Raw genomic sequence first — 241,551 nt, 5'->3', positions numbered from 1 at the left:
ACTCAATGATTATTTTTTGGCCTGTGTCTTATGCTATTTCTCATTTGCTTGCTTAACTTGAGTAAATATATTCTATCAATATGGAGGGAGAGATAATACCGATTTGTAAATAAATTTACAAGTAAAATGACTTTTAACATCTCACCAGAATCATACAAATACGAAATGTAAAAATGATTTAATAGAACATGGTTATTGGCTTTAGATAAAGAGTTAGATTTAATAAAAATTTTATGTAATATTTCATGTACATCAAATTTAAGTTACGATTATTTCAAAATAAACAGACTTCATCTTTAATTAGCGAAAAAGAAAAAAGATAATAGGTGTATAAACTTATTATTAATTAGTAGGGATCAAACGAGCCACTCTTAATTTGTGAAATAGACTGATGGAAGTGTACAAGCTGTAGTTTTCATAGAATCTTACCAGGGAGATTGGTGCTATGGAACCTCTTGAGAAACAGCTGGAAGAAGAAGATGACGACCACGAAGATGAAGGAAACATCATAAAGATTCTAAAATACAACGTCTCTGTCGATTCAGAAAGTTACCAAAATAATCTTGGTTGCTTAACATGTCTCTTGAGTGAGTCTCCTTTTAATTTTTATCACTATGCCTTTACACTAGATTTGGATTGCATTATGATTGATTGAAGCAAAAATTGAGAAAAAGAAAGAGAAAGTTCTGATCTTTCACATCAATCTTTAGTTGTTTAAGTTAAGCCATGAACTTGACCCGAAAAATCATATGGGTAACGTTATTAATATTGTGGTTCAATTAGGTTGGCGGTGAATTAATTTATATTTATGTTGGAGAAATATACAAAAATCAGATGTATTGATGTTCTTAGTAGTACTATGCTTAAGTTTCTGACTGAATTCTGTAATGTTACTGTAGTAACTGTGGATAACTTTTTCTGAGAGATATATATCTCTCCATTTCTTGTACTTCTTGATTTCTCTTTTCGATAGAAGAAGGAAGCTTTCGACAAGGACTGTACTGTTCTCATGGAGCTCCTACAAAATGGCTTGCTTAAACAGGTAGAGGCCGGTTATGTGATCACGATTGGAACGGTGCTGTCATCTTCTTACTGCTGGAGAAGAGGAGAAGAAGACTATATAATACACTGGTGGTATAGATTCCAAAGCTATTCGGGTAGTGGGTCCAGAAGATTGCTGTTACCCACAGAGTACTGTTTGGAAATGGGCTCCTGCTTTAGATGACTTTATGTGGGAAGGCTTTAGGGACATTGCACAGATTGATTGCATAAGAAGAACAGTTGGGTATAGAGAGTCAGCAAAAATCTCAAAGTTACTGCTTCACGGTAACAGTTTCAGCAAAGAATTCCTTGATACATTCTTTAGACAGCTAAAGGATCTTCATATTCTCGGGATCTTCAGGCCCATTCTCAAATATCTAACGGCATCCCCATCACAAATAGAAAAACTTACAGTTCTTGTCCTTGGAGGCTGTGAGTTTCTGGAGAACATGAGTTTATGGATAATATTGATCACATTAGGGAACTCAAATCATTAGTTTTTCTTGATATATCAGGCGGTACATCATTGACTGCAATACCAAATGATCTATCTGAGCAAATATTTCACCAAAGCCTCAACTTATCTGAGGCATAACTTATCTGATATTAGGAAACTGTAGGCACCTATGCAGACATCCTGAACTTGTTGGATAATATAATCTTCAAATTCTTGATCTTTCAGGTGCCATCTCTTTAAAGGCAATCCCTTCTAAAATTTTTGAGACTGATGGCCTTAAAGTTCTCGATTTATTAGAAAGTTTGGTCATCTGCCTTACTTTTCAACCTTTCTCATATCATCTTACGATGTTCTTATCGGATCGAACAAACACCAAGTACAGTAGATTGTAAAGATCTTTTTTTCCTTAATATTTCAGGTTATGCTGATTTAGCCAATATTGAAGATGAATCCTTTAGTCACTTGGGATGGCATCATCATCTTATCTCCAAAACACCAGTATCTGGTCCTTACCATCTGTATCCAAGCTTGTTAACCTTCACAATCTATTTCTAAGAGATTGCAGATTACTTGAAACTCTACTGGCCATGGAAGGACATAAAAATCTTGAGGTACTTGACCTAAAAAATGCAATTTCTTTGAGGGACTTCGGCGAATAGTACTTTTTTCATGCCCAAATTTCGTCTCTAACCGAACCTGCCATCACTCAATTGATGTCTAACAGCCCATAAGCTGTAGTTCAAAGCTTATAAACTACAGGATACCAAAGTAGAACATGGTTGCAGTTCTCTTCTGCCATCTTATAAAGATAACAAGTATTAACCAAAATCTTATCTCATCTCTTCAAATTGTCTATAGTCAGATTGACTCCGCTAATGACCACGGACTGCTCCCCCTACTTCATGCTGTTTTCTCCTCAGCGCAACTAACAATTACCCTTGAGATCCTTCAAAGTAGTTATTGTGATAATCTCAAGAGTCTATTTGAGTTTGATGGAACAGCAGCATGTTTAATGCCAATGCTGCATAAACTACATTTCTTTGAACTACCGGAGTTGAAGAGCTTTGGAGCTGCAGTGCCATCTACGCAAAGGTTAGTGGGTGGAGAATATCCAAAACTTAATACCTTATTTGCATTCTTCTTTCTTTTTGCCTGGACAATAAAAGCTGGAGAGTAAGCAGAAGCTCTGAAATTGAGGAACAATGTAACAGTGTGTTTGTAATCCCTGGTTACCATGTCCAGGCCTGCCTTGGCTTGCCAAGCCTCCCTTGCTGCATGGAAAACATGGCCTCCCAGGCATCAACACTTGAAATTGTACAGGCCTGAAGATTTCCAAGACACTGAGAACTTAGTTCCGGTTTCTTATGATTGCTGTTTTATGCCATTTCATATATTTATTCCATTTCTGTAGTCAACTTTCGGCTTTAAAAAGTTAAGGTGTTTTTCTATGGGATTCCCCCAAAATAAATATTGGCTTGCATGCTTTCTTTTTCTGGGCATTTAACTGCAACAGAGTATGCTGTTATTCCTTTTGGAAATTGATTAAGGTACTCATCAATTTTGAAAATGAATCATTCCTCTTTCAGCCCGTGCTCCCATTCTGTTTTCCTCTAGACTTTGTGTTGTAGTAATGTAGATCTGAGCCCGTAATCTCTTGGCTATGAATGCAAAAACACATGAAATATTTCATAGGAAAAAGTTCCCAAGGATGCTCTCTGGGTCAAGTAGTTATGAGACATTTTCAGACGTCTAAAACCAATATCTTCCGCTATTTTGCTTCCTCCTGCTCGGAGACTTTGCTGTCATTTCTGCAGAGAAATATGAAGTAAGCGCCGGTAAATGCCATTTCTTCATTTTTAAATGCTTCTTGTTGTAACTCGCGTTATTATGGTGTGTTTGTTTTGACATGTGGATTATAAAGATTGCGTTTATCAAGCTTGTCCATCCTGATCACTGGCAGGAAACCTTTTCTTGCTAATTTGAACCTTAGTGCGCGCTATCGAGTTATTCATACTGCAGAGGAAGCTATATTTAGCAATGAAGTAAATATCTCATCCGGGTTTCGTTTAGAAATGGCATTTATACAGTAATTAAAATCATAAATTTCATATAATGAGGTACAGTAGGTTTAACTTTAAGATTGTTTTCTTCATAATCAAGTTACTTGAATTACAGATTCATCACAGATAAATCTATAAAACATAAGCTCAAAAAACTAGCATTCGCAAAATCGAACAATAATTTTTTTTTTCTTTTAATTCTTGGAGGAACTAGACAAAACCAGTATCAAGTCTCAATAACTTGGAATCTGCCCTGTACTATCCCTTCGATCCTTGAAAAATAAGACGTGGTTTCTGATTCGAACAAAAATAGATATTTGATGAAATTTATTTTCCCCCTTAAGCTCATGATGCTCGTGAAAAATGGCATGGTGTTAACTCTCTCTTCCATTATCTTTCTATTTGGGTGCCAATAAGATTCATCTGTGAATCATTATGCAGCAAGAGGAATTATTTTGTATAACAGCTATATATTGATCTGATATCATATATATTTTTATTGGCAGCTTGATTAAAAAACTTATTAACCAACTCGGATTTTTTCTAGTGATTACTGAAAATGTAATATTTCATCAGCACGTACGTGTTGCATAAAATTACTTATCGTGCAACCCGGGGGGGGGGGGTGTTGATTTAAAGTAACCCGTGCAGGAAGTACGATTCTTAATCAATTCTCTTATTTTTCGTTTGTTAACTTGGCTGGGACAAGAACTCTGAGGATCTTCGGATGGGGATCAAATCTGGTTCTGAAGACTATAATATTAACATATATCTTCAGTTGACCAAGATCTTGTTTTTAAATTCTTGGGGTTTTGTACTTTAGCAGATTAGGTGAATATTACATCAGGGAAGCCATCAGAAGCACTTGAAGAAAATCAAGAAACTGCCTAACTTGCTACATCAATAGCTAGTTTGGCCTCTCAAATGATGTAAATTTGGAGAAAGAAAACAGATACTTACCATCTTAAACAAATAGATATAATCACTATTTTTTTAGCCTTTAGTTACTTGAAGATATTTGATATTATATCAGCAGTTCAACCAAACTTGTTTATATATGATTATTATATAATGTGCAACTGTATGAAGATTGCAGGGGGGATAAGGAAAAAGAAACACCAGGAAACAGGAAGAAATAGTTTATTTGCTTGTTTGCTTCTAACAAAATCCTCATTGTCTGTGCTTATATGTTGACATTCTGCCACCCAGTTGACTTCGTTTGCTTTTGGGTCAAATTGAACTGAAGCATCAGCTCCGCTTTTATCTATACATTCACTGTAACGCATCTTCTTAATAAGGAAGTACAGAAATACACAGTTCAACTCGAATCTACAAATTCTTATAAAAATGAGAAAAATATTAAGCATCGAGTTAAAAAATATTTTCACGTTTAAGTTACCTACTTTCGGGTTTGTGTATAGTTTTGACTTTCAATTTAATTCCATAAGTTCTGCAACTTGGTTTGTTTATTTTAAGTTGATGGTTTCTAACCTGTAACACTATCCAAGTTCTAAGATTTTAGATATATATAATTGTATAGGATGGTGGTTATTGGCCTGAACTAAAGTTAAGCTGGGACAATGGCCTACTGGTTTGGTTTTCTTTGGAACCAAATCTTGGCAATTAGAGCAGTTTGATTTGTAATTTAGGCAACTTACACTGTTTATAAAGGTTAGGTTATGTAAGTAGAAGAAAGTTTGACTATTAAACTAATGGCTCATTGACTTTTTGCACCCACTAAAATTTTTTAAGCTTTTGACCTTAAATTTTGGATATTAACATTGTGATTGGTGGAAAGATATTGTTAAACACTAAATTATAAGTTAATGCTTATAATTAATGTTAATTAATAATTAATATTATGGGTGGTTTGATTTTATAATGAAACAAAAATTTAGTTAGAATGGGATTAGTATGTTATAAAAGTATGATTACACTATATATATATATATATATATATATATGTAGATACATGTATGTATAGACGGTGGTGTTTAGTTTGTAATAATCCAGATTGTTGATACCAAACTCATATTATGAGAGCAGTTTAACCTTCTTCAAGGCCTTATTTTGGAACATTGTTGTTGGATGGAATCAAGTATATACAGTCAGAAGGTAAATTATATTTATGTATTGTTTGACTTAAGATGCTACTTAATCAACCTCACCACATACTATCTAATCCTTTTTACCATGCTTAATTATTGTCTTACATCTATATCCACACCAATATATATATATATATATATATATATAATAACTAAATAAATTTGAAAAAGAAAAGAGGAAGAAAAAGCTGTTCTATAGGATTCTACTTTGATGATTATCCTAAGCTTGTTTCTATTATATATATATATATATATATATATATATATATATATAAATAACTTTACATAATTAATGTAATAATTGTTTATAAGATAACAAAATCATTTTTAACATCCCACTTTAACATTCTACATTATTAATTTAAGAGTAAGAAATTAAAGAACAAAACATATTTTCTCTGAATAATATGGGTTGTACTGTATATCTCTCATATTCTTCTTAAAAGATTATATTATGAATAGTATATATCTAATCACCTTAACAACGACAATAATGTCCAATCTTGTGATCCCAATTTCGAACTATTCTTCTCATCCTATTTCACCTATAAAAAACATGACCCACGTACCAAAATCTTTTGTGAATCATGTGCAATTAGTTATGTATTAATGATATCGATTTCTCAACATGAAACATGTTTTTGTTTTCTCATAATTATAGCATATAATAAGGTTTCATTATCAATATAGTTCCCTATGATTACGAATCATGCATGACTTTAAAACAAAACAAAGCAAGATGTAGTTTATTTTTAGGGTTTTTTTTTTTTTTTTTTTTTGCATAGTACGTAGTAAAATTGTTCGAGAGTAAATTTTTTTTTGAAATAACGTATTAAAACGATACTTAACTATTCTAATTTTTACTATTAGAATAGACTTGGAAAAGGGTTAGACGATGTGAATATATGTATAAACAACAAAAGAAAGTGAAGAAGAGCATTATGTGACAAGGATGACCCATGTTCTCAAATCAATTTCCCAAGACCTATACATACACACTTTATATTTAAAACCCAGAATTTAATATTTCTACTATTCTATTGAAGAATTTTTGAGGTGGGGTCAGAACTATGAGTAAAGAGAATGTCTTGATGAACACGGGGTCAATCATCCATGTCCAAAGGGATTAGAAGATTATAATTCAATTTCTTTGATCTTCTTTTTTTCTTCTGAAAATATATATATATATATATATATATATATATATATATATATGTATGAATAAAGTCAATAAATCCAATGATTGTTGACTTTGTCTTTTTCTCTTTCCAAAATTCAAAACTTATTTAAAAATTTTCAAACCCTAGACAAGGATTGGCCTTGAGGGGTACCAAAATAAACCCTAAATCAAGCAAATTAAAAAAGATCAAACCCATCTACAACTCTTCTTACCCTCTATGACACAAAAAAAAAAAAAAAAAAAAAAGGAGGATTAAAAATTTCTAGGGTCGGTGAATTTTTTTTGTTCCTTTGATTTTATAAATTAGGAAGGATTAATAGAAGAAATAATGACGCCTAAATTATAGAATAAAAAAGTTGGACGGCTAGAAACTAAAAAAGGCAAGTTTTTTAAATATATATTTCAAGCTTGGTTTCCTCTTTAATCATTTTTTTCCCAAGGAGCATGCTATGTTCCCCATGTTAATAATTAGAAATTTTGCATGATAATGATAACACACATACATATATATATATATATATGTATGTGTATGTGCACATAGTTATAGTGTTTGTTTTATAAGTTTTTTTTTTTTTTTAATGGAGATAATGGTTTGAATTTAATAATATTGTTACTTATAATGTAATTTTAAATAATTTCAAATAATTTAATAGTTAAAAATGAATATTTGATATATATTTTAATTAATTTTACTCATATAATTTTACTATAATTAAATCACTTTAGAATATTTATATAATAATAAAAATAATAATAATTCTAGTGGGCGGCTCGATCTTATGGTGGGTAAATTGAGTTTTAGGTTGACTAATGAAGTCAAGGGCAATACGAGTCGTATAATACTAACAAAAAATATGGACCACACGAATTTAGACTAAAAAAATCATCGACACCACTTGGTCAATCAATGGCCACGAGACCCTTTTCTTTTCTTTCAAATTTTTTTTTTTTAATTATTTTTTCCGAATTCATTTCATTCCGTTCGTGATAATCCAATCTCATTTATTAATAACTCGAAGTGATTTGAGTATAAAAGATTATTAGATTAATAGTGCTTAAACGCAAAACTTATAAATAATACTACAATACGTATTAATTTAAAAAATTTTGGCTGATATAATTTTAGATTTTATAAGTTTCTGAATTGTAATATGTAATTTATGACGTAAAATTTTAATAAAGATATTAAAGATTTGAGTAGAAAAAATTGTAATAACTCAATTTCATATTAAAAAAATTTATCAGTAAGTGAAAGCTAAACTTTTAAACATCAGTAATTTAAGTTTGAAATATTTTATTTCTCATTTCTCGTATTTATTTCAGAGAACTTATTCCGTGATGTTGTTTAATACTTTTAAGTTATTGTGTAAAAGATGTTAAACTAAATCTTTTATTTCGCTTCCTCACTTAGATTATTATATACATTTTTTTTAAAATTTTCAGGGCCATTACAGCCAAATATTTGAACATCAGTAATTTAAGTTCGAAATATTTTATTTCTCATTTTTCGTATTTCTTTCAGAGAACTTATTTCGTGATGTTGTTTAGTACTTTTAACTTATTGTGTAAAAGATGTTAACCTAAATCTTTTATTCCGCTTTCTCACTCAGATTATTATATGTATTTCTTTTTAAATTTTCGGGACCGTTACAGCCAAACTTTTGAACATCAGTAATTTAAGTTCGAAATATTGGTTAGGTTTAAACATCAGTAAACTTTTAAGTATCAGTAATACTTACGCATAAAGTGTTACAGTGTTTCTCCCAGTAAATTTTATGACAGGGATATTTGTATATTAATGTTAAAATCGTACAATGTTAAACACCAAAAAAGCATCATTGAGCATTACTTCAATTTTTAGAAACTTCATTGATTTTTCATAATGAAATTGACCAACCGTTTCATGATTAATTGTTAATCAAGCTTCACCTAACACTAATGTAATAACTAAAGTACAAATAATTCTTAATTAGCACAATTAATCACATGATAATTAGCTCTTCTCCTTTCAGAAATTTATATGTATATTTATTTTTTTTTCTCGATATTAATTTATTTGGGTCACTTTGCTATTCCTCTTGTAAAGGTTCCCTACATTGCCTTTGCATGTGTCCTCTATTTGTCATCTTTTACACCTCACTATTACATCAGCATATACGTATATATACATGCAGATATATATATATCTATATATATATATATATGTATAGTGCGAGTGAGTGTCTTATTCAGGTATTTATACTTATGTCTTTATTGTCTAATGGGTATTAATTACTAATCAATTTAACTCGATAACTCAAGTGCATTTGCTCATTATTAATTTGTAATTTATTATTTTATGATAATAATTTTTTTGGCCCTTAAGAATTTTATATTAATTAACCATATCTACGAGTGACCAAAACTAATCATATACAATTTATACATCCCTTAATTAAACAACTTAGCATATATTTATTACAGATCAACATATATATATACACTTATCTTGTATGTGCAAATTGACCCTCATTACATGGCATAACATATTTGTGATTGTAATAATTAACCTTTATATTTGTATATATATATATATATAACTTCATTAATTACAAGAAATACTAGGTATTGTTTTTACCCTATTATATGAAGAATATAATTTTAACTTTTACCTTCTTAAAAATGGCATAACGAAAAAAAAAAAAAACACCATTTGAATATAAATAATAGATATGTTTAATTTAATATTATATAATATATTTAACTAACGAGAATTACGTACTGAACTCTCTATCGTGGATTTTATTATCATTAAAAAAAATAAAAAAGAATTGCAAAAACATAATTAAAAGGTAAAAATAGTTTTACAATCCTTACCTCAAAACATGATTATAAGTTAATTAAAACAATTAAAAAATTGATGGACAACTTCTTTTGGGTATGGTAAAGGAGTCATAAATCATGACATTTGCATATTATATTATATGTGTGTATATAAATATAAGGGCAAAATGGTAATTTTAGACAGAAAGAAGCAAGAACATTTAGGAAGCAAAAGAAGACAAGTAGAAACTCCCAAGTCTTTGATGCGAGCAATTTAGTTTGAGTTCAATTCTGTCTTATTGAAAATTAGACCAAATAAAACCCACTCCCATCAAACAAAGTCCAAAATCAAATCTTTAGAAACAAAAATATATAATTTCATTATGGAAGAAAATAATTTTATTTGGGTCACCCTATAAATTTTTCTACGATTAATTAATAATTATTATAAAAATTTTAATAATTTATTACTAGTTGATATGTCAAAATAACTAAAAATGTAAAATTTGTATTCTTGTGTTTCAAATAAATTATGAAATTTTAAGAAATTTTATAAAATTTAATGTTTTTTTTTACACCATTGTGGGGTGATATTCGAATCCAGAGTTATCAAAATAAATAATATTATTATATAATTTTAGTATATGAATTTACAAACTCGAATTTAATGTATTTTGATATTGTATAATCTGTCTAATGATATTCTAGTAATTCTATTTATCTTTTAAAAAAATATGTTATACTTTAAATAATTATATTGTATCTTAAAATTCTACAAACTTTCATAAAAAAAAATTGATATGTATTTTCTTAATTCTACTTAAAAATTTATTTAATATTAAATAATTATATAACGAAAATTATTATTTTTATAAATTGGTCAATAATTTTATTATTATATAATAATAAAATTGAAAAAGAAATTAAAAGAGAAAAAACAAAAAAAAAGGAGAGACTGAGAGATGTGTACGCGTATTTTGGTGAGATACAAACCACAATGATTTGGAGGAAGAAGGTGTCAGCTTATGAGTCCTTTTGACTCTTGCGGCGCTAGGTAGGCCCCACGTGTCTGCAGCACGCGCCTGTGCCGCGTGGGTCCACCTTATTTTTTTTTTAATTTTTTATTTTTTCACATTTTGGTCATAAGCATGACGTCAAAATTTTCTTTCTCTTCACCCCCTTTTTAACTTATTATTATTATTTATTTGATAACATTTAGTTTAATACATATTAGTAACTTAACTATTCAAATTAAAATCATATTTACTTTAGGTTAGTGATATTATTAGTGGGTTAATTTAAGGGAAGTTTGGAATAATAAATAATGTTAATGGATTGGGATACTTTGTTTAATTAATTAGAGCAAAGTGGCTTTGGATTAATTAATTAATTATTTTATTATTTATTGCCTAATTGTTGATTAATAATCTTATATTTTACTAGATATTGAGATGTACTCTTTTTAGGGTTAGAATTAACAAGCTACATTTTGGGATTTGTTTCTCCACCAAATTATAGTTGTTTATGACTACTATATATATACAAATCTATAATTTATTTTCTACAAATTTTAATTAACCTAGTCTCTTTTTTCTACAAATAATAACACTAATTTGTATAAGTTTTGTCAATAAAATAATATACAGATAGCAATAATAATACATGTAATTAACATTCAAATGAAAATATATATAAAAAAGATGCAACGATGAAAAATTGGACGTATTAATTATTAGATTAAATGATAATTAGTAATTAATCTTAACGAAAAGAAAAAAAATAATTATAAAAAAATAAAATTTCATTTTCTTATTTTTCTTGACCGATATTATATCCTCACATAACTTGATTTTAAGAAATTAACTATTTATATACCCTCTAAGAAAATATTTATCTAAAATTTAAACCTAATTTTGTGGTTGACTTTTCATCATGAAGTTTAATTTAATTAATTACCATCTAATTCACATTTTATGTATATGCAATAAAGCCAACATTAGTAGTTGATGGTCCTCAATAAAATAATATTGAATCAATTAGTAAAATACCTCAATGCTAGTGATACATAATACATACATATGTATATGTTACATTTATTATTATATACATATATATGTGTGTGTGTGTGTATGTATATAAATTATTGCACACGTGGGTCAATGACAAAGATCTGAATTCTTATGACTTGTTCTGGTTAATAAGTGGCAATGTGGGTAAGTGTTGAAATTCTAAAGAGTCGTAGTCTTTCTTCCTTTATATTTATTAATTTCTTAAACACAAATTATTCTTCAATGGATCTCACCTAACTTGCCTTCTAATCAACTCTTCGTTTTGTTTCTAGCCTAATTAATTAAGTCAACTCATACATATATACTTTAAATACCCACACACTCACAAACATATACATATATATATATATATAATAATTACCAACATATAGAAGTAACCACATGTATATTAATCTCATATGTCCATCTTATTTCTTAATTTGGGTAATAATATGAAATTATTTGCATCTTCAAGATTAATTTGGCACGTATAAAGTAAGAAATTATAAATTAGTTAAGTACTCAAATTAGCATTCGTTATTAACATTATCATGCATAAAATTATTTTTTATTCAATGATTAAAAGTATAATACAAAATTTATAATAATATATAATATAATAGTGTAATATAATATTTATTGATTTTACTTATTTTGTACAAATATTCGTACCTACTGATATTGAAGTTCGAGTCCTTACGTATAAAATTTTAATTTTTTGATCCAACAGATTAAATTTCGGCCACGTTTCATAATTATTGATATAATTATTTTTCATTTAGAGTAATTTTTTTAATTAAGTTTTGTTTTGAGATCAAATTATAATTAATTTCCTTTATTTTTAGGATATTTCTCTCATAAATTTTATTTTATTTGAATGCATATTATATATATTGATACCTACAATATATACAAATATATAACACTTATTTTGATTAGAATTCGATATTTCTCTTAATTTAATTATATTTGGACAATATAAATTTATTTGGATTATAATATAATTTCTCTAAATATTTAAATACATAAAATATAAAAGATCATGGAGAAAAGAAAACTATTCTGCCTGCCCATAGAATATAACTACTCTTGAAGTTGTCATTACATATATATATATATATATATACATACACACACATATCTTGTTGGGACCATAGAAAATTCCCAAATGGTCCAAAATTTTCAGGTTTATCCCACAAGCTTTTTCATTATATATAGTAATTAATCGGCCAATGAATATCAACCGTTTGATTCAACAAATCACAACCACACAATTGACCCAATGCCGTGACGTGGCAGTCAGATCTAACGCCATCATCATCACACCATATCCCTTTATTTACAAGGAACAGGAATTATTGTTATTTATTTTTTTAAAATTGTTGGGGTAATTAATTAATTATAAATAATAAAATAATTATTTTCGAGAAAAGCTACGCACATAAATACAAATCTTTTACATTAAATAATAAATAAAAAAATAAAAGATGAAAGATGAAGGTAACAAACATATATACGCATATTATATAGTCATAAATAATTATATTATATTTATAAAGTGAAGAAATTTAATTAATCAAAATTAAAAAGAAAAATTCTCCCTATTCAAAATGTTCTCCCTCTCATTTGTCCAATCAATTCCCTAATGAAGTGTCAACCGAAATTAAATTCTGGTGATGTATCTATATTTCTATATATATATATATATATAATCCGTACCCATCAAACCCTTCCACACATATTATATATATATATATATATATATATATACATTACATACCCATCTTAACATATGTTTATTATATCACACTTTCATGTTAGATATATAGAACACAGCTATTATATCAACAAAGCTTTTATATCTCTCAACTTCTCAGAAACAAAAACAAGGTTGTATATACATATATACACACAGTAGTAGTCCTATATAGTTTGCCATGGGGGAAGAGTTTCATGCCGGGGTTTGCGGTGAGACATGGTGGAATTCCTCGAAAAACGTGTTCGCCTCTCCGTGTTCCGTTGGAATTGGTGGTGATTTGATGGGTGGAAGTACTAATTTTTTCTGGTCAAGTTTTGACGTCTTGGACATGAAAGCCAAATCGTCTTACGAAGAAGAAGATGTGGCTAATATTACTACTGCTGTCACTGATACTTCCACTAATACGAAAAATAGTAGTTCAGTGTCAGCTGATGGTGTTTTCCATGTTCAAAAGCTTCAAGAAGCTGCTGCAGATTCAGATTCCACCCTGCAAATGATGGGTTTTGGAATTTCTTCATCTTCACCTTCAACATCAGATTGGAACCAATCCATACTGTAAGCTGATTACAATCAATTCAATTCTCTCTTGTTATATTCATTTATCTATACGTATGTATTATATATCATGTTTCTTGATTATAAATCAATTTATGGGTGAAGCAATACTACTAGAAAACTTTTATGGTATGTAGTCCAAAAAAGCTTCAACTTCACAAAAGAATCAATACTTAAATCAACTTTTTTTTTTTTGTTTTTCTTTCATTTGGTAAAGGCAGGTCAATTTAAGGCTCTTCTAACTATAATTATTATTATAAATTGTTTTTCTTTTTTTAATTTGATGTTTTGTTTTGATAGTGGGAGATTATCATCATCTGAAAGTAATTACAGTTCCATGATGCCAGAAGACATGAATAGTATTTCAAGGTTGCAGCAGAGTTACAGTGAATCCTCCATTAACGAAAACATCTTCAAGCCAGTATATCTTCATCAAGACTTTTCTTCTTCGTCATCGTCTTCTTCATCAGCCTCTTATGGGTTCCCTAATTCGACATTGTTGCAAACCTTATTTGAGTCTGCACCAACTCATGATGACCCTCCACCTCCTCCTCCTCCTCATCATCATCATCATCATCAGCTACTAAATAACCGGTCAATGAACTATATGTCAACCTATACAAACTGTAATTCGCAAGATCAGTTGTCTCCTTCTAATTGGTCAAAAACTGTATCTCCATTGTTGAAACCTTCACTACCAAAGCAGCAGTTCTGGAACTCATCATCATCATCTTTCCCGGCGCCTTTAAACGACATAATCAGACCCAGGCTTTCTCCCTCGTCTCAGTCTCAGTTTCTTGTTCCTTGTTTCCAAGAAAAGTCAAACTGCTCCAAACTTACCCCCAAGGTATTATTTATATATGCAAACTTACACCTATATACTTTACTTCCCCATTCTTTGGTTTAACAAGAATTTGGCTATAACCAACCACTACTTACTCAAATAGTTGCTATTTTACTTCTTTTATAAGAGGTTGTGAGTTAGATTTGAACCATACTTTAGTTTGTTTCTATTATAGTTAGTGTCTTTATATTAACTAAATAATTAATATATGAATTTCTACTTAGAAAAAGATAAGTAGATTTGAATCTTAGTTGGGATTTTTGGGTCTAAAACCTTTTATATGTTGAGTTTCAGTTGAGCACTGGGGAAATCCGTGATTCAGGGTCAGCGATGAAGAAAGCAAGCAGTGAATTACCTGTGTCAAAAAGGCCTAGAATTGAAACACCATCGCCATTGCCAACTTTTAAGGTGTGTTTGATAATATTCCATCAATCTTTTTAACATTATATAATATTACACACCCATGTATATGAGAGCTTCAAGCTTTTTTCTTTAAATAATTTTTCTTTCTTATTCTTTCCATTCTTCCATGTTTATAAAGAAATTGACATGAGAATCTGTGTATATATTTATATCTAGATTTATATATACGGCATTTTTAATTATGTGCAGGTTCGGAAAGAGAAGTTAGGGGACCGAATCACTGCTCTTCAGCAATTGGTTTCGCCTTTTGGAAAGGTGGATTTTTGGAATTTACTCATCTGAAATTAATTAGTAAAATTTCTTGTTTGTATGATATTAAAAGCTCATAATATTAATCTTGGCTGGTAAATAAATTTTTCATGTCTTTATATAATTACCTTTTCTTTTTGCAGACTGATACTGCTTCTGTTCTCCATGAAGCTATTGAGTACATCAAGTTTCTCCATGATCAAGTCAGTGTACGTCCCACTTTAAATCTTCTTTCCATTATATATATATATTTTCTTCAACACAGATACAGTACTATATATATTTCTTTTTTGGACGTTTACTTCAGGTTTTAAGCAATCCATACATGAAACAAGGAGCTCCCACTCAACTACACCAACAGGTATATTATATATATATATATATATATATATATATACATACATTACCAAGGAGCAAAAAGAAAAAGATTCCTTGAATGTCTCATAAATGATATAATTTAAGTTGTTAAATAGAGAATAATATGCATATATATATATATGGTTTACTTTATGTTAGGAATCTTATTCTCTCGATATATCTATATATATATATAATTGTAAATTGAAGCTAAGTAAAATATAAAATAATTTGCAGGGTTGTCATGAAAAATTGAAGGAGGCAGAAGGGTCAATTAAACAAGACCTAAGAAGCAGAGGACTTTGTTTAGTGCCCATTTCAAGTACATTCCCGGTTGCCAATGAAACCACTGCTGATTTTTGGACACCAACTTTTGGTGGAACTTTCAGGTAGAAGAAGATATATATATATATATATATATATATATATATAAAAGCTAAAGAAAACAAAGGAAAAAAGAGAGAGAAAGAGAGAGAAAGAGATAAGGGAAAAGGAAGGTGACCCTTCAAAGATGGACAGACATCAGCTTTGGCCAGCTAATGTAGGCAAGTAAATGATTAGGGAAAGCCACTATATATATATATATATATAGTAGGTGTTAATTAAGGAAATGGGTTAATTGAAGGACAGGAACATGTGCTAAATTTAGCCGAAAATCATGAACATTTAGACAATGTTGTCTTTGGTTGATGTTGCTAGAGCTGAATTTAGCAGATGGAGATAAACAACCTTTTGTTCCTGTCTGGTGTGTGTATTTGTAATATCTCAGTGTTAGGACTGATGATGATGATGAAGTAAAAAAAGTTCAAAAAACCAAAAAAAAAAAAAAAGAAAATAAAGAGATTTTATTTATATATATATGTATGTATGTACGTATGCATGTATGTATGCATGTATTTGAATTCTTGTATTTTAAGGGATATATGGAGAAATGAGTGGAGGTTATTTGATTGTTTCTTTTTCCTTAACTTTTTCATTTGTTTACATTATATATGTGCTAGTGGAAGTCAGAAGTGCGGCCCACTTTTCCTGCTTTTAGGGTTTCTGATCATAATCATTCCTTCTTATAATAATCTAATTTATATGCATATAACATTATATATATATATATATGTGTCTGTGTAATACATATATATATATATATATATATAGAGAGAGAGAGAGAGAAGGGAAAAAGAAAAGCTGAAATGAGCTTCCATTATAATTATATAACGCCAAAGCCTGCAAATTTGCAATCAACTCTAAACCTCGGATTCTTGTGTGTGTGCCATATGTATGTATATACAAATGTATATGTGTGTGTGTGTGTATATATCTATATATATATATATATATGGATATAGATGTAAACACAAATTTTTTTCTGAGAGAAAGGATGGGAAAACAAATTAAACGAAGAATTTGTTTTGACCTCCAATGTATGCGTTGACCCAGCTGATGACAAAAACCTAATAATATGATTAACAAAGTCTTCTAAAAAAATAAAATGTAACATCATTTTTCATCGTGTCTTTACTCGTTATTATCGTCTCGTTATAAAAATTTAATAAATCATTATAAAACAAAAATTAATTTGATTATCGTAATTTTATCTACATCTTAATAGTTGAACTGTGTGTTCTTTTGAATTAAATATAACGAGTTATATTTAAATATTTTAAAAAATAACTTATTAATGATATGATTACATTATAAATTTAGTTCAATTTCATAAATTTATTCAATTGGAATAGAAAATTTCATAAAATACACTAATTCAAACTAGAATGTGTCGGAATTCGTTATGTGACAATTGATTGTAGTACTAAGAAACAAATTCCGAGAGTTCTATTGTACAAATTTGTAGAGAGTTTTATAAAATAATTTGCATATTGTTATTATATATGAGCCTAGTGTTTGATGCATTATGTATCCTGTAACTCCTATACATATATTTTTAGTATGAGTTTTTTCTAAATTGAAAGGATTTGGCTCTATAGAATATATAGTGGTGATTTATTATTATTATATTAATAAATTCATGTATTATTTTTTAGAAAAAAAAATATTATTTCTATTTAAACAATTATTCTTTTCCCTCACCTAATTATCTTTTCTCTTTTTTTTTGCTCTTTTTTTTTTATTTAGAGTGTATCAATTCCTTTGCTTGAGGATTTTGAGTTTTAAGTACTTATTAAGGGACGAACTCTTTTTCTTATTAGTTTTTTTAAAGAAAAAAATAAGTTCATACCACTTAGAAATAGAAAGAGTGAAAAAATTAAATCATCTTACATAACTTAACATAAAGAAATATTTTTCTCCTAGCACTAATTTGGATGTTCATCTCTATAGTTGGTACATTTGGCACCAACCTCCTCGCGATCCTTCTTTAGGGAATAAGATAGATGCTCACAAGTCTCTGACTTCCCTCCATCCCTTCACTAATACATTAAATGAACAAAAATTATTTCCGATATGTAAGGTTAAACTTATGATCACTGTAAGATATTTACACGATATTTTTTGAATTAAAAGATCATGTAAACAACTCTCTACACCTTGATAAGATAATAATAATTGGCTATTATCAGTTGATACTATACTTGAATATGTTTCGTATCAACTGACAAATTTAATGGTTTACTTAGTTTTGATTGTTCTCACTTAACATTCAGATCCTTGGTCACCACTTCTCCTCGGTACATCAAGCAACAATATGTGTGCATATCGTGGCAAGTATCATATTTGACCATCATAAAAGAAAGTTTTTTGAAGGCTCTAATAGTGAACTCTGCAACTGAAAATTACTTGTAATATACTTTTTATATCGAGATAATAGAACATAGAATGAGTTGTTAAATAAAAAAATAATTTTTATTTTCTCTTTTCTTGACCTTTTTTTTTCACGTCACTTTTATTCTAATTTTTTATGACATGGTAGTCATCTGATAGTTACACATAAAAATAAGTATATGTCAATTAAAAAAAATTAACAAAATAGCTAAAATTAAAAACATAGTGAAATCTAGAGAATTGTTTTATAATTAAGCGAATTGGATTTATACCCATTTGAATATAGGTTCACGTACGAACAAATTTAATTTAATATTTCACCTATGTTTACACATTACTAATTTTACATTAATATAAAATTTAGAGATACTTAATCACCCAATTAAACTATTTTATAAAATTGTTGCTTTCAAGCATACTATTAAACTAATCATACACTATTAAGATATGAATAACAAAGATATATATATTCATATATTCATGTCTTTAATACTAATTAATTGTAGATCAAGAAAATATCAAACTAAGGAATCAATTTAAAGATATTAATTAATCAAGTGTATGATAAAATCCAATGAAGCTTAAAGTAGAAGAATCACTATGACAAGTGACTAATCATGAAATATATATATATATATATATCTTTAAATTTCATTTTATTTTATTTTATATTAATTTTTTTAAAAAGAATTGTAAATGATTATTTGGTATCTCTTGCTTTATTATCATCTTTTTGGTGACTCTTGGAATTGATCGGTTTAAAGCATCCGGATCAGTACTACTTGTTTGCACTGTGGTAGTACTACTTGATTTTAATTCTAATTATTATTTTTTTCTTAATTTATATATGTATATATATATATATATATATTGTAAGTAACTTATAATTATTAATGAACTTATTCCCATTATATGAAAATAAAGCCATATGTACATACATTTTTAATTATAAACAACAAACTGAAATAGAATTGGGACAATGACAAAATTGATTTAATTCAAATTTTAATCATACCATGCTAAATATGTAGTGAATTAAATTATCAATTATTTTTAGATCTTAAATCTATAAAGTTTTATTTACCATATATTTTTCTTATATAATGTATCTAATATATATACGATATATATATATATATTCCGGTGGACATAAAAATTTCTATGGAGAATCCTTTTCATTTATAAAGAAAAAAGTAATTTTTTTTTTCAAATAATATATTTTTTTGGAACAAATTAAAGCTTTATATTCAAGGTAAAATTTTAATAAATTTACAATTACGTTCATCACAACTCCGTTAATACACGACTGAGTTAAGTTTTCAATATCACTGAATCAAGTATTATACTCAAATCACTATTAGCCCATAATAAATTCATAAAATTATACGTTTTATATTATCATGAAATTTAAATTCGTAACTTCTTAACTATTATATTACTGTATTATTGATTAAAAGATTTATATATTGTCCCGACATATTTTGGTATATAAAAATTGAGATATATTTTTTTTTATTTAAATAAAAAGAAAAGAAATTTAGAACAGAAAAGCATACATATATATATATATATGTGTGTGTGTGTGTGTGTGTATTGTAGCTTTTTTTTTCCTTGTTGTTTTGGCTAATCAATGAAAAATGACTTGAGCTATAAGTTTGTATAGCTCAAAAGGTTGAATTCTTTTTACAAAGCTTTGAATCTAATCTTTTCAATACTTTTCTTTTCAATTATTATTATTTTTGTCAAATTAAGAAGTAAAGATGGAATAATTGAAACATATGGCTTTGAAATAAAGTTAAATTTTCTTTTAGAAATTAAATTATTAATTTGGATTCTTCTTCTTCTTCTTCTTCTTCTTCTTCTTCTTCTTCTTCTTCTTTTCCATGAGTTATTGAATGGCATTCCAAGCTTTTGTCACAAACTTTCTTTCATTTAGTTGACTTCTCCAAATTGAAAGGAATCCCATCAACTTTAAGTGAAGAAATCAAAGACATATCAAATTTAGTGCTCATGACTTGGAAAAAAGTAATCTTCTCACTATATATATATATATATATAAAATTAATAATGGAATTATTGTTACTCCATGTTTATAAAGAATTTATATATACATGTATATTTTTTATTAAAAAAAAAATTAAACTTAAAAGGATTTTATTTTGAAAGTAAATAAAAATTTTCACGTCAAATCACATAAAATTCTTTAAAAAAATTTATTACTCAATGTTTGAATCGTAACGAATTTTTAGTAACTAAATGAATAAATAAAATGTATAACATAATATTTATTAAACTCAGTACATAATTTTTTTTTAAAGAGAGAGAGAGTAAAAGTAAAATAAAATAAATAATAATTTATCATATCAGTTTTCAAAATTTGATATTTGTTACAGTTTAGTTCTTAATATTTTCATCGTTATAATTTAGTTTTTAATATTTTATATTTATTTTAAATTTCTCATTTTATTCAATATTTTAATAGATAAATTGCTTATACCATATTTTGAATGTTTTAAAAATATTTAAAAAAATAATTTTAACTAATTAATTAAATTGATGAATCTATAAAAAAAATATTAAACATGTTTTTATTAGTATTAATTTATTCATTTAATTAATTATTTAAAGTTATTTTTTTGGGATTTTTATTAAAAATGAAAAAAAAAAAATTATATTTAAAATAAATAAAAAATATTAAAAAAATAAATTATAAAGAAAAATTTTGAAAATTAATTTAATAATTTATACTTAAATAAATGTCATTTACTCTACCCTCCACGTCAGGGTGTTGGTTAAGAGAGTTTTTCTCTATATATATATATATATTAAAAAAGAAAAGTAAGATATTTTGAAAAGTATAATAGAGTGGATCAACCCAGCCCAATTGGAAACTGTATATCAGCCCATTGTATTTAAACAAAATTATTGTCAGATCGAACCGGGTCTCCAATCGGACTGGGTCGGGCCCAACCCATTCTAATTTTGTTTTTATGAAATTACTATTAAAACTTAATAAATTCATATTTTTAATTTATCATCACCCTTATTTTTTTCACTTTAGCCTCAGCGGCTGAATTTCCACAGTTATCATTTTATAAATTATATTTACTATTGACCTGTGCTTGTATAAAATGTTTCTATCTCCACAGCCGTAATAAATTTGTTAAGACGGAAACTAAACTTGGTATTGTAGTTTTACGCAACATATTAGTAAGTTAAACTTTTAAACTCGTTGAATCGACCGCTATTAACTCATAATAAACACGCAAAATAATATTTGAGTAGCGTGTTAGATTTTAACCGATTGAATCATCGTAGTAGTAATACTCTCAAAGTCCCCAACTTTTTAAAGTGGCTGAAAACTAAACCCACCTAATTGATTTGGATTTTGGAGTATCAGACATGGTAAAGAGCTTGAAGTTTTGGGCCACATGTCTGACAAAGCATCTACTCGTGTGGGCAGCAAAAGGAGAATATAGGGTACTCAGAAGACATCACTTATAAGTGCTTTCTCTGTAAGCATTTATATATCTAAGTGCATTTATACACACACATACACATGCATATATATATATATATATACATAAGCCTTTGATAATTCAAATTCAAACTGCAATTACATTTCAAACTAAGCTTCCAAATGCAGGTTTAACTTTATGAGCCTCACATGAGTTTTAACTAAAAGAAATTGAAGCATGATTCTAATTACCAAATTTATTCTAGAAATAATAATTTATCGATCAGTAAACTCCATAATATAGTGTAGTAGTATTGTAGAATGACGGAAAAAATAATAATAATAATATGCATACTGAAAACAACAAAATTCTAGGTGGGAAAATATTTTTGAATGAACTCAAGCAGCTGTCTTGAGCTTCTTGGCAATGCCAGCAAAGTACTTGCCCTGGTGGAATGCCTGCTCAAGCTCTAGCTTAGAAGGCTGCCTTGCACCCTGCCCAGCATATGTCCCGGAACCGTAAGGACTTCCACCTTTCACCTCTTCCATCTCAAACATGCCAGCTCCAAAGGTGTAACCAATTGGCACGAAAAGCATGCCATGGTGAGCCAGCTGAGTAATTGCAGTCAATCTGCATTTTCAGGAAAAAGAAGATTGATATTGTAGTTTAATGACCTCAAAAGCACTAGTAAAACTACTTCCAGGACTTGATTAAGAAACAAAAAACTACTTACGGGGTAGTCTCTTGTCCGCCTCCTTGAGAGCCAGTGCTGTAGAAAATCCCACCAGGCTTGCCTGCAAGAGCTTGTGTTCCCCAGAGGCCACCAGTAGAGTCCATGAAGGCTTTAAACTGGGCTGCCATCATTCCAAATCTTGTGGGGAAACCAAAGAGAATACCATCAGCTTCAGCAAGCTCACTGGCTGTAATGAGAGGTGCATCACTCTTTGGTGGTGCACCCATCTTTGCAAGAATATCTTCTGAAAGAGTTTCAGGTACCTGTCAAGTTGTCAAGAATCATGGTTTTCATTTCTGATGATTACCAAACAACTAAACTTCAAACTATCTGTTGCTTTTTACTCAGTGCATAATCTATATCATCAAGCATTGAAGCCAACTAAGCTTACACCACATCCTTTCTTGAGTAATGCCTGCCATACTTATGTCTGGGGGGAAAAAAGGATTCAGAACACTGGTAAGTTAAGTTATGTTAGGACCTAAATAGAGACACATATGTTTGGCTATGGGCACAAATTGGGACTTGAGCATTAAATGAGAAATTCAATCACATTGACCACTAAGCCAATAAACCACTGGCTGTACTTATTTAAATAATGATCATATGATCATATCCTCTCACATTGTTAATTTTCTTCAAGTCAAACAGAAGTAACTCTAAATTCATTGATTTGATTTGGAATATCCAGATACCAAAATGAATATAAATGCATCAAACATGATTCTATTTTGGAGACAAAATCACAAACCTGCCATAGTTTTGCCTCAACTCCTTCAACAGTTGCAGCTCCCTTCTGTATCTCTTGAGCTAATTTCTCAACATGTCCATACATAGAATAGTAACTGTAACAGGAACCCAAGCAATATCAACATATGCACCCCTCAATGAACTTGGAAAAAGGGCTTTAGCGACAATAATTTTATAATTTAAACCCTTTTACCTAATTAAAAATAGTTGATTAAGAAAATATTAACACTGTTCTAATCATTCGATACATTATATAGTTAAGGGAAAGAGAAAATTAAAATTTTTCGGAAAAGTCAAAAGTCAAGTGGGTAAGAAATTATGCCAATAACACCAGGTACAAGAAAATGACACAAAAAGTTTCCCATCAGCAATGCACCAATATAAGTGCATTTAGATGTTTGGTTAGATCATCATCATAGTAAAATTTGAATTTTATAAACATTAAAATTTTTATATAGATTTTTCTCGATATCCAAATTATACAAACAACAGAAGCTCTGAAATCAGTGTATGGAAAAGCTGGTATTGGATTCTGAAATTAATATATCGAAAAGGTACTATTGAAGAAGACATAGAACATTATCTTAAGGTACTCCAAGGTCATGAAAATGAAAGCCACTTTCAGTATAATTGCATATATTCTATAAAAGAAAAACTACTCCATATAGTAATGATGAACACTGGGTCCACATACAATTGAAAAGCAAGGGGGTGGGATTTCTCCATCAATTATAATTCAAAGGTAGGTCAAGTTTCACAATCACTTTCTTTAAATTATAATAAACAGCATTATACAATATGCAACAATAACATTCCATTTTCTTTAGTTAAAATTGTTGATTTGATGATTAGATCCCCATAGACATCTGCAGAAACAAACAACAACAGTTTGTAGCAGACATAGCAAAACATGAATCTCAGTTCATAGGGTGTCCATCTAGCTTAACGAAAAGGGATCTCTTTAAAATCAATAAACCATGAAAATGGTGCAGGTTTTGTTTTGAGGAACACAAGGGAAATTTCAGGGTCTCTTTATTTTAATTTTCTTTCATTGTTTCCATGAAAAAAACTTCATACGATTTGCAAGCAGGCATTTTATTTTACTTAAATTTCTATGTTCAATATTTAAGATTTATGGATTTTACTCAAACCCTTCAATGTACTTTATCATTTGATTCAATTGATCACCCCCCAACAAGAAGCATAAGAAGAAAATGTGAATCTAAAGGTTCATAAAGCCAAAAGTAGTAACACAGGAAAAAGAACAAACAGATAGACAACATAAAAGATCATACACGCAATCAACCAGAAAAGCATCATGATGATCACTCACAAAAAGATGTTATGTAGACAAAACCCATGATTTAGAAGGAAAATCCAAAAGGACTAACCCAAATAACTAGGACCTTCCCTTTAAACAGAATCAACAATGAATTAAAACGCAATAAATCAATGAGTAAAAAGAAAACAGAGAGCAATTCATGCATACACAATATAGACTTTGGCGGCCATTGCTGGAGTTTGGTTCTTCTTCTGTATCTTCTACCTTTCTCTGCGTTAACCCTTTAAAGAGGAGGGGGGAAATAATAAGAAAGCTTCAAAAAAAAATGGTGGATGGGATGGAGAAGAGGAAGACCCTCTATTTATAATGAAGAGAAGAAACGATCTTTCTATTCTTAAACGTCAATTTGATGAGAATATGACAGGATTAACATATATATATACACACATAAATGGATATATTTATCCTTTTACAGCCTGGAAAATTACAATCAAATGTAAACGTATAGGAAAAGACTTTTATATATTTAGATATATATATTAAAGGGTCATAAATAATTTTACATATAATTATATATATCATTGATTTGGTTTGATTAGTCTTCTTCTTCTTCTGTCTTTCTTTTTTTCTTTTTTTTTTTTTTTTTTTGCCTTGTGGGAAGAGAGTAGTTAGGATGATGATGCCATGGCTGATGATTCCTTGAATATAGTCAATTTTTAATGTTCAAGTTCATTCTTAATTTATTAATTATCCATTAATTACTTAACAAATTTTGGTTAATTACTTGTTAACAAAACCCTAATATAGAAGGAGAGATGGAGTGTCTTACACAAACTCAAAAATTATTTTTTACAAAATGGTGAATTAATATAATTAATCATGCATCTAGAAACAAGCAAATTATGGAAATTAATAATTTTCCAAAAGAGAAGGGAGTTGATGCATCTAATCATACGTTAAGGTGTCTAGATCAATATATGACTATCTGCTTATATATATATGTATATATATATATATATATATTATAGTTGAAAGTGAATGACGAGAATATAATTAAAATATTTCTTTGTTTATTAATTTTTGGAATATGTATATATATATATATATATTATATATAGCAGCTTAATATTGAATTCCACAAGCAAAAGGTTGACCAAAAAAACTTTCTTCCCCGTGGCTCGCCAAAGTCTGAATCAAAATGTGAATTGTGAAACTCCAAAAGACGAGTCAAACCGTCAAAGCCATCCGGCTATATGGAATTTTAAGATTATATATATACGTCACGTTCCATATGTGTGTGTATATATATATATATAAGTGAACTTTTATATATGTAATATCATATATATATATATATATGTTGCAAGCTGATGTTGATATTGCATAATCCAGTGCTCATTACCACTGTGGTGGGCTATTAACTCCCAATTTCCTTACAATATATACATATATATAAATATATAATTTCTTAATTTTCAAAAAGTCTTAGATGTGAATTCAAATTTCTTTGATCTTCCGAAATGTTTGAATACAAATTTGTTAAAATTAGATTTCTACCCAAAAAAAAAAAAATTCTTCAAGAATATGCTTGAAATAATAAATTTAGAAATATTATAATATTTACTTACAAATTTACACTAAATTCAACTTAATAATATTTTAAATTTAATTGAGAAAAATAAAACATAGTATTATTTTCATAAGAGGAATATATAATAATAGAGTAAGATTTTAATTAAGATTAAACCTTTTTGGGAGTTAATTATAAAACATTATAATAAAAATAATATAAAGATGTTTGAATCTTATGCTTGTTTGGTTATTTTTGTGACAAATGCAAAAATATATATATATTTATTTATGAATTTTATTTGTAAATTAATTATTACTTTACCTTAATAATTAATTAAAAATTAATTTAAATTTACAAAATAAATTCTAAATTTATTCCAAATAAACTAAACATCATCATCATTGTGTTTGTAAGATTTATAATGTCATTAATCTTGAAGAATACGTCTCAATTGTTACATGCTCACTCAATTTTCATCCAATTTAAGCAAAATATATTTATGTTATAATGAATTATTTATCATCATTAATTACTTAATAAAGTGTCAATTCATAATTGCAATTATAATCCCATGTATCTATCTATATATATATATATATATATACATATAATTGTATGGCATGCTGTCTTCTTTGATGTCACTATTATTATGTTCTTATATGGGCTTACATTTGTCATCACTATTTCCACCACTATATACACTTGTTTCAAGTTTCAATTTTTATGGTGGATTATGAAATTCATTGGATTAGATACATAATTTCATTCTCATAGTATTAATAACTCAATTATTCACTCGTTTGCATATTCAATTAATTTAACTAGTAATGGAAAATAATTAAATTCATGATTAATTTAATTAAAAAATTATTTGATTCTTTATTTTATATTACATATTTAACGCGTACAATTAATAATTCACATTGAAAAATTACTATCCAAAACTCAATTTTTACGTTTTTCTTTTATAATAAACTTGAACAGACCATTACAACGCATCTTCTTCCTGTATATATAAAAGATTACGACTTCAAATCAGATTGTGTATTTTTTTTTACGTTATTTTTTAAAAAATTTATGACCAGTGTATATACGTAGTTAAATTCGATATATATCTCATGTTCATTCCTCCGTGAGGTACAACGCACCATTGAAATATTATATTAATACATTAATCATCTTGGACCCAAATTTTAAAATCTTTAAATTTAAGTAATAATACAAAATTTAAATTTATACTAGAAATGGCAAAATCTAAATCATTAAGAATTTTAATTTAAAGTGAATTATCAATTTAAATCCAAAGTCAAACTTAAATTTATATATAAAAACAATAAGAACCCTATTTTATGCAACTTAAATCATTACTAATAAAATTTTTAACTAAAAATAAACCTAATATAATTATTAAGTAGATAGTTATATATTATATAACAAAAGACAACAAAAGAAAACAGAGGCAGAAAGATGGGTTTTATTTGGGGAATGCTCCACAACCAACAGTGAAGAGGAGATCAAATCATACATCACACTCCCTCACCAACAATTTATATTAACTCTCTTGTGACTTCTACTTGTATATGTATATATATACATACATACACACACAGATACACATGTATCTCCATGTGCTAAAAGGGATGTTACCAATTCCACAAAGGTTGGGTAAATTGAATCAACAATGGTTTCAAACCAATGAATTGGGTCCAAGTACATTGTCTAATGGCCATGGTAGACATGTCGAATCGACCCGATGATCCAAACATAGGATCCAACAGGTTGAGCTTGGCCCAATCCAATAGAGAACTGGGCTGAGATGAGCCGAACTCGCCCACTATGCACATCTGTCCAACCCTATTAGATCGCAAAAAAGTCGGTTTGTGGCTTGGTCGTGGCCCTAAAAATTATTAGTTAATAATGATGGTAACGATAATATAATATTCACTAGGCATCGGGCTCCCCCAACCTGGTCCGTTCAGACAAATGGACCTAAGTTGGGCCTAGTCCATAATGGATCAAGCCCACAAATGTGCAAACTGCCCAATCTCTCGTCTCTAGGCCCAACCCACTCTGCATAGTATAAGAACCAGAAAGGCCGAAGTAAACCCACTAGTTACTGGGCCAACCTGACCCAACCCGCAATATTATTTGCCTTTAAATTTTGACACATGCAGTCAAATAATTACATGCTAACAATAAAGATGTATGGGGCAAGTATTTCTAAGACTACCAAACTCAAATATCAAATAATTACTTTCATGACCAGCTATTCAACTGGAGCATCTACAATTTCATAAGGGAAAGTTCTTGCTTCTTGGCCTAATTCATTTCTCAAACGTTGCCAGACAAAAGAAAAGTGGCCACTATTTATGCAGCAGATAGTGGCATAGTGTTACCTCTTGAGGAGGCAAGGAATGAAAAAGATCACCCATCAGAGGAACTCAATCATAATTTTCTACTCCATTCTGCTCTCACTTTGTTTGAGAAAAATAGTTGTTTCCCTGAGGTGTGTCCCTGTCAAAAAAAGTAAAGACAAAGAACAAGATCCAAAGAGGGAGAAATTAATAGCATTCTTTGGACCACCAAGAAAAGGCTTCTTTTCCCATTTCTATCAATGATTCAATGGTGAAAATAGAAAACATGTGTGAAGTAGAAGCATGAAAATTGCTTCTTTCAGGAGACATTCACTTATGTTTAGATGCTTTTTTTTTTTTCTCCCTACTAATTAAATCGACACCCGTGCTTAGACAAAATTACCTCCCAAGAATGTTTCATCCACCAGTAATGAAACCACATACATGTTCTCACAGGACAAAGACGTAAAAAAGGAAGGAATTGGACGATGAAAACCTGTTCTGCCTCGCCTCGAAACTCCTATTTTTAGTGTTACGTTCAAAACTTCTCAACCATCAAAAGAGCGAACCACATTTCATGTTCTACACCAACCACATAAAACGAAGCTTTAGATTTGAAAAAAGAGATGGAATAACTAATCAAAAAGGAGAGACAGAGAAAACATGCCCAAAAGACCAATAAGAAATGGTTTCTTGTTTAACAATCCTGTAATAGCCCGCAGTTACTGCTGAAAACAAAAGATTAAACAGAACCAACTTTATCTTTTTTAACTTTCTTTTTTTCTCGTGGGACCACAAAAGGAATGAAACCCTAGTCAATTTTGGCTACCAGAGCAGGCCCCTCAACGTTTAAATAAATATTAATGGAATAAGATAGATAGCTTCTTCAAGTGATTAAAGAATCAAATTTTAAAAAAAACCTACCAATTACCAACCGAAAAGAAGCTGACCAAAATATTTTATTCGGCTGTTCAGCAGTACTCATGACAATAACTAATCCTATCTTTTATCCAATTAGAAAGAGAATGGAAGATCTAGAACGTACCTATATGTAATCAATAAATTTATCACAAACAAGGCATGTTGGACACCTGAAATGCGGACATCCAATCAACATATATACATAAAGAATGCACGTAGAGCACCTGAAACACAGGAGAGAAGATGAATCAGGTTGACAACCAAAACTATATTTTAATATAGATCAGCAGTTGTCTATGCAAAAACAACCTTGAAATGAAGTTTAAAGTGGCCTAGAGGAAAATTTTGTGCTGATAAAACAACCTGCATAACTCAGAATATGAACTCTACTAAATTCAAGACAACATTAACAAATCCACTATTGAAAAGGTACCTGTTTCCATAATCCGGATAGATATCAATGAATAGAACAAACTTGCACAGAATGCAGTAACATGATAAGACAGTGACAAGCAAGTTAATAAAACTAAGGACAACAAAAAATGAATGACAAGGGAGGAGATGGACACGTACAGAAATCTAAAGAGTACATGATATCAAAGAAATGTTTGTCGAATATTAAATGGCTGAACTGGGGAAGATTTTAGTTCCTGTATAGTTAAGAAGCCCTCATCCTGCGAAATGAGAAGGCTCCGGTGCTGTGTGAAGGTGACTGCAAAATCTTTGATATACATAAATGACAAATTGTGGCTCTGGTGGACCTCGTGGATTGAGTAAATTATTAGAACAAGAGTAACCAATCTAAATATCTCAGTCAAATGATATGTATATACAAGGCACATCAGACCAACCTGCAAAGGAATTCAACAACCTCTGGTTGAAGATAGTTTACTTAACCTTGCTTACATCTGCCAAGCCATCTCTAGGCAAACACCATAACAACTCTTAACAATTGTTAATCAAGTACGAAATAGGTCCCAACTGCTACAAGAAAAGTCAGATTCAACATTTTTATGACGAAGTCATCCTTCGATACCTGTTTTATGACTAAATTAAAATATTATAAGTAATAGATTACCAAAGATCAGAGCCAATCTTTCCATCAATTCTCTTCTTCTCAAATCATGCTCTGGATACAACCATAATCCACATCATACATAAAATCGTTGCACCAGTCCTTGTGTATCTTAAACCAACTTTCATGTCTCTTTCAAAAATTAAAGAAAATTACTATTAACATTCACTTCATGATAGGGTTCCTAATTATCCAAACAAATAGGCAACCAAACAGTCACCAATAGAGCAAATCTATGTCAACATATAAGAAGGTCATTTTCCGATATCGGTTAACCATTAATTCATGAACACTTGGAAACACAATAAGCACGAAGTAGTAAAGAACCATCATATATATGACTGTGTTCCCTCATATGGGATAGCCAATGATTATGAGCAAAGGCAAAACAGTGAGATAAGAAGTAATATTTGAGCTTGAAGAGGCAACAACATCAATCATGAGGCATCTAATCAAGAAACAGAACAGTACTATAACAAACTTTAAAAGTACTTCCTGAACCAATTTGAGGTATGCTTCTCATTCGAACTTCCGGTATACCCTGCTATTTAAAATGAAAGCATGAGCAACAACTTGGGGTTCATCAAATAACAATATACCAATTTAGTTTCTCCACTTCCCGTTTCTCTCACCAGCTTTATGATTTACACAAACAAAATACTAGACGATAGTTGATAAAGTTCAGAAGGACTTGATGAATGATTTATATACATATGCTTCAAAATTTATAAATTTTTCTAAGATTGAGACGAGTTACATTTCAAATAACAAATTTGATGCACTTTCAAACAAAAAACATCTAAAAGAACAGAGTGGGATCCCATCCGTGTCATCTTTATTCAAATGTACAAAAGAAGAGAAAGGAAAAAAGAAAAAAAAAACACAAACCATTTCCTCCCACAAAATCCTAATCCTTTTTTTGTACATGAACTACAAAAGGAGAAATGGAGATAACCCGTAAGTAAACACAAAAATTCACCCCAACTCACCTCCATAGCCAGATTGACTACAAGAACAACAACCACTCAAGGGTAAATCCATCCCATCCTTTTTCCCTTCCATTTCACATTGTGATCTCAAGACATGGAATCACCCAATCAACCTATTTCCGCGCAAAGTCTGAACCAAATTGGAAGCATTTCTCCTAACCTTCTCATTCTCATCCTCCATTAAACCCATACAAATCTCCAAAACTCCCTCTCTCCTCACTTCAGGGCACATTTCCTGGTTATAACAACACAAACAGTTCAACGTGAATAGTGCGTATTGAATTCCTCTTGAAGTCCCGTTCTTTAATACCCGAACCAAAACCCGAACACAACCACAAACCCTCCCCATCTCCTCTCTACCATCTTTACACTTAACCAATACACCCAACACCTCTACGGCTCTCTCAAGGCCAGAATCCGCAACCCGGATCAAAATGGGCACAGCTCCACAATCCACACACCGCTTACGATTATCCGGGAAGGAACAGAGGGTGTAAAGCGCCGTCGCCGCTTCCTTCTTCTCTCTGCCTTTGCCGTCTCGGAGAACCGAAACTAGGGACCGAATCGCATCAGGATACACTCCGATTGTGGCTTTGTTCACTTCAACAACAGCCAAACTCGTCAAAACAGTAGCCGCCAGCGCTCTGCAATCCGGCGAACCTCCTCGTAGAACACCCACGACCCGACCAACTGCTCCTTCCGCAACCAGACCCACTTTGTTGTCATCGTCGAGGCTGAGATTTAACAACAGCGAAAGAGCTTTCTCTTGCAAACTCTGATCGGCCGTGTCAACACAGCAGAGAACCGCCGGGACGGCGCCTGACTCAGTTAGCCTCCTTCGAAACGCCGAGTCGCGTTTGGAAAGCCTGGTGAGTTGGACAAGTGACTCAAGCTTCGACTCCAGAGACGAGGACTTGGCGGTGAGAGTAGAGATTAGCGCCTGAGGTTCCGCGTGCGAACTCGGTTGCGATTTCAGCGGGGCGACAAGGGCATAATTGGAAATCAAGCTCCTCAACGCATGGTTAGGGATGAGAGAAGGATGTTCCGGCAAAGGCAGCTTTGTAATTGGACATGTCCGGTGACCGGAGTCCAGCCACCGTTGGATTGATGCCCGGTCAAAAGTGTGACCCGTTTGGAGTATAACCGGGTCGGACATTATCTCCAGCGAAATCGGGCACTTGAAATCGTCCGGAAACTGAATCGCCATTTTCCTGTAACTCGCTCCCCCTTTATTTCTCTCTGTAAAATTCAGCTTCAAAGCTTAATGAAGGGTTTAAGAGGTTTTTGGAGGAGGAAGGGACTGATATTCACCTGCGATAATGGAAAACCAGAGACCCTAGCTCGTTAAGCTCTGCTACAGTGTGTACAATGACCATATTACCCTTACAAATGTTCCAAAAATTTCAAAACTGTTGACCGTTTTAGAAGGTTTGGATATATATTCATCAAAAGAATTTCTTTTAAATTAAAAAATATATTAAAAATTATGACCGGCACAATAATTTTTTAACCTTTCATAATTATAATTATGATTTAAAATAGTAATCAGTCACTGTAATTTTACTAAAGTTTAAAATTAAATTTTTTTTTTATATTGATTAAGAATAATTCTTTCCAAAATTTAATAAAAATTATAAAATACCCATTATATTAATTATTTATATTAAATTTTAATCAGATTTTCAATTATCTATATTGATGGACTATTTTTATTATGTTATTGTTAATAAATATTAGTATTTTTAGTTTTAAATTTTCGTAATAAATTTTTTAAAGAGATTATAATTTATTTTTTTAATAAAAATATTTAACTACCAGATTATTTAAAATCTCATATCAGACTATCTAAAATATGCCTATGGAATATTATTTTTTTTAGTTTTGGATCTTCTAAATAATTTTTTGTAAAAGATTCAAATTTTTTTTTTTATTCTTTGATAAAAAAATTTATTTTTATTAAATATTTTAACTACCAACTGCCTAAAATCTGAATTTTTTTATTTTTTGATTAAAAAAAAATGAATTTTAACTACCAACTACCTAAGGTTATTTTCGTAATTCACGGTCACTGAGTTACTTTTGCAACGTTATCAGTCTTCCTTTTCAAAGAGGGAAACTCATCATTCTCTCAACTTTTTCGTTAATGACAAGAATAGCCTTCCAGGGGCATTTTCGGAAACTCACCTTTTAATTTCATAACGGTTAATTGCCATCTAAAAATTTAAAAATAAAAAGAGTCGAGGGGTTAGCAGTGACTTTCACGGGAAAAAAGTCTAGGGTGACGGGGTGGGGAGGTAGGTCGTAATCACGAGTGATTGGATTAGTTGAAATTACTATAACACCCTTGTTGGAAACAGTAGTTATTGTCGAGTCAAACCGGTTTAAAAAGTCAAAAAAAATATGGCCGGCTAGACAGTTATATGATGACACGTTTCTCCTCTTTTGGAAAATCTTATGTTCCCACCGCACACTCTACAAATTGTTATTGACAATGTTGCTAGTTAGTTCCTACACCCTTTGTTTTTTTTTTAATTTTTATTTTATAAAACATATAATTAGCATCGACAACGGGTCGGATTTGCGTCGTGTTTAATCAAACTCGAAATTAATACGAATCTATAACATATAACTTCAAACTTTTTCGAAATTTTAGATGGGTTTAAATTTTTTTATTTTTATTTTCTAATATATATTAAATTTAAAGATTATTTAGTCTGCATTTAACTCGATTCTTGTATAAATATCTTATTCGTTATATATATATTTGTGTATTCGTAGTTACATAAATATATATATATTAGGTCGAATTTGAGTAAATTTTAATAAATTAAACTTGTTATCAAATGAATCCATTATTTATTTTTTCTAAAAAATTGTTATAAACTAAATTTTGAAATAAAATACTTAAAAATAATATCAATTAAATATACACATTAATTTTTTTTTTTTTGTAAGAATAACTTAATCATTCTTAAATGTTTATTTTTACTTATAAATATAATTTAATTATCTCAATTTAACAGATATAAATAACATATGATTATATATATATATATAATGATTATTTGGCAATTAGAAATTCATAACTTTGTTTTTAATTTAATTGGGAAAAGTGGGTGAGAAGACATATGTTTGTCTTTGAACTTCCATTAACCCGTGATTGAAGAAAGTAGCTTGGACCACTTATGACTACTACAATAACTCCAACATTAACTAAGCTTTGATAATTAGGCAACTATGGTATCCTGAAAAGTGTATGATCCTAACCCATATCTATATATATCTATATCTATATATATATACACACACACATTCCCCTTTATATGTATATATTACGTAATCTTGAAAGTTGAGGTTAGAGATGGTTTGTATACATTATAACTACGGATTTAAATTTTGAAGATCACATAAAAGTAAGACATGAGGATGAGAAGCTGTCAAAAGAGAGACGGGTTAGATGTGATGTGTAGTTCAAGAGAAATAACATACATATACATATACATATATGTCTGCTATATATATATATGGGTATACATACACACACGCATACAAAACGTAGAGAGTAACAGGCGGACGAGACAATTGAAATAATCTCAACCTCTCGTTTAGTTTATTATTAAAAAAAAAACAAAAAAAAAATTATAATATTACGAGTTGACGTGCTCGAAAAGAATAGAAAATGGGTCCGACTTTTATTATAAAATTAAAAATAAATAAATAAATATTAATATAATAATTGTGATAAAAAATAGTGAACGTGATCAATGAGGATTGCCACGTGTATGGCAGTTTATATAGGTATGTGATACAATACAAATGTCTCTTATTAATTTGGCTAATTCTATACACATCCTCAAACACACACACACACACATATATATATATATATTGGTTGAATTTTGAAACATTGATAGAGATATTTTGTATTTATCTTAAAAAATTTTATAATTATCATTAAAATTTTTTTTTATATATTTAAAAAAAATTTAACTCATAATTTTTTTATAAATTAATTTATTATTAATGTAGGCACAATATAGAATCACGTAAAATAAAATTAATTTAATAAATTTATTTTATTAATTTTAAATGATTACTTATAAGATTTTTGATGAAAAATTCCATTTTATGTCATAGCGGGAAAAAAAAAAAATAGTTTTTACCCACGTACATTATTACATGCGTTTGAACTAATTAATTTACGTATAATTTTCTTATAGTTTTTCCTGATTTCTTTTGAAGTTTTACTTTACCTTTGAGATATGATTAGATTCAAGTGAGTATGGAAGAACTGTTTCATAATTATACAATATTTTTCATCAATTTCACGTACTTGTATTAATTTCTGTATCTAATTCGTTTTCTGTTTCAGTTTTGCAAGTTATCGAGTTCCACCACCACTTTTTATTACAATAACTGCTACATATATATATATATATATATACACGCATATATATGTATTATATCACAATCATCATCTTCCCTGCCGCTGTCCTTTCTTATGTTTACACCAACATTCTATGTTTTATATGTATGTATGCATACACGCATTGAGTTCTTAGAAATTGTCACTGCTGAAAGATTATAATATTTGATTTCAGTTGGACTTTTTTGTTGGCAACCAAGGCACATTAAAAGCTTCGTTAACTAATTGCCGATCCTCGACATGGCATGGAGTTTTGCTGGATGCAGGAACTTATCAAGCCGCTGGACAAGATTTTTACGTCCGTGTAGACGCAGTTGAATTAGGTATACATGTGTAAGATATAGAACATTTGCTTATATAGTTTATATAGCGTATAAGATCACTTGTTTTCTCGTCAATTACTTTTAGCTCGTTGGAGGAAGAATGATTCACTTGGGAAGAAGAAGATCATTGTGATTGTATTAGCTTGTGTTGCTGGAATAGGTGTCGTAGCTGGTTCCGGGTACTGTTTGGTAAGAAGGAAAATGAGAGGTACTGGTTGATAATTTTGATCTCTTATTGTTTTTGTCTATTAAATATTAACCAGAGAATACATATATATATATATATAAGTACGTGTTCATTGATTTCAGAGAAGAGAAGGATGATGGAATTCCCTTTCAGTTTTACCCTGGGTTCAGCATACTTAGACGATTGTGAAAAAGAGCTCGAAGTTAGTAGACAAAACAGAGATTTCCCCTTGTTTGATCTCACCACCTTAGCCAAACCCACAAATAATTTCTCCATTGATAACAAACTTGGCGAAGGGTCTTTCGGTTCTGTCTATAAGGTGATGTTTATTATTTTCTGTGTACATAAATGATAAAACTAAAAACTTAGGCTGTCTTCTGGAGTTTTATACTTGCATTAATGATAGAGATGGATTGTTGAAGGTAATGCAGGATTGGATTTGCTTGATTTAAAGGATGATTAATTGAATGTTATTAAGGGTGTTCGACAAAATGGAAAGGAAATAGCAGTGAGGAGATTGTCAAAGCACTCCGGACAAGGAGTTAAGGAATTCAAGAATGAGGTTGCTTTGATTGCAAAACTTCAACACAGGAATTTGGTAAGGCTTCTTGGTTGCTGCACTGAAGCATCAGAGAAGATGTTAATCTATGAGTATTTGCCAGACAAGAGCTTGGACTCTCTTATATTTGGTATTTGATCTTATATTCTTGCCACACATGTGCAAGCACCATAGAATTTGTTGATCAATAACTTGCTTTTTTTGTTTTTTTCAACAAAAAAATCCAGATGAAACAAAAGGGTCACGGCTAGATTGGAATAAACGGTTTGAGATTACTTGCGGTATTGCTCAGGGAATCTTGTATCTTCATCAAGATTCAATACTGAGAATAATCCGTAGAGATCTCAAGACTAGTAACGTTCTGCTAGATGCATCGCTGAATCTGAAAATTTCAGATTTCGGTAATGACAAGAATATTCGGAGGAGACCAAGTTGAGTGGAATTCGAAACGTGTGGTTGGAACATAGTAAGTACTCTTTGGAGAGCACCAGTCCATTTCTATTATAATTTTTTATCTCTTAACATAACTGTTATAGTTAGAATTGCCTAATAAGTACATAAATAATCTGCAGATCTTTTTATATTCTGTACATGTAATATAACAGAATTGTGCTCTTGGAGCGACTACATGTCACCAGAATACGAGATGGAGGGTTTATTTTCAATAAAATCTGATGTATACAGTTTGGGCATATTACTTCTAGAGATCATTTCTGGTCTAAAGAACAGCAGTCAAATTTAGTTGGACATGTAAGCTGAGTTATCAATTGATTTCACCTGGCTGCAATATATTTCTATTTGATGTGTTAAAACACCTACATATATGTCTTATGTATAGGTTTGGGATCTGTGGAAAGAAGGAAGAGCAATGGAGAGAGTTGATAAGTCATTATGTGAGTCTAGTAGGGATATGGAGATTCTGAGGTGCATCCAAATAGGACTTCTGTGCGTGTAAGAACATGCAGGAGATAGACCAACAATGTCAACAGTTGTGTTCATGCTGGGGAATGATGCAGCTGCTCTGCCTTCTCCTAAACAGCCTGCTTTTATCTTGCAGAAAATCCAACAGGGAGATGATGGATCTTCTAGCCGAGAAGCTGGTGGCTCGGTAAATGAAGTCATTCTTACTTTGACTCAAGGTCGCTAGAAAAGGAACATTCCCGGTTAAATGAGTAGAATAGTAAGTTTCTTTAATTGGAATAATTAAAATTCGATATAGAAGTAAATCAATAAGAAAAATACTCGTAACAAACATAATATTAACTTTCATCAACATTCTTTCTATCAACTTCTTTACTCAATTTTTTTATATATAAATGTCGGAATACCCTCAAAGACTTGCAATATATCACGTGAAATTTCTTCGATATTTCTATTGCATATGAAAATGTCATTTCTCGATTACTCCACTTCCATACCCAAAAATATTTTGAATCAGTTCTAAATCTATCATTTTGAAAACTTTCTTCATTTGAACTTTAAATTATTAAATGAGTTCAGGATCTTCTTCTATTATTATCATGTCATTAACGTATACGGAGACAATTAGAATTTTCTCATGTGCTCTTTTGATATAAAATTTTTTGATAAAAATTCCATTTTATGTAACATCGAGGAAGAATAATTTTTCCCCATATGCACTATTATAACCTGTTTCATAATTATACAATATTTTGCATAATTTTCAACTACTTATACTAATTTCTGTATTTAATTGGTTTCCTAATTCAGTTTTGCTGCAAGTTATGAACTTCCACTGCCACTTATGATTACATTAAACTGTTATACGTATATTATATCACAATCATCATCTTCCCTGCCGATTATCTTTTCTCATATTTACACTCACATTCTAATCTTATATATATATATATATACATATATATACACACACCCTTAACTCAGCATCATAGCGCAACCTGATAACACTAATGATCTTGGTGTATGACTTTGTGTCAGGATGCTCTGATCTTCATTGAAATTTCTGAAGAAGAAGAGCAGAACAATGAAGAAGATGAAGAAGAACAAGGCTAGAAAGAGAGAATAAACAGAAACATCTAATTATTCTACTTGGATTTTTTATTTTATTGATTTGCTTCTATGTACAGATTTTAACTATCAAATTCTGAAAGCCTATCTTTCTATTTCTTTTGCCGGGAATGTTCCTTCCTAACCAAAGTAACGAGTGACTTCATTTACAGAGCTACCAGCTCCCTGGCTAGAAGGTCCTTGGCTCCCCTGAATATCTTATTCTTCTGCTTGGATCTTTTTATTGATTTGTTTTTATGTCAGATTTTAGCTACCCCATCCCAACTAAAGAAGCCTACCACATTCTATTTCTTTCCCTGGAAATGTTTCTTTCCTATCGACCCTGAACCAAAGTAAGAGTAACTTCATTTACAGAGCTACCAGCTCCTTGGCTAGAAGATACATCATCTCCCTGTTGGATTTTCTTCAAGATAAAAGCAGGCTGTTTAGGAGAAGGCAGAGCAGCTGCATCATTCCCCAACATGAACACAACTGTTGACATTGTTGGTCTATCTCCTGCATGTTCTTGCACGCACAGCAGCCCTATTTGGATGCACCTCAGAATCTCCATATCTCTACTGGACTCACATAATGACTTATCAACTATCTCCATTGCTCTTCCTTCTTTCCACAGATCCCAAACCTATGAATAGACATATATGTAGGTGTTTAACACATCAAATAGAAATATATTGCAGCCAGATGAAATAAATTGATAAATCAGCTTACATGTCCAACTAAATTTGCTGCGCGACTTTCACTATAGTAACTGCTGTTCTTTAGACCAGAAATGATCTCTAGAAGTAATACACCGAAACTGTATACATCAGATTTTATTGAAAATAAACCCTCCATCGCATATTCTGGTGACATATAGCCGCTGCAAGAGCACAGGGCACGTGATATTAGCAGCGCAAAATATAAAAATTTGCAAATTAATTATGTATTTGTTAGGCACTTCTAACTATAATAATTATGTTACCAGATAAAAATTATAATAGAAATGGACTGTGCAGTCCAGAGAGTACTTACTATGTTCCAACAACACGTTTTGTATTCCCCTCAACTTGGTCTCCTCCGAAGATTCTTGCCATACCAAAATCTGATATTTTTGGGTTCAGTGATGCATCTAGTAGGACATTACTGGCCTTGAGATCTCTATGGATGATTCTCAGTCTTGAATCTTGATGAAGATACAAGATTCCCCGAGCAGTACCACAAATAATCTCAAACCGTTTATTCCAATCTAGCTGTGATCCTTTTGTTTTATCTGGATTTTTTGTTGAAAAAACAAAAAAGCAAGTCATTGATCCATAAATTCTATAGTACTTGTACATCTGTGGCAAAAATATGAGATCAAATACCAAATATAAGAGAGTCCAAGCTCTTGTTTGGCAAATACTCATAGATTAACATCTTCTCTGATCCTTCAATGCAGCAACCAAGAATCCTTACCAGATTCCTGTGTTGCAGTTTTGCAATCAAAGTAATCTCATTCTTGAATTCCTCAACTCCTTGTCCAGAGTGCTTTGACAATCTCTTCACTGCTATTTCTTTTCCATTTTGTAGAACACCCTGAATAACATTCAATTAATCATCCTTTAAATCAAGCAAATCCAGTCCTGCATTACCTTCAACAATCCATCTCTATCATTAATGCAATTATAAAACCCTAAAACACAGCCTAAGTTCTTATAATTTAGTTGTTAAAAGTGATCCATTATTCTTAATTTTATCATTTATATATACAGAAAATAATAAACATTACCTTATAAACAGAACCGAAACCTCCTTCACCAAGTTTGTTATCAATGGAGAAATTATTGGTGGATTTGGCTATGGTGGCGAGATCAAAGAAAGGTAAATCTCTGTTTTGTCTGCTATCTTCGAGCTCATTTGCACTGTCGTCTAAGTATGCTGAACCCGTGGTTAAACTGAAAGGGAATTCCGCCATCCTTCTCTTCTCTGAAAATCAATCAACACGTACTTATATACATACACACATGTACATATATTCTGCTGAATATTTAATCGGTAAAAACAAGAAAAGATCAAAATTATTAACCAGTACCTCTCATTTTCCTTCTTACCAAACAGTACCCCGAACCAGCTATAACACATATTCCAGCAACACAAGCTAATACAATCGCAATAATCTTCTTCTTCCCTAGTGAATCATTCTTCCTCCAACGAGCTAAAAGTAATCGATGAGAAAACAATTGATCTTATGTGCTACATAAACTATATAAGCAAATGTTCTATATCTACATATATATATGTATGTATATATGTATATACCCAATTCAGCTGCGTCTACACGGACATAAAAATCTTGTCCTGCAGCTTGATAAGTTCTTGCATCCAGCAAATTTCCATACCATGTCAGGCAACCTGTCCCTCCATTACTTTCATAATAAGCACTTGAGAAAGCCACACATGAACAATTACTCAAACACCTCTGCTCGCACTCTTTCAATCCCAAATTCAAGTCCGCACGTGCGAATGACGTGTCGGGTACCTTCACACGCGACAACCTCACGAACCCTTCTCCACTTCGACACGTGGATGCTCCACGGTTCCGTACGCACCCGCCCGACCCGTCCCTCAAGAACCATTCTTGTGGTAACCTGGGTTCGAACCCGGGTAAGCACGTGCACTCAAATTTCTCCGGAAACGGTTCACAATTACTGTTCGGACCACAATGCTGGTAAAAGTCACACTCCTCTTTCGGGGCGGACCAGAAACCGATCCATCTACCGACCCGATCATTCCATGTAAACCGTTGCTGCAATCCAGTCTCGTTCAATACCATTCTTGTTATGATTGAATCGTTAGTTACACCATACGTGATTGATATCTCATCTGGGTTGTTTATAAAGCTAGTATTGAAGATATAACTACGAGTCATTTCGGGTACACCGCTCCATCTCTGCCCGGTCCATGACCCGGTTCGCCATATGGGTACTGAACCTTTGTACAGCATCAATTGAGGAAACCCATCTGGGTTTATCCGGTAGGAGTAGTTTCCTGTTCCGGGATCATCCGGAGACTTCCAAGAAGTTAGGAATCGGTTCATACCTGTCGTTCGGGTCAACCCGAGTTTCATAAATGGAAGCATGCAATGCGTAGGATGATCGAAACTCTGCCATAAAACCTCTCCTGTTAAATTGTCAAGAAGAAGAAGATTTCCAGAATCCAAAAGCTGAGCGACAGAATTACTCTTCTTGGCCGTGAGAGTAGAATTTGTAGACCAGACAGGTAGTGTTCCATTTCTTTTATACACCACAAGATTGCCATGATCGTCAATGGAGATTGTCCCTGAGGTATCATTAATGGGGTTGTCTCTATTCGCAACCCACACCACAGTTTGCTCTGAAACTGGATAATACCAGATACCAACATATCTGTTGTTAGAATTACCAGGAGTGAAGAATCCAAGAACGAATCTTTCTCTTTTGGAGACTATCAAGTCCCCATCATTGATGGGTAGGTTTGCTCTAATGGTGTCAATGGAAAGAGACGAGTGAAAAAGAAGGAAAAGAAACCATGTGAATAGTAACCCTTTTACAGGTTCCATGGCCGGTTTAAGATCATTTTGAGATCATATGCGGATTGATATGCTTTTAATTTTTTCTGCTTTTATAATATGGTTGGTTAGTACAGTTGGGGACAATAAATACAAATATCAAGAGGTAGCTACCGAGTGGTGTCCAGCTCTAATTGCTTCTGATAAAGACTCCGTAACCTTAATCTGTTTGACTGTTTCATCTTCCTCATGAAACCATGTTTCTGAGATTTGCTTTTTACCAGGTTAAAGATTTTATTGGGGGCTTCTTGAATTATATGGTATAAACTAAACAGTAAAACTCCTGTGATGTTAGATGCTTTATGATGTCTTGGCACCACAAACTACCATAATGTATTACAAAGAAATGAATATATCAGATATTCAACACAATTAATGCTCCTAATAAATATATATATATATATATGTGCGTGTGTGTAAAGGCAATTGAGAATGCAATCATTCAAATCTTAAATGTGAGACTCTCAATTCAGTTAATTAACGTCAAAATCGGATAATCTTTGAGGAATTTTTTTATTTTCTATATTCATATATGTTAATATACAGTTGTAAATTTATTTAGCCTTTTATTTATTAAGAAAAAAAATCAAAAAATTCTTAACGACTGAAAACCTGCAAATTTATCTTAGAGAAATCTGAGAACTAAATGAAAACCATGAGATAATTAATTCATGGTGAAGTGTGAAACCACCACCTCCATGCTTTCCATTTTGACAAAGTCCTTCACAATTATTAGCTTTGATAAGGACTAGTAGAAACTTTCACTTCTTTGTCAGCCCTTGCTAATTTGTTTCTAGACTTGGTCTAAAATATAGTTGAGTCTTGTCCTTATCATTATACAAGACTCTGTTCTGGTTTTCATCACGCTTACTCTTGAGTGCTTTTTACTCAATAAGCTCGTGTCGTCTTTTGTATTATATCGTGCTCAAGGTTCTCGAGACTTGACTCTAATTTATAATTATGTCTTATGTGAATTTACGATTATATTATAACTAAGCAGATATCAATAGAGTTCTATATCAAACTAACAAATATATTATTAGATTTATACATTTTCTTCATAATGTACATTACTTCCGAAGGAGGACTAGATATCATTAAGTAGATAAAATCTGATTTGTCAGTACTCATCAGTACAAAATTCACAGAACTGTTATCGACCCTCCACCAGCGTAACAGTCATCTCGTTGGACATGAGCTTTCCGATAGATGATGAGTCCGTTACCTCTGAAAGACATCTCTCAGCATAAAATCCTGGTCTTCCTGGTTGATCAGGTTGCGAAAAAACTGTCTCACTATCAAGCATTGATAGCACAGACTGCATTGTTGGCCTATCTTCTGGCCTTTGTTGGACACAAAACAGACCTACTTGTATACACCTTATTACCTCAGATTCAGGAACTTGATCATTTTCCAGCGATTTGTCTACTAGTTCCCGGGCCTTTCCCTCGTTAAATAGCTTCCACGCCTATTGTAGAATCAATTTTGTGTAAGAGGATTATACCAAACAATGATCAGAAACTAAGCAGGATTAATCTAAACTATGTGCCCTTACATGCCCCAGAAGGTTGAATTTATGGTCTGGATGGAAAAATCCCCGGTTTTTCTTCCCACTTATGATCTCCAGCAGTATAACACCGAAGCTGAAGACATCAGATTTTAGCGAGAAGTTTCCATCTATTGCATATTCCGGAGGCATGTAACCACTGCATCCATCAAGGTAATGTTTTTTTCAGCACTAAATTTATATCAAACTTTGTAAATAAACACAAATACTCACTAGGTTCCAACTACCCTCTTTGTGTTTGCTTCAGTCTGGTCACTACCAAACATTCTTGCCATCCCAAAATCAGAAATTTTTGGGTTCATATCATTGTCTAATAGAACATTACTGGCTTTGAGATCCCTGTGGATGATTCTGAGTCTTGAATCTCGATGGAGATAAAGAAGTCCTCGAGCTATTCCAATGATTATATCTAGTCTCTTTTTCCAATTAAGCATATAGCGTCTTGTTTCATCTGCTTCAATTGTGCAAATCAAGATAGCTTAGGAAATAGTTTCAGTGTTACTTATCAAGGAAGTACATGAAGGAAAAGATGAGATACCAACCAAAGATTACAGAGTCCAAGCTTCGGTTTGCCATGTACTCATAGATTAACACTCGTTCTTCTCCTTGAATACAACAGCCTAGAAGTTTTACCAGATTCCGGTGCTGAAGCTTTGAGATGAAAATCACTTCGTTCTTGAATTCTTGAAGTCCTTGTCCTGAAAACTCTCCTTGCCTTTTTACTGCTACTTCTTGTCCGGATTGTAGCACCCCCTGCAAACCATTAATAATATTATTCTACAAATGAAAAATTCGACCTGGAATTGAGGTGTAAAGTCGAAGCTTACCTTGTATACAGGGCCAAATCCACCTTCCCCAATTTTATTTGATGGGGAGAAGTTGTTAGTGGCAACCATGATTGCAGGCAGTTCAAACAGTGGGAGTTCAAGGTCTTCTTCCTGATCTTCAATTCTGCTCATGCTAACTTGATTCTTCTCTTGGTATTTTCCTATTTATAAGAAGAACCAAGTAACAATGATGAAAAAGTAAATTGAATTATGTTCTATAAAAAATATGTAAAATAATTATAGAAAAATTGGAATAGCTCTATATCAGTAACATCACAAGAAAGTACTAGATTGATATGGGTTTTACCTTTTCTTCCTTGCTTCTTCAAGAACAAGAACAAGCCAACAGAAGCCAAGATGGTAAGTATTGCAGCCATTGATATGGTGATAACAATCACCATTTCCTTTCGCTTCGTACCTTCACCAGGATTCGGACGTCCTTATAACCGAGAAAGAAAAATTATAGTACATCGAGTTACTATGGACAGAAAACTGAACAGCAAAGCAAGAAGCTTGAGAATTTCTCACCTAGTGAAGAAGCTGCTACTCTTACATAAAGATCTTGCCCATATTCCCCCACCCGTCTGATATCGATCAAATCTCCAAACCAGGTTGCACATTCACTGCTATTACCACTGATATCCAGCTCAGCATAAGCTGTGCAGGAACAACTATCCAAGCATAGTGTCCTGCAATCTTTGATACTCATACTTACATTCACCCGAAACTGAGAAGATTCTGGCAGTTTCAGCCCTGTAAATTTCAAGAAGCCATCTCCTTGTCCACAAACAAGAGGATCTTTTCGAACACATCCACCAGACCAATCAAGCATATCCCAGTCTCTGGATGATTTGGGGTCAAATCCTTCCAGACACTCGCAATTTGGAGTTCTATCGATATTGCAACTACCATAAACACCACATAGATCGTAAGTATCACAGCGATCTCCCTGAACTGTGAACAATAAATGCCAAGTGGTTCGTCGAGCATTCCATGAAAGGTGCTGGACAGACCCAGCATGACTCACTACAAACCTGGAGATGACATTTCCAGTAGTCTGATATGAATAGTACACTTCATCATCATTTGACACAAAAATTGGCACAAAAACTGGGTTCCCAATCAGAGTTGGAGCACCGCTAAACCCTGTTCCGTACCAAGGTCCACTCCTGAATTGCACATTCGATCCCTTCCGAAGAACGAGCTGAGGAAGTCCGGAAGGATCCACACTGTAAGTGTACTCACCAGGAGAGGGATCATCTAAGTTCTTCCATGATCTTAAGGATACATTCAAGCCAGTTTTCCAGTTCCATCCAAGCTTCATGCCAGGCAATAAGGTGTCTGAAGGATAATCAAAGCTCTGCCATGTATAATCTTTAGCATTGTGATTCCCAGCTTCTTTCAGAACCAAATTCCCTGAATCCAGCAGCTGTGCCACAGGATTTTTTAGTGCTCGAGATGAGTTTGAAAACCAGATTACATTTCCTGACTGATTGAGAAGGACCAACTTACCAGAATCATCAAGTTTCAAGATTCCAGAGGAGTTTCTAAGTGGCTGCTCTCTGTTGGCAACCCAAACAATAGTGTTAACAGGAATGTTCTTGTACCAAATTCCTAGAAACCGATCAAACGAATCTCCTGCATTGAAAAAGCCTAGTTCGAATTTCTGATCCTTTGAGACTATTATCTGATTATCATTGATTGGTTGAGTGGGTGATATGGTGTCTACTCCAACCAAACGGTTGGTAAACAAAGACAAAAGAGTGAAGCAAAGTGCAAGAAACAGAAGACTAATCCCCATGAGGCTTCTTGATGATCTTCCATTTCTGTTCTGCAAAAATAAAGACAAGTTTTCCCTCCTGTGTGAAACCTTGAAGTTTGAATGAACAGTCCAGACATGGAAATTGACTGGAAAAGGATTTGAAAAGACTTTCTAGTGCGGAGTAGTTGAATGTCATGGCCCCAGTTCCACTTAGCTTTTTCCCCTCAGTCCTCAGTCTACAGAGCAGCCTAACAGATTCCAAAAAGAAAACCTTTATACTATTATAAAAAGGTGAAGCACTGATAATTCCTATGCATAAAAACATATAAAATTTATCAAACCAGTAGAATTTCTGCAAGTTAATGAATTATGAAATGATTATTGGAAGAAAAAAAAGAAGAAACTTTTGCTCTCGTCACCCTTCTGCCATTCTTACATAACCAGATGGCAATCCATGAAAATATGAGGCCAACCTGGAAGGTCACAAGATGAATAAAATTTGCAGATGCCTCCATTTTTCTTTTCTATTATTCTTTAATAGTTACATCACAATCATGTCATTTCAGTGTAGATTTTCATATTTGAAAACAATAGTCTAATTTGGATTTCTCTGAATAGTTAACACAATAAAACAAATTCTCATAGGATTATCGAACAGTCAGCATGTAGAAAACATAATTGTCGTCTAGCCCATTGTAGGATAATGAATCTTGAATTCGAAACAATCTCTCGAACTCGAACCACTGACTTTCAAAAATTCAAAATTAAATTATTAACACTATGTGATTTGAGTCTTTATATAAAACTCAATAATTATATATTTTTCTGTTACATAATTAATATATCACATATAAAATTTTTAAAATAATATATTTATATACATTAATTCAGAGAAATTTTAAAAATAACACATACCATATCGTCAAAATTTTGTCCCTCCACGCCTAACTTCAATTTGAACTGAGCAGTAAAGCTCTGCTTCTCTTATATTTAGGTCTTTATAGTTTTATATGGCGAGTAAAGCAAATTCATTCTATTACGTGAAACGTCTAAATTTATTTATATTCAATTATATAAAATCAAAAAATATTTTAAGAGATTGTGTTATCTACCAAATTTTTTCATTATTTTTTAAAATTTTAACTTTATTAAAAAGGGTTCGATTCATAATTTATATAAATATTAAAAAATTAGACGATTGAAATTTATATATATATATATATATTGTGTTGAAGAACTATCAAACAGTATGTAAGTAATGAAAAGTAGTTAGATGAATGATTGGTGATGGTTTGGTAAGGCATGTCTCCCTCCATAAAGAAAGGAAGGAGTTCACCGACTTCTATCTCTCCCAACTAAGAAACTATCAATTTTCCTTACTAACCTGAATTTGATACGTTTCTTGATTAAGTATCCATATACACAACATTGTATGTGTGTGTGTACGTATCTACGTATATAATCAGATACTTCAGGAAAATCTAATGTAACGTAACGAAAATTCAATTCAATTATCATTACGTATCCAATAATTTTCTAATACCAATCAACCGAGAGTATTTGAATCAGAATATTATCGTTTTCGGAATTGTTCAATATCAAAATCTTTGTGTAATGTTATATAAATGCAATTAAAGAAGTAGAAATGATGCAATCTCCTATTCATAATTCTTTAAAAACATGTTGAGATTTTGAAAGTGAAAGGTTCATATATAATATATAATATAATATATATATGTATGTATGCATGTAAGTGAATGTTGGCAATAATGCAAAAGATTTCTTATAGTGGGAGTGGTTGAATTCTATCTGCTTCACAGCTAAGACTAAGCAATCGTATTTGATCTCATTGAAAATTTGTTCAACGGTCAAAGTTTATTACGAGAGTTACGTTTTAATTCATTACGAACATCTTAACTAAATGAATATAATTATCACGAAATATTTTTTTTTAATTTAAAAATATAATATATTCGTTAAAATTTAATTTAATTTGATTATTTAACTCTACAAGTACAGTAATGAGTTAAATTTTTTATTATACTGAATCGTATATTATAAATTAATTACTATCAATTAAGTAAAATTATAATTACCTTCGAGTTATACTTAAAAATTAATATTATTTTTACTTAAATACATTGTAGCTTGACAGAATAAAATTTAATTTAATTATTACAGTTCTAAAAATATATTAATAACTTCCTCTTTTATACATATATTTATTATATTTGAAGTTAAAAAATTAGTAAATTCCTAAAATTACCTTACAATATTTAATTTAAGAAATAAAAAATATTCAATTAAAAAAAATAGGTTCCCGCTCTTTTCGAAAATTTAAAAGCCTTTGCTCCCTCTATAAACCCTCTCTCCTCTTTCACGAACCCTTCTTCCTCCTGCCTCTCTCCCTCTGTCTGTAAATCCCTTTTCCTGCTCCCTCTCTTCAACGGGGATGGGACAGGAAATGCGTACGGCAAAACCGGTTAACTCCGATGATTCCGTCAGCAGCCCCGTCGACCCTCTGGTCACCGCGGTGGGAAGCGGGACTAACAGGAGGAAGAAACGGGTAAAATCCGATTCGGATAACGAGTGTGCTTCGCAGTTGATCAGGAGAGAGACCAAGAAGGCGAAACGGGTAGTAGCCGACCCCGATTGCAGGTTCGATGGGGAACCGATTCCCGCCTTAGAAGCTAGAAAGAAGTGGCCGTCTCGTTACCAGTCTAAAGTGAAGAAAGGGGCTGTTGCAGATGAGGATATGGAATTAGAAGCAAGGTGCCATTATGAACGTGCAATTATTGATGGTGTTCTCTTCAAGTTAGAAGATGATGCCTACGTCCAGGTAATCTGTCTGTTTGAATGTCTCTAATTTTTTTTTTTGTTTTTTCACATACACGAAGTAAAGTGGTGTTTTCTCTGTGCTCAAAAGCTGATTTCTTTTCAGTTAAAAATAAAAAAAATGATTTTTTTTCTTTAAATTTGGAAATCCCAAGTCTCGATATAGGTAGGACCAATATACAGAAGAAAGATGCAGCTTGTAATCTATTGCTGATACCAGCTAAATCAGCTTAATTTTTTTTATTATTGTTAAATTTTAAATTCCGCATTTTATTCTTACTAGGTATCACTTGACGCTTCCAGCTTAAACTTTTTTCCTTTTTGTTAAATTTTAAGTTCTTCATTTTATTATTACAAGGAGTCACTTGATGCTTTCAGTTTCTTTTGGGTGTATTTTATTTTATGTTTCTAAACAAATGGTTCCTATTAGCAAAAGTGAGTGCAGGGAGAAGAAAAGTTTTGTGTAAAGTTGACAGGAATCTAATATGTTGAGAAAATAAATCCCAGAATGCACACAATCACATAATGTTAAGAGCAAAATAATAAAAAAAAAGACACAAAATTTAATGCAGTTTGACAAGTATGCTTACATTCACGAACAATATTGAAAAAAAACTTTTCACTGTGATAAAAAATGAAAGTATGTTGCCAGTAGAGTTGTAAACTTTTATATAAACAATGTACTAGGATTTCCTCACAGAATATTTTTTAGGATATACAGAAAATCAAGTCATATCAACATAATAGAAATGAGATAAGGCTGGAAAGGGATATAGTATTCAGATTATTATATGTTTGTAATTCAAGCTTGGTGGAACTCTTCTTCCTACTAAATCAACTAAAGAAGGAAAAGTCAATTCATAAACAATTTAAAGTAGGAGTTGAAGTAGTTTAGGCATAAAAAATTATGAAATTTTTTTCTCTATTGATGATGTTTACCAGTCAATAAATGAAAAAGATATGAATTGAAGCAAATGAATTGAAGTGCTGTTGTTAATTCAAAATATGGGAAGCTTTGGTTGCCTTTTTAAGTTATGTGCTTATATATGAAGGTTTCTTCTTTTAGGCAGAAGATGGAAAACCTGATTACATTGCAAAAATAATTGAGATGTTTGAAACAACAGATGGTGAACATTATTTTAGAGCTCAGTGGTTCTATAGAGCTGAAGACACGGTGATGTTATCTTTCAATTCAACTTGTTTTTCATACTTCTTACTATTTTTTTCGGGGTTACTAACTTTTGAAGTTCCAAAATTTTCATGTTACCAGGTTATCAAGAATCACGCAAATCTTGTTGACGACAAAAGAGTATTCCTTTCAGATGTTGAAGATGACAATCCATTGAATTGCATTGTTTCCAAAGTAAAAATTGCTCAAGTCGCCCCAAATGTAGGTCATCACATTATCTATCAATTAGTTACAAATTTATTAAGCTTGTTTTGAATGTGTTAACACTGATTTAGTGCTTCTATTGTTTCATAGATGGACCCAGATGCAAAGGCCAAAATATTATCATCCTATGATTTGTATTGTGATATGAAATACAAATTGTCATATTTGACATTTTCAAATATGATTACAGGTAATTTAGTTTGTGTCAATATAATGACAACATGTTTGGTTCAATGTTTATGTTGTTCTTACTTAAACATCATCCCTGTTTTTCATGTTAGTCTTAATGTATAGAGCTAAAACGTGTTTTGTATTTGATGTTACTCTAGGCCGTATCTTGAATTTTTTAGAGTAGTAATTATATTTTCATGTTTAATTTATAGAACTGGAATTATGAGTTTTAAATAATTAAAGAAGAGGATAGGAATAAGATCCAATACAGAATATTATGTTCTAACTTTACATCTCAAGACTTTATGGAGATTAGAGTTAAGACCAAACAAAAATTAGTTGAAATTGTACCCTTAACAACATCAATAACTTAAAATTTAAAATTGTGTTTATTAATTTAAATGATGTTATTATGATAACTGTTCTTCATATTGCTGTTTATCAACTCCATTAAAGTCACAACTTGCTCTAATATGCTAGAAAACCAAAGAAGAGATTCTGATGCATCATCATCAATATCAAGTGAAAGCGGTTCTCACAGCACGATTGATAATATTAGTAATGAAGATGTAGAATCTAAAAAAATTTGCAAGTCTGATAAGTCCAAATTGCTTTTATTGGATTTGTACTCTGGATGTGGTGCAATGTCTACTGGCCTAAGCATGGGTGCATCTTTGTCAGGCACAAGATTAGTTACTGTAAGTCGATAGTGAAGTTAATCATCATACTAAATTTCATGTGCCTGTGTGTTTTTCTATGTAGTTTCTCTGTATAGTTGTTAAAATATGCTTTTCTGTACTTGATTTTGTAGAGATGGGCTGTAGACATTAACTCTCATGCATGTAAAAGTCTGAAGAAAAACCATGCTGAAACTGAGGTAAAGCGCATTTCATTGTTCCGTGTCATTAGCATATAATTTAAAATTAGTAAAAATTTACTATATGTTGTAAATGCTGATCAGGTAAGAAATGAGGCAGCAGAAGATTTTTTGAATTTGTTGAAGGAGTGGGAAAAATTGTGTCAGAAATTTGGATTAATCAGTACAAAAGAACAATTGGAACCAAGCCTTGGCTTGGAAAGTGAAGAAGTAGAAGAAGAAAAAGAAGAAGATGATGATGATGACTTTGAAATTCCTTCTGAAGAATTTGAAGTAGAAAGGTTTCTAGCTATTTGCTTTGGAGATCCTAACAAAGCGAATCAATCTGGATTATATTTAAAGGTATTTTCTTTCATTTTGAATGATGATATATCTTTTATCTAAGTTAAAGTTTTTCAACTCTTTACTGTTTACAGTTAAAAACTGGTGAATTTTGAAATCATTCATAACATAAATGCTTAGGGTTAAATATTTAAGAATAAGCATAAAAAAAATAAAGACAAAAAATAAAAATAAAACTAATTCTTATTTAAATAAATATGCATACTGAAGCGTAGTTATTTATTAATATGGAAATAATAAAATTATCTATAATTAGAAATATGAAAAATGAGAAAATTGGCAATTGCAAGCAACAATTCATGGAGCTGAATTTTGCTAGTTGGTAAGGTGATTCGTGGTTGGCAAATAAAATCGAAACCTTAAGCCTTTTCCTTTTCCCTCAACCAAAAAAAAAAAAACAGATAACCAAGGGTTGCCCTAGTCTCTTGAAATTTTTATCAAATAATTGTTGCTTAGAAAGTTATGGCCTAAGTGCCTCAATCAAGCTGGGAAATGGTTAGAATAATTATGATTAGTTTCAAGTATAGCCAACAAACTTATAATAAAATATAGCTGCCACTGGTGTACTCTATTTCCTTGTTGAATAAAATTTCTAACCTCTTGAATCTAACTTCTGCATCCTCTCTTCTTTTCTGTGATTTTCCTTTCTTCTCTAAAATTATGCAGAAGATGCAAATTAGGTTGTATCATTAGTAGCTAACTTAAATGGTTTGGTCGACAAGTAAGATGAACTAAAGATGTCAATCTTGAAAAACACCAGGTCTTATAGGATAATAAGAAAGTAGAAGATTCCATGAAACTGTGACCTCCACAGTTAAGGATCTAAAGAAATGAGAACATGTCGTCTTAGAATTGACCAAGTTGTAAGATGTGGTGAATTTTAAAAATTATCTCTTTCGTTTGTTCATAATCATAAGCGCCTAGTGAACAAATCTCTAAATAAAAATTTCGTATAGCAATCCTTAATCATTATTCTAACTGCACATTTTTCAAATAATTCAAGACTTGATATAGGACAAATAAGTTTGAGGTTTGTTTCAGGCCTTACATAATTATATGGTTTTCTATAAATGTGCGATGTTGTGACGTGCCAATTTCTGGGTTGGGCCATTACAACTAAACTATTATTGTGATCCAAATGATGAACTTAATAAGTGATTTGTTGAAAATTTGAATTAAAATAATGTACTACGCCTACATCCTTTTGAAACTTTTAGCATATATTGTACTTTGTACTCTACACTGTACCACGATTCAGATGTATGCATTTTAGGCAAGTATATACATTTAGTTTTTACTAGTTGGTTGATGCTGCATAACGTATTTAATAGTTTAGGTGACTGAGAAGACATCTGTTCCACAGATAATTCTCATAGTAAATAGATGTTGTTGATTGTCTTGAACAATTTCTGTTTTCAAACTTCGTAGGTACGTTGGAAAGGCTATGGTCCTAGTGAAGACACATGGGAGCCTATAGATGGATTGAGGTAGTCTTCTTGAACATTATGATGAGTATTTTCAATCATATATTTTATCGAGTTGTTTTCTTTTTCCTCATTTTCTTTATTCTGGAGATAGGAAAATAGTTTTTAAGAGATACAGAGGAATGCTTGAATTCCTTTTCTTCTTTGCTTAATATGTCTTAAACTTTATTTATCAAGATAGAAAGGTGGATAGTGAGCATCCTATGCTTTCTTTTCATGTTCTCACTTTCCTCAATCCATATATGATGTTAGATTCATGTTTTTGCATAACTCTTGCACAAATCTAGTTTTTTTAATTGTTTTGATGTTTTCTGTTTTTTAGTAAATGCACAGATAAATTGAAGGAATTTGTGACACAAGGGTATAAGTCAAACATATTACCTCTTCCTGTAAGTCATTTTATCTTTGGAAGTGTATTCCATTAGCTATATTGGTCACTAATATTTGCTTTCACATTTAGATGTTTCTTTCCAGAATTTGCATATACTCTCTTGTCTGTTTTGTTAGGGTGGTGTTGATTTTATATGCGGAGGGCCCCCATGTCAAGGCATTAGCGGCTTTAATCGCTTCAGAAACCAGGAAGCTCCATTAGATGATATAAAGAATCATCAGTTGGTGGTGTACATGGACATAATTGATCACTTAAAACCGAAGTATGTCCTAATGGAAAATGTTGTGGACATTGTAAAATTTGCTGGTGGGTTTTTAGCACGCTATGCTGTAGGTCGCCTTGTTTCCATGAACTATCAAACGAGATTAGGAATGATGGCTGCAGGGTCATATGGTGTACCACAATTTAGGATGCGGGTTTTCTTATGGGGTGCATGTCATTCGGAAGTAGGTATATTTTCCAGAAAATAGTGTATTAAAGAGCAAAATACATGTTTTTATTTTTTCTTCTATTTTTGTTTTGTCCAGAAATTGCCTCCTTATCCACTGCCAACTCATGAAGTTCTATCCAAGGGTGTGATTCCCACTGAATTTGAGGTACATAGCAGATTAACCTTAGTTATTTTATTACCTTAGTACACATGCATTTAGTTCTTTTGCTATTAAATGCAGGATGTGGTTGTTGCTCATGATAAAAAGGAGCCTTGCAAGTTGGAAAAAGCTCTCGATCTCAATGATGCATTATCAGATCTTCCCCCTGTATGTTCAGTTATCTTTGAACAATCCTTGTATTACATGTTTATAGGTGCAATTTGGGTCCTATATTGACTTTGATTTCATTTCCTTGTTTGAGTGCATGTTAGGTGACGAATGAGGAGAGTAATGAGGAAATCAAATATCAGAATGCTGCTCGAACAGAATTCCAGAGATATATTAGACTTAAAAAGACTGGTAAGCTGACACCTAGCAAATATATATTTGTTAGAATTGATGGATTAGTTGCACAGTTAAACATCTAAGACAAGAATAAACACAGATGTAAAAGAAGAATACAATTAATTCCAGATAACTGATTAACAGTCTCCCCTACTCCACATGTGCTGTTCCTTTTCTCTCTATATTTTATGTCTCTGCTTTAGGTATATCATGAGCTCCTTTATATTAGACAGATTTAGTACTTGATACACTATTTTCCAACTTGGCACCACCTAGTCTGGTCTTGCTTTCTCCTTTTCTTTTTTGTAATTGAGGTGCAGATAAAGATTTATATCAGACAGATCTATATGCATATGTTGTCACAACAACATGATGAAATCATATGGGTTCATGAATATTTATAATTCTCAATTATTTTTTAATTTCATAATATGAATCACTTTGAAACATTTCCTGGAGTGCTCTCTTCTTCCTGAAACATAGTTAATTACTTCAATTATTAAGTTATTGAGTATGAAAATGGAAAACGACATAGCTGTCTTGCATCCTAGGCTATTTCTGTCTGTAATTTTTTTGGCATAACATTGCCTTGTAAAATGATTTCTCATTTTCCTCTTTCAGATATGATAACTCATTCGGCTACTGCAAATGGACAATGTCCACACATGCTCTATGATCACCAGCCTCTGCAATTAAATGATGATGACTATGAACGTGTCTGCCGAATTCCAAAGAAGAAAGTATATATACGCGTAACATTTCTCACTCTATTTCTTCTCATGTTTATTCATCCTGTAAATACTTATGTGTTTGATGCCTGTGCTCCATTCTTGTAGGGAGCAAACTTTCGAGATTTACCTGGCGTAGTAGTTGGTGAGGATAACAGGGTTGAATGGGACAAGTCAATGGAAAGAGTGTTGCTCAAGTCAGGAAAGCCACTGGTATGTTTCTGTGGCTAATTGCTATCTTTTGATTATTTTTCATTGGAGTTGATTCTTGAAAATACCCTCATTTGTTGGGTTATTTCTTTTAGGTTCCTAATTATGCTATGAAGTTTGTCAATGGACGTTCACTCAAGTAAGTGGAATGTACTTACGTGAAACCTTAACTCATTTGTAACTTTATCTGGACAAGTGCTTACGTTTAACTCAAATGCAGGCCCTTTGGACGTTTATGGTGGGATGAGATTGTTAACACAGTAGTGACAAGGGCAGAACCTCACAACCAGGTTTTTCTTTTTCTTCATTTACACATGTCTGCACGAATGTATGCTTATAGGTATATATGCATTTACATAAATAGATAGAGGGTATTCATCAGTTTGAAACCGGACCAAACCCAATTGAGAGCTGATTAAAATAAAGGTTGGGACTGAAGACTGGTTTGCTATCAAATTAGTTTATTTAGATTAGACCGAAATAGACTAATTTTTATTAGTCTTTTGGTGTTTGGACCGAGGACCGAACCAAATAGTGCTTGGTGCTGTTTGGTCTGGTCAGGTCCTGCCCAGTTTCACGGTTCGAACCAGAATTTGAACACTCTTATAAACATATGTCTATGCGATTAAGAATAAACCGGATGGAACAGGAATTTAAACACCTCCATATATGTTTATATAAACTGGATCGTGGGTTCAGAAGTAATCTATGCGGTAAATATATTTGGTTGGTTGTCTCCTAAACAAACTTCTTGGCAGTGTATCCTTCATCCTGAGCAAGATCGTGTACTAACAATACGTGAGAATGCAAGATTACAAGGATTTCCAGATTGCTACAAACTTTATGGGCCTATCAAAGAGAGGTATGTTATATATAAGAATTAAAGAAATGCAGTTTTGATGTTTCGAACAAATCTCAATTCTTTACTTTGTAGTTAAACTAATTGTAAATTTACGAGTAAATTTTATGAAACTTCTAGATTTCGTTCCCAAACATGATCTAAGATTTTACTGATTTACAAGCAAAATTTACAGTGCATGTTTTCAATGGTCAGGTATACTCAAGTTGGAAATGCAGTGGCCGTTCCAGTGGCTACTGCATTAGGGTATGCATTTGGTTTGGCAAGCCAAGGATTGTGTGATGATCAACCTTTGATAGATTTGCCTTTTAAATTTCCCAATTGTCTCAAGCAGTCTCCACAGAATGAAGAAGATTCTCATTGAACTTTCATTAATTCAATTTACATTTTATATTATATTCTTCATGGTAACATGAACATGTATGATTATTATCAATACATTTATAATTTCTGGGTTTTATTAGCTCAGTTATTATTGTTTTTTTTATTTATTATTTAACAATAACTTAATTTTTATGTTTTAAATTATAAACCACTAAAAAAAAAAAAACTATAAACCTTGGTGTAATTATACTCAAATCTTTAAGAACTTTAAGATACTTTATCATGCTAAATTTTCTCTTAAATTATATTTTATAAATAAGAAATTTACAACATACAACATTGATATATGACCTCAAATTTTTTTTTTTTTTTGAAATATGGGTTGGTATATATAAGGTCTAATTAGGGTATATATAACATTTCTATTGGTTAGATGAAATTTAGGGTTGGGACTTTTGGGTTTCTCCTAATCAATTCTCAAGACATGCTTGGTAGGGTTTGAGAGTTTAATTACCTTTACTTGTTACAATTTCCTTTAATCCTTCAAAATTTTTATTGTTTTTTGTTGATTATATATATATATATAAATATATTTTTAGTTTTATTGTATTAAGTTACTTAATTGATTTTTTTCTTTCTTTCATGAAGTTAGATCGATGATTGAAACTGTATATTCTTATAATGAAAAATGATAATTGAAACTACAATCGATATTTTGAAATTTCGGTAATAAATTTAATTTATTATTTTATTAGTTTTTTGGTGATTGACATATTTTGATTAGGGTTTATAAATTTCGTTAGTTTATTTTACCTTTTTATAGTTATTTGTTTATAATATCCAATAGAATTTTTTATTCTCTTTTTATTAAGTTCATAAATATCTAAATCGAAATATAAATTAAGAATTAAATTTGTACGTTTCACTGATAAGATTGATGATAATTGAAACTTCAATTGGGATTATAGAAATTAGGTAAAAAATTCCACTCTATCAATTTATTATTTTCATAATGATCTTCCGTGGTTAGAGTTATTGAGTTTATGCTTTTGTTAGTAAACATATAATATGTTTTCAAATATTATATATAATGATTCTTTTACTATAACATCAAATATATAATATATTCTTGTTTTTATTAGTCTGAATTGTAATATTGATTTATTTTTTAATAAAAAATTAGATATAAAACTAAAATTATATATTTTTAGGACAAAGCTAAGAGTTCAAATTAATGTTGAAATCTTGAAATTTTGGTAAGAAATTTACTCTATGGCTTTTCCATTTTCTTAGTAAATTGTATGCATTAATGCAAATATATACTTATAGTGAAATCTTTTATTCTCTTCTGCAATAGTTGATGTACAGTCCTTATCTTTTAGATCAGGTTGAACCAACTATTTCTCTCTTCCCATCAGAAGCTAGATCAAGGACCAAAACTGTATATTTTCATGGCAAGGATGACTATGGAAGTTCCATTCAAGATTTAGAATTCTGGTAATAAATCTTCTAATTAAATATCCCTCAACATCAAGAACTTTTTAATATATACACACGTTTGTGTGTGTGTGACTCCTTTTTTCAAGTTCTTCTCCGGTTAACCTACCACCTTTCCAGTAGTCAAAAGGTTTCAATATAGATCCTACAAATGCAGTGAGACAAATAAAATATAGCTATAGAGATACACGAATTCCTTATAAATATCATGTGCTAAGTAATTAGAAATCCTATAAATGATTTTGAACTCATTTAAAACTGACATTCTTCAAAGATCATTGGATTATTCACAAGCTGTGCAAAACATAACATTAAATATCTACATACAAAACCTACTGAATGTTGTTGCTAATCATTCTCTCTCTCTCTCTCTCTCTCTATATCTATGTATCTATATCATCCTTATCTTCCATCTAAAGCTGTAATAGTTACACGATTGGTAGTATCATTATTATCTTGAATTGAATACAACTCTCTTCCTCTTCCATAAGTTTCAGATACAAAACCAGGTTCTTTCGGCTGTGGAACCTCAGAGTCTTCTACATTCGATAGCATGACTAACACCGATGCCATCGTTGGTCTATCATCCACGGAATGCTCCACACATAATAGACCTACTTGGATGCATCTAAATACTTCATCTGAATTATATGTTTCCTCTTTCAATACTTCATCCATTAGCTCCATGGCACTTCCTTCTTTCCATAGCTTCCATGCCTGAATAACATCAATTATATATATATGTACATAGGTTCTTATCTAACTTAGTGGAATAAATAGTAAAGAAATTAAAAAAATATATGTATAGGTTGGTATTAGGTATATGTGTTTACATACATGTCCAATAAGGTTTAAGTCATGATCAGGGTGAGTAAAACCCCAATTTTTCTTTCCACTTATTATCTCCAAGATTAATACGCCGAAGCTGAATACATCTGATTTTGCTGAAAATTTTCCAGCGAGTGCATATTCTGGAGAAATATAACCACTGCACACACATATATGTATAGGCCAAGAAAAGAATAATGTGTTTCTCATGATACATATATATATATATAAATATATTATTTGTGCATGTGTATGCATATGTTTGTGCATAACTAGGCAACTTACAGTGTTCCAACAATTTTCCTGGTGGTCTCTTCTGTCTGATTTCTTCCAAAATGTTTGGCTATGCCGAAATCTGAAATTTTCGGGCTCAAATCATGGTCTAATAATATGTTGCTTGCTTTAAGATCCCTGTGAATTATAGTCATTCGAGAATCTTGGTGAAGATAAAGAAGTCCTCGCGCTACACCAATGATAATGTTCAGTCTTTGTCTCCATGTGAGTAATTTCTTTTTTATTCGATCTGAGTCCAAAGCATAAAGTACTCAAGAAAGTATATCAAGGAAGAAATATTTGTTATACGAACAAAAATAAATTAATTTATAAATTTTATATTTTTTAATAAATATATATATATACATATATTTATTAATTAAGTGATACATAAATGCCATTATAATATAACTTGATAATGAAAACACAATGAAGCACACAGTTTGACTCAAGCAACTTGTTTCTAAGGCTTCTAACTTGCTTATCTTTGTAATTTTCTGCATATATATATATATATAATATTTATACATAAAGTAATTTCAGTCAAGGAGATACATTTGTGTGGATGATAATTTTCTAAAGAGAAAAGCTAGGCACTTTCAGTTGCTTATGTTTTTTAGGGATTCCATATACCATCTACATATATTTATAAATCTAGCGAGAACTAAGGATATATATATATATATATATATATATAATATGTGTGCTTGTGTGTGTGTGTAGGTATAGCAAGTTTGAAATGGCCAAATTACCAAACAAGAAACTGTTCAAGCTTTTGTTTGGCATGTACTCATAGACCATAATCTGCTCGTCTCCTTCGTCGCAGAATCCCAAGAGCTTGACAAGGTTCCGGTGCTGAAGATTTGTGAGCAAAACAACTTCATTATGGAACTCATCCAACTCTTCATGAACATAATTCCTTTTCAATAGCCTCTTCACAGCTATTTCCTTTCCACTAGACAATACACCCTGCATGTATATGTACAAGAATATGGATTTAAAATATCAAAATTATAAAAACTTCTTTAAAATTATCGAACCGAACACTGCTAACAATTCATTACGTAAGTTTAAGTAGTTAAATTCGTGGATGATTTGAATCTTTATAAAAAGAATATCATACATCAAACATGTACATTTTTATTGACATTATATTGTGAAATATAAAAAAAAATACCTTGTAAACTATTCCGGAACCACCATGTCCGAGTTTTTTGTCCTCGGAGAAATCATCAGTTGCATGAGAGAGGACATCCAGCTGATAGTAAGGTAAATTTACATCGCTTACTGAGTTTCCCTTATGGTTTTGAAATGTCATATTTATAATTATGAGTAGTTCTGTAGAGAGAAATCAAGAATGAAATTAATAACTCAATGCTCCTATATATTGTAGTATATACAGTATCACATATATATTGGTTTGATGTTCTGAGATGATCTAATAATGATATAAATACTTATGGAATATAAGGTAGAATCAAGCAAATTTGTCAATCTCTGAATCAGGTTTGGATGAAATTAATAATTAAGTATAGTCAACATTTCTACCAATTGCCTCCCCCTCCCTCCTTTCTCATTTCTCTCACTCCAAATATAACATTAGAAATTTTAAAATAGAACTCAGAAATCAAGCTCGAATACCTCTAAGATTTAAGAAAGAATTACTAATTATTATACCCTAAGTCATATCTATCACCAATTACTTTTAGGTTGAGTTTATTTCAAATTTCAATTCTTTAGAATAGAAATGCAAATCTAGTAAACATTTAAATAAAAGAAATATTCCGATTTCAGGTCAATTCTAAATTAAGTTCAAGTTAGGTGCTTTTATGATTCATTTAATGACAAGTATGAATATAAATCCATCATTGTAGAATCAAAGATATGAATTGATTCAATAAAATTATGCATCAAATATATGATAAGAATGAAATAGAGTACAATTGAATGCTACATAATATGTTTTCAACAATAAGATAAATGAAGAAACTATTACTATTTTAGTTATAGTGCAATCGAACTTCAAATTACCATACACGCAAGATCTTAATAAATGGTTTTCTCTTTTTCTTTTTCTTTTTTTTTACATGGCGAGAAGCTCTATTTTTATTTTTGCTAGAGACACATACAACCTAATCAGAAATAAAGAGTCCTTAGCTATAAAAAATTCATTTACTAGAAGATCTAAATAAAAACTATATTTGACTACTGTCTGTGATACTTTAGGTTTAAGTATTAATCAAAATATCTGATTTTAATTATTGTCCTAGATCCTCGACCTATTAAAATTCGCCTAAAAGCAAAAAGTTTCAATATTAAGAAGGCAAACTTAAACTCACAATAAAGTAGAAGAGAACATAGAATATATAAATAAAATCAAATGCATACAACATAATAAAGTGCAAAATACTAGAGTTTGTGTAACATTTGCCATTAATCTGGGAGATAAGATCTTGACACTGTAAAATCACTAAGCAAGATTTGTTTTGATTTTACGTTGAAACTATCAACTTTTAAATAAATAAAAAATTAAATCTTAATCGTAATTGGATTCATAAGTAAAGTTACACCTAAATTGTAATATATTGATAATAACTTATTAGGTAAAAGTTTTTCTTCCTAAGGACTTGTGGAGAGGATTGAGGTTTTTTATTATTTAGTAATTTTTTAAGTAATTATTTGCTATCGAGTTAAAGTTTGTGTTGATTTTTTTTTGTTAGTTACAATGATGTAATAATCAAGTGGGTTTGATCAAATGATGGTCAAGCATTAAGTGTATTTTACATTTAAAGGTTTGGAAGATATGTGAACGTATAAAATTTGTCATTAAATCCATAAAGCCTATACAAGGTTAATATTTGAACAATAACATGAATCTCATGAAGACCAAGTGGAGGAGTTATGTAAACAAGCGAATAGATTATAAAGGTTTGAAAAGGATGGCGTGGCGTCTATCAATGTAAGCTCGTCAACTAAACTTTGTCTATTACAGGTGGCCATAATCAAATAGGTTCTAATAGGAATTTAAAACCGATTTTCTAAATGCGTTACACATAAAGGTAAAAGATTGACTAATAATTTAATTTGCTAATATCAAGCATGTTTTACAAGATTTCTAAAAAGATGCAAAGAAGAGATTACAAAATTAATGGGTAAGGAAGTATGGGATGACATATTAACAAATCCTGTTGCAATCAAAATATCTTGCGTAATATGCTTCTAAGCTAAGCAATTATGACCTAATAGCATTTCATACATATACCACTGACTCTCCAAAAATTAAACTTCAAATTGTTGCTATTGAGTTACTTGAATCCTTATATAAATCTATATTTTTACTTATTATTATTATTGTTATTATTTTTATATAAATAAAATATTATGTGAGAAGATAGATGGCAATAGCTCGAGGTATTAACTGATATAACTAAGCAAATCATAACTCAAGAGAAAACTTGTGAATTATGCTCGATAGGTAGGATAATTGGAGGATGTGAGCTTCAGTTTTATTTAGATAACAAAATTGATAAAGAGTGTATTTTGTATAAAAGATTTGTTGCTGAGAAATATCATAAGAGTCTTTGTATGAGATATTGAAGAAATATAATTTTCAACTATAATAAAAAAGAAAGAATTGATCAAAATAAGACAAATCTTGATATCATATTGTGATTTGAAATTTTTTTATCAATTAACATGTCTAAATAGATGTAAATTTAGATACGTTAATGTTGCATCTAAGTATAAAAATTATAAAAACATGAATATTTGAATTCAAATCTTGTTTTATACTCTCTTCTCACCTAGATGGTCAATATACACCAATGTTAGTTTACTACATATCTTGGTACTATAAAAGAATGCAAATAGATTACTGAAGAAGATCATTATTGAATTTTATTTGATATATCATTACTCATTTTAAAATAGGTAAGAAGCTTGGTCTTTTTTGTTTTTGGTTCGATGCTTTTATAGAACTCTTTCCTTAATGAAAGCTTTCTTTTTCTTTTTAAGATGAGAAGTTAAATCTAAATCCTATTTAATATCATTCTTAAAACGATATACAAAATGTATTATGATAATTGTAATCAATTATGGAGAATCAAGTAAAATGAAAATTCTTTCTTTCTTGTGGACTTATGGAGAGCACTGAGATATTTTGTTATTCAAATAAGTTTTTAGCTTTCGTATGTTATCATGAACTCCAAAATAATAATCAGAATTTTCTACTAACAATAATGTATAATGAGTGATTTTGTTCATATGATGGTCGAAAACTATTATATATATTTCAATTGGAAGCTAAGGATTTGTTAAATTACAAAATTGATTTTGAGTCCATAAATTGGATAGAAGATTAATATTTGAATTAATCTTCGTCAATAACACGACTACATGAAGATCAAGTGGAACAACCACATGAATAATCAGAAGAATTACATAGGTTAGAAAAAGATGGCTAACGTTGCATTGCTGAATGCGAGCTCCTCAATCATAACCCTCACATGTTGTAGGTACTCCACAATCAAATAATTGTCATGGAAACCAAAAGCTTCTTCTTCATATGCATATCACAAGAAGGTGAATGATTGACAAATAACTAAATGTCTAACTCCAACCATGCTTCACATGCCATATGAGAGGATGTTTGGCATGAGAAATTTCATAATCAAAATATTCTTCTGCCTAAGCCCGTCACCAGAACTCCAACAACTTTTCATGTTTAGATTATTGTTAATTAATAACTTGGACCTTATACAAAATTCACCACGAGTTGCTTAGTATATACTTGGAATATCGTATGAGATGTTCAAAGAAGACAATGGGTGTCACTAGTGGTATATTTTACAGAGATAACCACAAAGAAGATTTCTAAATTATGTTTGGAATATGATAACTAGAGTATATGAGCAGCACTAGTATTTAAGTGATTGAGTTAGTGATGAGGAGAGTATCAAAATTGTGTAAAAGATTCTTGTTGATGGTCGATTTAAAAATTAATGAATGAGATTGTGAAGTAATAGAATCTTCAACTATAATAAGAATACAACTCCTTAGAGTCAAAAACTAATGGTACAAGAATGTTTTGTACTCAAACTACTTGCTTTCAAGGAAGGTAGTATCCGACTTGGACTTTCATATATAGTATCTTAATCTCCATTATTCAAATTCTTAACATCCTCATCAATGACATATATCCTAACACATCGCGTTAGCAACTTCTGATCCAAATAGTTATTCATAAAGTTCACAACTTCAAGATCACCTCAATCTAAAATTACCAAATTGATACGTGCTTTGATATAATTCCTAATACCTTGGTAAAAAACTAACGATTTAATAATTTTTTAAACCTATACTACTAGTTTTCAAACGCTAAAATTCAAAGTCAGTAATAATATATTACTCAAACTCTAATATGAATGACAATAATTATATATATATATATATATATATATATATTAATATGGGAAGAAAAAGTATTACAAAAACGAGAAGGGTATAAACTCTAATACCAACTAGATATATGAAATGTTTAAAGAAATGACAGTAGCTCATAAGCATATCAAATGGTAATATCTATATAAAAGGAAACGCATAGAGGCCATACATGTTATGTATTTCTATATACATCTATATATATATATATATGCATGTTTTAGGTAATTATGAAGGAGCAAATTAATGAGTGATCGTTAGATGTATAGTTTTTTACCTCTTCCAAAAGCAATCAACTTGGGAATAATATACCAGGCAATGATACCAATCAGAAGTATCCCACAAACTGTTGGTACCACGATAGCGATCACTTTCTTCCACTTTACCAGCTCCCGCTTCCCATGATCTGCATGGCCACCTCCAACAATGAAAATAATCATTATAACTACATATTTATTATACGATTGGTACTGTAAATTAATTTAAGCTCTTCGTCACATATTAATTACTATAACGGTAAAAATTCTTTTTACTTTAATATTTTTTAATAAATTAAATAATGAATACACATAAGACATGCACAATGTACTATTCAAACTCACGCCCTCATAAAAAAAAAGATAAAATTACTCGGTATTCAGTTAATAAATGATTAATTATAATTTAATATTAATGTTCTTGCACGTAGTATCTTCATTTTTTATTGAAATCTTAATATTTTTTTTAATCTCCAAATACAAAATTAATGCTTCGTAATTATATTGTTAATTTTTATAATTTCCTTATTATAAAGATTTCTCCAATATTTTTCCAAATTATTCTACTCTATCCTAATATAAATCTAACATGATCTAATTTTTGATTCTTCAACTATGATATATTTATTATGCAAAATCCTACTGGTTATAATAATATCCAAATCTTAATTAAACATTTCATCGGATTTATCCTATAATTATAATACTATGAAAACTGGTTTTCATAAGTAGAATTTAGCTCCCAATTATAAGTTAGACTAACATTTTAAGAATATACTGAAAAAACTGATTGAATAGTAACTAGTCTTATAAAATTAGAAGGTCAGCATTTTACAGTCCAAAAAAAAAAAAAATTAGATCAGATAAACCTTCTTAATCTGGATAAGAACCAGAGTAATTAATATTTAATATAATATTCAGTTTATAGACTAAGGATCAAGAAAATTGGACTGAAATTTGAAAAATATATTTTAGTTTTAGTTTTTGTTTTATCTTTTATCAATCTTTTAATCAATGAAAAACTGAATGTACAGTTCTATATAATATATACTTACATATATTTATATATACATGCAATCGTATACTATATATTATAATACATATATGGTAAGGGTAATCAAGAAGTTTGTACCTAGTTGCTGTTTAGCCATTCTGACAAAGATATCATGGCCACCGAGAGGGTAATTCCTCAAATCGAAAAGATCACCAGCCCAGAAAACACATTCATTCCCCTTCCCACCAACATCAACTTCCGCATACCCTGTGCACGAGCAATTCTTCAGACATGCCTCCTGGCACCCTTCTTCTTCATCCTCCATTCTCATCATCCTCCCCTTATCCGGCAACTTCACGTTGCCAACCTTCACAAACCAATCTCCCTCCCCACACCCCTTCACTTCCCATTTCCTCTCGCACCCGTTTGATTTCTCTTCAAATCCATCCAAACACCGGCACTCCGGTTCGCCATTGTCGGTAATGTAGCAGTTCTTGTTGGGACCGCACCGTGAATACTCGTCGCAGGAATCGTTTGGAAGACTCATAATTGTTTCCCATTTCTTGATTTGTTTGCTCCATTTGAGATACTGAATTTGGCCGTGTGGGTTTATTAGAAACATCAAATGGGTAGACTTGAACAAAAAGTAGACCTCTAAATGATTGTTGGAAACAAAGACTGGCTGGAAGATTGGGTTAGAGTAGTCGGAAAAATTGAAACTTTTTTCATCCCAAAGTCCCCAACGAGAGATAATATCAGACCCATTTCTCAAAACCAGCTCGCCTGTTTCCGGCTGTTCCAGGCCAAAACTGTAGTCTCCGACCGACGGATCATCATCAGATTTCCAAGCTGTAATTCTCCGTTGCAGACCCGTCTTGAGTTTCATTCCAGAGAGAAATACATTTGTGGGATGATCGAAACTTTCCCATAAGTATAACCCATCAGGGTCATCTCCGTTTTTGTCAATCAAAACCAGATTTCCAGAATCTAGAAGCTGCAAAGACGGACTGATTGCTTTCCTTTTTGGGTTTATAAACCAGATTATAGAATCCTGAACCTGATTACCACAGCCATTATAAAGTAAAACTCTACTATCTTTTTTCACCACCAAGGTTCCGATCATACCAGTAATGGGATTGTTTCTGTTGGCAATCCATATGGGTTTTGGAGAACGATCAAGATTCTTGAACCAGATACCTAGATATGTAAAATTATTGCTCGAGTTCTTCGTCGTGAAGAATCCAAATTCAAACACTTGGCTGGGAGACACCAAACTGTTGCCGAAAGAGAGAGAATGAGGTGCAGATAACACATCTGTTATTTCCATTGCTAGCGAGCTTGGTTTCATGGAAGCCACGAGAATGCAGAAGAGAAGGAGAAAGAAAACGAAGGAAACCATTTTTTTTTTTAAAAAAAAAAATTCACTGGTGAAAGAGAGAATATTAAAAGGGTCTGTTTGATTGAGGAACTAGAAATGATCTTCAATGGTAAATCCTAAGTTGACTACCTTATTTGCTCTGGTCAGTAGTAACCTCTAGTTTTCATTTTCAATAAATTAAATATAATTAATTAGATACTAGATATTATCATTAGGAAGTTATATTATCATTAATTATATTATAATTAATAAATTTTAAAAATCTGGTATTATTTTTGGTAAGTAATTTGACTTAATTTGGGGATATATATATATATATATCATGAGACTGATATATGATTCTTACTGAGTAGCTTCGGTTTTTGCTACTACAAAATCTCTTCAAATCCTCATGAGATGTGTCCGACACATTCTATGCCAAATGTTTATTACATAATAATTTCACTTTAACTTGCAAGATATTCAAAAACTTTTAATTTTTACAAAGCAATAAAGTTTGTATTTTTCTACAAAAAATTATTAAATAAAATAAGATAATTCTTTCTTTAGTTTGGAGCACAGCATAAGGGCTGTATACATTTGAGATAATGTACATAGAGACATTTCAAAGCTATACATATATATGTGTGTGTGTGTGTGTGTGTGTTGAGATTTACAAATAATGAATCATCAATGATCTAATTCTTTAATTTGGTTATCTCGCATTTAGTTCTGTGACTGTGACTTGGTTGACGCTACACATTTTGTCACAGTTATTACTTGAAGATGAGTTAGTTTCCGCAGGGCTTCTTCCAAGAATAAAACCAGGAGTTTTAGGATTTGCCATTGTTGGATTTTCACTACTCAGCATCAAAACCACAGACGCCATTGTTGGTCTATCTTCTGCTCGTTCTTGCACGCATAAAAGCCCTACTTGTATGCATCGAAGAACTTCATTTATAGAGTACGAATCTTCTCCCATAGACGAGTCGATGATTTCCAATCCCTTCCCTTCTCTCCAGAGCTCCCATATCTGCACCAACCCACGATGAGGATTTGAATTATCTTCAAAAATCGTGAGTTTTGTATATTTGAACTAAATGAAAAATGTGTTAATACTTACTTGTCCAAGAAGATTGAGTTCTTTGTCTGGCTGATAAAATCCCCAGTTCCTTTTGCCACTCACAATTTCTAAAACGAGCACGCCAAAACTATAAATATCGGATTTTGTCGAGAAAATTCCATTTATTGTATACTCAGGAGACATGTAACCACTGCATTTCACAACAAAAATAATAATAATAATAAGAAGAAAATCAAGAATATGAAGAGATCAGAGTTTAAAAGAGAAAATTTGTTATATTGAACTCACTACGTTCCAACTATCCTTTGAGTTCTTCCTTCTGTTTGATCTCCTCCAAATATTCGAGCCATCCCAAAGTCAGATATTTTTGGATTCATATCTCGATCAAGCAATATGTTGCTAGCTTTCATATCCCTGTGGATAATTCTAAACCTAGAGTCTTGGTGAAGGTATAATAATCCTCGTGCAATCCCACAAATGATGTTGTAGCGTTGTTGCCAATTTAGCAAAGAACTTCTTGCTTTATCTACAAAAATTTCTCAACTCAGCATGAAAATTCATACGATTTAAACTAATTTTCAAGTAAAATTTTGAATCAATCACTCACTGAACAAAATCGAATCAAGGCTTCTGTTTTCCATATATTCATAAATCAGCATCCTCTCATCCGTCTCGATGCAGCAACCGAGAAGTCGGACAAGATTCCTATGTTGCAGCCTTGCAATTAATCTAACCTCATTCTTGAACTCTTCACTCCCTTGTCCAGATTTTTTTGAGAGTCTCTTCACAGCTATTTCTTGGCCTTCAATCAATTTCCCCTGACATTATCACATACATAATTTTCTCAGTCGAGTTTTGAGATAAATTTGAAAATCTTAATAAAATCGAGTCCTTTTTAATTACAGATAACTTAATCTATTACCTTGTAAACACAACCGAAACCACCTCGTCCAAGTTTATTAACGTCGGAGAAGTTGTCGGTAGCCATTTGTAAAGTATTGAAATCAATTAATGGGAGTTCTAGCTCATCTTCGTTACTCTCACTAGTCGAGTACTCTTTCTTATTTGCAATCACCATTTCATTTATCAGACAATCTTCGCTTCTTTCAAGTGTACCTACTTTAAAAACTATAATATATACACATATTTAAAGAACAAAAAAATAAATATAACGTATGTATATTTATCATTATATATATAAAAAAAAAAACTTATATTACCTTTTGTTTTTGTCTTTGCTAATTTCCTTTTGTTTAATACCTTCTTCCTCTTCCATAGGAGCCAGGTAACTACACCCACCAATAAAATGCCAACTCCAACAACGATGCCTATAATTAGGTCACGAGCATACCCATCATCACCTGCAAATTAAGAATATATATATATATATATATATTTAAACTATAATATGATAAGGGTTTTACATAAAATGTTGAAATTGAATTCATATCAAATTTATAATAATACATTTCAAATTTTATAAATTTCAATAAATTTTCAAGTTATGAATCCAAATTAGTTAATTTTTTTTTTAAAAAAATCATAGTTGATACAATTTACATATTCATTTACAAAGAAATTGAACATGATTTCTGAATTTATTAAATACATAACCTAAGTATTTTCAATTATAACTACGAAAGTCATGAAATTCGATGCTAGAAAGTGACATTATTAATGTACATGGATTAAATGACTTAGTCATCTCTTGACTTCCTAAAGTTAGAAGTCAAACCAAGCAATTTAATGTGGTCTTCTAGTGTAACATATTATATAACCATTAAATATTTGCAATTTGAATTCGTGCGTACCATACACTAGATTTATATATAATAATCAAATACATAAATTTTAAATTACCACGGCATAATCTTGTATGTGTTTGTCGATCGTCATTAAATTAAAAATTTCACATTCTAACATGATCAAAATTTTTGTGTTATTTGAAAATTATATATTTTTGAACTTTATTGAGAATATATAACTTATTGTTTAGTGGGTGTGTTAGTAGTTAACCGGTGAATGATCTATAATATTCGATTTAATAGAACTGAGAATTTAATTCACTAATGTATTGTTATTATTTTGTTACGATTAGATTAGATTAGTTTCAACGTATTAATTAATTTTTATTGTTATTTTTTAATTTAATTATTAAATTATTTTTTAAAATAATAGAAAATAAAAAATAATTTTTATGAACTATTTTTTCAAACTTTTCAACTATTTTAATTTTTTTTATTAAAAAATAAAATGAAACTAAATATTTAAATAAATAAATAAAAATTGAACGACTATATATAAAAAAAATATATTAAAAATCAAATTGTAATAATTTACCACAATTTTTTACCGAGATGAATTCGGCATTATAATAATTTTTAATGCAGATTATGCATTTTTAAATATAGATATAAATTTTTTGGATATTTTCAGTTTAATTAATTAATTAATTAATTTTCTCAATTTTACTATTAGCAATAATGGAGGGAGTAAACTTACCGATGTCAGAAGCGGCCAATCTGACAAACAGATCCTGTCCGCGATCCGCATACTCTCTCGTGTCAAGAAGCTCACCGCTCCACATCACACAACCCGACGCACCGCCATTACTGATATCCGAGCTAGAAAAAGCCACGCAAGAACAATTCTTCAAACACTCTTTCTCGCATTCCTTAATCCCCATTTCTCTCTTCACAACCGCCTTTCCACTCTCCGGCAACTTCATGTTCTTCACATGCAAAAACTTATCACTCAAGCACTCCAACTCCGTTTCCCTCACGCACCCACCCGACCCGTCTCGCAGCTTCCATGTCTCTGGATTCCTCGGCCTGAACCCTCTAAAACACTTACACACCGGCGATGAATTCGGATTGCAAATCCCAAATGGACCGCACTCGCGGTATTTGTCGCACTGGTCTTTGGGTGCGAACCAGAACAAGCGCCATGCTTGTATGTTTTCGATCCATGTGTATCTCTCGAGATTCCCATATGGGTTCACGACTAATCTGGAGTGAAGTGATTTATTGACCAGAGTGTAAGAGTAGAAGATCTTGTTGTCTGTTGAGACGAACTTGAAGGCTATTTGACTCTGAGGATTCATTTCTGGTACTCCACTAAACCTCAGTCCATTCCACGGCCCGCTTCTGTACGTTCTTTTCTGTTCGTTGGAGATGAAAAATTCCGGGAACCCATGGAAATTTAACTTGTAAGTATAATCTCCCGAAGATGGGTCATCTGTGTGTTTCCATGACGTTAGTCCGTGAAACCCAGAATCAAGATCCCACCCTAGTTTCATTTCTGGTAATAAAGTATCAGTTGGAAAATCGAAGCTTTGCCATAGAAACTCTTCTGGGTCATCATTGTTTTCTTCCCTAAGAACGAGATTACCATTGTCGAGAAGCTCTACAAGAAGAGTTTTATCATCAAGTTGTCCGTCAACCTTGGTCTGGTTTGACGACCAGACGAGGGCCTGTTCTTGATCGAGAAGAACGATGCAGTTATTAGATATGGTGAGCGCCGCGGCTGATGGGTTTGTGGTGAGTGGATTGTCTCGGTTAGCAACCCAGACGATTGTTCTTTGAGGGATGTTCCTGTACCAGATTCCCACGTACCATAATTCTCCTGGAAGTGTGAAGAAACCCAGCTCGAAAACATCTCCAGCAGAGATTAACGTCTGGTTTGTGGTGAGAGGTTGGTGGGAGGTTAGGGTTTTGAGGGAGATGGAAAGTGATGGGAAGAATATGAACAGAGAGAAGAATATGAAGAAGAAGGTGCAACAATGGTGGTAGTGGTGACTCATCGTCTCTGTTTTATTATTGTGTGAGGTTTGGTTCATGTTGACGACATTTGGTATGGTTTGATAGGAGATTGAAGGTTGCTCTTGTTATTTATTTTTTAGCTCTTCATTTTTTTTTTAATTATGAAAACTCGTTCTTCCATGTTTGAATTTTGGTTTTGGTGGTGAATTAAAAAATTTGCCAAAACCAAATAATAAAATATGAATTAAGTATGATGTAAAATTTAATTTTAAAAAAATGAGAACAAAAGTTGGTTCTCCAAAGTCAAGGGTCAAGAGTAATTAGAGATGAAACGACGGCGTTTTGGTTTGGTAATTTTTTTGGGCTTGTGTGGGTCTAAGTGTATTTTGGGCTTTTAACTCTTGAGTTTAATGGTAATTTTATATGCTTATATTTTTTTATATATATATTGATATGATCTCCCTAATTTTTTTTTTTCTTTTTTTAATTGATACTCTTAATAAGTAGATAGATATCTTATTGAGATACTAAAAAAAAAAGGAATGTGTTGGTATTAAAATTATTATTTAGCTACTTTACTATCAATTATCTTTGTATAAACGCACAAATTCTAACAGTCTGAACTTCAATGTCGATAGATGCGGACGTTTGCATAATATTTTTATTTGCATAATATTTTCAAAAAATAAAACTAATAAGTATTACATATGCAGCAGAATTACACATTAATACGTATATCTTGTAACAGAATAATTATTTATTTACAAATACACGAGATATGTAAATTAATTTATAATTATAAAATAGAAATTAATAAGGTTTTCTTTACATTTTTTTTTATTGATATTGGACTTGTTTCTATTCTTATCTAATTTGAAAGAGGATATATTGGGGGTGAGTCAATACTGTAGCAATCACAAGTCGATTCTTGAGTTATTTAAAATTATTTTTATAATCTATTGCTCAAATTTGATATTTTTTTTAATGAGTCAGATAATAAATATGCATTAATATGTGGTTCCAATGCATATGTAATATTTATTGGTTTCACTTGTCAGAAATATTGTACAAATGTCCGTACCCACCGACATTAGAGTTTCGCCTCTGACATGTAGTATCAGAGCGCACATTTTTTCAGAATCATCTTTTGTAACTTTTGAACTGTACGTATGAATATTTTGTACGGGGCGTTACACAAATAGTTATGGTATTACTTGTAATAATTATATTTCTTTTAATATGAAAAACCATTCATTAAATTTTTCTTGTAAAACATAAAATTCTTACTAAGAGATATTATAAATGTTTTACTCTGTCTTAACTTTCATATGGTCTTACATACAATATATATATATATATAGCACGTATTAACTCGTTGACTTTACGTTGATACAGTCTTATGTAGTAAGTATATGTATATATGTAGAGAAGATGGAATTGACTAATCTTAATCTATTGTAAACTATATATATATATATATATACATGTCGAGGCGTGTTGTTTGAATTCTTCTCATGTAGAACCCAAGGGGCAAAGCATTTAATTGAATGAATTTTCAAATTCAAACGTTGCGGTATTCTTCCTTTTTGTAGTTTTAATCAAAGTCAAATTAATAATTAATTTACAGAATTTGATTGTAATTAATAAAATTCTTTTATTTCGTTTCATTATTGACTTCAAAGATTAAAAAAATAAATAAATAAGTTCTCAATTCAGTACGACTTCAAAAAAAAAATATATATATATATATACATATATAATATAAAATATAAAATACAATGCTTACAAGTTTTATCATTGCATCATCATAATTAAAGTTTGTTGTATTTATCACAAGTTTTTGATACAATGTATTTTAAATCATTAATGCATATAATTATTAATTACTATTTAATTGAATAGTTGATACGGTTTATATTTTTATAAAAATATTATGAATTTGAATTGTGTCGTGTTCCCATTTATATTCTTATTTGAGAGTTACTTTTTATTGTATTATAATTAGTGTTTATATACCAGTCGTTTTTTTCACAAAAAAATTTAGATTCGAATCAGATTGTTATCCAATTTATATAATTATTTAGATAATATTTTCTGTTGTATTATGATTTTTTTTTTTTGAAAATGGCCAACTTCAATAAAACTAGTGCAATCAATGCATCAATTTCGGGAGGCAGTCTCTCCTAAATATGAAAGCAAGAATGATCGCGGGCTGCTCTCGTCAGTTGGTGTGTCACTCGGTTACATTGCCTTCGGACCCAAAAAATAGATACATTGAGTTTGAGTTTCAGTAACATTTTACAATCTTCTGTGATAAAACCAAACTTATGGTGATTTTTTTTCCATAAAATCAATATCGTCTTCACCAGTTGGGTGTCGATCTCGATAATTCCTGAACCTTAGACATGTGATACTATGTACTGTAGTGATACTATGTATTGTAGTACACTATGGCATCTACACAATTCCAAATAGGGTGATCGACATCCTAAGATACTAACAGTGAATGCAATCTTAACAGATCTCGTCGATTCCCTAATAACTACTCCATATCCTTACTTGACTTCGATTTTAAATACTATCCAATATTCTATTAGTATTACGATTATTGTTTATGTATCGCGTTATTTGTTTTATGATAAATTGTAGATTTGATCAAGCTCTCGTTTGTGTCCTTATTTAGAAGTTATTTTCTATTATGTTATTATTAGTATTTATGCACCATGTCTTTTATTTTATAAAAAATTGTAGATTTGAATCGGATTGTATTTTTATTTGTGTATTTATTTAAAATTTATTTTTTATTATATTATACTAATGCATATATATATATATATATATATTTATTAATAAATATATAATTTTTATATTTAATTTTGTATTATGATTAATTAAATTACGTGTAATATAGGACCTAACTAAAGAAGTTATTTTATATAAACTGATTTACAAATATTATATTAGCATTAATAATTTAATAAAAGTTACTCTCTATTTATTTTATTAGTTAATCAATTCAATTTTTTTATTAAATTATTAATGATAGTATATTACCACATCAACGCGGTGTATATTTAGTATGCAAAATAATTTTTTATTACAATAAATTATAATATATAGTTTGAATTTCTGATAAGAGAGCAGTGATGTAAATATATAAATAAATATTATGATTGGGATGTACATATAATTATTAGGTTTGAATAGTTCCATCGTAATCTTAATAAAATTGGGATTAAAAAAAAAAATCCATAACTAGAAAGTGATTAATCAGAATTTACAGCATATTCTATATATATATATAATTATATGTATATTAATCCATGTCCTCAAATTTAATAGATTATATTTTATTCTATTAAGTTAATACTATATAGATTTGATTGTCGTATATCTTTCACTTTTTTATTCAATTTAATGGAAAATATTTATACACTTATATATACAGAGATCAGAAGAAGCCAACCAAGAAATTCTATATCTAGAAGTTCACCAAAGTACAGAGAGCAATGGGTGTTTAAACCAAATCTAGGGTTTCTGATAACTTCCAGCTACCACATCACTCATCTTCTCCATGTCTTCAAGCCAGCTTTCTGGGAAAATTGCCAGCTAAAACTCTTTCTATAACCCAGATCAGAATTAACGAAAACAACGATCATATGGAAGTTTTTTTGTTTTAATTTACACAAAAATTTTGAAGAATTGATCGAGAAAAATGAACACTAATCACACTATAGCCCGTATTTTCAATCTTGTATAATGAAAAAAACCATATGAACATAATAAAAAAGGGGTAAATATGAACATGTTTTTTTTTTTTCTTTTTTTGGGATTCTTTCTCATCTCCCAACTACCATTGTGACTGTAATATCATTTGAGGATACAATTTCTTGACCTTCAAGAATGTATTCTGCATCAATGGAGCTCCTCATTGAAGTGTACGTAGGCTGCTTCGGCGCGGGAAGTGCTGGCGATTGGCTTTCCAGCATTAACACGACAGCTGCCATGTCTGGTCTGTTCAATGCATTATCTTGCACGCACAACATCCCTACATGTATGCATTTCATGACTTCGCTCGGAGAGATTGAGTTGCTGATCGAAGAATCAACAAGCTCCATTGCTCTGCCTTGATTCCAGAGATGCCAGGACTGAAAATTAATTGAGAAAATGAATTTCATTGTGAGGATTATAATCATTGATCAGAAGAGAAAAGAAGTGTTTGAAGCCTCTAATTTGCAGTAAGCTTGTAGGCAATACTTACATAACCAATAAGGCTAGAATGATCAAATGAACGAAAGCCTGTGTTCCTTCTGCCACTAACAATCTCTAGTAATAGTACTCCGAAGCTATACACGTCTGACTTTACGGAAAAGAGTCCTTCCATGGCATATTCTGGAGACATGTAACCACTGCATTGCATAATTAGTCATGTGAGTTACAAAAGTTAAATCATTTTCAACCAGAATATTATGTGAATCGAGTAGTACTTACTATGTGCCAACAACTCTGACAGTATTGGCTTCATTTTGGTTACCCCCGAAAATTCTTGCCAGGCCAAAGTCTGAAATTTTCGGACTCATGTCTGCGTCCAACAGAATGTTGCTAGCTTTCAGATCCCGGTGAATGATTCTCAATCTTGAATCACGGTGGAGATAGAGAAGTCCTCTTGCAATCCCTTCAATAATCTTGAACCTTTTTGCCCAGTCTAGCTGTGCTTGCTTGGCCTCATCTGGATTAATGTTTCTGCAACTATTAGTGAAAGTTTGTATTTCGGGTAATCTTAGATGGAAAAACTATAAAAGGCAAGAGGAACATACCGAAAATATAGCCATCTAAACTTCTATTAGGCATGTACTCGTAAAGTAGCATCCTTTCATCGCCTTGAATGCAGTATCCCAACAATCTCACAAGATTTCTATGCTGCAGTTTTCCTATCAGTATTATTTCGTTTTTAAACTCTTCAAGGCCTTGACCAGACCTTCCTGAAAGCCTCTTTACTGCTATATCTTGCCCTCCAGGAAGCATTCCCTAGTGAAAGTAAACATAATAGTAATAACATCATGAGTATTACATAAACCTTGACAAATTAAGACTTTCTGCAACAATCTCTTCACACTCACCTTGTATACGGGACCAAATCCACCTTGCCCGAGCTTGTTTTCTTCGGAAAATTTGTTTGTAGCTGATGCTACAGAAGTGAAATTGAAAACAGGCAATTCCTGTCCGTTTACTTGATTACCTTCTATAACAAGATCAGTTGATCCTGAAAGATCTGTTGAAAATTCTCTGCTTCTGGTCACATCAAATACTGGTGTTTCGTCCTTCTTGCAGCACGAAATCGATGAAATTGCAGATGAAACTGCATAATAAAGGAAAATGGAAAGGAGAAAAGCAACAGTTAATAAACCAATTCAACAATCTCCAAGTCTAATCAATCCTTTGATAATATAGAAGCTCATTCTTACACAGCTTTAAATACTTCAACAGAAAAAAAGAAGCATACCTATAAGTTTGTTCTTGAAGCTCCATAGCAGCCAAATTGCTATACCGAGCAGAAGCGTGCCCAACACAACTGATATAATTATAACAATATTGGATATCCTTTTCTCCTCTCCTATATTCACAAGACAAATAGAAAATAGGTCATATAATGTTCCAAAACATTTGAAAAAGATATCAAGTAACAATTTTTTCTGATCCTTCATTGTTAAGCAATGACACTGAGTGGAAAATGAGCAATACTATATGAACTATGGTTTACAAAGAAGCGGATACAAGGAAATCCGAAAGCTGGATTATCTGTTATGATCAGCATATAGCAGTGCTTGAATTGACATTAATGCTATTGTTTATTGCTGAGACCTGAAAAGGCTGCTGGATTGAATGCCGGCCTTGCTGGTTGTATTAAATTTAGCTTGATCATAAGACACAATCCTTAAGATCCAAATTGAAGGATGTTTGCAATTCCCACGAGACATTCCTTAATGATGAAAAGATTTAAGAAACAAAAGCAGACAGATACAAACACGAATTTCCTTTTCAAATCATTATAATGTTCTGATATATTAACTTATTTCTGGTCCAAGTCCTTCTCTAGATATAATTAGTACTTGTTATGCCAAAAATTATCAGTAACCAAGATACCAGACATATCATGAACAACAATAACAGCAGCCACAGTGGGAAAAGAATCAGTTTGGTTTACCTAATTCAGAATCCGGAAGACGGAGTTGCATCAAATTCCCACCCTTGCTGAAAACCTGAAGATCAATCAAGTCCTTGGTCCAGATCATGCAACCAATCCCACTAATTTCTGCATAAGCATTACATGAGCAATTCATCAAACACTTTTCCCTACAAGTTTCTGAACTTTGCAATGGCACCACAGTTTCGAAATCGGGCATCTTCAAGGATTTTAACCCTCTAAACCCATCTTCCCCACCTGCTATACTTCCATTCCTCTGACACTGAAATGGTGTTTTCCTCTCACACCCACCTGACCAATTCCTTGCACTCCATTGATTTGGAAACTTAGGTTGATACCCGTCTAAACAACTACACCTCTTCGAATCTGATGCTTCAATATTGCATACACCAAAATTCCCACAATGGTTATAAAGTTCACATTCATTAGCAGGCTGTTCCTGCATCACAACCCACCTCTTGTTCTCCTTATCCCACCTTATCTGCTCTTCCCTTCCATCCCACAGAATCCGAAATCGCAACAAATCAGAACTGTCTGCTGGGACATAGGTGAAAAATGTGCTCCCATCTGCCTCAGGTGGAGAAAGCTTAAACCCAAATCTAAAATTTGTCAAGGAAGTCATGTTGGGGACTCCTGTAAAGATTGCAGAATTCCATGGCCCACTTCTCCATCTCCTTGTCTGTCCCTTCCATATAACAATCTGGGGAGCTCCATCTGTGTCAAGTCCCAAGGTAAAGTTACCAGGAGCTGGGTCACTGGCAGATTTCCAGGAAATGAATGCACGGTTCACCACCATTTCTGGGTTGGCCCTAACTTTCATACCTGGCAAATAAGTGTCTGTTGGATCGTTAAAGCTCTGCCAATGAGCCTTGTTGACATCATCAAGATTAGCTCTGCTTGACAAAACCAAATTCCCAGTCCCCATGAGCTTGGCTACCATGTTGTTTGATTCAGTATTTGTCACATTTGTTGACCAAACCATGTTGTTATTCCCATCAGAAAGCACGAGATTACCATCGTTCCCAATCGTCAAAACTCCTCTTTGATCAGAAATCGGCTTGTCTCTATTCGCAACCCATACAATTGTTTCTGGTTCAATATTGAAATACTTAATACCCAGATATCGAAGATTAGAATTCTGGGGACTAAAGAATTTAAGCTCAAATAATTCACTAGAAGATACCAAAGTCACAGAGTCACCATCTCTCATTGAATCTCCCTTTGTGATTGTATCAACTCCATGGCAAAACTGAGCAAGAAACAAGTGAAGAAACAAACTGAAAGCAAAACCCAACTGGGTTTTCTTCTTAGCCATTAAACCTTTCACAGAAAAAAACAAAGACTCATGTGAAGATGATAGAAAAGGGACAAAAACAAGAAAAACCCAGGAGAAGATAAGAAGAATTGGTAAGAAAAATCTGCGAGTGGTATGTTATTTGAGGAAGAGAAGTAAGACTGGGAAAATTTCGTAAGTTGAAATGGATTAGTTTGCTGGAATTCTAAACCACCAAAAAGAATTCGTTTTTGATGGGGAAAATCCAGCAAATTGCCTAATGGGGTGTGTCTTTTTTGACTAATCAAAATTTGGAAGAGTTTTAAAAGAAGAAAAAAATGGTTAGGTGAGAGAAGGTCAAGAAAATTCATCAAACACATGCAGTTGAAAAATAGCCATGGATTCTTTTATCTCTAAAAATTAGCAAAAGAGAAAGTTCTGTGAACTTATTGAAGTTATTCTGGACACTTGCAGCCTTCTTACTTTTTACTGTTCATCCCCCTCTCTTCTTTCTTCCCTTCATTGTAACCAGAGAATGGTTTTTCTATAAATATTTTATGATAATTATCTTTAATTATTCGGATTCATTATTATTATTTTTAATTCTAATTTGTTATAAATTACTATAATAAATTAAAATCAATAATAATAATAATTAATATAATAATAAATAATAACAAAAACATAATCATACCTCTAGAAAAGGGTGCTGTCAATTTATTTTTAAATTCTTGTAATCATACTTTGTTATAATTAATAAAATGTAATCTTTAATTAATTAATTAAAAAGTTCTTATTCTTTCAAAGTAAATACTTAAGATTAACATTTTAGCAATTATGATCCAAAAATGGGAAAAGAAAAAATTATGTGTAAAATTTTATAAGCTCGCATTAAATTAAGTTCAATATTTTTATTTTTTATTGTTGAATTTTAATTATAAATACAGTATAAATTAATAGTAATAAATTGACACAAAATTATTAGATAATATAATATTTATTTTATCGAAATTATGATAATTCTGTCATAATAAAATTTAATTTAGTTATTATTAAAGTGTTAAAAAATATATGACAGTCGATTAATAACATGCTTAAAATAGAACAAATTTATGTGATTTAAATGGAATTTAAATATTCATGACATTAGTATCTTACAATACTTATTATATGATATAATATGTGAAGTCATAAAAACATATATATATATATATGTTGAAGATAGATTTGAGTAGTCTTCACATGGAGGCTGAAACTGGTACATGGCCATCAACTTTGACAAATTTGGACCACACCCTCGTAGGCCGATATAAATACCATATTGTATTATTAAATTACTATGGTATATAAGACCTTATATTATAAAATCAATCGTACATGTGGAACACATTAATGAAGATTAATAATTAATTAAAAATAATAATGACAAGAGGAGCAGTTAATCAGTCAGTTTTAAAGAGCAGATTTTGGAAGGTGACACGTCTCATTAAATAATTGATCAGCACAGGAAAGTCTTAGTGCTTTGGACGCTTTTTGGTCAACCTGGTAAACTCTAAATTACACATTACATAATTTTTAATTAAGTAATTAGGTTTTAAAATATTGTAATTATTGTAATTAACCCTTTTTATTTTTACTATTAGGGTTATTCATAATTAAACTTTATGTTATGATTTCTTTATTGAAAATGATGAATTAGGTTAAACCAACTCCTTATAAAATAAGCTTCCATGAATTCAATTATTATTAATATTTTATTTCATGGGGTTTTGTTCATATTATTGTTATTATTATATTATATATTATATTGGGTAAGTGTAATTTTTCTTTTGGGGTAAAGAATTAATGGGTTGGAGAAAGTGTGTGACAGTTGTGTTTGTTTTGGATTTATTGTATATGCATGATATATTATTATTTTAACACCCAACATTTCATTATTTTTATTTTTATTAATTATTATTATTTTTTATATAAATATAATTATTATTTATATAATTTTAATTTGATTTAATAAAAAAATAATAATAATAACGGTAAAAATTGGTTAGAGATTTAATTGAAAACAATTTTGAAGAAAATGAGTGAAAATTTGGGTTCTGAGAGTATTTTTGAAAGAAAAATCAGAAAACAATGGTCAAAACAAAATTTAGAAAAGTTACGTCACGTCAGCTGTTTGGTCAGCAGCCCCGACCAACTAGGAAGCGCCAGGTGGCAGAGATGCTGACGCGGGAGGCCACGTGGGCGATCCGCGTACACGTGATCGAACGGCTGAGATCCGTTCTCGGGCACACGGTTGGTCCAGATTGCATTGCGCATAAACGGCTTAGATTGAATCGCGCATGGACGGTTCAGATTGAATCGCGCATGAATAGTCTAGATTTATTCCCTATTTAATCGCGATCGGACAGTCCAGATTAAATGCGATGGAGGACCCAGATAAAAAACGGATGTGTATAAATAACCCCATCCACACCCAAACTCTAGCCGCCAGAGCCCCTCGCTGGAGAAGACAGCCCAGCCGCCGGGGAGCCGACCGCCGCCACCCGTCGCAGTACTGGAGCAATTTTCGACCGCCAAACGAGGTAAAAATTTGTCCTCTTGCATGAAATTCAATTTTAAACTCACTCATGGCCAAACCGGAGCGAAAGAACCGGCCGATTGGCCGGAAAACACCGCCGCGGGGTGTTTCAGAAAATGCTTCCGATGAAACTCTTTCCGATTCCAGTTCGATGTGATTTTTCTACCTTTGTGACCACCGTTTCCTTCTCTACAGGTTGACCGAAGCAAAACACCCAATCGCAACGTGAGCCGGAGAAGCCACCGCACCGGAGAGCCCAACTGCTAGTGAGTTTCAGTTTTCTGTGTTTTTTCAACCAATCAAGAACCCTAAGTGTGTTTTCTCGCAGGAACCAGTGCAAGTTCGGCTGAATTCGACCGAAAACGACTGAAAATAGCCAATCCGAGGCGGAGCCGCCGTGCTGGAATTCTGAAATTGGCCGAATAGGCCCTAGGTCCCATTTTTGAGTTATGTGGGACACTTGTAGGTACTGTAAGCTCGTTTCAGTTCTTGAAAGAAAATTCAAGGAACCCAAAGATCGCTTGTAGGCGCAGTAACCATCTAATTTTCGGTGTCGAATCAAGTAAAGACCCCTCACCCTATTTCCTATCATAGAATTGAAGTTTGAATAAATGATAATATTGTCTTTTGTACAAATTAAATAGATATGCATAATTAATTACGGATTGCTAATGGAGCCCGAACCAGACATTATTCTCTGTCGATTCCTGTTTGATTTATTTTACAGTTTAAATGCATTATGATATCTCTTTTATCTATTCTATGGTTTTAAACCTATGTATCACTGCTTACTTCACTACCGTTTGATTTTGAGAATCTAAGATATGATTGCATTGTTGGATGCACGTTACTTGTTTATGTATTTATGTTTGATTTGGTGACGGAGACTAAAGACAAACAGAAATAGGATGTGATATGATAAATGGATAAGATGACAGCCTCACTAGATATTTTGAGAGATGGTGGACAGACCGGGTTCATATGGAACCCTACCGTGAATGTTGTCTTATACCGGATGAGGTATGGGGATGGCCCGCTTCACCCTCATACCAGATATGGTATTGAGATCTAATGTCTTGGTGCTCATACCGGACGGGGTATGGGAACGACCCTGGAATTAAGATTGGTAAAGAAAGAGTTCACGTATAGTGGGAATACCCCTACGGATCCCCATGGATACTAGTAAGCTGGTGAAACGAGAAACGGTGATGATTAGTTATTGTTAATGAATATGAATTTATAATATATTCTATGTTACTGATTGTGCATGAAGTTATGATCTGTATTATGTTATTGTCTTTATATGTTGTTTTCACAGGTTCTCCAAGGGTAAGAAAAAAGAAAAATGATTTTAATTTTAATGAATGTATTGGTTTAAAATTTGTGCTCCATTTGTTGTTTTTGATTTTTTACCAACCTTTGCTTCTGTGACGATGATATATTGTGATATCCTTACTGGGCTAGTGTAACTCACCATTTATTTAACCATTTCAGATCAAGAGGATCTAGTTCCCGAGCTCGATCCGCAAGAAGGCTACGAGTAGATGCTAGATACTTTATAGTTTTCTTTATTTTTCTATTTTTTATATTTCTTTCAAAGAATTTGTTCCGTGATATTTGTTAGTACTTTTGAGTTATCGTGTAAGGGATGTTAACCTTAACATTTATTTCGCTTCCGCACTCAAATTATTATATGCATTTCTTTTTAAATTTTCAGAGTCGTTACAATTATAAAGTGACTTAGTCTTACTTTCAATATACATATATAATCAATAATTGTATTTGTTATATTCTCATAAAGATATATATATATATGTATATATATAGGAATAAAAAATTAAAATGTTTGTTACTTGGTGGAAATATAACTTTTATATTTTGACTATCTAACTTTAATTTTTGTTGGTCGCATTTTTTGAGTAAAGTTAGGGATAAACTTACCCTATTTGTACAAAAGTTAGTCAATGATACCTTGATTGCTAAAATTAAAATAGAAAAAATGGTTTTGTTTCTTTTCTAACTATTTACAAAATAACTAAGTAGCATGTATATGTGTATTTAATTAAAAAATAATAGTTAGTTAGTCAATCTAATCTAAATTTTATTATAATTATTAAAGTAGAGGTGTATCTCTATAATTTTTGAACATAGATAGGGCAAACGTTTCTTTCTACGAGAATGTGTCACATCTAGATTTCTCGACTCATTTGGAGATAGTTTTGGACTTAGTATTTGATATCGTTTGTCATCCTATTTACCTTAAAAAGTATGATATTATAACAGTCTCCTATATAAAAGAAATCTATCTCGATTATTAGTTTGTGGATATCCCTAATTGCAATTCTTGATCTTTATAAAGCATTAAACATATTTATATTATTAGTCCAACTTGTGCATATTCGTCATGTTGACTATAATACAAGAGCCACATATAAAGTCTCCTTTTTATTGGTAAGATTATATTTCTCTTAACCATCAATAATGAATTTAATCTATTCGAATAGCGAAAACTCTTCATCCCACCCAAGGGTATCTACATGATTTCAAATGAAAAATATTGGCCACGTTGACTATAATTGTAACACCCAATAATTGTTTTTATTTTTATTTTTATTTTTTATTTTTTTTATATTTATTTAATTTATTTTATTTTAATTTAATGAAAAAAGGGGTAAAATTTTTGTTAAAGATTAAATTGAAAATAATTTTGAGAAAAATGGGTGAAAATTTAGGTTTTGGAGGTATTTTTGAAAGAAAAATCGAAAATCGGGAGTTAAAATGTAATTTAGAAAAATTGCACCACGTCAGATGCCCAGTCAGCAGCCCCGACCAACTAGGATGCGCTAGGTGCCAGAGGCTCTGACGCGGGAGGCCACGCGAAGGGGAGCCACGTGGGCGATCTGCGTGTGCGCGATCGAACGGCTGAGGTCCGTTCCTACGCGCACGGATGGCCCAGATTGAAATTGCGCACGGACGACCCAGATTGAATCGCGCACAGATGACTCAGATTGAATCACACACGGACGACTCAGATTGAATCGCGATGAACGGGGTAGATTCACTCCCTATTTAATCGCGATCGGACGGTTCAGATTAAAAGCGATGGACTGCCCAAATCAAAAGCGGATGTGTATAAATAACTCTATTCGCACCCAAACCCAAACCCTAACCGCCAGAACCTCTCACCGGAGAAGACAGCCCAGCGGCCAAGGAGCCAACCGCCACCGCACCAGAGCAATTTATGACCACCAAACGAGGTAAAAATTTCAACATTTACTCAGAATTTAATTTTAAACACATCCATAACCAAATTGGAGCAAAAAGACCGACCGATTGGTCGAAAAATGTCGAAAAAACCCGACAGCGCCGCCGCCGGGTATTTTGAAAAACGCCTCCAATGAGGCCCTTCTCGATTCCTGTTTGATGTAATTTTTTCACCGTTATGATCTCCGTTTCTTTCTCTACAAGTTGACTGGAGCAAAACACCAAACCGCAATGTGAGCCAGAGGAGCCGCCGCACCGGAGAACCCCGCCATCGATGAGTTTCAAGTTTCTACAGTTTTTTGACCAATCGAGGGCCCTAAGTGTATTTTCTCGCAGGAACTTATGCAAATTTGGCTGAATTCGATCTAAAAAGATCAAAAACAGCCAACCCGAGGAAGATCGCCATCGCCGGAGCATGGCGGAGCCGCCGTGCCGGATTTTTAAAATTGGCCGAGTAGGCCCCGAAACTGATTTTTGTGTTATTTGAGACATTTGTAGGTACTGTAAGTGCATTTCAGTTTCTGAAGAAAAATTCAGAACCGTCCATAAGCGCAGTAAACCATTTAGTTTTTCGGCATCAAATCAAGTAAGGACCCTTCACCCTATTTCCTATCATGGAATTGAAGTTTGAATAAATGATAATACGGTATTTTGTATAAATTAAATAGATGTGCATAATTAATTACGGATTGCTAATAGAGACCGAACCTAACATTATTTTCTGTTGATTGATTTTGTAGTATAAAAGCATGATGATTTCTGGTTTATCTATTTTATGGTTTAAATACATGTATTACTGTCTTACCTGACAACTGTTTGATTTTGGGATATAAGATATGATTGCATTACCGAATGCATGTTTATTTGTTTATGTAATTATGTTTGATTTGGTAACGGAGACTAAGGGAAAACAATAAATGAGTGTGATCTAATAAACAGATAAGATGACGGTCTCACTAGATATCCTGAGAGGTGGACGGACAGGGTTCATGAGGAGCCCTACCGTGAACATTGTCTCATACTGGATGTGGTATGAAGACTTGGTCATTTGGCGCTTATACCGAACGAGGTATAGAGACGGCTCACTTCACCCTCATACCGGACGGGGTATTGAAGTTTAATATCTTGGCACTCATACCGGACGAGGTATGAAAATGGCTCTGTAATTAAGATTATTAAGGAAAAGGGTTCACGTGTAGCAGAGACACCCCTATGGATCCCCATGGATACTAGTAGGCTGGTGAAATGAGAGATTGTTATAATTTAGTTTATTGTTAATGAATGTAAATTTGTGATATGTTCTATGTTGCTGATCATGCATGAAGTTGTGATCTGTATGATATTATTGCTTCTATAATTTGTTTTCATAAATTCTCCAATGATAAGTGAAGGGAAGATAGTTTTATTTATGATAAACGAATTTATTTAAATTTAGTGCTCCACTAGTTGTTTTAATTTTCTACCAACCCTTACTTCTATGCCGGTGATATAGTTTGATGTTCATACTGGGCTAGTGTAGCTCATCCTTTATTTAACCATTTCAGATCAAGAGAACCTGGTTCCCGAGCTCGATCTGCAAGAAGATTGCGAGTAGATGCTAGATACTTTATATTTTCTTTTACTTTTCTCATTTCTCGTGTTTCTTTCAGAGAATTCATTCTGCGATGTTTATTTAGTATTTTTAAATTATTGTGTAAGAGATGTAAACCTTAACCTTTTATTTCGTTTCCGTACTTAAATTGTTATATATTTTCTTTTGGATTTCCGAGATTGTTACAATAATATAAGAGCCACATATAAAGTCTCCTTTTTATTGGTAAGATTATATTTCTCCTAACCATCAATAACGAATTTAATCTATTCGAATAGCGAAAACTCTTCATCCCACCCAAGGGTATCTACATGATTTCAGATATAAAATATGTAGATTAAAACACATATGGACCTTTTAGAATTCCAGAGTTTTTCATAATATCAATATTGCAAACAGATACTTGATTGTCCATATTTCTATGTACAGACTCCTTTTTTCTTTAAAAGATCCATGCACTGGTCGGGAAAATGACTTTCTAACTAGCAATCCCATAAATACTTACTTTAATATTTAAATTCTAATTCATCTACCTGTTAATAAAAATAAAAAAACTTATTAATAGATTTAACATCAATAAGGTTAACTCAAATCCATTTTAAGATAAAGACAATCTTTAAGTATATGGATGATGCTTTCACTTCTCTCCATGTACCTCGGACATTTGTTCACTATTGCTTATATCTCTTTTTTTTTAGATAACAGATATTTGAAGATAAGAAATCACATAAAATAAGAATATTTTATAGGACTTAAAACTTAAAGAGTTTTCAAATATTAAATGCGAATTATATACTAGTTTACTATAGAGATAAATTATTTTTTATTTGTATCATTCTTCCAATAACGGACAATTTTTTAATTCTTTTTTTAAGTTATATATAATTTATTGAGCTTAAGTTCGATTGTATGATTTTATTCTCAAAAACAAAAAAAATTAATGATTATTTTTAATAAAATGAACATTGAATCTCAAAAGCATTCAATTTTTATACTTTTTCCAGTTTGGAATAAGAATAGCTATTAATAAATATCTTTTCTTTATCCCCAAAAAGATTAGATCTAATAATCATTTAACTTATCTCACAACTATAATTATTATTCTAGTGTTATAATTAAGTTACTGTGCTATTAAAAAATTAGACAAAAAAATTATAGGTTCATAAATAATTTATAAACAAAGTCTTCAAATCTCATTCTGAATCTTACTTTAAATGTTAGTCATTATGCATATAATTACAATGTAATATTTTATTTTTAGAAAAAAATTACAGAAATCATCCTCAAATTTATGAAATACACAGGCAACTCTATAACTTAAATTCTTAAACAGTATTATACATTAATACTTACTAACAGACTAACCACTTAGAATTGAAATCACAATCTTGTATTTTACTCTCAAACAATCATCGATGCAATTAAAATCACGAAATATTTGACATTTTATCAAACAGTTTCTGAGTACACTCAGTTAAACTTTTGATTATAGTATACAGGCGGCCAGAAGAGTTACAAACACATAATAACACAAGAAAGCATTTGTCAAAGAGGAAGACAACACAGACACCCATGTCCAAATTCCAGACTTAAGGTCTCTGTCTCTCTGGCATTTTATTGAACAATCTCCGAAGCAAACTCGGACCATCCATACAAGAATATCAGTTAGCTTAGTTTATACCATACAAAAAATTATAATTCAAAGCATATCATAGCCAATTAGTTTTAGTTAGTGTAGCATAAAACCTAGAAAACATATTCATAAAAATGTATGTGCTTTAAATAGTACAATCATTATCTGCCTTCAAGAACTGTAATAGTAATTTTGTTAGTAGAATTCATAGGAGAAGAGTTTGTGTTATTCAAGATTTGCCTTTCAGTGAATGCTGGCTGTTTCGGATTAGGAAGATCAACAATCTCGCTCTTGAGCATCGAGATAACAGTCGATACACTTGGCCGATCTTTCGCAAATTCTTGCACACACAACAATCCCACATGTACGCATCTCAGCATTTCTTCCTTAAACCTTGGTTCGAACATGACTGCATCGATGAATTCTACAATGTTTTCCTCTTTCCACAATTTCCATGCCTGAAAAGTGAAAATTGTAAGCATTTGTTGACCTTGAAATATAGAGCCTTATGTAAGTTTTGAATTAGATAGACTTACATAACTCAGAAGATTAAGAAACTGTTTATCACTATAGAAACTTGAGTTTCTCCTTCCACTTATAATCTCTAACAGTAAAACTCCAAAGCTAAATACATCTGATTTCTCGGAGAACTGACCTTCCATTGCATATTCGGGTGACATATAACCACTGCAGTTAAGAAAATCTATATATCTTGAGCTCAACTATGTTGGATTATAATTCTTACAATGTTAAAAAGCTACTTACTATGTTCCAACAACTCTTCTTGTATTAGCTTGATCTTCTTTGCCTCCAAAAATCCTTGCCATTCCGAAGTCTGAAATTTTTGGGTTTAGTTCCTCATCCAACAAGATGTTACTTGCCTTTAAATCTCGATGAATAATTCGTAATCTTGAGTCTCTGTGTAGGTAAAGGAGACCTCGACCAATTCCTTCGATAATATTAAGGCGCTTTCTCCAATTTAAACCTTTTCTCTCAGTTGGATCTAGATCAAGTTTATGTGAAAAAGATTACAGAAAAGAGGTGATCAGTAGTTGTTCTGTAAAGTAAAAAGAAAATGGTGCTTGATGTTCAAGTGACCATAGAATAAGTTCCGATTTAATTTATTTATCACTGATGTTGATAAAAACTATATTGATCGGTACAACTAACCAAAGAGAATTGCATCCAAACTTCGGTTTGGCATGTACTCGTAGACTAGAATCTTTTCTTCGCCTTCAACACAGCAGCCAAAAAGTCTAACAAGATTTCGATGTTGAAGTTTAGAAATCACTACAACTTCGTTCATAAATTCTTCGAGTCCTTGTCCAGAATTACTCGAAAGTCTCTTCACTGCTACTTCTTGCCCATCTTGCAGCTTTCCCTGGAAAGAAAATCCGAGCCAAGAACACTATGAGTACTAAATAGTATGACATTATAATCCAACAACAATTTGAGTTTTAACTAACCTTGTATACTGGACCAAAACCACCCTGCCCAAGCTTGTTGGATGGACTAAAGTAGTTTGTTGCTGCTGCTAGTATCTCAAAATTGAACAATGGCAGCTCCTGAACTCTGATTTGATTCTTATTATACCCGAGCGAATCAATACTCAAAAGTTTTGATCTTCCCCCTATAATTAACAAATAACATTTCTTCATTTCTTCCATTTGAACAGTAAGAGTGAACAGTCTATCTTCAAACTAAACTGATAGAGATGCTGCAAAATTTACCTCTATGTTTAACCATCCATCTCCATAAGAAAAATGTGCAGATGGAAATGGCTACTGTTCCCAATATGGCTGCAGTAATGATAAGAGCTCCATAATCCTCCTTTTTGTCTGGAAATCAAAAGAAAAACAAATAAAAAGATAAGGTTTTTGGGTCTGACTTGGAAATAGTGGGTGATAAGATGATCATGGTTTCCATGATATGCTGCTTAGCTATTTGGAAAAATCTGAACTTTAGCCGATGGTATGTGGAAATGGTGGAGAGACTTTTCGGTGATGTTTAAGGAAGAAGCTGCAGCCATATTAAGCTGATAACTGAGGCTTAAAGTTGCATAGAAAAGGCAAAAACACAAAACAGCTAAGTGAACTACCTAGTTCTGAATGGTGGAGACGAATGTGAAGGTCTATGCCATCTGATAAGAGAATCTGTATATCAATTAAGGCTCCTGTCCATAACATACACCCGATGCCACTATCATATGCATAAGCTACACAGGAACAATTACTCAAACAATGGTCTTTACACTCATCCTCGAGCCTGAAAGACCATTGTACAAAGTCTGGAACTTTAACATTTTCCAGCTTCTCAAACCCATCTTCTTGGCTTGCTTTCCCACCATTGTTCCTATTGCACTGCAAGCTTTTCTTCCTAACACAACCACCTGTCCAGTTTCCTCTCTTCCACTCCTCTGGATTCTTCGGTTCAAACCCTTTCAAGCAGCTGCAGATTCTTTCTTTGTCACAGTATCCAAATTCTCCACACTTTCCATAAAGTTCACATTCAGTCCTTGGAGCCATCCAGACCTGCTCCCAGTTATTTTTCCCCTCTTCCCAAAATGTTTGTACCAAATTTCCCTCTGAGCTCAACACAAAGTTAGTTACCAAAGACGTATTCGAAAAAGTATATGATAAGTAAAAAGTCCCTTCTTCATCCACCAGTTTAAACCCATTTCCGTAACTAGAACTCATTTCAGGTACCCCGGTAAATATCTGGCCATTCCATGGACCACTTCGCCAAAATGGGCGAGACCCATTCCAAACGAAAAACTCAGGAGCACTAACAACATTTATCCCAGCAGAAAACATTCCATCAGATGGATCAGAATGACTTTTCCATGATGCAATCTTCATTTTCTCCCCGGTTCTCGGATTAGTACTAAGCTTCATCATTGATGTGGCTGTGTTCGATGGATGCTGGAAGCTCTCCCACAAGGTAATTCCACTTGAATCATCTTTGAGGACAAGGTTTCCAGTATCCAAAAGCTGAGCACTAGAATTCTTCACCGGATTGGAAATATTTGATGACCAAAGAATCTCATTCTTCCCATTCAGAATGACAAGATTTCCATCTTCTGATATCTTCATACTCCCGGAGGAATCTTGAAGAGGCTTATTTCGGTTAGCTACCCAGATGACAGTCCTTCCAGGAAGATCGTTATACCATATTCCCGCATACCGACAGGTCGAATTATCAGGACTGAAGAATCCAAGTCTGAAAGATCCTTGACTGGAGATTATAGATTCAGTGTCACTGATGAATTGAATTGGTGTAATGGTGTCAAAAGCAACACAGAATTTTATAAGAACACAATCTAACAAGCCGGATAGAAGGAATGAAATCAAGCTGCTTCTGGCATTCATGATCAGTTAATTGCTTGGTCTCTGGTAAGGGATTGACCTTGGGAATGAAGGCGGCTTGATATGGGAGTTGTAGTTGACTTGACTTCTACAGTTGTGACATAATTAATTAACATTAATAAATCACTAATACAAGACTAAAGTTAAATGATCTTCCAACAAAAAAGATAGATGTTTGAATGTAGCATACACAAATTATAATATTTCAAAGTCATGCCAGTTAATTGCTATTATATTTTTGAAGAACGAGAGTGTTTTTGAATTTTAATTTATATATATTTTTAATTAATAATACACATGATACAATAAAATATAATTTTCATATAAAATTTTATAAAAATACAACTCTGATTATAGTCATAATGATGCAGAATTCAATCATATATAACAATGTTAAATATTTTCGTTCTCATTCGTTTCCAGTATCATTTTGTTGCTATCCTTCTGTCTCTCTCGCTCTCCATGCTTATTGCAGTAACTCAAATTTGGAGTTGTTAGAAGATTTTTTTTTTTTTTTTTCTCGTAGAAGTTGATTTTGTTTCTTTTCTGGTTTGCTCTATCTTATTGAGTGATCGAGTTTATGATATGAAGAATAATCTATTAGAGGATATAAATGAGTTTTTAAGTTGAAATTTAGGGTTATTACTTGTTCCAATTTAAAGTCTGAAGTTAATTGATCTTCTCTAAACAATTCTTGGTTTGTGCGGCAATAATCCATCTTTGATTACCTAGCTAAGTTAATCAGGAGATGGATAACGTTGCGCGTTTTTGGCTGTAAATAGGAATCTCGATTTGGTGTCATTTCTATATGAAGGTTGGGAATAAAAATGGGATGTCTGTGGGTTTGGTATGCACTCCCGCGCTTAAGGAAGTCCTCTACGAACGGAAGGTAAATTAGAAGAAACAAAGCTGCTCGCAAATGGTTCCTTCTAGTGGCATCAGGTTCCTTCACTGGATGGCTTGTCACGCTTTCTCTTTGCGTCTTATTGAAGATTCCAGAAATTTAGTAATGTTCTTTCTTTTTCTTCTACACACACACACACACACACACATTTATATGGGGTTTAGGCGCTTGTTTAATATTTTTGTTGTACAATTGTATTTACTTGGTTTTTTTTTCTTGTTGTTCACTTGAGTTCAGCTATATAGAGCAGTAACTGGAAGGAGCTTGCGGGGATTTAGCACTGGGTTTTGCAGCAGCTCGCGCAGAGTTTCTGGGAGTTACGAACCAAAAAATGGTGAAGTTATTTATGATTCCTAGTTGTGGTTCCCATTTTCTTTTGTCTTTTTGGCTTGAGAAAATGAAGAAAAAGGAAAGAGTATTATAATTAACTTTTCTGTTCTATTGTTGGTGAAGTGGATTTTTAAAATTGAAAATTTATCTGATTGTTTAATCTGCATTTGATACTACTAGCATAGGATAAACTTTCTTTAGTTTTGTGTTGAAATGCAGCTAACCATAGAAACTGGCTACCATTATGGTTTTTTAGTGCAAATTCGGGTGTGACAAGGTCAATTCACTGTACTGGTATTTCTCATGTTCTTTTCCAACTTCTTGTTTCTTCAACTAAGTTCCCTTGTTATCATATGTTTTAACCATTTGTTTCAGCTTTCGCGTTGGCAAGGGATTATTATGATATACTTGGGGTTAGCAAAAATGCCAGTGAAGGTGAAATCAAGAAGGCCTATTATGGGGTGAGTTTATTACAGCATTTCCTTTTATCTCAACATATACCTTGTATCTGTGGAAATGTTTCGTTATAACCAGTGTCCCAGTTTGTGATGATTTATTCAGCTAGGATTCTCTTTTATCTTTTTTTCTGCCTCTACTGCTTTTTGTTTCCTGATTTTCTTTTCTATATTTTTCTGCAGCTCGCAAAACAACTTCATCCGGATATGAATAAAGATGATCCTGAAGCTGAGAAGAGGTTTCAAGAAGTCTCAAAGGCATATGAGGTGATACTTTTTTTTTTGAAATAGTCATATGTGGTGATACAGCAGTTTGTGTTTGATAATTTCTTTTGTTCTTTTAGAGAACAAGAGAGAAACAAAAAAAAAGAAAATAGATTTGTTAGGATCAAAAGAATTTTTTCACATTGCCAATTTAATCTACAATTAAAATTTTGTATAAATCATCAGAAACTTTCGATCAGAAAATTGTTACAAACTTGCATTAAAATCATTATGCACAAAAGTTTTCAATTAAAATAGCACACTCCTAGTGTGGGTTTATCTAAATGTGTTTATAAGCTTGTTCTATGATTTATTTACTCTGTGTTGAAGGATTTTTGCTTCTTGTCCTGTAGGTCTTGAAGGATAAGGAGAAGCGTGAACTTTATGATCAGGTATGACAAATAGTTTACTTTAAGTCAACCAAGTCAACCAAATCTTGCATAATGGTCTATCTATTGGTTTCAAATCTGTTAGGCCCATTTCAAATCAATTTAAGGTCTTTAGTTTAACTTTAAGAGAAAACTACGAACTGTACTTTCTGTGTTTAGCAAGTTTTTGGAGGCTCAAAAGCTATATCTAGTTGCTTTTATCTCTGTTCCTATCGGTTGTATTTTATTATATAATATAAAGTCATAGGAATTAGCAAAATATATAATCTATGGGTGGGTTGACGTCAAGGCCATGCATCTCTTGTTTGTGATCTATACTTATGCATGCTCCCTTTAATTCTCTATCTATTAGTCATATGGTGGAGAAGACCTACTTTTATCTTTTCTTTGTTTAGTTGTTTCTCTTTCCCTTGTTTGTTCGTTGATGTAATTTCCATATCAGTTGTGTTGAAATTTGGTTTTGTTCACAATCTTACAGGTTGGCCATGAAACATTTGAACAGAATGCCGGCAGTGGCTTCCCTAATGACTCAGGATTTGGTGCTGGATTTAATCCATTTGATATCTTCAGTAATCTAAATAATGATGTAATAGCTTCTTCTTTAGCATCGTATTGCGGATCTTATTTTATGTTATTATGCTATGGTTTATCTTTTCTTCTGTGCTTTATTGGTCATTTATTTGTGGGAAAAAAATGATAGGAAAAATCATGCTAGAAGATGTATGTTAAGTCAATATGTTAAGTCATGCAAAACTTCTTCAGTTGCTCTAAGATTCGAAAGCTTGAAGTTGTTCTAAAAAAAGTTCAGTATAGCAAGGAAAAATGATTTGTTGAAAATGTGTCAGAAGTTTGTTTACTAATAGAAGATACCGAGAATTGCTGAGTTCATGGTATAGTTAGTTGTAATGCCTTTGAGCTGAGGCAAAAATGCATGATTTTTTCCCTTTTCTTGCCTGTAAATGAAAGGTTAACAAACAATAGAAGGAAGTTAGTATGCTTATTGCTTCTCCTTTCAAAAAAAACTATCAGCTATACTTTCCTCTGGAATTATTAGAACCACACAGATACAGATGCAGCCTCTTCTTTAAACACCTCTTGTCCCCAAACCGTAGGAGAAAGAAAAAACTTCTTTATGATGGAAAAGTTGGGAGATAAACTAAGAGTGATTTATCAAGAACAGAGTTCTCGTTTGATAACAATCCACAGGGGCATGGAATCTAATCGGAGACAAAGTCAATATCTATTCGTATTTCTCCTTTCGTGGTCATGTCATTTTTTCCGCTTTTTATAAAGAACACTGGAATGTTGTCCGTTTGGAGACGGAGGTGCAGAGATGGTAAGAAATCTTTTTTTCTTCCCTTCTTGTGTAAAGAGCTCTTAACATATCACAATGTGACAGACATATCTTATTGTGATTTTCTTGATAGAAAATTATGAGTTGCTCTAGTGCTGCTTTTGCATCTTGTTTTCTGCACTGGAGTCTAGTTTGACAACAATACTCTCAATTTAATAGGATGCATGGGCCATTTATGCTTTTGGGAACGTTAATCTTGTTTTGAAGTCTAATGAGTTGCTTTCCTGTCCATGATGTTGCTCAGATCTTCAATATGTTCAGGCGTGATATTGGTGGCCAGGATGTAAAGGTCATCATCAATTTCTTACCATCTGTACGTTCTTTTAGTTTAGAGATGATTTTACCTCTATTTTTTTGGTTATGTAGGTTTTGATTGAGTTATCTTTCATGGAAGCTGTTCAAGGATGCAACAAAACTATTTCATTTCAAACAGAGGTGCCTTGTCAAGCTTGTGGTAAGGATGTTATTTTAATGGTAGAACCTTTTGGGCTTTTCTTTCCATCTTCTTTACCAATTTTAATATTAAATTGATGGGGTTGAACTTGTTCTGGTATATGACTAAATGATCTTTTATTTTTAGAACTTTAATGTGTTTATTGTTCTTTCTTTTCTGCAGGCGGGCAGGGGATCCCACCTGGTGCCAAACGCGAGCAATGCTGGAACTGCAATGGCCTTGGGATGGTCAGTATTCTTGTTTATGTTTGTACTAATATAATTATAACAATACGCACATGCTGAAACATGCGCAGTTTTGTGTGTGTGTGTGTGTGTGTGTGTTGTAGAAATTAAATAGGATAGTATGCTCGGCTTCTCTTTGGGTTGCTATTTTGTCATGCTGCAAGAGTATTGGGTTACATAGTATTGAATCAATAAATCCAGATATGCTTCTCGTCTATTTAGTTTTTTCTTCTTTCGGATGAGAAACAACTATTTATTGAAAAAGAAAAAATTAGTTACATAGTATTAGCTAACAAAAGATTTAACTCTTTGGAATAATATATTAAACTCTTTTATATATTATTATTTGTTATCACCTTAGACTGCCACTTGTAATCATTCTCTTTAGAGGCTTTCTTTTCTCTAGTTACTTAGTGTTGATTAGTAAAGACATGACTCTTTCTGATAATACATGCAAAAAAAATTATCTTTTAAATACTGTTATTATTTGTTATCGTCTTAAAATGCACTTATCATCATTTTATTTACAGGTATTTTTTTCTCTACATGGATGTAGATATGTTTCTTTTTCTACCAATGTACGCATATGCACAAATTGGCTTATTATTGAACTGTGCAAATAATTTGTACTCATTATCATATGTTGCAGACAACCATGAAAAGAGGCATGTTTAGTTTTCAGAGCACGTGTCATAAGTGCGGTGGAACTGGTCAAGTTGTATCAGTATGTTATGCATCTAAATTTCTGCCTATTATCAGCTTATCGCATCAACATTCATTTTTTTCTCAAGCTTAGAGTATGACCTTAATTAGTGCCTTTGTCAACTATTTTTTTCTTTCCTTCTCCTTTCCTTTCTATCTCTCTCTCGTATATTTTCCGCCACAGAATCTATTATCATTTGGTGGATGGTATTCATTATTTGTCTTGTTGGTTGGAGACACGTTGCTGTCTCTTGTGCTTGTAGCTTTGGTATTTACAGCCTTTCTATTGTGTGTCTAAGGTGTTCCGTTCTCTAATTTAAACCCAATGGGAAATGAAAATGCATTTCTAGAGATTTTAAGAACTTTAGTAAGAAATATATTATGATTATTGTATTAATGCTATAGATGATAAAGTTTTTGCATATAGGGCCAGCCACCTGTTTTGCATGCATGTTCATTCACACGCATGCACTTATTGCTTCATCTTTTTCCATGAGAAAAAAATAGAATGTTTGAACTGTTTTGGGGATAAGTTCAGAAACGTGATTCTGGTCAGTGGTTATAAACCTTTCTGTTATTTTCTAATGCTGAAGAAATGCTTCTGTCTTTTGGTGAGTAATTAGAAAAGCTGCAGTTTGGAAGTCACTGGTCTTACATTTTGGAACTTTATTTTATTTTTTATTGCCTTGATTTAAGTACAAGTCAAGTTTTGCAGAGCATTCTCCTCTTTTTACCTCTTATCTTACACCCTTTTCATTTTAGATGAAAGAACTTGGAGTTATTGTGTGATGGTGCAATTGTATAGTTTACTCACAAAGAAGCTTCCCTCTCCTTTAACAGTGATAGTGGTTGCCTCCTTATTCAGCTGCTTACTTCTAGGCCTGAAGAGCGTTTGGAGCTGTATTTATCATGTTTGTGAGACATGATTCTGGACAGATGTTTGCAAGTTTCTTAGCTTCATATTCCAGATTAGAACTTTAGGACTGAAATCAGACATATGTATTGTGAAACTTAAGATGCCCTTCCTGAAATTTTTTTGCATAGGTAGCCATGAATATTATCTAGTCAGTGATGTTTGTTTCAAACTCTGTTTTTTTTTTGGGATCAGAGCATCTGCATGTCGTGCAAGGGAGCTAAAGTAGTGAGAGGACAGAAGTCAGTTAAACTGGATATCAAACCAGGTTTGGTGATTGCACATTTTATCTTTGTGTATGTTATCACATTTGATTATGCTATGCCGTGACCTCATCTTGTTGCCCACCTGTCACATGTCCATGTCCAGTGCTCGTTTTCTTTTTGGTCTCATTTTGTTTCTACTCGATTTTCAGTCTTTTAGAAATTGCTTCATGCTGTCTTGTTTTCATGGTTATTGCCATGCTGCCATTTTAAATAGTCATTTGTCATCCTAAATGATTTATTTCAAAAAAAAAAATTTGTCTTCCTAAATGATCCACTGCATCCTTTGAAGTGCTTTTATTTAGGGGATGGTTTATTCGAACTAATCCATTGGAGTAGAAATCTCTAGAAAAAGCTTCTTTATTTTTTCCTTTTATCCATTAGTACGAACTGTTGTTATTTGAAGGTAAGTTTGAAACTAGAGCCACTTGTATTTAGTTCGTCAGACTGAGCTATATCTCATCGTCAGGAATTGATAACAATGATACAATAAAGGTTAATAGATCTGGTGGAGCAGATCCTGGTGGAAGTCAACCTGGTGACCTATATATTACCATCAAGGTTACTTGATTATGTATATGTATTGATACAGCCCCTTTATTTTTCATATTCCTTTGAAATCATTTTCAAAATTTGAAACTTAATATTTACTGTTGAAGGTCCGTGAAGATCCCATCTTCCGTAGAGAAGGTGCTGACACTCATGTAGATACTGTTTTGGGTTTCACTCAGGTAACCTAATCTTTGTATGATTATTATGGCTCAAGAAAGACATTGTGTCAGATTTGCATATCTTTGATCAGTTGTGTGTAATCCGGGATTTATAACTCTTCCCCAAATGTTTTGTTTTGTTACCTTAAATAACAGAAAATTATTTTTATCTGGTTATTCTTTGTATCTTTTTAATTAGAGATATTGGCTCCATTTGTTATATCAAAATATTTTGTAACTTTCATTTTATAAGCATATGTTTATAGATAAAAACATCCATTGTAGAACGTGCATGTATGGCAACATATTTCTCGAGAACACTAAAAATATTTTTTTATTGTTTTCAAAATTGTCAAGTTTTTATTTTTATTTCCAATTAGTATTTTCATTTTCCACGATTACACATGGTTTAATTTTAAGCATATACGGGAATAGCTGTTAAGAAGGCATGAATGGTTATAGAAAATGAAAACTGAACAACAGTTTTTCATATCAAAGGAAGCCGTCCTATCTTGTTCCTATAATCTTTGCATCTGCACGCTGACTTCAATATGATTGATTATAGCAATGGTCAATATTCTTTACTGGAACTAATGGACATACATGTTCCCTGTGCAGGCAATTCTGGGTGGAACTGTCCAAGTTCCGACTCTCACTGGTGATGTTGTAGTAAAGGTTTTCTATAAATTTCATATATTTAATAAATTGGTTTATGGTTGGTATTTGTAGAGTAGTTTACTGAAATAATTTATTTTCCCTCTGCAGGTCACCCCTGGTACTCAACCAGGTCAGAAAGTAGTCCTCAGGAGTAAAGGTAAGTCGTCTGTTTCAGATAATATTTTTCTGTACAGTCATGTCATGTTCTTAGCTATAGATTTCTATTTCATGTGGTTTTTACAAAGTTGGTATTTAAATAAACTATATTTTCTTGCTTGAAAGAAAGAAATTATACATCTATCTTTATGTCTTTAACTAGAGAGATCCGTTGTGAAAAGACCGGTGGAAGTCAGGGACATGAACATGATTAGAGTTTGGAAGTTCAGTGCCTTCTCAGTTTCTGAAGATAGATTTTGGGTTATGACAATTTTTTCTGTGGTGCAACGCTTTGAGCGAATGAACTAAAGTAGAATGCTAATGAATTGGAAGATTGTTCTTGGTTTCCTAGAATTTCCTTCATTAAGATTTTGTTTGGAACAAATAAAAATTTTTTGTGAAATTCATTTGAAAATTTACATACAGTTTACCTAGAAGATAACAAAAATCTTGGAACAAATGAATTACTTCAATTGGAATTTATTTAGAAATGTATTATTATGCTTAATTATGAGATAACAAAAATTCTTTTTCAAAATAAAATGAGGTAATAAAAATTCTACTCCAGAAAATTCAAGTTGAGTTAAACTAATATATTCTAAATTTCTATAAATTTTGATGAAATTTGAAGTGCGTTGTCCCGGTCCATCTTGAATTTTATTTGGAGTTGAATTTAATCTTCCTATAGTTAAATTTTCATTATTTCATAGTGGAAGGAAGTACATATTTACATATAAATGCTACAAAAATAGCTCATTTATTCCAAACACATTCTCAATTGATTCTTAAGACATTGTAATGTCTCTCTGCTTGTACTCTGTCAGGTTCCTTTATTTTGGCAAATGGGTATGTTAGTCTTTGGTAGCGATAGCAATGAACACGCGACAACATGCCTTCTTATTGATTTAACTTCAAAGCATATCTTTATATCGTCTTATAGTAGGGCATGCTTTGCAAAGTAGGATTTGGGTGCACCAGTCACATTGAGCCCTATCTCAGCTATAATAATGTGAATGATATACTATAGATCTTCTTGGTTGTTTCTCTCTTATGCATCTTTTATGCTTGAATTTGAATAACTAGTGAACATAACACTTTTTACTATATGGACATTGACGTGTACCGAGAATGTCTTCCTGTGAACTGACACACAATTTCATTTTCTATTTTCACCAACTAATGCAACTACGGGAAAATGGTAGGCAACTAAATAGGCTTAATTATGGTTGTTTTTGATAGGGATTAGAGCAAGGAATGGCATGTCGTTCGGGGATCAATATGTGCACTTCAGTGTCGGCATCCCTACGTACGTTTTCTCTTCTGAAATCTTGCTGAATGCACAGCCCATCTCTGCATCCATTGGGAAATCTTTACTATATTGTCTGTTGTTTCTCCTTGTTTTTTTTTTTTAAAAAATCTGTTTCAGGAATCTGACACAGAGACAGCGAGAATTGATTGAAGAGTTCGCAAAAGAAGAGCAAGAAGAAACTGATAAGCATGCAGCTGCCGGATTATCTAAATAAACACCAAAGAAACCAAAATGGTTTAGAAGATGGATTAGGAAAAAAGAAGGAACAGAGAAGAGAAGCAGTTAGCTTCTGTAATGAGCATCTGCTTTGGAAATTTGGGGTGCAAAAATTGTTTTGGAACTTAAAAACTGTATTGGGTCTGGCGTAACATATATCGTAGCATTGCCAATCGACTCGCTTTCTAATAAATTTCTCTCGTTCTATTGTAAATTAACATTTATATTATTATCTGGGAGAAGATAAAATTGTTATATAATTTGATAAAATTAAGTTCATTTAAGATTTTTTTAGTTTGAATTTGAATAATATTTATTTATTTTTATTTCATATAAAATTTCCTACTTTCGGAATATAAGAGCAGGAGGGGAGGAAAATGGACTGCAATCTGAAATGCCGTTATTTAGGTAACAACAATAACACTTAATTTCTTCGTAAAGTTAATTTTTAGAAGTTAATTTTTATTTATTGTTTTTTTTTAATTTTTATATTAGAAAATTTTGGTTTCACAAGGGCAAATTTTATGAAATTTAATTTAAAAACTATAATTAGCTAACAAAAATATTTATTTATTTTTACTTAAATAAAAAGAACATATGATTTGGTAATATCATATTTTCGTTTTCTTTTACCTTATATATTATTCCCAACGCTCGTTCCTGCATCCTGTTTCTATTTTTTAAAAAATACGACCGTTACATCTTGTGCCCAACCCCAACGGCTAGTTTTCTACTTCTAAACGTTTCTGCTCCAGGGTATCATAGGTGGAGAAACCTAGAGATCAAGTCCAACAACAAAAAAGACGGATTCAATTCGATTAGGAATTCTCAGATCAATTTTATCAATGGCCGAGGTAGCACGCGAGAATCCGTGTTCCCCAACTCCACCGGCTCCGCCCCCTCCTACTCGGCGGCCAAGGGTGAGAGAAGTGAGTTCTAGGTTTATGTCTCCCGTCTCGTCTTCTTCATCTTCTTCTTCCTCCGCCGGTGATCTTCATCTGTTGGGCTCGAAGTCTCCTTTCCACAAACAGCAACAACAACAGCAGCAACTACACCGCTCAATTTCTGTCCAGAGGCAAAGACGGAGTTTAGAAATGGAATCGGACGAGAACAGGCTCAATGAAACGGCTCGGAGCTTGGATTCCCCCTTCCAATTAGCCACCCAGAAGAAAAATCAGCAGCGTGCCGGCGGTAAGACTCTCAAGGATAATACCGCCGGCAGAGCCTTGAGACCTGATACGCCTATGCTCAACAGTGTCGATCGAATGCCATTCTCAAGACTAAGAACCAACCACCGTGTCACTGCTACCCCCACCGCCGCTGCAAAATTACTGCAATCCAGTGGGATGTCAGCGTCGTCTGCTGCAATTCAAGACGGGAATCAAAGAAATAGTGGTAGTGATCTCAGCGCGGATATGTTGCCAATTGTTTCCAGTTCCAACTCGTTGAAATTCTCGGCTTCTCCTTTCTCTCGTTCTCTCAATTCTCCATTTTCTACTTGTGAACCTTCGCTCTTTCATCCCGTAAAACCTCTCAAGACTGATCTGCCTCCAGTTCCCCCTCCTGCAAAGTTGACCACAGATACAAGGAAGGCGAAGAAAATTTCTTCCCATCAAGAAGATGTGCATTCTCTAAAATTGCTCTACAATCATTACCTGCTGTGGAGATACGCCAATGCAAAGGCGGAGACTGCTATGTGCGCTCAAAAGCGTGATGCCCAGGTTAGTCAATGGCTATATTATGAACCAAAAGTTGAAGTAAAGGGTCTTCAGTTTTTAGTTGTTACTTTTTATTTGGGTACTGAGGATAATGATCCAATTGGTAAGGTGGTATTGTTTTGTCTTGAATCCATTTTAGTGAGGTTCTGTATATTGTTTTATGTTATTAGGCTGAGGAGAAAGAAAGTTGGATTGTAATTTGTAAAGTATGTTTATTAGGTTTAAGTATTAGTAGAACAGGAATTAAACTAAATGTGACCTTAACAATTATGGCTTGTGGCAAAAGGTTGGTCATAATAGTCGATAATTCGGTGAGCATAAGGGTACTAAGATTTAGCATGCTGGAGCATCAAATCTCTGCATCAGAATGGATCGATAAGAAATGTTAAGAGTTTGCTTGATACTAGTAATAATTTTGGAGATATGAAATTTATAATTGAAAAATAGAGTGAAAAGATTTTGTGAATTGTAAGCAGTTAAGTATATGATGGTTTTATAGTTATATTTGTTAAATTTATTTATTGGGGATTGATATGTTTTAAGATATAGAGACTGTGTAGAAAGTAATTGTGCTCTTCATTTCTTGACAAATACGAAAAAGGCATTTATTTGTATATCTAGGTTTGTTAGTAAGAATCTAGAGTCTTCCCTCTAGGTTTTTCCCTTTTCCACACCTTCCCACTATCTTCTAGATTATTCCTCCATCTTTTACACTTGTGCTACATCTTCTGTCATTTTTCTTTTATTATCTACGAGAATTTCCTTTTATCTTATAGGATCTTCTATCATTTTCTAGATTTTTCTAGAAAATTCTAAGTTTTTAATATTCTTATAGAATATTTTAGTATAACTCAAAGGGTCTTGTTAATTCAGTAGTTAATGGGCCTTTTTGCAACTCCAAGCATCTTCCACAATACTTGAACCTTTCTCACGATAATGCTCTTGGAAGATATCCATTACTTGTTCTTTAGTCTACCAATACTTGAGTTTGATGTTTTTCTTTGTAATTACTTCTCGTATGAAGTAATATTCTATCGCCATATACTTTGTTTGGTTGTGGAAATGCCTTTATGATTGCAACAATTGACTTGTTGTCACAATATATTTTATCGGCTCTTCTTGATATTCGCACATATTTTCAAATATTTTACTTAGCAACATTACTCGGCTTGTTGCACGAATTTAGCTTCTGGAGAGGATTGTGGTACTAAGTCTTTGGAAGTTGGTTTCAAGAGGGTCTACAAGACCAATTTAATCATCTACATAAGCTAAATAAAAGAACAATTAGAAAGAAATTCTTAAATACCTTATCTCTGTCAGTGACAATAGGACTCAGCATTCTATAGAGCTTGTAAACTTGATCTAAGAAGACTAGGACGATGGTTTGAGTAGTAAAAGGGTGTGACAGGGCTAAAAAGTGGTCATCCTTGGTGAACCGGTCTACCATGACCAGGATGGTGTCCTTGTCTTTTGACTTGAGAAAGTGCTCTATAGAATCCATTTTTACATCAGGCCAAACCTGCCTCGTAACCCTGAGTAAGCTTTACACTGTTTGCATACCTAACATTTTGTATCCGTTCTTCTACCTGCTACTTCATTTTAGGCCAGTAGAATCCTTGCTTTAACTTGCTATAGGTGTCCCTTACTCCCGAATGCCCTCCTAAGGGTGACTTAAGATGGTGTTTTGGCAGCTTTTCCCTTACTTGTGTTTTCTCCCCTACAAACAGGCGATCTTTATGCCTCAGTACTCCTTGCTAGCATGCACATGAGCATTGGGAAGAGAAACCAACATTAGTTATGAAGGAGGTTTTAGGCCATTTTTTCCCCTGGTATGATTGGTGAATCTCCTGCATTCAAATGGAAACAACTGCTGAGGCTACCATGTATAATTCTCCTCCTTTCATACACCTCTCTTTTGGACAAGATATCTGCTCTCTGTTTTCAATCCCTTTTTTTGTGCACAATCTTGTAGTTGAGTCAATTTCACCATCTCCTTGACTTGCACAAGGGTCTGGACTCATTGCTCTAAGAGGTGTTTAATGCTTTGTTGGTCAGCCTTAGTGATGAATACAACCCTTCAAGATAATGTCTCCGCTTGGTGACTGCCACGAGGATTGCAAGAAACTCTTTCTCATATGCGGATAGGCTTGATCCTTGGAGCTCAAGGATTTATTCAAGAATGTTATTGATCTCCCCACTTGTGATAGAATTGTCTCTATCCCTATGTTGCAAACGTCTACCTCCACCATAAAGGTCTGTAAAATTGGGCAGGGCGAGGACAGGGGTGCTGGTCATTGTTATTTTGAGTTCTTAGAAGTCCTCCTCGACTTATTCATTCCATTGGAAGGCATCACTCTTGAGTAATTCTGTCAAGGGTTGGCTGATGGTTCCATACTTCTTCACAAATTTCTTGTAATATCTGGTCAAGGCCGAAATCCCCTCAATCCCTTAACTATGGTTGCTCTCAGCCAGGTGACCATAGTTTCACTTTTCGAAGGGTTTGTCTTTACACCTTCTCCTGTGATGACATGCCCTAAGTATTCAACTTGTTTTCTCCGAAAGCAGCACTTGGATTTGTGTGCAAATAGCTTATGTTATTTCAGCATCTGAAATACTTTTTCTAGGTGTTCCTGGTGTTGTTCTATTGTCCTACTATAAATCAAAATGACATCAAAGAATACTAATACAAACCTTCTTATGTAAGGTTGGAAAATTTGATTCATCAAGGACTGAGATGTGGTTGGTGCATTTAGTCAAGTCAAATGGCCTTGAAATAGTCATTGTGTGCATGGAAGGCTGTCTTGCTGTCTTGCGCACGTCTTTGGAGCTCATCCTGATCTGGTTATAATCTGATGACAAGTCTATCTTTAAAAAAGATCGTGGCTTTATGTAATTCGTCCGGAAGGTGTCATCATCAATCACAGGCATGAGAAACTTATTTTTTACTGTAATTGAGTTTAACTGTGTGTAGTCAATGCATAACACCCAAGAGCCATCTTTCTTTTTAACTAAGAGCAGTGGAGAGGCAAATGGGCTGTGGCTGGGTTGAATGATGGACCTGTCCAGCATCTTGGCGACGACTTCTTAATTTTTGTCTTTTAAAGATAAGGGTGCCTATAAGGTCATGGGTGGTGCCTCTGCCATTAGAGGAATGGAATGGTCTTGCTCTCTTCTTGGTGGTAAGGAATTGGGTTCCTCAAAAATTCCTTGATATTTGCCGATTATAAGTAACAAATAACTCCTCGTTATCATTAACCACCTCCTAAACCTTTCCTGGCATTAGAGGAATGGAGTGGTCTTGCTCTCTTCTTGGTGGTAAGGAATTGGGGTTCCTCAAAAATTCCTTGGTATTTGCTGATTATAGGTAACAATAATTCCTCATTATCATTAACCCCCTCCTGAGCCTTTCTTGGTTGGGTTTTGTATTGAATGGAGTACATTAGTTGGGTTCCTAAAAAATTTCTCGGTATTTGCCGATTATAGGTAACAAAACTCCTCGTTATCATTAACTCCCTCCTGAGCCTTTCCTGGTTGGGTTTTGTATTGAATGGAGTATGTGTCTTCCCCTCCTTGTTGTGCCTTTAGGAGCCATCTTCCCCGTCCTTTACCTAGTGCCCTTTACCTAGTGCCCTTTACCTAGTGCCTGCGTCAGTAATCCTTCACCTTTTACTCCTTGAATGATCACTGGTTTTCCATCCTTTGTTAAGATAATTTGCATCTTTTTAAAGTTGAAGGACCCTGGGTTGTGTGTCTCTTCATTCAGTATGTTTCCCAAGATCATGCCATATAACCCCAGCTCCATCATCCTAAAGGTCCTCTTGAACTGTATTTTCTGCATTCTTCAGTGCAAAACAGAGGTCTGGTGTTGGCTGGTTAAGGCTTCCCTGTCGGCCACCAATACCTTGAGTGCTGGGAAAGGTATGTGTACTGCTGCTGTTCACAAGAATAAGGGCAAGTCTGGTGTCTATAGTTTCCCAGATCTTGGTTGTACTACCCTTTCCATTCATTCTGAAAATTTGCAATTAATTTTTTTTGTTACAGCAATTTCATTCTTTCACATGACTGATAAAATGAAAATGCCAAGGAGAACATTCACACAGTGGCACAGCAGCAGTACAAAAACTAATTTGGCTTAGATATCTGAGTGATTTGATGAGATTATGCTGTTGCTTTTGTTAATTGTTACTACTTCCTCTCTGCTTTCCTGTCTCTCTTTCTTATTTCATACTATTCTGGATCTTGTCTTCTATTTTTATCATTGTCTAATTTCCCTGCAGAGAGCACTTTACTCGCTTGGACTGAAGATGTCAGATTTACATGCTTCTGTTCAGAGGAAACGAATTGAACTTAGATCTTTACAGAGAACAATCACTTTATCAACAATACTTAAAGCTCAAGTAAGGCTATCTTATCTGCACGCCTGAAATTTAAACCTTTAAATTCTATAAGTTCTCTATTTGTACAATGTGCCATTTGAATATTTTTGGTTGCATTGGCCATATGGGTTTTCTTTCATTGTTAGTTGTAAGATAAAGTTATGCGAACACGTATAGATGCACTCGCTGGTTGTGTGAATTGATCTAACTTCCCTCTCTTGGCATATCACAAACTTAATTGAAGATCTTATTTTGCAATATAACATTTTTAAAAAAAAACTTATATAAGGCTTGCATCGTTGAGTATAGATGTGGTCTCTGGAAGACTGGTCCACGCTTGAAGGGGATTATTCACATTCTTTATCAGAAACAATTCAAGCTTTGTCGAATGTCTCAACTCGGCTCCCATTCAGTTCAAATATCAAGGTATTCTATTTGTAATATTGTTCTGAGCATGATGCTAGCCACCCTTGAGATGCTCCAATAAGGGATGATGCTTCTTTGCAGGTTGATATAGGAGATGTAGGGGAGGCACTAAATTCAGCAGTGAAGGTGATGGAAACAATTCTTTTACACATTCAAAACTTTGTGCCAAAGGTATGTCTTTTCTGAAACAAACCATTTTTCATGAGAAAGGAAAACAGACTTGCCATAGACATGTCTACCAAAGTTGAGCTTGAGCCTCCCACAATTTGGAAACTTGTCATTGATCAGTAGCCAAACAGCCAATCACTCGTTGACTTCATAAGAAAATTGCTTGTTAAATGCAGGCTGAAGAGGTAGAAAAATTGATTTCGGAACTTGCAAGGGTGATTGGGGGACAAAGAGTTGAGATCCAAGAATGTGGAGATCTATTATCTCAGACGTATGCTTTACAGGTTTGTCCTCAGAATTTGTGAAAATCTTTTGCAATGTTCATATTACAAGTATTCAGCTCAGTTGAAATAATCTTCTATGGCCTTTGCCTGTCATCACTCTGGTTGCTGTTTGGTCAGGTGGAAGAATGCAGCTTAAGGAGCCAGCTTATTCAATTTCATCGGAGCTGTCCAGACATTAAGCAATAATTAATTGCTATACTACATTCTTGATTGATATAAAATTTCATCTTCAAAATATTTCATGTGCAAAATAGTTCATTTCTTTTTTTCTTTTTGTTTCATTGGCCATGAAAATGATTTGATTTATTTGGATTAAGTTTGGAACAAGTGATATTTTTTTTTGTAAAATTCATTTAGTTGATGAAATCTAAAGTAAATACCACAAAATACATCCATTTATTCCAAATATAACTTACCTATAAGATTTCTCTCCATCTGAGAGAATCTGTAGTTCATAAATACAAATTCTGAGGATCAGATGCAGAAGATGTATCCAAGTAAATTTCTGCTTCGATTGAAGAAACAAAAGAAGACGGATAGAGAGAAAGGAGAAGATAATTATAATTATACGGATTCGGAAGATGTATCCAAAAATTGATTGCAATTCAAGTTACTGAATTCTGCTCTCAACAATGCCCTACAGGAGGAAAATCTTGTCCTAAGAACATTAACTGATTTTTTTTTTGTAATGCCAAAAATTATCAGTAACCAAGATTCCAGACATATCATGAACAACAATAACAGCAGCCACAGTGGGAAAAGAATCAGTTTGGTTTACCTAATTCAGAATCAAGTCCTTGGTCCAGATCATGCAACCAATCCCACTAATTTCTGCATAAGCATTACATGAGCAATTCATCAAACACTTTTCCCTACAAGTTTCTGAACTTTGCAGTGGCACCACAGTTTCAAAATCGGGCATCTTCAAGGATTTTAACCCTCTAAATCCATCTTCCCCACCTGCTATACTTCCATTCCTCTGACACTGAAATGGTGTTTTCCTCTCACACCCACCTGACCAATTCCTTGCACTCCATTGATTTGGAAACTTAGGTTGATACCCGTCTAAACAACTACACCTCTTCAAATCCGATGCTTCAAAATTGCATACACCAAAATTCCCACAATGGTTATAAAGTTCACATTCATTAGCAGGCTGTTCCTGCATCACAACCCACCTCTTGTTCTCCTTATCCCACCTTATCTGCTCTTCCCTTCCATCCCACAGAATCCAAAATCGCAACAAATCAGAACTGTCTGCGGGCACATAGGTGAAAAATGTGCTCCCATCTGCCTCAGGTGGAGAAAGCTTAAAACCAAATCTAAAATTTGTCAAGGAAGTCATGTTGGGGACTCCTGTAAAAATTGCAGAATTCCATGGCCCACTTCTCCATCTCCTTGTCTGTCCCTTCCATATCACAATCTGGGGAGCTCCATCTGTGTCAAGTCCCAAGGTAAAGTTACCAGGAGCTGGGTCACTGGCAGATTTCCAGGAAATGAATGCACGGTTCACCACCATTTCTGGGCTGGCCCTAACTTTCATACCTGGCAAATAAGTGTCTGTTGCATCGTTAAAGCTCTGCCTATGAGCCTTGTTGACATCATCAAGACTAGCTGTGCTTGACAAAACCAAATTCCCAGTCCCCATGAGCTTGGCTACTATGTTGTTTGTGTAACAGCTCCGGAAATCTCCAAAAGGAAATATATAATAATTTAAGTGAAGATGCGAAATAAAAGGTTAAAATTTACATTTCTTACACAATAAGTTAAAAGAACTGAATAACATTACGAAATTTATTCTTTAAAAGAAACACGAGAAATAAGGATAACAAATGAAAAATAAAAAATATCTATCATCTACTCGCAATCTTCTTACAGATCGGGCTCTAGAACCTAATTATCTTGATCTGAAATGATTAAATAAAGGATGAGTTATACTAATGCAGTAAGGATATCACATTATATCATCATCACAGAAACAAATGTTGATATAAAATCGAAAACCACTAATGGAGTATAAAATTTAAACCAATACATTTATTAAAAATAAAATCATTTACCGTTCATGTACCATAGTGGAATTTATGAAAACAACCTATAAGAACAATAATACCATACAGATCATAACTTCATGAACAATCGGTAATATAGAACATATCATAATTCATATCCATTAACAATAAACTCAATCATAATTGTTTCTATTTTCACCAGCTTACTAATATCCATGAGAATTCATAGGGATGTCCCCGCTACACGTGAACCCTTTCTTTTAACAACTTCAATTACATGGCCGTTCCCATACCCCGTCCAGTATGAGCGCCAAAACATTAAACTTCAATACCCCGTCCGATATGAGGGTGAAGCGGGCCGTCCCCATACCCCGTTTGGTATGAGCACCAAATTATCAAGTCTCCATACCCCATTCGGTATGAGACAACGTTTACAGTAGGATTCCTTATATACCCGATCCATCCACCATCTCTCAGGATATTTAGTAAGACTGTCGTTCCATTTGTTTATTTGATCAAACAACTTTCCTGTTTTTCTTTAGTCTCCATTACCAAATCAAATATAATCAAATAAATAAATAAACATGCATCAGGTAATGCAATCATGTCTCAAATTCTAAGTCAAGCAGTAGTCAGGTAAGACAACAATACATGCATTTAAACCATAAAATAGATAAATCAAATACTATCATACTTTTATACTGTAAAATAAATCAACAGAAAACAATTTTCGGTTCGGGATCCATTAACAATCCGTAATTAATTATGCACATTTATTTAATTTTTACAAAATATCGTATTATTATTTATTTGAATTTCAATTCTATGATAGCGAATATGGCGAGGAAATTCTTATTTGATTTGACACCGAAAAGCTAAACGGTTTATTGCGCATACGGGCGATCTCTGAGTTTTCTGAATTTTTCTCCGGGAATTGAAACGCGCTTATAGTACTTACAAATGTTACAAATAAATCTAAAATCAGTCTCATGGCCCACTCGGCCAATTTCAAAAATCCGGCACGGCGGCTCCGCCGTGCTCCGGCGATGGCGTCGTTACCTGCGGCGGTGATCGCCTTGAATCAACCGTTTTCGTCCGAATTTGGCCGATTTTGCATCAATTCCTGCGAGCAAATACGTTAAAGGGACTCAGTTGGCCAAAAAAATACAAAAAACTAAAACTCACCGGCGGCAGGGCTCTCCAATGCGGCGGCTCCTCCAGCTCATGTTGCAGTTGGGTGTTTTGCTTATGTCAACTTATAGAGAAGAAAACGGTGATCACAACGGTAGAAAAATTACGCGAAACGGAAATCGGGAAGAGCCTCATCGAAGGCAATTTGTGAAATTTCTTGCGGCGGCGCCGTCGAGTTTTGCTGGTATTTTCCGGCCAATTGGCCAGTCTTTTCACTCCGATTTGACTATGGGTGAGCTTCAAATTGAATTTCATGCAAAAGGAAAAGTTTTTACCTTTTTTGGCGGTCGAAAAACGTTCCGATGCGGTGGCAGGTGGCGGTGATCAGCTTCCCAGCGGCTGGGTCGTCTTCTCCGGCGAGGGGTTCTGGGGGTTAGGGTTAGGGTTTGGAGCGGATGAGGGTTATTTATACCTATCCATTTTTTATATGGGCCGTCCATCGGGTTTTATTTGAACCGTCCGATCGCGATTAAATAGAGAGTGAATCTAGACCGTTCATCGGAATCCAATATGGACCGTCCATCACGATTCACTCTGGGCCGTCCGATCACTTTGAATCTGGCCGTTCGATTGCGTTTGGGAGGGAGCGCATCCAGGTCGTCCGTGCGCGTAGAAACGGACCTCAGCCGTTCGATCGCGCGCACGCAGATCCCCCGCGTCAGCGCCTCTGCCACTTGGCGTGTCCTGGTTGGTCAGGGCTGCTGACTCAGTGTCTGACGTGGCGAAACTTCTCAAAATTGCGTTTTGACTCCTGTTTTTCGATTTTTATTTCAAAAATACATTCAGAACCTAAATTTTCACCCATTTTTTTTAAAATTATTTTCAATTAAATCTTTTTTATATTTTATTTCATTTTTTTATTTTAAATTAAATGAAACAAAATATAATAATACAAAATAAAATTACAAAAATTTATATTTATTAATTTTTAATTCCACCAAAAATAAAATTTTTGGGTGTTACAGTTTGATTAGAACTTGTCACATTTGTTGACCAAACCATGTTGTTATTCCCATCAGACAGCACGAGGTTACCATCGTTCCCAATCGTCGAAACTCCTCTTTGATCAGAAATCGGCAACCCATACAATTGTTTCTGGTTCAATATTGAAATACTTAATACCCAGATATCGAAGATTAGAATTCTGGGGACTAAAGAATTTAAGCTCAAATAATTCATTAGGAGATGCCAAAGTCACAGAGCCACCATCTCTCATTGAATCTCCCTTTGTGATTGTATCAACTCCATGGCAAAACTGAGCAAGAAACAAGTGAAGAAACAAACTGAAAGCAAAACCCAACTGGGTTTTCTTCTTAGCCATTAAACCTTTCACATAAAAAAAACAAAGACTCATGTGAAGATGATAGAAAAGGGGAAAAAAAAAACAAGAAAAACCCGGGAGAAGATAAGAAAAATTGGTAAGAAAAATCTGCGAGTGGTATGTTATTTGAGGAAGAGAAGTAAGACTGGGAAAGTTTTGCAAGTTGAAATGGGTTAGTTTGCTGGAATTCTAAACCACCGAAAAGAATTTGTTTCGATGGGGAAAATCCAGCAAATTGCCTAACGGGGTGTGTCTTTGTTGACTAATCAAAATCTGGAAGAGTTTTAAAAGAAGAAAAACATGGTTTGGTGAGGGAAGGTCAAGAAAATTCATCAAACACATGCAGTTGAAAAATAGCCATGGATTCTTTTATCTCTAAAAGTTAGCAAAAGAGAGAGTTCTCTGAAACTTATCGAAGCTATTCTGGACACTTGCAGCCTTCTTACTTTTTACTGTTCATCCCCCTCTCTCCTTCCTCCCTTTGTTGTAACCGGAGAATGGTTTTTCACAATTAATAACATGTTTAAAATAGAACAAATTATGTGATTTCAATGAAATTTAAATATTCATGACATTAGTATCTTACAATACTTATTATATGATATAATATGTGAAGTCATAAAAACATATATGTATATATATATGTTGAAGATAGATTTGAGTAGTCTTCACATGGAGGCTGAAACTGGCACATGGCTATCAACTTTGACAAATTTGGACCACACCCATGTTGTTGGCCGATATAAATACCATATTGTATTATTAAATTATTATGGTATATAAGACCTTATAGTATAAAATCAATTTACACGTGGAACACATAGATTAATAATTAATTAAAAATAATAATGACAAAAGAAGCAGTTAATGAGTCAATTTTAAGGAGTAGATTTTGGAAGGTGACACGTTTCATTAAATAATTAACCAACGCAGGAAAATCTTAGTGCTTTGGACGATTTTTGGTCAACCTAATAAATCCTAAATTACACATTACACAATTTTTAATTAAGTAAATAGATTTTAAAATATTGTAATTATTATAATTAACCCTTTTTATTTTTACTATTAGGTTTATTCATAATTAAACTTTATGTTATGATTTCTTTATTGAAAATGATGAATTAGGTTAAAACAACTCCTTATAAAATAAGCTTCCATGAATTCAATTATTATTAATATTTTATTTCATGGGGTTTTGTTCATATTATTGTTATTATTATATTTATAACGAACCCGAAAATTAAAAAAAAATGCATATAATAATCTGAGTGCGGAAACGAAATAAAAGATTAAAGTTAACGTCCCTTACACAATAACTTAAAAGTACTGAATAATATCACGGAATAAGTTTTCTAAAAGAAATACGAAAAAGTGAGAAAAATAATGGAAACTATAAAGCATCTAGCATTTACTCGCCGTCTTCTTGTGGATCGAGCTCAGGAACCAGATCCTCCTAATTTGAAATAGTTAAATAAGGAATGAGTTACACTAGCCCAGTAAGGACATCACACTATATCACCGTCAGATAAGCAAATGTTGGTAGAAAATCAATAACAACTAATGGAGCACAAATTTTAAACCAATACAATTATTTAAAATAAAACCACTTACCTTTTTTCTTATCTTTGGAGAACTTGTGAAAACAACCTATAAAGATAACAACATCATACAAATTACAATTTCATGCATAATCAATAGCATAAAACACATCATAAACCCATATTCGTTAACAATAACTGACTATCATAGTTTCTCATTTTTCACCAGCCTACTAGTATCCATGGGAATCCATAGGGGTCCCCGCTACACGTGAACTATTCCTTTTAAACAATCTTAATTTCAGGGTCGTCCTCAATACCCCGTCTGGTATGAGGGTGAAGCGGGCCGTCCCCATACCCTGTCTGGTATGAGGGCCAAAATAATAAACCTCAATACCCCGTCCGATATGAGGGTGAAGCGGATCGTCCCTATACTCCATCTGGTATGAGCACCAAATTACCAAGTCTCCATACCCTATTCAGTATGAGACAACGTTCACGGTAGGGTTCCCTATGAACTTAGTCCGTCCACCGTCTCCCAGAATATCTAATGAGGCTATCATCATATCCATTTATCAAATCACATCCTATTCCTATTTGTCATTAGTCTCTGTTACCAACTCAAACATAAATATATAAACAAGTAACGTGCATCCAACAAAGCAAGCATATCTTATATTCCCAAAATCAAACAGTAGTGAAGTAAGCAGTAATTCATGTATTTAAAACAATAGAATAGATAAATCAGATACCATAATGCATTTAAACTGTAAAATAAATCAAGCAGGAATCGACAGAGAATAATGTCCGATTTCGGGCTCCATTAGCAACCTTAATTAATTATGCATATCCATTAATTTACAAAAATGCAGTATTACCATGTATTCGAACTTTAATTCCATGATAGAAAATAGGGTGAGGGGTCCTTACTTGATTTGGCGTCGAAAACTATATTCTCACTGCGCCTACGGGCGGTCCCTAGGTTCCCTAAATTTTTTTCAGGAACTGAAACGCACTTACGGTACCTACACATGTCCCAAATAACCTAAAAAATCAGACCCAATGCCTACTCGGCCAATTTCAGAATTCCGGCAAGGCGGCTCCGCCGTGTTCCGGTGACAACACCACCGCTCATGGCAGCGATCTGCCTTGGGTTAGCTGTTTTCAGCCATTTTCGGCTGAATTCAGGTAAACTTGCATCGGTTTTTGTGAGAAAACACACCTAGGGCTCTCGGTGGGCTGAAAAAATGTGAAAAACCAAAACTCACCGGCGGTGGGGCTCTCCGGCACGGCAGCTCATCCACTCACGTCGCGGTTAGGTGTTTTGCTCTAGTCAACCTGTAGAGGAGGAAACGGTGATCACAACGGTAAAAAAATCACATTGAACGGGAATCGGGAATGGCCTTATCGGAGGCAAAAATCGAGACACCCAGCAGCTAGGTTGTCTTCTCCGGCGAGGGGCTCTGGTGGCTAGGGTTTGGGTTTGGGTGCGGATGAGATTATTTATACACATCCGCTTTTGATCTCAACCGTCCATCGTTTTTAATCTAGATCGTCTGATTGCGATTAAATAGGGAATGAATCTGGGCCGTTCATCGCGATTCAATCTGGACCGTTCATACGCGATTCAATCTGGATCGTCCTTGCCTGATGCAATCTGGGTTGTCCATGCGCGATTCAATCTGTGCCATCCGTGCATGATGCAATCTGAGCCGTCCGTGCACGATGCAATTTGGGTCGTTCGTGCGCGCGAGAACAGATCTCAGCCGTTCGATCACACGCACGCCAATCGCCCACGTGGCTCCCTCCCGCGTGGCCTCCTGCGTCAGCATCTCTGTCACCTGGCGCGTCTTGGTTGGCCGGGGCTGCTGACCGAGCAGCTGACGTGGAACAACTTTTTTAAATTATATTTTGACCCCCGATTTTCGATTTTTCTTTCAAAAATACTTCCAAAATCCAAATTTTCATCTCTTTTTAATTAAATTATTTTCAATTAAATCCCTAAATAATTTTTACCCCTTATTATTATTATTATTATTATTATTATTATTATTATTTCTATTAAAATAAAATAAAATAAATTAAATTTTATTAATATTAAATTATATTTATCTAGAATAAATTAAATTAAATTAAATTAATATAATAATAACAAAAATAAAAAGAAATTTTTTTTTTTTTTTTTTGGTGTTACAATATTGGGTAAGTGTAATTTTTCTTTTGGGGTAAAGAATTAATGGGTTGGAGAAAGTGTGTGACAGTTGTGTTTATTTTGGATTTATTATATATGCACGATATATTCTCGTAAAGATATATATATATATATATAGGAATAAAAAATTAAAATGTTTTTTACTTGGTGGAAATATATCTTTTATATTTTGACTATCTAACTTTAATTTTTGTTGGTTGCTAAAATTAAAATAGAAAAAATGGTTTTGTTTCTTTTCTAACTAAGTAGCATGTATATGAATATTTAATTAAAAAATAATAGTTAGTTAGTCAATTTAATCTAAATTTTATTATAATTATTAAAGTAGAGGTGTATCTCTATAATTTTTGAACATAGATAGGGCAAACGTTTCTTTCTACGAGAATGTGTCACATCTAGATTTTCTGACTCATTTGGAGATAGTTTTGGACTTAGTATTTGATGTCGTTTGTCATCCTATTTACCTTAAAAAGTATGATATTATAACAGTCTCCTATATAAAAGAAATTTATCTCGATTATTAGTTTGTGGATATCCCTAATTGCAATTCTTGATCTTTATAAAGCATTAAACATATTTATATTATTGGTTTAACTTGTGCATATTCGTCATGTTGACTATAATACAAGAGCCACATATAAAGTCTCCTTTTTATTGGTAAGATTATATTTCTCTTTACCATCAATAATGAATTTAATCTATTCGAATAGCGAAAACTCTTCATCCCACCCAAGGGTATCTACATGATTTCAGATGTAAAATATTGGCCATGTTGACTATAATTGTAACACCCAATAATTGTTTTTATTTTTATTTTTATTTATATATATATTTATTTATTTAATTTAATTTAATTTATTTTAATGAAAAAAGGGGTAAAAATTTTGTTAAAGATTAAATTGAAAATAATTTTAGGAAAAATGTGTGAAATTATAGGTTCTAGAGGTATTTTTGAAAGAAAAATAAAAAATCAAGAGTCAAAACGCAATTTAGAAAAATTGTACCATGTCAGATGCCCAGTCAGCAGCTCCGACCAACCAGGACACGGCAGGTGCCAGAGGCTCTGACGCAGGAGGCCACGCGAAGGGGAGCCACGTGGGCGATCTGCGTGTGCACGATCGAACGGCTGAGGTCTGTTCCCGCGCGCACGGACGGCCCAAATTGAAATCGCGCACGGACGACCCAAATTGAATCGCGCACGGACGGCCTAAATTGAATCGCAATGAACGAGGCAGATTCACTCCCTATTTAATCGCGATCGGACAGTTCAGATCAAAAGCGATGGACGGCCCAAATGAAAAGTGGATGGGTATAAATAACCCTATCCGCACCAAAACCCTAACCCTAACCACCAGAACCCCTCACTGGAGAAGACAGTCCAGCTGCCGGGGAGCCAACCGCCGCCACCCACCGTCGCACCGGAGCAATTTAAGACCGTCAAACGAGGTAAAAATTTCACCATTTACTCAGAATTTAATTTTAAACACACCCATGACCAAATTGGAGCGAAAGGACCGGCTAATTGGCCGAAAAAAGTCGAAAAAACCCGGCAGCGCCGCCGCGGGGTATTTCAGAAAATGCCTCCGATGATGCTCTTCCCAATTCCCGTTCGATGTAATTTTTTCACCGTTGTGATCTCTGTTTCTTTCTCTACAAGTTGAGCGGAGCAAAACACCCAACCGCAACGTGAGCCAGAGGAGCCGCCGCATCGGAGAGCCCCGCCGCCGGTGAGTTTTAATTTTCTACGTTTTTTCGACCAACCGAGGGCCCTAAATAAGTTTTCTCACAGGAACCGATGCAAATTTGGCTGAATTCAGCCAAAAAAGGCCGAAAACAGCCAACCCGAGTCAGATCACCGTCGTCGGAGCATGGCGGAGCTGCAGTGCCGGATTTTCGAAATTAGCTGAGTAGGCCCCGGAACTGATTTTTGGGTTATTTGAGACATTTGTAGGTACCGTAAGCGCGTTTCAGTTTTCGAAGAAAAATTCAGGGAACCTAGGGACCGTCCATAAGCGCAGTAAACCATTTAGCTTTTCGGTGTCAAATCAAGTAAAGACCCCTCACTTTATTTTTTATTATGAAATTGAAGTTTGAATAAATGATAATACAGTATTTTGTACAAATTAAATAGATGTGCATAATTAATCACGGATTTCTAATAGAGTCCGAACCAAACATTATTCTCTGTTGATTTCTGTTGATTGATTTTGTAACACCCAAATTTTATTATTTTTATTTTTTAATTTATTTTAAATTATATTAGAATTTTAGTTTAATTTTTCAATAGTTAATTTATAAGGTTTCAATTTAATTTAATAAAAATAATAATAATAATAATAATGATAAAATAGGATAAAATTATTTTTGGAATTTAATTAAAATTAATTTCGAAAAAAATGGATGAAAATTTGGATTCTTGGAGTATTTTTGAAAAGAAAATTGGAAAGCGAAGTCAAAACGCAATTTAGGAAAGTTGTGTCACGTCAGCAGCCACGTCAGCAGCCCCGTCAGCAGCCCCGGCTAACCAGAACACGCCGCGTGACAAGGAAGCTAACGCGGGAGGCCACGCGGGACGGAGCCACGTGGGCGATCTGCGTGCACATGATCGAATGGTCCAGATCTCACGCGTGCGGAAGCCCAGATCTCACGCGCATGGACGGCACAAATCACACACGTGCGAACGGCCCAGATTGAATCACGCACGGACGGCCTAGATTTATTTCCATTTTAATCGCAATCGGACGGCTTAGATTATATCGTGATGGACGGCTGAGATTAAAAGGAGAAGGTTATAAATAACCTCACCCACACCCGACCCCAAACCCTAGCTGCCAGTACCCTCGCCGGAGAAGAAGAACCAGTCACCGGAGGAGCCGACCGCCGCCACCTGCTGCCGCACCGGAGAGTTTTTTGACTGCCAAACGAGGTAAATTTTCTCCCCTCAGCTCGTTTTTCGATGCTGAATCTGCCTATAGCCAAATCAGAGCCAAACCACCGGCCAATCGGCCGAAAAACACCGCCGAAGTCCAGCGACGCTGCCGCGGTTTTCCTCGCTTTTTACCTCCGATGAGGCCCTTTCCGGTTCCCGTTCGATGCAATTTTTATACCATTGTGATCACTGTCCTTTTCTCTACAGGTTGACCGGAGCAAAACATTAAATCGCGACTCTTGCCGGAGAAGCCGTTGCACCTGAGAGCTCCGTCGCCAGTAAGTCTCAGTTTTTCGTAATTGTTTGGCCCACCGAGGGCCCTAGGGTTGTTTTATCACAGGAACGAATGCATGTTTGGCCGAATTCGGCCAAAAAAGGCCAATCCGAGGCGGATCACCGCTGCGGGCGGCGGTGCCGTCGCCGTAGCACAGCGGAGCCGCCGTGCTGGAATTTTAATATTGGCCAAAAAGGGGGCTCTGGGTCTGATTTGGGATTTTTTGGGACACGTGCAGATACCGGTAGTGCGTTTCAGTTTCCCAATGAAAATTAAGGGAATTTAGGGACAGCCCATAGGCGCATTATAGAGCCGATTTCAGACCCCGAAATAAGTAAAGATCTCTCACCCTATTTCCTATCACGACATTAAAGGTTAATAGATTATTAAACGGTATTTTATAAATTCATAAATATGTATAATTAATTAAGATTGCTAATAGGGCTCGAACCTGATGTATTTGTCGGTCTGTTTCTGTATGATGTATTTTACAGTCTAAATGTAGTATGATATCTGATGTATTTATTTTACCGTTTCGTATGCATGAATCACGGTTTCGTTTATTATGGTTTGAACTATTGGGAACCTGATGTTGTGTTGTTTTGTTTGGTGTTCATTACTGGTTTACATGTTTATGTATAATTGGATAATTAAGACCAGAAAAAATGGAAAAATGTATGTGAATTCATAAATGGATAATGGCTACAGCCTTACTAGATATCCTTGGAGATGGTAGACGGACCGGGTCCATAGGAAACCCTACAGGTTCATGGTTTTTAGGCGCCCATACCGAACAGGGTATGGGGATGGCCCTGGAATTAAGTTATTAATGTTAATGGTTCACGTGTAGTGGGGACTCCCTATGAATCCCCATAGATACTAGAAGGCTGGTAAAAGAGGAAATTTGTTGTCTGATTATTGAGGTACAAAAGTATAACATGTGTTACGTTATAAAGTGTATATGATTTTACGATGGTTATAATGTTATTGTTTTCATATATTATTTTCACGAATCTCACCGAGGTAAGTGGACAGTAAAGGTTTTTATTGTTGATAAATGAATTTATCATGAATTATGCTCCATTGGTTGTTTTTATTTTTCTACAAACCTTTACTTCCATGACAGTGAGATAATGTGATGTCTTTACTAGACTAGTGTAGCTCATTCCTTATTTAACCATTTCAGATCATGAGGATTTGGTTTCTGAGCCTGTCCAGCAGGAAGACGGCGAGTAGACGTCTAGGGAATTCACAGTTTTATTTATAGCATTCATTACTAGTATTTACCTTAATTAGTTTATTCTTTCACACGTTGAATATGTTTTTGGTTATTGTGTAAGGGATGTTTATCAGAATTTTTATTTCGCTTCCGCACTTAAAATTTTTAATACATACATTTTCTTTTAAATTTTCGGGGCCATTACAGTTGGTATCAGAGCCGCGTTCCTCGGACTCATCCCTTACACAATAATGCTTAGAGAAATACCCACCGATAAATCGTTACTCAATTCTTCCTTGTGAAACAAGTGCAAAGAAACGAAGAGAGGAAGACCCCCACTAAACCGAGCAGCCCGGGATGATTCGCTTCGGGAAGATGTGGACAGAATATTTGAGATGCTGGAAAGGATCATGGCCACCCAGCAAGGTCGAGAGGAGAGAAGGGAGTTACTCGAACCTCCCCCACTACCACGGGTTGAGCCACCGCTACAGCAAGCAGATCCCGAGCCACCCCGGTACGAGCCTGCTCCACCACAGTACCACTCGGCACCACCGCCGCAGTATTAACCGATGCCCCAGCCACCGTACTGCCCCACACCGCCACAGTACAATCCGGTGCCCCCACCATATCAGCAGGGGGATCCTCTTTTGAAGATGCCCAATACTGGTTGGCGGAGACTGAGAGAGCTTTCAAGACCTTGGGAGTGGTTTTCGAGCAGAGAGCTGCCCTTGCTTCCTACATGCTGGTAGGGGAAGTAGGTCGTTGGTGGGAGCTCAAGTAGACCACCCTACCTACACCAGCTACTTGGGAGCAGTTCTTAGCGGCCTTCCATGCAGAGTATCTCCCTGAGCACATCCGACACCTGAAGGAGATGGAGTTTGTTCAGCTAGTCCAAGGAAATATGACAGTATCGGAATATGCTCGTAAGTTCCTAGAGCTGGGCCGATACTCCTCGAAGACATTGATGGATGAGGGCAGGAAGGCCAGGATATTCCAGTGGGGCCTCCGCCCAAAGATCAAGCAACACTTATTGGTACTGGAGCTCAAGACATACTCAGTCGTTCTAGCAAAGGCACAGATTGTGGAGAGGAGTTTCAACACCCGTCCTCAGTCAGCAGGGAGTCACCGACCCTCGGCTCCACCCCGCAGACCAGCACCTACTACGTCGGTCCAACCAAATAAGAGTGCCCGAGGAACCAGAACCAAAGAAGACCTCCTTTTCAGGGTAGGGTTTACAACCTTACCCAGCAGGATGCCGACGTCGACCCGGATGTGGTACAGGGCAAGCCCAAGAAGGAAATTTGTATCCAAGAGATTCTGGTAGTATGAGACTTTTCAGATGTGTTTCCGGACAAACTACCCAGACTACTAGTGGACAGGGAAGTCGAGTTCACTATAGACTTACAGCCAGGCACCCAGCCCATTTCGGTTGCTCCTTACCGCATGAGCCACATTGAGATGGAAGAGCTGAGGAAATAGATCATTGAATTACAAGACAGTAGTTTTATTAAACACAGTGTGTCCCTTTGGGGTGCCAGAGTCACTTTTGTAAGAAATGGAGATGGAACGTTGAGACTGTGTATTGATTACAGAGGATTGAACAAGGTTACGATCAAGAATAAATATCCCCTTCCCAGAATTGATGACCTCTTCGATCAGCTGCAGGGTGCACAGGTCTTCTCTAAAATAGACCTGCGATCAGGCTATCATCAGGTGAAGATAAGAACAGAAGACATCCCCAAGACGGCCTTTCGAACCAGGTACGGACACTATGAGTTCCTGGTCATGCCATTTGGGCTAACCAACGCCCCGGCAATCTTTATGGATCTGATGAACAGAGTCTTCAGAGAGTTCTTGGATCAATTTGTTATCGTGTTCATCGATGATATCTTAGTCTACTCAAAAAGCAGAGAAGAACATACTCACCATCTTCCCCAAGTTTTGCAGGTCCTCAGAAACAAGAAATTATATGCAAAATTGAGTAAGTGTGGATTCTGGCTTGAGCAGACCGCCTTCTTAAGACACATCATATCGAAGGAAGGAGTATCAGTGAATCCTGAAAAGGTTGAAGCGGTACTTGGCTGGGGGAAGTTGACATCAGTTAAGGAAATCCGGAGTTTCCTGGGGATGGCAGGTTATTACCGCAGGTTTGTTGAAGGATTCTCCAGCTTGGCAGCTCGTCTAACCCGACTCACAAAGAAGAATGCCAAAGTTGAGTGGAATGAGGACTACGAAAGAAGTTTTTCAGAATTAAAGAAGTGGCTGACTACTGCACCCATACTGGTTTTACCGAGTAGATCGAGGGGATATACAGTTTATAGTGATGCCTCCTATCTAGGCTTGGGTTGTGTCCTGATGCAGCATGGAAAGGTCATAGCATATGGGTCTAGGCAGTTAAAGAATCATGAGAAGAATTATCTCACCCATGACTTGGAGCTTGCCGCAATCATACACGCCTTGAAAACCTGGTGCCACTACTTATACGGAGAGACCTTTTAAATCTATACCGATCATAAGAGTTTGAAACACATATTCACTAAAAAGGATCTCAACATGCGTCAGAGAAGGTGGATAGAAACCCTTAAAGATTATGATTGTGATATCTTATACCATCCGGGTAAGCAACGTGGTAGCAGATGCTCTCAGCAGGAAAAGTGCAGGTATCTTATCCCATTTGATGGTTTCAGAATGCAGGCAAATTAGGGCCACACAACAGGTTCGACTTCAGGACTTGAGGAAAGTCACATGTTTGGGTTGCCTTACAGTCCAACCCAAGTTAATCCAGAGAATAAGGGAAGCCCAGTTAGTTGACCCCGCCCTAGTAGCCCGCAAGAAGGATGCAGAACAGGAAGTGAGCTCAGAATTCTGAATCTCTGCCGATGGATTACTCTGTTTCCAAGATAGGGTGTGTGTCTCAGATGACAGTGAGTTAAAGAGAGACATCATGACAGAGTTCCATAGCTCGAAGTTTGTCATGCATCCAGGAAGCACCAAAATGTACCAAGGCATGCGACCCTAGTTTTGGTGGAATGGGATGAAGAGAGACATAGCCGACTTTGTATTCAAGTGCTTGGTATGTCAGCAGGTCAAAGCAGAGCATCAGCACCCAGGTGGGCTACTTCAGCCGTTACCGATTCCAGAGTGGAAGTGGGAACACATCACCATGGACTTCGTAACGGGATTACCCGAGGCACGTTCAAGACATGACGCCATCTGGGTAATTGTTGACCAACTTACCAAATCTTCTCACTTCTTGGCCATCAGAATGACCGACCCCTTGGACAAGTTGGCAAGAATGTATATCCGAAAAATAGTCAGATTGCACGGAGTTCCAATAACAGTGGTATCCGACAAGGACCACAGGTTCACTTCTCGGTTTTGGAGTAGTTTTCAGCAAGCCATGGGAACAAAGCTGTCTCTCAGTACTGCCTTCCATCCTCATACTGATGGACAATTAGAAAGGACAATTTGTACACTTGAGGATATGCTATGAGTATGTGTCCTTGACTCCCGGGGCCATTGGGACGATCATCTACCCCTGATAGAGTTTGCCTACAACAACAGGTACTAAGCAATCATCGGCATAGCTCCATATGAGGCGTTATATGGGCGCCCGTGTAGATCACCGATTTTTTGGGAAGAAGTGGGCGATAGAAGATTGTTCGGCCCGGAGTTGATAGAGGAGACCACGTCTAAAATAGTTAAAATCATAAAGAATATTCAGACGGCTCAGAGCAGGCAAAAGAGTTATGCGGACACCCGAATGAGAGATCTAGCGTTTGAGAAATGCGACCGGGTGTTCCTTAAGATCACTCCTTTCAAGATAATTAGTAGGTTCGGCAGCAGGGAAAAATTGAACCCCTGATTTATTGAACCTTTTGAAATCTTAGACAGGATTGGTACTACTGCCTACAAACTAGCACTGCCTCTAGAGCTCTCCAAGGTCCACAATGTGTTCCACGTATCCATGCTACGTAAGTACAACCCGGACCCCTCTCATGTCTTGGCTCATGAACCGCTTCCACTCCAAGAGAACTTATCTTATGAAGAAGTACCAGTCGGTATCACGGACCGAAAGAGCAGGATACTCCGCAACCGGGAAATATCATTTGTAAAGGTCGTGTGGCAGAACCACACGCCAAGGAAGGCTACCTGGGAGCTAGAATCAGATTTTAGATCCCAGTATCTCCATTTGTTCGACCAAGAGTAAGAGGCAAATTTGGGGGACCAAATTTCTTTAAGGGGGGGGAGAGTTGTAACACCCAAATTTTATTATTTTTATTTTTTAATTTATTTTAAATTATATTAGAATTTTAGTTTAATTTTTTAATATTTAATTTATAAGGTTTTAATTTAATTTATTTAATTTAATAAAAATAATAATAATAATAATGATAAAATATGGTAAAATTATTTTTGGGATTTAATTGAAATTGATTTTGAAAAAATAGGTGAAAATTTAGATTCTGTGAGTGTTTTTGAAAAGAAAATCGAAAATCGGGGGTCAAAATGTAATTTAGAAAAGTTGTACCACGTCAGCAGCCCCGGCCAACCAGAACACGCCGCGTGGCAAGGAAGCTGACGCGGGAGGCCACGTGGGCGATCCGCGTGCACGCGATCGAACGGTCCAGATCTCACGCGTGCGGACGGCCCAGATCTCACGCGCACGGACGGCCCAGATTGAATCACGCACGGACGGCTCAGATCGCATCGCGATAGACGGCCCAGATTTATTCTCATTTTAATCGCGATCGGACGGTCTAGATTAAATCGTGATGGACGGCTGAGATTAAAAGGAGAATGTTATAAATAACCTCACCCACACCCGACCCCAAACCTTAGCCGCCAGTACCCTCGCCGGAGAAAAAGAACCAGTCACCGGAAGAGCCGGCCACCGCCACCCGCCGCCGCACCGGAGGATTTTTTGACTGCTGAACGAGGTAAATTTTCTCCCCTCGGCTCGTTTTTCGATACTGAATTCGCCTATGGCCAAATCAGAGCCAAACCACTGGGCAATCGGCCAAAAAATACCGCTGAAGTCCAGCGGCGCCGCCGCGGCTTCCCTCAGTTTTTGCCTCCGATGAGGCCCTTTCTGGTTCCTGTTCGATGCAATTTTTACACCACTGTGATCACCGTCCTTTTCTCTATAGGTTGACCAGAGCAAAACATCAAATCGCAACTTGCGCCAGAGAAGCTGCCGCACCCGAGAGCTCCGCCGCCGGTAAGTCTCGGTTTTTCGTAATTTTTTGGCCCACCAAGGGCTCTAGGGTTGTTTTATCGCAGGAACCAATGCAAGTTTGGACGAATTCGGCCGAAAATGGCCAACCCGAGGTGGATCACCGCCGCAGGCGGTGGTGCTGTCGCCGGAGCACGGGGGAGCTGCCGTGCCAGAATTTCGATGTTGGCCAAAAAGGGGCCCTGGGTCTTATTTGGGGTTTTTTGGGACACGTGCAGGTACCGGTAGTGCGTTTCAGTTTTCTGAGAAAAATTCAGGGAATTTAGGGATAGCTCGTAGGTGCATTGTAGAGCCGATTTCAGACCACGAAACAAGTAAGGATTTCTCACTCTATTTCCTATCACGGCATTAAAGGTTAATAGATTATTAAACGGTATTTTATGAATTCGTAAATATGTATAATTAATTAAGATTGCTAATGGGGCCCGATCCTGATGTATTTGTCGGTCTGTTTCTGTTTGATGTATTTTACAATTTAAATGCAGCATGGTATCTGATGTATTTATTTTATGGTTTCGTATGCATGAATCACGGTTTCGTTTATTATGTTTTGAATTATTTTAATTCATCTACCTGTTAATAAAAATAAAAAAACTTATTAATAGATTTAACATCAATAAGGTTAATTCAAATCCATTTTAAGATAAGACAATCTTTAAGTATATGGATGATGCTTTTACTTCTCTCCATGTACCTTGGACATTTGTTCACTATTACTTATATACATATTTTTTTTATAGATAACAGATATTTGAAGATAAGAAATCACATAAAATAAGAATATTTTGTATGACTTGAAACATAAAGAGTTTTCAAATATTAAATGTGAATTGTATACTAGTTTACTATAGAGATAAATTATTTTTTATTTGTATCATTTTTCCAATAATGGACAATTTTTTAGTTCTTTTTTTAAGCTATATGTAATTTATTGAGCTTAAGTTCGACTGTATGATTTTATTCTCAAAAAGAAAAAAACTTAATGATTATTTTTAATAAAATAAACATTGAATCTCATAAGTATTCAATTTTTATACTTTTTCCAGTTTGGAATAAGAATAGCTATTAATAAATATCTTTTCTTTATCCCCAAAAAGATTAGATCTAATAATCATTTAACTTATCTTACAACTATAATTATTATTCTAATGTTATAATTAAGTTATTGTGCTATTAAAAAATTAGACAAAAAATTTATAGGTTCATAAATAATTTATAAACTAAGTTTTTAAATTTCATTCTGAATCTTACTTTAAATGTTAGCCATTATGCATATAATTACAATGTAATCTTTTATTTTTAGAAAAAAATTACAGAAATCATCCTCAAATTTATGAAATACACAGGCAACTCTATAACTTAAATTCTTAAACAGTATTATACATTAATACTTACTAACAGACTAACCACTTAGAATTGAAATTACAATCTTGTATTTTACTCTCAAACAATCATCGATGCAGTCAGAATCACGAAATATTTGACATTTCATCAAACAGTTTCCGAGTACACTCAGTTAAACTTCTGATTATAGTATAGAGGCGGCCAGAAGAGTTACAAACACATAATAACACAAGAAAGCATTTGTCAAAGAGGAAGACAACACAAACACCCAAGTCCAAATTCCAGACTTAAGGTCTCTGTCTCTCTGGCATTTTATTGAACAATCTCCGAAGCAAACTCGGACCATCCATACAAGAATATCAGTTAGCTTAATTTATACCATACAAAAAATTATAATTCAAAGCATATCATACCCAATTAGTTTTAGTTAGTGTAGCATAAAACCCATAAAACAGATTCCTAAAAATGTATGTGTTTTAAATAGTACAGTCATTATCTGCCTTCAAGAACTGTAATAGTAATTTTGTTAGTAGAATTCATAGGAGAAGAGTTTGTGTTACTCAAGATTGCCTTTCAGTGAATGCTGGCTGTTTCGGATTAGGAAGATCAACAATCTCGCTCTTGAGCATCGAGATAACAGTCGATACACTTGGCCGATCTTTCGCAAATTCTTGCACACACAACAATCCCACATGTACGCATCTCAACATTTCTTCCTTAAACCTTGGTTCGAACATGACTGCATCGATGAATTCTACAATGTTTTCCTCTTTCCACAATTTCCATGCCTGAAAAGTGAAAATTGTAAGCATTTATTGACCTTAAAATATGGAGCCTTATGTAAGTTTTGAATTAGATACACTTACATAACTCAAAAGATTAAGAAACTGTTTATCACTATAGAAACTTGAGTTTCTCCTTCCACTTATAATCTCTAACAATAAAACTCCAAAGCTAAATACATCTGATTTCTCGGAGAACTGACCTTCCATTGCATATTCAGGTGACATATAACCACTGCAGTTAAGAAAATCTATATATCTTGAGCTCAACTTTGTTGGATTATAATTCTTACAATGTTAAAAAGCTACTTACTATGTTCCAACAACTCTTCTTGTATTAGCTCGATCTTCTTTGCCTCCAAAAATCCTTGCCATTCCGAAGTCTGAAATTTTTGGGTTTAGTTCCTCATCCAACAAGATGTTACTTGCCTTTAAATCTCGATGAATAATTCGTAATCTTGAGTCTCTGTGTAGGTAAAGGAGACCTCGACCAATTCCTTCGATAATATTAAGGCGCTTTCTCCAATTTAAACATTTTCTCTCAATTGGATCTAGATCAAGTTTATGTGAAAAAGATTACAGAAAAGAGGTGATCAGTAGTTGTTCTGTAAAGTAAAAAGAAAATGGTGCTTGATGTTCAAGTAACCATAGAATAAGTTTCAATTTTATTTATTTATTGCTGGTGTTGATAAAAACTATATTGATCGCTACGACTAACCAAAGAGAATTGCATCCAAGCTTCGGTTTGGCATGTACTCATAGACTAGAATATTTTCTTCGCCTTCAACACAGCAGCCAAAAAGTCTAACAAGATTTCGATGTTGAAGTTTAGAAATCACTACAACTTCGTTCCTAAATTCTTCGAGTCCTTGTCCAGAATTACTCGAAAGTCTCTTCACTGCTACTTCTTGCCCATCTTGCAGCTTTCCCTGGAAAGAAAATCCGAGCCAAGAACACTATGAGTACTAAATAGTATGACATTATAATCCAACAACAATTTGAGTTTTAACTAACCTTGTATACTGGACCAAAACCACCCTGCCCAAGCTTGTTGGATGGATTAAAGTTGTTTGTTGCTGCTGCTAGTATCTCAAAATTGAACAATGGCAGCTCCTGAACTCTGATTTGATTCTTATTATGCCCGAGCAAATCAATACTCAAAAGTTTTGTACTTCCCCCTATGATAAACAAATAGGATTTCTACATTTCTTCCCTTTGAACAGTAAGAGTGAACAGTCTATCTTCAAACTAAATTGTTAGAGATGTTGCAAAATTTACCTCTATGTTTAACCATCCATCTCCGTAAGAAAAATGTGCAGATGGAAATGGCTACTGTTCCCAATATGGCTGCAGTAATGATAAGAGCTCCAGAATCCTCCTTTTTGTCTGGAAATCAAAAGAAAAACAAATAAAAAGATAAGGTTTTTGGGTCTGACTTGGAAATAGTGTTTGATAAGATGATCATGGTTTCCATGGTATGCTGCTTAGCTATTTGGAAAAATCTGAACTTTAGCAGATGATATGTGGAAATGGTGGAGAGACTTTTCGGTGATGGTTAAGGAAGAAGCTGCAGCCGTATTAAGTTGATAACTGAGGCTTAAAGTTGCATAGAAAAGGCAAAAACACAAAACAGTTGAGTGAACTACCTAGTTCTGAATAGTGGAGACGAATGTGAAGGTCTATGCCATCTGATAAGAGAATCTGTATATCAATTAAGGTTCCTGTCCATAACATACACCCGATGCCACTATTATATGCATAAGCTACACAGGAACAATTACTGAAACAATAGTCTTTACACTCATCCTCGAGCCTGAAAGACCATTGTACAAAGTCTGGAACTTTAACATTTGCCAGTTTATCAAACCCATCTTCTTGGCTTGCTTTCCCACCATTGTTCCTATTGCACTGCAAGCTTTTCTTCCTAACACAACCACCTGTCCAGTTTCCTCTCTTCCACTCCTCTGGATTCTTCGGTTCAAACCCTTTCAAGCAGCTGCAGATTCTTTCTTTGTCACAGTATCCAAATTCTCCACACTTTCCATAAAGTTCACATTCAGTACTTGGAACCATCCAGACATGCTCCCAGTTATTTTTCCTCTCTTCCCAAAATGTTTGTACCAAATTTCCCTCTGAGCTCAACACAAACTTAGTTACCAAAGACGTATTCGAAAAAGTATATGATAAGTAAAAAGTCCCTTCTTCATCCACCAGTTTAAACCCATTTCCGTAACTAGAACTTATATCTGTTACCTCGGTAAATATCAGGCCATTCCATGGACCACTTCGCCAAAATGGGCGAGAACCATTCCAAATGAAAAACTCAGGAGCACTAACAACATCTATCCCAGCTGAAAACATTCCATCAGATGGATCAGGACTTTTCCATGATGAAATCTTCACTGTCTTCCCAGTTCTCGGATTAGTACTAAGCCTCATCTTCGATGTGACTGTGTTCGATGGATGCTGGAAGCTCTCCCACAAGGTAACTCCACTTGAATCATCTTTGAGGACAAGGTTTCCAGTATCCAAAAGCTGAGCACAAGAATTCTTCACCGGATTGGAAATATTTGATGACCAAAGAATCTCATTCTTCCCAGTCAGAATGACCAGATTTCCATCATCTGATATCTTCATACTCCCGGAGGAATCTTGAAGCGGCTTATTTCGGTTAGCTACCCAGATGACAGTCCTTCCAGGAAGATCATTGTACCATATTCCTGCATACCGACGAGTCGAATTATCAGGACTGAAGAATCCTAGTCTGAAAGATCCTTGGCTGGAGATTATAGATTCAGTGTCACTGATGAATTGAATTGGTGTGATGGTGTCAAAAGCAGCACAGAATTTTAGAAGAAAACAACCTAACAAGCCGGATAGAAGGAATGAAATCAAGCTGCTTCTGGCATTCATGATCAGTTAATTGCTCACTGATGAATTGAATTGGTGTAATGGTGCCAAAAGCAGCACAGAATTTTAGAAGAAAACAATCTAACAAGCCGGATAGAAGGAATGAAAAGCTGCTTCTGACATTCATGGTCAGTTAATTGCTTGATCTCTGGTAAGGGCTTGACCATGGGAATGCAGGCGGTTTGATATGGGAGTTATAGTTGACTTGACTTCTACAGTTGTGACGTAGAAGTCATAATATTTTTTAATTTTTATTATATTTATTATATATTTTTAATTAATAATACACGTGATACAATAAAATATAATTTTCATACAAAATTTTCAGGGTCATTTTGTTGCTCTCCTTCGGTCTCTCTCGCTCTCTATGCTTATTGCAGTAACTCAAATTTGGAGTTGTTAGAAGATTTTTTTTTCTCTCGTAGAAGTTGATTTTGTTTCTTTTCTGGTTTGCTCTATCTTATAGAGTGATCGAGTTTATGATATGAAGAATGATCTATTAGAGGATATTAATGAGTTTTTCGGTTGAATTTTAGGGTTATTACTTGTTCCAATTTAAAGTCTGACCTTAATTGCTCTTCTCTAAACAGTTCTTGGTTTGTGCGGCAATAATCCATCTTTGATCGCCTAGCTAAGTTAATCTCGATTTGGTGTCATTTCTATATGAAGGTTGGGATTAAAAATGTGATGCCTGTGGGTTTGGTATGGATTCCCGCGCTTAAGGAAGTCCTCTACGAACGGAAAGTAAATTAGAAGAAACAAAGCTGCTCGCAAATGGTTCCTTCTAGTGGCATCAGGCTCCTTCACTGGATGGCTTGTCGCTCTTTCTCCTTGTGCCTTATTGAAGATTCCAGAAATTTAGTAATGTTCTTTCTTTTTCTTCTACACACACACAGAGACACACATTTATATGGGGTTTAGGCGTTTGTTTAATATTTTTGTTGTACAATTGTATTTACTTGGTTTTTTTTTCTTCTTGTTGACTTGAGTTCAGCTATATGGAGCAGTAACTGGAAGAAGCTTGCGGGGATTTAGTACTGGGTTTTGCAGCAGCTCGCGCAGAGTTTCTGGGAGTTACGAACCAAAAAATGGTGAAGTTATTTATGATTCCTAGTTGTGGTTCCCATTTTCTTTTGTCTTTTTGGCTTGAGAAAATGAAGAAAAAGGAAAGAGTATTATAATTAACTTTTCTGTTCTATTGTTGGTGAAGTGGATTTTTAAAATTGAAAATTTATCTGATTGTTTAATCTGCATTTGATACTACTAGCATAGGATAAACTTTCTTTAGTTTTGTGTTGAAATGCAGCTAACCATAGAAACTGGCTACCATTATGGTTTTTTAGTGCAAATTCGGGTGTGACAAGGTCAATTCACTGTACTGGTATTTCTCATGTTCTTTGAGCTCCTCCTGATCTGGTGATAGTCTGATCACAAGTCTATCTTGAAAAAAGATCATGGCTTTATGTAATTCGTCCAGAAGGTCATCATCAGTCACAGGCATGAGAAACTTATTTTTTACTGTGATTGAGTTTAACTGTGTGTAGTCTATGCATAACGCCCAAGAGCCATCTTTCTTTTTAATTAAGTGCAGTGGAGAGGCAAATGGGCTGTGGCTGGGTTGAATGATGGACCTGTCCAGCATCTTGGCGATTTCTTCTCGATTTTTGTCTTTTAAAGATAAGGGTGCCTATAAGGTCATTGGTGGTGCCTCTGCCATTAGAGGAATGGAGTGGTCTTGCTCTCTTCTTGGTGGTAAGGAGTTGGGTTCCTAAAAAATTCCTTGATATTTGCCGATTATAGGTAACAAATAACTCTTCATTATCCTTAACCCCCTCCTAAACCTTTCCTGGCATTAGAGGAATGGAGTGGTCTTGCTCTCTTCTTGGTGGTAAGGAGTTGGGTTCCTCAAAAGTTCCTTGATATTTGCCGATTATAGGTAACAAATAACTCCTCGTTATCATTAACCTCCTCGTAAACCTTTCCTGGCATTAGAGGAATGGAGTGGTCTTGCTCTCTTCTTGGTGCTAAGGAGTTGGGTTCCTCAAAAACTCCTTGGTATTTGCTGATTATAGGTAACAATAATTCCTCATTATCATTAACCCCCTCCTGAGCCCTTCTTGGTTGGGTTTTGTATTGAATGGAGTACACTAGTTGGGTTCCTCAAAAATTTCTCGGTATTTGCCGATTATAGGTAACAATAACTCGTCGTTATCATTAACTCCCTCCTGAGCCTTTCCTGGTTGGGTTTTGTATTGAATGGAGTATGTGTCTTCCCCTCCTTGTTGTGCCTTTAGGAGCCATCTTCCCCACCCTTTACCTAGTGCCTGCGTCAGTAATCCTTCACCTTTTACTCCTTGAATGATCACTGGTTTCCCATCCTTTGTTAAGATAATTTGCATCTTTTTAAAGTTGAAGGACCCTGGGTTGTGTCTCTTCATTCAGTATGTTTCCCAAGATCATGCCATATCACCCCAGCTCCATCATCCCAAAGGTCCTCTTGAACTGTATTTTCTGCATTCTCCAGTGCAAAACAGAGGCCTGGTGTTGGCTGGTTAAGGCTTCCCTGTCGGCCACCAATACCTTGAGTGTTGGGAAAGGTATGTGTGCTGCTGCTGTTCACAAGAATAAGGGCAAGTCTGGTGTCTATAGTTTCCCAGATCTTGGTTGTACTACCCTTTCCATTCATTCTGAAAATTTGTAATTAAATTTTTTTGTTACAGCAATTTCATTCTTTCACATGACTGATAAAATGAAAATGCCAAGGAGAACATTCACACAGCGGCACAGCGGCAGTACAAAAACTAATTTGGCTTAGATATCTGAGTGATTTGATGAGATTATGCTGTTGCTTTTGTTAATTGATTAGCTTGCTCTGATGTTACTACTTCCTCTCTGCTTTCCTGTCTCTCTTTCTTATTTCATACTATTCTGGATCTTGTCTTCTATTTTTATCACTGTCTAATTATTTCCCTGCAGAGAGCACTTTACTCGCTTGGACTGAAGATGTCAGATTTACATGCTTCTGTTCAGAGGAAACGAATTGAACTTGGATCTTTACAGAGAACAATCACTTTATCAACAATACTTAAAGCTCAAGTAAGGCTATCTTATCTGCACGCCTGAAATTTAAACCTTTAAATTCTATAAGTTCTCTATTTGTACAATGTGCCATTTGAATATTTTTGGTTGCATTGGCCATATGGGTTTTCTTTCATTGTTAGTTGTAAGATAAAGTTATGCGAACACGTATAGATGCACTCGCTGGTTGCGTGAATTGATCTAACTTCCCTCTCTTGGCATATCACAAACTTAATTGAAGATCTTATTTTGCAATATAACATTTTAACAAAAAAACCTTATATAAGGCTTTCATCGTTGAGTATAGATGTGGTCTCTGGAAGACTGGTCCACGCTTGAAGGGGATTATTCACATTCTTTATCAGAAACAATTCAAGCTTTGTCGAATGTCTCAACTCGGCTCCCATTCAGTTCAAATATCAAGGTATTCTATTTGTAATATTGTTCTGAGCATGATGCTAGCCACCCTTGAGATGCTCCAATAAGGGATGATGCTTCTTTGCAGGTTGATATAGGAGATGTAGGGGAGGCACTAAATTCAGCAGTGAAGGTGATGGAAACAATTCTTTTACACATTCAAAACTTTGTGCCAAAGGTATGTCCTTTCTGAAACAAATCATTCTTCATGTGAAAGGAAACCAGACATGCCATAGACATGTCTACCAAAGTTGAGCTTGAGCCTCCCACAATTTGGAAACTTGTCATTGATCAGTAGCCAAACAGCCAATCACTCGTTGACTTCATAAGAAAATTGCTTGTTAAATGCAGGCTGAAGAGATAGAAAAATTGATTTCGGAACTTGCAAGGGTGATTGGGGGACAAAGAGTTGAGATCCAAGAATGTGGAGATCTATTATCTCAGACGTATGCTTTACAGGTTTGTCCTCAGAATTTGTGAAAATCTTTTGCAACGTTCATATTACAAGTATTCAGCTCAGTTGAAATAATCTTCTATGGCCCCTTTGCCTGTCATCACTCTGGTTGCTGTTTGGTCAGGTGGAAGAATGCAGCTTAAGGAGCCAGCTTATTCAATTTCATCGGAGCTGTCCAGACATTAAGCAATAATTAATTGCTATACTACATTCTTGATTGATATAAAATTTCATCTTCAAAATATTTCATGTGCAAAATAGTTCATTTCTTTTTTTCTTTTTGTTTCATTGGCCATGAAAATGATTTGATTTATTTGGATTAAGTTTGGAACAAGTGATATTTTTTTTTGTAAAATTCATTTAGTTGATGAAATCTAAAGTAAATACCACAAAATACATCCATTTATTCCAAATATAACTTACCTATAAGATTTCTCTCCATCTGAGAGAATCTGTAGTTCATAAATACAAATTCTGAGGATCAGATGCGGAAGATGTATCCAAGTAAATTTCTGCTTCGATTGAAGAAACAAAAGAAGACGGATAGAGAGAAAGGAGAAGATAATTATAATTATACGGATTCGGAAGATGTATCCAAAAATTGATTGCAATTCAAGTTACTGAATTCTGCTCTCAACAATGCCCTATGGGAGGAAAATCTTGTCCTAAGAATGAACTAAAGGAACCATATCTTGTCCCAAAGGATCCCATATGGATTCTTGGCACGGCTATATGGAAGATCAGGTGAAGTGATACATCAGAAGGTACTTCTAGCTAACGAGCAACCTCACCAATTTTCTGAAGGATCCTAAATGGTCCACAATATCTTGGATACAAGTTTAAACTCTTGTGGAGTCTCAAGTATGCTAGTAAGTTTGCATCTTCGAGAAAACCATTTCACCCCAACACTGAAGGTTGCTTCATGCAATTATGAGAACCAACTACGTGCAGATGGTTTACAGGGTAAATAACTACTCTTATTACAAGGTACTTATCTAGCCAACGTTTACATCTACTCTACCCAACTTTTCTGGTTCACCCTAACATTTCTCACTTGTCCACCTACCGCTGAACAGTTTTTGGATATCAAATGGAACTTTACAAAAAATAATTTTAATGTGCCACCTGTTACTCTAGCTAATTATCCATCCTTTCTAAGCATGATTTCTATGTTATATATGGTCTCAATTGAAGTAGTTTCTTTTTTCAAATCAATCAAAACCCTTTCTCAAACCTTTCTCAAACTGTGAAGCTTCTTCCAAAGCAATGCTCCTTGGGAAGCTGAATCATGTGACAGCATTCCAGCAAGATATCTTCAGAACTAGAAGAAGGTGAGGAAGGAACAGTATCAGAAAGGTTTAGAGGTGAAAAATTATAAAAATGCTGAAAATGGAGACATGTTGATACTGGAGTTGCAGGTGGAACTGTACAATGACTCGCCAAGACTTTGCTACCTGCACGAGAGATCTCACATGTGATTTACGGAATGACGTAAATTCTTGAGATAGCATTGAGAATTTCTATTTGGTCATCTTATTGTTGATGACATGCTGAGCTCATGTGAAAAGAATTCTTTAGCAATTGAAGAGCTCTTGCCTAAGGAGCAACGGAGAATTTCTGTTTGTGTAATTCAATCAATTCTTAAATATGATGCTTAACGTTCTAGTTGCGATATCTAGATAACCCAAATCCCTGAGTAGGTTGATTAAACTTAAACCAAAAATGAAGCTACAGCCAAACAATCCGAAACATCCAAGAAAAACAAAAACAAAGAATAGCAATGAAAAAACCTAAAACCCACGAATCAGTCATCAACTCATGTTAATGCTAACCAGTAGGAAGTTACTCAGATAGCCACCCCCGGAGACCTCAGGCAACTCCAACCGCACATTCCTAAAGCCTCACCAGAAATCCTGCCAGGATTCCTGCCGGTGACTGCCATGAGATCACCCAGCCTCCGAATCATCAAGTTGCCACCTTTAGGCACATCACCAGACACCCTACCAATCTCCAATCCTGTCCAATGTCATACCCAAGACCAAGATGTGGATCTCAAGCAGTCGTGTACATCACCTTTGGGTAAACATCTCCGAATCTGCTATAGTTTGAATTTTTTTTTCCAAACCAAGTCTCATGGTACCAGTTCAGCCCCTTCACCGATTTTTTACCAGATCAAATTGGTTTCTGAGTAATTTTAGCGCAATCTCTTTATCTTATAGTCAATTCCATCAAGGTCATATTCTAACTAACTCCTTTGAAAAATTTTCGAAATGTGGATCATTAAAGGAGAGTATGGCAATCTTTCATCAACGATAAAAATCAGTACTTCTTGGCTACAGTTATGGGCAACCGAGCAGTTAAATGGAAGAAAATCAGAAGCATTCTCCAATTTTTCAAACCCTAATTTGTCGTGGAAATAAAAGTTAAAAGCTTGTTGTTCATGGGGACTGTTGCAATAAACTTGTTTGAACGGCTTAAATCTTGTAACATAGCCATTTCGACTACCATATGACTAGCATTGATGGGTAGTATGAATTTTTCTGCAGTGTCTTGTTTCCACTTGTTACTATGCTTACAATGGTTCATTACTGACTGTGTAGTTCCTAAAATGTTTACACATATTATCCTATGTCGGCCTTGCCCATATGATCAACATGTTTAACATGATGGGACTATCACTATCTACTATCCTAGTTATGGTACAAAGAAAGTAGATCTGAAATCTAAGGAAGTGTTTTTGGAATCTACGGTTACAAGAGAGATGTATAAATATGAACAAGACATGGAGTCAAAGCAAACAGTCAATGAAAAGAATAAAAGACAGAGAGCTCATTGGAGTTAAGAAATGATAAAAACCACCATGTCTTCATAAGAGCAACTATTTTGAAATTCCTCAAGATCTTTCACCTCAGAAGAGTTCTAAGCCTAAGAGAAATGATTTTGAGAATCCTCAGAATCTTTCACCCATGGAGAGTTCTATACAAGCTCTATGCATGGAGGAACCTAAGCCACCAATTGAGATTCAACTCAACGATGGTGAGGCAACAATTACAAAATGTCTTGATTTCATTTTGCCTGCCGGGTTTTATGTACCTAACGTAATGTGTCTCCATATTTTTTTTAAAAAAAAAAGTATTTTCAAAAAATAGTGTGCCTCCATTTGCAGAATTTACAAAAATCTTTTCGGAAAGCGCCAAGATTGTGTTTTTGGAAACTTCCAACGGTTCAAATCACGAGGTTTAGTTTCCTCCAACTATTAAAAAATGATGGAGAATGGGTACGAGTAGGATTTTCTGAATAGATTAGGAGTCATATTTCTGGCTAATCTATATTTTAAAGTGTAATAGTATAGATAAAAATCACATATTTTGTAACTCGGGATTTAAGTAATATTTTTTAAAGTTATTTATGACTAGATTTCCTTTATTTAACAGTAGTATTAATATACTGTCATTTGGAAATTCTCACTATTTAGGAAGGTTAACTAGGATTCTGTAAATTCATCTGTAATATGACCTTTGAGATCATTTTTTTCTATAACACCTTCGAGATTATTACCAGTCAATATAAATTATTCTCAGATTTTCCTCAATTTCTTGGTTGTTTGATTCAATCAATCCCTGGGTCTCACGCTTAAGAACCTCACATATGTTGTCTAGTTGACCCAAATCCTTAAGTAGGCAACTTAATCTTAATTTGTCCTAGATCAAAGAGACTAGTAAAGATCTTGTCTCTATCTAAATCAATGTTTTTGTAGAAGCCCATGCTATTCGTAAACATTATCCCTAAAATTTTGGTGAACTTTGACAGTAGTAGATGGATGATAAAAAGCTACAAAATGGGAATGCATAGTTTGTGAAACAATCAACAATCATCAAGATTTTCCCTGCCATCCGACTTAAATGAAGCCTACAGTAAACTATTAATATGTTTCCATGCTTTAGAAGGGACAGGCTATAGGAAACTATTTCTAAACACAAAGGTGCTAGACATGCCACCCCTTTACAAGTAAAGAACAGTCTTCAGTAAACACACGGATGACACAAACTTCAACTCAAATGTGATTAAGGATACAGCACATGATATCAAATTCTTAACTTCAAGCACTAAATGCTTCCGTGTAAGATCAGTTTACCAGTTAAGTCTTGCACAACCAACCCTGATCAGAAAGTAGTTGAAGAAACCTGACCAATCAGTAACAAGCAACCGTGGGCTTCTACAGCTCAGTCTTAACCTTGACATCTCCATTTGGTAATGTACTTTGTGATTGAGCAAGCCGTTTTGATTCAGCAGCAGAGCTTGCACGAATCTCCCTATATGATTCAACTTCGTCAGGAAAACTCTGCTCAAGTTCCTCCAGCAGATGCCTTCGCAAACTCTTGAATGCATCAGTCTTGCCCTTGGTAACTTGATTTTTGCCAATACAGCTGTTTATTACATCCCTGGTGAACTCATCTGGATTTTTCCCATCATCAATCAACTTGAGGACTTCCATAGGAACTTGAATGTTACATTTCTCAGACAATTTCATCATGTTTTCTAGCTCCATAACAAGAGAATTCAGTCGTTGGAGGAGAGGCAACTGGGAGGCAGCATTGAAGGAAGAGACAGTGAGGTATAATTGATGAAGGAGACCTAGAGTCTTCTGTATGGAGTTGATAACCTGATTTAGATTCTGTTTTGGATCATCTGTAGCTGCTGTCACCGTCCCCCGATCATTCGCCTGGTTATTCATCATCCCGTTGCCACTACTCCCACCAATACCAACACCAGCCGTCTGTGATGAATCCATCTTTCAACTTCCTGATGCTTCCAAACCAAGTAATTAAAGGAATAACCTACGCTTCAGTGGTGGAATCGGAACAGACCCGCGGAATGGCTTGTTGGCTGAAATCTTTGCCTTTCTCCTATAGATCTTGTTGTTAAGCCTTCCACTATTGCCTTCTCTTTTTCCGATTTCCTCGATTTCCCCTCCGAATCCTCCTTCAATCCCAGGATATTCTTCTCTAATCCTCTCCCAAATCTCCTTATTCCCTCAATCACTCTCTGAAATCCCCTCTTTTACATACCACCCGAAATTCACTACAAGTTTGCCCTAAATCAACCCTATCCCACCTTGGAAGAGGCTATTAGCTTCCCTCCTTCTTCCCAGTCCTGCTTACCTGCTTCGGCGCACCAGATCTTCCCCTCTTCTCTTCACCGTTTTCTTTTCATCTTTCTTGTTGCAGCGATACATGCGATTTTTATAGGAGGCTTTTTACCAGGGGTAAATCTGTAATTTTGTGAAAGGTAAAACAACAAAACTGAAGGTAAAAGTAAAAAAATGAAATTTACCAATTTACTTTCAGAAAAGCTCATTCTATTCCTCCCATCCAAGTCTGAATCTCAGGTGTTGATTCTGAGGGTCTCCACCTTCCTCCATCAAAACCAGACCAGCATGCGCACATTGACCAATTTAAATCCTTCCATGTCCACTGTGCAATCTACCCCTCTCCTCTACTCGATTACAAAATCAACCAAGCATAGTAACTATTATACTCCTTCAATCACCACAACTGCGAGTTACAGGAACCCTAGACGCTTGCGGACACGCTCGATACCTCTTGTAGCCGAAACAGCTATAACTCCTGATTCCCTGAAGGAGCAACTTTCCTACGCCGCCAAATCAGTCACTCGCCGCCTTATTCTACTTCGTCATGCTAAGAGTTCCTGGGGAGATTCTTCGCTCAGAGGTTATCATTATTATTATTATTATTTGTTTACTTGTTCGATTCCCTTTCTTGTTTTTCAAATTCTGATTTCATCTTTGTTGAGCAGATCACGACCGGCCTCTGAGTAAAGCTGGACGAGCAGATGCTGTCAAAGTTTCTCAAAAGCTCCAAGACTTAGGTTGGGTTCCTCAACTCATTCTGTCTAGGTAACTCACTCACTGAATTTTGTCAAATTAAAGACGACAGAATAGATAGTTCTTTAAGGAGGGTTACGTGGCGCAGTGATGCAGCGAGAACGAGGGAGACGCTTAAGATAATGCAGGAACATATGCGAGGGTTGATGGAAGCTGAGCTGCATTTCATTTCAAGTTTTTACTCCATTGCTGCAATGGACGGCCAGACTGCCGACCACCTTCAACAAGCTATCTGTAACTATTCAAGGGATGACATACTCACTGTTATGTGAGTTTCATCTTAATTAATCTCAGGTATCCTCGTAAGAATTCTTTTCCTGTGTCAGAATAATATTGAACTACTGTAGCAGGTGTATGGGACATAACCGAGGATGGGAGGAGGCTGCCTCTATGTTCACTGGTGCTTCGGTCGAACTGAAAACTTGCAATGCTGCTTTGCTTGAAGCCGCTGGGAGCTCCTGGGAAGAGGTTTGATATATTTCCTGTCCCAATTATTTCCTCTTCAAGCTGCATTTTTTATCAATGTCATTAGGTGCTCCTACAGATTAAATTGAGGTCTGTTACTTTATTATCTAGGAAGGAAAAGATCAACAGATACTGCTTGGCAATATATGTGTGCCTGTACTTGTTTGCCTGGGCAGCTATCTCTTTCATTAGTGGCTCTTATCCATTAGTTTTGTTACTGCTTATGAAGTTTGTTTGATTTTACTATATTTATCTTAGCTTGCTTGGAAACCAGTTACCAGCAACATACGCTGAAATCTGGTTGTTTTCTGATTATTCAGAAAAATCATGAAATTATCAATTTCCTCATTTGGAACTTTCTTCCGATCCTCTAATCTCTTCTTTGAATTTTGTGTGTTATCTTCAATCTTCCTTCATCTGTTCCCTTCTTCTCAAGTTAGGATCATGAAACAAGGACCCTAACAACCACCTTCACCAAGGACATTCTTGTTGAACTTGTTGGTTTCCTTCAGAGCATTGCCAACTTCTCCGGTGACAGATGTTTACAAGAGCACATCAACATACAGAATCTTTACCAACATGCTTCTAAGTAGACTTTACGTGTGAAATTCTACACCAAAGGCAAGACACTTTGTTGCTGTAAGAGAGGAAAAACAAAAATAAAAAAATAATAAGAATAATTTATTTTCAGTTGTTGTGATATATTTTCTACTTCATCCAGAAGCACAGAATCATGGAGGCACCAGGCCTCTTAGGTATGGTAGTATTTACCAGCTTACATGGCCTTGTCATTACATCTTTCCACTTCAGGCAAACAGGGGATTCATAACTTACTTTAATTGGAATACACGGTACGCCAGTGGAGATGCCAAAAACAATTCATGGCTTCAAGGCTATTCTCCCCCTTCTTTGTTCCAAATAAAAATGTAAACTTTGTGTCGCTGAAGTTCGTGTGAAGATGAGAAAAATAAGACACTTAATTCTTTGCTAATCAAAGGATAGGAGAAGCAGGTTCACTTAAATTTATGATTTGTGCTTTATGCTTTTACAGTTAGATAAAACGGGATCGGAAGAATTTTTTATATATATTTGGGCTACATTTGCTATTAATGATTTTATTAATGCTGGACTTTAGATGCGTTAAGATGTGTTCTGGACTCATTAGAGATGTCTAATGATGTTGTTTACTGTTTTCTACAACTTAAATAGGGGCAAAGTCATGGTGTAAGCTGCAATACACCTGCCTTGGGTCAAGAGTCCCGGAAGTATTATTAGGAACAGGAACAACTGTGGTCTATCACGGTTTATCATTGTAGATTGAGAATGGAGGAATAGAACCAATATCCAAAGTAACCTATAATCATAGGACAAGGGAAAGCTGAATGAGAAATTCAATCTTAGTATCTAATTGGTTATGCTCAGAAATTGGAGATGATATGACCAACATATTAATGATGGTTTTGGATAGGATCATCTATTGATTGTGACAGAATTGCCCAGGTAATGATCTTGGACAGGTGTATTTGGGTAGACAGGATTTACGGAGGAAAATGGTGTTAATTTTTTACTGGCAAAGTTTCTATACTTTCCACCAGTATTGGGATGCTATCATTTCCATACCGTAGGATGGAATCATTTTTTATACCGTTATGATTTTTTTAAGGAGGATGTCTACTGTTGTTGTTATTTTCTCTCTCATATTAACAAAGCTTCTTTTTATATAAAAAAGAAATGTTTCTTGCAAAATTTTACCTTAACTTGGACTATGATTATACTTCTTTTTCTCGAGTCTTCTTTGACCTTGATGTAACCCAGTTTTTTTACCCTTGCAGGCGTTTGCTTTGGCAGGACATGGTGGGTGGAAACTTCAAGGCATAGTGACACCAAGTACTTGACCTGTAGAGCAACTTTAAAGTTTGATACCAAGTTATCTTACTTACTCGCAGCCACTAACAAGACCAAAAGGAATGGAAAAGGGTTCCCGTACATGGATGCTTCAATAAGTCTCGTGTAAATATAGACCTCCAAATTCTTCATCTCCTGCAGATGCTAATCAAATAACATAGCAGAGATCAGTGCCTTGACAGAGCGCAACAGAGCTGGCCCGCGTTTCTGCCTTCAGAATAACTGCAAGAATTTTGTCAGTTTGAAGACAAGAGGTGCCTAAAATATGATCGTCATTGGAATAGATTTCCAATTTAGCATCTGTTTGATGAGTGACTGGAATGTTTTCAACTGTAATGCAGTTAGGTGACATATATAAGCAATTACAACCTGTAAGTCAAGAGAATTCTAAACTGGGCAAATTGTATAATTCGAGCAGTACGTGTGTCCCAATTACTTGCATGTGCTTGGAGACCATTAGAAAGACTGTAAATTTGTCCTTGTATTTTTGTTGGCAGACATACAGTCATCAATGTCTTGAAAATTCTTCCATGCTGTATGCACATCTTCCAAAACTATTTGTTTAATATGGGTTATGGAAATTCAATAACTTTATTATTATAATTAAAATTTTATTCTAAAATTATCAACTAGTGAAAAATTATTACATCTTTTCTTTTATAAAAAAATTTGGATTCCAATTGTTTTGTATCTCTTTGCATGTTCTCGTTTACAAGTTATTTTTTATTCCGTTATGATTAAAAATTTTAAATTTAAGTTGTGTTGTATTTTATTATATATTTTAATTGATATTTATATATCATTTATTGATAAATATATGAATTTTTATTAAAAAAAATAGTATAATATTTTGTTTTTTTTTAATGAAAATTTAGTCACTTTATTAATTAAGTAATAATTTTATCTTAATAATAATATAATTTATTAAAAATTATATATATAAAATAATATTTTATTACTTATGATAAATATATAAATTTTTATTTTAAAAAAAAAAAAAAAAAAAAAAAAAAAAAACCTTTAAAGCAATCGTAAGATTGATGTGAACATGAGTTCAAAAGATAGTAAAGAGAAGTATAAAGAAAATATTACAATATTAGTTAGTTCAATCATAAGATTTTAAATCAAAAAGTTAAAATATACGTTTCAAAACTTCGTACAAATATGGATACAACAAGAATTTAGCATATGTAAATTATTTGAAGAATCAAATAAGCAAAAAAAAAATCATTAATTTCGTCTAAGTATGTGGACAGAATTTAGAACAAATGTGTATGATCATTTTTGTCATTTCTTAGATAATTAAATTATGTTCATATTTTTCCAAATCATTTAATATTATGTTCCTTTAAACCATTTGATATAATGTTTTTTTGAGTCATTTAATATTATGTTCTTTTAACTCATTTAATACAATGTTCTCCTATGTCATTTAATATCATGTTTCCTTAAGTTATTTTTAATTATGTTCACGTTTCCTTAAATCATCTAATTATGATCATTTGACAGAATGTAGGTATTTTAGTATATTAATATCTCATTTACAATATAATGTGACACTTCGATTAATTGAATGAATTTTATTGTCTTTGGTAGAATTTTAACGAGTGATAATTCTTATTATTCTTATTGTATTAAGAACTGAATTAACTTATCAAATTATTTTGTAGTGTTTATTTATTCTTGATTCTTTCATCCCAATCACATAAATTCTTAATTATATGTTAGTTGTGAGTTTGATAAAGATGATTTGTTTAGAGTTATAAGTTATTTATGTTAAATATATATATAGAGTTTTTTATTTAAAAAATTTATTTATTTAATTAATTAAATGATATTTTGACATTAATAACCACACAATTTATTAGAGATGGGAGATATAAACTAATATTTTAACATTCACATGTAAGATAATTTTTTAATGAGAAAATATTAAGATACAATTTATGATACGAATTTATTCTCTTAAATGAATTATAAAAATATAATAAAATTATATTTTTAATATAAATTTATAAATTTTATTAATTATAATTTTATATTAATAATAACATAACTTTTTACAAATAACACATGTAATGCAATATCTAACAAGAAAATGAGATAACACAGTCTTTCAATAAGAATATACTTAATGCATAAACCATAAGACCTTATTTGAATAATGGTTTAATAATGATGATATGATTTTTTTTTATTTGTTAATATTTACAAACACATGGTGTAGTTTTTTTTGTAATTGAGTTATGATTCTCATATCATGATTTTTTTTCATTCTCTAAACTACCGATTCGTTAGTTTTATGATAGTTTGATAAATTTTTTTTTTTAATACCTTTAATATTTTTTATTATTTACAACATTACTTTTTCTTTAATTTCTTCTACTCAACACTTCTTCTTATATTATTTTTCTTATTTTAAAATATCGTATATATATATTTTTAATTATATATATATATTTTATATATAAATATATATTTATATAGTTTATCATATATATATTTATGTTTTTATTTATATATTATTCATGTATATAATATATTTAATTATATATATTTTTTAATTTTTATTTATTTATTATTATATATAATAAAATAAAAAATTTGATCAAATATACAATTATAATTTTTTATAAAATAGAATAAAAAAAATTTGATTATATTTGACATTAATGAAACGAGTCAATCGAACAAGCTCCAAAGAGCAATCTAAAATAGTAAGTTTAAAAAAAAAAAAAAAAAAAGATAGGAGGGTATTCTGGTCAATCTGAAAAGTAATGATAATATATATTTATATGCATACAAGTCAAGTTGTAACATGTTTATTTTTGCATACAATAAAAATTTATGGAGCATGATGGATTCCCCATCAACACAGTACTTAATTAGAGATAAAAATCCCAACTTTTCTTTTTCCCCAAATGAAAGTGAAACAACATGAATAAAAACAAAACCAGTAGCAGCAAGCATACGCAACCGGACGGATAAAGGCGTCGTCTTTGATTATGTATTTCTCTTTCTTGTAATGGGATTTTCTGGTGGAGTAGTGTGTAATGGAAAAAGGCGCTTTTTGGTTCATCCATCTAGCTAATACAAATAATCCATTTTCTTCCCTGATTATTTTTTCTCGAAATTCAGAAACCAAACAGGGCAAAGGAGCTGTCTTCCTCTTCTTCTCTCTCTCTCTCTCTCTCTCTCTCTCTCTCTATCTATACCTAACCGGTCTGTGTCCTCTCCGTCTGAGCTTTGTTTTCTTCCTTCATTTGGTATTGGGGGAGCACTACGAGCACTCCGTAATTTAAGTTTTTGTTTTGATTTTTTATGACTCTCACCGTCATCTTCAACTGTTAAGTTTTCTTTTCTCATTGGCACTTTGTAATTATTTCTGCTTTCTTCTTCTTCTTTTTTTTTTTTTCTTTCGTTCGGAAAAGTTCAAAAAGAAACACCTTCTTTTGGAATTTTACTTTAAGATGCACTGACAAGTGACGACTTTTTCTTCAACGGAGAGTTAAAGCTTTGTTGCTGTTTAGTGGGTTCTGAGATCTGAAATTTTTTTAAATTTTTTCCTTCTGTCTTCTTCATTGTCTATTCTCAAACTTTTTCTGCTCAGTGTAATCTTCTTCAGAACTTCGTTTGCTTCTCCACCATTTCTTGCCTGCGCAGCACCTGTAATTTTAGATCTCGTAATAGTTTCCGCCAAGTGTCAGTTCCACCAAATTCCTGAAATCTCAATCTTTACTCCACTGGTTTCACTACTTTTAACACCTTCAAGTAACGTAACCGTGGTTTTTTCGGCGAGATTGGGGCTTTACATTGTTGAGGAAAAAAGGCTAATAACTTTTAACCTCTTGCAGGTTTCATTATCTATTCATTGGTCTAGTAAATGATTTTATGGACTTTGCTTCTTCTTTTCCTTCTCTGACCTTAGTTTTGCCTGCTCAATGATAGTGAACGAAGCAATTCTGAGCTTCTCCGACATTTCCGCTCTGCTTGGTTTTCTGACGATGCGGAGTATCCCCAAGCTAGGTTCACGCCGAAGAGAAGTATGATTGATCAGTTTATCAATTTTGTCATTCGCCCTCCCAGGTAACTGTCTCTGCCTTGACTCTACTTTTCTTATGCTCTTTTAGCTTTTGGGGTCTGCCGATGTAGCTTTTGCTTAATCAATGTCCTTGCAGCCTTATCTCTTTAGTTTCTTTTCAACGGGGGGATTGTACTCCAGTTGCTCTCAGTCATACTTCAGCTAATAGGCCTCAAAGTCTCAGCTGCATCCTCCATTTCTCTAACTATTTAAGCACCCAACTAGGATCCTCTCTCTATTTAAAGACATGATGATTTAATGCTAGTACAGTTGATGTTACTCATTTTGGTCTTGGAATCCAAAGTCAGTAATTCATTCCCCAAACGTTTATTGAACCGTTTTTTTCTCTTACTTCCATCTAACCCATTTTGTTGAACTGCTTTGGCAATAATGCATTTATGGCGAAGTATTGAACTAGGATTTTTTGGCTTGTTAATGAAGCTATAGGAGTAAGCTGTGGCTTGAATTACTGAGATGGAATCTTAAATGAATATGTAGCAGTTACGGCTGTGGTTCATGTTGGGTCCACGATATCTCTCTAGTACTTCAGCACTTTTAGCGCAGGTTTAATGTCAGATATTATAGGAACTAGAGCTTGGTGAGTCTTTAAAGTTGAGAGATGCTTGGAAAAAGAAAAGATGTTTCGTGTAGCATATACTGGCAAGTTCACTATCAGAAGAGTTTCACAAATGAGGTTTGAAACTTGTTGGCATCAAAATAATATATAGGAGTATTCTTTCAGGGATAGTCTTTGCTTTGTTCTTGAATGCTCTATGCCCAAAGTGCTTCTCCATTTGTTTCTTTGTTATATGTAAAGGATATCTTACTGACTAATCTTCTTCAGTTTCTAACTATCGCAGCTGACTAATCTTGTTCACTTGCTACCTTCACCTTCTCCCATTTTTTGTTAGCTTCTGCTTCTTTGTGATGAAATACTCCAGGCCTTAGAATGCTGCTTAGATGATCTAACCTTCCTTCAGTCATTTGTTTTATAGCTAACTCATATAATGGACTTGTAGGGTGGATTACAACCCTGATCAGTATTTATGGGAAAAGGATTTCACTCTAGCTGGTAGACAGTACAAGCGACAGGACTTGGAGGCAAGTATGGACATCAGCAAACTAACTTCACTTTCTTTTCTTGCCTCAAGTAATTCACAGTAACTTTTGTTTGAGACGATACCTCAAAATTTGTGATGTTCATTGTGAGCAACTTTTTGTACTTGCAGCTTACAAATTCAAGAGGCCATACCTTGCGCTGCAGTCATTATCTACCTTCATCTTTCACTGGAGATACTCCTCTTCCTTGTGTTATATACTGCCATGGGAATAGGTAGTGAAGTTATCATGGGCTATTGACCATTTTACATTAACATTTTTTTTCCTGTTCACATTTGATATAGCCTCTATTTGCAGTATCCACTTCTTTATAAACATTTTAAATGATACTTTCATAATTGATTGTTCATAATTCACTTCCTGGTAGAATTTTTAATTGCTTTCAGACAAATTTTACCGTGCACCAAGGTGAATCTAATTCATTTGGCATGAAAATTAATCCAGTGGATGTAGGGCAGATGCAAATGAGGCTGCTGTAATCCTTCTTCCCTCAAATATTACTGTTTTCACCCTTGATTTTTCTGGTTCGGGCTTGTCTGATGGTGACTATGTTAGCCTTGGTTGGCATGAAGTGGGTTCCCTCTCTAATTCCTTTTATAATCAAGTGTCTCTGTATGTGAAACCAATATCGGAAGTTTGTAATTCCTGTGGTTGCATCTGTGACAGAAAGACGACCTTAAGATTGTGGTGTCATATCTCAGAAGCAATAAACAAGTATCTCGAATAGGTCTATGGGGACGATCTATGGGTGCTGTCACCAGGTATTGTATCTCATCAATTCTAACTCAATGCTGTCAATTTGTTAAGCAATCCTATTATCATTCTTGCCTTCTATAGATACTTCTACATGCCCAAAAATGTTAGTTGACCATGGGAAATGGTTGGATTGGTGTTGATGGATCCTTTACTTGCTTATCAATCTTTTTTCCTAGAGATCCTGATATAGGTTCATAATATAATGCAGCCTTCTCTATGGAGCAGAAGACCCATCTATAGCTGGAATGGTGTTAGACAGTGCGTTTTCAAACTTATTTGATTTAATGATGGAACTAGTGGATGTCTACAAAATCCGGCTTCCTAAATTCACAGTATGGATCTTTGTATAACTATTCTTCCCTCTTTCTTGTCCTCTCTGTGCTTACTCAGGCATGCAGACTCTCTCTGTGTCTTAGATGCAATAACCAATGGTCACAAATTTATAGATTTAGCTTTTTTCTGAAAATTCTTATCCATGTGAATTGTGGCTAGTTTTTCAGTCATGTTTTCTTATGTAATGTTCATTGTGCATCTGGAATGGAACTGTCAATATAGCATTTTTTTTCACAGTTGAGGGATAATTGGCTTTTATAAAATATATATGGATTTTAGTTGGGTTATTTTGTGTCCTCCTTTGTCTTATGTTCATTGAACACATGAAAAAACTGTAAGGAGATATTTATTGTTTGAGGGATTTGTCTTCTACATGTTTCTATTTGTTGTGGCAATAATTTTTCTTTTTTTCCTTTTGTCATTTTTAATTCAGGTCAAGGTGGCAGTGCAGTACATGCGACGGGTAATTCAGAAGAAGGCAAAGTTTGATATCATGGATCTTAACTGCCTAAAGGTTAGTCTGTGGCAGTGACTTCAGTATGGAGGTAGACAAATGTGCCCCATTGATCTGAACTTGGTCTATGTGGAGGTTGCTAAATTTGTGCAGTTGGAAAGTTTTTCTATTTGTTTTGGTATTTCTTTGGACATTTAACCTCTTTTTCTGTTTACAAATGGACTGCTTTGATCCTTGATTCAATGCGCATGTGGTTATTTGTTTGTATTCATTCTGTGGACAATAAATGGTTTAACCAGTGATTCCTTTCACTAAAATGTTGAACAGGTTGCACCAAAAACATTTATTCCGGCTTTATTTGGACATGCTAGCGAGGACAAATTCATTCAACCCCACCACTCCGACCTTATCTTCAAGTCTTATGCAGTAAGAGACTAGTCCCTGAGTACAAATTCAGCAAGGCACTGCTTCATTTTCTAAAGCATGTTTTGGTTATGTAGGGAGATAAAAATATCATAAAATTTGATGGTGATCACAACTCTTCGAGACCACAGTTCTATTATGATTCAGTGTCTATATTCTTCTTCAACATTCTACATCCTCCTCAAATAGCTTCTGCATATTCAAGCAAACTTGAGAAATATTATGATTTGGGGGATTTGAAGGTCGGAGCTGGCATGGATGAGGTAATTTCCATTTTCACATGGATCTGTTGCCATCTGAGTGTTCATCTTTCTCAATCTATTACAGTGAGCACATCATGACAAAGTGTTATACTGATGGTTTTCTATTATGGAAAAAGTGCTATGATGATGGGCACACTATGAAAAGAAGTGACATGAGGAATGATTCTCCGTCATTTTCTACCGCTCATTTACGGTTTGTTAGATATAAGAGTTGCAGTTGTTGCTTGAATTATATGCTAAAAGTTTCAAGATGGCAATCAAGTGTTATACTGATGGGTTTCTTTTAAGAAAAAAGTGCCATGGTGATGGGTACTTCATGAAAAGAAGTGACATGAGGAATGATTCTCCATTGTTTTCTACCTTTTGTTTATTTGTTGTTAGATATAAGAGTTGCAATTGTTGCTTGCATTATATAAGGATCATGATAACCATAACTGTCAGGTGATACAAGGATCATACAATGCTGCATTCAGCTTTTTGTAAAAATATAGTTCAAACTGGTAGAGTCAGATATCATCGTTACCATCTAAATTACTCTACTGCCACTTTCTAAAATTACCTGTATAGTGTGACAATGGTGTTGTCACCTGCAATGGAAGAGTCTATTGGGTCTATGGTATTATTGTTGAAACTACGATTGTATATCTTTGGCTTCTTACTTATATACTTACAAGCTTAGTTTAGAAAGAGAGGGCAGAACCTTACAACCTATCGACCTCCATTTCAGCATTATGGTATTTAAGTGATGTAACCATTCCATTAGTAACAATCATGCGATTGAATGGGGATTAACATAATTTGTCTGCTTACCATAAGTTGTTGTCTCTTTTCTTTTCAGAATCTTCTATATGAGATTATCACAAGCCTCCATTCTGCGTGTAATGGTGCTGCGAGTTCATCTTCTGCTCCTCCTACCATTTTAACTACGAAGCCTGTGGATGAACTTCTCTCAGAAATTGCTCCATTTACTAGCACAGTATTGCTTCTGTTTTTCCTGTCTCATTCTTTGCTTTTCAATTAGATATTTATATTTGTGCTAATTGATGATGCAGGATTCTTTGCTTAATGATAATAGTACACCTAATGGTGATGAGCCTCTATACTTACAGGTGATCTAATTCTGTAGCATCTTCGAATATTGAAATTTAAGTGGATATAAATGAAATTATTTCCAAAAAAATAAATTAAAAAAAAAACCTATGAAGGTAGGAGAAAAGGAAAATTGGGAGAGGAAAGGATCATTGTTTCCAGTAACAAAAGTGATAAGGTGCTTCAATGGATTTGAATTTGGCATGAAGATCTGTCAGTTAACTTCATATGTTGCAACAAGATACTATTAATCATCTCCATTGCTGCTCTTTTATTTTCCTTTAGATGTCTATCCCGTGCTCGAGGAAAAAACTAATTGAACTGAGTAGAGAAAATTAATCGAACTTGAGTGTAAGCTTTACCATTCTGTACATGTTTCAGTAGTTTGTTCTAATTGCAGGATAAGCCAGACGGTCAGAGCGAGGAGTGTTGCTCTTATACAAGCTCCAATAGAGAGAGTTGGGGTAGATGTTCTTCATTAGGAGGCAGTGATGGAGAGTCTTCTGCAGGCTGCACTGCTACGAACAATTGTCATCAGGTCTATCCATTGTGCATTACTTTTTCTATAAGTTTCTTGAACCACGTTTTTTCTGCAAGTCACTTGGGGAAAATTAGTCATGATTATGATATCACAGCATTCAACTTTCTTCCCAAATAATTGGAGTCATTGTTGTGTACAATTAAAATTCTGGTCTAGGTTGAACTAGCGATGAACTGTGTATCTCAAGGGAATTGACAATTGCTAGCAAATTACAAAACATGCCTTTATTTTTACATATAGTCTATTACTTTTTCTTGAGAAGTAAAATATATATTAAAATGGAACCCATAGAAAACTATTTATATTTCCAACAACATATCGATAAGGTCCCCAGAGTTTAATGGTTGGCTTGGCTACTTACTAGAAAACGTACAGTCTAAAACCACAAATCCTTAAATCTATCAAAAGAAATGTCAATCGATTCAAAGCCCTTCTATTTCTCTCCTTGCAAATTGATCCCAAAAGATAACCTAAGAAATAAGCCTTAAGATTTCTTGTTCCTCTGAATGCCTTTCCAAGCCCACAGCCAATCCGTCACTGTGCCAGCAATGACAAACCCAAAAAGCCATAAACCAAAGTCCAAAGTCAGTGAGCAAACAAGCACCAAAGGAGAATATGGTTGCACTTTTTTTCCCCATTCTTGCACAAATGATATCCATTCACCAGAGTTCTCCCCCTTCTGATCAACTTGTCCAGCATGAGAATACTCTCCCTAGTCTTCTTCCCCCGCAAAAAGGGCCACCCTTGGAGTTGCTTTCACTTTCCAATAATGTTATAGGGAAACTTATTATCACCACCTCCCCTATTCATCAAATGCAAATAAAGGGGTTTGATTGAGAACTGTCCATCTCTGTTGAGACTCCATATAGGCTTGTTTTTTGTCCCAACTGATACAAACTCCCGAGCAATAGAGGAAAGACAGTTCATTTTCCCATCAATCTCCCAGTTATTCAGATTTTTTGTTAAAATGATGGACCACGTGAGTATCCCAAATGAATCCACAAACGAATCCTTAACAGAAATATTTTTGTGTTGTGCAATAGCATAGATGGAAGAGAACTGCATATATAGGACCTCCACAAATAGCTTACTTCTTTAATTGGTCGTCATTACAGTGTAATCTAGTTGAACCACTTGTAGTAAGCCACCTTAACCTTTTAGAAATATAGGAACTCATTTCGTAGTACAATCCAGTACACTATGACTGGACCAAACATGGTCGACAGATACTTTATTAAAGAGAAACTCGACAACAGCCTAATATGTATTCGATACATGCATTACCAATTCACAGCTAGTAGATGTGTTAGCCAAAGGCTTGAGCAGTCGAACATTCTAGACTGTCATTGATAAGCTGGAAATGGACAATGTATATTCCCCAATTTGAGTGGAATGTTAGAGTGTGTTGTATATAAAATAGATTAAATGACACTAGGTTAAAATACATCATATGTAATCAATTTTTTTGTTTCCTCATATTTTAAAAGACCTGAATATATGAGGTTGTGAATTCAATAAAATACACATTCAACCATTCTTAACAGGAATGACTTTTGTGAGGCATGAATTTGAACCATGTAGGTCTAATGGCTTTGGTGTATATATATGTATAAAGTGTGTATATGGGTGGGTTTGGGTTTGTGTATCTAGATAAAGAAAAATCCTGTAAGCATCATAAATTGGGAGACTGAATTAGCTGAATAACATTTGTTTAGTGCGTAACTTACATGTTAGTTTCAGTTTACTAGCTCTTATCTACATTCATAAATTTTCAAAGTTTCTAGTCTTGACAAGCCTTTTCTTTTCTATTCTACTTGGGTTTGGCGTTCAGACAAGTCTCAATGTGCTTGCTACTCCCCTTAGAAATATAAATCAAAAACCGAACAACCCGCCAAAAGAGGACAAGAAGAACAAGAAGGTTCAAGCAGTTCAGAAGAAGCCTAAACGTGAGAAGGCTAGAGAGAAGCTTGAAAAGCTAGAGGCCCTTAGTAAACGACTGCGGCATTGTATTCTAAAGCGAGTTAACCATCGAAGACATCGTTCTTCATGATAGCTTTGTACCTTAGCATACTCATGTAACTATGTCCAATTCATCTTCAAGTAACATTTCTATTTACTTTGTGGTGTAGTAAAAAAGCAATGGGTTTTATTCTGATATCTGGCTGCCTTTTCAAATATTTATATGCTGTTGATATACATCTCTCTGTGCATCTGTTATGTCTGCTTGTGTGCGCCCATGTGACTGCATGACTGAAACTGCTAACAAAGGCCTACTTTGCATGGGGATCAATTTCTGGGTGCAGGAAAAATTGGCTTAGCTGCTATATGGCCTTTCTTTTTTTCTAATTTTTCGATTATCCTCCTCAGCAGCCTTACAATGTATTGCTGGAGAAGGAACTAAATCATCAGCATAGTAGCTGCATATGCTTCTGAAATGCTCATTTGAAGCTTGGCGCTTGCGAAGCATTGCCTCCAAAATGCTCATTTGAGGAAGTGGAGGAATGCATACATGCTCTAAGGGGGATGAGTATGATGAAAATTTAAACTGGACATCTCAAGCCTGTGAACTAATCAATATGATTTTGCTTTTCTTTTTATTCATAGACTGCTCAAAGTAGGATTTGAACCGGATCGTCTCTGTGGAGTTGACTGGAAATAGTCATCGGACCTGATCACCTCTGTGGAGTTAGCCGGAAATAACCATCCAATTAAAATGTGGATGTTTGTGATTGTCACCTCAGCTACACCTTGAAGTATGCATAATCTTATCACCTGCTGGATATCTTCAGTCTAGCATCTAGCTGGAGCAATTAAGACTACCAACTTCAGCAATAGGGTGACATACTGTTAGGCTATATTTGGAATAACCTCAAATTTTTTTGTAAAACTTATTTAGAAATTAACACTTGAAATAAAAGAGAATTCAAGAAAACTAAGTAAGAAGTTAAAAAAAAAATAATAATAATTTAAAAAAATTTAAACAAAATTAAAACAATACATGAATTAATGAAATTCAGAAAATGTTGTTTTAGTTCTTGAAATCTTTTGTAAATTTAACAAAAATTTCAATACTTCCTAACTAAAATGTGGATTTCCAAAAAAAAAAAAAAAATTTGCTTTACTCAGAAATATAGCTTAACATGTTTAATAGATAACTTCTGAAGAACCAAGATATGCATCCTGCATTGAATCCTGTTTTCCTTAATCACTACTCAGTTGTAATCTTCCCTTTCCCTTAACTTGAGTCAATAAGCTGTTACTTATAATTTTAAAGCTGATTGTGTTCGGCTGGTCAAGTTGTATGCCGGCTATTTTATTGTCAGGCCTAGGAGTCAATCTAGCAAAGTTTGCTCCCTGATGTGGAACATATGGGAGAACAATGATTTTGTTAAGGCATTCAGAATAGGAATAAAAAAAGTCTAAGAATCTTCTCTCTTAATTACCTCCAATCACTCTCCCTCTCTCTCTCTCTCTATATATATATATATTATCTCTCTCTCCTTCTCCTATATATTTATATAGATGTATCCTCTCTCTCTCCTTCTCCCTCTTCTTCTTGTTCTGACCACCCATCATTATACAAGGAGGTTCATAAGTCAGGAGCCTGACCCAGCCATGGGAGTCAAGCACCTACGGAGTGATGCATGAATAAGGGGTATACATGACACTTAATCATATACATGAACCAAACTACCAATGGTTCATATTCCTAATTTAATTAGTCCTCAAGTATCTCATGAGTTTAAAGAAAATCAGTACAAAGGAAGGAAAAGATTAAAAACAATCTTTGACCTAATCAGAAATATTTCCCTACTAAAGATACAGAGACAAGCAAAATGCAATCCTGAGATAACATGCAATAGATTAAATCACAGGTCACTTCCTGAGACCTTCTCTAACTGATCTTCGTTCCTAATTGGTAAAGCAGACAAAGGATCAAACCCCTCTCTAGTCAGGAAAACAGTGTGTGGTTGCTGGTAGGAAGAGCTCAGACTTGACTCCAGTATCTGGTGTGTAAGCACCAGCTCCTGTTTAGAATAGGATGCACCCATACCCACCCTTTGCCTCTTTGAGGATCTCTCACCTTCGGGGCTGTCAGCTGGGGATCCACCATGGCATCCTGAATCTGGAGTCAGGGGCTCATGATGGGATGAGAAAGATTCCTCAACAGATAGGCTCTTGTCTGGGGCCCGGTCTTTCCCAGCCTTTTCTTGGACAGGAGACTCGGAAGTAGGGCCAGGGGTTCCAGGATCATTCTTAGTGTCAGAATCTAGACAATTGTCACCAGATACTGGGGCTGACACTCCAGATCCAGGTGCTTCTGCAAGAACTCCACTAAGTCGTTGTTGTTCTTCAATTATCTTTTTTAAATACTTCCCTTGGGCTTCTATTCGTAACTGAAGCTGTCTCTGCACCTGTGTATCCAAAAAGATGAAGAAATCACCAACTTGCAAGGGTTCCGGTTGTTCATGCAAACTGTATCAGGTGAGAAATTGTAAAGAGGATACGGTTCTAAAAAATTCATTAATGTTATCATTAATGAATGCCCCCTTTCTTCCCTCCCCAACACACATGCACACACCTGCCTCCCACTATAATGACCACCAAAAGAACAATAGATTCCGGCAAATTCATACTGCTTTATCTTTCTGCACTTTTTTTCGAAATATAGAAATAAAAGAGGTGTGAAGTAAGAGAAAACAGCAGTTGACGATGAAAAATTGCAGAGATGAAACATGCCTCTAATTGCTCATGCAGCCGCTTCTGCACCTCCATTTGTAGCTTGAGGGCTTCAGTTATTTGCATTCCACTGCAACCAAAAAAAAAAAAAAAAAAACATATCATCATCCCAGTGAATAATTAATCTGATAGAGTTGATGTTTTTCGGATAATCTGATTGACATGATCCGACAATTTGGAGTAAACCAAATATTATATCATCAAATCATCTGGCTTTTGCTATAACCTAGTCTGACAACTGTCAACTGAAATTTAAAAGAGGATGAAGAGAAAGCCCCACTTACGATGAACCATCCAAATTAGAAAGCATATCCCCAGTTTCTTTCTTGTCAGTTTTTTTCCCTGAAAATAACTCAAGATTACATAACCAAGAATTTTATGAAGGTTCCATTACCAGAAGTCTTTCATTACAGTACAAATAATATGTACATAAAAAAACAGTATGTACTTAGGCCAACTGCATATTATTGTCCATGTAAATAACCATTAATATCACATAACGTACCATCAGAAGAGGAATCAGGAAGATATTTTGCTAGTCGATATTTCTGGATGCATCATAAAGGCAGAGTTAGAAAAATGATAAATATGAACCAAAAGAATTGACACATTAAGCACCCAACTTAAACCCTCAACCCTATCAAGTGGAATCAGAGGACAAAAGGAAAAGGTAGGAGAGTTTTGATTAGGATGGACCAAACATTTCTTTACCTGTAAATGGCTCTTCACATGATATATTGTTAAACCCTGTACACCCATCACTCTGAGCACACCTTTTGGTGTAGCCCCTGGAGAGAAATAAGAAACTTGGTTCAATATTTTAGGCTACACAAAATTTCATGAATTACTGTTATTCAGGAGAACTCTTCGCAATCAAGAAACTGAATAAAGCTGTCAACTTTGATGCTTTTATGTATACTTCCACAATCTTGCTCTCAAAATGCTATGGCTAAGAAATTTAGAATAAAAGAGAAGTAACTCTTGTCCAAAAGAAAATATCAGTAAATGTAAGGATTAAGGATCTAATGGATAAAGTAGACTCACGGTCTGGACCACCAAGCTGTGCCACGGCATCAACAAAACGCTCATGAAGCTCGTGTGTCCAACGCAATCGCTGTTTTGAAGCAAGATTAGCATTGTTGTTGAGATTGTTTCCTCCGTTGATCGGATCCATAGAATCTGCACCACACTGTAAATGCTGACCATGAACTAACAGTTGTTTCCGACTAAACTGGAACCACGAACACTCTATGGTTGCTACATTATTCAATCACAATAATAAAAGAAGCATTCTGTAACTTTAAGATACGGTGCAAAATTGCCTTGTTTCAATCCAGTCAGTAAGATCCATAACTTCTCATGCTAGCATTCATGACCCCAGCAATGTTAAGTTGAAGGTAGGTATTAAATCAGGATTTCATCATTAACATCGATGAAGGATGAACTGATAATAAAACTCAGAGATACAACAGAGCAAAAAATAGCTGTTATCCAATTAAAGATATTCAATAGTTGAATACTTGGAACTAAGAACATGAAGATCTTATCTAAACACACGCAACATTATTGCATAATTGCCACCAGGAAAAAGTTCACAAGAGAATTGCAAATAGTTGAATCAAGAGCATTGTTTTCTATAATTGCTGAAAGAACTGGTATTTAAATAGATGAGATATAAGTTTTCCCTACCAAAAAGTTCATAAGAGAAATTATAATGCTGCATGCATACGGACAAATGGAACATAATGATATGATAAATGGAAAATGGGGTAAGTCACAAACATCACAAATGCAATATGTGAGGCAACCTTTGACTTGGGAAAATTTTGGGCAGCAATCAATCAGAAAGATTTTTGGAAACAAATAACAGTATGTTCAGAGGAAAGATGCCTACTGCGAGGGACTTGCAGCTGTCTTTCAGAAATTTACTTGAACAAAGCCGTTTCATACAGAGCGGCATTAATAAGAAACTGAGATCAGTAAATTGGGTGGTCAAGGGAGAAAGATATGATGCAATGAGAAATTATTATCTTGTGGCATATATTAATTTAGAATCAAATTTCCATTAATCGCTAAATAAAGTCCACTAATTGTACTACCAAATTAAATTTTCCATTAAAAATTAATGGAAACGTAATAATACATCAGTCTGCAACCCCCCTACTCTATAATTTCTCTAGATGCAACAGCAAAAAGTCTCAGGTTGCAACTCGGAAATTATCCTAACTAAAGCTTTCAGAACACTCCATGAGGTTCAGCTGAAACTATCGTTAGCATTTATCAACTGGAAGTTCGAAAATTTGAAGAACAAAGCATTATTTTTGCATTCTAGGGCTCCATAACCAAAGTGAAGAAGAAATGATCTCCTGTGTAATTCGTGATCGGGAAGAATCAAACGCAATAAGACAGTAATCACAAATTGGGAGAAAACTACGAAAAGAGTAAACATCAAAATTAAGTTCTGAACCAAAAAAGATGAACAGCAAAAGCTGACTTATGATGACGACGACTGCCAATACACGAGAAGATAATCGGAGAAATTCTATTGCAGACTGTAACTAATTGGTTCTAAATAGAGTCATCGCGAACAAAAAATTGAAAACAAAAAAGAACTCGCATCATTAAACGTTACCTGATGAAGATTAACGAAAGAGTAAGGGGATATAAGTTAGTACGATGAAGAAGGATGAAAGGAGAGAGGGGTTGACAAAGAAGGTAATAAACACGACCAAAAGTAAAGGAGAACAAAATGAAAAATCAAAGAGCGGAATGCAGAGAAAGAAACAAGGAGCAATGATGAAGGCAGAGACATACCCAGATCTATCGCTATCATCCCAATACTCCCTCGATTGTGGGAGCTTCTTCTCTCTCTCTCTCTGGTTTTCTTACCTCTACCCAACTATATATAAATATATATGTTGCAGGAATTTATATAGTAACGATGTGATTAAATAAAGCTGAGAAATTTTGGAGAGGGAAGGTGAAAGAGAAAGAGGGTATTTGGAAATGGAGCCGGGGAAGAAGAGAGAGAAGAAGACGGACTTGACCAGCACCACCCAGTCACCCACCAACACCATCTTTCTTTTTCTTTTATTACTTCTCTCTTCTCTTTTATTTTTTATTGTAATAAAATTAAATTCTTTTTTCAGATGGGAAAAAATCAAGTTTTGTTTTTATACAGAGGCTGCCTATTGTCCACTATTTTTTATTTTTTTAAAAAGGAAATTACAAAAAAAATATTTACAGTATTTAAAAAATTACAAAAAAAATATTTACAGTGTTTAAAAAATTACAAAAAACTATCCAACAAAAAACTTAGCTCTTAATAATCAAGGAGTGAATGAAAATAAAATGAAAGATACAAAATAGAGGAAAGTGGCTTATAGACAGAATCTTCTCTGTTATATTCCCAACTATTCTGGCAAAGCTCGTCTCTTTATATATATATATATCACATACACACACACACATATATATCCACACATTCATGTATGTGTATAATATAAATATGTGTTTTTGGATTTTCTCATGTCCTACTCTCCATACCTGCATTGTTTTGTTCTTCCTTTGGCTCCTCCTCACTGTTCTTTTATGCACGCATGGTGAGGGATTTTTCTAGTAAGCAACAACTACATATGTTCTTGTTGCCGCATGGACTTAGAAGAACCAATTCCATATGTTCCTCCGCCAAAAACCCTCCTATGCACTTCTTGCATTAATCCACTGTTTTTATATTTGTCATTCATATTACAGGAGAGAATTATTACTTATTATAAAAGTTTAATGTATTATGGTGAGTCATAGGAGTTTTCATATTTTGATTAGGAATGAAAGATTAGATTGAACCCAGGTAGTTTGTCACAGGGAGAGAAGCCTGAGGATTGGATTCACAGAAGGGATGATATCTAGAAAGGACATGAAAAGTTAATTTTAATTTTTGCTTTAGCAGATAACAAAATAATTCCACCCAAACAAAAAAGAAATTTTGAGGTACCCACTTTTTGTACTTTGTTACCAAAAAACAGATTTTTTTTAAAGAGCTTCCAGATGATACATACATATATATGTATGTATTATATCAGCAATAAATTTAACACACTCATTTCCTCTGGTTATAACTTCTAAGAATTCTTGATCTTTCTCAATATTATTATATTTTCATTTGTTTCTCATAAATTGTATTGATTTATCTTAAAAACTTGATTTCAATTAGAATTTGATTATTCACGACGTACAAAAGTTCCCACTAAACATCTATAATCGAATAGTTAAAACATCCAATTTATAATCGATGACTTTATAAGTTTAATTTGTATTGAACGCAGGTCAATAGGATCTAACTTATAAAACTTAACTTTGTATAAATAAAATCTCATCGTGTATACATAACGAATTAGTATAATATATTCATATAATAAGATAAAAATTCATTTTATTCGTTACTATTTTAGTTTATATTATATTGATAAATTAGTTTAGAAAAACTAAACCCAGATCCCTAGCAAGCATTTCCTGCATTCCATGAATTCAAATAACAGTAATCGCCCAAGAGGCAGCCAGTCCCACTCATATAATATACATAAAGCATTGCCAACTAGTTGGGTATACTTTACCCTTCAGACACCAGCACTTGTTTCGAATTCCAACTTTCCAGACCTAATCAAATTAAACCAAATGAAACCATTACTGCTCTCTTACATGAACTTCACATTATAATACCCATAAAATATGAATCAACCAACCCAAGAATCTCCCCTTTGTCATCATAAGAAGTTGATTTTTCAGTTTTGATGTATGCCACAACCAGCAGTTCCTTGGGGACTTTGAGCGGCTACATTCACCTCCTGGCTTCTCATCTTTGTGCCACTCCAAATCAACGATCCAGTTGTTGTGTCCAAATTCATTATCCTTTTGTTCCCTCCAACCAGGGGTCCTTCCATGGTCAGTCCTCGTGGACTCTCGTGTGATGTTAGGCAGCTTTCAGTGGAACAATCAGTTCTCTGCTGATGAATACCAGCCGGTACTTCTTCTTCTTGGCCATTCGCATTACCCACCTCGGTAGAATGTGAGGAGTAAAAGCCAAGTGGGTCAAGGGAGCAATTTCTTGCCATCTTACCCGCTACCCCAACACACTTTTGGTTTTCTGAGTCTGAAAGTGCACCTCCAAGAAATTGATCAGCAAGCATCTTACAAGCTCTCTCAAGCATAGTTAAGTATCTCCGTTCAGCATCCTGCCGGATCTGTAGGTGCTTTTCAGCCTACATTGAGAAAGCAGCAAGATTAGTCTTCAGAATAGAACCTTACTTTGAGCACATGCCAGACTTAGGATTCATTCAGCCTTGGCCAAGACGTGGTCAGAGCCGTGGTCAGAGCCAAAAGCAATCAAACCTACATAACTTCTGGATAATGCCATTTGCTTCCTATTCATGAAAACCATCATCTGAGAGGATATAAAAGAAGAAAGGTCTCATGAGCACCAAATGGTAATACAAGTTACCTCAACCTGCAGATGTAATTTACTTTGCACTTCCATTTGCACTCTTAATGCCTCCTTGACTTCATAACCCCTAAACATTGTTTTCTTGCGTAATTTAGTAATTTCAAGCACTGTTTAAGAGATTACAGGTGGCAGAATTTTGAGATTTCACAGAAAAGGAAAATGGAGATTCTTACTCATGTACATCAGAAGATGGCAAATTTGGAGAAGAATTACTTATTCCAGGGCTTTCCAAAAGGTATGAAGCTGACATTCCTTCCACAAAAGGCAGAAGAGTTCAGTCTAGATTTGAGATTCTTGTAAAAGGATTGGGCAAAGTTTTTGGAGATTAAATTGTTGATGTGGTAAGACCACAAATAGAGTTACTCAGAGCCTACCATCCTTAGGTGCCTCACCCATATCTTTCCCCGATTGCTTACCCAGTCTGTATTTCTGTGACACAGATGATCTCCAAAGGTCAATAATAAATCCATGAATAACACCAAAAAGAGCTCAGTTTCATGTAGAATTCCAACATTTGACCTGTGATAACAAAAACTTCAGTAATGAACAGAAACCTGGAGGTGACTCTTCAAGTGGAAGAGTGTTAGTCCCTTCACATTCATTGTCCGCATGATTGCCTTTGGTGTTGCTTCTGCAGTTATTGCACATTCTCATCAGCATATAGTAGAATTCTGATTCATAAAGAAGACTTTCCCCACACTTTTTCAAAGAAAACTTCAGAAAAAAAAAGCCAACAATTCTTTGATTTGTCAATCCAAGTTGGACGGGGGAGAGATGAAGAACATGTATTGAGCCTTCAAATGGATGATGTGACTTTGTACTGAAGAAAATAGCTACTATAATTCGGGCAATAAAACTCGGAGGTATTACAACTTTTACCAACTATCTCATCCAATTGCAATGATGAAACAAGTTACTTCCACCACATACATTCATGCGATTGACACAGACAGGAAATGATACTTCTTTTTCCCATGGTGGGATTGAGGGTAAGTTTCCATGCATACAAGTCAAACAGACTGAATAAGAAAGAAGAAAATAAGCCACAACAAGAATGGCGCCAAAAAACACAATTGACTGCCACTTGGCACTCAAACCTGAAAAGTTAGAAAGTGAGGTAGAGGTACTAATCGTAACTTGAAATTTAACCAAATAAAGTCGAGATTGTCCTCTGAAAAAACAAATAAAGTTGGATTTACTCATCAATGAAAATTATTTTATAAGAAGCAGGCACCGCAGGGCACGCAGAAGGATAGTTCAGTGTAGATTGTAAGATAAAAAATCCTACATTATGTCTTCTTTTATCCTCCCAACATTGTAGCCAATACTTTGCAAATGAAGACTAGTAGAACATCCACCAACTACTAATACAATGTGCTTGAAACTATTAAAAAGAAAGGGCCTTTTGATCTTTGCAAAGACTCCCCATCGGAAGGTCACTACCCACGGACAGTGAACTCAAATTTTCACATAACAAAGAGGAAAAAAGTCTTTGAGTTAGCAAATTAGGATGGGACTCTTTTCTACTCTCAAATATATTTCTCTCATAATCCTCATATATAAAACAATATTACATGCTAATACTCTCTCATTGGAGTTAAGATAAAAGACTTAACTGATATTCACACCCGAAAGTTACCAATACCTCATGGGGAGTTAAATTCGGAGTAGTTCCATCCTACATTCCCGCATCTTTACATATACTACTTGAAAAAGGTTCTAAATGGATGTTTGATCGTGATCAGCTAAACATCATTAATCTTTACAATTAAAAGGCCATAGAGGTTATCAGCCCATGATACTTAATAACTCCTCGCAACGAAAAAAGAAAAAAAAAATCATTTTTAGCTGTGACTAATCATCTCTATTCATCTTTGCCTAAATGAACAACCTATTGACAACATATACAAATGTGCACAGCCTCCATGACCCCAAATAAAGATACATTTCAGGAAAAATATCGTTTCCTAGGACATTCCTATATCTTAATTCTTAGGGACATTGCTAAGCTCCAAAAGATGAATATTGCACCTTCTAAATGAGAATTTAAGGGCTTAAAGACACATCCTTCATAAAGAAACCCAGAGATCATTCATGAGAAAATGTTGTGTCCGTTTACAGTAGTTCAGGGGAATAAATACAAACATCCAAAGAACGTTTGAAATGTAAGTTATGAGAAAAGGGGGGCTTTTTAAAAGCATATGGTAGCTGAGATGCAGAACCTTCTTATCTGATTCTAATTTCCCTTATAGTAAGCTAGAAGCAGGGAAAAAAATAGTAAATCTGAAATATATGCAGACAAAAAAAGAAAAAGGCATGAAGCCTTATGCTTCACTCAACAAGTCTCATGAATAATTTGCATCAATTTCATGGTGAAGCCAAATCTAAATCTAACATAAGGAACCAGTTCCACGGAAATCTAAATCTAACATTAAAAGAAGAAGAGCAAACAAAAAAAAAAAAAAACAATCACAAAAAATGCAGTAGAGAGGAGAATAAGAAACAAACTGTTAGGGCCACCAAGCTGAGTGACAGCATCAACAAATCGATCATGAAGGTCAGCGGTCCAGCGAAGACGAGGCTTAGGATCCGAAGTCAAGACGAGGCATGGGTCTCCGCTTGGTGGACGATGAGCATGAGTATGACCAACTGGTCCTCCCACCATTTCTTCGTGACCGACAATCCCACTTTCATGGCTTCCAATTACTCTTCCGTACATCTTCTCCCTCTTATTCTTCTTCTGCAACTTCCTTGTTAATTTGCTAAATCATTATCATTACATGGGGAAGACGAAGAAGACTCACATGCATCCCCTGATTTCCCCAATTCCAAATCCCGAAAGACGCAGAAGCAACAAACTAGATTTTCACCCTCACCCTCTGCCGTACTTCTCTAGTCTAGTAATGGTGACAGTCTAGGCTGCAGTGACGGTAAAGTTACTAATAATAATATTAATATTATTTCACCAATAATTTTCTTTTTTGAAAAAAGTAATGAATCAGGAAATTATGTACAGCGCTGAGTTGAGAATTCAGATGCATAGAACCGCCGTACCTCTCGGCTTCTGGTCGGAAGTTGTCCCCTTTCCCCTTATATATATATATATGTATGTATATAAATTTTTTAAAATTTAAATAAATTATCACCATGATTTTAAGTAAAATAAATTAATTGTTCTTATTATATTAAGATTTAATATTTAATTTTATAATTTTTAAACTTAATAAAAAATAAAATATAAATAACTTAGAATAGTTTATATAATTAGCTGCAAACCAAAGCCCAACCCGTTTTCATTTGGCCCAAGAAAGGCAGCCCGCCCCAGGTTTTGGAAGAATGAAACGACACCGTTCGGTTCTTTGGGGAAGGACAAAAGCAAACCTCATGCTCTATTTCTCTGTTCGGGCTCCAGGGAAGGAGAGAAAAACTGAGTGATGAAAGAGAGGGAAGGGAAGGACAGTGGAGAAGCAGACTGTTGAGGTAAACGACAAGGAGCTCCGGAATCATGCTAAATCAGAGGTGTGTTTAGAGTGATAGAGAAGAGACAAGGAAAAACCTCGCATGGTGAAATCAAAGAAAAAAATACGTAGGTTGTTGCGATGATCACCAAGAATTTACAGTGAATGAAAACGCGCGGGAACTCGTGGCGGAGGCAATCTGAGCTGGAGCACGCAAAGAGAACACACAATCTCACGGTTATCAGAGGAGAGCTTCAAAGCGATTTGGGAGGTAGATAGTCTGGTGCGAAAAAGATCATCGTTAACTGAGAGAAGATTGAGATAGAGCCGGAGCAAAAATCACAGAGACGACTTGGGAAAGGGGATTTTTAGAGAGAAAGAGAATCGTGAAGGTGAGGGGAAGAGTTTAAGGTCTCGGGAGCATGTTAACAGGGGAGATTTGGGAATGAAGAGAGAAAATTGTGAGAGTGTGAATGTGGAGGAAATCAGGGAGCAATCGAGAGCTAGAATCAAGGGAGATAAAGAGGAGGGTTTTGGAATTTGACAGAGGAAGCAGCTCAAAGGCAAAGGGTAGACCACATATTTTTCTTCTTCTACTGTTCATTTCTCGCTTTAGTTGTTAGATGACCATTTTGGTTTTTCTGTGTTAGGATGAATTGAGTTAGGAGTTGGGGATTTCTCATGTAAAAAAATATGTTGATTGATATTTGTTAATAGATGTTAAAATTTAAGTTTTCATAGAACATATGTTTATATATTAAGAAGAAACAATTTCACTGCTTCTCACATTCTATCGTAGCACCAGGTTCACATCAGTTTGGAATTTCATACGTTATATTTCTTGCGAAGAAGCGAAGGACCAAGAAGAATTAAGATAATGGAGATTACAGAGAGTGAAGAAAGTATACATGTTCCAAGAGGAGGACCCATATATTTCCCCAATATGATCGGTCCTCTCACCAGCCTACCCAGTTTCCAGGCTTCTCTCTTCCCTCAACTCCAGGTATCTCTTCCTTCCGTTGTTCCATTCATACTGATCTTGCTTGTTCTTTCATTCCTTATTTAATCATAATCACCAAAAATTTTGATTGACATGCAGGATCTGGAGAGTCTATGCGTGGATTCCTCTAAAACCCATGTCAATCATGATATATTGTATATGCTTTTATTATAACTACTGTCTTTTCTCTCAATTTTGCCTTTTTTAATGTTTATTGTGAGTATTCATGAGGAAGGAAGAAGTGGTAATTGATGTGCAGGGTTGACGACCTCAAAATTTTTACTGATGAAGAAATAGCGGATATGGCTTTCAAGGAAGCTTTTAAGGTTTATGGCTGCCACAGCTTGTTTTATTTGTTAATCACAAGGATTAGATTTGCTCATCTCAAGAATTTGTTTAATCGGGTTGATTACAGGGCCAAGATGATGCTGTAAAGAATTCTGGACAAGCTTCAGAGGAGAACCCTTGTTCAAGGTATGCAAAATTCTTCTCCAACCTGTTCCCATTATTAGCAAAATTATGTACCTAGATTCCTGCCTCCATCTTATCTTTTGTTAGCAAACCGGATCCGTCCGTAACAAATTTGCTGCAAGTTTTGTCTTTTCTTTTTAGGGAGAGCTTCCGACCAGCCTGCCACATTTTTAATTATATAGGGTGGCTTAGATTTCCCTTTACCTGTTGAACATAGAATTGCTATCCAAATTGGATTCTCTAGAACAAAAATGTATAAAAAAACACCTATTTTTCCATTAGTTGAAAATTTAGAGGATTTTGTGTTGAGCAAGATGATCTACATATTTATTCAAATGCATTTGTGTCAATGATGATATCCTCTGAGTAAATTGTGGGAATAAGGTTGAGGATAAGTGAAGAATCATATGGACTGTCACATCAAACTGCTGGTTAAACCAACTTGATTTGCCATTAAATTTGGTTGGAGTTGTGGTTCTTGATAATTTGCTCGTTCTGTCTTCTATATACTATGGCAGATTGTTATTTCAAATGATAACATATGATGGGACATATATTCACTTGTGTTTTTTTCCTCTAATGAACACATTAGTACTCTAGTTACTTTAAGAAATAAATTTGATTTTGCTGTTTTACAGAATAAAAGAAAGTCATAAAGAATTGAGCGATACAGATGAGCTTTCAAAAAGCTGCGAAAGAGAGAAGGGTTCAGCTTCTTCTAAGTATCCAAATGGAGATCCCCCTGGAGCCAGTAATAATGGAATGTTGACTAAGAAGTCTGCCAAGAGAAGTCTCATGAAGAAAAATGATCAGCCTATTGAAGTATGTAGCATATCCTGCTATATTGTGTGTGTGTATATGTATATCTCGTTTGATGAATCATGAAGTCCTGCAATTTCATCGAGTAATAAAGTTAGAAAAATAAGTTGTGATTATAATTGAAACGACTGAAACAGATATAAATTAATATATGCTCAAATGCTGAAAAAATCAAAGTTCTTTAAATAGTAAAGGTTTCCTCTGATTATCCGGAATGGAAATCGAGAATTGAATTCACTGTATAAGTTATTGCATCTTTCTTAGAAGATACTATCCCGCCACTCGGACTCGAATGGAGATGCCCTACTACTGCTTCCTAAATATGTATTTCTTTGACTGCTGCTAGTGTGTTTCTTCTGGTTATTAATGCAATATTTTTACATTATATTTTGTTATCCAAGCAATTTTGAGAATATTTATTATCAAAAGAGTTTTAGAAATTGGATCCTGGACCAGTGGAATATGTGATACTCATTCTTTGCTGTTATTGGCTTCTGTATGTAGATGTTACTGTTTCTGGCTCTAAATATGTCTTGTGCCTCTGCTCTGATTGAAATGTTTTCTTTATAAATCGTTTCAGTGGATGCAATTTTTTTCATTTGAAGTTACTTATCCTCCAGTCTTCTTTCAAAGTGAGGAAAAAGATACCACATATACGTATGTACCATAGATATTTTGTAGAGTGCAAATAGAATGACTTTCTTAATGTGGTTTATTTGGCTAGTTTCAATGTTAAAGTGATCAATTGTATTTAATAATGACATTGGAAGAAGTGTCTGAGGGTCATATCTGGGAAGTTTATCCTCTTTGCAATTAGACATGTGCATCTATATGTTGATCAGTATCAAAAGGTTGCTATTGCCTTGTAATGGCACGTTCCGTTTGCAAAATGGAATATAACTTGAATATAATAATTATTCACTAGTAACAGAATAATGTTATAATGGAATTGCAAATTACATTACAATTTCTGGTTCTAACTTATTATAATACTCGTTGGTAGTATTAAAAGTTGAAACAAAACTATAATAAGTTATAAATTATTATAATAACTTCATGATATTATTTGATTTGTTTAAAGATTCATGTATTTCTTCTATATATTAAAAATATACATACTATATCATGATAAATTGATAAAATTCATATCATTATTTTATTAATAACATCATATGATTAGTGAGTACAGGCATATGATATGCTATACTTTAATACAATTCATCATGATATATCATATGATTAAAGTATTATATCTACTCTATAAAAAATAAAACATTAATCAATTAATTAAAACTCTTCTTGGTGATGAAGGGTACAATAGTCTTGAAAGTAAAATTAGTGAGTACAGGCAAAGATGTAATGTTGGTTCATGGCTCTTAAACCATGAATCAGGATTATGACTTCTCTACTAATCATAATTACAATGCAATCTTGATTCAGCCAACCAACTAATGTAATAAGTCTTTGAATTATTAGTACAATTTTTATCAATTCATGCTCTATACAGTGAACTAAATATGTTGTAAGTTTGTTGCTATGACAAGTTTTTGCGAAGAGTTATTCTTTTTTCTATAATGCAGGAGGATTATATTGTGAGGGTGGAGCAACTGGCAAAAATGAGAAAAAAGCAGGAAGAAGACAAAGCAACTGCAAGACTACATTCCTTAAAGTCTGTACCACATCATATGCAAAAAAAAAATTCTTGATGCCTCTCTTCTTTTTATGCTAATAGTTGTATCTAACCTAGTTTGGCAGCAGCTCAAAGATCATTGAACTTGCTGCTCCATCATCAGAGAAACTTGAAAGATTAGAGTCCCTTAAGTCAGCTAAGTATGCAGCGAAGGTGTGCTTGAAGTTGCTTCTTATTTTAATCCTTAGCTGACCAATATTTGAGCCATGATGTGACTCGAATATATGAAGATGGTTTTTACTTGCTGAATCTGACTGTTTGCTTTGTCGAAAACTTCTTAGTCTCTCCTTTTTCATTTGTTATGTTCTTCAATTTTAAACAGATGGCGAGGTCATCAAATATTCAGGAGCAGGTAGATGTCCTGAATTCTGAAGTTGTTCTTTGTGTTGAGATCTACCATAACGTACGGAAATGGGTGAAGGTATAGCATCATACACAGTTTTTGCTTGCAAACCTTAAACACAAGGAAATGGCGTAAAGTGTATTTTCTTTCTATGGTTATTGTTCTCTAGGAGCTTATAGTATATGGAAGAAAATATTTATGATTCTTTTATGATTTTTTCAGTTTCATTTCTATTAAAACAAAAATCCTTGCCCAAAATTTTCTTTCAATTATAATATCCGAGTGCCTGTTGTTTTTGAAAAGAGAAGTTTATTAACAACTTTTGTTAAGGATGTATTCCTATATTGAAATATTGAAAGACTTAAAGATTCTTTTCATTTTTCCCCCTTGTCTTGTGGGGCGGAAGGATATTGAGGTAGAAAGGTAAACGAAACTTTGGCATAAGATTTCGGACCTGGAGGTTATTTACCTTTACATCGGAGTTGATTGAGCATAAATGATCTTAGTTCTTAGCTAGTTTGGATGGCTAGTTGATGCGTGAGCTCTCATGTCTGTCTGAAAAATGTTTTGCTGTTAATTTTGGCATGAACCTAAGAAGTTAAATGTGACTCCTGGAGGATTGTCTCCAATGTTGTTATGATAAGTTGTTAGCCTGCACTCTTCTCCTGTTACTACTGTTCAGTGTCCTCTGCCTTTATTATTTAAAAAAAAAAAAGAATGCCTTTACTCTGTCTCAATTTTTGAGTTTTGAAGTATAAAAGAGCTAATAAAGTTTTATTGTGTTGGCTGGAATGTTTTTGTTATGTCTGCAACAATAGAAAGACGCTCTCTGCTTCTAAAAATATATTCTGCTCCTGTTGCTGATGGGGAATCCAAGATCAACAATGCAATTTGAACCCACACATGTAAAATTAACTGAAAACTCATTCCTTAAATAAATCTTTCCTGCTTAAGACACAAACAACCTTTGATTGGAACTAAGAACACCACAAAAGTTATTTTCATTAAGTAGAAACCAATTTCTTACTCAACAGTTGAAGAAAAACCTCACGAGTTGCTAAAGATGGATCTTATCTTATATTCTTCCTAAGATGTGTAGAAGCTGAAAGCCTGAAATTAATTTGCTAAAGTATATAAATATCTGTTCTATTATGTCTTGTACTATGTGCATTAAAGTTTCCCCCTCATTGTTCAGTTATTGTTATCTTTGTGAAATTGTTATAGACCCAAGAGTTCATGGTCCTCGGCAAGCAAATGTTGACTGAATTGAGGGACAAGATTTATTGCTTGACAGATGAGATGATGAAGAAGGCAGGAAAGCATGATCCTTCAGGCTACTTTCTTATAGAAGTAAGGACCTCTGTGACTTGTTCCTTGATGACTCAGTTGATTAGTTGTGAATTTATCTGATAAAAAACTATTATTCCACAGGATGTGTTTTACAATGATTTAAGGGATCCATCAGCTATAGATTATACCGAGCCCATTTTTGATTGGCTTAGGAATTCACAGGAGGATGCTATGAGAAAATGGGAAAGCATCCTAACTGGTGAGTTACAGAGAAAGCAGAAAGCAGTTTTAGGTGAGGTAACAGCCTCCAACCTGCCTCAGTTCGAGGCTGCTGACATGCACAAGACACAGTTTTGTGACTTAAGATTTCGACTTGGTGCTGGATATCTCTACTGTCATCAGGTACAGATTTATAAAGCTTCTTTTCTTTCTCTTTAGCGCCCTTTTTTCACACTACTCACTAATTTTGTCGACTAATAATAGGTTATTTTAGTACAAGGTGATATATATTATTTATTCTTGCACTAAGTAAAAGTCGAACCTCTGACTTCTACTTGTGTGAGATGGAGAAGTACTACTTTAACTAAAGATTAGGTGTAACTAATAACGAGACTTGATAAAAGACTTTTTAGCATTTTTGTTGAATCATATATGTGGATGTTAAAGTTCATAAGGATTTTGTGTTAAATATTTGGTTTGTTTGATGGGTTGTGAAGGGAGATTGCAAGCACACTCTTGTGGTCCGAGACATGAGGTTGATTCACCCGGAGGACAATCATAGCCGAGCTGCATATCCTAGAATCATATTTCAGAGAAAACCACGGCCAGAGAAATGTGATGTATGTAAGATTTACAGAGCTGTAAAGGTGACTATTGATGACAAATGGGCCCAGGAGAACCCTTGTTATTTCTGTGACTATTGTTTTTCCCTCCTCCATTCCGGGACGTACACTGATTTTTCTGTCAACGATTATTTGCATGATTACTGAATCCTCTTAGCACAAAATCTTACTGATGTTTGAAATTTACTCCTGAGACCAATGATATAATTGGCTGTTGCTTGTTTTTGATCGTGACATAGCCATTGTTCTATTCTATCATCCACCACTGTGCATCCCTTGGTACTAACTCAGCAGCGCATAAGAGGTCTGTTATAGTATTGCACTTTAAGCATGTACATATTTTAAACTTCTTAACACTTAAACAGAGTTTAATAAAAAAGTAAGATGATTCAAAACAATGGTGTTTAAAAAATGGTATGCAAATATAATAAGAATATGAAAAAATTAGAAGGTTATATAATGTTAAACTTATTAAATATCAAACAACATTTTTATAATGTGGGATCAAACATTAACACAATTGTTTATGAACATTAATATGTTCAGGAGTAGCTTCCGTCAGTCAATATCTCAATGTCTCTCTAGGAATGTGGTGAACCCAACAGACGAAGTAGCCAGCACAAGAGTTACCATTCCGGTAAATATGAGTAATCTGAGTATTCAGGTTTTTGATTCGACCTTTTCCTATTCTACCATATTCCAACTTCACTTTTGATCAGGTTGGTATACATATATATATATATATACATGCACGTCTTGAAGACTGATTTTATTTATTGACATTTGGATTTGGTGTTGATAGAGGGGATCAATTTGATTATGTAGTTGGAGTCTATCCAACCTAGATAGTTGAAGATACTAAATATACTCTTTTGCCAAGACTTTATGTTTTTTCACCTTTACACTCTTATAGGATCTTATGGCCTGTAGACATTATATGATAATCTAGTTCATACACCTTTTTGTTCAACTATTATTTTTTACTAAATCGTAGCATCATTCCAACATGCTTAAAAATATATCAATGAGCTATAGACATTAAATAAAATAATAATAATAAAATGGTTAATGTATTTCCACGACATGAATGAGATTCACAGGGTGCTATGTAATGTAACATGGCTCTTCTGAGTTGAAGATTTTGGTTGGATCAAGAAAATTAGGGATTCACAGTGGTCTCAGGCGACTAGCAGAAATGATTGAAGAGTGTGTCAGTTTGTGTGTCTATATATATACCATGAGCAAGGCAATTGATCACAATATTGATCCTGTTTCAGAACCTATATCCATGCAAATGCTTAGCCCACCTTCGAGCTAGGTAAGGATCATGGTATTCCCAATTATCGGCGTTGCTACTCCTCCCGCCAATGATGCTGATCTCCCTCCCTGTGACTGCCTCACACCCTGCGGCATTTGGTTCCCTCTTATCGCTTAAACTCACCATAGTTTCCCCTGTTCTGATGCATTCATCAACTCCTCCTTCGACATAGCTATACCCAACTCGAACATCTCCACAATCTTCAAACTCAAGCAGGATTCTCCTTTCTTCACTGCCTCTTAGCTCTCCAAGCCTAATGACCCGAGCTTCCTCCCCAATTCTTAACTGGATTTCTCTTACAACACCTCCCAATAGTCTCCCTAGGAAATCTTCAAATTCATGCATAACAAATCCATTTGAAGTGCCAAATCCAAATCCTACATGAAATCGATGGATTGGAACTGGCACTTGCATGTTGATGGCATGGTATGATCTGGTAGGACTGTCTGATAGGTGCAGGATGCAAGATTGCAGGTTCTTATGCGCACGATCTTCAAGTACTTTTATTCCTTTCTTGAGGCCTTCAATTGGATCTGCCTGTCCTGTATAGAATAGGCGGTCAATGACTTGTAATGCTGTCCGCTTCCCATAGGAAGTCATGCGCCTTAGAGGGAAGACACGTGCTGCAGCGGAAGAGTAAGTTACTATGGCCAAACGGTCAATAGGTCGAAGGGAGAACACCACTAGTGCCATGGATTGCTTGAGAAGCCTCAAATGTGGCCCATTGGGGCTTGCAACCAGCACCAAGTCAATTGCTCGTGGATGTGCCAGTTTTACAGAGAGATAGGCAGCTCTTCTATTTGAGGCAGTGCAGGCATAGGAAGGCATTTGACTATCTGTTTGTTGTGATGAAACTGATGATGAGGGGCTGGCTATGTGATGATGACGGCGATGATGATATGGGTTGCGCTCAGTCCTGCTCATCTGCAAAGTTGAATGTGTACATAGATGGTGATGAAGGCTGCAGGGCTGAGTTAGGACTGAGGGTGGGAGAGGGATGAGAGAGAAATCCAAACGAGGATGATTGTGTGTATTATCAGGCTCGATAGGGTCATCATCATCATATCGTACAGAGCGCAGGAAGGAGCGCCTGTGGACCCTGAAAGTGGCAATGGAGTCATCAAGGATGCGAAAGACGGGATCATTTTGGTTGCAAGGGAGGGAACAAGCTGGAGGGTTTAGATTGCGAGGCAGTTGGGTCCAATGGGCACGACAAATGGGGCAAGTGACACTACCATGACGGACATTGGATGAGATGCAGGCAAAGTGGAATGCATGAGAGCATTGGGCTGTGAATATAGCTTGCCCTGGGCTGCTTTCTGTACTGTAACTCAGAGCTTCTAGACATATTGCACACAAGCTCTGCCAGAACAAACAGTGAGTAAACATATTAGAGACAAATAATTACTGCCATGAAATTTTGATAGATGAAACATCCTCAACCATCATTCTTGGTTCTTTACTTCTTATACAACCTCTAATTTCAGAATATGGTTTACTAGCCTACTTTTATATTTTATGGTTGGGGATAGAAAAGAGTAATAATGTTTCTCTGGAATGCTAGTAAACTTAACTACTCAATTCTTTGAGCTATTGCAGTATTGCACTTGAAATAGATAAGAGATTAGGATGTAATGAACTTCCCAGCAGTCCAAAGCTACCTACGCAACAGTTCAAGAACATCACACAGAATAGTAGTAATACACAGGATACACAAGCGTTAACTTCCGTGATAACTAGTCACTCTATACACGACAAATAGTATTTAAGAATCAGTAGACTGCAGTTTTTACATTTGCGTGAAGATCCATAATGCAAGTTCCAGTGCAAAGACTTAGGGACACTCTCTACATCAGAAAATGTTTGAATTTTTTTTATCCAATCTCATAACTAAAGATTAGAACCGTCATTGTAACAAGAATCTCTAAGCTACGAGCATATTAACCCAGAAAATTCACTTTTTTTATTTTCCTTTCAGATTTTCTTTCGATTTTAAAATATCAAGTAAGAACTGCAGTAATCTGGAATATACATGGGAAGGCGAAAATAAGAGAAAGTGGTGGAGTGGCGAGAAATCATGAGTGCACGGAATGATGGAAAGTGGGACCTCCGTATCATAGCGGTTCCATTCTCCAATGCAAAGGCCATAAGTAATGAAAACCCATGCCTGGAATTTCCCGAGGTTGTATGATTATTCATGAAATTGCCTCATGGGTTTGTTGTATGAAGTACAGAAAGGTTGTAGAGATTTGAATTTATGGTGTTATTGAAACTTTAATAAATAAGCAAGTGGAGCAGCAAAAGAAACAGAAATCCTCGGCCAGTGTGAAAATCACTGAAGGGAAGAAAGAGGGGGACAGTAGCTTGTGGGAAATGAACGAAAGCGCATGGGCATATATACATATATAGCACAAGTAAACATGAGATCCCACAGGCATAACTTGAATGTCATTGGATTCCAAAACCCAAAGTTCAAAAGCAACACAAGAAGTGGATACGTTAATTACGCAATCCAACAAAGCTTTTGTTTCATTTTTTTTTTCTTTTATATAGATAAAATATAACCATCAAAAGCAGAATCATCGGATGGCTGAGCTGAAGGCGGAAGAAATGGTAGTGTTGTATCATACCTTACAAGTGACATTATTAGTGATGGTGGATTCTGCTTCCTCTGCGGTTTCCTCTTGTTGTAGTGAAATGCTGTTAGGGTTTGAGGGAGACAATGGAGAAGGCGCCGAGATCTGTTCATTAACAGAGCTGGAAACGTCATCCATTAAAGCGTACGCACACATATATATACACACACACACACTAGGCATACATGTATCTATCTATAGTCCTCAATTCAAGCAGACAAAAATTTCAGCAAGAATCTGAAAATAGTAAAGAAATGTAAGACTAATTAAGCAAAAGAGTTTTCTGTTTCCTGGATTTGTTTCTTTACCAGAAAGTAAAAGGGGGGGCAAAAGAGAATTTCCCAAATTATAAGAAGAAAACAAACAAAAATGTCGAATCACGCAAATACATAATCAAACGCCACAATGAAATCCAAAGATAAAAAAGAAGAAGCAGAGCAATGCGGAATCCGAAACATAAGAGATGAAAAAAAGGGAGGGAACGAAGGAGAGAAGCTTACGGAAGGATCGACAAGAGAAGAAGAACGCTTCCTAGAGAAGGAACCGCATGCAACTACAACAATTTTCTTCGCCACTTTCCTCAGCTTCGACGACGCACCTCTTACCCCCATTCCTCCTCTCTCTCTCTCTCTCTCTCTCTCTCCCTCTTCTTCTTCTTCTTCTTCTTGTCCCACCTGTTGCTATACTAAACAAAAGCAGAGAACTCAAAGAGAGAGAAAGAGAGGGAGACAAAAGGTGCGGTGCTGCAGAGTCTGCAATGTGTCCCCAGCTCTGGTGAGAGAGAAAGAGTTTTGCTTTGGGTTCAAATGGTGGTCTTCTTCTTCCTCCTCCAGCAGCAGCAGTCAGCAGCCTGGTAAGTTGAGCGTTCCTCCATTTCTGAGTTATTTATATTCAATTATTACGCATCCGGAGGCAAACCGTAACTCCTCATAGACCTTTTTATTAAAAAAATAAAATAAATATTTTTTTTACGGCTGCTGAAGACTAAAAAGGGGTGGGCTCCACCTTATTACATAAGAATTTTTTACTTTTTAAAAAAATTAAATTAAATTTTATATATTTACTATTTATTCCCATAATTTTGTTAATATTTTGTAATATATATATATATATATATATGCTAAACCATTTTAGATACAAACCCAAAAAATAAAATTGTAATATTATTCTTATAATAATTATTATTACAATTATTATTTTAAAAAATACAAAAAGAAAAAGAAGTGGGGAGCAAAGTGCAAAGCAGAAGAAAAGAAAAAAAAATGTTGAATTAGTGGGCCCTCTGCACATTTGGTCCAACAAATAATTTTGTAATTTTAAAAAAAAAATTAAATAGTTGGAATGTCTTAAAATATGATTTTTATATAATAAAAAAATTTTAAAAAAAAAATTAAGTATTTTTGGTTTGTAGTGAATTCAATCTAAATCTATTATTTTATTATTTTATTTTTAATTATTTAATATATATAATTTATTATAACTCTGTGAAATTATAAATTTAATATATAATGAAAAAAAATATATTTATATTTAATAATAAATTTATATTTCATTATAATCACTCACCAGGTCATGACATAGTTAACGTTGATGTTTAAATAATATATAAAATACTATAGATCGTAGACCATAAATTTTTTAATTCATTCTGAACCTAAAAAAAAAAATGAACGAATTAGTTAAAAATAATCAAATAAAAGACATAGATCATAGAGAAAGTAATAAAAATTTATAGACGGCCTCTTACTCTTATCTTATTCTTATGTTATTTATCCGTTTTGTTTTCACTATTAATAAACAAAAAAAAAACTTATTGTATCGTACAATAAAATTTTTTATCTCAGAAAAAAATCAAAGAACCTATCATTTGAATGAAGTAAAGTAAAATTTAAAACCAAACTTATGGATCGGGGATAAATAGATTTATTTATCTATGATCGAATTATATTTGTTCGATACAGTATTTATCAATATGATTGTGAATATTAAATATAAAGAAACGAATAAGAATATAAAAAAAAAATAGACAAGCTTAATCTTAATCACTTTGTTTTGTTAGTTGTTAATAGATTTACAATGAAAAAATTATATTTTTTAAGACCAATTACTTCATTTATTCACTTGATTTTTGTTTCTATGTAATTTATATCAATGAAATTATATCAATAACAATAAAATCTATTTTCGTAAAATTAATTTTTGCTCATTATACATTATAGAAGATTATATTTTCTAATAGGAATGGAATACTAAATAGGAAGACTAAATAGGTATGAATAGAGCAAAAAAGGAGGAAAAGAGTAGAGAAATCTTTATACAAAGCTATATACGAGTTATCCACACCCTTTTTTTTTATTTCATTAATTGACTTTCGTTTGATTAAGATTAAGTTCCATACAAATCCTCTGTCTTCTTTGAAATATCATAAACAGTTTCTATCGGTTGAGTACATTTTTTAATAAAATCTAAAATTACAGAAATATTTAAATAGATTTGATTATTTATCGAATAATAAAAACTCACTTTCTGAAGATCCCTTACTTCTTGTCGAGATCGAACATCAATTGCAACGATTCGATAAATGGCTCATTGGGATAGACGTAAATGAATACTACCTCCCCTAGAAAAGTATAAGAAGTTTTCTCTTTTTACGGTTCGAGAAAAAAAATGATTAAAAATTATATTTATGTTTAAAATTAAAATATCAAATAGATTCATAAAACCATCAAATCAGTTAGATATTTAAGTCCTAATTTCTTCTTTCGAACTTGTCTGCTTGCAATATTGTAAGAGCTACATGCATTTATCCTACCTTTCGTGTTTGGGATGTTCTACTCCAAGATATAATTGTATTTCTTTTGAGTTTGAAATGAATTTTGGCTTTTAAAAAAAAAAAAATTTATATTTTATTTATTACAAAAAAATTAAAATTATGTCATTATTAATATGAACATAGTGTTTAATTAATGAAATATATAAATTTTAATTAAAAAATATAAAATTTAAATTCCAATAACCCTAAAATACTTGGGCAAATATGTAATTTAATTGAATTTTTTTTTAATGACGAAAAAAAAAAGCAAGAGCCATTATTAAATGATTCCACAGACAGAATTTTGTGGTGGAAAATTCAAAGAAATTATAAAATAAAAAAGAAGAAAAGACAAAGGCAAGAAAGAAAGAGACCGTTAGATTTGAATTTGAAATTTATGAGAACAAAAAAAGAAGACCCTTCATTCAATCTTTGCCAAAAGCCAAAAGCTAAAAGCTAAAAGCAGCTTCTTGTAATTGAACAACTTAATTTCCCACACTTCCATTTCTAGGCTTCATCCAAAAAAACCGAGGGGAGATTGTCCCACCGATGTTACAATTAATTTTTTTTTTTTTTTATGTCATCGTTAAAATATTGTATTATGATTAGTATATATGTGATATGATTAACGATATTTACGAATTTTCATTTAAAAAATATAATTAAGTTAAAAAGATTCTTAAATATAATTGGCTTTTCAAAGGCTCTCGATAATGTTGACTTAAAAGTATCTTAATTCTTGAATTATTTTATTTCCATTTATAGTTGGTGAGTTCATTGACAATTTGACATGCCATGGCCCATGGGTGGGTAGGTTGCTTACTATCAATATACATGTAATATAACACAAGATACACATATATGTTTATATATATGTGATTGGTTTATCCATACATGAGCTAAGGGCATGTATAAAAAGCCAAATTATCTTGATCAATCAGCTTAAAAAAATCATTTTTGCATTATAATTAGTCTAGCAGACAGAACAATCAAAGAACAAAAGATAATGATCACAAGAAGTTTGAAAAATTATTGAAAAAAAAGTTGTGAATGATGTGTATGAAATTTGAAATGACCATTAAACAAATAATATGGCCGGTCCCTCCTGCCGACTACTAGAGAACAGAAATCTTATACTGCATATTTTCTCTAAACAGCAATTATTTAGTGGTTAAATAGTGAATACTTTGTATTTCATATGAGTTTAGATTGAATTTTAAGTTTCTGTGTATCTTTATGTTGTAATTAATAAATATATAAAGAGATAAATATACCCATATCAAGACAGATACAAATATATAAAACTATACATGCACATTCTTCAATCCAGTCTACCCTAATTTTTTTTTTTACCAGAAGCACCCACATCAAGTTTTTGTCTTTTTCATTTGAAAGTTTCCAATTCACAACCAGACCCGTGATGGGTTATCACTAGGACATTGACTTGTATCTGAAATCCAAGTGATACATACTACATTCTCCAAGCCATTTAGAAAGGACATTTGATTTTTTTTTTTTTTTTTTTTGAAGTGAAACTCACTTGTGGGAGGAGACATGGGTTGCATTTAAAATTTGCTTGTGTTTTTGTGTTGATGATAACAAATAGCAAAGAAATCAATTCAGTTTCCCACAAAGAAAGAAAAGGACAGATGCATTAAAAGGATATGGTGTTGACAGTATGAACTGTATTTGGGTATGAGTTCGAAGGTGGGGCTGACTGACATATATATATATATATATATACATGTATGCATATATGGGGGAGGATTGGGTTTGGAGTGAGTGAATGAGTAAGATGCATCACTCTCTGCTTTGCCTTTGGCTTTGGTCATCAAAAGATGGAAAAGTGGAAAGGTTGCTGGTGTCCTACTACTCTATATACAATAAAGCAGAAGAAGCTAACCCTCCCTATATGTATATGTCTGTGTGTACATATATGTATATACACACACAGGAAAAGGGAACAGGAGGTTCAGCATTTTGACCAGGTCAAATTCCTTCTTTTGCTGATAATGTCTTCCTGCTTCAAACTAATCATGCTTGATATCACTTTGTTAAGCTTTGTGATCTTCTAATCATGAGCTATACATTGGTGATTGGTCATTTGTGAGTATTAAATTCCAGACTCTAACCCCCACTGGTAAAAGCCTGTAATGATTTCCTTCCACTTCCACCTTTTTTTTCTCCCCTTTTTTTGTTGTTTGCTGGGAAGTAACAACTCAAATTTGGATTTGAACTTCCAAGTTTGAATCTTTTGTGGATATGTGACTACTAAACAAACCACATTCTCTCTACAACCAAGAAAGATCTACCAATTTGGTCAAAAACTTTACTCCGGAAATACTCTCTACAAAAACTGTAAGTAAAAGTGACAGAGACAAAAAAAACATGTTTCTTACAAACTAAACTAACCCTATATTATGTATAAATAATATGCATCTCAGTGAATAGGAAGGTGATAATGCTTCAAGATTGGTCCACACAAAGCTTTTATTTGACAGGCTGTGTTTATCAATTCATGTCCAAAGTGGGCATCAAATATTTATTCCCTATGAGAGCCTAAGATCCCCCTCAAGAAAATAATGGGTGCCCATATATTGCTAAAGATTTTACATAGAGATCCAACAGTTGGGCCCGGCAGAATCCAGTTAAAATAAACGAACTCAGCCTCTACAATAGAACCATACTCTCACTGTTATTTACTCAGTAAGTTAAAACAACTGAAGGAACAAGGACCAATATTAATCCCCACAATTAATGAAAATAATGATCGTAATGATGTATAAGATTGAAACACCGATCAATGAAGAGAATTCGTTCACTCATTGAATTCATGTTACAACTACATTGCTAAGTGTCAAGAGTTAGGAAGCAAAATATAGCGGTCTTGAATTCCAGATGCCTTTTCTAACTTAGCTTTATATGAACAAATCATAATAAGAACTTGACACCTAATATATACACTTACCAAATAGTATTGCTGAAAGATGAAGCTTCTATTGTATATCCCTATGCAACCAACTGTGCCTCGTCACTGTCAGGGACTACAATGTCTAGCCTCATCATGGACCTGTATTTCCTTGGGATCTCTGCACCTGCCTGCATACACACTTCGACCACAGCAGGAGCCTTTCCATAAAACCTCTTAAGTGCACCCCTCAATGGGGGTCCTTTGGGGTCCCGGACATGCCACACATAATTTGGCGGGAAAACTTCATCCACAGTGGCATCTTGCCAACCATGCTTCCCATCCCTCCATTGGTGCTTGAATTCCCCACAAAGCTTTGCATTGTGACCCCATGGTCCTATATGAACCTCTGAACAATATCCACATGCTTTGACTGTATACTTTTTCATTAATTTAGTTACCCCTGATCTAACAGTCTCGTATGCATGCATTGTTTCCTGGGCAATCCTTGGTACATCTGCCAATGGAGGAGGTGGATATCGGCTGCAAGCACCGTGTGTATCAAGATCAACGAGAGGGGATGAGGATGAATTGACAAACCGCCAAGGTCTAGGCTCCTCAACAAATCCACCACGGTCAATCACTTTCTTCCCAATCATACGGATAGGGTTAGTTCTTCGACGTGAAGGGTATTCTGGTATATCCACACCAGCTTGGATGCATAACTCTACAATAGCTGGAATCCTGTCATAGTCAAACCGAGTCTCATGCTTGATTCGTCGTCCGAAAGGGTCATATAGGTGATATGATTCAATAGGAAGAAGTATGTCATTGATGGACCCCTTGACCCATGAATGGAAGCTCCTGCGTTGTGCACTCGTTGGGCCACAGCAATTTTGGATGTGGTGACCAGCCTCGGCGACATGAACTTCTGAACATTCACTGCTGAAGAACCAATGACATTAAAAACTTGACAGCTCTTTACCTAAAATCTCACGAGCAACTCACTGAAGAACATAAAGAATGCAATGGCAAGACCATATACAAAACTAAATGAGACAGTATACCTGCAACCATAAACAGGAATAACATGCAAGAGCTGGGCAAGCCCTTTAATCAAAATTTTCCAGGCATCTAGCACTTCGTAAGCAACAGGAATCAGATCAGGTACTAGTAACCCATTTTTTGGAGGCTCTAAGGGCTTCTCTATTCCCATCTGTGCAAGTTTTTTGTCCTTTCTTGAGGCTTGCAGAATTTTCTTTATTGGAACGGGATAAGGTTTCTTCTTTCTCTTGGGTAGTATGGGTGGAAGATCCACATTTTGTGGGCGTACTTGTTTTCTCTTGAAAGGGAAATCTTCTCTGGGCTTCTGGCTGGAACAGAGGAAGGTTCTTGAAATCTTTAGATCACCTCTCTGCCATTGCTTATAATTAAACTGCAAAAAGAATGAATCTGAAATGTGGCTGTAGGAAAATTGTTGCTAGGATCACAGTAAAATTTAGAAACCTATTCTACAAAATAGCCAGAAGATTTGTTTGTGTATGCCACATATTAACTTATTACACAAAAATGAGAATCAAATTAACAGCGAAGACGTGGAAAATATTGTTCTAAAAATCCCTTTGCATACAGTTATTCATACTCGTTAAGAAATCAATTCTGTGAAACAAACTAAACAACAGAAGAAAATGCCATTATGGGAAGAGTATAAACCTTAAAGTAAAGACCACAAGAACTTAGAGATGATAATTGAGGCGTCTCAAACTCCATTCCTTCCAGACAAACAGCTGAAAAATTGAACACCACATAGCAATATGAATAAGTGAAAGAGTCTAAAATACTCAAAAAAAGGATATACTACGTCTCCAACCATGTATTATTAGTTTTCATGGTAGAACACTTCGTTACAACTTACGATAAGATCAAGATGGGACCAAAGAAGAGGCACCCATGTTAGAATCACCTTGAATAAGATCTATGGCAAAGGATATTGATCAGAAAATAAAATTACAGAGACGTAACCAACCAAAATCACCTGTTTGAGACCGACTCCATTGGATAGAAGACAGTGCTGGTGGTGTCAGAAGCATTTATCTGCACCTAATCAAAGATTTCTTAGCCAAAATTTCCAAACGCTATTAGATATAAACATCACAAAGATTTCTTCTTTGAGTCATTTCATCAAACACATTATGCGTCGCTGAAGTAAATAACAAAAGCAAGGTAAGAGAATTAATACCCAAACGAGAAATATTAAAGAGAGGAACTTGACAGCCGATTTAGGCAGATGAATTCAACTTCCCAGAGTAGTTGCCGAGGTTTCCCCGTTTCTGGGTTCTCTCTGTTCTCCGACGTCCTATATAACCAACAACAGCAGCATAAACAGGAAGCTGATATACTTATATATATATATATATATATATACGTGCGCGTATGGACAGATGTAGAGACAAACTTTGGACTATTGTTAATGAGCACGGAGGTTAGCAGATGATCAGATGAGAAAGTGAAAAACCACCAGCTCGGCGTATCTTCGTGGAAGAGGAGAAGCTGTGGAGGACACACTTGGCAATATGGTGTCCACTGAAGGGTAATCATGGAAATCAATGCAAACCAGGCAAGAGGAAATGGAAACTACTGCTGATTTTTTTTGGTAGGTCAGCTTAAGTTAATTTTGAATTTTTTGTGTGAAAATAAATATAATTTAATTACATATATACAAAAAATCATAATATATACACACTAATTATATATTTTATTAATTAACATTTGAATTAAATTTGGATTGGTTCGAATTTGGAAGAAAATATTCGAATTGATCATATGTAATATATTTTTAATTGAAATAAAAAATTATAGCATAATTTTAATTAGAATATAATATATTTTTGTTTTTAATTAAAAAAACATATACTATATCTTGACTTAATATATGTATATATATATATAATATTCACATTTACATCAGCTTAATATATTAAGCTGATTTATATTTTATTATATAGTATTTATTCGAATTACACTACACTTATATAAAATTTAACAATTTGTGAGTTTATATTATGATCTATAAATTTATTCTGATCATATTTTTATATAAAATTTAACAATTTATGAGTTTATCCCGATCACACTTTCGTATAAGACTTAAGGATTTGTGAGTTTATACTCCGATCATAGCGAACAAATAATACTTTGTTGAGTTTCTTCATTCAAAATATTTATCTAATAAAAAGTGTATTCTTGCTTTTATAATTATTATATACAAAAACTACAAGACTACATATGTATACATGTTACATATATATATATATCTATATTACAGCGATGCTGAGATGTAAATTTCCAAATTGATTCAAGAAGATCATCCAGTGAACAGCTCAGACACCACAACACAGATTCCACAAAGACCCTTCAAATTCATATTCATTTCACTCAATGGATTGCAAGAACTTCCAGCAAAAGCAGCTTGACAATCACTCGCTGCGCGAGCACCGTGATTTGCTAATTCAGGAAGCGTAAAGAATGTCTCAGAGTTAAGGTCATTGAAGGACTGTTCAAGGGCCAAGGTCGCCTTGCCATAATCCTGCTCACATATCTTGAGCCGCTCGTGACTTGCACCAGACGGCTTGTTGAGGAGGTTTAGTATATTATCATGGCTGGCTGTGGCATTAAGGTAGGCCAGGCCGAATGAGATGTAAGCAAGTGTATAGCTATCAGCATTTGAGGTACGAGGATCTGAGTATAGAGAATTTACACAGAAGGCGTAGTCAGATGTTCGGTTGCAGACTTTATCCACCAGTTCTGTTGGTTTTGCAGAAGAATGGTCGATTAGCAGCAGCACCACGAAGATGAAGAAGAAGAGGGGATGAATATGGGAGGAAAACCTTTTCATTTTGTGGAGTTGCAGAAGTGGGAATTCAGCAAATTGTAAATCTTGTATATAAAATGGTATGTATGTCTTGTTACAAGAGATATCAAACAGAAACATTAATGGTCTTTGACATCATCTTCGAAAGCCAGCTGTATCTGACCAGATTATGGGTGTGCGTGGCATAATATACAACTACTTGTAAAAGAAGAAACATGAAAACCTACTCCATACGAAATTTTCTAAATCAATCTCTCCGTTATCAAACTCAGAAGCTCTCCCACATGAAGGACGGAGTGGTCAAGATGGCTCCACAAGCTACTCCTGGTCTATAGATTACATAAAATGACAAACAGAAGGAAGAGGACGGCAAAGTCTTGAGGAAAATAAACCGACAGACGCAGGCCCACAAAATATGAAAACTTAGCACCTTCCTATCTTCTTTCATTGGTAGATTCCCGCTAAATTATATAATGACAGAGAAAGTGCAATGGTGAACAATGCTGGTAAATGGCCCACCACCATGTGACCTCTACTTTGATTCACTCACTCCGTACCCGTGAACAAGCACAATGCAGGTTTGGTGGCTAATTGCAGCTCTCCTCATACAGAAAGTCCCCGTGATCATATATACCCATTTGTTATACTACCAGATCCTTAACTTTGATTCACTCTCCAGCCAAACCCATGTGACTGAAACTTCTCCTAATAACTTGGCAACCTAAAGTTTTCTTTTTTTTTTTGGGTTAAAACAGAAACGTATAACCTTAACGATATCAGGAGGATGCAACTCATACAACAGCATTTACATGTCAGTCAAAGTATCAATCACGCCCCTCAATGATAACTTGGCAATCTAAAGTTTCTGCCTTTTTTCCATGGTGGCGGCTAAATGATGAAACAGAAGATTACCTTCACCAAGCAATGTTTGATAATGCTTGCCTTCCACTTCTCACCTAATAGCATCCACAACATCCCACCAAGCACTGTCGTCGTTACTCGAGTTTTGCTGTTTCATTTTATCAGTCCAGGTAGTATCACGTGCATAAATATTGACATAATGAAAGCTTTGATTTTTAACAGAATCAAGGAAGATACAAAAGGCCAAGATGTTGCCAATTGCCAACAAACTCTGAAGTTACAACACCATATATATCACATGAACTAATTGTATAGAGAGAGCCAATAGCTTTAAAAAAATTAAACCCAAAAAGAAAAATCTAGCTTCCACTCATTTACATATGCATCTGCAGAATTTTGCAGACATGTAACTAAGAATGAAGAAAAAAAAAGAAATATACTATAATGCAGTTTCCCTCTGAATCTACCATGGCTCGGGAAAGAAGAAAAAAAATCAAAATGTATACAGTAAAGAATCAAACTCAGGATTTATACCTCTTAATAAAAAGAACCTATGCAAAGCGATGCGCAGCTGTAAAAATGCATGGCCAAGATTAGGTAAATGTGGGGGGAACTGTGTCATGAAGGCCATATTTATGGGTTGATGTTGCACTCCCGCAAATACATGTGATCATAATCCACATATTTTGCCCAGTTGTTTTTGTATTTTGGTATGCCTATCTCCAACCATGGTTTCATGTTGCCGTTGTAGTGTACGACAGCTGCACGTTCAATATCCCTCTGGTTGACGTTTGGGTTGTAACCAAGGCCAAGCACATGCCAATTTCGATCAATTGGAAATGTGCGATTCCAAAATGTTATGAGACCCGGTGGCAAGGTCCCCAACTTCCATAACTGTCTGTCATGATTCTGTGGACAAAACCATGATTCAGATTTCAACTTAAATACAAGTTTACGATGGTTTGAAATCTGTAAAGTGCCTACCTAACATCTAAACATATCACTTACCAGTTTCTGCCATTGATGATACACCTCTGTGATGTTTTGCCTCTTCCATTCCTCCAAATCAAAGACATTCATCCCATATGCCCATCCACAAGCATGAGGGTCAAAATTCTTAGAGATGAGCGGATTTGAGAAGTTAAGATACCGATCAAAGCGATGGAAGTTTTCTCCACAAGTCTCCACAGCACCATTAACATTACCCTTCAGATCAAGGGCCCAAAGGCCACTGAGATCTTTCTGCACAACTATATCATCATCCAAGAAGACAACTTTATTGAGCTTAGGAAAGATCTCTGGCAGGTAAAAGCGTAGATGGTTCAGGATGGATAGGTACTTTGGATTTCGAAATTTCAAATTGGAATCAGAATTAGCTCGATGAGCTCTAAAGTAATAGTCAATCATGGATTGGGAACCCAACTGCTTAAGGACTGGACTATAACTTGCATTTAGCCATGAAAACTCTTCAATATTTTGAACCTCAATAGTGGCTTTCCCAGGTGGATTAACGAGAAACCACATCCTCATTGCTGCATAGTTGAGCCTGTCCGTAACAATGTGGAAGACAAGGTTCGAGGGGTGCTGCAAGGAAATAAATGAAAAACAGTGTTTAAAGGTAAAAAAAATTGCATCTTCATAGCTAGTAAAATGTTATCACCAAGATGATGTTCTGAACCCTCCAACCCTCTTCCATAAAAAGAAAAGAAAATCTTCAACTAATGAAGCAAGAAAATTATGAAAAAGAGAAGGAAAAGAAGATCTTAGGATCCATGCAAAATTTGTTTCAGTTCTGTCTCCTTGGTAAACGAAGGGGAATAGACTGTAACTACTGAACAAGAACATACCTTAGCATTAGTCACGGTAGAGTTTACAACAACTGCTGCTGCCAAAACGTTATCAGAGAAAAGTGCATAGTGCTGGAGCTTGGGGTCTTCTAATTTCTCTTGATTTGGAAATTGTTGTTGAGAAGAATTCAAGCTATAATACTCGGTTGTTAGGCGTAAAGGAAGACAGTGCAAGCCTTTAGGAAGTGTTTTAGCTGTTAACTGTGTCAAGAACATGGTCTGCTTCTTGTGCACTCGAAGCTGCTCTTCTGTTGAATGGAGCATAGCCCGAAGCTTCTTTACTATCGCAGCACAGTCGTCATGAATCTGCTTGCCCTTGGCAAGTGTTTGCTCCATTGCCTTCAATTTGTCGTAGGCACTGCAATAATGAATTTCATATTTACAAATTAAGCCACTGTAAATTTCATGATTAAGATAACTTGAGGCATTTACTAAGGAATATAAGAAAAATCAAATTTGCATTTGAGTGGGGAGGAAAAAAGAAAGAGAAAGTTCGATAAGCTTGAAATACTGATTGCTTTTTGAAGAAAGAAGCAATACGTTTTTGGCAGATCAGAATCCTTGGATGCATCTCCCAATACACGTTGAACTTCCTTAATCCGCAATCGGAGCTCCCTTACAAAATGGGCATTGCCTTTTGTGGCTGGAAGGGAAAGGTAAACCTTTGCCCTGATTAGTTGATCTTTAAGTTGCCGCACTCGTGCATCTGGCACAGTTACTTGCTCAGTCTGTTTTTCAGCTCTAGCATCTCTCACTTCATTTCCATCAACCTTGCCAGAGATTTGCACCGAAACTTTCTCCTGCTTTATATCCTATAACAAGAACCATTAGTGTTGAGAAAGGAAAAAGTAAATTAGATACCAAAAGGTAAACAAACAGATTAAGTCTCAGGACACATGGATTTGAAGTTGTCACCCAATCAAAAGTTTTAATATTAGAAAAAAGGAAATAGTCTTCGAGACTAGAATAAGAATTATAAGTTGACAGAAAGGATATGTTCTGCAATAAATAAAAATTTTGCAACTACTTTTTGAGTTAACACACTTTAAGATGAACTAATTGGGCCCAACATGAAGGCAGAGAACAAAAGTAAGCTCATGTTTCTTGTTTCTAATTACTCGAAATTTTCAGTGCAAGGAAATCTAGTTCATCAAAGGGCTAGCTCTGTTTATAGTTGCTTCAAATTCCAACCTCAGCTACAGTTGAGGAAACCATAGGCTGTCAAACCCATGTACATATGACTGTTTCCACCACTAGTCCACCAGAAACAATTGACTAATGGAGAATAATTTGAAACTTCATGAAATAAAATATTATAGAATATGAAAAGGCTAATTATCTCATTAACATCCTTGGAAGGAATTAGTAGTTAAATACTTTTTCAGGCCTAAAAAATCTAACGAGGACTTTTCGTGCACACGCAAGGAGCTGATGTTAATTGAACAAGACGTAGAACATAAAAAGAAATTACCTTATTTTTGGAGTCAATAATGGATGTCTGCTCAGCTAATCTTTGAATGCTACCTCCGTCTTCTTCAACTTTCTGGGAACCCAATTCCATGGATCTCTGATCTCCCACATCAGTTACTAGTTTGATGGGATTTGCAGATTGGGATTGATCATCCTCATTAGTTGTGGATAATACTCGAGCAGATTTATGCTCCCTTGTTTCTTGCAATCCTAAATCTAGTTAATAATACCCAGACAACGTGTACAAAATCAGACCACAACCCTAAACAAGCTTGGAAGTTGCAGGTATAAATTTCACAAGAACAAAGCTGAAACTCATAAAAATAGTGAGTAAGAAACAGAAAACTGTACCTTGAGCTTCAGCAGAATCATTAGCTTGAGCTGAAGAACTAGAAACAAGAAGAGAATTGGCAGAATTTTCATCAGAATATACAACGCCTTCGGGAACCTTGAGGGTTATGGAAGATTCCTGTGACCCAAAAGAAGAAGAAAGAGGGGAAAATTAATAAAGATCTGGAATTTAACTCGGAATTATTTTGAGAATTGCCCAAGAAAAAGATTAGCGCACCTGGGAAATCAGATTACTATGCCTGCTATCCCCACTGAAAGTCTGGAGAGAAATTGCAGGGAAGAAATCAGAAAGACTATACCAAAAGAGACCAAGAGAGGAGGAAAAGAAAATGAAACGCAAAAGAGTACTCACAAGAGCCGTAACTTCTTCGAGAAATTCTCGTCGAGCTGCACCCGGAGAGGAGAAGATGACATTAGAAAAAGGTTAAGAAATGAGAAAAGAAAATCCAGGAAGATTTTGAAGCAATCCATTAAAGAAACATACAAGGCGAAGCCTTGAAGGTGCCGACACGGTCAGTGTAAAGAACGATAGGAGCCACCACCGTGACGATTAGCAGAACAATCACCAAATTCCTCGCCTTCATTTTCATCATCATCTTCTTTTTCTTCCTCTTCTTCCTCTTCCAACCACCTCACCCTCCCTCCTTCCCTCCTCCGTATTTCACCCTCCCCTTCGGATTATTGAGGAATGAAAAAAAAAAAAAAAAAGAGATCAAGTGTAATTATCTCCTAAAAAGACGGGTGAAAAGAAAGACACTTTCTGGGTTAAATCAGCTAGACGAATCTGAATCTGCATTTGGCAGAAACCCGCATTCTTTAAGTAAAAAGCAGGAAGAACCCACCTAAAAGATGAACACTTTGTGAATGGAGAGATACAGAGTGTTTGTGGGTAATGTTTATACAAATGTTTCTTGCTGTTTCTCGGCCATAAAGAAGAAGAAGAAGAAGAAGAGAGTAAAAAAAGATGACACAAATCGTCGGCACTGGGTGGGAGAAGACGGATGGAGGAGATGAAGATTGAGAGTGAAAGATCAGACACGAGCCAAAAAATAAAATTAAAGAAAATAAATTAATACTTTTTTTTTAATATTAATTGACAAGTTGTTGTATTTATAGAAGGGTGTTGTGAAGTGTGGAGCATTGGTGGTAGTTAAATGACGATGATTAAATTAGGAAAATAAATTAAAAAGGAAAATGAAAATGTAAAAGACAGACAGGGTGTTTCCGCTTGTTTCTTATTTCACTCTACTTTCCTAAATCAGACCACGCGCCTTGGCCGCGATTAAGCGTCATCGACGGCATCAATAATTGTATTTACAACTCTTTAACGGCGTGACTCACGGACCCTGAACCCTTTTGTACATCGACGATAATGAATAATAATTTATAAAATAATTATTTATTTTTTATCATCCAAATAAATAATTTTATTTTTAAATAAAAATTAATGATGGGATATTTTTTTATTTTTAATATTATATTTTTTCTTTTTTCTTTTTTTTTTATATTTTTAATAATTGAAATATACTATAAATAAAGGGTTTAATTTTAAATGACATTCTAAAAATATAGTCTTAATTCCACGTGTAGTAGCTGCCATCTTGCCTTAGTACGTAAAGAAGTATAATTAACAAGGCAAAAGTCAACCGTCCAAACCTCTCTAATACATTGTATATATATATATATATATATATATATATTGAGAATCTTTAGTATATCAATTTAAGCACCAATTATCAGCAAATTAATTGCCCTTAAAATTAATAATAATAATGGTTAATTATTCATATTTATTTATGTGTAATTTTGTAATGTATTTGGCCTGAAGTTACAATTTTACTTAAATCAAGATATATATATATATACACACACACACACACACGTGTGTATCTTTTTATGACTAAAATTAAATTATTTTTATATCATATAGAATCTGACATAAAATCTTACATCAAAATCTTGTCAACTCAAAATAATTACGTATTTATCACGTAATAAATTACATATATTTCTAAGAACTAAAAAAGTTGGTTGGAATATCTAAAACCATTATAAATTTCAATCTAATTTTTAAGTGATTACGTTAATATGTATTATTATTATTATTATTGTATATATATATATATAGGTGTATGTATGTATGTGTATGTATATATGTATATATAATAAAGAGATGGGTAGGGTTGAGCTGGAATATCCAAAAAAGAGAGGAAATAAAATTGGGCCATAAATCGGCCACACCACCAGCTAACACCTATAAATATTCCTTGAGCTGTCGGCAGCTTAGCTCTTCATACATGGCCGCTCCTGCTACTCGTCCACTCACACTTCTCTCTGTCCTACCAAATATACATATATATATATATATATATATTCTCTCAATAATTTAGCTTTAGATTTTTTTTATACTGATTATTATTTTTAAATAAAATAAAACCGACACTTTCAAAATAAAATCACATTCTTAAAATTTTCTTATAAAAAAAAAAAAATCTTCTTTTTTTCAGAAATACAAATGGGTTTGTAAAAATAAAATTAATATATAAATTGAAAATTATTTTTTTAGTTTTAAAAAATTGAAGTAGTTCCGAGGCATAAATAATGAGAGAAAAGAAAATATGTAAAAGAGAAAGTCATACTTTAAATCTTCATCTCTAGCTATATATATATATATACACACACACACACACAAATACATACTTAATATATATATATATATATATGTATATCCATGTTTGCTGCATTGTGAGAGTCAATGTCAATCCTAGGATTCTATAAACATCAAAGGTTATCCATGGGAGGTATAATGGTGAGCTCTGTTCATCCTTTTTATCTTCAACACTCTCGTAATAATGGAATTCCTTAGATTCCATGTTTAACGCAGTAATAACATAATTTTTTTTTAATAAGACACAATCTGAGAAGAACATATAAAAATAAACAGTTCATCGTTCCAAACTCATATTCTCTGTTATTAACTTAAACATAATTATAACAGTAAAAAGTAGATAAAAAGATATTCAACAAAATTATATATTTGAGAATTGAAATGTAACGAAGTCATTTTGAAGATGCTTCTCTCAGTAAAAAGTTTTCTCTCTCTCATTCATTTTCTGTGATGTTTCAGAGGATCACATCAGACATCCTTTTACTTTTCTGGGTATGCTTGCCTTGTATGATAATTCCAAAAGCATCTCCATCATTTAATCAACAAAAACATCTATAAAGGGAAACATGTACATTGTTTTTTTTACATTAAATAAATCAAAAATAGAAAATAACATCATCCCCTCCCCTCTCCCAAACAGAGTCTGACCAGTAACATATCAGAGTTGATGAAAGCTGGTAATAAATCAACCACAAGTTTGCCAGTGTCATCTTTTGCAGATTGGCAATTCCCCTCATTGGGGATTCTCAACCAGCTCATGTTCTAAGTCTTTACTAAGGTTATAATCCTAGAAAACAAGGAAAAAAGTTCAAGCACAAGTTTAATTCTTTCCTTGCTTTTGACCTAATGGTTGTCCTGGTTTACAGACACGGTTAGATGGGGAAAAAAATAATGGTTTGAGCAAAAATATAATAAAATTCTCAGAATATAGAAATATAGAAGACCAAATTCTACAAAGATACCTTTTTATCCTTGTGATAAATTTCTCAGTCCAAGACCATCTTCTTGGTTCTATATCCCGTTCCATTAATCAACTCTTTTCAAGCTTCGTATATCTGCTATTCACACTATAGAAGGCTCTGATTGACCAGAGAGTTCCAGACACAATCAAAACCCTCCAGTTCCAATTCACCGTCACTTTTCAATGGCCAGATTACTTTTTCCTCAAACTTGTGATCGCATTGAGAACATGTTGTGGGTATTATCTTTGGAGAATCATACAAACACTGCCTTGTGAATTCCATCCCACCAGCCGGGCTGCAAGGGTCATTGAGTGATGACGAGAAGGTGTCTTCAAAAGTCCAGTCCTCTGCTTTGGAGATCATGCCTTCGTGCAGCCACGGGAAATCAAACACTCCTAAGGCTGAATGATCGTCTGATGAATCGCAGCTGTCACAGTCATCATGAGGGTAGTACTTGTCGTTGAAGTTGAAGGTAATATTTCTGTTCGGAGTAAGATCCTGTTTCTTGGCATTCTTTTCTATGAGATTTCTCTTCTCTTCTTCTCTTCCTCGTTTCTTCTTCTCCTTCTCCATGACTTTAGTCTTCCTGTTAGCAATACAAGGGAGAAAATTGAGCTTAGAAACGCCATATAATTGACATTTCCATTGAAGCAAAAAAGAGAGATGGCTAGAGAGACAAAGAGAAGAACAAAAGATTGGCAGGTAAATATCACATTCATTTTCAGATGCTCCGCACATGTTTCTCTAATGAAAAAGAAAACGGAAAGTTTCTGAAGTTGTAAGCAATAAATGATAAAAAGAAAGAATCCCAATTATCAGAACTGCAGAAATTAACAATCTTTACATTCAATTGATCGACGCGAAATGCAACAAAACACAAGCTTCTTTGGGACATGCAATCAGAAACTTCAAATATGAAACAGAAGTACTGCAAAAAAAGGAGATGGGAAATGGCGAAAGAGAGAGCAGGACATGAAAAATTGATACATCAATCGAAAAGGAAATATTTTTAAATGTTAAAAAGGTGCAATGCAAGAGAAATGTTTTGTGGGTGTGATATTTCCAAGATCACCTTCTGAGGTTGGAATACAACTGTATTGGTCTTTATTTTTGATAAAAAGAAAATCATGATTAAAAACTTTGCTCACACGCTACGCGATTTTGAGCTAAGAAAACCGTTTTAACCACATGAAGATTCACACATCCAAAAAGACACACACACAACATGAACTCAACACACTCATCCTGGTCACGCCTATTTTACCTCCTTTTCTCAGTAGGTTAAGAAAACAGCGGGTTGTTTCCTTCTTTTGCGTGGCTTTTGTCTCTTGATGAGTCCTGATCCGCTCGTCTTTCTTCCCATTCCACCCTATTTTTAGCAGCAGGAAGCCACCAGGCATTCTCTCCACGCAAAACCCTCCACCACTTACTCCTATCTATCTGCTTCTGCCACATCAGTACCATCAAAGGACAAACCATCACCGTCTCATAGATTTCAATATTATTATCAATGATAATCATAAATAAATATTTAAAAAAAAAATGAACGGAAAAGAAGATAGAGAGAATTGAAGGTCAAGAACAGTAGCTGTGTCGCCATTATCTTCCTCCCTTCTCTTCTCCAGGCAGGTAACTCGAGTATTTGACATCTTTACACCATATAAAGCCAACCCACACATGGTCATTTCAGTTATCACAGCAGTCAGAATTCGTCAAAGCAGTTCACTTTTATCAACACACACGACTTGTCTGCAGGTGTAACAACTTCCTCAAAGGCCAGCGTGAATGGAAACACCAAAATCTATTTATAATATAATATATTATATATATTTTCCCATTTAAATCTACACACTCCAAATGGGCTGCATAATTCAAAGAATTGTATAATCCCCATAAAAGTAATATGGGAAACTCTTTGATTACTTTCTGCTATACAAGATTCTCCAGTTCACGATTTATATTTTAAATATGGAAGATGGTTTAATCCGTTTGGATGTGAAAGAATATCATCGTCGTTTATCTTTTCAGGATTTTTATGGATTTCTATTTTAGCTTCTCAGAAAATCTCATTTGGCACATCAAAATTTGATGATTGTCAGCAAGAGGAATGGCAGCATCTGGGATTTCGTGTCTGAATCAGATATTGTTTGATTTTCCCGGCATTTCGCTCCTGCTTTTTGGGCTGGCGGACATTCTTTCCCAGAAATTTTCTAGGGATGGCCTCAGCTATCATGAAATAAATATGTACCCTCTTGGTTGGAAGATGGAAGGGGTCTTCAGCACAGGCCAGGAGGCCAACATGCAAGTTGCTCCATGTCATTAGCATTGATGACCTCATCCATACAAACTACTCAATCTGCAGAAATTCTATCTGATTAGGTTCTGATTACTAGCATCACCAGTAGTCTCCACAAGAACAAGAGCCATCATGGAAATGATGGAAACGGTTGGTGTCTCTCACAATAATTTCCCTTCCCACCAACTTTGACACAAATTTGATTGCTGAATGGCAATCTCCGCAAACCCTGATGTTTTTCTTGATATTGATGGTTGATCCTGGAGAAGTGTTGAGAAGCGCAAATGCCAAAGCAAGCTTCTCACTATGGTTCTGCAATTTCGCTTCTCTCTCCTGCTGATCCACAAAGAGAAGCACATGACTAGTGTCTGGAACATATCCTATGTCCTTGATCTTTTCACTGATCTCCTCCCACTTCTTATAGATCTCCTTTATCTGGGGATGAGCATCATCATTCGACACAAACATGTGGATTGCATTCCCTATTTCTACCCAGCTACAAGCAGGTTCTTTCTTCACTCCACACTCTCTCATCATCTTCCTCACTTTTGCAGCATCATTCCATCTACCAGCAGAGGCATAGATATTATAAAGCAGCACATGGGGACCTGAATCATGGGGATCAAGCTCAAAAACACGTTCAGCAGCATATGTACCAAGTTCCATATTCTTATGCATCCTACATGCACCGAGCAGCGCTCCCCAGACAGCTGCAGTGGGTTCTATTGGCATTTCTCTAATAAACCTTTCAGCCCTGTCAAGAAGACCAGCACGACCAAGAAGATCCACAATTGTCACATAATGAGAAACCTGTGGTTCTACTTTGTACTTCTTCGTCAAATCAAAATAATATTGTCCTTCCTCTAAAAAACCAGCATGGCTACAAGCAGTAAGTACACAGAGGAACGTAACATCAGTAGGTGCAATTCCAATCTTTAACATCTCTTCAAACCACTGCACAGCTTCTTTCCCTAGTCCATGTTGGGCATAACCAGTAAGCATGGAATTCCAAGAAACCACATCTTGTTTAACCAACCTGTCAAAAACTTTTCTAGCATCGTTAATACTCCCTGATTTTGCATACATGTTTACTAGTGCATTCCCTACAAAAGCAACAAGTTTTCCTCCGGATTTAATCATATGAGCATGAACCCATTTGCCTTGTTCCAGAAACCCATTGCTGGCACAAGCACCAAAGACACTGGAATAGGTAAAATGGGTCGGCTCAAAATCGTCCCTTAGCATCCTCCAGAAAACACCAAGCGCCTCTGCTCCCTCACCTTTCCTAGCATGACCAGCAATCAAAGCATTCCAAGAAACCTCATTCTTGCTGTCCAAACTATCAAATATCAACCGTGCATCATTCATACGACCACACCTAGCATACATGTCCAAAAGAGAGCTGCCTACATAGACGTTTTCATCATAACCATACTTGAGACAAAATACATGGAGTTGCCTACCATAACTATCCGTAGGGCCAAAAGCAGCTGCCTTCATCACGCTAGACAAGGTGAACTCATTCGGTTCCAACCCAAGCCTAATCATCTGAGGAAACAAAACCAGAGCATCCTGAGGTCGATCATTCTGAGAATACGCAGTTATCAAGACAGTCCAAGTGAAATAATCCTTCACAGGCATTTCGTCGAACAGTCCGCGTACGTCCTCCAAGCTTCCACACTTTGCATACATATTGAGCAGGGTGTTTTGCATCGTAAGATCACCTTTGAACTGCGAATTAAGGAGGTGGGAATGAACGATTCTCCCTTCCTTGAGTCGCTTCAAGGAGGTGCACTTCTTGAGCAACAAGTTGTAGATGGTTCGGTCGGGTTCCAAGGAACCTCGGTCGATGAGGTCAAGAACATGTAGGCCAGTTCCTGGAGTTTGCAGGGTTTTGCGAAGAAGATCTTTGTCTTGGATTACGAACGGTGTATACAGATGTTCGTTGTCGGATATATCGGAGTCGGGAGACACAGACGTCGCGAACCGAGAAGAAGCAGAACGGAGGAGGAGAAGGGTTTCTTTGGCAAGCGCTGTTGCAGCAGATATTGCGGGAATTGAAATAGAAGATCGGCCAGAAAACATCATATAAGAATCTGAGCCGCCTTCTCTGTGATTGTGAACCAAGAAAGCCTGCAGTTGATTCTTCGAACTCAAAAGAGAAACCACATGGATCACTGAGTCATTCTGCGATATCGTACAACAGAAAACTTGAAGACTAGAGAACCTACCTTAAACACCATGCTTCAGCTTCAGTAGAAATCTAAATGTATTCCAACAAAATGATTTCTTTTTATATGTAAAAAAAAAAAAAAAAACTAAAATAAATACATGCTCTGTATTTTTGTAGTTACATATACACGGGTATTTTTCTGATACTTTCACTACCATTATTGATTATCGAATTGTATAATCTTATATATTCTTTAACATTAAAAGTCATATTGTGATTACTGTATATTGTCACCCAATTAGGACAAGAGGAGGAGGAGAGCTATACAATGTTTACATACAACATCTGTGTTTGTCTGGTTTTGCAATTAGTAGCACACTAGAATTTGAAAACGTTGTCACAGAGAAAACAACCACAGATATCTACAATTACACAGAAACTTCAACAACACACTCAAAAAGCCCAAACAATGAGGCCAGCAGCCGGCTCCAATTACCAATCTCCCATTTCGTTCCCTTCACAGATGCTGCAAGTGCTGTTAACTACTACCATGTATTTGTGCATGAGATAAAAGGGTTGAATGGAATCGTACAAATAATAAAAAATAATCGGGAAAAAAAAAAACAAAAAAAAAAATCTTTTGACTATTTCACGCAAAGTACAACGTACCAACTGGATACACCGAAGTTATTCTCTGTTTTCCCCGAGTTAACTTCCCTAATCTCTATACAAACCAAAAGTTCAACTTACAAATTTTCACAGATTAAACAGAAAAAAGAAAAAAAAAAGACTCAATAATCATTTACAGCTCATTAACACAGAGTTTATCACATGCATAAGAAGCCGGATGCTCGATGCTTCAGAAGCCGAAGTTGTGGGTAGGTTCCGTTGATGTCCTAGTATCTGGTACACCTGCTCAAAGATAGGTCGAACATGCATGGCAATCATTGGATCTCCAGGGTTTATGGCAACCGCCACATCTGTCATCCAGGCCAACTTCCTAGGGGTGTCTTTACTAACATCACAAGCCAATTGCTGGAGCAGGGCAAGGAGTACTCCTTGGCTAAGAGGGAGTGGTACCATTGATAAAATACTCTGTAGGTCAGCCTGTAAAATAATAGCAAATTTAAGAGATCCCGGAGTAAAAGCTCCTCGGTACTGCAGCCTCTCCTACAACCTTGTCACTACTTTATGATCTCTAGAACAGCTAAATCATTGCACAGCCACAAGTAACAAAATATCCAAAGTTTAATTACCTAGTTTGTGTCATCCACCTTACCAGGACAGTCAAATAATTGTACAGCTATTTCAATATGTTTTCATGCAGAAACTTGTTAAAAACCTTTGTTTTGGCTTTGTAGACACAAGAGGATAAGGGGTAAAGCAATCACTCATTAAAAAAAACTGATTATTTCATCACAGTAATTGACTTCATGAAGAGCTCAGAGTACCATTTTTTTTTCCTCTTACATAATCTAAAGACGGATTTACTGTTCCCAAAATTGTTGTAAAGAAGAAGTATCTAATAATTGAAATAAAAAGCAAGCAATCAAAATCATCTTAGTTTATCTAAAATTCAAAACCTTTTTGCTTGAAAGACATTGAGGTTATTTCTCCCAAAAAGGAAAAAAAGGACATGAGGTTCTATCCAGTCATAATGACCACAAACCACAAATCTTTTATTGGAAGAACTTCCTCACTCAAATCACAGATATTAATATATTCATTCCAAAAGGCATTTTCATAATCACCAGAACAGCTATATCATATACATGCAATCAACTATGTGAGTTGAAATATCTAGTTTATGTCAACAAAGACCTTTATAAATAATAGTACAACTACTTCAATATGTTTCGACGGAGACAAAGCAATTTTATCCAACTGGGCATTTATGTGATGGGATGCAGGGAAGGCCACATTGGCACCGCACATACCTGAGAACACAACCAGGAAACTATGGAGACATCACTTCTGTGAAGGGCTCCAGTAAAAGCTTCCTCATATTTTCTTTCAGTCACCAACCTTGAGAGCTCTTTAGTTGGATCCGGTGGTGCCTCAGCTTGCTGTATAAGTAAAATCCCTCTAGATGTCAGAGAAATAATACCTTTTACTAGCACTTGTTTGCAGCTGTTAATCAAACTTAATTTTATGACAACAAAAATCACCAATCTCTTATGTGAATTTGCATCTTTTCTTATTTAGGAAATATATAGAATGCATACCAGGTCATGTAGACCAGCCAGTGGTCCGTTACTCAGCTGTGTTACTAAGGGGTTTCCTGCTTTGGAGTTAGCACCAGCAGCTGCAAGAGCAAGGATCTTTCGCTGCCCGTCAGCTAATTCCCCACTTAAAGTCTTAGTTATTGATGATGCTGAATTTATTGCATCCTGCAAAAGCATATATTGTACTTGTAATATTTGATTAGGTCATCTGAATTTTTTTATCTATGATTCAGAATGAAAAGTTAACATTAAAAAAACAACAGTAGTGTGTAATTTTACCCTCTGCCAACGAAACCATAAAAACAAGGATTCACTGGCCATGTGTAAAACAGCATACACTAGACTAGTAGATTAGGAGCTTAGTATGCAATATATAGATGGATGGAGCTCTGTACCTTCAAATTTGAGTGTTTATGTTGGAAAGTAAATAAACAATCAATCATTGTTATAGAAGAGTCAGTATACCAGTAGATCAAATAACAAATGGTGAAAAACCTGTTCTCTCAACCCAGAGGTAAACCTTTTCTTTCAACAAGAAGAAAAAATTATAATGTTAAATGATGAATTAAAAAGGTTAGAGACTAGCTAAATGTAGAAAAGAAAATTGATGAGGTCCTTGTAACAAAATACTCCAATTTTTTTTTTTTAAAGAAGAGAAGAAGCATAAAAAAAGAGATATATTCAAATACAGCATAGCCACCTAACATAAAAGCCACAAGTCAATACATTTTTCCCACATTGAAGGAACATGGTCAATATAAAATCATTACAAAAAATTGCAAAGAACAAATTATATATTTTTCTCACCAAACTGAAAGGAATTAGTCATTTCCAACACCAAATCGTTATATATATGTTTATATATATATATATATATAAATATTGTAATATGCTCCCAACTTTAAATATCATGTTAAGCAGCAATACCCTTAATGCCATGGTCAGAGGAGAATGAGTAGTCTCAAATTGCTGCTGAGTAGCAGTTGTGTGTTTGATAAGACCTTCCTGGAATGTGGCATCAACTTGCTCAAACATAGCTTTGCATGACATCTCAAATGCAGGAATAACGGAAGCCTCTAAACTAGACCTTAATGCATCCTGCAAGCACCAATTTGAACCATTTTCACATTACAGCCAACCCCATTACTGTTCTTCTAAAAGATGTCATGATGAAATAAGCAGAAACAGAGAAGGGAAAGAGAGAACTTCAACTTAGACGAATAAAAGAAAATTGTGGAAGCTGATAACAACTACTTTTTTGAGAGACAAAGGTAACAAACAACAATATTAAAGCCGATATATGCTTAGAGCAAATACTGTAAAGAAGATATCCATCAGAAATGGCACTCAAGATGAAATTGAATGAGGAAAAAATTGATTTCTGCATCCAGATGGTCAACCATCTGATTCCCCATGTGCAATGGGAGATATCTTAAGTTAACTAGGGTGCCAGCTGAAACCACATTCTACACTTGGGCACCATGAGTCCACGCTTGATGTAGATAGCAACTTCCCATATTCAAGTTGATTCACTAGAATTTCGATCCTACCAAGCACTTAATATGCCATCTTTGCTTAATATTAGGTATTTACCAATGATTATGACACAATTAACACTTTTTATCTACTCAATGAATCATCAGGATGACTCTCATATAAACAGTTCGCAATTTCTAAACATATAGTAGCAAGGGCACATCCATCTAAGAGACAATTGTGAAGAACCTCTAGAATTTCACTGAATTAATCAACAATTACAAAGAATAACTAAAAAAGACATCGAAGGTTCTCTTGTGGGAGCAGAGGCAAAAACTTGGAGTTTACTTTTCAGCTGGAGAAGCCTAATAAGAAAGATTGATTGAGTTGTTCAGTAAACTAACTTAAGGTTCACAAAAGCACTCTCAAAAATACCTGAAGAGCTTGCTTTCCAGAAGTTTGAAACTGTACTTGAATTTGTCTGGTGACTGTGGCCTCTAGCTTGGAACATACTGATTTCTCTAGCTGATTCACTGCCTTATCACCAACCCCTTTCTGCAAAAAAATCATGGCAGCATGCTAATATATAAATGAATCAAGTCATTACTTCTTTTTCAATGGAAAAAGAACAGTGCAGCAAGCCACTTTAAAATGTAAAACTACGGCAGCAACTAAGTAGGTAGGAGCCATCAAAGACTTATGTTCCATTATTCTTTAGAAAAGTTTTACGAAGGTGTTTGGCACATCTTATTTTCCATAAGCTCTTTAACTGCATATAAACTGAGGCAAATTTTTTTCATAAGCAGTTCAAGTTTGTGGGTAACAAGGAAATAAAGTTGTATTACTTTATTTACACTTTATTCTTCAAGAAAAAAGTATTAATCTACTTACCTGTGTGCTAAAAATATCTTATAAGCTGTCAGTTATGTTCAAATGATAAAGAAAAACCTTAAAAAGTGGGATAGATAGAGTGTAAACGGATATAATTTTAAAATTCGTTAAGGGTTATTATGGTCTTTTTCACTTAGTTATTACCAATGTTTTTAGAGAGCATATAAACTCTTATTTTATAAGCTGTCTAGAATGAAAGCTACACCCTCAACAATTTTCTGGAAACATTGTTGCAAATGCTTATAAACAGCCTAATTTACAAGTTTTTGCTATGTATTAAATGCATAAAAATATTTTAGAATGTTGTTAAAGAGTCAAAAATAAGCCAAAGGAGTCTGTAAGAACCCAAAATAAGCCAAGTCAAAAACCCTTTAGGACCTGACATTTGATTCCTATTTCCTCTTATTTCCTAAAATAGCACATTGCAAACATGTTTCTTTATTCACATAATCTGATGCGCCTCGACATATTAAAAGATAAAAGGAGAAAAAAAGAAAATGGAGCACTGAAATCCTAATTAGATGTCTAAAAATTAACTGAGACGACAAGAAGCTTTGGATTTCTAACCTGGAATGATTCTGTAATAGCTGAAGATATGCACTTTTCCATTATTGGAGTAATAGCACGAGCTACAGCTAGGCCAACGGCTGCAACTTCCTTCTTTAATGTTTTCTCAAATATGGCTGGCAAGTCCTTGTTTATACAATTAGAGATCAAGTTTGTTATCTGTTGGGTGCGATCTCGTTCTAACTTCTCATGTTTTGCATTTTCTTCTTGGAAACGAGCCCACAAAGCATCCATATTAGCCTTAACAACTTTCTCAATGCTCCGGCCTAAGGATGCCTCTAGTCTCTTCCCTTCTTTATTAACTGGGCCAGAAACCACTGCATTCATCTGCTTCTGTATTTCTTTTTGCATGTCCATTAACTGCAAGATGGCATAAAATAGTTAGCCAAATAAAATATTGCAATTAATGTGGACAGGAGGATCATCAGATGCAAACATTTCAACACTAAGAGATATTCATGTAACCATAACATTTACGTATGATTTGGGGAATTTAGCTTAAGGAGCGGGCTTATCATTAGTGTGAGCTTATTGCTTCTTATTTAGTTAGGATCTTATTTAGTCATTTGCTACAATAGGTTTTTCAATTAGTTTATTATTTTTCAACTTAGTAGATTTCCTAGGATCCCCAATTTTTGGGTTTTGTTAAAGTTCTCTATGTTGTATCTGCAGGCTCTCTTTGTCCTATATCAGTAATATATCTAAACACCATGTATGGAAACTTTATACAAGTAATGAAAGAAAAGCCTGTGATACTTGTCACAGAACTTCGGGGTACCAAAAAGATGATCAATAACAGTTCAAAGAGCACACAATGCCCAGAAACGGGTCAATGCTAAAGTTAGTTGTAGGTCTAAAATAGAAGCACATAGATTTATAGTGAAGATTTTATGACAATTTCAGCTTTTCTCAGGGATATGTTCGAAAGTTAAGAGGTGTATATTAAATAGGATTGTATATTAAGTAGATGTATGTATTAAGCGAAGTAAAAAGTATATTAGTAATACACTCCTCTCTTGTAAGTAGTTGTTTTTACTTTACTACTCATATGGAACTCCCTATATAAGACCCTAATATTCAATGAGAAACATGACATGACATAACATTCCATTCTTCCATAGTCCCAAACAAAGCTAATATTTTACGAAATTATTTTCTAAATCTACATTCAATTCAACTAGAAAATGGTGAAATTCATCTTTAGTTGATTAAAGAATGACTATATATGGAATTTCTCACAGACTGTGATAATAAATTCTGAATTCCATCAACCTTGACGAAATTACTATGCTTTTTTGTAATTCCATGTGGAATTCTATGCGAGGTCAATTTTTTGTCATTCTAATAAAACTTACACCCTCCGGTAAATGGAATTAAATTTTAAATTTACAACTAAAACCTACAATATTTGTGAATTTGTGCCAAAGTACCTAAATAAGAAATTGCGATTAAACAAATCCTTGTAACCAGACATGAAGCAGGAAATAACTGTCATTCTGTGAAGAGCATGTCAAAGAGAGAAGATAAATACCCAGCTACTTGAATATATTAAACCTTAACTGTGGCTTATGCATGGAAACCACACAAGAAGAATTAAAGGCATAGGAGAAGTTATCGATTAAATACAGGGCAAGGGATTTTAATGTTTTGCCTATAGAATGAAACTGTAATTCTGAGCTATTTATTTATGTGGGGATTCAGTTATATCAAAGTAGCTCCTCAAAAAAATTCCAAAAAGAGGATAAAGTATAACACAAGTGAACATCACATCAAGCTCATTAACAGCATTTTGAAACAAGATACATACAGAATGATTACCACTTTGAAATTTGTAAAAGATACCTGTTCAATCATGTCATGCATGGACAACAACTGAGATAAAGCAACATCGTTAGATGGGGCACCAGGACTGCATCCTGGCTCATTCGATGAATCTGTCGAGTTATAAGGACTTGGAGAAGGAGAAGACAGACCAGACACTTGAGAATTCTTCCCCTTATGTTTTTTTCCTTTCATAGCTGGGGTTAATGATTGTGGAATTGCAGCAGGAGCTTCCAATGCAACAGCTTTTGGAGTCACAACTTTCATCCCGTCTTGCTCTTCTTCCTCACCAGAGTTGCAAGGTCTATCCGGTCCCTCAATAACACTAACATCATTAGCCTGCTGAGTTCCCTCAGCATTATAAGTCTCCACACAAAAGTCTCTTGTCATCTGAATGCCCAAATCTGAGGCCTGAGAATAGAAAGATTTTTCCTTTTTCTCTGCAACAATAACATGAGGATCTCTCAAATGGTCGAACTCCTTCTTTTGACCAGATCCTGTCTCGCCCACAACTTTTACCTCTACCTCAATGCTTTCTGCATCATTGTTGACAGACACATCTTGAACCTTCGCATCTCCCAAATTCAAAGCCTTATTAATCTGAGAACTTTCTGACGAAGCAGCAGTAGATAATATCTCTGATGGTGTTACCAAATGGGTTGGGTGTTTAAACACTACAGGTGGATCAGGAACCACAGAAATGTCATTCTGCAAAACATTTTTGTCAACCTTCCGCAAATTATCACCTGATGAAGATGCATCTTTATGTTCTATTCGGTGATCGGCATCAGGACCTGACTGCTCACTACCATGATCAGCAAGTGGTGAAGGCTCAAAACTATTAGGAGAATTTCTAAAACCAGATGATTTTTGAGATAATTTTGGACTCAATGGAAGAGGAGGTGATGCAGTGTGAATACGTTCAGCACTACCATGAGATGGTAAATTACTTGGCTTAGTTTCAACACCTGAAGGAATGATTTCTGGCAAGCTAGAAACATCAGAAGAAGCCACTCTTTCTGGATGACTTGCTACTGGGGCACTTTCAGAGCTGCCTGAAATTACAGGTGCAACTGAAATTGTGTTACCTGCAGGCATCTCAGGTGATTTATTTCCCTGTGATGATTCCAGAACTGCAGAAATATCAGAATTGGCTGCATCAGAAACACAAGCAACATTCGGATCGGATTTCTCCAACTCCATGTTTTCCATAGGAGGTGGCAAGCACTGAGATAGGTCTAGTGCATACTGTTGAATAGCCTGCGTTTGGACACAGTAAACCTGTACAGTATGTTCACCAGGCAAACCTTCACTTGTTCCAGTAAGACTCAATATGGGGATGGTAACAGTAAACTCTGCTATGTAATCCATGCGAGTTGCAGCAGGATGAGGCCCATAATCTATGTGGATGGCATAGATGGCATTCCTCTTGGCATTTGCAAGTAGAATGAGACCTGACCGGGGCAAAGCTACAGCTTGATTAAAAAATGCATCTTCAAGCTTTGGCTCAGCAGAACTTTTTAGGTCCAATGTCTGAGTACAAATCCAGGATTCAGCATCACTAGGTAACAACCAGCCCTCTTCACCTGCAGAGACCCACATCTTCACTTCCCGATTTAGCGGCCCCTGTAAATAAATAAACTCAACCAAGTTTAACATTAACTATATGAGAAAATGGGAAAAATGTTAAGAACTACAGAAAAAAAAGAGGATATTGACCAGTGAATTATAAAGGCAACTTTTAACAGCGAACAAACACAGCATACCACCCTTGATAATGTATCATTTATATGTTAAAGCAATATAATACAGGTAGAGTTTCAGGGCAAACAAAATGGAAATACAAGAAAGAGTAGCATCTTACCCCTGTGATAAGAACAATATGATCAGGGCGATGTGGAGAGGTCAAGAAGGTCACAGAGTTAACAGGATGACCGTCATGTGCTCTCAACAATGCAAGCGGTGTTGCCTTCCGATCTTCCCAAATCTTCACCTGTTGCAAACATTAGTTTTCTAACTGTGAGACATTAGTAGACACAAAAGCATATATGGCATAAGCTGACTTACAAGAAAAATCAGGTTTAACATTCTAAGCACAAAAATCAGGTTTAACATCCTTTATTGAAATGGCAATACAAGGAATATGCTTTTGACGTATTAGCATGGGTCAGAATCACCAGAAATAAGTAGCTCCAAACCAATATAAAAGGGGTTTCGTGAATATATTTAATTTCCATTGAAAATACAACATATAATCATTAGTCTTGTTTATAAATTCATATATCTCTTAGGAACACACCAAAGACTGCACATAATTTTAATTTTTCACAGAAGCCACCAGCATGTCAACAGGTTAAATTAGAGGGTAACAAAATATCCAGGAAGGGAGAGACAAAAACTAACCGTGCCATCTACTGAAGCTGAAGCTAAACGGGTTGTCATCCATTGGCACATAGACAGCTCAGTTATTTCACCATCATGTCTGCCAAAAAGCTGAACCCCGTCAATCAGCTTATCAAGAGGGCAGTTAAGAGGCTCCTCTGCCGAAAAACGTTCACCTTTCCCAACCTTTGTGGTATCAATTTTTAGGATGCGCTTTCCAATTGCAACCATCAAAATTTCCTGCCAAAGACTCTTGTTAATCATCTAAAGTTACCAACATAGCTTATTTGATAACACCAGTTATAATCCATGATTACTTGTTTGTGAGGATGCCAGCAAAGTCGTGGATGTATAGATTCCCCTTGTCCAACTATCTGAATGGCAAGAACAATTTTCCCAAAAATTTGAGACTTCTCTTCCTCATCTGGACCTTCATTGATCTTCCATATAAAAATCCGTCCATCAATACTTGCACTGCAGAAATGAGGGGTTAGCGAGTTTCGACAAAAACAAACTGAAGGATCACAAGACAGAAAGCTACCTTGCCAGCAGATGCACGTCCTCGGCAAAGAAAGCCATATCTGTCACTCTCTATATTAAGAAAATAAAATCAAATAAAAACAAGATAAAAGATTTGGAAAGAGAGAGGAGCAATTATAAAAATTAAATAGTTATCTCAAAAGTATTTATAAAAGAAAAATCCTGGTAAAAATCACAAGTAAACCTAATAAGAAATTCTATCAACTAATAGTTACCAACATTCTGTACATATAAGCAGCCTCAAATTGTTTTGTCACAAATTAGTGAGAACTTTGTCATTACAGAGTATTTATCTTACATGAAATAGCTACATGACATGTTTCAAGACATTATCCTGTAAACATTCAGTAGCTGCTCTTACTTTCCTTTTTCCCCCCTATAGTTGATATAGTCACAGGTAATGACAGATCAAAACCATATTATCAAAATCTTCTGGAGTCCAAGCAGTTGTACTGTCAGAATGAAGGAATTTTCCGCAAAATGAATTGCATAGAATAAAGATATTATATAGGGAAAATTAGAGAAAGATCATTGATATTTAGCTACAATTACAAATGGATATATTATATTTTGAAAAAATAGCAATTATATGGTAAAGAAAAATTTAAAATATAAAAAGGACTGAAATGTGCACAAAAACATATTGCATGATTGAGTAACTGAAAACTATAATATTCCTTCATAAAATGGCTAGCTTGTTGTTTTTGAGAAGTTATAGATCCAATTGTAATTCTTCCCAAACACTTATAAGTTACCCTAGTACATATATATATATATATATATGAATGTATGTATATATACATTCATAATAGGTACTTACCAATCACGATTCCATGTATGTGTGTGTATACGTATGCATATATGGATATATATATCTAGATACGAAAACCGTGATTGGTAAGTAGGGAATGTTGAAGTTTTGGATATGGTAACCTCACAAGGCCACTCTACATTTATTACATATTAAAATTCATAATTCAGTGATTGTTAATGGAGAATCATCTTCTTCAACAACTTTCTTTCCAGATCCTAGCTCATCAGAATTTGCAAAGGCAACTGTTGCAAAAAAGGTAACATCTCTTGGAATGCACAGAAATTCAGTAAGAGTAGAAAATGTTGCTTTGCATTTCATCCGCTCTTTCCAGGTAAGACTCCTTAGGTGCAATCATCAAATTATATAACAAGATGGTGGAATGGAAGATAATAAATAGAATTAGGCCTGGCCGGTGGAGTTGAAAATCACTAGTAAGCAACAAAATAACAACTTGCAATGAGCCAACTATAATAACATGAAGATAAAAACCGAAAGATAGGACATTTCTAACCATAACAAATTATCTAGTTGCATCCAACAAATAAAGAAAAGAGTACAAACGATTTGGTAGGAAGAAGAAGAAACCTGGGTGTGGCCTCGCAACAAAGATCTCATGGCAGTAATGATATTGAGGATGCGGATGGCGCCAAGCTTGAGACCATAGCAAATGTAGTTCCTGTTAACAGCAATCTGGCGACCAAGAACAAGGCCTGGATCGGAGGCGTACTTAGTGATGGGAGTGACTTCAAGTTGGGGCTGAGCTTCACCCTGGAACCTAACATCTATATCATAAGTTACGTGATTGCCAATTAGATGCCTTCCTTTAGGAAGCTTGCTACTGAGCAATCTCATGGGAGCAGGAGAGACGCTGAGAGGGGGGGCAGAGGGGACGGGAGGAGGATTGGAGGAGGCAGCAGTCTGAAACTCGGAAGAAGAGGGGGAAGGAGAGGAGATTGTCTGGTTCGGATTGCCGAAGAAAGCCATGAGAAGGTCACCACCGGAGGTAGGGTTAGTAGAGGGGATATGTGGAGAAGATGTTGGTGGTAAAACTGGTGGAGTGGGCTGCAGCGGAGGTGGATATGAAATTGGTGGTCTATTAAGCTGGAGCTGAGGATGGTGTTGAGGAGGAGGAGGGTAAGGGATGTAGTGAGGATGGTGGTGAAAAGAGTACGGACCAGTGGGTGGAGGATAAGAGGAAGAAGGCGTGAGATAAGGAGGCGGAGGAGCGGTTGCAGGCGTAGGAAAAGAAGGCGAAGAAGTAAGATTTGGAGAGCTTGGAGTAGGAATCGGAGGCATCATGTTCATATTCATCGGAGCAGAAGAGGGTTTGAAGAGCTTATTCATATCAAATCCGGCTGGTTGCGGCTGTTGATTTGGATTCCCAGGCGACGCCATAATCAATCAGGAAAACAAGGTCGAAATCGAAATCAAAGAGAAAGAAAAGTTGAAGTAACAGAGATTCGGATGCTTACGAAGACAGATCCGGTTATTGATTCACATCAGAGAGAGAATACGATAGGGTGGGAATCTTCGATTCACGCATCTGTTCTATGCATACATATATATATATATATACATATATATATATAACCTCTAATTGAAAAGGCCACACATCAGATTCACACACACACACTCTCTCTCTCTCTCTCTCTCTCTCTGGTCTTCTTTATGGTTTTGAAGAGAAAAGAGTGGTATTATGAACTGCTTTAATTCCTGATGATGGGCTAAGCCTAGAAAGGGGAAGAGAAAAAGAAGAAAGAGGAAGAAGAAGCCGGAGCAGCCATTATATATTTCTGTATGCATTTGTATTTTACCATTTTTATATTTAATTATACATCTAGATTAGTACTGCACATCTATACATTTATATATATATATACATATCTTATATACATAGATATATATATATATTTATTACCAGGAAAAAGAATCGCAATCGGGAATTAGCATATGGCGAGGGGGAGAAGATTGGGCCAATGAACAAATTCAAAAGTCTTATCAAATTTATTTATGTTTATACTCAAATTCAATGAAAATATAATTAAAAGATTATCTAAAATACATACAATTCTTTAATTTGATGATTAATGTGTTACTTTTTATATAAAAAATTATATAATTAAGTCGAACTATATGTATTCAATTATATTTAATACTATATTACATAATATTAAATGTGTATATGTTATATAATTAATAAAATATACCCATTTACAGTAAATAATTATTATTTACATTTACTTCTTCTACACTTTTAATTTTATGTGTTATTAAATGGCATGTATGTTCTAATTAAGATGAAAAAGAAATATTATCTAAAATAATAAATTTACATAATTTTTAACCCAAGTAAATATATGTAATTTATACCAATAACATAGTGATTTAACAGTTAAAAATTTTATTTTTTACTTGAAAATAATTAATTAAAATTTTAATAAGAATATAAATCTCGTTATTATATAAATATATTATGAATTTATAGTTGTAGCGATTACAGAAATGCAAAAAAAAATATGTAATAATTTAAGCGCATAAGCAAAATAAAATGTTTAAATTTATATCATTTACACAATAACTTAAAAGTAGTGAACAACATTACGAAATGAATTTTTTGAAAGAAATACGAGAAATAAGAAAAATAATGAAAAGTAGAAAATATCTAGCATCTATTCGCAATCTTCTTGCAGATCGGACTCTGAAACTAGGTTCTCTTGATCTAAAATGGTTAAATAAATGATAAGATACACTATCATAATAAGGATATCACACTATATCACCGGCACAGAAACAAAGGTTGATATAAAATCAAAACAACTAATTCAGCACTAAATTTAGCAAATTCGTTTATCAATCATAAAACCATCTACCGTTCACTTACCGTAATGGAATTTATGAAAACAACTTATAGGGACAATAATACCATACAGATAATAACTAGTAAGGCTGTCATTCTATCTGTTTATTTGATCACATCCATTTCCTGTTTTTCTCTAGTCTCCATTACCAAATCAAATATAATCACATAAATAAATAAATATGCACCCAGTAATGCAATCATGTCTCAAATCCCAAATCAAACAGAAGTTAGGTAAGGCAGTAATACATGCATTTAAATCATAAAATAGATAAATCAGATAATATCATACTTTTAAACTGTAAAATAAATCAACGGAGAACAATGTCCGGTTCGAGCTTTATTAGCAATCCGTAATTAGTTATGCACATCTATTTAATTTGTACACAATACCGTATTATTATTTATTTAAACTTCAATTCTATGATAGAGAATAGGGTGAGGAGTCCTTATTCGATTTAATGTCGAAAAGCTAAATGTTTTACTGCGCCTATGAGCGGTCCCTGAGTTCCCTGAATTTTTCTTAAGGAACTGAAACGCACTTATAGTACCAACAAATGTTCCAAATAAACCCAATATCAGTCCTAGAGCCCACTCAGCTAATTTTAAAAATCCAGCACGGCGACGGTCTGCCTCGAGTCGGTCATTTTTGGCCGAATTCGGCCGATTTTATATCGATTCCTGCGATCGCACACACTAAAGGGCCTCGGTGGGCTCAAAAAATACGAAAAACTGAAATTCACCGGCGACAGGGCTCTCCAGTGCGACGACTCCTCCAGCTCACGTTGCGGTTGGATGTTTCACTTCGGTCAACTTGTAGAGAATAAAACAGTGATAATAATGGTGGAAAAATTACGCAAAACGGGAATAAGGAAGGGCCTCATCGGATGCGGTTTGTGAAATTTCTCGCGGCGCTGCTGCCGGGCTTCGTCGGTATTTTCCGGTCAATTGGCCAGTTCTTTCACTCTGATTTGGTCATGGATGGGCTTAAAATTGAATTTCGTCCAAATTTTTTTTTTACCTTTTTTAGCGGTTGGAAAGGGTTCCGGTGCGACGGCAGGTGGCAGCGGTCGGCTCCCCGACAACTGGGTTGTTTTCTCCGGCGATGGGTTCTAGCGGTTAGGGTTAGAGTTTGGGTGCGGATGAACTTATTTATACCCATATGTTTTTGATCTGGACCATCCATCGCGTTTGATTTGAACCGTCTGATCATGATTAAATAGGGAGTGAATCTAGACCGTTCATCACGATCCAATATGGACCGTCAATCGTGATTCACTCTGGACCGTCCGTGCGCATGGAAATAGACCTGAGTCGTTCGATCATGCGCACGCGGATCGCCCACGTGGCTCCCCCCTGCGTGGCCTCCCGCGTCAGCGCCTCTGCCACTTGAAGTGTCCTGGTTGGTCGGGACTGCTGACCAGACGTCTGACGCGACAAATTTTTTTTAAATTGTATTTTAACTCTCTGATTTTTTATTTTTTTTCAAAAATATCATTTGAACCCAATTTTCACCATTTTTTTCCAAATTTATTTTCAATTTAATTTTTAATAAATTTTACTCTATTTTTCATTAAAAAAATAAAATAAATAAATAACTGAATTTATTAATGTATTTATATAATTACGATAATTAAATTAAAATTTAATTTTTTTTTTTAATTTGAATAATTATAACAGACAAAACCAAACTCAGCAGCTTAAAAAAGTAAATGTATTTCTAAATAAATTTTTTCAAATATATTTTAAGAAATTTAACTTAATAAGGATTAATTTTTTTATGAATTCTATTTTTTTTTATTATTTTATATAAAATTATAAAAAAATTATATATTTTTTAGAAATTTTTTCAAAGTTTATGTGTAATAATAAAAATTAGATTACACAATATTAAAATGTTTAAATAAATAAATGTAATATATTTAATAATTGCTTAATACCTTTAAAGGTTAGCAAAGTACTATGTTACTTCATATTTGTTTCCATTTTTTCTGCCCTAAAGTTTGATTAAATAAATAAATGGATGGTTTTGGTTGATAAATTGTTTTTAATTTGTCTACTATATAAATTTATATATTTTGATAAATGAGTAAATAAATAAATACAAATTAATTAGAACATATTTTTAAAAAATAATTAGACAAGATATACATAACTTATAATATTGTACATATAAGTTTGTACTTATAAATAATAATTTTACATTATATTTAATATTTCTTCAAAAATTTATAAATTCTTTTTTTTTTCTCTAAATGTTAATTCCACCATAATAAATGAATTAAAAATTATAATGAAAATAATTTGATATATTGTTATAATTAAGTTACAAATTGATAATATTATCTAATAAAATAATTTAATGATTAAATAAATAAACATTATAATAATATTAATTATTTTGTTAAATTTACCCATTTGAATAAATTATGAAATAATATACAAGGTAAATCAAAAGATTCTATATACGAAAATTAAGTACATGTCAAAGACAGAGATAAAATATATGATAAAAATTAATTTTCGATTTTATGTTGTCAAATTTAACTACTTAAAAAACGTTCAGGAAGTTATTAAAAAGTCACATATGGTAAATTACTACTACCTGATTATATATAAAAAAAAGAATTAATATTTTAACATATATCGATTGAGATAAGAATTACGATAGATTATTTAAAATTTCTTTCCTGTACATTAACTAAGACAATTGAAAAATATTCATACAGATTATATTATAAATTGAGACACCTACAACATTTACCCATTTCTATATCAATCTTAGAGACTTTTGATCTCTAAGATTCAAATAAACTAATCTCAAAAGTGGAGTACGAAAATCTCAATTCCTGTTACTTTTACTATGATCATATTGGACATTACCAGAACCTTTATTGGAACTCCGATATTAAAATGTCTCTATACTTCTATCATCATTCAATTGAAACTCTTACCATAGAAGAAGTGATAATTCTTTCGAGGATGATGAAGATACAAAGGTTGAGAAAATCACGAATAATTATCATAAAGGTTTTTCGTGCGATGTCCAAGGAAAGAGTCAATTGTGCAAACTATTTCGTCAAATTCAAAATTTTGCTTTCGGAAATCAATGCAGATTTATGTTTCTCCAGGACACATTTGATGTTAAGAAATAGAACCATGAGGAGAAGAAAAAAAAAAATCTCTTTTTACTTAGTAGAAACGTGCAAGTCAGTTAACCAAATAGAAAGGAAGAAACTAACACTTTAAAATTTACAAAGAAATAGACAAATAAATCAAAGGGTTGAGGATTATACAATATCTTCACAAGCACGGGGAACGAGTTCTAACATTCAGCGGGAGAAAATCAGAAAGAACCAAGAGGAATACAGAAACTATAAGAGAAATAGACAGCTTGCAATCCATTTTTTGCACGAGATCTGAAATTTCAATTGCAGCAGCCTCCGGCTTGAGAAGAAGAACCGTCCCTGCCACCTGATGGCCCTGGTATTCCTCCATAGCCAACTTTTATTCCATAAGACTGCAACACAAAAAGATTGGAATATCAGCAACATGAATTAGCACCCCTCACCTACTCTGTTCCATTATTTCATTCCTCCAAACATTCTATAATTAGCAACTAAACTAAGGTTCTTACAATCATTTACGTTATCAGTAGAATGAACAAATCTATAAACTAGCTACTTGGTACCCACAGGAAGTTCAACCTGATGCAATGATGTACATCACGTCAGGTTCAGACCAGTGAGACCTTTTTAGAAAGGGAACTATGAGTTGTATATCCAGAGAGCCTGATAATGATGTTGCTAGTCTTGCCCCATACAGAAAAAAGTAGGACAGGTTACATGATGCCTCCCATCCCCCAACAACCCTTACAGTAAAATTATAATAATGTTCGAATTCATTATGGTAAGATAGGTTTCAGCTGTCAGTCAGGCGTGGGCTCACTACCAGTTATTTGCTGACCCCTTATAAATTAGTAAATTACCATTATAAATGTAAACTTGTAATTTGTATAATCAACAGGACAACCGTAACAAAACACAGGCTGAGATTTCTTACTGTTTCTGTATTTAAATATTTTTTATTTTGAAAAGTTTATTATATAAGGCATGTACTAACATTATATAATGCAAAATAAATGCTTCCTCTCAGACTTTTAACAAGCATAAAACCTAAGATAGTCCTGAAATCAGCAGGCCAAAGACCTCTAACAAGCCAAGCTTCAAAATTCAGAAGGTCTTATCATAAGAATGAAAGATATTTCATCCTTTTCTTTTGAGATTCTATAGCAGCCTCATTAAACGTTAAAAGAATCACTACAGCAAGTCAGCGACAAGGCGTGGATATTTATGTAGGCACCCTTACCATGTTCCCAAATGTTACTTATGAGACCAGGCAAAATGAGATATCGAAACAACAACTTGTGTGAATATTAAAACACAGGAATCATTTCAAGATGAGGTTAATCTTTAGACAAATAGCATCCAAGCATCATACTTAGATATCCATCATGAACCATATATGGCTTCCCCTAGAACTGAAATTTCCTCCAAGTTTATTAAACAATGTAAGACAGTTAGTATAAAGCCTGCGAAACTAACCTCATTTGATACATCAAATACTCCATCCTGAATCTTCTTGTAAATTGTTGCAGCAGTTTTTATAAATGCCTGATAGAATTTTACAACATAAGTTGTTGAAAAATATGTGGATAGAAGAAACCAAACCTCATAGCAACAATTTTTGAAGGAGATCACATTTTAATTAGAAAATAGTATATGTACATCATATTCCAATCTCTTTTACCTCCTCAACATTCTGAGCAGTTTTTGCAGATGCCTCCATAAAGATTAACCCATGCTCCTTTGCAAACTGTTCTCCTTCCTCTGTGCTCACTGCCCTCCTATGAGCAAGATCACACTTATTACCGATAAGCATAATTGTCATGTTTGCATTTGCATGCTGCCTTGCATCTTCCAGCCAGCTAGCCAAGTGATTGAAGGTTTCCCTCCTGGAGAGTAAAACCATAGCATTAGCATACTTGGTTCCTTAACTTCATGATGGGTATAAACAGAAGAATAAAGTGACCAACAAATGCTACAAAAGAAACCACACTCTGTTCTGGAAATGAGGTTTTAGATGCCTAATGTTTGCCATGTTCTTGCTTTTTTTGTTATTGATATTCCTTCAAACATACTGGTAAACTCAAGCCGAAGAACAAATCATCGAGCTACAGAAAATTTTAATTATGGAGTTCACTCATTTTGGTATATAAAAGATATCTTCTGATTTTCATTTTCTAGATTCACATTTTACGCATATGTTTGCACATGAAAGCATTTATTTGGTGTAAATTTGTGGACCAACAACTACAAATAAAAATAGATTATACAGAACACTGAACAACAATTTAAAATTTTCAAACTCCATCCTCAATATTCCTATCTTCTTTTATTGTTTACTAACTTAAAACATTTTTATGTATAAAATAGATGTAAATTTAGAATATGAAAACTAGAAAATAATTTCATGCGGCAAGTTTGTAAACTTGATATGATGTCTGGTTATTAGGAAGGAATTCGCCTAGATGCAAAGACAACATTATGTAATAATTCTTACCATATAAAGATGTAAAACTAGAAGGATAGTAGAAGATACGGCTCAAGTCAATTCATACTAAAGCCAAAACTAATTTAGTATCTGGTAATATCATAGATATTTAAATTTACATCTATTTTTATGTATAAAATAGATGTAAATTTAGAATATGAAAACTAGAAAATAATTTCATGTGGCGAGTTTGTAAACTTGATATGATGTCTAGTTATTAGGAAGGAATTCGCCTAGATGCCAAGACAACATTATGTAATAATTTTTACCACATAAAGATGTAAAACTAGAAGGATAGTAGGAGATATGGCTCAAGTCAATTCATACTAAAGCTAAAACTGACTTAGTACCTGGTAATATCATAGACAAGCAATGCACCGGCAGCCCCTCTATAGTAGGACCTTGTAATAGATCTAAAGGATTCTTGACCCGCCTGCCATATTCCAAGAAGACATTAGAAAAAATATAACGTAGACTAGCCATCAAGAACAAATTTTCTAACATCAAACATAACTTCAGTGAAACTAAATTTATCACAAATAAGAATCCCATGAACTATAAGTGATAAAAGTAGCGACAAAATTTTCTTTTGGTACTTGCCCATAAAACGGGGACATGCCCAGGGCACAAGAACAGGATTAGAACCCAACATATTTTGGCTCCACAATGGACCATAATGTGTAGGCAAGCGGCCTTGGGCAAAAGTAGCAGCATATTTTAAAAAGGGACAACTATGCTAAATCTTAAGTGTTTACTCGCAGAGAGAGTCGAGCCAATTAATGAGGGGTCTCATGGTTAAAGTCGACAATAGACTAGAAGAAGATTCATTCTATAAATTTAGATGTAGACAGAAAAAGACAGAGTAAGAAAGAGAAGAGACCGTGTCCCATATTTGGAGCTTAATAGGCTTATTGTCGATGGTGATCATCCTGGCTCCAAACTCCACGCCTATGGTAAGGTCGTGCACCGGCTGAAACCGCTTGTCAGTAAACTGAAGAAGAAGACAGGATTTTCCTACTCCTGTAACCGGAAACAGAAAAGAAGTTAACAGATCAAAATGAAAAATTACGTAATTTCACGTATTAATCCATCAAAATAGCAATAATGGTAAGCTAAATACATACACAAATTTACAAGCAAAGCTATTTATCCAAGTAAGACAAACTCGGAGATCCATACGAATTAAGAATCGACATTCAAACAACCGTCCGATTTCAACAAAAATAAAACAAAATTCAATTCAATTCAATTCAAAAAGCAATCATCGATCAGAATAGAAAAATTCTATCACAAAACTCAAAAAGAAAGGAAACTAAATTATCAGAATAGAAAACTAGGAATCACCTGTATCTCCGATGATGATATACTTGAAGAGATAAGCGTATGACATATCTTAGTGATCAAATACAATGCTCAAACCACGATCTATGCAATCAAAAACGAGTTTCAGAATTTCACCAATGATTATTTACAGGAATTTGTTAACAGATTTACGAAGAGAATCAGAAGAATACAAAAGGAAACTGAGAGAAAGCGGAAAGGAAGCGAAGAGAAAGGAAAGGTGGAAGGAGGTCAATTCTTGAAGAAGCTCAATTTCGATTTTCTCTTGGGGTATCTTTATTGGGGCGCGTGTTTCCAACCAAGCAGGACTGCCCTCTCCTCGCTGTCAAGGATTCGTCTTTCTCGCCGTTTTATGCATATACATGATGTCGTTTTGACGTTCGTTAAACCAAACCGCAAGCAGTTCTCCTAAATGATTCTGAGTTCCAACAAGGCTGTGAATTTTAATTAAAAATTTACGCTATAATTAATATGTATTTATTATTTAATTAATAAAATATAAAAATTATAATTTAAAAATATCATATAAAAAATTATTATTACCTTAACAATAATAAAGTAGAATCATATCCAATTGATTATATTAACATTAAAAAAATTATATTATTTATTTAAAGGTTACCGAGTTTTAATTTCACTGAAAATATAAAATTTACTACTTTATAAATATATTATAAATTATTAGTATATTTAAATTATTTTTAATAAAATTAACGACTTAATTTATTAGTCTGTTGATAGACTGTTATGGTCAAATTAAGTTAAATTTTAATAATTTTATTATATTTTTAAACGAAATTTTTTTTACAGTTAAATATCTTTAATTAGAATAACGAAAAATTATCAAAAACTTGAACCGATTTTTTTTTTTTTTAAAAGTTTAAAATGTTAGAATTTTCACAAAAATAAATTTAATTTTTGATATACAAAAATGATCATTTAAGACTATATTTTACCCAAAAAAAAAATTAAAATTTTATAACATTTATTTGCAAATTACAATTTTTTGTGTGGTAATTCATACATTTTTATAATTAAATTAAACAATATAATTCCAAATTCTCTAATAAATTTAATGAAATTTAAATTGTATGATTTCAATTCCACATGAAACTTAATTTTTACTATTTCTTTAAGACTATTATATTGCAATTTAAAACATGTGTGAATTTGCAAATGAATTATATTTGAATGTATTCTAATCATAGTCTTAAAGTAAATGTGAATTTTTAACTAAAACTTTAAAATATTTCCAAATTTATTAAAAAATATTAGAAAAATACAAGAAGGACAAACACGTGTTTTGTTTGTGATGGAAAATTAAAAAGACTTTTTTATTCCATGTTGAGGAGAATTATGTACAGAAAAATCAGAGTGGTGAGTTCTTTAATGGACAAAAAACAAAGCCTCAATAAGCAATAACAAGATCCCAATGGCTTGTTGTTGAAGGAATCACCATATCCAACAGTTTGTCTTCTTCCCTAAATTTGAAATCTTTATCTTCTGAGTTTAACTTGCAGGATTTAGGTTTGACGCTCGAGTATGCTCCGAAATTGCCAGACCCTCTCCCCTTGATCTGTATCTTACAACCAGAAGATTCACCAAAAATGTCGACGGACTCGACAGCTCCACCCGAGTTATACATGTTCATTAATCCAATCGCTGCAAACTCGATCCTTTTGTTATAAACCTGAGCAAATGACCCGTCAGATGAATCAGAATTCATGGGTATATTTACCACTCGCTCTCGAGAGTAATCGGATAAATGTTCAGGAGATCTTGTGAGTTTAAATCGAACTGTGTATTTTTACGTGTTCTTATTATGAGATTGTGTTATGATGGGAGAATAGTACCACATAATAATTGAAATTTTGAAGTTCTAATCGATCTGTTGTCGTTGTGATATAAGTTGCATGCGAACAACACCTTAATGGTATCCAAGTCAATTAATTTATAAACAGTAAATGATATCAGAGGAGCTAAAAGTTACGAGAAACAAGTAGCCAACCTTTATAGGAGAAACAGTATAGATATCACATTGCAACATTCCCAATGTAATGTTCATTGATTCTTCCATTGACAACCGAGATAGAGAACCTGTAAGTTACATAGAATATTGAAGTACAACCCTCAGTTTACAAACCTTAAAAATCTGCTCATAATACTACCTTAATTGTCTTAGAAACATGTAAAAGATTTTTCCATAAGCTGCATTGCATCAAATATAGTGGGAAGAAAAAGAGGTACCTGTATTAAACGAAAAGGCAGAAGAATCTCCCGTCCAAAACTTCCCGGAAACCTCTTTGAAATACTCAATGTCAGCAGGGGAGACATGTCCAGTTATCTCAGAAGGGACATCTTGCTGAACAGTGTGTTCTATACAGGGCCAACTTCCTGCTCCTTGGCAGTTGAAGATACCGATAACTCCAGTACATTTATTCAGGTTCCAAATCTTAAGAAGACTGAAATCCGGGAATCCACCAAAAGGGTTTATGGGGAAAAAAGAAAAAAGCAAGCCGAACTAGATAAATCTGAATTTAGAGGGAGATTATTACCTTTTCCCATCCATAACCGGGTCAGTGAATAAGCAATCGCGTGATGGCCTTCCTGGATATTTAGCTCTAAGTACTGATCCATCGGGAAGCACAAGCTTTTTAAGTATGTTGAAATCGTGGTGGCCAGGTTTATCACTGTATCAAAAGTTGTGCAGCTCAGTATTATCCATGGAATGATCAAGCGTGAAGGAAACAAGTAAAAGATTTCCATATTTTACAGAATGTGTACCTAACATAAACTCCACAACCTCCTACAGCTCTAGCAACAGCATGAAACTCTGCTGCATCATGGAGGCTCTGAAGATTGTAAATAAGAGGTTAATTACTTTATGTAGAACTAGCAACTCAACAGACCAACTATGATACTGCTATAATAAGTAACGTACATAGAACATGTCCCAATCTGGGACAAAGACTTCACCAAGAAATATGCTGTTGAAAGAGACAGCAGCTATATGCAATGTCTGTGTTGTTGGATTTTTTGGGTAGTAATCATCGGATGCTCGTGTAATTGCACTTCTTTTTGAACTGCAGCAATAAATAATGAAAGTATCATGCTCTAAACTGTGTTCAAATGAAAATTCTACCCATGTCACTCATGTTCTACACGAAATGATGGAGATCTCGAGATATATATTTAGTCAAGATTTGACCCATGGAATTGCTCAAATCGTTCAATGAATCAACAATAGGAGACATTATTGCTGAATTTGGAAATTCTTACTGATGGAAATCTGTCTCCAGCTAAAATTAGGAATTGAATTCCAACCATTGAGAAATTCAAGATGAGGGTAATGATGATAACTTAAACACAGCGAACTATGCTCTAATAATTTATATTAAGGCTAACATGAATTAATTAGGAAATTGTACAGAGAATGAATCAAACTGGACCTTAAAGTGGACTTATCACCCGATTTCATGATCTCTGTCCTCATTGACACATTGCTTGATTTATGAAGATCAAACATGTCATGCTAAAAGAATTGTCTGCTATGCAATCTGCGCTTCGAGAGAAAAGACTTGGAAAGATGTTAAAAGGTGTGTCAAGGTAACTTACTTGTAAATGGTGTCTGTGCTCTGACCCATGCAGCAGATTATGCTGTTGTCTTCAAAGTTGGCAGCAATGGAGCTTTCAAGAGCTTGTTGGAACTGTCTAGTAAGTGATACCCGGCCTCCTAAACCAGTTGCGATAGTTTCAAGGATGTTCTGAACATCAACTTTAACCCCATCCACACCCTGTGAAACAAGATACTTGTGGAGATGATCATAAAATTGGGTCACTGTTGCTGGATCAATTGTACCTATGCCATACTTCTCCATACAGTCCATTGCTAGATCCCTCTTGTTCGCCAAATTCCCTGGTGACTGTACAGGGTATCTCAACTGTGGATTATACTTTTTAGTTCCTTCTGCGTCCGGGACAAGGCCTCCCCAGTACCCTAATAGGGCATGCCATACATATACATATCTAAGAATTTCAGAAAAGTTAAAAAGGAAAAGAGATGAGATCTCCTGATGTTTGCATGTCATAATCTAATATGGATTTTTTCAGATATTCATAGAAAAATGAATAGTTTCAAGGGTTTATGTTGGAAAGCTTACTTAAGGCCAAAAGAGCTCTTAATATCTGAAACAAAAGACTTAAGACAAGTAGGTGCATCACTTTTGTCTTCATTTCCTCTCCGAAACTTGCTGTTTTCTTCAAGGCTTACTAATCTGCCGCCAAACCTGCAACATGGAGGCAATCAAAAGTTGCATATGTGCTTAACCAGGAACACTTATGAACTGATGAACTTACTGTGTTCCATCTACAAATTCTTCTCCTTCCTTTTGGAACTCATTAGTTGTATCTTGCCACCCATCATCTATTATCAAAAACCTTGCTGGGGTACCTCCCTGAAATAAACTGAAAGGGAGACATGGAGGTTTACTCAAGAAGCCTGCCGCAGTGCCTCAAAAAGAACTAAAGGATGAAGAAGAGAAAGAGGCACAAATGAAGCTGATTTCCAGTTAGTAAGTGAGATGGAAGATATTCCTATAATTTTTCAGAAGCATGTAGATCTAGATTGACCTCTTTAGACCATCTTTGATTCCTTGTGCATTAACGTCTTGGTAAAAAGCATCCCAAGTGCACCAACCAAACCAATCTAACATTCCAGGCATCTGCATCAGAAAGTAAGAAGGACATCAACTTGCTAGAAAAAGGTTTTCCGGTAACATAATTTCATGAGCTGGATGTAAACAGTAGGTTACTTGCCTGTTTGGATTCCCTAAGTGCAAATGTTGAGCTCTGCTTCTCTATAATCCTGCAGATGACCCAAAATTCATGGAAGAAAAATGTCAACAAAAGCCATTAGAGCCCGGATATCAACAAAATTCAAATCACGAGTAGCTAACTTGTAGTGAAGATCATACAAGATTTATCCAATTTGTCCTGATGGATGTGATGGTTTGATTTCTAAACTTAAACTTGAAACTGAAAACTTGTTAAGAAAGCTGACCTACTTCATAGATTCATTCACCAAATCAAATGGATTGTCTCCATAATTCACAAAAACTGCTTTGAGGGACTTTGAGGTGACTATTGCAGGGTCACCTATAAAAAAAAAAGGAAGCCCATGTCACCATACTAAATTTGTAAGAAAGCAAATGACAATATCTTTGGTAAATAGGAAAAAAGGAGGGGCCTGTTCTAACAATTCCCTTCAACTATTTTTAGATTATTCTTCCCTTCAAAGAAGCAAAATGTTCTTTAATACCTTTACTCCCCATTTTAGTCCCCACCGAACATAAGCCTCCTTGACCTAAACCAGCATACTTCAGGAAATTTATCTTCTTGTATAAATAGGCTAAGGATAACCCAATAAATTCTTTAATTTGTTTCTTCTAACAGATTTCTTCAGTCAGTACAAATCGGTTTTTGCTTTCCCCGTTCCTACAGCCCCATCCTTCATAATTTTACGTTATTTATAGTTATCAACTAACTATATTTAGTTCTTACTTAAACTATTGTTTGTTATCTTTTCGACTACGATTTTCTATCATATTGGTTAGTACAATGTCAAAGTTGATGTTAACAAATAATAATTAAAAGGGTAACAGATGATACTTCAAACGATAAAGAACAATAGTAAAATACTAATGATATATAATAAAATATGGTGAGATACTAGTACCTCCAAATAGCAAAATGAAGAACAGAATTAGGCTATTGATGAATTTGATACTTACTATATCTACTTGTCCTTATATATATATAAATAGGCCAAGTATGAGAAAGCTCACCACTTTCAACACAAAACTCAAGTTCATTGGCAGAGTTCCCCTGCAAGCTGCTCCTAAATTCACCATCTAGCACTGGCAAGAAAAGGACGTAAGAACCAGAATCACCAGAAGCATCAACACTTGATCCTTCTGGTCTTACTTCCACAAGCAACATCTGAGTCTCGACAGGGACATCGCTCCCTGAAGTCCCAACTCGAGGTATCATCCACCATAGCTTAAATCTAAAAAGACATAACAATCTGAGATCCCTGCATTGAGCAAATGAACAGCATTCATCAATCCTTCATGATTAACATTACAAGAGTCTGTGAGAAAAAGAAGATACAGAATGATGGAAAGCATGCAAGAACAGTCAAGCGCACCGCTAGAAGCTGAATCAAACGACTGGAGACCACTGAAACAAAACATCAAACACAAAGAAGACAAACTTACTGAATGACACCAAGCTTGAAAACATGCCGAGATTTGTTTTCTGTAGAAGTAGCACCCAAGAATAACCCACACGTGTCCTTCAATGGCGTGACCACTACGTTTTCATGGAGGCCTGTCAACAAATCATTTCCCTGAAAACTAAGAGTACGGTCCTTTACCACAGGCTTCGCAGCAAGAAACATGAAGTAGTTCCTCCATTTCTGAGTACTCCTATTGAAGATCAGAGAACGGGAAGAGAAAAATCTTTGGTTGTGGATTGGGGTCAAAAAGGAGGAGGATAAATGGGAAGCTTTTCTTTTTGGAGAAGAGAAGGGTTTGACATGAAAGGTGGGGTTGTGATTCTGCAACACGGCCATGGTCATGGCGGCCATAATGTATGTGATTTCTTGAACCCAGTACTAGGATGTTTGTTGAAGAAGAGTTTAAAAAACATTATAGTATTAGACTGAGAGATATGTGATGTAAGTTGATTTCCAGTTGATAGGATGACGGTTGATTATTAGCCTTGCCTTTTCATTTCTTGTCTCTTCCCAAATCATCATCTCCATTTTTGAGAGGGATATATGTTGTAAATACAAAACGAGGCTGGTCCAGGAACCTTTTAGTAAAACAATGGCAAGAAAAGATCGTTCCTTTATCATCTCCTCCCATTCTTAGCAATCAAAAAAAAATCTCAAAGTAATCTTTTTTCTTTTTTTTAATTAAAAATAGTCAATTTTACATTTTTTTAACCCGATGTTTTTAATCAAACAGTACAGTGAAAATATTATGGGATCAATAATCATTATAGATAATTGATATGTAATTAATTATCTTATAACTTTCAAATAAATCATATAGATTGAGTAAGAACAAAGAATAAATAAATTACTATTTCAATACAGGTTCAAAAAATTACTCTCTCAAAAGAAAAAAAAAAAAAGAAAAAAAAAGAAAAGCAAAAGAAGAAATTATAAACTAAACTACTGTTTTTTCCCTTCCGTGTCTACTCCTACTAGTAGTTTAACAGAGTAGAATTTCTCAGTTTTTCTGGACACCTGCAGCAACGACGATGGGACTCCTCACAATGTGTTTCTTGTCGGTCCACTCTATTCTCCCAAACACATAGTCTTTAGCAGCGCCAACCCACTTAGCCTCCATTGTCAAACTGTAACTCTTCTCTTCCCCAACCTCTGAAAACTTCAACGTACTGGGCTCAACACTCACTGAAACACCGTATGGCTCATAGACTTGAGCCGAGTAGACTCCTGGTGATCCCACGTTCTTGAGCTTTCGGGTCACAGTGACTTTGCCTGACAGATTAGGGACTGTGATTGAAGGGTAGTTCAAGTTGAGGACCTTGTAGGATTCTGGACACTTGTAAGAATCATCTCCATAGAAAAGTTTTAAGGAAGTTTGGTTGTAGCCATTGCCGCATAAGAAATCCATGTAGTCATTGATTGTTAAGTCGTAGACCAAACCAGGATCCATTGCTTTGTTAGGTCTCATGTGTCCTGCCCCATAATTGAAGGGTGTTGCCTTAACAGATGTTCCATTGACGATTGGGTGCATAGTGTTATCTCTTGAAAATGCTGAGATATCAAAGAATAATTCATAAGATTACAAAACCAGAAGTGTATATATTAATAAATTAGGTAATATATAAACATCATTTGCAAGTATATTAACTTCTTAACAAAAGTCTTTGACATATTAAAATTTATAAATTATTATTTTCAACAAGTGTTAATTGTTAAAATAGATTGAACTTTGCACAACTAGGAGGGGTCTGGTTTGCTTACCGGTTGTCATAATTGCAGATCGAATGGCGGCGGGACTCCAATCTGGGTAGAGAGTTCTGAGTAGACCGACAACTCCGGCGACATGAGGACAAGACATGGAAGTACCGGATACGATGAAGAAAGGAGTTCTGCGGTTGTCGGAGGGCAAACCTGTAGGGCTAACTCCTTCTGTCCACCCAGCTATTACATTCACTCCGGGTGCAGTTATATCAGGCTGCAAAATCAAAACTTGACCTTAGGAATTATTACAGAACATCAAGATAAACAAAGGGTAGTGATTAAATAATTAAATCACCTTGAGAATTTCTGGGTTGAGTGGGTTTGGACCTTGAGAGGAAAATGATGCCATTACTGGTGCTGGCTTACTGTTTAGCTTTGTCAATGGACCCTCAAGAGTTCCCCTTGGATCCCTGTAAAAAAATCACATAATGTTAATTAAACTTGATTAAAGTCAAAAGTTTTGATGTTAATCCAAAATGAATATTAAAGAATTAATTGAATCTGTTATCTAAATAATTTAAGTCGATAAGAAATAAACTAATCGATTATTTAAAATCACATAATGTTAATTAAATTTGAAATGTAAAGTAAAAAAATTTTTGATGTTAATTCAACATGAATTTTAAAGAATTAATTGAATCTATCATCTAAATAATTTTACTAATCAATTATTTATATTCTAACACTGAAGAACATGAATAGAAAGATACTTGGTAGAATTGAGGTAGGAGAAGACGGCAAGACCATCGGAGTAGTCGAGGTGGGAAGCGGGGAGGAGATGAGGGTCGGCGATAACTTCATTGCCGTTGGCTTTGGAATTGCAGAGAATCATACCAGCTGCACCAGCTTCCATTGCTTGTATTCCCTTGTCAATTCTTGCATTATCTCCCCTCAGGCAAACCAGAATTTTTCCTTTCACTTTCTCAGGATTCAGTGTTCCTTCCTTGCACAGAATACTGCATATATATAATCCCCATCATCCATTAATTACAAAATGTAATTAACGTTGGGTTTTGGGTTCCCTCCTACGTGCAAAAATTCAAATGCTTTTGAACTCTCTTATTTTTTGATTTTTTTAATATAAATTCATATATTTATCAATTAGTTAATTATGAATTGCAAGATTCTTACGATTCCACAGATGTCGCATTTGCAGAATTAGTTTCTGCAGCACTGATAAGTTGATAGAGTTTATCATCTGGCAATGGCTTGCTAAGGCTGCTTCCCTGCATAATTAGAACTAGTTTTAGCACAATCACAACATACTCTATGTATATATAAATGTTAAGAAAAATTATTCCAGACACAATAGAAGAAGAAAAAATATAAGATTTTATGCGACTTGACAGAAATGTTTGTCTATGAACAAAGTCATGAGCGGATTAATTTACATGAGTGGATTTAATAGGACTTAGAACAAAGTCGAACAAGTCAAATCAAAGTTCAAGCCAACTTAATAGTATGTGTGTGTGTATATATATATGTGTATATGACCCGAAACAAATCAAACCATTCAAACCAAAATGCAGACAAAATCAACAGTATATGTACGAGTATGAATATAAAATACCTTGAATTGTTGACCATTGCCGAGCGTGACAAAAGACTGAAACTCACGATCAAAAGTACTAGCAGCTACAGTGAAAATCCATGGAGCATTATTAGTGACAGTAGCAGGTTGAGGACCAGAATTTCCGGCGGAGCAGACAACAACGATGCCATGCTTAACAGCATGAAAAGACCCAACTGCAATTCCATCGTCAAGATAGTCAAGAGGGTCACCGCCGACGGACATCGACACCACATCTACACCGTCGTCAATGGCAGCGTCGAAAGCTGACAGAGAATCGGAGTCGTAGCACTCGCCGACTTTTTCAGTTTCTGGCCAGCAAACCTTGTAGGTTGCCACACGAGCTCTAGCTGAACCACCTTTCGCGGTGCCGTTGCCGACACCGAAGATATTAGCTCCGGCGACGAAGTTGCCGGCGGCGGTTGTCAAGGTGTGAGTTCCGTGGCCCTTGTGGTCGCGTGCTGTGCGATTCCCGGGAGTGATTTCGCCTCCGGCTTTCATGTATCCATCATTGAAGTATCTTGCTCCGATCAGTTTTCTGTTAAAAATCAAAATTTGCAAATTAATGAGATTTTTGAAAATTAAAATTCAATATGAGCCTTTTGAATTTTTATAAGTGATCATGATTCATTAGTTAGAGTTAATTATAATCCACGTTATGAAAACTTAATCTTTTAATTAATCTCTCATTCTTCTTTCTTCCATTTTCAAGAAAATGTCATGTAGAGCTATTCTATATCTTAAAATTTTCTAACATTTTCTACTTTCAAAATAGTGATTGGCTTAATAAACCCAATTGGAATATATAAATATATAACATGCATATATATATATATATATATATAGAGAGAGAGAGAGAGAGATATGTGGTCAAGTAGAGGGCAGCACCTGTTGCATTTAACTCCATGTTCAGCAGTTTCACTCTTACATGAACCTTTCCATCTGGATGGAACAGGACCATAGCCTTCATCACTGAAGCTTTCTAGTTCCGGCCAAACACCTATACATATGTACATGCACACATATTCGTCACGTTTAAATCAACAATAATATATAGTTAACATACAAAATATTGATTATAATTAATTACCAGTGTCAAGGTTGGCCAAGATGGTATCTTCACCATATCTAGCTCTACTCCAAATGGAAGAATTGAGAACGACGCCATTTTGTTGTTCCACCCCCATGAATTGCCATGTCCGAGTCGTGTGTAATTTATTCGCATGGTTCACGAAAACTGATATCACTTCCGGATGCTCTGCAACAATTTATTCATATAATTACTCTAAAGAAAACTCTATATATATATATATATATGTTAATGCATGTTGAATTAATTATATTACTTGCAATTTCGGCAGCTTCTTCTTCTTCAAGGCTGGCTGCAAATCCATTGATATGCTTGTTGTATGAGCGGAAGATTGCATCTTTTGCCTTGTCATAACTATACATTAAGTAAAAATAATTTAATTAAGATCATAAACAAATTCCATATATATATATATATAAACAGCAAATTCAACCATTTGGAAGTACCTTCCCAAGAATGAAGCAAGAAATTGATGATGAGTTTCAGCTACCCGATCAAGATCAGCATTGGAAACATCAGGGCCGTGTGTATGGGATCCCAAGTAGACTATGTAAGACTTGATCATGTAACAAAACAAATCAGTTTGACTTCGGATATATACATATGTAAGTAGGTATATGTATATACGTATATATTAATATATATGTGTACATGTACCTGTTTGACTGCAGAAGCAGGCGTTTGGAACAAAAAGAGAAGAGTGAAAACTGTTACAAAGACGATCGAAATCTTTGGGAGCGACATTGCCAGATTCCAAAGAAAAGAAGAAGAAAACTTCTAGGGTTATGATTAGCAGACTGATGAGCTTCTTCTGAGAATATATACACACACACACACACACACACACACACAAGTTAGCTGAATCCGAGTGTATAATAAACTCCTATTATTTATACCAATAATTACGAATAAAAGTTAGAAGGAGTTCTATACGTACTAATCTTAAAAGGAGAAATAGAAGTATCCTACAAGTAGAACGATACCGTTTTGGAAAAGAATTCCGCCATTCTAAGGAATGTTACACCATCTTTTAAAAAGTATACGAACGTATAGATCATATATATATATATAGATACATCTATATATATTACGGATGATGATGACTCAAAAATTAACACGATAAACCCATTTTTGTTTTATAATTTTCCTATCAACAGGATGAAAAATTAACTTTTTATTCTAAAAAACCAATTATAGTTTATCAATTTACTAAGATCAATCTCCCAAACTCATGGCATTTGAATGTAAAAGACATTAATATTAAATATATATATATATATATATACAAAAGCCCAACCCATATCTCTGTTTCCCGCTCAACCCATACCCAGCTCTATAAATTCACAGCCCGGCCCATTTTAGTTCCAGTAGAAAGGTTCACGAAGCCCATTTATCATAGCCCAGCCCATTTCGATATCCTTAAACGACACCGTTTGGACTTAGAGGGAGAAACGGTGTCGTATCTTTTGCATCTATCGTGCCATGTTCGTCCTTTTTTACATCACGATGAAAAAAATTACAGTTGCAGAGAATACTTGGTTCAAGTACTATTCAAAACTCCATGAGGCTTCGCATAAAGATTCTGTGTCTTACATTATAATATACATATATATATATATATTTACTCGAGAAGAAAGTGGAGTGGAGTACTTGTGTTTGTTTGTTCATTAATAGAATGCATTAACCATAGTAATCAATGGAAGCAACGCCCATCTAAACAGAACCCACCAATCAATCTTAAGTTCAATGGTCAAAGCCATGAGTTACTTGATTGGACTTTGAATCTTAACTGTTCTCGTTTTATATTAATTTCATAGAGAGAAATAAAAAGCTAAGGAATGTTTAATTCATAATAATCATTTGGAAAAAAAGTTAAAAGGACCCGCCAACCAAACACGGTCTTACTGCCAGCTTTGAATACATTGTTTTCTTCTATCAAAAACAGACACCAAACCAGTTTACGTTTCGTTTTGTCACATGTAGTCCAAACCCTTAATTAATTACCAAATTCAAACTGCTAAAAACGTAACCTTTTCTGCTTTCTCCATTGCATCCTCCCCGTTTTTGGTCTTTTCGGATAAAAACTTGAGAACCCATTTAAATTTTGCGATGACCCAGAAATTTTCTGAGTCAAAATATGAAAAAGTTTTTAACTTTATTCAGTGTAGGATTGATACGACTGACTGAAAGTGAATTAAGAAATGATTAATTAAGAGTGAATTAACAAGTGATTAATTATAATATGTGATTAATGTTTTCATTAATAGGGTGTTGGTATAAATTAATGTTACAGTCAATGTAATGATGTGTACTTAACCAGTTGATTTAAAACCATTATTCAAGATAAAGCAGCGCTGGACTTTGTCTTATTCACTGGTTTTTTGGCGCCCTCTGCAGACCATGGGAAATATTTATGTGGTTAAACATTAGAGTAGAGAAATTAAAGGGGTTGTTGCATAGTGGAGATATATATGTATATATAAGACAGGGAGATAGATACAGGAGAAAGCCATTTTTAAAAGGGTGAGAGAAACAGTAGAAAGGGTGAGAGAGAGAGAGAGAGAGAGATAAGAGAAAAACAAGGTTACCTGTAAAACCCAGGCAACTTTGGCTCTATCTATGGAACTATATGTTAAGAAACAGACCTGGCCTTTCCTTTGTTGCCGACTTACCCTGCCATCTCTACTCTCTCCTTCTCTTTGGACTTTCCCCTTTTTCTTCCCCTATATATACACACACACACATACATATACAGACAGACACACAAACACACCCTTTCTTTCTGTTAATCATCATATCCCATATCAGTATTCAGAATATGCATGTTGAAGTTCCTGATTAATTGGTATGTTTTCCCTTTTATAAATTCCCTTCTCTCTCTCTCTCTTTCTATGTATATATATATTTATATGATTGTGTAAGAACCATGTGTAATTAGTGAGTAGATGTTTCATGTTCTGATTTTTTATGTCTTTGGTCTGGGAATTGGTCAAGATGGTTTTCCTTTGATACCCATGTGGGAATATGAGAGTCTGGCTGGTGATTTTGAAATATATATATATATATAGATATATATATGTTATATTTATATACAGGTTTGTATGAAGTTGTATGTGGAGGATGGAGGAAGAAGTAATAGTGATCTGCCTGGCTCCCTGAATGCCATCTAAGAAGCCTTGGCAAAGAGTGTTGGCAACCTTCTTACTTGGCATGAGGGGAGTCATGCAGGCCCCCAACTATTCTTTACACTTTCTTCTCATCTCAATTTCTGGATATTTCTCCAAGATCTGCTGCAATATATATACATGAAGGAGCTGGTAATTATATTGGGTTTCCTTTTCTTAGATATATATATTTTTTTGTAAGTATATCCTACACCCACTTTAAATTCGTGCCCCTCTAAATTCAAGAATGCTCAACCGGATGCACAAGAATTCTAACGAAATGAAGAACGATACTTAATGTAATCGGATGAACGCTGATAGATGGTATTGAAGTTTAATACTTGAAATACATATATAGTTTGATTTTATATAATATGCATACGTATATACATAATGTGTGTGTATTGGTTTGAAATGGTTGTACTGTTTCTAGAGATTTCTGAAGTAAATTTCTTTCTTTCTTTCTTACAAGGACCACACTTTTAGTTCGAACTATTAAAGCAAAGGAATGATCAACGATGCCTGTCATGATATTGGTTTTTCTTTATGAAAATTCCTATGATGCTCTTGAGAGAAAAAAGTAATTTTACAAAGAATAGCTTTAGAACGAAAAATGCGTATAGACGAATAAAGTTAGACACACGAACTATTACTACTCGTTAACACGTTTTAATTCAACGCAGATTAGAATCTTAATTGATAAGTTACGAAACTGTATATTAATTAAAAAATTATATTATTTGATATTAATTAATAAAATAATCAACACATTAATTATTTACTAAGCATATGCTTTTTTTTTTATTTTTTTAGAAGAATAAGAAAAAGTATACTTTATTATATCATGGTTGTAAAGGAGGCTATAAATAATATATATAAATATTTGGAAATAATTAAAAGAATTTATACCTTTAGGTTTAGCTTTTTGTCCTATCTTCTTCTATGGCAACAAATATGCCATAGCACCAATAGTAGATAATCTATATGTGAAAATATATCAACTCTTATATTATATATATATATATATGCATATATCAATATAATGAAATTGTTAAATATTCATTTAAAAGATAAAAACAAAAACTTATATATTGACAATATTATAATTCGTTCGATCCAATTATTTATTTATTAAAAAAAAGGTTTTAATAAGTTGTAATTTTTTGAACTAATGGATCGAACTCCTATGGTTAATATATATATATATATATTTATAATAAATTGTAAGTTCAAGTGGGATTAAATTATTTTTATTTAAATATTATTTATATTATATTATAATTAATATAATTATAAGTATATTATATATAAAAAATTATAAATTTAAAAATTATTTTATCAAAAATTATAAGTAAATGCAATTTTTCTACCGCACACTTAAATTAAATATACAATTTTATTAAAATAAATTTCAGAAAAAGATGATCTCTTTATCCAAAATATTTATAAACACTTCATAGCAGGTGATTGCTTATCTTACACGTGTTAGTCCTGGATTTTCAGATCAACACGTGTCCATTTCTGGCTTGCCCACGTCATACCAGAACCTGTCTCTACGTTTTTCACTCTACTTTCATCTTCTTCTCCGATGGCTGGCTGGTCAAAAAAAGCAGAGACGGAGAATTGCCGTTAGAGCGTAGTACCGGTAATAGCTTCAGAATAGCAGGATATGGCGATAGCAAATCCAGAAGGCAGCACCCAGGTAGATTCATCAGAAGGTACCTTCCCTTTCCCTTCTATAACCATCCGCGAGCTCCCTCACCTCACCGACTACCTCCCCGGTCTCGAAGCTAGCACCAATCCTCTCGACGCCAACTCTTTTTTCCGGCCATCGGACGGCTTCTACATCACTCCTTTTGACGTCATCCTCCGGCAAATCGTCTACGATCTCTCCGGCACCCACTCTTCTCCCTCTCCTCACTTTGCCTACCACAGAGCTGGCCCTCGCCGGCGAGTTTTCTTCGAACCCTCCGCTGTCAAAGCCGCCATTGTCACCTGCGGCGGACTCTGTCCCGGAATGAACACGGTCATCAGAGAATTGGTGGTGGGACTCTGGGAGCTCTACGGTGTTCGTCATATTTACGGGATCACAGCTGGTTACAGGGGATTTTACTCCACCGACCGTGTCGAACTTAATCCCAAGATTCTCCATGACTTGCATAAGAGGGGCGGGACTGTGCTTGAAACCTCCAGGGGAGGGTTTGATCTGGTCAAGATTGTTGATGCAATTGAGCGTCAAGGTTATAATCAGGTTAGTCTTGATCATCTTCTTCAATACAATCTTAACTTCTGTACAATATTACCTTTTTTTTTCTCCTCTACAAACAAGAAAGTCTTTGGGAGAGCTAAAAAGGGAAAATTATCCCTCGGATGAGAGAAAATACCCTTCGGAAGAGAAAGGAGAATTTGTCCCTCCGGAGAATCGTAATGACCGGAAAAATTCTAATCAGCTCGATTGAATTTTTTGTTTAATTCGATTTAAAAAATTTATTTAAGATAAATTGGATATTTAAACTTGTGGAATATCTGAAATTAATGTAGGCGATGATAATTCGGATACAATTTTTTAAAAGTTGAGGTAATTCGGATAATTGTAAATCTAATAATTTTCGGGTGTTTGAAAAATTTTATAAATCGATGGAAGTAGTAAAAATATTAAGTTTTACAAAAAAAGAAGGAAATTATTCTTCAAAAAGAATGGGTGAAAAATTTAGCGGAAAAGAACAATGAAAAAATAAGAAAATTTCAGAGTTTTTCCCCCAAGTGGGAGAAAAATCCCCCAAATGGGAGAAAGTTTTAATCTAATTTAATTTCTTCATTAAATGGAGGTGGGCGTCAATCATATTCGTGCTGTTAATTGGATAAAGGTCTCTAATTGGGTTTGTTTGACATTTTCTTCGTGTGCTCAAACAGGTTTACATCATAGGCGGGGATGGAACAATGCGAGGTGCAGTCAAGATATTCGAAGAAATTCGCCGCAGAAAACTCAACATTGGAGTTGCTGGAATTCCCAAAACCGTAGATAACGATGTGGGGATCATCGATAGATCATTTGGGTTTCAAACTGCGGTAGAAATGGCACAGCAAGCAATCAATGCAGCTCATGTGGAAGCAGAAAGTGCAGTCAATGGAATCGGCCTGGTAAAGCTAATGGGTCGAAGCACCGGCCACATAGCTCTTTATGCAACATTAAGCAACCGTGATGTTGATTGCTGCTTAATCCCTGAAAATAAATTCTACCTAGAAGGAAAAGGAGGGCTCTTTGAGTTTCTCGAACAGCGACTGAAACTCAACGGACATGCCGTATTAGTCGTTGCAGAGGGTGCAGGACAAGACATGATTCCTAGAACTGAAGCACAGAAGGAAGAAAGGGATGAATCAGGGAACCCTGTGTTTTTAGACGTTGGTGCTTGGTTGAAGTCAGAGCTTAAGACATGGTGGGCTAGAGAACATCCAGGTGAGTTATTTACAGTAAAGTATATAGATCCAACGTATATGATCCGTGCAGTGCCTGCAAATTCTACAGATAGTTTATACTGTACGCTCGTGGCACACTCTTCAATTCATGGAGTTATGGCTGGATATACTGGATTTGTGTCTGGTCCTATTAATGGAAACTATGGATATATTCCAGTAGAGGAAGTTGCAGAGGCTAAAAATGAAGTTAATACAAGGGATCATAAATGGGCGTGGGTGAGATCTGTCACTAACCAGCCTGATTTTGGTGATAGCTGATAAAATCATGAAAGGATTCACGGAGGTTTTCCTTGTTTTCTTAGTGCCCATTTTTGGGTTGTATCATATATAATCCCTGGCTTGTCTTGTGGGCTGTAATGAGCTCCAAAGCTGGAAGAACATATAGATTTACCCACAAGTTATATATTATATGGTGGTTCTCTTGCCACTAGTTTCTTCAACTGTTACTTGTTTAATTGAAATTTATGTAGCATGAATGCCAGTAATCTCACAATAAAAAATAACAAAAGATTCTATCAAGTTGAGAACAAGACTGAGAGTCTGAATTTGAAATTTGTTTGGGAGTCTTATAGGAGGTGCTGAATGAAACTGGTGGATTATGAATGAAGTCTGTAATGATAGCCAAAATAAGCTAAAGAAGGTTGTTTAGCTTTGTTAATTGAATTTAATGATATCATTCTCATCTTTTTACTTTTGAGAAAATAATGATTAATTAGATGGACAGTGGGACTATTGTGGATAGGTTCATTGATTTCACACACACACACACACAGACACTATATATATATATATATATATATATATATATATATAGTTCCTTTTGTTCTTAAAAGGGAAAAAAAAGGGTAGATATAGTTTTTTTTTCCTTTTATTTTTTGGCATGTTGCAGGTAATTAAGTAAGAAAATTTAGTGATACGAAATGATTTACTAGTAAGAAACCGATTTTAATTACATAACATCAACGTAGTTGATGCCGAATCAAATATTACGAGATGGTCATTAGTATTCTATAATATACTCGTTTAAGTGATGAATTATTCAAGAACGACTAAGTTTAAGAAATTTTAACAAGGAGTTGGTGGTCTTTCTCTAATTTCACACTATATTTATGACATGGTGAGACCACAAAAAACATGTATGTAGGAGTAAGATAAGGCATCATTCCCTGGACTGACTTGGCATCAAATGAAATCTTCTTTTATCATTATCTCCAACTAAGATTCATTAAAGTGATTACCCAAAAAAAGTGGGGGAGAGAAAAGGAGAGAAAGGAAAGAAAAAAAAAAAGTTTCTTTAGGTAAAAGGAAGAACAAGAAGATGATCTCTGGTGCAGTAATGGGAATAAATATATTTTGGCTGATGAGGTTTTCTTTCTCTTTTGCAAAGAAAAGACTAGAAATGTGCAATATGCACATGCTTTCCAATTTTTAGGTCTCTAACCAGATGCTGCTTGCCAAAGGTTGTGACTTTTCCCATGGAGGAATCTCTAATCTTGATTGCCTTGTTTGTAAAAGTTTTTTTTTTTTCCCCATATATATATATATATATATATATATATAAGTAAGTATTAATAATTTTGTGCTTGTTAATTACTTTTAATACTTTGTAATAATTAAATAACTTGGATAATTATCATACAACATTAGCATGCTTAATAAGTTAATATGCAATTTCTTATCTTTTCCTTTTGCTATCTAAAGAAAAGGAAAACTATTCAAAAGAGCTTGTAACCACCTTTAAATCTCGTATCAAAACTTTTGTTAATCATAATCGCAAATTATAAATCTTTCTGTTCATCGAACACAACAAACTCTTTTTTATATAAATACTATTGTTATCATACAACATAAGTTGTCATATACAATTTGTTATCCTCTCATTTTGTTATCTAAAGAAAAAGAAAATTATTCAAAAGAGCTTGCAACCACCTTTGAATCTCGTATCAAAACTTTCGTCAATCAAAATCGTAAATTATAAATCTTTCTATTCATCGAACACAACAAGCTCTTTTATATAGACATTACTGTTATCATATAACATAAGTTGCCATATGCAATTTGTTATCAGAGCCTTTTGCTATCTAAAAAAAAAAGATATATTCAAAAGAAATTGTAACCACCTTTGAATCTCGTATCAAAATTTTCGTTAATCATAATCACAAATTATAAATCTTTCTATTCATCGAACACAACAATCTCTTTTTATATAAACACTACTGTTAACATACAACATAAGTTGTTATATGCAATTTGTTATCATCTTCTTTTACTATCTAAAGAAAAAGAAAAATTATTCAAAAGAGCTTGCAACCACTTTTGAATCTCATATCAAAACTTTTATCAATCATGATCGCAAATTATAAATCTTTCTGTTCATCGAACACAACCAACTCTTTATATATGGACACTACTATTTTCGAATGTTAAATTTTATTTTTAATCTCAATAAACGTGATCCTGTATGAATTTAATTAATTAAAAATTAGTTTACTTATGTCGTTTGTCACTAAACTCATAAACCACTATAATTTTTTTATTATAGTAAACTATTCGAAACAATATCTTACTTTTTACAAGAAGTTAAAAAATTTTAACATAAGATAAATACTGTAACATTCGAAAATTTTCTATAATATGTTTGTAATTAAATTTTTTGAATTCTTTCTTATCTTATCTTTATGGAACTAAGTATTGGAATCTCTGGATGATAATATTAAAATTAGGGTTTGCCCGTTTTTCTCGAAATCACACTAATCACTACATAAGAAAAAGATATTATCATAAATTTAATATTATAGTAATTTCTTTGAATTAAAAATTTGTGTTTGGTAGAATTTTTGAAAAGTGACATGTCAATTTTTGACCACACACTTCCTCCAAAATCCCAAAAGCAAATACTAAAGATGCCTTGTCAACTTCCAAAAACAGAACCAAGACTCATCCTCACTCCATATAGAATAGAATCAAGTGCTTGTAAATCTACTAGTCACTAAATTACCAAATTAGTAAATTAATTTATAAAATTTACCATATAGTTTTTTTTTATTTTTTTAAATTAAAAAAATTAAATATATTAAAAAAATTAAAAAATAATATTTTATTTAATTAATTATATATTATTATTATAACGCGTTGATTTGATTAACACTGAAGTCACAAAGAATTATTTAAATTAATTCTTTATGCCGATAAATTCTGATTATATTATAAAAATTATAAAAAAAAGATTTTTTCGTGTACTTATAATTATTATCGTTAATTCTTTCATTTTGATAATTTTTTTTAATTACATAAATTATATTTATTTGTACAAATATTTCGATGAGTCACCTCGTTAATATATTAGAATTTTGTAAATATATCTTGCATAAATATAGAAATAAGATCCTCGATAATTAAAAACAAAAAATTCATAAGAGATAAAAATAAAAAAAAAATTTATCATCATTTTTTTTATTATTTTCCTCGTGTATGTATAAATTTGATTCGGTTCGATTTCTTAAACGGATTACTAATCCTCAATTTTTTGAGAAATCCTTCATTTTAATTAATTAATTAAAATTATTCTTTGAATTATTATTTTTAAATATTTAAATATATTTTAATTATTTTAATTTTTTCTGTTAAAAAATAAAATAAAATTATACATTTAAAATAAATAAATAATGTCATAATATATTAAATGCCCATGTGGTGTCATCTCAAATAATTGAATTTCCCAAAAATTTGGTTAATATTTTTCTTTTTCTTTATTATTTTTTAATTTTTTATTTATAAAATAATGTGGGATTTTGATAAATCATATTAAGTGGTTG

At 34.2% G+C, this 241,551-nt stretch overlaps 32 protein-coding genes, 2 long non-coding RNA genes and 1 pseudogene across 63 annotated transcripts; 10 read left to right on the top strand and 25 right to left on the bottom strand.

Annotated features, from left to right (window-relative positions):
• The first annotated feature begins 13,468 nt into the window (after nt 1-13,468).
• On the top strand, nt 13,469-16,838 carry LOC110817737 (basic helix-loop-helix (bHLH) DNA-binding superfamily protein). Of its 2 annotated transcripts, none has more exons than XM_022046397.2 (7): nt 13,469-14,010; nt 14,311-14,857; nt 15,149-15,262; nt 15,467-15,532; nt 15,670-15,729; nt 15,834-15,887; nt 16,121-16,838. In XM_022046397.2, the coding sequence occupies exons 1-7, from the start codon at nt 13,634-13,636 to the stop codon at nt 16,274-16,276; spliced, it is 1,374 nt and encodes a 457-aa protein (XP_021902089.1). In that variant the 5' UTR covers nt 13,469-13,633; the 3' UTR covers nt 16,277-16,838. The 2 variants fall into 2 exon arrangements, with proteins under 2 accessions (XP_021902089.1, XP_021902088.1); XM_022046396.2 differs by having other exon boundaries at nt 13,470-14,010; nt 15,670-15,735.
• Nucleotides 16,839-22,149: 5,311 nt separating this feature from the next.
• LOC110817949 (putative NAD(P)H dehydrogenase (quinone) FQR1-like 1) lies at nt 22,150-25,246 on the bottom strand. The gene is made up of 4 exons (XM_022046676.2): nt 25,086-25,246; nt 23,598-23,691; nt 22,847-23,109; nt 22,150-22,743 (listed from the first exon to the last, which is right to left on the bottom strand). The coding sequence occupies exons 1-4, from the start codon at nt 25,106-25,108 to the stop codon at nt 22,512-22,514; spliced, it is 612 nt and encodes a 203-aa protein (XP_021902368.1). The 5' UTR covers nt 25,109-25,246; the 3' UTR covers nt 22,150-22,511.
• Nucleotides 25,247-28,564: 3,318 nt separating this feature from the next.
• LOC148252875 (uncharacterized) lies at nt 28,565-29,844 on the bottom strand. The gene is made up of 2 exons (XR_015813432.1): nt 29,473-29,844; nt 28,565-29,387 (listed from the first exon to the last, which is right to left on the bottom strand). It is a non-coding gene; the product is annotated as an uncharacterized LOC148252875 (long non-coding RNA).
• A 1,757-nt stretch (nt 29,845-31,601) lies between these two features.
• On the bottom strand, nt 31,602-33,171 carry PUB8 (plant U-box 8). The gene has a single exon (XM_022046696.2). The coding sequence runs from the start codon at nt 32,995-32,997 to the stop codon at nt 31,891-31,893; it is 1,107 nt and encodes a 368-aa protein (XP_021902388.1). The 5' UTR covers nt 32,998-33,171; the 3' UTR covers nt 31,602-31,890.
• A 3,073-nt stretch (nt 33,172-36,244) lies between these two features.
• LOC110817784 (uncharacterized) lies at nt 36,245-39,433 on the top strand. Of its 4 annotated transcripts, none has more exons than XR_015813719.1 (8): nt 36,246-36,539; nt 36,625-36,747; nt 36,849-37,045; nt 37,158-37,415; nt 37,513-37,751; nt 37,891-38,035; nt 38,124-38,465; nt 39,245-39,433. It is a non-coding gene; the product is annotated as an uncharacterized LOC110817784 (long non-coding RNA). The 4 variants fall into 4 exon arrangements; XR_015813718.1 differs by having other exon boundaries at nt 37,149-37,415; XR_015813717.1 differs by having other exon boundaries at nt 36,245-36,539; nt 36,849-37,415; nt 37,858-38,035.
• On the bottom strand, nt 39,330-42,934 carry LOC110817782 (G-type lectin S-receptor-like serine/threonine-protein kinase At1g11410). Its single transcript, XM_022046459.2, has 7 exons — nt 41,612-42,934; nt 41,385-41,507; nt 41,082-41,278; nt 40,678-40,888; nt 40,346-40,583; nt 40,043-40,193; nt 39,330-39,956 (listed from the first exon to the last, which is right to left on the bottom strand). The coding sequence occupies exons 1-7, from the start codon at nt 42,888-42,890 to the stop codon at nt 39,648-39,650; spliced, it is 2,508 nt and encodes an 835-aa protein (XP_021902151.1). The 5' UTR covers nt 42,891-42,934; the 3' UTR covers nt 39,330-39,647.
• Nucleotides 42,935-43,911: 977 nt separating this feature from the next.
• Nucleotides 43,912-47,985, bottom strand: LOC110817783 (G-type lectin S-receptor-like serine/threonine-protein kinase At4g27290). Of its 4 annotated transcripts, none has more exons than XM_022046460.2 (8): nt 47,971-47,985; nt 45,822-47,303; nt 45,601-45,732; nt 45,294-45,454; nt 45,009-45,219; nt 44,680-44,920; nt 44,455-44,605; nt 43,912-44,367 (listed from the first exon to the last, which is right to left on the bottom strand). In XM_022046460.2, exons 2-8 carry the CDS (start codon nt 47,092-47,094, stop codon nt 44,053-44,055), a joined length of 2,484 nt encoding a protein of 827 aa, XP_021902152.1. In that variant the 5' UTR covers nt 47,095-47,303; nt 47,971-47,985; the 3' UTR covers nt 43,912-44,052. The 4 variants fall into 4 exon arrangements, with proteins under 4 accessions (XP_021902152.1, XP_088064704.1, XP_088064703.1 ...); XM_088208578.1 differs by lacking the exon at nt 47,971-47,985 and having other exon boundaries at nt 45,822-46,722; nt 46,806-46,948; XM_088208577.1 differs by lacking the exon at nt 47,971-47,985 and having other exon boundaries at nt 45,601-45,711; nt 45,822-47,559.
• Nucleotides 47,986-49,419: 1,434 nt separating this feature from the next.
• On the top strand, nt 49,420-57,767 carry CMT1 (chromomethylase 1). Its single transcript, XM_088207847.1, has 19 exons — nt 49,420-49,894; nt 50,957-51,064; nt 51,161-51,280; nt 51,374-51,473; nt 51,935-52,152; nt 52,266-52,331; nt 52,416-52,673; nt 54,102-54,160; nt 54,480-54,546; nt 54,665-54,994; nt 55,076-55,144; nt 55,220-55,306; nt 55,411-55,498; nt 56,105-56,223; nt 56,320-56,424; nt 56,517-56,560; nt 56,642-56,711; nt 57,180-57,283; nt 57,476-57,767. The coding sequence occupies exons 1-19, from the start codon at nt 49,508-49,510 to the stop codon at nt 57,642-57,644; spliced, it is 2,568 nt and encodes an 855-aa protein (XP_088063973.1). The 5' UTR covers nt 49,420-49,507; the 3' UTR covers nt 57,645-57,767.
• Nucleotides 57,768-59,503: 1,736 nt separating this feature from the next.
• Nucleotides 59,504-61,520, bottom strand: LOC110817878 (G-type lectin S-receptor-like serine/threonine-protein kinase SD1-1). Its single transcript, XM_022046594.1, has 5 exons — nt 61,380-61,520; nt 60,955-61,171; nt 60,215-60,452; nt 59,939-60,089; nt 59,504-59,818 (listed from the first exon to the last, which is right to left on the bottom strand). Exons 1-5 carry the CDS (start codon nt 61,518-61,520, stop codon nt 59,504-59,506), a joined length of 1,062 nt encoding a protein of 353 aa, XP_021902286.1.
• A 5,469-nt stretch (nt 61,521-66,989) lies between these two features.
• Nucleotides 66,990-68,400, bottom strand: LOC110817879 (G-type lectin S-receptor-like serine/threonine-protein kinase At4g27290). Its single transcript, XM_022046596.2, has one exon. It carries the CDS (start codon nt 68,289-68,291, stop codon nt 66,990-66,992), a length of 1,302 nt encoding a protein of 433 aa, XP_021902288.2. The 5' UTR covers nt 68,292-68,400.
• Nucleotides 68,401-68,815: 415 nt separating this feature from the next.
• Nucleotides 68,816-70,668, bottom strand: LOC110817880 (receptor-like serine/threonine-protein kinase SD1-8). The gene is made up of 6 exons (XM_088208380.1): nt 70,554-70,668; nt 70,256-70,461; nt 69,941-70,151; nt 69,622-69,859; nt 69,373-69,523; nt 68,816-69,282 (listed from the first exon to the last, which is right to left on the bottom strand). Exons 2-6 carry the CDS (start codon nt 70,409-70,411, stop codon nt 68,965-68,967), a joined length of 1,074 nt encoding a protein of 357 aa, XP_088064506.1. The 5' UTR covers nt 70,412-70,461; nt 70,554-70,668; the 3' UTR covers nt 68,816-68,964.
• On the bottom strand, nt 70,420-73,464 carry LOC148252874 (S-locus-specific glycoprotein S13-like). Its single transcript, XM_088207758.1, has 3 exons — nt 71,836-73,464; nt 70,554-70,694; nt 70,420-70,436 (listed from the first exon to the last, which is right to left on the bottom strand). The coding sequence occupies exons 1-3, from the start codon at nt 73,169-73,171 to the stop codon at nt 70,420-70,422; spliced, it is 1,494 nt and encodes a 497-aa protein (XP_088063884.1). The 5' UTR covers nt 73,172-73,464.
• Nucleotides 73,465-76,472: 3,008 nt separating this feature from the next.
• Nucleotides 76,473-81,096, bottom strand: LOC110817765 (G-type lectin S-receptor-like serine/threonine-protein kinase B120). Of its 3 annotated transcripts, none has more exons than XM_088208376.1 (8): nt 79,300-81,096; nt 78,598-78,708; nt 78,215-78,453; nt 77,912-78,122; nt 77,586-77,823; nt 77,356-77,503; nt 76,979-77,242; nt 76,473-76,715 (listed from the first exon to the last, which is right to left on the bottom strand). In XM_088208376.1, the coding sequence occupies exons 1-8, from the start codon at nt 80,612-80,614 to the stop codon at nt 76,704-76,706; spliced, it is 2,538 nt and encodes an 845-aa protein (XP_088064502.1). In that variant the 5' UTR covers nt 80,615-81,096; the 3' UTR covers nt 76,473-76,703. The 3 variants fall into 3 exon arrangements, with proteins under 3 accessions (XP_088064502.1, XP_088064503.1, XP_088064501.1); XM_088208377.1 differs by having other exon boundaries at nt 76,546-77,242; nt 79,300-80,388; nt 80,483-80,614; XM_088208375.1 differs by having other exon boundaries at nt 76,546-77,242.
• Nucleotides 81,097-89,517: 8,421 nt separating this feature from the next.
• Nucleotides 89,518-93,050, bottom strand: LOC110817758 (G-type lectin S-receptor-like serine/threonine-protein kinase SD1-13). 3 transcript variants are annotated; one of them, XM_022046421.2, is made up of 7 exons: nt 91,737-93,050; nt 91,369-91,476; nt 91,105-91,268; nt 90,809-91,019; nt 90,404-90,641; nt 90,175-90,325; nt 89,518-90,096 (listed from the first exon to the last, which is right to left on the bottom strand). In XM_022046421.2, the coding sequence occupies exons 1-7, from the start codon at nt 93,004-93,006 to the stop codon at nt 89,800-89,802; spliced, it is 2,439 nt and encodes an 812-aa protein (XP_021902113.2). In that variant the 5' UTR covers nt 93,007-93,050; the 3' UTR covers nt 89,518-89,799. The 3 variants fall into 3 exon arrangements, with proteins under 3 accessions (XP_021902113.2, XP_088064504.1, XP_088064505.1); XM_088208378.1 differs by lacking the exon at nt 90,175-90,325 and having other exon boundaries at nt 89,957-90,096; XM_088208379.1 differs by lacking the exon at nt 89,518-90,096 and having other exon boundaries at nt 90,203-90,341.
• Nucleotides 93,051-93,298: 248 nt separating this feature from the next.
• Nucleotides 93,299-102,582, top strand: LOC110817764 (chaperone protein dnaJ GFA2, mitochondrial). Of its 2 annotated transcripts, XM_022046432.2 has the most exons (18): nt 93,318-94,009; nt 94,145-94,241; nt 94,457-94,531; nt 94,613-94,698; nt 94,876-94,959; nt 95,310-95,348; nt 95,824-95,931; nt 96,944-96,988; nt 97,066-97,153; nt 97,316-97,380; nt 98,027-98,101; nt 99,188-99,260; nt 99,725-99,816; nt 99,915-99,986; nt 100,584-100,640; nt 100,731-100,779; nt 102,018-102,084; nt 102,205-102,582. In XM_022046432.2, exons 1-18 carry the CDS (start codon nt 93,923-93,925, stop codon nt 102,299-102,301), a joined length of 1,356 nt encoding a protein of 451 aa, XP_021902124.2. In that variant the 5' UTR covers nt 93,318-93,922; the 3' UTR covers nt 102,302-102,582. The 2 variants fall into 2 exon arrangements, with proteins under 2 accessions (XP_021902125.2, XP_021902124.2); XM_022046433.2 differs by lacking the exon at nt 98,027-98,101 and having other exon boundaries at nt 93,299-94,009.
• A 468-nt stretch (nt 102,583-103,050) lies between these two features.
• EDE1 (ENDOSPERM DEFECTIVE protein (DUF566)) lies at nt 103,051-109,670 on the top strand. The gene is made up of 6 exons (XM_022046430.2): nt 103,051-104,024; nt 108,299-108,418; nt 108,707-108,823; nt 108,905-108,994; nt 109,168-109,275; nt 109,393-109,670. The coding sequence occupies exons 1-6, from the start codon at nt 103,149-103,151 to the stop codon at nt 109,459-109,461; spliced, it is 1,380 nt and encodes a 459-aa protein (XP_021902122.2). The 5' UTR covers nt 103,051-103,148; the 3' UTR covers nt 109,462-109,670.
• Nucleotides 109,671-109,789: 119 nt separating this feature from the next.
• LOC148252873 (putative G-type lectin S-receptor-like serine/threonine-protein kinase At1g61610 pseudogene) lies at nt 109,790-111,027 on the bottom strand (annotated as a pseudogene).
• A 17,797-nt stretch (nt 111,028-128,824) lies between these two features.
• Nucleotides 128,825-140,453, bottom strand: LOC110817759 (G-type lectin S-receptor-like serine/threonine-protein kinase At1g11300). The gene is given in 9 exon segments (XM_022046423.2): nt 128,825-129,114; nt 129,117-129,339; nt 129,418-129,568; nt 129,647-129,884; nt 130,052-130,262; nt 130,348-130,511; nt 130,612-130,719; nt 130,980-132,053; nt 140,328-140,453. Coding segments are annotated over 8 exon segments (2,157 nt in total). The 5' UTR covers nt 131,971-132,053; nt 140,328-140,453; the 3' UTR covers nt 128,825-129,043.
• Nucleotides 132,579-136,594, top strand: LOC110817771 (protein ENDOSPERM DEFECTIVE 1-like). 4 transcript variants are annotated; one of them, XM_022046443.2, is made up of 7 exons: nt 132,579-133,104; nt 133,238-133,334; nt 135,220-135,339; nt 135,629-135,745; nt 135,827-135,916; nt 136,090-136,197; nt 136,317-136,594. In XM_022046443.2, the coding sequence occupies exons 2-7, from the start codon at nt 133,332-133,334 to the stop codon at nt 136,383-136,385; spliced, it is 507 nt and encodes a 168-aa protein (XP_021902135.2). In that variant the 5' UTR covers nt 132,579-133,104; nt 133,238-133,331; the 3' UTR covers nt 136,386-136,594. The 4 variants fall into 4 exon arrangements, with proteins under 4 accessions (XP_021902135.2, XP_021902137.1, XP_088063596.1 ...); XM_022046445.2 differs by having other exon boundaries at nt 132,580-133,104; nt 133,550-135,339; XM_088207470.1 differs by having other exon boundaries at nt 132,580-133,104; nt 133,238-133,740; nt 133,835-135,339.
• LOC110817770 (Mediator complex, subunit Med10) lies at nt 136,154-140,984 on the bottom strand. Of its 4 annotated transcripts, XM_088207469.1 has the most exons (3): nt 140,328-140,984; nt 136,616-136,644; nt 136,154-136,363 (listed from the first exon to the last, which is right to left on the bottom strand). In XM_088207469.1, the coding sequence occupies exon 1, from the start codon at nt 140,982-140,984 to the stop codon at nt 140,409-140,411; it is 576 nt and encodes a 191-aa protein (XP_088063595.1). In that variant the 3' UTR covers nt 136,154-136,363; nt 136,616-136,644; nt 140,328-140,408. The 4 variants fall into 4 exon arrangements, with proteins under 4 accessions (XP_088063595.1, XP_088063592.1, XP_088063593.1 ...); XM_088207466.1 differs by lacking the exon at nt 136,616-136,644; XM_088207467.1 differs by lacking the exons at nt 136,154-136,363; nt 136,616-136,644 and adding an exon at nt 136,771-137,646.
• A 531-nt stretch (nt 140,985-141,515) lies between these two features.
• On the top strand, nt 141,516-144,998 carry LOC110817769 (Phosphoglycerate mutase family protein). 3 transcript variants are annotated; one of them, XM_088207465.1, is made up of 5 exons: nt 141,516-141,924; nt 142,010-142,109; nt 142,186-142,365; nt 142,448-142,565; nt 143,003-144,113. In XM_088207465.1, the coding sequence occupies exons 1-5, from the start codon at nt 141,516-141,518 to the stop codon at nt 143,153-143,155; spliced, it is 960 nt and encodes a 319-aa protein (XP_088063591.1). In that variant the 3' UTR covers nt 143,156-144,113. The 3 variants fall into 3 exon arrangements, with proteins under 3 accessions (XP_088063591.1, XP_088063590.1, XP_021902133.1); XM_088207464.1 differs by having other exon boundaries at nt 142,445-142,565; XM_022046441.2 differs by lacking the exon at nt 143,003-144,113 and adding an exon at nt 144,395-144,998 and having other exon boundaries at nt 141,543-141,924.
• Nucleotides 144,999-147,330: 2,332 nt separating this feature from the next.
• Nucleotides 147,331-156,374, top strand: LOC110817760 (alpha/beta-Hydrolases superfamily protein). Of its 3 annotated transcripts, none has more exons than XM_088207462.1 (14): nt 147,331-147,474; nt 148,416-148,553; nt 149,568-149,649; nt 149,778-149,881; nt 150,112-150,238; nt 150,334-150,428; nt 150,632-150,755; nt 151,190-151,270; nt 151,538-151,636; nt 151,711-151,896; nt 152,735-152,872; nt 152,949-153,005; nt 153,386-153,523; nt 155,358-155,681. In XM_088207462.1, exons 2-14 carry the CDS (start codon nt 148,513-148,515, stop codon nt 155,574-155,576), a joined length of 1,491 nt encoding a protein of 496 aa, XP_088063588.1. In that variant the 5' UTR covers nt 147,331-147,474; nt 148,416-148,512; the 3' UTR covers nt 155,577-155,681. The 3 variants fall into 3 exon arrangements, with proteins under 3 accessions (XP_088063588.1, XP_088063589.1, XP_021902117.1); XM_088207463.1 differs by lacking the exons at nt 147,331-147,474; nt 155,358-155,681 and adding exons at nt 147,481-148,321; nt 155,897-156,374; XM_022046425.2 differs by lacking the exon at nt 147,331-147,474 and adding an exon at nt 147,481-148,321.
• An 827-nt stretch (nt 156,375-157,201) lies between these two features.
• On the bottom strand, nt 157,202-166,818 carry LOC110817766 (uncharacterized). Its single transcript, XM_088207755.1, has 13 exons — nt 166,275-166,818; nt 164,321-164,397; nt 164,141-164,195; nt 163,940-164,018; nt 163,764-163,833; nt 163,051-163,524; nt 161,081-161,165; nt 159,311-159,445; nt 158,978-159,054; nt 158,772-158,814; nt 158,551-158,608; nt 158,267-158,336; nt 157,202-157,941 (listed from the first exon to the last, which is right to left on the bottom strand). Exons 1-13 carry the CDS (start codon nt 166,483-166,485, stop codon nt 157,396-157,398), a joined length of 1,980 nt encoding a protein of 659 aa, XP_088063881.1. The 5' UTR covers nt 166,486-166,818; the 3' UTR covers nt 157,202-157,395.
• Nucleotides 166,819-167,141: 323 nt separating this feature from the next.
• On the top strand, nt 167,142-173,929 carry SRD2 (snRNA activating complex family protein). 4 transcript variants are annotated; one of them, XM_022046428.2, is made up of 12 exons: nt 167,142-167,794; nt 168,074-168,227; nt 168,324-168,379; nt 168,484-168,550; nt 168,640-168,698; nt 169,334-169,517; nt 171,095-171,183; nt 171,270-171,357; nt 171,527-171,625; nt 172,772-172,897; nt 172,979-173,239; nt 173,554-173,929. In XM_022046428.2, exons 2-12 carry the CDS (start codon nt 168,102-168,104, stop codon nt 173,824-173,826), a joined length of 1,428 nt encoding a protein of 475 aa, XP_021902120.2. In that variant the 5' UTR covers nt 167,142-167,794; nt 168,074-168,101; the 3' UTR covers nt 173,827-173,929. The 4 variants fall into 4 exon arrangements, with proteins under 4 accessions (XP_021902120.2, XP_021902119.2, XP_021902121.2 ...); XM_022046427.2 differs by having other exon boundaries at nt 167,143-167,794; nt 168,024-168,227; XM_022046429.2 differs by having other exon boundaries at nt 167,144-167,794; nt 168,030-168,227; nt 171,273-171,357.
• A 784-nt stretch (nt 173,930-174,713) lies between these two features.
• LOC148252872 (putative E3 ubiquitin-protein ligase EDA40) lies at nt 174,714-178,550 on the bottom strand. The gene is made up of 3 exons (XM_088207461.1): nt 178,134-178,550; nt 177,628-177,738; nt 174,714-176,359 (listed from the first exon to the last, which is right to left on the bottom strand). Exons 1-3 carry the CDS (start codon nt 178,242-178,244, stop codon nt 174,953-174,955), a joined length of 1,629 nt encoding a protein of 542 aa, XP_088063587.1. The 5' UTR covers nt 178,245-178,550; the 3' UTR covers nt 174,714-174,952.
• A 4,699-nt stretch (nt 178,551-183,249) lies between these two features.
• Nucleotides 183,250-185,991, bottom strand: APO1 (APO RNA-binding protein (DUF794)). 4 transcript variants are annotated; one of them, XM_088208093.1, is made up of 6 exons: nt 185,809-185,991; nt 185,593-185,709; nt 185,389-185,467; nt 185,067-185,140; nt 184,421-184,788; nt 183,250-184,298 (listed from the first exon to the last, which is right to left on the bottom strand). In XM_088208093.1, the coding sequence occupies exons 3-6, from the start codon at nt 185,441-185,443 to the stop codon at nt 183,455-183,457; spliced, it is 1,341 nt and encodes a 446-aa protein (XP_088064219.1). In that variant the 5' UTR covers nt 185,444-185,467; nt 185,593-185,709; nt 185,809-185,991; the 3' UTR covers nt 183,250-183,454. The 4 variants fall into 4 exon arrangements, with proteins under 4 accessions (XP_088064219.1, XP_021902382.1, XP_021902381.1 ...); XM_022046690.2 differs by having other exon boundaries at nt 185,389-185,453; nt 185,809-185,990; XM_022046689.2 differs by having other exon boundaries at nt 185,389-185,447; nt 185,809-185,990.
• A 539-nt stretch (nt 185,992-186,530) lies between these two features.
• Nucleotides 186,531-188,177, bottom strand: LOC110817778 (pectinesterase inhibitor-like). Its single transcript, XM_022046454.2, has one exon. The coding sequence runs from the start codon at nt 187,342-187,344 to the stop codon at nt 186,718-186,720; it is 627 nt and encodes a 208-aa protein (XP_021902146.2). The 5' UTR covers nt 187,345-188,177; the 3' UTR covers nt 186,531-186,717.
• A 142-nt stretch (nt 188,178-188,319) lies between these two features.
• On the bottom strand, nt 188,320-192,853 carry GAUT4 (galacturonosyltransferase 4). Of its 2 annotated transcripts, XM_022046453.2 has the most exons (9): nt 192,238-192,850; nt 192,106-192,140; nt 191,971-192,012; nt 191,754-191,871; nt 191,404-191,618; nt 190,473-190,744; nt 189,933-190,290; nt 189,094-189,669; nt 188,320-188,994 (listed from the first exon to the last, which is right to left on the bottom strand). In XM_022046453.2, the coding sequence occupies exons 1-9, from the start codon at nt 192,347-192,349 to the stop codon at nt 188,719-188,721; spliced, it is 2,004 nt and encodes a 667-aa protein (XP_021902145.2). In that variant the 5' UTR covers nt 192,350-192,850; the 3' UTR covers nt 188,320-188,718. The 2 variants fall into 2 exon arrangements, with proteins under 2 accessions (XP_021902145.2, XP_088063516.1); XM_088207390.1 differs by having other exon boundaries at nt 191,971-192,140; nt 192,238-192,853.
• A 2,102-nt stretch (nt 192,854-194,955) lies between these two features.
• On the bottom strand, nt 194,956-196,449 carry LOC148252871 (DNA binding / transcription factor). Its single transcript, XM_088208386.1, has 2 exons — nt 196,228-196,449; nt 194,956-195,969 (listed from the first exon to the last, which is right to left on the bottom strand). Coding segments are annotated over exons 1-2 (483 nt in total). The 5' UTR covers nt 196,230-196,449; the 3' UTR covers nt 194,956-195,488.
• A 202-nt stretch (nt 196,450-196,651) lies between these two features.
• Nucleotides 196,652-200,056, bottom strand: LOC110817773 (Tetratricopeptide repeat (TPR)-like superfamily protein). The gene has a single exon (XM_022046447.2). It carries the CDS (start codon nt 199,765-199,767, stop codon nt 197,779-197,781), a length of 1,989 nt encoding a protein of 662 aa, XP_021902139.1. The 5' UTR covers nt 199,768-200,056; the 3' UTR covers nt 196,652-197,778.
• Nucleotides 200,057-200,474: 418 nt separating this feature from the next.
• Nucleotides 200,475-212,365, bottom strand: LOC110817735 (enhancer of mRNA-decapping protein 4-like). The gene is made up of 12 exons (XM_088208385.1): nt 211,154-212,365; nt 209,756-209,805; nt 209,532-209,688; nt 209,236-209,454; nt 208,697-208,825; nt 206,854-208,458; nt 205,012-205,371; nt 203,989-204,108; nt 203,005-203,175; nt 202,078-202,242; nt 201,790-201,918; nt 200,475-200,959 (listed from the first exon to the last, which is right to left on the bottom strand). The coding sequence occupies exons 1-12, from the start codon at nt 211,961-211,963 to the stop codon at nt 200,651-200,653; spliced, it is 4,224 nt and encodes a 1,407-aa protein (XP_088064511.1). The 5' UTR covers nt 211,964-212,365; the 3' UTR covers nt 200,475-200,650.
• Nucleotides 212,366-216,589: 4,224 nt separating this feature from the next.
• On the bottom strand, nt 216,590-220,629 carry LOC110817971 (ras-related protein RABB1c). Its single transcript, XM_022046698.2, has 6 exons — nt 220,383-220,629; nt 219,919-220,058; nt 219,389-219,471; nt 218,235-218,439; nt 218,030-218,098; nt 216,590-216,945 (listed from the first exon to the last, which is right to left on the bottom strand). Exons 1-6 carry the CDS (start codon nt 220,426-220,428, stop codon nt 216,853-216,855), a joined length of 636 nt encoding a protein of 211 aa, XP_021902390.1. The 5' UTR covers nt 220,429-220,629; the 3' UTR covers nt 216,590-216,852.
• A 1,051-nt stretch (nt 220,630-221,680) lies between these two features.
• LOC110817967 (putative galactinol--sucrose galactosyltransferase 2) lies at nt 221,681-227,217 on the bottom strand. The gene is made up of 14 exons (XM_022046693.2): nt 226,655-227,217; nt 226,223-226,470; nt 225,443-225,533; nt 225,195-225,243; nt 225,009-225,100; nt 224,736-224,843; nt 224,540-224,665; nt 223,995-224,405; nt 223,321-223,462; nt 223,164-223,231; nt 222,935-223,069; nt 222,627-222,841; nt 222,388-222,476; nt 221,681-222,069 (listed from the first exon to the last, which is right to left on the bottom strand). The coding sequence occupies exons 1-14, from the start codon at nt 227,023-227,025 to the stop codon at nt 221,788-221,790; spliced, it is 2,427 nt and encodes an 808-aa protein (XP_021902385.2). The 5' UTR covers nt 227,026-227,217; the 3' UTR covers nt 221,681-221,787.
• A 372-nt stretch (nt 227,218-227,589) lies between these two features.
• Nucleotides 227,590-231,839, bottom strand: LOC110817881 (subtilisin-like protease SBT5.4). Its single transcript, XM_088207754.1, has 11 exons — nt 231,753-231,839; nt 231,542-231,651; nt 231,352-231,449; nt 231,096-231,263; nt 230,894-231,005; nt 230,006-230,558; nt 229,567-229,661; nt 229,146-229,391; nt 228,731-228,845; nt 228,436-228,649; nt 227,590-228,225 (listed from the first exon to the last, which is right to left on the bottom strand). Exons 1-11 carry the CDS (start codon nt 231,837-231,839, stop codon nt 227,675-227,677), a joined length of 2,349 nt encoding a protein of 782 aa, XP_088063880.1. The 3' UTR covers nt 227,590-227,674.
• Nucleotides 231,840-233,495: 1,656 nt separating this feature from the next.
• Nucleotides 233,496-238,176, top strand: PFK2 (phosphofructokinase 2). The gene is made up of 3 exons (XM_022046560.2): nt 233,496-233,940; nt 235,763-236,510; nt 237,173-238,176. The coding sequence occupies exons 2-3, from the start codon at nt 235,929-235,931 to the stop codon at nt 237,992-237,994; spliced, it is 1,404 nt and encodes a 467-aa protein (XP_021902252.1). The 5' UTR covers nt 233,496-233,940; nt 235,763-235,928; the 3' UTR covers nt 237,995-238,176.
• The last annotated feature ends 3,375 nt before the right edge of the window (nt 238,177-241,551 follow it).

Source organism: Carica papaya, chromosome 7 (genome assembly GCF_054855325.1).
Source record: "Carica papaya isolate Zhongbai chromosome 7, ASM5485532v1, whole genome shotgun sequence".
NCBI lineage: Eukaryota > Viridiplantae > Streptophyta > Magnoliopsida > Brassicales > Caricaceae > Carica > Carica papaya.
The sequence above is the reverse complement of the archived record's forward strand: the minus strand, read 5'-3'. Positions and strand labels throughout refer to the sequence as shown.

Bases quoted from the DNA above. Each gene is read 5' to 3' on its own strand.
- LOC110817783 (XM_022046460.2), bottom strand. From the start codon at position 47,094: ATGGGGATTAGTCTTCTGTTTCTTGCACTTTGCTTCACTCTTTTGTCT. The intron at 45,455-45,600 runs GTAAAACCCATA...TCTTATAAATAG, and splicing joins GAAGAAGCAAGGAAGAAAAG to GAAAATACCAAGAGAAGAAT. The intron at 44,606-44,679 runs GTGAGTATTTGT...TGATGGATGCAG, and splicing joins AAGAGGGTAGTTGGAACCTA to TGGTTACATGCCTCCGGAAT.
- LOC110817737 (XM_022046396.2), top strand. From the start codon at position 13,634: ATGGGGGAAGAGTTTCATGCCGGGGTTTGCGGTGAGACATGGTGGAAT. The intron at 14,011-14,310 runs GTAAGCTGATTA...TTGTTTTGATAG, and splicing joins GATTGGAACCAATCCATACT to TGGGAGATTATCATCATCTG. The intron at 15,263-15,466 runs GTGTGTTTGATA...AATTATGTGCAG, and splicing joins CGCCATTGCCAACTTTTAAG to GTTCGGAAAGAGAAGTTAGG.
- LOC110817758 (XM_022046421.2), bottom strand. From the start codon at position 93,006: ATGAATGCCAGAAGCAGCTTGATTTCATTCCTTCTATCCGGCTTGTTA. The intron at 91,477-91,736 runs GTAGTTCACTTA...TTTGATTTCCAG, and splicing joins TCTCCACCATTCAGAACTAG to ACAAAAAGGAGGATTATGGA. The intron at 90,326-90,403 runs GTAAGTAGCTTT...TCTTAACTGCAG, and splicing joins AGAAGAGTTGTTGGAACATA to TGGTTATATGTCACCCGAAT.
- SRD2 (XM_022046428.2), top strand. From the start codon at position 168,102: ATGGAGATTACAGAGAGTGAAGAAAGTATACATGTTCCAAGAGGAGGA. The intron at 168,551-168,639 runs GTTTATGGCTGC...GGTTGATTACAG, and splicing joins CTTTCAAGGAAGCTTTTAAG to GGCCAAGATGATGCTGTAAA. The intron at 173,240-173,553 runs GTACAGATTTAT...TGGGTTGTGAAG, and splicing joins GATATCTCTACTGTCATCAG to GGAGATTGCAAGCACACTCT.
- LOC110817949 (XM_022046676.2), bottom strand. From the start codon at position 25,108: ATGGCCGCCAAAGTCTATATTGT. The intron at 23,692-25,085 runs GTATGCATGAAT...TTCCTGTTACAG, and splicing joins GCCGCCAAAGTCTATATTGT to TTACTATTCTATGTATGGAC. The intron at 23,110-23,597 runs GTTTGTGATTTT...ACAACTTGACAG, and splicing joins TTGAGGCAAAACTATGGCAG to GTACCTGAAACTCTTTCAGA.
- LOC148252872 (XM_088207461.1), bottom strand. From the start codon at position 178,244: ATGGGGGTAAGAGGTGCGTCGTCGAAGCTGAGGAAAGTGGCGAAGAAA. The intron at 177,739-178,133 runs GTAAGCTTCTCT...GTTAATGAACAG, and splicing joins CTTCTCTTGTCGATCCTTCC to ATCTCGGCGCCTTCTCCATT. The intron at 176,360-177,627 runs GTATGATACAAC...TTGTTCTGGCAG, and splicing joins CTAATAATGTCACTTGTAAG to AGCTTGTGTGCAATATGTCT.
- LOC110817879 (XM_022046596.2), bottom strand. From the start codon at position 68,291: ATGGTTTCCTTCGTTTTCTTTCTCCTTCTCTTCTGCATTCTCGTGGCT.
- LOC110817878 (XM_022046594.1), bottom strand. From the start codon at position 61,520: ATGACATTTCAAAACCATAAGGGAAACTCAGTAAGCGATGTAAATTTA. The intron at 61,172-61,379 runs GTATTTTTTTTT...ATATACATGCAG, and splicing joins GTTCCGGAATAGTTTACAAG to GGTGTATTGTCTAGTGGAAA. The intron at 59,819-59,938 runs GTATGTAAACAC...GATGTTATTCAG, and splicing joins ACTTAAACCTTATTGGACAT to GCATGGAAGCTATGGAAAGA.
- GAUT4 (XM_088207390.1), bottom strand. From the start codon at position 192,349: ATGATGATGAAAATGAAGGCGAGGAATTTGGTGATTGTTCTGCTAATC. The intron at 191,872-191,970 runs GTGCGCTAATCT...TTTGGGTCACAG, and splicing joins ATAGTAATCTGATTTCCCAG to GAATCTTCCATAACCCTCAA. The intron at 188,995-189,093 runs GTAAGTGATATG...TTTTGTCCACAG, and splicing joins ATCATCAATGGCAGAAACTG to AATCATGACAGACAGTTATG.
- LOC110817765 (XM_088208375.1), bottom strand. From the start codon at position 80,614: ATGGCTAAGAAGAAAACCCAGTTGGGTTTTGCTTTCAGTTTGTTTCTT. The intron at 78,709-79,299 runs GTAAACCAAACT...TTGTGAATATAG, and splicing joins TCTTCCGGATTCTGAATTAG to GAGAGGAGAAAAGGATATCC. The intron at 77,243-77,355 runs GTAAGTATTGCC...ATTAATTTTCAG, and splicing joins ATTCTAGCCTTATTGGTTAT to TCCTGGCATCTCTGGAATCA.
- LOC110817971 (XM_022046698.2), bottom strand. From the start codon at position 220,428: ATGTCATACGCTTATCTCTTCAAGTATATCATCATCGGAGATACAG. The intron at 220,059-220,382 runs GTGATTCCTAGT...TTCCGGTTACAG, and splicing joins TATCATCATCGGAGATACAG to GAGTAGGAAAATCCTGTCTT. The intron at 218,099-218,234 runs GTAAAAGAGATT...AAATTCTATCAG, and splicing joins CTGCTCAGAATGTTGAGGAG to GCATTTATAAAAACTGCTGC.
- LOC110817773 (XM_022046447.2), bottom strand. From the start codon at position 199,767: ATGATGTTTTCTGGCCGATCTTCTATTTCAATTCCCGCAATATCTGCT.
- LOC110817769 (XM_088207464.1), top strand. From the start codon at position 141,516: ATGAAATTTACCAATTTACTTTCAGAAAAGCTCATTCTATTCCTCCCA. The intron at 141,925-142,009 runs GTTATCATTATT...TTTGTTGAGCAG, and splicing joins GGGAGATTCTTCGCTCAGAG to ATCACGACCGGCCTCTGAGT. The intron at 142,566-143,002 runs GTTTGATATATT...TTCTCAAGTTAG, and splicing joins CTGGGAGCTCCTGGGAAGAG to GATCATGAAACAAGGACCCT.
- LOC110817735 (XM_088208385.1), bottom strand. From the start codon at position 211,963: ATGGCGTCGCCTGGGAATCCAAATCAACAGCCGCAACCAGCCGGATTT. The intron at 209,455-209,531 runs GTAATCATGGAT...AGTCTTTGGCAG, and splicing joins GCTGGCATCCTCACAAACAA to GAAATTTTGATGGTTGCAAT. The intron at 200,960-201,789 runs GTATGTGCGGTG...ATTATTTTACAG, and splicing joins TTTCCTGGTTGTGTTCTCAG to GCTGACCTACAGAGTATTTT.
- LOC110817770 (XM_088207469.1), bottom strand. From the start codon at position 140,984: ATGGATTCATCACAGACGGCTGGTGTTGGTATTGGTGGGAGTAGTGGC.
- LOC110817880 (XM_088208380.1), bottom strand. From the start codon at position 70,411: ATGGTGATTGCAAATAAGAAAGAGTACTCGACTAGTGAGAGTAACGAA. The intron at 69,860-69,940 runs GTGAGTGATTGA...AAATTTTTGTAG, and splicing joins CCTTGATTCGATTTTGTTCA to ATAAAGCAAGAAGTTCTTTG. The intron at 69,524-69,621 runs GTGAGTTCAATA...TGTGAAATGCAG, and splicing joins CAAAGGATAGTTGGAACGTA to TGGTTACATGTCTCCTGAGT.
- LOC110817766 (XM_088207755.1), bottom strand. From the start codon at position 166,485: ATGTACGGAAGAGTAATTGGAAGCCATGAAAGTGGGATTGTCGGTCAC. The intron at 164,196-164,320 runs GTTTCTGTTCAT...TCTGTGTCACAG, and splicing joins ACTTGAAGAGTCACCTCCAG to AAATACAGACTGGGTAAGCA. The intron at 159,055-159,310 runs GTGAGTCTACTT...ATTTCTCTCCAG, and splicing joins ACAGCTTGGTGGTCCAGACC to GGGCTACACCAAAAGGTGTG.
- PFK2 (XM_022046560.2), top strand. From the start codon at position 235,929: ATGGCGATAGCAAATCCAGAAGGCAGCACCCAGGTAGATTCATCAGAA. The intron at 236,511-237,172 runs GTTAGTCTTGAT...GTGCTCAAACAG, and splicing joins AGCGTCAAGGTTATAATCAG to GTTTACATCATAGGCGGGGA.
- LOC110817881 (XM_088207754.1), bottom strand. From the start codon at position 231,839: ATGTCGCTCCCAAAGATTTCGATCGTCTTTGTAACAGTTTTCACTCTT. The intron at 228,846-229,145 runs GTATCTTTCTAT...ATTTTTTTACAG, and splicing joins TCCTACCTCAATTCTACCAA to GGATCCAAGGGGAACTCTTG. The intron at 228,226-228,435 runs GTAAGCAAACCA...TTGATATCTCAG, and splicing joins ATCTGCAATTATGACAACCG to CATTTTCAAGAGATAACACT.
- LOC110817967 (XM_022046693.2), bottom strand. From the start codon at position 227,025: ATGGCCGCCATGACCATGGCCGTGTTGCAGAATCACAACCCCACCTTT. The intron at 223,232-223,320 runs GTACGTTACTTA...TACAATCTTCAG, and splicing joins CAGATTGGGACATGTTCTAT to AGCCTCCATGATGCAGCAGA. The intron at 222,477-222,626 runs GTACCTCTTTTT...TGTAACTTACAG, and splicing joins TGCCTTTTCGTTTAATACAG to GTTCTCTATCTCGGTTGTCA.
- CMT1 (XM_088207847.1), top strand. From the start codon at position 49,508: ATGGGACAGGAAATGCGTACGGCAAAACCGGTTAACTCCGATGATTCC. The intron at 49,895-50,956 runs GTAATCTGTCTG...TTCTTCTTTTAG, and splicing joins AAGATGATGCCTACGTCCAG to GCAGAAGATGGAAAACCTGA. The intron at 51,065-51,160 runs GTGATGTTATCT...TCATGTTACCAG, and splicing joins TCTATAGAGCTGAAGACACG to GTTATCAAGAATCACGCAAA.
- LOC110817771 (XM_022046443.2), top strand. The intron at 135,746-135,826 runs GTATTCTATTTG...GCTTCTTTGCAG, and splicing joins CATTCAGTTCAAATATCAAG to GTTGATATAGGAGATGTAGG. The intron at 136,198-136,316 runs GTTTGTCCTCAG...CTGTTTGGTCAG, and splicing joins CTCAGACGTATGCTTTACAG to GTGGAAGAATGCAGCTTAAG.
- EDE1 (XM_022046430.2), top strand. From the start codon at position 103,149: ATGGCCGAGGTAGCACGCGAGAATCCGTGTTCCCCAACTCCACCGGCT. The intron at 108,419-108,706 runs GTAAGGCTATCT...CGTTGAGTATAG, and splicing joins CAACAATACTTAAAGCTCAA to ATGTGGTCTCTGGAAGACTG. The intron at 108,824-108,904 runs GTATTCTATTTG...GCTTCTTTGCAG, and splicing joins CATTCAGTTCAAATATCAAG to GTTGATATAGGAGATGTAGG.
- LOC110817782 (XM_022046459.2), bottom strand. From the start codon at position 42,890: ATGGAACCTGTAAAAGGGTTACTATTCACATGGTTTCTTTTCCTTCTT. The intron at 41,279-41,384 runs GTACTGGTTAAT...ATTGATTTTCAG, and splicing joins GGTAAGAAGGAAAATGAGAG to AGAAGAGAAGGATGGCGGAA. The intron at 40,194-40,345 runs GTAAGTACTCTC...GTGCTCTTGCAG, and splicing joins AAACGTGTTGTTGGAACATA to CGGCTATATGTCACCAGAAT.
- LOC148252874 (XM_088207758.1), bottom strand. From the start codon at position 73,171: ATGAACCAAACCTCACACAATAATAAAACAGAGACGATGAGTCACCAC. The intron at 70,695-71,835 runs GTAAGTTTACTC...CTTAATTTGCAG, and splicing joins ATTGGCCGCTTCTGACATCG to GTGATGATGGGTATGCTCGT.
- APO1 (XM_088208093.1), bottom strand. From the start codon at position 185,443: ATGCTTCTGACACCACCAGCACTGTCTTCTATCCAATGGAGTCGGTCT. The intron at 185,141-185,388 runs GTGATTTTGGTT...TCAATTTTTCAG, and splicing joins ATGGAGTCGGTCTCAAACAG to CTGTTTGTCTGGAAGGAATG. The intron at 184,789-185,066 runs GTTTATACTCTT...TTCTTTTTGCAG, and splicing joins CTTGTGGTCTTTACTTTAAG to TTTAATTATAAGCAATGGCA.
- PUB8 (XM_022046696.2), bottom strand. From the start codon at position 32,997: ATGGCGATTCAGTTTCCGGACGATTTCAAGTGCCCGATTTCGCTGGAG.
- LOC110817778 (XM_022046454.2), bottom strand. From the start codon at position 187,344: ATGTTTCTGTTTGATATCTCTTGTAACAAGACATACATACCATTTTAT.
- LOC110817764 (XM_022046432.2), top strand. From the start codon at position 93,923: ATGGTTCCTTCTAGTGGCATCAGGTTCCTTCACTGGATGGCTTGTCAC. The intron at 99,817-99,914 runs GTTACTTGATTA...TTACTGTTGAAG, and splicing joins ACCTATATATTACCATCAAG to GTCCGTGAAGATCCCATCTT. The intron at 99,987-100,583 runs GTAACCTAATCT...TTCCCTGTGCAG, and splicing joins CTGTTTTGGGTTTCACTCAG to GCAATTCTGGGTGGAACTGT.
- LOC110817760 (XM_088207462.1), top strand. From the start codon at position 148,513: ATGATTGATCAGTTTATCAATTTTGTCATTCGCCCTCCCAG. The intron at 151,271-151,537 runs GTTAGTCTGTGG...AATGTTGAACAG, and splicing joins TGGATCTTAACTGCCTAAAG to GTTGCACCAAAAACATTTAT. The intron at 152,873-152,948 runs GTATTGCTTCTG...TTGATGATGCAG, and splicing joins TTGCTCCATTTACTAGCACA to GATTCTTTGCTTAATGATAA.